The sequence below is a fragment of the Panonychus citri genome, unplaced genomic scaffold (assembly GCF_014898815.1).
Source record: "Panonychus citri isolate SS breed McGregor unplaced genomic scaffold, ASM1489881v1 Contig00134, whole genome shotgun sequence".
NCBI lineage: Eukaryota > Metazoa > Arthropoda > Arachnida > Trombidiformes > Tetranychidae > Panonychus > Panonychus citri.
In genome coordinates, this window is record NW_026515539.1 from 3,687,322 (window position 1) to 3,935,542 (window position 248,221).

A 248,221-nucleotide genomic window follows, 5' to 3' on the forward strand; every position below is an offset into this window, starting at 1 on the left:
GATAAAAAAAACGCCCTGTATATTAGATTGATCAACAAGATTGTTCAACTCAAGCAAAGTAAGTAAATTAACGTTAATTAAAGTCAAACAATTTAATGTGATACATTTAATCTGATTGTAAGTCAATAGTCAAAGAATCAGACAAGATGATTAAATGTTTAACCATTGATACCATTTCCATCTTAAGGTGATAATTGATTCATGATGATGATTTACTTTTGTGTATTCAACATATAAAATTAAATGAATCAAATCAAATGAATACAAGGAAATGATGATGATTATTTTTGTTGCAATTTCTTTTTTTCTGCTTGTTAATATCTGAGCAACACTTTTGTAATATAATATTTTTGATAATATAGTCTGAATGTCAACCCTGTTGATAACATTTCTTCAGGGAGAATTGATAAGTTTCTATCTCCATCAAGTCCTAACGATAATAATGATAGAATTCATAATCAGTTGTTATCATTTTTGCACGGAAAAACTAAAACAAAAAAGTTCATTTTCTAACAATAGCCTCGAGTAAAATGACGGGAAAATAATCGCAAAGACTTCAGGTCATAACTTTATCGATGTCCACACATGAGCCAATAAACTTTTTTCGGTTCATAAATCAGTTGAATTTTTGGAATTTTTTTCTAGAAAATCGAACTAATTAAACGATAATTAGATTAAAACGGTGAGAAAATTGTGTCATGATGATGAGATTTACTTGAAAAGGGAAATATCATCATTTAATTGTCTGAATTTTGATATTCCAAATGAATTAACGATAAAAAGAAAAGTTTCGAAAACTAATCTCTCAATAATCTAAATTGTCACTGAAATCTAATACATTACACAGGGAATTTGATATAATATCACACTGGCATTTGCTTCTTATCGTTATTATATCATGTTAATCAGAATTTGGATTCATATATGATGAAGATAATATTGAATTATCCTTTGTTAGACTTTGAAGCAAACAGATTAAAGCCAGAGAGAGAGAGAGAGAGAGAGAGAGAGAGAGAGAGAGAGAGAGAGAAAGAAAGTAGTTCAGTTCTAATCTTGACAGTTACCTCAAGTACCATGATATTAGTAGTTTTATTAATATATATTCTGAATAATTTATTGCTATATTATCAATCGCATGAATCGTGGTGCAACTTTAAAGAGGAATGTTAGAACTTCAACTGAATTGATAAGATGATATTATTGCAAGAAGTTTTTTTTTATATTCAGGGTAAATCTTGTTCCCTTTTTTTATTATATGATCTTGTTGTCATCGTCATCATCATTTTTCATCGTCATCATGATGATCATCATTTGCTCAATTCTATCAATGAATATGCAGAAAGTTATTTGCATTACAGATTACTTTTCATGATCCACTTCTGGTCTTTGATTAATCATGAAAAGTGATCAATGTTCATGATACTCTGTCTGAACATGAAGATGTTTAAATTTATACTCATTGAAATTATGATGACAACAATTGAATTTCAACTCAATTCAAATTATCATGAGTTCAATTTTTGAAACATGAAAACTTGTGATTATTCAATTTCATTCAAAATCTTCTGTCTGATCTACATTTCCATTTCTTTGGCCTTCTTTTTGATAACTGACCGCCAATGAATTGGACATTATTACAATTATATTCCCAGAATAATATTATCAAACTGTTTTCACTTGATTGAAGTTTTCTGGTAACGAGTTGCTATTGACTTTCAACCAAATCAAAGTCAATCAGTTCAAAATCAACTCAGCTGATTACATGAACGAAATGGTCAGATATTAAGCTCTGTATTCATCATGATAGGTTGACCATTACAATGAAAGTTTCTTGATGTATAAATTTGGTAAATATGAAAATCGCATGATACTATTGTATCTTGATGATAAATATTCTGATTTTGATAATAATAAAGATAATGAGATGATGCTATTCCTCCCACTAGTTTAACCATCAATTGGTAAATTACCTGGACTAATCTAAATTAGGTAAGTCCAATAGGATTGACCAAAGAGGGAGAAAATGAGATGAAATGAATGACCAGGGCTGAGATGATAACAACAACCATTATAATAATAAGTGACCATTATCAAAGTCCACTGTGTGTGTTTCCCTTTCTCTCTCATTCTCATAATAATACATATCTATTTACCTTCATGATAATATAATGATAACGTTATCGAGTTGATTGAAGTTATCGATGAGCCTTGACGATTACCTATGATTTGCAATGTCCAAAACAACAACGACGATCATCATTATTATAATTGTCATTACATTTATTTCACTCTTCATGTAACTCATTGAGAGTCAATAGTAAAAAGAGATATGATATCTTATGGTCAAGTCTTTTGACCAACACAATCACAATTCTTGGTGGCAGAGTGAAAGCTTTTCATACTCTAGTAAATGTTTAAAAGGGTTAGTTTTGTTCAGATTCATTCCCATGGAGGAAATTGTATCATGAGAATGGAAAAGAAATGGAGACAACAAATGACCTACTTTTTGAATTATTCTTTTCTTTTTTGTTGTTCTTTTTTCCTATCTCTGTCTCTCTCACTTTACCTCCTCCAAATCTCCAATGGAACTGATTTACTATTGATAGAAGATCGGAAATGGAATTGATAATCATAAACATAAACAGTAATGATAACGACGATGATAATAGTTGATATGATAATGTTTACTTTGAGCTTCCATCTTCATCGTGATAATAAAAACTTGGAATGCAAATTGTAAATATTATCACGAACTTTTGAAAAAGGAAACGGAAATGATGAACAGGTAATGAACTTATTGACCAAAGTAACGTTAAAAAAAGGTAAGTTTCATGTCTTGAGATAATTCATTAGATTATCTTGACATACAGAAAGACATTTCATTCATAACTAATCAATGTTACATTTATATTTAAATTGAAAAAAAAAGATGAAATTAACTCAATGATTTAGTGATTTAATATGCAATTAAAGGTAAGAAAACATGATAATATATAATCAGCAAGAACTTTTCTGAAAACTCTCAAACTAACATTGCAATCTTAAGATGATTTAAATGAATTAAATTTCTAAATATCAAATTATTATCCATTTCCAGTGACATCTAATCAGTTGATTAGAATAATTTAAATAAATTAACAATCTAATTAGAAAATGAAAAGAGTCAAAAATGAGCGGGAACATTTTTTTCTTCTTCTGTTATTTGAATTTATTCAGATGAGGAAGAAAAAAAGTTCAATCTAATGAGAATAACAAGAATCATGATAACAGGAAGAGAGAGAGAGAGAGAGAGGGAAGATCAGAATGATGAAGAAGATGATGATGTCTATGAATGAATAAAATGGCGGAATTTTGATGAGATGAGATATTATTATCTGATACGATATGATGCGATTCAGTTGATTTGAAATATTACAATAGAAATTATTGATAGTATTGGTAAAAAATGCTTAATGGTGTAAAATTTGCTTTAATACTTTAGTTAAACAACACCAAAACATTTTTTGAATAGCGTTTATTTCGATGCCACTGGCTTTAAACTCGGTGGAAAATTTTGAAAGTACTGAAAGCTGACCATCTGAGTCTCTTCAAAAAAATTGCTAATTGTTAATTGGGTTCGAAAATCAAGCACCAACAAAAAGATTTAACATTAATTTTCCATAGACAAAAACTTTTCAAGGATTTTAACATTTTTTTCTTTGAAAATAGAATTTTCAATGTTAAAAGCCCATAGGAAAATTTCAGTCTTTTTTTGTTTAATTGCTTGAATTTTCCGAACCCAATTAACAATTAGCATGATTTTTTTTGTGAAGAGACTCAGATGGTCAAGCTATCGATTGATGTACTTTTCAAAATTTTCCACCGAGTTTAAAGCCGAAATTATCGGCTTCGAAATCGGCGGCTGAAATTTCAAAAAATATTGTTTTGGGATAATTTTAATTAGTGTTTAACTAATTATGGTATTAAAATAAATTTTACACCATTAGAAAGCTTATTTTTTTCTCTACAAGATGGTACTATCAATTAATTTCTATTATAATTATTAATTTTTCAAAATCAATCTGAAAATGCGACAAAAAATCGTATCATTATTTACTTGGATACCTAATATTTGTGGTGAACCTAAAGATTAATGAGGAAATTGGTTTGAATTTAGTTTATCTAATGAGCCCAATGATTGTTACTCTTTCAAAGTTCCCAATGAGAATTAGCTATTAACAATGTCAAGACCATGGAGTTAAGATCATGATGGTCATCATAATCATTTCCATTGCTTGACCATTCATTCAACTCAACAATTGATCTTCTCTTTTAGTTTTTTTAGAGCTCATCATAATTAGCTGAGACTTTTTTTTTCTTCATTATTAACTGGTAGTCAATCCAATTCATTATATTATCATGTTTCATTAGGAAACTTTCATTTGGAACATTATTATCATCATGATTAAGTCTATTCAGAGAGGAAGTTATCATTATTTCAGTTTTCTCCCCTTTCGGAATCTGCTTCCTTAACTACAGTTAGCATAATGATGGTGAACTCTATATTGATTAACTGTATATAATTAATTGATTACAATGACCATTGAATAGCCAGTGGACAAAGTTAAAGAGTAAAAATCTAATATGATCAACTACTAATTAAGACTAATACCATGTACATATGTATCAAATTGAACAAGTTAATTGTTAACAATACAGTTAATCAGGTTATCATGGAATCAGAGTTTCTCTTGCCCATCCAAAAGGAATTGTAATTTTTTATCATTATTATTATTTTCTATTTGATTTACCAATACCAGTAAAAGGAATGGTCATCATCGTGATATTGGTCATCGGATATAACGATTGATTCACTTCACTGAAAGATTGTCGAGTCTCTTTGAAGATAATTAATTTTACTCAAAGCGAAAATCAGATTTTCTTTCTGGACACAATTTCAACTTGACTGGACAACAAGGGAAAAAGTTGTTGTCTTTTCCTTTGAAGGATCAGATTCTCTCATGTAATTTATCATCAACAAGCTTATTCTTGACCACTGGTCATCATCATATCTCTTAGATATATAATCTCACTCTCTCTGTTTTTATCAACTGATTTCCTCTTAGGAAACTTTACTCTAATTGATAATTCAAATCACATTGATGATAAGATTTTCTTTTCATGATAAAATCGTTAAGAGTTTTATATATTAATACATTATCAATATGATTGGTCATTCGCAAGTATTTCATCAGTCGAAATGATGAAATCTCTTAAACATGCGAAATGAGACTTGACCCAACAGTTTGACCTGGTCAAGAGGTTAACAAGTCTTTCCAAAAGTCGAGCCAATTTTATCCTCTTTCAAAGTTATCAGTTATTATTATTAATATTAATAACAACACAATGACCATCAACATGTCTATCATGTTTGACCATCAAACAAATCACATTCAATTGACATTGTAACACTATTTTGGATCAATGTTGACCAATCAGTTGGTTTTTTTTGCTTCTTCTTTGCTTGACCAATACTCTTACTGATCATATTTAGATCAATATAATTGTGATACACAATTTAGGTCTACAATTAAATTAGCTTCATTGTAATCATTCCCTCAGTGGTTAACATTGAACAAGAAGAAAAAAAAATTGCACTATTTTTTTATCTACTTTTTTTCTCTATTGCCTGTAACTGGTCATCACCATTATCATCACCAATGTTATGGTCAATTTGAGCAAATATAAAGCAAAAAGATAATCTAATTTCCAATAAATCAGGCAAGAAAAGAGAGAGAGAGAGAGAGAAATGATCCCAATTGAATTAACTCTAAATTGTTGTGAATCAAATAGAGAGAAATAATAATAAAAAAAAGTTTTCATCGTTTATCAGGTTAACCCAATGGGTTAACAATATGGAAACAATAATTGTGAATGATTTATTGGACCTACAGAACAATCAAATTAAATTCAAATGTAAAATGAAATCACCATTAATCAGACAATGAAAAAAGTAATGATTAATATGATGATCATTTATCATTCAACAACAACTATTCAGTTAACTTATCGATTGACAATATCAGCGGTTATTTAGGAATTGGCAGTTGAAATTGATTGGAAATCATCATCGTTATAATCAAAGGGAAGGCCTGAGAAACCAATAGCAATGTAATATTAGATTCTGTTGATTATTGCGAACTGGAAATCAGATGAAAATCAATGTTATGATTTGAACAATCAAGATAATAACAATTGACTGTTAACAGCTTCTCACTTGAGGTAAATTGTAACATTGGAATAAAAAAAAACAACCAAAACAAAGTTGCTTCGCAAATGGATTTGCTTTTGTTTTCTGTCCTCAAAATGCATTACATGTGATTATTTGTCAATATTATCATGTTTTTATTACTTTCATCATGATTATCATTATTATCGGACCATAAATACAAAAATAATACTCAAATATTACTTTGCTTCAATAATCAGTCAATCTCATCTTCGTGTATACATATTTACATTGAATGTTCATTCAAGTTCCGGTTATTATTATTATATTTTTTCTTCTCTCTCTCTCTCTCTTTCTTTCTTTCTTTCTTTCTTTCTCTCTCTGTTACCATTCAATCAGTTTTCCTATTCATCTTTCGGCATCGAAATTGTTCATGAAAATACTGAGAACAAAAAGATGATAGAATTTGAATTTTTCTTTTTTCTTTCCATGAAATTCTTATGAATACTGAGTGTTGATCCTCACGCGATCATTAAAATTACTTTCGAACTGAAAAGTTTTTATTCTAATTTTTTCTTCGTCTTTCCATCTAATCTGATCTGATCTTCTCTAACTTTACTATTGAAATTCACAAGATTGATATGAGTGATTATTCATTCATTTGGGTGGATTCATTGATTGTGAGAGAGAAAGAGTCAGTGAGAAAAGGATTAATCTTTATATAACCTCATTTGTTTCTGACCAATAACAAATTAGCTTATTCCAGCTTAGTAATTAATCAAGGGGAACCCTGACTGTGATCAAGTTTATCAATGAATTTAGGTGATGATAATGCTCAGCTTTTCCCCCGATGAGATTAACAAGGTGATTCTCATGCTGAAAGGATGAAAGTTCAGTGAAAGTTAAATGTTATAATATTTTTACTCTCTCTCTCTTCAACCTAATTCTGGTTAATATATATTTCCAAAGTTAACTCAGACCTAATTGTAATCTATTAAAAATACTAGTATTAGTAATACTTTACATGTAACTAACTGTTTTTTTTTTCATCTTCATCTTCATCCTCATCATCCTAATCTTTATCTTCATCTTTATCATCATTCAGCTTTTCTAATGATTGATCACCATGAAAGTGAGTCTCTAATACTCAGGGAAAATTGTTTAGGAGAGAAAACTAAGAAACCAAAAAGACCTTTGAATATATTCAACACTTTTACTTACTCACAAGTTTCTGAATATTTTCAGCATTCTGGTGATAATGATGGGGAGGAAACCGGAGGAAATTCATGATAAAGATTGAAGATAATGATTTACTCGCTGATGGATCATTAACTTTGTCTCATTCTGTTAACTCTGATCCTCTCTCTTAATTTTATAATAATATTTTCATGTTATTTTCATCTGAATTTGATTCATTAAAAATTCCAGAACGTGCTGAACATTTTATATAAGAATCAATTATCATGACATATGAAGGAGAGAGAAAAGAAAACCACTCCAACAATCAATGTGCTAAAAGAATATTATCTCAGTTCATCAGAATTTCGAAAACGATTTTCTTTTCTCTTTCGTCTTATTATTCTTTACCAATTTCCATGTAACAATATTTTCGTTTGTTTCTATTTTTTCACCTTCTTCCATGAAAAGAGAGAGGAAATTTCCGTGATCAGAATCGTCTTAAGATTCAATGAATACTCGAAGCAGGAAATGAGTAATATTTACGATTGTCGATTGTTCAGAAAGAAAAAAAGTTCCAACAACACTTGGAGTAATTATTACAACTCATAAGTTAATCCAAAGTTGATTAGAAAACTGTGAATATGAATTTTTCATACTAACATGATGAATGAACTTTCTCAATTCCCATTGAGACCTGAACAATTGTATATACAATTTATCAAAGTTTTATTGTAACAATTTCAATGGAATCATTTGAAATGTGAATCATTACCATGTAAAAGGAAATAACAATTTTAACTTTTCAATTCTATTTCCAGAATTGATGAGAATGGTTCATTGATAACTTCCGATTCCTATTTATTATATCTTCATGATAGGGAATTGATTTAATTTAAATTACACGATTACGAGTGAGAGATAAACAATCAAATGTTTCAAATTAAATTTAAATCTATTTTAAACTGAATATCGTTGATTATCAACACTCAAAAAGTCACAATTAAATTGGTAAATCTATTAACAGACTCTTTAGATTAAGTTGATTACATGGAGCAACTTGAAAGTTAATTAGAGTATTAATCTACAATTAAATCACTTGATGGTTATCCTCATCATCGAGTGTTAATCATTCATCTCATCATCATGACTTTAGGGTGTTGATGTATATCAGCAATCAGATTATTCATTCAAGTTTACCAATAAAATGTTCATTCAAATTAGAAAAGTGAATATGAAGATGAAGATGAAGAAAAAAAATATTATTAATATTTAAAAGTTTTTCCATGAAAACTATTCAATGTCATGTTAACAAGTCCAACAATGATGAAGGTTCATATCATATGAGATCATATCGTTGGTGAGATGATGATAACATGAGGAGTGGAAAATGAGAATGCTAAGAATCATCATTGAGAATAATAATGAGATGGAATCTTTTTTTATTCTTTTGCTACTTTTTCATCATCTCAGATTCATGAGAACACATGAGAGATGAGGATGGAACGGTAATAGAGGAAAAGGAAGAAAATATCAGAATTAAAAAGAAGATGAAGAAAGAAAAGAGAGAGAGAGATGAACGATAACAGTGATTTTATCTTCTTTTTATTCACATTCAGTTGATTTTCACTTGGATAGTATTTCACATAATATAATATCTTGAGAAGTTCAGAACTTTTCATTTCGATTCATTGATACATTAAGAATAAAAAGTGACATTAATGAAATAATATTTTCGTTTGGTGGTTTTGTCTTCATGTTTGTGAGATGTTAAAGGTGAGAGAGAGAGAGAGAGATGTTTGGGTTGTAGAATTGATGAAGATGCAGATGATGGACCATGATGATTGAGGAGAAAGCGAGAGGAAGTTAAGATGATGATGGAATTATATTTATATATTAATTTTGATGTAATTATTAGTAAAATTATTAACATCTTCTTCTTGATTATTGTTTCATTTTCATATTTATCGGTTGTTATCATAAAGGTGTATGTTTGGATAATAATAGATGTTCCTGTTGAGATGTAAATCTATCATCAATATTGGATGTTAATGGTTGTAATGAAGATGATTGTTGCTGATTGTGAGGAAGAAGAGGGGATGATGGTGATGAAGATGATGAATGATAATTGGCTGGAATTAGGTTCTCTTTAAGTGCCAATGTCTTCCTGGTCTCATCATTTGAACCTGAACGGTTTAGATTACAAGAGATTACGGTTCCCACTCCACCTCCACCACCAACCATTTGATTTGATTGAGACACTGGTTGGCAAGAGGTGAGTTGATTTGGTGATGAGGATGGGATAGGAAGTGGACTTGGTTGAAATGGTGAAGGTGATGAAGATGATGAATGATGATGGTTATGAGTATAATATTGATTCTGTTGAAATTGATGATGAACTTGATGATGGGGAAGATGGTGAAGATGATTATCTGATGAATTGTTGATTCCATATTGACTTTGATAGGCTCTTTCACGTAAACGAAAGTCCATTGTTGAACATTGTAGGCACAATAAGTAACGAAATGCTTTCCGAAAATCATGATGAAAGGTAACATAGATTATCGGATTAAGCATTGAATTGGTTAATCCAAGCCAATAACAAAGTGAACTAATCCAATGAGGGATTGCATTAACTGTCTCTGAAAAGGGACGAAGCAAGGCCAATATGAAAAAGGGTAACCAACAAGCGGTAAAAGCGGTCATTATGACCCCAAGGGTAATCGATGCTTTCCTTTCTTTAAGCATTGATGAGGTTCGCCTCTTATCGGTGCCCGAACTCAACGCTGCATGGAAGGACAAACGATCGCCCAACGATTTTCGTACACCACCAAAAGTTGAGCAAAAAGTATTTGAATTTGTTGTTGACATGCAACTAGAATTGTTACAATTAATTGGACTACCATGTGATTGAATTATACATGAATGATACTTATTCTGAGTTGGTGTCGGAGGTGATGAAGTGCTAAGTGTTGATCTATGGTGCGATTTAGTTGAGGATAACATTGACTCTTTTACCCGTTTATATGATGAAAGTAATGATGAATGAAAATTATTGTCAGAATTGGTTGAATTATTATTATTATTAACATTGAAACTATTGTTGTTATTATTATTGTTACTAATTGAATTATTATTATTATTATTATTATTATGATAAGAGCTTAATTTTGGTGCTGTATCACTTATGGTTGTTTCATTAATTGTTATTGTATCTTTACAATTAATTAAACCATTGCGAGGTGTTGGTAATGTTGTTGTTGGTGGTGGTGGCGGTGGTGGGGTTGTTGTTGTTGTTGCTACTGTTAATGTTGGTGATGATTTAGTTGTAATTGTTGATGATTTATCAATTTCATTGAAACACTCAGCACCAGAGTCTCTTGTTTGTTGTTGTTGATGATATATTAATGAATGATCAATCTTATTACCATGTTGACATTCACTATCACTCAATGTTGATTCAGATTGCTGATGAAAATCATAATTAACTGATGCACTTGATGGTTTATCATATTGTTGTTTATTGCAAGTTGTTATTGTTGATTTTAATAGTGGTTTAATTACAGGAAAATAACGTGAATGAGGTTGATGTTGTTGTTGTTGTTGCTGCTGTTGATGGTACATCATATTTGTGGAGTGGGAATGTGATGAGGTTGAATTGAGATTGATATTATTGTTGTTATTATTATTATTAACTAAGCGATCGGTGGTGTGACCTAATGAACGCAGTTCAGCATCGACGACTGATTTTGCTGCACCATAGATTTTATAGTAAAGTATTATCATAACTCCAAGGGGAATGTAAAAAGCTCCTAAGGTGGCATATAATTGGTAGACAATTTGTTGAGATACCTGACAGGTTGGCTTATCATCGGGTCCATGTTCATTACCTAGAACCAGAAGAGGAGGGACACTGATGAGGCACGAAGAGACCCAAACAATGGCAATGAAAGCGGTCATACGTTTGGTGGTTCGTTTAACACCATAGGTTAAAGGTTTGGTTATGGTTAAGTATCGGTCAACTGAAATCATACAAAGATTCAAGATTGAGGCGGTACAAGAGGTTACATCAAATGAGACCCACATGTCACATAAAGTTGGACCAAGATCCCAATAACCTTTTACCTCCAGGTTAAGTGCTAAAGGCATAACCAGTATGGCAACACAAAGGTCAGAGATGGCAAGGCTAACCAATAGGTAATTTGAAGGTGACCTTAGTTTACGGACTAGAACCACAGATAAACAGACAAGTATGTTACCAATTATTGTGACGATTATCATTAAACTAAGACAAAGGGTTATGGTTGTTTCGAGGCTTGAAAGCTTTGAGCTCATCTAGGTTTAAGATTATCCTTCTAATCACTTGAGAATTAATTTGATTATTAATAGTGATTATTATAATTAGAGTGATTTTGATAAATCTATTATCACGTTTAAAGTTGGTAATGTTTATTGGGTGGTAACGATAATTATCAAGAATCGTTGGGACGTTTACAGTTGATTGATTAGAAAGTAACGAAATCAATTGGTGATAATTATGATGTTGTTGTTGATGATGACGATGATGATGATGATGATGATGATGACTGTTGTTACGGTCAAAATGATGATGACTCTCAATACTGTTGAATCCCATGAACATATAAATCTGAATCAATTAATCAAAATGTGAAGAGAAAAAGTTAAACTCAATCAAAATGGACAATTAATTTTCTATCTACTTAATCATCTTGGATTGAAACTACTGCAACAATCAATTGAATTTATATTGTTTACATTGATTGTTTTCTTCATGATGATAATAATGTTTTCAGGTTTGATTATGATTGATGAGGGTTAACAATCAATGAACAATTTGAAATCATCATCATCATCATGTTGGGTTTTTTTTGTTGTTTGTTGTTCAAAAATCAATTGTGTCTTTTTTAAATTTGGTATCTTAATCAATTGTTACCAAACGTAATCAAACAATTAACAAGGTAAACAATTTAATTTTAGATAGTTAATTGTAATTGGTATTACACTATTTCAATGTAATTGGTAACTTACCTTATTGTAATTAGTATTTAATTGTTGTTGTTGTTGTTGTGTTGCCTTGATGTTAAGATGATGATGAAAGTTATATTGTATGATTTTCTTAATTGTAATTAACTAATATAACTTGTAAATTTGGTTAGTTAAATATCACAGTTGGTAAATTAACTTGATAATGTGATTTAAAATTGACTGGAAAAAAATATATTTAAATCAGGAGATAATTTTGTTTATATTCATTACTAAATTACAGGAGTAATTAAGGATAATCATGTAGTAATATTGTTGATTGTTGATTGTTAAATTGATCAAATTGTTTGTGATTAAGTTGATTTTCAATGTCCATGGAGCCAATAGTTACCTGTTTAAATGACAGAATATCAAATAGATCAATTAATACTTGAGGAAAAAAAATAGTTAACTTATTATTATTCAACAATTAAAGTTTAACAATTAACACAATTCAATTGATTAATTCACTGAGATGGTTATGAAATTAAAAACAGAATAAAAGTAAAAATTAAGTTTCTAACTTATTATTGTTGGTGAAATGAGCACAGAAATTTCAACATGCATGTAATTCATGATTGAAATTCATTCTTTAACCATAACATGATGATGATTACAAATGATGATCAGAATTATGATCATGATGAGATGATGAAGATGATGAAGATGATGCATGAACTTGATCATGCGTTGATATGGTTACTATTTAAATTAAAAGATAACATTGGTAATAATATTTACCAATCGTCCGATTTGTTGATAGAGTGGAAGAGAGAGAGAGAGAGAGAGAGAGATGGAGAAAAATGTCGAAAGTCATAAATAGACAGAGAAAAAGAAAGGGTGAGATGATAAGAATGGATGAAGATGATGACCTTTAGATGGATCATCTCAACTTCATCTTAAAGGATAATCTTATCTTCGTAGTGATTTACCGTTAATCCAATCATTTGTTTTTCCATCATTGTTTTCTTATTAGTGGAGGTTATCATTTCTGCTCTTTAATTGTGATTCTAATTGTTTTGATTATTTATCTTTTCTTATAATTTTTTTCCTCATTTTTCTGTGGTTTGAATTAATTGGTTGTGTTATTTTTTTGTTTCTGCTACATCATCACAATTAAGTTAATCAATTGATTGGAATGAAAACTTTTTTTTTTAAAAAAAATGTTGACTTGAAATAATAACAGAGAAACAATTGATTTCTTGATTATCAGTTGATTAATTGCTACGAATTGGCTGAATGTTAATTGTTCATTGTAATGGGTAATCATGAACATGAATATTATGGTTAATCATTGGGAACGAAAAAGTTTCATGACTAATTTGGTTCTAGTCTCAAATTTTGCAACAATTAGATTAAGAATTGTATCAATGAGGTTTCCATTGATTGTAAATAATCAATTATTTGTCATTACAAGTTAATCGTAACTGTTCAAGACAATAATTGATTCCTCTCATTGTAATAATCAATATCTAACCAACTACATCTTAATTCTGGATTAGTGATCATGTTACTTGATTTATTATCATCAACAATATAATTAGAAAGTAAAGTTTGATAGTCTGTTGGAAATCGTTTGCTAATTGTTCACATTATGCTGAACAATCAAGTTGATTGTTACGAAATCGTCGTTTTTTTATCTATCCTGATTTTCATCAGATTATTTCATGTTAATCCATTCACTATCTCTCTCTCTCTCCCATGTCTTTCTCACTCTGGTTAATCTTTACTTTCTTTCATCTTCATCATCAATCTTTTTATGTTTACCTATTAAAGGATGAGGATGATAAGGCAAACGTTTATTTTCATCAACAAACAAACTTGATTCTGGTTGAAATTCAAGCATCAGGATGAAAATGTCATGACGATGAGTGAATATGCTGATAATGTATTATTATCATCAATTTTTCTGCCAATTTCTCTCTCTCTCTCAATCATCATGTACGATAAAACCTCATTCATATAATAACAACTTGAAACTTTATTCAGCAAGTTTCATGATCCCATGAGAATCAATCAACAGGCTATTTGGCAAAGGTTAAATCAATTGTCATTGTCAAAGTGTAAGAAGATGAAGATGATAAGGAGAGAGAGAGAGGAAAAACTAAATATTCTATTCCAATGGAACTGAAAGATCACGAGGAGATGATGATCATCATAATGACGAGAAGTAAAAAACCTCATCAAACAGACAATAGCTCAGAATAGGAGATAACATAAATTTCATGACGATTCTGGTTGATTAGAAAACAAAAACACCGAGAGAGAGAAAGAGTAAAAAAATTGAACGAAAACATTGTCTTTACATTACCATTATTATTGTTTCATGCTATTTATATGATCTGTCAATTCAATGACAATAACATGAGATCTGAATCTGAATATTCATATGCATATAAGGATAACATGGTGAGGAAAATAAAGTGAAAGTGAGTGATCAGTAATTCCAAGTGACAATCAATTTTTTCTGCAATGATAAGCAAAAGTTATCATGGTGAGATAGAGATGAAAATTTGATGATTAAGACTCAAATGAAGATGAAAGTTCCAGATGAGATTCTAGATAAAGTTCAATATAACATGGTGAACATGATCAATTCATTGTTACCTCGTTATCATCATTCAACTATACAGGTAAAAATATTTGTTTTTCGTACTTTTTTCATCATCAAGATTGTTCATTTCATGGAAATGCATTTCTGATCAGTATGATCTTTACTCCCACCCCACCACCATTACCTCGCCCACTCTTATTTTTACCTCTCTCTCTCTCTCTTATTATTTTCCACCGCCATTGATTTTTGTTTTTCTAACCTCAATATCAACCAGAATTCATGTACACATATCGTTTCATGATCGATAAGCTTTGATCATCTCGATAGATTAATTAATCTGAAGGTAGTTCATTTGTTTATCGATCAGTTTATCTCAATAATCTGATGATTAATTTCATGTTAACCTTGATTACAATTCAATGAGAAAATCATTATAACGATAATAATAATAGTGTGATTATCGTTAATCTGTAAATTTCTCATTGTGATTTAATCACAATTTGATCATAATTAGAATGACAATTTATTAATACAATATACAATTTACTACATTAATGATTTTCCTTAACTCAATCATCCTAATCAATTAGTAATAGTAAAAAAAACGGATTAATTGAGACACTTTTGTTTTGCACTTAAATGATTTAATAAGATTGTTATTACTACATAAATAACGGATTAAGACTTGGGATTAACTGATTAGTTATGGAAACTTGAAGACAATTAATTCAATCAAGTGAATCAAGTTTTTCCAAGCTAATATAACCTTGATTAACTACATGATCTATGAGTGTGATTTACAGTTAATTTAATATAATAATTGGCTAGTTGTTAACATGATTAAAGATGAGATTTAGTATGAGAGTTAATCAAGTAATTCAACAATAAACTTTAATTGAATTCAATCAACCAATCAATTAGACAATTGTAATCAACTTGAAATTGATTGGGAAAGATAGGATTAATAATTAAGTCTAGAAAAACTTAATTGGTGATTTGATTAACCTAATTTTTTTTTATTTAATATCTTTAACTTTCTTTCAACTAATTAAACAAAAAGCAACAATTAACCATTAGAAATTGATTGTTACCATTAATAGTTATTACTTTTCTGTTATTTTATTGCTGAATTAATAAATCATTGAAGGTGACGATTAATTGTTATTGACATTTCCATTGATTAATTTATGGTTAATCAATCGATTGTGATTAACTTTTATTTCAAATTGCAATTGATTCTAATCATCTGAAAGGTTATCCTAACCATTTAATTCATAAATAATCCCAATGAAAAGGGCAATAGATTAAATCTGATGAAGATAATCAAGTCATCATCTTTAATATTATCATCACAATTAACTAACAGTAAATTAGATCGGAATACTTGATATAAATACAATTTTCCAAAGTTAATTGACTTTAATCAACAATAGAAAATATTAAGTATGATGATTAAGAAGAAGAAAAAAAAAGTTCCAAAAAAAGAAAATAAATTCATGATCATTTCGAATTAAATTGAATTTTTCTGTTAATCGAATTTTTTGCTTTTCTTCTTTTACATGAAAGAAATAACCAGAATATTAAATTCTTCCGGATCATCAACAATCATATCATCAGAAAATTAGCTAATCACCATCATCTAATTATCTATTCCAATCAATTAAACTTAATTTTCTTTCCATTGACCGAAAGACGAAATTTTCATTCATCGAATTGAGAGATTTTTTTGTTTTTCTTCCGGATGATAAGCGAAAGTCAATCGATTACATGGTAATCATGATGAATAATATTCAATGAATCAAGATTATTATCTGAATCGGTTCTCATTCTCTTTGGTGTTTCCATCTTATTCAGGGTAACATGATAATCTTCTTGATTGTAATATAATGATCAAGGTAGTTGATTCTATGAAAAGAATATGTTTGAAATATCTGAGAACAGGGTAAAAAACACTCCACTGATGAGGATGCAATTTCCATTATTATCATGGTTAATCCAGTGATCATCAGTTTCATCCTTTTCTTTTATCTCTCTTTGGTTTAAGCTTATGACAGAAATAGAGTGAAAACAATTGTTACCATGGGAATTTTCATCATACTCTTTTCTCATCATCAGACAGTTCATTGTTCACAAAACTGTTTCTCATTCCAGAAATTCAATCTAATATCATGGTTTCAAAGCCCACCGAGAACTGATCATCATCATCATAATCATCATCATGAGTGGTATTCAAACAAGATGAAATAATAAGTAGTCATAATAACGTATTTATATAATATAAAGATGAGATTATCTCAGCTACGATTTTGATAATAATAACATCACCATCAATATGTTCAACAAAAAAGTTCTGTACATTTACAGGAAGAGAAAGATGAGTTTTAATCCTTCCTTTTTTCAATTTACATGGTAAAAGATTCTGGTTACATGGTGATAATCATGGCGATGATGATGGAGATCATCATGTGATAAAACTTATCATTAAATTCATTGTTCGAGTTGATAGTAACCTGAGATATTAATCATTAGTCTCTCTCTCTCTCTCTTTACTTTCTTTCTTGTGTCAAATTGAATGAGATAATTGATGAATTTCGTTCATGATAAACTAAGAATAGAATAGCACAAAATCTAAAGAAAAGTTATCATATAGCCTGAGATTAAACCTCATGGCGACTTTGGAAATTCAATAAAGTTTTTTATTCTAATAACTTTCTAAGTATCTCAATGAATTTTTATCCATTTTGTGGATTTTATTATTGTTAATCTGAATTTCGAATCTTTTTTTTTAAAGTTATTCCATTTAATATTCTTCTTCTTTTAGTTGATAAATTTAATCATCATTCTCTCATGTTTTTCCATGAGATGAAACAACTCAAATCATGGAGGAAAATAATCTCAACTCATTTCGAAAGAAAATTTCTCATTTTCTTTTCTACCTCAATATGTTCTCACTTTGTTATATCTACAGATTTTCTCTTGTTATTTTCTCAATCTTTTCTCCTTTATTCCTTTGTTCACAACAGTTCAGAACTTCATCTACCCTGAAAATGGGTGGAAAATTTCATCAAATCAAAATTTTCGCCCCATAATGAAACTAGATAAAAAAGCGAACCACATAAAAAGACTTACTCATCTAATCTGAGACTCACAAGATAATAAAACTGATTCATAAAAATAAGAAAGTTCCATAAAGTTCAGCTCACAAAAATTTCATTCTCTCTTCCACCATGAACACCATGGTTAACTCTGATTCAAATTTTTCTACAAAAACTATCACATATTTACACACAGAATATGAAACCACCAGAACTTTCTATCCTGTTCGAAATCATGAATTCTAGTTTCAAAGTTAAGAATCGAAATATCCAAAAGAAAAGAGAACAACATTTTCTTGAAAAATATTCCTTCTCACGGTGGACAGAAAATTCGTGTTCATAAACATCATACTTTCTATTCTTGATGGGGACATTATTTTCTATCATGAAATGGATTCTATGAAGAACTTTATATTTCCAATTTATCGTCAGAATACAAGAACAACAATAAATCAAGTGAAATATAAACACAGAGAAACAGGGAAATGCTCATTTTCCAATATTCAATTGGGAAGGAACTTTCTTCTGATTCAGTCGCAATTTCCCATGTCTTTGGGTGTACAAGGGAAAAACATGGAAAAACAAAAATACAAAACTAATAACATGGAGCTTATGTAATAACAACTATTAATATGATCCCATGTTAAAGACAAATTATCATTACCTGAATGAAATGAAAACTATGAAAACAATGAAACTTTTGTTGAGCGTTATTATCTGTTGATCATCATTATCAGCATCATGTTGTTCAGTAATTTATTTGGGTGAAAATGCTTCAAGAATATAATTTTTGTACATGATAACATTGTTGATTATTGATTAAATTTCATTTCAATGTTACATTGTATTTGATAAGCTTCATCAGATCACAATCTATCACATTCTTATCATGATTACTATCATTTTCCAGAGGAATAGTTCTCTGTCAGAATTTTCAAAAGTTTTTCTTTTCTTCTGTTACATGATGAATGTTAAACGAATGGATTAAATTCTGAACTTTCTCTCTTTTTCTTTCCATGATATTTTTTTTATCTCACACTTATCATTGAATATTTTACCTTCGTCAGCGTTTTAGTAACGAGTTCATACTCATGTTTGCTCCCTGAGAATTTTTTGTATTAACTACAATCAACACATTGGAACGAAAGAAACTTGAAAAATCGCCATGATTGGAATAAAATATCGATTCCAAATTCAAATCACGTTCTAATGGAATTGATCAGTTGTGTTTGATTCTCTCTCCTATTTCGACAAATGGATTTTCAATCATCTCGAACTTTTGGTAATGAATAATTTCCATGAAAATCAAAGTTCAGTTTATTTTCTACAAGGGTTAACCTTTTTTTTTCTCCTGATTAACATGTAACAGATTCGAATAGAAATAAACAAAAAGTTCAGAAGATTATATTTATGAAACTATCGAAAAGTCAAAGAACTCATCTGTCGAAATTGTCTTTCTCTCTCCCTCTAAGTAATCTAAAAGTTCTGAACTCATGAAATGAGAGAGAGAGAGAGAAACTTGATGAAATTTTCTTTACAGTATTCTCAAATTATTCCATGATATCATCATCTCTCGACAAGTCTAAATAAGAATATTAAATTCAAAGATTAGTAATTTTAAAGTTTCATATCTCTAAAATATATTAGAACTTTTTTTCTTTTCTCCAACATCTCGAAACTGTTATATCCAATTCTAAGATTTCTTTTATATCGAAATGTTATTTTCTCCTCTCACTCACTCTCTCTCTCTCTCTTTTCAATAAACTTCGTTACGCTTCAATCGTATGCTGAGAATCGTTGAAACTTCCATCTTCTTGTTTCCATTATGATCGCACTTATAATTGTAGTTCACAAGTTACAATCGAATCGAAAGAATCTAGAATTTTATCGATTAGTTTACCATGATGATATTAAAGAGAGAGAGAGAGAGAAAGAGAACGAGAGAGAGAGAGAATGAATGATTGTTGTCGTTTTCTTTATTCAATGTTAACATGTTTCACTCAGAGAATCATCAAGAAACAGGGTTACCCTGAATCAGAATCATGATTATTATAAGAATTTAGTAATTCAGGCGACTCATTATATTGATCAATACGATATTCAGTTTTTAATCTTAAGGTTTAATTGACTTCTTATTGACAAACAATGAGATTGGAAACCATGAGAAGATATTATTATGAATGAGAAACCTTTTCAGTCGCAAACAATTAACTAATCAATAACTGGTTCTAACAAATAACCAAATGATCATTAAGTTATTGATTCGTATTTTTTTTTCTCGTTACAGAAAAAAAACATGATAATTATTAGAATCTTAATCAGCATGAGTTTATTGGGTCAATTACTTTTTCATTTGAATGGTCAGTTTGTCAAAGAGGAAATGATAAACTTTTGATAACCTTCAACAGAATTTACAACTTTTCCATTGAATCAATGAGATTTTCTCTTCCAACATAAACTTCCGATTCAATTTATCATTTGAGAGAGTAAAAGTCTCGACCAGAAAATCATCGTATCTCTTTCATGGTAAAAAAAAAGTCATCAACATGGAAGAAATAAAAAATCTTCTCAATGAATTTGGAACTTTTTTTTTTACCATCAACAAAATTACTATTATTCTTCTAGTTGATTGTTGATGAGATAATTGTAACTAAATGGGTAACAATTAAAAGGAATTCATGTTATTCATTTAATTGTGACTCAATTTAGATTAACAGATCAATGAAAACATTTCTAATCAACGAAAAAAACAAAATTTTAATTCAGTTACAACGGAAGGAAATTAACTTGGTAAATTGAAGGGATAATGTTGATAATGAAATTAACAATTAAATTAAAGTTTAACCTTTTCTAATATTGGATAATAATCATCAACGTTTTAATTGTAATCAGTTTGCAACAATTAACCAAAGATTATCAATCATTGTTAATCCCTTAATCATTATCAATATGTAATTAATTGGTACAATTAATATAAAATCAAGTCATCAACATATTCAAGTGTTTACTAATCAATTGATTATAATCAATAACAAACATTTTCAGTAAACTGTGAACAAAACTTATCTTGTAAAATTAATTATAAATCAATGTTAATCAAGATTCATCAATGACAATTAAAGTTACAATTAACTATGAAAAAAAAAGTCTTTGTCTTACCTTAAGTTTTGTCAAGTAGATGGAGACAATTAATTAATAAATTAAAAGATGATCAATAAAATTGTTGTTGATTAAGATGATTTATAATATTGAACGAAAATAAAACACTAATGATGAAAAAGATGCCGTTGTAATAATTAACACATCAATCAATCAATCAATCAAATAGACAATTATAATCACAGAGGGATCATAATTTAAGAGGAAAATTGTGATTGAAAAACAATTGATGATCAACAAGAGAGAGAGAGAGAGGAGGTGGAATAGGTAAGAGTTAGAACACAATTAACTAATGATTAACATGAAACGTTGGAGAAAAAACAAAATTAAATGAAAACCATTTCAACACAGTAATTTAAGTTAATCACAATTAGAAAACAGAAAGAAATTTAAATCCGATAAGTTGATTGTCGATGTAAATGTAAACTAACCGTAAGGTTAACATGAAACAAAAAAGAGTCACAATTAAACTCGAACAAGAAAAAAGGTAATAAGTTAATAACTCGATGGTTCAAGTTAACTCAATGAGACTCACATGGGAACTGAATCCAAATCTCACCCGATACTCATCATCCTCTCTCTCTCTCTTTCTCTCTATCTATTGCTCTCTCTCTCTCTCTTTCTCTCCCTCTCAGCTGATTCAAGGTAACCAAGGAACCATGTGATAGACTTGATCCTTGAAATAGAATCAATTTTCAATGTCAATCATCTTTGATATGGAAAAAACAAAACTGATAATATCTTTTGAATTACATGTTGATCATCATCTTGTTTTGTTGTCGGAATATTGATGATTAAATTAGAGGAGAAAGTGTTGGTTTCATCATCCAAATGATAATTATCTTTGGAAAGCAAAATCTATTTGATAACTAAAGATGATCATTGTTTAGATTTGATTCTTTGTTTACAGTTAATCAATAATCTTTAATTGTGATGCTTATTAATTTTGCTTTATTTTTTTTTCAATTGTTCACAATTTACCTGAGCAAAAACATGACCTGACATAATGATTACTGTTATTTTCATGTTAATTGTTTAGTTAATTTTTTATTTTACATTTCAATAGTTAGGCTTTTGATTGTTACCTGGATAGTGTCAAGTTTAACTAATGATTAACCTTGAATTTTAATTGTAACGGTAAAAAATTTTCTATGTACCTTTTTATTTATCATTATTAATAATTTATCATTTATCATTCATTGATTATTAACTTTGATAACTGTTTCATTTTCCCATCGTCTTTATATTTAAATTTACATTGATGATGAATTTAACTAATTGATTAACAATAATTAGCAATTTAATTAGTTACTATTTGAATATAACAGTTGACCAAACAATTGATTGTGATTGTGATTTTCAATTAACTTTTATCACCTTATTGTTGAGAGAGATGGTGAAACATTATTAACTGTCTTAAATGATGAAATAGGAATCAGAATAAGTTAATACCCTTGGGGCATTAAAGGTTAACAATAAAGGTTTTTGCCCAATCAATTGATTTAATCAAACATACTGATGATTATGATGATGAAGGTGATGAAGGTTAAGATTAAGACTAATATGATTAGGGAGATGAAAATTTGGGATTAAAATCAGAGAGATGAAGATGAGGAAATTAAATTTGATTAATCTGCGATTGATTCAATTGTAAACATCCAAACATCAGCAAGGAAATGATTTTGCAATTTATCAACAATTGATAATCAACATCATCAATTGATAATGGTAATGATGATGATGATGATGATGATGATAATTCAACAATCAATATAATAAAAAAAAGGGTGAGATTTAAATTGTTGTTTAAAAAGCAACAATTTCTTACAACATTATGATAAATTGATTTAACTTATTCACTTTCCCTTTATTTGTAATCCATTAAAAAATATTAGACATTAACGTTACCCTATTTGTGAAGCAATTTATTGATTGTTTGCTGATTTGATTGTTGTACTTTTTTGGTTAGATGATGAAAGTGAAAATTACAATGCAAAGTCAATCAACTTCCTGCAATTTACTTTCAACAGTGTTAGTTGGATGGTTACAAATGACTCTGATGATCATCATTTTCAGGCTCAAGAATCATTTTCAATACATGGATCAAGTTTTTCATTGACTATTCAGCCTCAGGAATTATTATCCTTAATCTTATATATTTTTTGTCCCTTCCCCATGTCAAAGTCTCCTCTTGTTCACCCTCCTCCTCCTCAGCATCATCATCACTCTCTCAGTATCCTCATCACTTATTATTGTTATAATAGAAATGGACTGTGAAAGTTATATACATCTCCAGATGACCTGAATAAAGTTGAATGTACTTTCAAATAGCATCATCATCATCTTCAGGATGCTTTTTATTGAATCCACTGAAAAAGGATCAGATTAAAGGATAACCCACAAAGAATTGGAACCAAGGTAAATAGAGTTTATTTACTTTTAAATCAACTGATCACCTTTTGTTAATCATTGAGCAAAAATCCATGAAAGTGAAACCTTAATCATTATAACAATCAATTCATCCTGATAAATTATATATCTAATAATCATTATTAGTAGAGAGCTTGACGACGCTCCGCCCCGTGGGCGACGTCGTCAAGCTTCCTGTTAATTAATTAAAATTGAGGCGTTAGTTTATATTAATTAGTATCAACAATTAATAAAAACAGAAGAGTTAATCGTCACAAATTAAACCAATTAAAATTGTAATTAAAAGCCTCAAGATTTTGATTAGCAATATAGCCAACGCGTAAATGAATAAAATTAACAACCCATAGTAGTCATTATGAAAAGAATTTAATTAAAACGGAAAATTAAGGTTACATAGGGTGGTTATATAGTTTAGAATATTAATTATAATCAGTGGTTACAGTACCAACGTTGTCTATTTGAATGATATTATCATACTGCAGAAAAGAAGGAGAGTAGCTGAAGTGAGAGCTGATTTGAATTGAATTCAACTCTCATCGTACCGTATTTGGGTGTGTTTATGTACCCGTATTTACCAGGAGCATTATCAGGAGAAAATCGAAAGCTATTAAGGGAAGTTATCTTTGTATGTATCAAAATCGTAATTAAAATTGTTTGAATCTCCGAGAACATCATGGACTCCTCTGAAAGCGGTCATGCAACAAAACGAGCTGAAGTCTGTCTCAATAGGTCTGCTAGGATATTGCTCACCATTTACAGAACAAGACATTTTATGAGGTTAAAATGCTTGAAGCGATAAGGGCTCGAAGATAAACTTCCTTCAAAACTGGTATTATCCATGAAAGCTGCAAAGCATCGTCTAGGTATTTGCCCTACTATAGCATTGTCGATGATACCACTCGGTGAAGTACTATGTATAGTGAAATACTTTACTCTTCTAGTAATCGGGTACTTTAAAGGACTTGATTTCAAGGCATTTTAAGAGCAGATTGCATAAGTGGTGTCATTTATATTTATGTACAGAAAGATAAGCATCCTTGAGAGCCAATTCAGGTTTGAATAAAGCCGAATCTTGTGTATAAAAATAAAATCAGACTTTTGTTGATAAAGTTTATACGGATTGAATTGATCCCGGTAGTGGTCTATACTGGGTTGCTAAATCGAAATCTAGAGCACCAATTATCTCCACTACCTGTCCTCTTCATCCCCTTTAGAGTTAGCTTCAGTAAAGATAGGTCTTATCGGTTCTGATCTAAATGTTGATACGTTATCAGTAATAGAAGCGGAGTTTTCAAACCAATACGCAGCTCTTCCTGATCCTAGTTTATCATAATAGCTTTTATTTAACAAAGTATGAAAAAACTGATATAGCTGAATGTTGAACATGATGTTGATACTTGTTTGTCTCCAATTGAGACTTCTACATCTCGGAAAATACCATTAAGAGCGTTTTGACAAAGCTCTAAGTTTTTCCATTGAGCTTCAGTAGGCTTTTCTTTTCCTACAGGTTTAAATTTAACGTTGAATTTTAGATATAAACGAGTTCTAGCTAACGAAATCAATTCGTCGTCGTTTCCTGTAATATAAAATTCTATCGGACTTTCAGCGTTAATAACTGCTAGAGGTCTAAAGAGATTTGGGATGATTTTCAATCTGATTTGTTATCGGAGGTAATTTGAATAAGTCCAACTCGGGAAGAAGAAACATTTCATGTAACTTAGTTGATGACATTGTCAATAAATTTAAAGTTGTTCTTTTCGATTTTTCACTTTTGGTCTAGAAAGTTTTGCTGATTTTTTTGTGGTAGTTTTTTTATTACTTTGTTGTTTACTAGTCCGTTGTTTCTTCTTGAATGTTCTTTTTTTAGTAGTAGGTTTATTAATAACCTTTTTATTAGTATAAGGAGAAACAGGTTGTGAAGGAGCTCTTTTCTTTCTAGACTTGATTATTTTAGATTGAATTTTTGCTGGTTTATCATCTTTCCTAGCGATTTGATTTTTATAGTACTCAAAAAGATTATCAATACGCATCATGTTGAAAATGAAGTGTAACGATTGTTGTTCCTGTTGTAAATGAAGCGTTTGCACGTGAATTATCCTTTATATTGATAGATACTGCCTCTAAATCTGTTATCTTTACGTTTCTAACCTGTTCTTTATCAAATTGTATAAAAAGATTTTCTCCAAATTTAGAGGAAATAGGGGCTGTCACGTAGTTCAAAATTTGTTTCTCTCCTCCACCAACACAAATAGGTTCTATTATGTTAGTTTCAACAGTTAAAACTTCATTCTGAAAGAAAGGTATAATTGGATGTTGGCTTACGATCGTATGTTGATTTACCATAAGAGGAGGTAAACCTAACACCTTGTTCGTTTCTTCGTCGAAAACTGGAAGTATTTTAACTTTGGTGCCATCTTGTAAAGGTATCAAGCCTGGTGATATAGCTATTGTTTTGCCATTTGGATTGAAATACATGTCTATTTGGGTTTCAAATATATCATCTTGGACAGCAGATATAAGATGCTTTATGAGGTCACTAGCGTTGTTTTCCAATCAAAACAGTTTCTAAGGGTGGTAATACACTATACGGTTTAAGAGTTGTAGAATCAACAAATCTAATCGTAATATTTCTTTTTGATATCCAAGTAATAGGGATAACTATTTGAGTTAGACTAACTTTCCAGGAGCCTGATAAATTCAGTCTTTTAGCTAATTGGTTTTTAAATCTCCCAGGAGAGTTATCAGGAAAGAGCTCTTTACAAGCATCACTTCTCAGGATAATATCAAAATTTTGCGGAATCATTTAGATAAATTAGAATCTGAACTTTTCTTGTTTAGAACAAAGGAGATGGTAAAATATATCCAAGACAACTGCTCATTAGCGATATCCAAAGTGATTCTCTTTCAATACCTAAACTCAAATTTATAATACCACGAGGATGACTATTACGATGATGACAATCTGCGCTATGAATAGAACATATTCAGGGTTTTTATTATAATTATAATCAGTATCATTTATAATTGTTAATTTCTGATTCGGAGATCCACTTGTTAAACCTTGAGGGGAGTCCAACCCATTTGACCTTATACCAGTAACATCCATTAGAGAATTTTTTCTTTAGAACAGAATCAACTTTGAACGTTTTATTAGCACTAAAGTTTACTTTTTGAATCTCCTCTTTATAATATCGTTGGAGGGTTTCGTCTCCTTGTTTATTTCTAAGCTTAAAAGTATCTTTTTTATCTCCTGATATATTTCCAGTAACGTTGAATGTTTCTTTAGACCAATTAGGTAAATATCTCTATTGAAAGCACCAAGATGTTTTCCAATTCGAACTGTGTCTCCAAATAAGATACTTTCATCATTATTCAGTCTTTTATTCATTATTTCTTGACCGTAAGACTTGTTAAACAATAAATCACTTTGAGACTAACGGCTTTTCTAGGAGTTGTTTTAATTGAACGATGAATGCTATCATTATAAGCTGTAACTATGTTAGGTAACTGGTTTACCCAACGTTTGGTATTATTACTAGTCATGAATCTGAATATTTTGTTTTTATGGTTCTATTAAAACGTTCAACTAAAGCACATTTTATTGTTTGATTTCTTGTGGTAAAGAAATCAACTTTCTTTAGCAAGAAAATCTTTAACAATACCATTTACAAACTCTTTACCTCGATCTGTTTGTAGATAGAGAGGTTTATGTTCACTGAAAACTTTTTTCAAAGATTTAACGATCTCGTTTGGTTTTTTAGATTTAATAGCTATACCCCAAGCGTATCTAGATAGTACATCTATAACTGTTAGAATATATTTATAACCGTAGTTACTTTTTTCTAATGATCTCATATCTGCTAGATCAGCCTGAAATTGAAACATTTGATGAGGAGCCCATGTTTTGTTTCTGATGAATTTTCGTTTTATTTGTTTGTGTAGAGTGTAGGCATCTTGTTTAGATAACCATTTTGTTACTTGTAATCGTGTTATACCATGTTTCGATACAGCCTTGAATAAAGGTTCAACCCCACCTAGACTACTTGGCTTAACAGGATCGTAGTAGTGAGAAGATAACAGAGTCTCTATATTACTCATTTTAAGGAATGAACCACTTGTTGGTTCTTGGTGAAATTCGTCTCGGTTGGGTATTTACTCTTTTTGTATACTTTCTCTTGGGTGTTTCATTCACAGACTGATCATCTAATTCTATTGTCTGGCTATCTGTGTCGTTTTCTAGTTCTTCTTGTTCAGGATTGAGATCAAAACTTGACTCGGACAATGCTTTATCTAAATAGTTCACCGTTGATGTTTGCATAGAATTAAGTATTAACTTGTTCGGTATATCATCGATATTAGCCTTAGAGAGAATAACAGGTAGATGTTCAAATCCTTGTATGTATTTTTCTTGTTTTATAACTTGGAGTAATATATCAACAATGTCGCTTCCTAACACTGGTTGATTATTTGTTGATAAAATCTCTATTTTCGTTATAGCACTTTTAAGTGCTAGTTGGAAAATAAATTTGCTAATGATTTAACCTCATCCAAAGTGAAGCAGCGTTTTGTGTCTTGAATCTTAACCGAATTTTTGTTTTCTTTTGCGAAGAGACTTCTTTATCGTATTCTTTATCGTATTCTGGGGTAACAACTGTTTTTCTAAACATGATTAAGATGAGAGAACTTTTTCTAATGAAGGTCCTAGGATCCGAAGATACTTTATATAATCATTTAAAAGTCGAGAATTTACTTTTTTTCTATTCTTACTCTTTTTAGACAGACCATAAATGAACCTTTTGAGAGGTTTAAGCTGCTTCTTTTGCTCGTCCGATAATGTTAAGTTTCCTAAGAGTAAGTTCATCGTAATTTCATGTAAAGCAGCATGTAGATATTGGTTACAATTAAGCAACTTTATTATTTTGAGTTTAGTACAGTTTGAAGTTGATATACTTGTTGTTTTAAATAAATCGAGACAGAATTCTAGATTCTTAGACATCTTCAGATTGTGTATACAGTTTGTTCGTCTTTTGTTGAAGGGATTATATTAGTTCTTAATCTCAATTCTTCTGGAGTTTGCTGAGTCGTATCTATTAAAAGATAACTATATGGTTGCTTTGTAGCGTCGGTATACACTGACATGAAGTTCTTCACTTTTGAAGGGAAAAGTTGTTGACCAAGTGCATTTATCTGTTTGAGATCTCTTCGGTTTTTCATTAAAACTATTATCTGGCTATTCAAACTTATATTTCTCATTTCTTTACCTTTAGCAAATATATTTTGAACTATTGAAATAATACTAAATCCTAGATGATGGCTCCCTCTTGTAAAAAAATTTGAAACTTCACTTGCATTTGCTGCCTCGCTCATCAAGTCGTCGAGTACAACAACATCAGGCAAAATTTCAATTATATCTTCTTCACTAGGAACTCCTTGATTATATGTTATGCTGCAATTGGGTACGGGAATATCATGAGTTTTTTGGTTTATACCATAACACCATAATACTTTGAGATTTTTCGTTTGATTGATAAATATAAGCTTTCTATGGTATTTCAAAAGATCTCTAACAAAATGAGTTTTACCAGAGCCCGTTGGACCTCCGATTAAAGCTGTAAAAGGATGTCTTAGCATTATTGCTCTGGATGATACCTTCATTTTAATACAGAGTATCGGTTAACGATCAACTATTATTCAACTAATATGTATAATGTTACTGAGTCAGAGTGAGATAATAATACGGAATCAGACGCCAAACGAGGACTTTATATAGCAGCGTTAGATCAATGAGAAAGTCTACATAAGAGTATAACCGAAAGGTAGCGTTGAATAATCTTGCTCAATTATACGTCTCTTATCGTAGACTAATCTATAAACTTTTTCATACTCATTAGATTGAACTTGATTCTCTTTATTTGTTTTGAAAACAAGTTGTTCAACATGTATTTTTTCTTCAGATTGATTTCTAATAGAGTTTTTAATAAGCTGCTCCATAGTATCAAAATTCAACTTTTCTCTCGCTTTATAGTTCATTGTAATTCCTTTTATTTTACAGCAATAATGTAAATTACTGCAACTAGGATCCTTAACTTCATAAGCATAGTTTTTAGGACCTCCTGATACAAATTTAGTTATATATGAACCTGTTCCATAATCTGAAAGTTCATCAGTCAACTCTCCTAAATAGTCTCCTAGCTTGGGTCTGAATTCGTCATTATCGGTCTCAACATAAATTACCGAATCAGTGTCAAAATACAATATTCGGTTTTCCAGTTTTTCTAATAAATCGTAGAGTTTAAGCCTTGCGTAAGTAGTAGTAAAGGCAGCAATCACGACATTTGAATGTTTAGAATCTTGGATAAACTCTTCATTATCCTCAAACTGAACCATCATTGTAGAATTATTGACTAAAAAAGCATCAGTCACAGTTTTAGAACTATCACTCAAAATTTTCAAAAAATCTGCAGGCTCATGCATGTAAACAGTTTGTGGTAAGTTTGTTCGCTGAGCAAACTTACCCCAAAAACTGTTAGCCATCAATTTTGCTTGTGTTCTCAGCGATGGATTCTTAACGATTTTATCTTTATCTAAAATGATACCTTCCTTTGATTTATAACTTTCAATGTAGCTATCTTTATCAGATTCAGTTTCAATATTCTCCGGATAACCACTTGATTCAACTTTCAATTTAAGCCATTTATCCATAAACGAGCTAAAAAACCCTCCTTCTTTATTGACGCTATCATACTTGATGAGTTCCCTGAAATTCCATACTTCATAGATTTTCAATATCTCATAACCTTTCTCTAAGGCTTTCTTGAGTTCAGGTGTTGTCCAAGTTCCTACAAATGCTCTTTCTTGATCAGAATGAAAGCAATCATCTTGATTTCTATCTTTAGCACACTTAACACAAAGAGGAAACATAAGTTTACCATCAACTCTCACAGGAAGAACCGGTAAATACAATTTCTTAGGAGCAGAAACTTGACAAAGAACGAAACCGTCATAATTATTTATATCTATACCTTCATAATCGAGATTGAATTTAATAACTTCAGGATGTCCTTTAGGAAAGGCGCAATACTTAACAACGTAGGGGTATAAGCTAGTAAAATCAAAGTATCTGATTTTTTCATTATTTTTAGTCTCATAAAAAAGTTTGATAGCATTGGTTCGACCTCCAAAAAAAGCATCACGAGGATTAAGAGGTGGTTTTCTGTTACGTTTATCCTGTAGATACTTTTCATACCGATCAATCATTTTTTTATCTTTCATTTCATTTTCATGAAATTGACACTCCCATATTATCTCGATGTCATAACCAAGAGTTTTTAAATCTTCCAACTTTTTCATTGTATTGAAATACAGCGTATCCATTGACTTATTAAGCCAAGTAGTACTAGCAATTTCTCTATCATTTGGATAACATCTTTTACATCCATGATAGAAGCAACCCAAGAATTCGTAAATCGTTTGTGATTCAAAATGGTAACCGTCAACAAAATATTTACCAATTTTTTTCTCTTTTATAATAATGATTGATTTTTTTTCTGATAACCAATCTAGCCAAAAGTCACCAATGACTGAGCTTTTTCGTCTTGGTTCATATCCTCTAGAAGGAATAATAGCAATAGATTTAGGGGGTAAGAAAAAACATTTATAAACCTCCATACAAGCTTGGGCTATAGTGATACATCTTGATATAGGATCAATTGATGTTTGTTCCCTGAAACTTTTTCTAAACTTCTGAAAAGATCTTTGTAGTATACTTACATCCAAAGCACAATATTTGATCAACTCATCCTTGAAATTGAAATTTTTATCCTTAACTTCACTATACCAATCCAATAAATCTGTCCTTTCTTTAGGAGAAAGATTATCAACGTCGTAAAACGATATGTCAGGATAGGGTCCAACGTAATTCCAATTTTTATTCAAATTGAATTTATGTGGAAACCATCCTTTTTGGGAGTTTAATCCAAAAGCTTTTGGAAGAGCTTTTAGAGGCATTGGAAGAAAAGAAACAGAATCTAAGAACTTAACGTTGGCAAAACTCATTGTGATTATTTTGGATCCGGATTTAATCACTTTAGGAGTACCAGCAATGTGGTTATCATTAAGATATTGTAGAACGAAGTGGAAATCATAAGCTTTACCATTATGAGCTATAACGAAAATCTTAGGGTTATTAGAATCAATTTGAATAACATTGTCATTTAATGTTTTACGTAAATCTTTGAAAATCCATTTACAAAACGTTTCAACACAATTAGGGCCTTCAAAAACTTGATCTTTTCTTTGACAGAGAATACATCCAGGATTATCATTATCTTCACAGTAACTACAACAATGCGATGAACATAATAAATTAGGAGTATGAATACCTTCAGATGAAGTGGTACTCTCAATATCGTAATAAACAATTGCTTTGTAAGACAAGTCCTCTTTTCTAATTTTATTAAGATTCGGCTGTACCATATAGCAAAAATGACGTTTAGATTCAACTAATTCTCTACATGTGTTGCAGTAAAATTTATAGCAAACATGTTGTCGCTTTGATTTAAATGTGCGATTACAATCCAAACACTTTCGCAAACTATTACAAATCTTATTTTTCACATGGTTTTCATAACAGTTTGTCTCACAAAACGAACGATTACAAGTATGACACTCAATCTCATCGATTCCAGTACATGCAGGAGTACCGAAACAAAACTTACAAGTACTTTCACATTTATGATTTGATCTTTCTCGGTAACCTTTCACGCATTTTTCGCAGAAATAATCAAAACCTAAAAAAGCTTTAAGCGATCTAGTAGGGTAATAATGATTATCACGATACAAAAGATAAATAGATTTATCAGAATCAGGTCCTTTGAATATAACTGTGGAGGTTTTAGCATCCACCACAACTATACGATAACCTTCTAGTATATTTTGGAATTTTTCTAGTTCTGCAACTCCACAATTAGAAAAGGCTATTATTTCAGCGGATGTACAAAGCTTCTTAGCTGCAACGAGCTGTATCTTTCCAGCATCATCTTTCAACCTTCTCCATTCTTTCCCATCTAGCTTATCAGCAATAGCTTTACCTACAACTAAAGACCTAGCACAGCAAAGGCCGTCTCTTTCGATCATAATAGCTTTTGTTGACCTTCTTTCGTAAGAATTTAAATCTGTATCTCCGTACTTTCGTTTACTTCCCCCACCACTAGGCATTTTTATGATAACTATATCCACTGTTAGAAGACCTTGGAACAGAAATTCGATATTAGATTGACAAACTTTGAATATAGCGTTAGTTATTACGTTTCTAGTCAACTGAGACCCTCTTTGAAAAGAGATCCATATATCTTTTACCAAAGTTTCGTTTCTTATCATTATCTTAATCATATCTGAATCATCGACTCTAAAGCCAATGTCAGCTATTGCTCGAAACAAAGTATTCTCAATATTTACGATGAGTGACATCAATGATTGTGTTTCTCTTTGTCCATCATATGTTATTTCTATCTGTCGTGAAATTTCTATGTAGTTCCATGATGGATTTGTTCTTTCACTGGTCGTGAGAACGCGATAATTAAACATTTTAAATTATATTTACAAATTTTATTAAGGATTATAATGAGTACAAGTTATTTTTTTCGTTTTACGTTTTGAATTTTTTTTTGTGTTTGTGAAATTTTGTATTTTTTTTGGGTTTTCAACTTTATGGCTATATGGTAAATTAATTATAATGATAAAGAAATAAAATCAAAGATCGAAAGAAAATAAAGAAAGTAAAGAAAAAAGAATAATGGAACTTAAAAGTAAAGATATTGAATATAGATATAAAGTGTATCGAAATTGGATAAATGTTGATTAAATGATAATAAGTTGATTTGCTATATAGATAGCATCATAATCGTCATGATGATGTTGTTTACGATCGTCGGCGTTTCTGTTGAAGAGAAGATGGTAAAAGGTTATCTTTAGTAAGATGGTCTTTATCAATACCATAGGCAAGCTCAAAGCAAGGTGATCTCTCGTTATGAAAAGCTGCTAGAACGCCATCTCTGAACAGTTTATTCGATTTCTGTTCATTGAAATGAACCTGAAGAAGTTTAACAGCTTCCTGCTCAGATTTCTCGAAAAAACTCATTATCTTGATGAAAAGCAATTGGATCTCTTTATCATGCTCTTTACTCATCATGAGATCTTCGAACCATTTCTCACAAATTAGCGAAGATGGAGTAACAGTAATGCAGTTATGATCAGCAGGCGAGAGAACTTCATATTCAACGTTATTTCCTCGTTGTTTACATCCAGGACACTTTGTTTTTATGTAATTAGCCGCAACCTTGAACAATACGAAGCTCATACAGTTGAAGAGAATATCGCTGGCAACTTCCTCAACCGAATCGAAATTTTCGACAAAGTAAGCCATGGGTGAATGATCCTGATTAACCTGGTAATTTCTTTTTTCTGGAGCATAATTCCGCTAACTTTGTCTTTCTCAAGTAAGACAGCGTATTTTTCTGTTGAAGATTCATCTTCATCCTCAATCAGGTAAACAGAGCGGCGATAATAAGCGTTGTTAGTAAAATGTTGAACTTCTTCCTCGCCTTCTTCCAATAGCTCTTGAAGTTTGAGCAGCTCTTTAACTTTGAGCCGTATACCTGTTGGAGTCCATAAACCTTCTTTCGTCCAAACTCTTAGATCGATACTGAGCCAAGTCTTACGCATATCAGTATCTTCATGAAGAGATTCCTGTTTAGCTCTGACGACACGAATGGATTTGGTTTTACCAGCTAAGAATCCACCGCAAGTGCTTATCAAAGAGAACATCAAGTTATCCCATTCCATCTTGGCTATATCGTACTATTTTTCAGATTCGGAAAACGATATTGATCTTTCTGTTAACTACTTGTTTTTCTGATACTGCAGGTTCGTACTAGATGACGCACAGGATTGTTAACTTCGTTTAATCAAGGCTGTTGCTCTAACAATGAAGGACTTATGAAAGCTTTTGAATAATACCAAAAGTCTGTAAAACAATTAAGAAATAAATTGAATATGAATCACTTGCTTTGATACTCTAATTCATAAATCAATAACGTCTAGACCCTCTTTAATATTAGTCACACTCAAAAGGTTCATGAAACGCGTACACGTAATACGTGAATCACGTACCCCTCTGTGTAACTAATATTAATTAGATATCAAGCTACTGATAAAAAAGGCTTCAGAGCCTCATCCTACTTCATTGCTATATCGACAATGACCAAGCTGCTGAGCTTATGGTTTTCAAATGTGGCTACCGAGAGCCATGACCAAGCCTTAGAGCTATGGGTTTTTTTCGCTGCTACCGAGAGCAATGACCAAGCTGATGAGCTATGGGTATTCTTCGTAGCTTCCGAGAGCTATGACCTAGCCATTTAGCCTGAGGATTTCTATGCGGCTTCCTAGAGCCATGACCTGGCTGTAAAGCCTACGGATTTCCATGCGGCGACCGAGCGCCCCGACCTTGCTGACGAGCATAAGGGTTATATTTGTGGCTTCCGAGGCCATGACCTAACTGACGAGCCAGGGTTTACTTAGCGGCTACCTAGAGCCATGACCTCGATGTTGAGCGAGGGTTTATACAGTAGCTACCTAGAGCTATGACCAAGCCTTAGAGCTTTGGGTTCTCTTCGTGGCTACCGAGAGCCATGACCTAGCTGTATAGCTGAGGTTTTCTTTCGTGGCATGAGGCCGTTACCTTGCTGTTGAGCGAGGGTTTGAGTCTTGCTGTTGAGCATAGACTGTAGCTTGATATCTACGAGTAGTCAAGTATATTAGAAGTTTTTAAACTAACCTGAGATTTCTGACTGATGAAAATACATTGAATTTTGTCGTCTTATATACTGTTTTTCCAGTGAGTAGAAAGCTACATTACTTCTCCTCTGTTCAAAAATTATAATTTCGATAAACCTCCAAAATAATTCTAATTAACGATATCGATTGAATATTATATTATATTCTATCTAGATAAAACAACGAAGGTTGTTTCAGGTAATTTAATAAGATTGAATTAAATCTTTCTGTTTAAATCTTTACTAAACTCATAAGATATTTTGAGTTTACATGATGTTCGTAGTCTTGATTAATCTAATACCGATAATCAATTCTATACGACCCATTACATTAAGAAACGATTAAGTTATAGCTATCAATTTATATTCGCTATATATAATTAGAGCATTCAAACATAATTCATTAAAGATCGTAAAAGATTCGACTGAATGTCCATGAAAAAGTATTATTTGAATCCATTTCAATGTTAAAATAAAATACAATCAGTGGTATATTGTAAGAAAGAATAAATTTAACATAAAGAATCAAATCATAAGACAATAAAGCATCTCACATTTTAATAATCACGTTTTAGCAATAAAATAAGAAAAGCGAGGTTTGATCAGAAACGAGTAATCTTTTGATTTGCTGCTACACTTTTTCTCATAGCCTAAAAGTCAATAAAACGTACATTTCTAGTGAATTTACCATTTAGGTTAATTATTACAAAAACGAAATTGTCACGTCTACTTATTTGGTAATGCTTGTAGTTAATTTGTGACAAAGTTTAAAAGGTTATCTCAATAACGTTCACAAAAAGAAAATAACAAGAAACGGATCATCTCAAACAACCTACAAGATTTTGATTATACTCTCAGAGAAATCATTTCTGTTCTTGTTGCTATACAGTTAATTTTATTTTGTTTTCTACGTGTAAAAACCATGAGTTCTCAAAGTCTCTGTAGTCTTAACCATGTGAATCAAGCTATGAAGAAAACAAATGATTCAAACTCTGCGTCAAAATCAGCTCAACATCGTCAACCTAGTAGAGGAAAAGATATAAACAACCTTCGCAAGACAATGAAAAAACATCGTGGTGGACTTTCTCATCGTGTTGATATGCACTTTGAAAGTCTACAAAACTGTATCAGAAAAAATTCTACTTTAATCGGAAATATCACTGATCAGTTGAACAAGTTGAAAACCGATATAACTTCTATTCAAAGCTGTGTTGACATCATCAAAAGTAAAATTGAAAAAAATAAATGTATTTATTCATCGTGTTCATCATCAGATATGGAAAGCGATACAGACAATGTTCAGAAAAACGATGTCGCAGGTAAGGAGATAGCAGTGATCTAATTCACTTCCAAGGCTTGGATCAATTCTGGTGAATATGTAGCATCATCTTTGCTTTTAGCTGCCGTTGAATCGCTCAAGCATAACAAATCTTGGTTTTTTGTCTCCTTACTAATCGACCTTATCTAATGAAATCACGAAAAAATTGTAATTCGGAGTTATCTTCAAGTTTTGGCTAAACTCACCGTTTTGTTTTCAACTTCTTGTGTAGATTGACCTTTATAGCAAACAAATTTTTTCAAGCAAATGTAGCTGCATATGATAATGAACACACAAACTATCAACGATAAAAAGCTCAGAAAAATCAACAAGCTATTAAGGTATTTATTTTCACCACCAATATTACTTGTAACCAACTTTTCTCTTCTGAATTAGGAACTTTTTATATTTCTTTTCACCATGATGAGTCTCGTTCTTTTCCGCTATATCATTTACTATATGGAGAACTGTTTTCGGTTTTTCCTTATCGCTCAAAGATTGACTCTCTATGAAACCTTTAAAATAAAAAGAAATGATATTTACAATAAAAGAAAATCTCGTATTTCCTATTCTCATATCTCACAGAGCTTGAATACTTACAGCAAATACCGCGATAAAGTATCATCACAAAGGTAGATAATATCGCAATCACTTTTCGGTAGAATTATCAATTCTTCACCAATAATTCTATATGGACAACCCATTGTGTTACCTTTACACCTTTTGAGCACAAGAATTTATTGATTACATCTTTGGTTAATGCTATGAAGAACCAAGAAAAAATCGATGATTAGAAACTGTAAATCTCTAAATGTTTAACTAACCTGTTTCTTTAGGAATCACCACTTTATAGCTTTCGTTTTCGAGGGCAAAAGATAAAAACGATAAAAACATTGATAACATCGCTAATTAATACTGAATATTTAGAATTATAAACAAACGAGATCATCAGATAATTCAACATAAGAACAAGGGTGTGTTCGTTTTGTTTTGTTTTCGTTGTTCGGGTAACCTGTTGCTATAACTACAACAACATAGATCTTAAAGAGCTAAAAGAAAATTTTGAAAACCAAACCGTTTGTTTAGAGAAGACTTTGTATCTTAATTAATCAGTCATAGCTTTAAATCTCAATTGATCAACCGATTTATTAAGCTATTATGTTTACCTTTACTCTTCAACTTCTTCTCTTTATAGCTTATCAAAGCCAATGTAGCTTTTTGTTCGCTACAAAAAATTCTACGTAAATTCATTTTGTGTTTCTTTTAGTTTTAACTTTTGTGTTGTTAGTTTTAGTTGTCTTAAAATGAATTCTCAAATTGTTTTCGAAAATAATGATTTAATCAACATCGGTGAATTTGAAATTTTACCTCATGGCCAGAGTTGATGAAGAAAATTGAATCATCATTTTAATTGCTGGTGCCTTTCTCGATAAAGATTTTCCAAAGGAAAATAGTCTACATGCCAAATGTAAAAAGCTAATATCGATGCTAATTTGTGGGCTCAATCAGCAACCTGTAAAAAGTATTACCCTCTTTTGAAGGTAAATTATTTCACCTTTTGATCCAGAAAATTCTACCTTCTTGGTCAATCAGGTAAGTTTCGGTGATCTTTTCTATGTTGTTGATTCATTTCAATATCGCTTTTTCTCTCTCTATCTAGAGTCCATTGGTGAATTGGTAGCCAAAGTCATCAACATTAACAAGAGGCAGTTGAAAATAACCAAAGTGATTATTGAAAAACTAGAGTTATTAACGCTATACAGCCTGATAGAGTTGGTGAGATGGTCCGATCAGCAAAAAATCAACACCAAAGAAACCTAAGATCACCGACTTCTTCAAGCCGATTCCATCACCATTCAAAACAAGTGTTCAACCAGGAAGTGGTGATGTAGCTGTTGCTTCAGCTATAAAGACTAGCAATGAACCATTACCTGGACCTTCAACTACTACTTGTGGTGAAATAAAATCATCTGTTGATCCTCCAATCAATGCAGCAAAGCTGATTATTTCTGGTGATTTGGATCTACAGTTTGATTCAAGTGTTGATTCCGATCTCGGCTCAGCAGCTACAGTCAATATAGCTCAAGTATCATCACCATTGAAAAAGCCGAGACATCAGAAGGATCTTCATCTAAATTTGGTGAAATGGCTTTTAATAATCTACAAAGATTCTCAAGACCTTCGTTTGATGATTCATTACCACCTGATGCTGGTTTCGTTTTGGTAATAGATACTTCATTGAAGGTATCATACCAGTAAACAATGTACGATATAGCCAAGCGGTTGAATCAATTGATAACCTCCAGTCTCAGCCTCAAGGATTGTTAGAAAATGCTGATTCCTGATTACCATATAGTCAACCAAACATTCAAAGGAAGAGGACATAATGGTGATCCTAGTGTTGCTGATGCTATATGTCAACGTTTGAAATGGTCAAAAGAATCAACCACTTTAGAGAAAATCAAACAAGCCATCATCAATGAAGATTTTCTTTGAACTAACCAAGTGAAATTTTACTAATCAAATTTTTCTATCTTTATAGTCCATTGTTTGGCTATGTGGTAAAGCGCTGCTGAAAAAGACGATTATTCAATGGCTTGTAATCTCATTTCTCAAAATTTTGCTGATCGGAAATGTAAGGCAGCCAAAAGGAAGCTTTGGTAAAACCAAAACTAAAAAGGATCAACAATCAACAATTCCGGTTCTTATTCTTACATAGCTTCTAAAATTCACAATATAGCTATTTTACTCTGTTGATGCCTTCAAATTTTATCATGTTAATCAATTTCAAATTTTATTCAAAATTGTATTTTATAATCAACAACTCTTTAGTTTGAGATGCTACAATATTTACTCAATTTTAGCTATAACCGATGTAGCTATTCAAATCTTAATTGTTTCTCTAATTAGCCGAAAGAATTAAAATTGACGACTGTCAGGCTATATATCTTTAATTAATTATAATTTGTGACTTAATTACTAATGATCATCAGGTTTGATCGGTGTTCAACTACAACATTTACTGACGTTCAGTGTCTATGAATTTTCCATGGGCTCTGACGACGCTCCGCCCCGGGGAGCGTCATATTCTATTATTAATGTAGAACTGTTCAAAGATTAGTCCAACATTGAAAAAAACTTTTCAACATTTTGTTTTCCTTTGATAATAATAACTTTTTGTTGAGAGTCTTCAAAACCTAATCAACTTAATGATGATGATGATGATTATTGTCAAAAACTTTTGCCACCCTTTACTATTTATATATTTACAGTAAATTGGTTAAAACAAACTCTAAACAATATTAATTGTTGAGCTACAATCAACCGAGTAATGAATAGATTAGCCATCAGATTGATGATTAATTTTAACCATGGTGAAAAGTTCAACTTGAATATATAACTTTACTTTTAACAAGAGATTAGGTTTAACTTTCTCTATTCAATTCTTCATGTTAATTACTTTTTTTCAGGTTGATTAGGTTGGAAAATGTTGAAAAATCATTCAACTATTCAATCATGTTGAATGTTAACCCTGATGTTGAAAGAATGAGAGATTGGAAACCAGGAGATTGACCAGAATTTGAATATCACCATCAACATTCAGGGGAAAAGGCTGAGTCTTGAGAAGGGAAAATGAAGTTCTTTCAGTAAACTTTTCCTTTTTTTTCGTATCAAGATTATTTTTTAATTGAAATAATTTACAATCAATTAACTAGACGAAGAAAAAAAGTTTATATTGTTGAAGATAATTAATCTTGTTGATTAGAGTCTGAGTTTCTCTAAGATAATTTATACACAAAGTTCTGGATTGAAAGTTCTGCTTTTGCTATTCAATGGATTATCATCAATTGTGAACATCATGTCAATAGTTTAATATAAATCGACATTGAGATTGATTCTTAATCTTTGTTTTTATTAATATTTATTTCAACAGGTTCCCATAAATTCTGGTGATATTTATCATGTTACATGGAATCAGTGGATAAATTGTGAGTAATATTTTCTACTTAAATGTTGTCAATTTTTTTTTCTACTCTTCTGTCATCATCATCTTCATCTTTACTTTTTTTTATCGAGAACAACTCACTGTCATGGTGATGATCATGTTAGAATAATATTTTCATTCTTACACTTGAAATTCAGGGATCGAAAATCAGAGAGAGATGAAAAAATTCTGATATACATTTATTTTCATGAGAAGATATTAAAATATCGTCAATGTGAAAGAAAAAGATTCAATATATTTCTCTTGGTTTTTTTATCTTTATTACTGAGATTTCCGATTTTTTTATGAAAACTTTTCATGGAAATTCATGAGAATTATGATTCAGTGCTGAGAAACAGGAACAATCTATCAGAAAAACCTTAAGGCGTAACTTTCTGTGAAAATCAGTCTCAAGATATTACTTGAGAATCCATTCTGATTGTATCTTGTTGATAATAATGAAAATTCAACTCAACTGAATATTCAATAAAATAATAATAATAATCATCATCATGATCATCTTGAAGATGATGATAACAGCAAATATCATGAAAAGAACAAGAAAAGAAGCTTAATACTTGAAGCTCAACTTTATTTTTATATTTCAATTGAGAATTATTATCTCTCAGCATGAGGAATATTCAATATATATCAATTCAATCTTACCCATGGTTTCATCTTCGAGACTTGAATCATTTTCATTTACAATTCAAGATTCAATCAACTTCCGATGATATAAAATGAATCAAAAACTCAGAGATGAATAAAAATAATCTCATGAATAAACCAAACAATCAATAAGACTCAGATTGGTTTAAATAATGACAACAATTCCACTTAATTAATATCACAATCAAGAAGGAATAAAATTATATAAATATTATGAGATAACAAATTTCCAAATAATTTACTAATGAAATTAATCAAGAATAACTTCCGATTCTCATTTGGATTCTCAAATATATAAGCTAATAATTTCTGTTCTGTGGATTCTCATGAAAAAAAACTCAATTCTATTCTTGGATTGACCTGAATTAACCTTGAAATGTCGTTGATTAAACAATGATGATTAAACTAATGAAAATTTGAAGCAAAAATAAACATCTCATCAAGGTTATCACGATGAAAGATATTATCATGAATTTCCTTCAATTGAATTTTATTCAAGTTTAATTGTATTGACAGTTTCCTGGTTAAGGTGTTTCCCAACCATCATCATCATCATCATCATCATGTATTGTCAATAGATTTAGTCAACAAACATGATCAACAATGATAATTTTACAATTGACATTTAAATGATCATTGATTTGAAAACACTGAAGATAAACTTTATTTGTTTAAATATGGAAACAATCAAATAAAAAATGAATGAAAATAACTGTTCATGTTTTCAAATCGATATTGTTGTTGATTTTTTTTTCCTCTCATATCAGATCATCTCATAGACATTGATTGATTATATTAAGTATAACACAGAGAGATAATCATGATGATGATAATGATGAAACTGTGAGTTTTTTGTTTGTTTGATTGAGATGAAATTAATTAGGTTACATGGGACAAGGAAAAAAAAAACAAACTTTCTAGTGAATTTCATCCTGAAATATTGAGCATCATGATACTCATTGAGATGATAATATTTATCTAATAACAAGATTAAGCTTAAGGATCATCATTTTTAGCTTTGTGTTTTTTATCATGATAATTTCATGAACTTTTTAACTCGTTTAAATGTTCAAATTTTACCCTGAAAAATTTTTCCCTAGACTTTGGTAAGACTTTTGCAAATCATCAACATGTAAACTCATGGTAAGAATTGACATGAGAACCGATTCATCAACTAAATGATAACTTGCAATGAAATTATCGTTACTATTTTTTTTTGTTTCTTCTCAACATCAAAAGTGATTTATTAATAATTTTCGTTCTCCTTGATGAATGAATCAGTTGATTGGTGAATAAATTAACGCAAGTCAATTGATTAATTTGATTATCTACTATCAATATACACTACACACATATACACAAGTTCACAATATATATGAATACTATTTTTAGCATTGGTGATTATTAGTTATCTCTGATTCAGTTTACTTACATTGAAGATATAATTAGATTGACTTGAAACTTTGAGTTAATTTTTAACACAGCTCATGTTTACATTGTTACCAGAGTTTATTTTAACAGATTATTATTATCATTGATATATATATTTATCTAGTTACTTGATTAGTATTGTTATAAACATTGAGGTGTACACAAGGTTGGTAAACTTTTCCCCTGGAAATTGATTCAGTTTCAGAGTCAGATTATCATGACAAAAGGTTCAACTAAGAAACCAGGTCATCTGGATAACATGGTGAATATGAATTCTGTAAATTTCCATTCACCTGATATTTGAAGCGGAAAAAAATGGTTAACCCAATATTTACAATTAATCAACTTGATTGTGATGAGTTTTTTTCTTCATCATCATCATTTCATTTAACTATTAAAACTTTCATCATGATAATAGTTGTTTTGTTTTGTCTTCATGATTAACTAATTGTTTGTTTGTTTTTTTTTTCTGTGAAACTTTTTCTCACTTTGTTTACTTTGTTATGTTTTTATATTTTCTATTTATTTCAAATGAATATTTTGCTTTTACTGTTACACATTTTCCTGGTGATCAATTGATTCAATTTGAAATTTCATTAAGATTCTGGGTAATGTAATTACTGTTTATCTCTGTAATTGCTAAGTAATTGTACTCGGAAGTATCAAATTTAACTTTCGAAAGTGGGTTAGAACAGTTCGAGTTCGAGAAGGTTTTCTCTTTTTTTCTCCTCCGAACTCAACTAATCGCATCTTTTTTTTCACTTGATTCTTAGAATAACAATCAACTTAAATCAACAGAAAATTATCTTAACCCTTTCATCAGAATCAATGAATTAGAGACACAAAATCGATACATGTTAGAGAAAGGGTTAGATCAATTGAAGATTATGCAAATATAATTGAATTTAAATTGTCAATTCTTAGAGAATTAAATTAATTCTATCAGTTTATTTACTAATGATACTAATTGTTCACTAACATTGAATAGGATTAACCACCGGGATTCAAACCTCTAATTTACATTTGACTCTTGATGTAATTACTCAGGTAACAACAATTAGTTAATCCAAAGGAAAAATCAAAACAATTGAATCTTAATCTAAATTACAATCAATTTCCAATGATGATTTATATTGATTAGTGAAACTTGAAACCAAATTGTGATAATTTAATTTCACCATTTTCTTCAATTAACTTTGATTTATTAATTTGCTAACTTAATTAACAAGATTACGAGTTAATTTAGTTTTCCTTGTTCATGTTAATCATAATTATCTGCTCTCAATAGTTTATCTAATGATTAATTGTTTTCACTTCCTTGATTCATATTGATCAGTTTTTTTTTCATCTTCTTCCAAATGATTAACTAATCAATTATAATTTATTATAATTGGGAAAAAAAACAGATTAGTATTAATCAGTTGTGATGATACAAAATTTACTGTTGATTAATTTTTACTATTATTAAATTGTTATTATTAGTTAATTGGGAATCTAACTATTTCTTTTCGTCTCAATGAATATTTTTGATTTATATTATCATTATTATCGTAGAAATTATTTCATCAACAATCAACTAACTAAAATTTATTACGATAATTAACTAAACCAGCACAATATTGATAAGTTAATTGTTGCTGATTAAATGTTTGTTATATTAACCGAAATTAAATATTTAATTTACTCTCTCATTCTGATTGTGTGTACATGTTGAGAAAATAATTGGTAACATCAATCAAATCACTCCAACAATTAACCTTGAAATTTAATCTACTTATTGACTGAGAAGAAAAAAGAAACTTTAATCAATCGAACATTGAAATTAACCAGAGAGAGAGAGAGAGAGAGAGAGAGAGAGTTCGAACTTAAAAAATTCCATGTTCATGACTGAGAATTGTAATTATAACGAGTTTGAGATTTGGAACTAGTTCGATGAATATTATGAATGAAAAGTTATCCAGAAAGGTGAAGAAAAAAGTTGCTAAAAGTTTTCGTAATTCACCAGTTTCAAGATTGATTCTCATGCGATTCAGGATAATGTTTCATGGAAATGATCAAGTTTTGTTTTTATGACGAAAATGATGATTATTATCATCATTTTAAAACAACAACAAACTATCAGATGACAATTCAACTGAGATAAGATCAATTCCCAACAGGGAGTTAAACAGAGTGTGTTAGACTTGTCGTGTTAAAATAATATCCATGATAGAAAATAATAAGAGAGTGAGAAAATTCATTGCAACTATTACATGTTCCCTCATTCTAGTCTTCATATTCATCTTGATTCTCACTCGAATGGTTCAATGATTTGACTTACGATACCCTCAAGAATCATCCCCATGTCTTGAATTTTAAAGGCTCTCTTGGTGCAGGCTAAGAATAGTAAACATCATTTTCAACATCATTCTGACAACAACAATCTCAGTCTTCATCTATTGACTCGCTAATATCATCATAATCATCATCATCTTAATCTCCATCAACTCTCATAGAAACTTTTTTTTCCCTCTTCATGGAGATTTTCATCTAATACTCTTTATCCACTTCTTTATCCATTTACTTGAAGATTATTAATGAAAATGAAACTTTTTCCATTCAATATCAACACGTTGACTGTTCCCATTTCCTCATGCATACTTTTTTTTTGTTATTGTTCAAATTACCAATTGACCAATTGATCGGCTTAGTAGAGATTAACTCTTGGAGAGATTAACTAACCTTTGTGATTAAACTTTAAATAATTTTCTGTTGATGCAAAAAAAAACTGACAATTGAAACTTGTCACTACTATTTTATCCATGGGAAAGTTGTCATAAAACAATTAGCTAAATTGTCTTTTATAATAATTAATCTCAACGATTTGTTTTCTCTCTCACTGATTATCATTTATTAGATAGATAGGGAAATAGTATCACCTTCAGTATATTAATGATGATCTTATCAGATAAATTGAGCACTGAGGGTAACCCTTCTCATTGCCCTTACTAACCGTTTGACTACTTGACAGAGACAAGTATCAATGCATTGATCCTGCATTGGGGAAGAGAGGCCTTTAGCATGGGAACAGGCCTCAACAAAACCCCTTCATCCCTACCCTGGGGCCCGTAAAATCTTTATACAGCCGATTGATTATGTCTGCTAAAATAGTTCGGGAGGTGGTATACGCGAAAGCGAAAAACTGCTGATTTTTCCTTAATGGGAATTCCCCAAAGGCTAGAATCTTCCAGCCCTCGAATAAATATCTCTCTCTCTCTTTCTCTCTTTCTTTCTTTTTCTTTTCTCTCTATTCTTTCCGATTATTCGTTGTCTCTCTCTAGCCTTTTTTTAAATTAACCGCTTTACTTACGCTCGCGTAATTTAATTGTTTCATTTCTTCAGAATGTCTCATGAACGGGTGCTCAGATTATGTTCGTACTATTTTGGTCGCTCTGTACGAATTCAGAGTGAATTTTATTGAATAGAATCCTCGTAGTTTGGGTTCGTTGTTGTTACAAAAATTTCGCTCAATGTAGATTATATTATACATGTATGACTGAAGAAAAAAAAATAAAGTGATGACTCCAAATCAATATAATGATAATTTTCACTTTTGGTCAATTGTTAATGGTCAATATAATGGGAATCAAGTTGACATTATCAAACCTGTCATAGGTGATGATAGATGATCGTTGTTAAGTGACAATAGCCTTGACTTGAAGATGATGATGATGATTAAAAGGAAATAGACAGAGAGAAAACTGAACAAGATTAAATGATAATGATGATAATGTAATTGATAGATAATAAAAAAAAGTTCCATTTGAAAGAGACTCTAATCCTAATCTCGATGATAATCATTCAACCTGAATGACCTCGACTGACCATATATGAGAGCTTGAGAGTTGATTTCTTCACCTTTTCATTGTGATAATTAGTAAATTGTTCAGTTTAAAAGGCTATTATTGTCACTGAGGTTTTACTTTAAATATGGTTTGAGTAAAAGTTGATGGGATTGATTGACAATCATTTGATTTTCACAATCTAATTTAGACTTAGATTGGTTGTTGTTAATTAGTTGTTACAATCAATTGATTGACTTGAGATTTTAAACTATTTGTAAACAAGGTTGAAATATGAAAGATTTGACACTTAATTATGATGATTAAGCTTCTAAATCAGTTTCCCATTCGTTACTTTATGAATTTGATTGAAAAATGACAAAGTTGATAATCTTAATTATCATGTTGATGATTATCAGTAAACTGAATTGCTTTGGATTCGTTGTAAGAATTTTTTCCTTTTCTTTGATTAAATTCAATTAGTATCATGAAAGTAACTTTAAAGATATTCTAATTAATAAAGAATGAGGAAGTTACAGTGACTCCGAACTTTTTGAAATGTACAGTTTGAGTAAAAAAAAGTTCGCGAACATAAAATTCATTAAATCCATGAAATTATTCATTTTTTGTCATCTTAATACTCTGGTTTCTGAGAAACTTTCAACAGACATTCAAGATGAGAAATATTGATCATCATGATTGATTATGATTTATTGATAACAATTTGAATATAATATTCAGATAATTTCAGCACCATGGTGAAGATGATACAGTAAAAAGTTCAACAGAAATCAATTGCAATTTAATGCCAACGATAATCTATCTTCAATCATGATTTTTTTCGTAACGAAAAATAAAACAAAATGAATGGAAATTTTTTCGTTACAATGAAAATCGTTAGTCGTCAGAAGGTTAATCATCATCACCGGTGATTCCAAATGATTAATCTGTGTATTTAATCAATTCCCTGTTGAGTATAATTTATATTCTTTGTGGTTATCATGATGAAAACTGTCAATGATGAGGTTTACATATATTTTTTCATTACTGAAAACAATTTTTCTTAATGCTAACAACACTTTTGACAAACAATTAAAGTGACAATTTAAATCTAAAGCGTATGTCAGTGTTATCATGACACTGATTGTAGTGATTTAATTAAGTCTTTCTTTTAGAAATTCAAAATCTGGGTTATCATAAATTACAAAGTTATCAATTCAATTGTTAATTTGATGGTAAAAGTTATTAACTGTGTCAACAAATTGCAAGATAAGATGATAATGATGATAACAAGCATATTCTGAATATTTCATTCATTTAGTTAATGTTAATTGTAATATTAGTATTATGATGATGATGATGATGTGAAAAAGGAGAGCAATTACTGTATACATATAATGATGAATGGGAGGAGACGGAAATGATGAGAATCTCAAGTTTACTCAGGAAAATAAAACAATGAAGAAGAAGAAGAAAAAAGTTGTTCGAAAGTTTGTTTTTTCTCTGTAATATTTTTTTTTCTTCTTCTCTTTGATGACAAGATGACAAGATGAATTCTAAAGATGCTGGTGAAGATAAAGATGAAAATAAAACGAAAAACATGATTAAGATTCGTTTCAATGATATTACTCGAATATGACACAAGAGAACATTCAATGAACATGGGATAACCCATATTAGAACCTAAACTTACAATTCGAGTTCAATTGTAACTTTGTTCATCTTTTTTAGAAAAAAAGAAAGAGAGAGAGAAAAGATGAAGTTACGATAGGAACCGATAATATGGTAAATAAAGATGAATAGAAATTGATGAAGAGAAAACAAAAATTGGTAACCAATCGTTTGTCGTAATCTTGCCAAGGAGAAACTTTTTTATCCTCATCATCTTTATCATTATTTTCTTCTTCATGTACTCATCTTATCCTCGATATCTGATCAACCTGATTCTGATTGGAGTTAATCCAAGGTTTTGTCTTTAGATTGTTCCAACTCTTCATCTTAATCTTCAATCCATTTTCAATCAACATTAGTCTTAGAGAGAGAGAGAGAGACTCAATCTCTAAATCAGCTTTTGGAATATAAAAAAAAGTTATCGTTTTCTTCAGCTTTTAGATTGAAAATTCTCTTTCTCGACTGGAGTTTTCTAATCAATTCTGTCTCTTTCTTATGTTTCGAGACTCAATTTAACAGAATTCATCTCAGCATAGTCCAAGGTAGATTACCTTTCAAGGTGATGATTATTATTTTTGGATAAAGATAATCAACTGAGCGGATGAAGTTCATTTCAACACTTTAGTCAAAGTGTTTATCTTGGCGAGTAAATTTTTCTCCTCTGTCTCTCCCATGTAAAGATCGAGCTTATAATTAACAATCTCAAGTTCATTTGATAACTTTGTTTCTCCTCTCTGATAATCTGGATTAGATTACACAACTTGAAGGTGATGATTATGAATGATAATAATGTCAAGTGGTGGATTAACAGCCTAATGATGAAATAAGAAAAAAAAAGTATTTATAGTAAACTAATTGTTATTTCAATCACTAAAGATGAGAAAATTAGACAAAAAGAAAACAATCAATGAGAGAAACAAAACTGATGAAGATAATATGGTTTTCTATGGTGACGATAATGGTGATGATGAAAAGAGATGATGATGAGATAAAGATGAAGAGGAAAGATCAATCATCTTAAGTGTGACAGTTTAGGAGAAAAATTCTTTTTATCAACATAATCATTTTTTCGTCGTGATCAGTATCAAGAGAGAGAGAGAGAGAGAGAGAGATAATCATCATCAAAGCGAAAACAATGTAAGGAGAAAATTTTTGAAAAAAATTCGAATTTATTTCATCAATTGTGCTAAAGAGATCATGACAATTTAAAGGGATAATCATGATCTGAGAATCTCATATTTCCAATGGAGAATTGAAAGTTCAATTTACCACCAATTCAGTTTCATGATGTAATCGATTTTCCAACTGTAACCAACTTAGAATATTACAAAATAACCAATGGTCATCATTAGATAACATTATTATTAGATGAGATTGAATAACAGGAAGAGAAAGAACAAAAAAATTTCGAGATTGATTCATGTTCATTCAGTGCTGATTGAGAGCATTTTTTTTATATCTCATGAAATGATATCATTACCATCAATTAACTCCCACTTTTCACTCCCAGATGCAAGATCTTTGTTTTTTTTTTGTTTTTTCCGTTTCCTGGATAATTGATTGTGGAAGAGGTTACATCCCATTCATTAACCAACAATCATTAATCTTAATTTGTGAGAATAATGAGTTAGCATGATAACATTTTCATTCTCAGTTGATGTTTCACCTCATTATCGTTTAAGATTGAAATCAATTTTTGATCAACTTTAAGGTTAAATTGTTTTCGCATTTGAGAAAATAACAAATTTATATCAATTATAATGCAATTGAATATAAGTTGATTGTTGATTCATTCAAATCAAAATGTGAACGTTTAAGAAAAAGAGAGAAAGAGAGAGATGAAGATAAGTGAGACAAAATGATGATAAGAATGACGATCATTATGATAATTGGTCAGTTGGGAGAGGGCAAAGGCCGAGGTTAAGGTGATTGGAGATGTAGCTTAAGAGGTGGAATTGTTATTCAATAAAATGGATAAGATGTTCAAGATTGAACAGGAAAAAAAGGTAAACATTGTTGTTCTGTGATGTTTTCAGGTTAAATTGCTCATGGAAAAATATTGAGATGAAGGTAAGTGGTCTTGATACTATTCTAAGGTTTTTCTCTTCGTTTTCATCTTCTTCCTCTGTAGATAAATATTATTTTTACCATATTTGGATAAATGGTCTAAATAAACATGACTCAGAATGTTTGAGAATTATCCTGGAATTGTTGGTGAATACAATGAACTTATTCACATCAAGGTAGAGAATCTTAAAAAGGAAAAGGTTGGAAAAGAAAAGAGATAGAGAGAGAGAGAAAAAATATCGATAGTTGCATATACATGTAGGGATAATCGAATGTAATTTGAGCAAGAAAAAGGAAAAGGAAACAGAACTGATAAGTTTCATGGGAGAGATGGAAAAACATTTCACTCTGAGATTCCAAGAGATGAATGAAATAATCAATGAACATGAATATTGATGCTCAGTTGAAGGTGTTGGTCAGTGTGTGTGTACTTTTGGTGTTGAAAAAAAAAGGTTAATCATATCATCAGATCTTTCATTGACTCCCCTGAGAAGATGAAGATAAAATGATGATAAGAGTGGAAATATATATTTAGAAAAGGATAAATTGAATAACAGGTAAAATCATCAAGCAGGAATTCAATTGTTAAGGAAAAAGGATGTTGGTTGTTGTTGCCAGTGGAAAAGGTTTACACCCAATCATGATAATCTTGCTAATATAATAATAACAATGGTTTCATGAGGTATTCAGAATGATAACAGTTGAGAGAGAGAGAGAGAGACAGTGGGTAATGGAAGGTAGGAAAAGCTTTTGTAACATTTTCTTATCAGAATGCTTGGATATTCAATCTGAAAGAAGGTGAAAAGAGAATGAAAATTTTCAGATAAACTATTATCATTTTGGTGATAAAATGAATCACAATCAGAAAAGTGATGATGAAATTTCCCTTTCCCCTGTAACAGTTGATGATAATTTCATTCATCACAATGAAATTATCATGATAATCATTCTCGATTCAAATATCAAGATATTAATATAATCAAAAATAATCATCTCAAGTTATTTAGTTTTTTTTGCCTTTTCTCACTTTAATAATGTTATCATTTATTATTCAGAATGAAAAGTTGATTCAAATAGAATCATGAATTGATCAGAGATCCCATGTTACTATGAATAGATAATAATAATTGAATAATTGAATATTATTATAATAGGAACAGCAATTAAACACCTCGAGCAATTTAAAAGTTATTAACAATGTGATTAAATTAAAGTATTAATATAATATAAACAAAAGGTTTAATCTATCAACCATTTGATGTATTGAAAACTTGGAAAGTTATTAATCAATGAGTAGATTCAATTTCAATTCAACTCACAATTTCAATCAAATTGAACTTGATCAACTTCAAGGTAATTGTTTTTTTTTATAATCATTTCATTTGATTGTTCATAGGAAATTGATTAGCAGATTGACATTTCTTTTATCAGAATTTGTGATTATCATGTTTCTCCTCGGAATAAAATCTTAAAAATGTTCAACAAGAATCTAATTTTTTCATCATGTCAAAACCTCAAAGGTAAATATGATAACATCCGAAAGGAGAACATTTTTTTTTTCATATTCTCTTGAATCTATGAGTAACACTCTCAGAACTTTATGACAATGATAATGATGACAGAGGTTCGCCTGAAGCTATCATGATGATGGATAAAAATGGATGATTATTTTCGAGAAAAAAAAGTGAGAGAAAAACGAAGAGAAATAAAATGATAGAAAAAAACTCCCAGCATCGAATTTTTTATCTCATGATCTTCATGAAAATTTCATGTTCTCATTGTGACTTATCATTCATTCCTCATGGGTCTTCATTCTGAGATCAGATTGTTACTAGAAATTCTGATATACTTTTTTTCCCTCAAAGAAACGAAAAAAAGAAGAAGAAAAAAATCTAACTCATGATTCTTCATTCAATGTTACAGAATTTCTTATGTTATATTTTTTTTCTTCTCTTTTGTTCAATCGGTTATTGTTTTTTTTTCTTCTCCATCATGTTAACACATTTTTTTCATATTCTCAATAGAATCCTGGTAATAATTCAGTTTTCGAAAAGTCGAACCTTCTAACATGATGATTCGATGTCATTTCGCTAACAATTCAGTGCCATTAACCGCCGGATCCAAGTTCGGACTGAGTAACGAGAATTTTGGACAAATTTCCAACGAAATTATTATTTTACATCAATGATGACACATCTCATTTGAAGATCGATAACTTATTTTGTCCTAATAATATTTTTCTTCGTAAATTGTGTTGACATTTTGGTTAATCTTAATGTTCACAAGCTTGAAATAAATTGTGATCCATAACTTTTTCTCAAAACTTTTTCAGTTCCGTTACTTTGACTCATCTAGTTTTCCATTAATCTTAATTATCCTCAACAAAGTTAACAATAAATTGACTTGAAAAGTTATTCAATTAAACTCAATTCTCTGCCACAATCAGTTAATTCATCAACAATTCCCATCGCCTCATTATTGGATTACCTTGATCTAGATTTTATCGATATTTACCTGATTCATTTCATCATCTTTACCAATTGATAAAGTTGATAAATCACAAAGTTTCTCATGTTGACTTGATTCAGTTGATTGTTTTCATTAGCAGATTGATTAACTTATCGATTTTCATCATTAAAATTGATTCTTATTGATCAGCTGACGATGATTGTTTCTTGATTACTTTGATTATGAGTGTTAACTGAAAGGAGAGACAATTAGATTATAATAATAATCACCATCAATTTGTTTCATTAGCATAAATTACTCAATAAATTAGATTATTATTATGATTTTATTTCTAATTAAAAGAGAACCTTTTCTCAATCAAAACAATGTGATTAACCTTAATTAGTGGATCAAATTGTTTATTAAATTTAGATTCTAATGTAAACATCAATGGATGAGAGATTAATACCCGATTCTGATGATGATGAGAAGTAGAAATAACAGAAAAAACATCATGATTACCATGGGAAAAGATGATTCATGATTCTGATTAGTTAATGAACGAAAATAAAGCAAAACAGAATCAAAGTTAATTGTGATTAACTCTCTTTGTACTCATTGGTTAACAACAACACAACAAAAACTGAGAATTTTCAATTGACTGAGTTAATTGTTATAACATTGATTGTCAATGACAAATAATTTCCATTTGTTAAATAATGTCAATCATAGTTAATCATCAGATTAACAGTTAATTTTTTTGCTGGAATAAGAAGAAAAAAATTAATTAATTACCTTAAATGCTGATGATGAGCATCTCATGGTTCTTGATAATTGTGGTTATTTATGAATAGTGAGTTGGAACACAATTATGAACAATTCAATTGTCTAGTTAGTTAATTGTTGTTTAGAGCCAAGAGAGAGACACACTACACAAAACACAATGATTAACACTTTGTGTAATTGATTAAGTTGTTAATGATTGAAAATTAGTCGATTTCACAATCACAATTAAAGGATAATAATATAAAGGTTTCCAAAAAATGATCAGTTGTTTATTTGTGATTTCTAAATAGGAAATCGTTCGGAAAGGAAGCAAATAAAAAGCAAAACTCTCTGTGAATTATTATTACTGTTGTTCCAGGGGGAAGTTGAAGATGATGAAGATGAAGAACGATGAGAAAGATGATGATGATGATGATGACGAGAGAATAAAAGGAGAAGAAGATGGGAAAATTAGAGAGGAAGATGTTGAATTTTGACTCAGAAGAACAATAATTTCTGATGTTTCTCAATGTGAATTTGGAAATGAACTGAAGAGATGAAGAGACAGAAGAAAAGCTAAGAGAGAGAGAGAGAGAGAGCAAAAGTGCGAAAGGGAGTGAGTGAGCAGGAGAATTATCTAAGGATGATAATGATGATGTAAAGAGAGAGAGAGATAAAAGATATGCGCAAATGGAGATAATATCAATATAATATTTTCTTTTCCTTCTTATTCATCATTCTAATATCATTTGATAGACATTTTATCCCAAATTTGACAACAAATTGATACCAGAAGATTATCATTCTCAATATTATCTCAATCACCCAATGAAACTGAACAAAAACAACAAGAAAACATAAACAATCATTTGAATAACAAGTCTCATGAAATTGTTCAACTTTTTCAATTATAAATTCATCAAAATCAGTTAGCGATTTAATCTCTTGGAAGAATTTACTTTTTTGCTTCTTTCTCTCTCTCTCTCTCTCTATTATTACAGGGAAAACAAAAGCACAAGGTAATTGCTATTCGCTAATTGTTATTCGACGATAATTAAGATAAATTTACCCTAATTAACTTAATTAGATTGAATAGTAAACGATAATAACAAAGTTGATGGACGTTGAAGACGATAAGAGTTACTTTAATTATCTTCGTCATGAAATGATGGGGCGAAAGTTTCAATTCGAAAACAAACTTGTCGTTCAATTTTTCTTTTCGAAAAAAGTTCTAATACTTTTTGTTTCGAAAATTTTTTTTATTCCTTTGATTATCTTTTTCTATCACTGGTTCTTGTTGCTAATTATAAAATTGATGCCTGTTGATTGGATATTTACCACCGGAAGTTCAGTTATCATATTCATTTCCGAAGGTTATGAGTTTTTATATATTCTAATTCTATCCTGACTGAATTTCAAAATTCTTCTTTTAATCGTCTCAATATGGTGAAAATAAACTATTAACTTCTTTCAAATTTCCTCAGGGCAATAAGTGTATTTGTGTGAATAAAATCTGCATCAGTTTAACGTTGAAGAGAAGGAAAAAAGTTCGAGACTTCATCAGTTGGAATTTTTTTTTCTTCGAACCTTCAATTGATATCATTGATTCTCATCTTCAAACTTTATCCTCAGGTAAAAAGCATCTCCATTCAAGCTGAATAAATAGAAAAGGTATTTTCAGAATTTTCTTTCTCTCTTAAGTTGAAAACATGATCATTTAGATTGGAAAATGTTCTCATGAATTGGAATATTTTTCCCTAGAATCGAGATAATCAATGGATTCTTCTAATCATTTGAAGAGAAAGACTTTAATTTTAACACTTTGTTTCTCGTTCTCAAAGGGTTTGAACATTTCGATTCTCTCGATTGACTTTTCAAGTTAATCTTTCCAACATGATAATAATTATATATCTTTGTTACCACAGAAATAATTGAATCGATAATAATTTAACTCAATAATCAGTAAATTAGCCAATAAGATGCTTAGCAATCCAAAGTAGTTGATTAAATTGTCAAATTGTTAACTGTTCACAACCAGCAATCTAATCAACTATACAATTAAGATGCCAACAAGTGACGAGGAAAAGTTTAACATTGAAAGGTGAAAAAGAGATCACCTTGATTGTGATAATATCTTAATTTCCAACAATTTATTGATTTCTTATCGAAAGTACATCATCAAAGTTGATTGTGATTAGCAAATTGTTCACCATAATTATTTAATCGTTTCGTTATTTATTGATAACATTTATTTTCTTTTTCTTTACAACAAATCAGTTTAATCTTTTTGTTAATTGTTACCGATTAAACTAATGATCAACAAACACGAGAAAATAATCTCTCTCTCTCTCTCTCTCTCTCTCTCTCTCTCTCTCTGATTGTAATTGTAACAATTAAAGTCACATTGAAGCAAATGCGAATCTCTGATGATTGAGATGAATTAACTTTTTTTGCTTCTATTGAGCGAGACCAAGAAAATCAATGAATACCAATTAACAATGGCAACAATTGAGGGGAATTGGGATTGAGATTAAGGTTTAATTATTCATTAATTAAGCAAAACTTAATTGATGATTAACAAAACAAAAGGATAATAAAGGATTAAATGAAAATGTAGCGAAACTCAATTGGATTGTGCATAAACATTATCACAACTTGTTGCTAATTGTTGTCATCCATTTGATTTATACATGTATTAGTCGTTTAATTGTTACAAAACAATTTAATAGTTTATCCAACAATTAAGCCTCATTTCAATATAATGAATTAATTGTTCATTCATATCAGAACTTTCAATAACTAACTAGACTAATTCTGGTTCTCATTTTCATCTAATATCATAATAATAAATGTTTACACAGTTAATTGTAGTAATTGTAACAGTTAACAATCAACTCGTAGGTAAAATATTGTATTATTTTTATCAATCACCTTGTTAAACAAATGGACAATTTAGATAAGCAACAATTAACTCTTGCGTTTTCAAGCTACCAAATCAAACAATCAACTAATTCAATTATGTTCATGTAATAATCATTTTGATCAATAATCACCATGGTGAAAATCAGTAGTTGTTTCAATCATTTGGCTTGAAATTCAAATTGTTATTTTCTGCTTCCATAATTGTAATTAGATTTAGATTCTTAAATCAACTCATTCAGCTGATCGTGGAAATTGATTGATGATATGATTAAATTATTTTCGCCAACAGTTGATTAAACTAATCACCGGAATAGGTTGTGAAAAAACCTTTTCTTGGCCAATCTTTATGCTGGTCATTTTTTCATGCTTATTGATTGACCATTGATTGTTGTTATTAAGTAACAATTTGAATTATAAATGGAAATGTTGATTGACGTCAAATTGTCATCAGAACACAAAAAATTACAATGTTCAGTTGATTGACAATCAGAATCCATAGTTTATTTTGATAACTTTTTTTTACTTCTCTGTTAATATCATGTTGAAAGTTGATTTCCATGATCTCATGTGAAACATTTAGACAGTTTTCAGTAATCATTTTGAGGATACATGATCGATTTAGATTATGCTAATCACTAAGATTAACGATCAATAATATTAATAGAGCATAGGTAAAGAGATTCGAGTGAAAGTTTCGACAACTTATTCGAAAAGTTCTTGATCTCGAATTAGAACATTTTTTCTCATCTTCTTCTTTGTACTCTCTCTCTCTCTCTCTCTCTCTCTCTCTATTTTATCTCTCATTATCTTCTTGATCATTTTCTTAATGATGATCCACATGATGCTGATCTAACCATCTATAAGTTTCATCATAATGTTCAAGTTGAGTCAACAATAATTTGGACCACAGTTCGAGCTTTTGTTTTTGGTTCAATTCGGTTGACATTGTCACTAAATTATAACATAATGATGAGATTTCATCTTATTTTATAGTTTTATCAGCAAAATGAATGAAAACAACAGGGAAGAGACTCAGGGTGGAGATGAGGTAAGTAAGAGAAACCATTTATTCATCATGATCATGGAAAAAAATGATGAAATGAGAAAATCTCATGAAGATAAATCTTAGGAAAAAGTAATAAGTTTACCAAAGGAATAACTCAATTGGTCCTAATAGAGTCTCTCTCATATGGTTTGGTGAATAAATTCATCGAGTATTTCTGAGTGACTTTATATTTTTCTCGATTCTTAAACATCATGATTACAATATGATTTCTAAATTGTGACTCGTTTCAATTGAACCATTTTCTTATTGAAGAGAAAAAAAAATTCAACCAAACCAATCAAATGAAAGTAAATTAATTGTCACAGTAATTTGGTAATACAAGTTGAAGTAGAAAATGATGATGATAATTGTCTAATAAATTGATGGAAAACAATTGTTCACAATCAAGCAAATTCGATAAAATTCTGGATTCATGAGAAAATCAATCTCATGTAATCGAAATGAATAAAAAGTTAATGTATCCAAAATGCTGAGAGATTATTTAATTATCATATGAAAATAGGAAAATTCCTGGAAAACGTTTGATGAAAATCAGAATTTTTTCCTCTCAATGATTAACTGATTATTACTGATCAATCAGAATTTATCTCCACAATTGATCATCGAAAAGTTTTCAAATTAAAATGTGAAATTCTGAGAATTCAATTATCTTAATTAAAAGGGTTTGGGTGTATCATATTGTATAGAAATGGAGCTTACAATGTAAACAGAATAATCTGATCTGTGGAACCTTGAAAAGTCAAGATAATATCATGATGGTTGAAGGAATGAATCAGAGAAATATTATCATGATAACAGAAGATAAAAGGAATTCTCAGTGATGAAAAAAAAATAGATGAATGAAAAAGAGAGAAAAGAGAGAAAAGTTTGAAAGATTATTCGTGCAAAGAGAAATATTCTTATCTGTAGATTATTAATACCGATTGATTGGTTCAGTATGTTCATGGAATCAGTTTCAATCAGAATCACTGGAATTATCGGCAACAGAAAATTCATCATTCTGTCCCGATATCTTGTTCCAATGGTCACGCTTATCCACTTACATTCATGAATCTAAGATGATGATGATACTCATCATGATCGTTAGACTATTGGATCAACTATTATCAATATCAATCAAAGTATTAATAATAATAATATGAATTCTGAAGACTCTGAAAATCAAAGTGAAACTGAAATGGTGAAAAAAATGAAAAGCATTGCTAAAGAATCACAGATCTTTCAATGGGTAACCTTACGTGGTTACGATGATGATGATGATGATGATTTTTTGTTTCTCCTTGACAATTTATCATCTTAACCTTATCTTTCATCATCTTTCATCATGATGTTCATATATATATCATGTTGAAATGGTTCATATGATTATGGGAATGTTAACATTTCTCTTTTTCTATTTTATCATAACCATGATTTAGATTTGGGGTGTGAACAAATTTCTTATATAAGAAATGCGAATCTCAATCACTTTTCAATCAGAATTGAATTGAATATCCATCAGTATATTGTTTGTAATTTGTTTTCTCAATATTTGCAGATAATATTTTCCCATCAACATGAAAAGAATATAATATTCAGTATGATTCACATGAATGAATTCTTGTGTCTATTCTGAATTTCAAATGATAATTACTGTCAAATAGGTAACCATCCAATCAATCAGATAGCCAATCAAATAGTATATATAAAAATCACCAGAATAACAAGATGAATGATTAAAGAATTGAATAGAAACAAAAAAGTTCATGAAATGAATCAGTAAATAGAATCATGAATAGAGAGAGAGAGAAAAAAAAATGAAAACGAAGATGATGATTATTAGATATTAACATCATTCAAGTGATCAGAATTAAATGATAGATTAACAAGGTGATACAAAGACATGATAAATCATGGAATTGAATAGGAAGGAGTGAGAAAAAAAAAGAAAAAAAAATATTATCATGAAAAGGAAAAAGTATAATGATTATAATAGGAATTGGAAGGAAAATGTTTCGTTGTATCATTTGGATGAACAATGATGAGGAATATGAGGTAGTAGATGATAAGAAGAAGAAGAAGAAGAAGATAAATAAATTCTGAGTAAATTCTCAGGGAAGGATAAGAATGAAATCTGAGTAAAGTTCCGGTCATTTTCATTATCGTTATGGTCATCAGATGCTCTGGGAAAGAGTTGGACTGAAAAGTGATTTGAAACAAAAGTTCATTATAAAAATAATTCACTTCTCCTGAGGCTTTAAGTTACTCAATTTTGTTTCATTTCTTCAAGTTTATCTTCATTTTTATCATGTAATTCTTGGAGTTATTTTCAGATAATCATCATCGTCACTTTAATGCTAAGGGGATGAGGTGATGATGATGTTTCGTGGTGGTTGATGATGCTGAAATCATTGGTTTCTTGCTAAATGTTATTTCAAATTTAAGATGATTACAAATGGTCAACTAAATGGTTTGGGTCAACATTGATTTCTAATCTAAGACAATTGAACATCGAATTGAAATAATATTAGAACTACTTTAGAATATTATTTTATATCGATTATTTTGTCTTTATTATTAGTCTTTTTCATCCTCATCTTTTTTTATCTCGAACTTTGTTTTTTTCAATTGTTGACAATTCACTGATTTTATTGTAACAATTTAATATCATTGGTCATGAACGATTAGCTGAACAGTTATACTCTAAAAACAAAGTAAATCTTAATTGTTATTTACCATTGAATTGGAAATTCTGATTGACGATTGATTTTTCTGATGAATTGATTGTAACAATTTGTGAGATTCTATTAAATTGTTATTGTTTAATTAGTCGATTGTCTTAATTTGAATACGATGGCGAGTTGAACTTGACTTCAAATTGGGTAAATAATTAATTGTAATCACCATTTTGACTTGTCTTTTTGTTAATCACAATTAATTGGTTATGTGTTTCATAATGTTATTAAATTGCAATCTCAGCAATTATCCTTAATTGTGATTGTTTTACTCTTGATTATTGTTGATATCAATTTAATAAATCATAGTGATGACCAAAGCTTAATCAAAATCTCTGTCAATATCAACTGATTGTTATATTATTAGTTAACTAAATTGATTGAATAAATAGCGACTTTTGATTTAATTAACTTTCCTCATTATTTAATCATTAACTTTGTTTATACAATTAATGATAAATCTAATTCAGTTGTCTTCAATCAGTTAAGATTATTATTATTATTGAAATTAATTAATCAATTATCTGATTATGATTGATACAACAAAAATGAATATTTATCTTAATTATACTTACAGAGTGATAAATTGTTTCAAATGAATAATCAAGTGTATCGGTTTGATCAAGACAATTAGTAAATCTAATTAATGGCAACAATTAACTTTTTTAAACCTATTTGATTTATTAGTTTGTAGTATATTTATGTTTATCTCATATCATAACAATTAATAGTAGCTTAATTGTGGTTGTAATTAACTAATTATTATCCATTGAAAATCATAGTCAACAATTTACCATCTAATTGATTGCTAATTGATTTCATTTTGTTTTTTCATTTCAATTAGAAACTTAATCAAAAACAATTGAAAGAGTTACCTAATTAATCAATTAACAATCATTTATTTGAACTAATTGATCTGTTTGACTGTTAATCAAAAACAGAAATTTTCTTTCAAATCAAATTGAAATGATTAACACAATCGATGAATATGATCAACAATTTAAGTTACAATTTTACGGAGGGCAAACAATTAACCATAGAAAAGTGATTACAATGACCAGTAATTCAGCTAATTTGACTCAAATTTTCTCGATTCTCTCGAAAAGGTCATTTGAAGGTCTCATGACCACAACAATTCCAGCTAACAATTAGCAATTAGTTTCATTTAGGACACTAATCAAACCTTTCAGGTAAAACTACGCGAATATTTTTCGAGAATTGATTTTATTCAAACACCTTCAAATGACCTTCAAACCCTTTATTCACCAGTGACCTTAATCTTTAATGTGATTAATGAGTATCGCTCATAGTTACCAAGAAAATTAAGCAAAAGTTAATTGTTCATTCAACCAGATTTATTTTTTTAAGCTTTAACAGCGACCTCAGGGGAGGCTTCGATGAATGAAAATTCATCGTTTCCGGCAAATACGACCGTACCAGGGAAAGGGAAATAAGAGACAAGGAAAGGAATAAGGGACGAAGAAAAGAAAAGAAAACAATAAATCAATAATAAATAATAAATTTTTTCTCCCCTGAGGTCGAAATTACATATGGAATATTAATTAATTCAAAAATTCTATTCGCCTAATCCCAATAAAGGGCTATTTTCCATAAAATTTTTCTCCTCAAAATAATTTCCATGGACCATAGTCCTTTGTCAAAATTAATTCCAAATTCTGGCGATTGTCCAAAGGTCCGAGTTGGTTGGCTCATTAGATATGACACAAAAAATTGAAAGAAAAGAAAATTAGAAATTCAAATTTTTTTTTTATAATAAATATTAGCAAAACTTACCAAGAAAACACATGGTTGTGATTTAATAACGGCTCCGTCTTAGGATTGTCTAAAACGATATAAGTGATAGTTGAACTATTATAATTTAGGTATCAATTTGATCCATGTGATTAGCCAAACAATAATGAACCAAAATCCATTTTTAAATTCACAGGTAAAGTTAATTAATTTAAAATTTATCAGGTCAGTTTCACAACGATCAATCCAGATTTAGAATTTAAATCAATAGGGTTACTAGCGCCATCTATGATCTTTCGGTGAAACTAAAGTTGAGTTGCTTTGTTGTTTTGTTTTTGTTTGGTTTTTAGTTTTGAATGAATCAAATTTTGATGCTGGTTAAAGATGATGATTTTGTTTAACTTTATTGTGATAATGATGTGATGGTTATCCCAAGCGGTTCAATTAACCAACAATTAATAACCAGTGATGATATTGTCATGTCTAACATTTGTTTATCTATCTACAATGAGATATTAGATGAGATTTTGTTGGGTGTTTGTTTTGAGATTCATAGAGCATCAAAATTAGGATTTTTATTCATTGACGAATCATCACCTCAAGAGTAAGTATTTTATTCATTTATTTTTCCATTTAAACAGCAATCAATTTGACACATTTTCTTACGTAATTTCTTTATATTCATGTATAGAATACGGTTTGATTGTATGTCAACTTGTTCTCCATCAATTGTATCAAAGAACAAAATTGTAATTCTTTTTTTTTGTCTCTCTCTCTTTTTCTCTTACAGGGATCAGAAATATGGTAAAGCTTTTTAATTTTCTTTCTTCTTCTATTCGAATGATTGTTTTAGCTTTTTTTTCTCTACACTTCTTGTGAAATTGAAATTGATTTCTCCTTGATATCAACTAGAATTCTGGTTTATTGAATTGGCAATTGTGTTGAGCAAAAATTGAGAAGAAAATCAAATTCTAATATCTCATTTGTCATTGTCATTCTTTTTTTTCTCTTTCCTTTTGGTTTAGTTATTATCGATGAAAGAGGATTGGACATTTTCGGCCAGGCTCATACCCAAATGAAGAAACAATTTGAATGTATTTGTCCTAATTGTCAACGAAGTTTAGCCGCATCAAGATTCGCTCCACATTTAGAGAAATGTATGGGAATGGGTCGTAACAGTTCACGAATTGCCAGTAAAAGAATAGCATCAACTGGTAAATCAAATGATTCGGATGGTGAAGAATGTGATAATAGTGGTGATACCGATTGGAATCTAGCACATGATACTAGAAAACCAAAGAAGCGAAAAAAATTGAGATGATAATGAGAAATTTATAAGAAAAATATATAAACAGAAACAAAAGGGAAAGAGAGAGAGACCAACATAAATTAATATATGTAAATTTGCGATTTGAGAGAAAAACAAAACAATTGTAATTGATTAAGATTTTTTTTCTTGTGTTTGAATTGTTTTACACACTAAAGCTGATACAAATTAAAATACAATTTATATTAGCATGAATATAGTATAGTTATATTATGTTCATCATCACCGTCATACTATATTATTATTGTTAATCCGTTTTACCAGATAGAAATTTTGACATGAAATCCCGAGGTTTGGGTTGAACATAATCTTCTTTAAAATATTTGTATATATGAAATCCTTGAGAAATACCATCAATTATTTCCTGAAGTTCAAGATGTCCTCTAATCAGTAGCATATCAATTACCCTTAAATCAGTGACATTTTTATTCTGACGAAATTTCTCCCTCAATTTATCGTGAATTTGTGGTACAGTTAATGGTAAATTCCAATCATGAATTAAATAAGGTGTTTGACGATACCATGCACGATACAAATTGATTGTCCTTCTTCTGGCATCCTCATGGTTCAGAGATAGAATCGGTTTCACTTGACCTTGTACTGACCTCAAAACCCTCTGAGTAGCAGACATACTATAGAATAGAATAGAATAACACAATCAAAAGATGAGAGACAAATTAACAAAACAAAGAAATAAAACAAGAGAGAAAGAGAAAAAATAATCCAATTAGTAACAATATATAAATAACAATTAAATTTAATTCACTTACTTGGTGATGAGAAAACAAAATTTTCAATGGAAAAACATTAAACCAAAATAGAGAAAAAAAATGAAAACAAATCGAATTCTAGTGTCTCCATCTGTCGGTCAGAAGAATAACTAAAAATAGAAAATGAGTTAATCGGCTCAACATGTTTTCCATTATGAGTAAACATTAAGCTGTTAACCAGAAAATGACATTCGGCTTAAAGCTGATGAGAGAGAGAATTTATCTTCTTCATCTTTCTTTTTATCATCATTCTCTCTCTCTCTCTCTCTCTCTTGCTTCGCTGTTTCTTCCCATTTTCTGGTTTCGTCTCCCTGTCTCTCCAACTCTCTCTTTGGATGTTATTATCTGTCTCTCTCTAAGGCTCTCCCATATTCTAACTGTTATCAGAATTTTTTTTTCTCTTTTTCTTTCTCTTTTAAATGTGAACCAAATTTGTCAATTTTGTGTAAATTAACTTTTTGATTAACCATAATCATGGTTAAATTAACTTCACCTCAGTTAATGAACGAGGGAAGCTCTAGTTTCCTAAGAGCAGCCCGAGCCGGTAATTTGGAGAAGGTTTTAGAATATCTAAATGGAAGCCTTGACATTAATACTAGTAACATGGTTTGTTTTTTTTCTATTCTCCTCCAATTCCAATAGATTTTATTATTTTTTTTCATCGCAATCTAACCTGTGATAATGATCTCCTCCTTTATTCTATTCTATTATCCCTCATCAGAATGGTATGAATGCTCTTCATTTAGCCTCAAAAGAAGGACATTCGGAAATGGTTAAAGAACTATTAAAACGAGGAGCCAATGTAAATGCTGGAACTAATGTAAGTTACATAATAGTCTATGAATTATCTTGAAACGAAAATTTTTCATCTCTTTTAACAAAAAGGAAGAAGGAAAAAGAGAGACAGTTAACCAAACCTTTGTTTAGATAAAGGAACAATTTATTTATTCTCATTAGATTTTCACATATTATTCTCTTTCCTTTTATGGCTTTTCTTCTTCATCTTCTTCTCCATCTTAATCTATTCTGTGATTCTCTTCTCATGTTTAAATACTTTATTCTAAAACAAAATTCTCTCTTCTTTTTTTTTCTTCCTCTATGTCTCTCTCTCTCTCTATCTTTTATTTTTTTTCCCTTCAATTGACAGAAAGGAAATACAGCTCTTCATATAGCCTCACTTGGTGGTAAATTAGAGGTTGTTGAGATTCTGGTTGAAAATGGAGCCAATGTTAATGCACAAAGTCTCAATGGTTTTACTCCCCTTTACATGGCAGCTCAAGAAAACCATGACACGGTGGTCAGATATCTCTTATCCCATGGAGCTAACCAAAGTTTAGCAACGGAAGATGGTTTTACACCCTTAGCCGTTGCCCTGCAACAGGGTCACGATAAAGTAGTTACCATTCTCTTGGAAAATGATACCAAAGGAAAAGTTCGACTTCCTGCTTTACATATTGCAGCTAAAAAAGATGATTGTAAAGCGGCAGCATTACTACTCCAAAGTGACCAAAAGCCCGATGTCACATCTAAAAGTGGATTTACCCCTCTTCATATAGCAGCACATTATGGCAATGAAAATATTGGTACACTCTTATTAGATAAAGGAGCCAACATTAATTTCACTGCAAAGGTGAATACAAGTGACATTATTTTTCCTCATCTTCATCAAATTCTTAATGTGATACAAATCCCCCTCCAATGGATAACAGTTTCTGTGTTTAACTAGATAATCAGTGAAAAATAATTTAAATGAAAGAGAGAAAAACAAAGATTCTCTTTCATAATCTACATCCATCTTTCTCTATCTCTATCTCTATCTCTCTCTCTCCCTCTCTCTCTCTTTATCTATTCTTACCTTTGGTGAAATGGGCTGGGCTCAGTTGACGCTCCATGTTAATGATAGAGATTCTGTTAATGAAAAGTGTGCCTTAGACTCTTAATGACTAACATAATTTGGTAACAAAATTATGTTATTATTAATCTAAAATTAATAGTCATTTTTATGTTTGTCAGTGTGTGAAAAACCATTGATTACATGTATTGGCCGCTCCTTGAATTTTGATTGTTATTTTTTTCTCTTTTTTTTTCTTACTCTGTTTCTTTGGTTACAGCACAAAATTACACCATTACATGTTGCAGCTAAATGGGGAAAGGCTCATATGGTTCAACTCCTATTGGACCGTGGAGCTCAAATTGATGCAGCTACAAGGGTAACATTTAATTGTATTTTTACCTGTTTTCTTGTTTAATTAATTGATTTCTTTTTCTTTTTCTTTTTCTTCTGGTTTTCTATTTAATTTACTCGAATCATGAATATACCAATAGGATGGACTTACTCCCTTACATTGTGCTGCTCGAAGTGGACATGAGCCGGTTGTTGATTTACTCTTAAAAAGAGGAGCACCTTATTCAGCCAAGACTAAGGTTAGACTAGAGGCCAACAATTAATCATTATACATAATCAATTATTTTACTAATCTTATTATTGATTTTATTTTTTATATCTATTTCTTGATTAATTGAATTTAATCAGAATGGATTAGCACCTCTTCACATGGCTTCTCAAGGTGATCATATAGACTCAGCTCGTACTCTTTTGGCTTATAAAGCACCTGTAGATGATGTTACAGTGGTAAGTTAATTGTTTCACTTTTAATTATTATGATTATCTACCTTTACGTTAAAAAGTAATCAAACAAATCATGATTAAGTTAACCTTAACTCTCCATCAATCAACAACTTAAATCTTCAATTAATCTCGGTAGTCTCTTTTATTTATTAATTTATAATACTTTTCATCGACTAAATTATAAACAATCAAACATGCTAATTAATTAATCAACTCTATCAGGTAACAATTTATCAATTGAATCGATTATTAATTCTTGTGATTATCTTAATTATTCAAAAGTATAATCAGTCTACATGATTGTTTATTTTTCCATCTTCTTCTATTCTTCTAATACTATCAATTTCTTTTTCTATTAGTTTACCTGTAAGAAAAAACTTTTAATTGTTTACAATTTAAAGTCAACACAACTTTTTTTTTCTTCTCATCCCTAATTTTCAAGCTGATCAATTGATTACTGACACACTAATTAATTGATTGTTTGGTTCAACATAAATGAAAGGACGTTGATCTGTTTTATATTTTAATAATAGCAAAGAATTGATTGTTTTGTAAAGTCTATTGAGATACTATTTTAATTATTGCTATTATTATATTGTGATAAATAACAATTTAATGATATATAATTTGAGTTGCATGATTTAGTTATTTCTTAATTTAATTTTAACCGTAGCTAACAATTAAATCATTGACACTTTAATTAATTTCTTCATGTGTTTCGTATTGTTGGCAATTTGTGCTTGAAACTTTCACTTTTTTTCATACACATCATGAACATTACAATTTACATGGAAAGCTAATGTTGCTTATTGTTTCATTGTGATGATGATAACAATCATCATCATCATCATCATCAGCATGTGAAACTAACTATGATCTTTGATGATTATCGTTTTTTTATCAACAAAAAAAGCGGAAGAGGAAACTAGGTCATGAAAAATCATCAAAATAACAACAAAAACCTTGTGTTTTTTTTTCTCATTCATATTAAATTGTTTTTGTTTTCAATTCTTTATAAGTGATAACTTGGCGGGTTTTAATTGTTTATCTTTCTATTTAATTATCTATTGTCTAATTGTGATAATTGGCCAACAAGATTAATTAACTTGAGGATGTTTCATCTTGATCCGAATCATGTTTTATTACAACTCAAATCAATTCCATGTCTTTTAGATTAACATTTTATCATTAATACATTTTTCTTAATTGACTCTTTTTTTTAATTGTTTGTTTATTATCATTTTCAAGTTTAGATTAAAACAAGAATCAGTAGATAAAGATAACTCCTTTTTGCTTTGAAACTCTTAATCCTTCACTTATAATAAGATCATCATGATGAATAAAACCAAAAGCAAAACCTTTTAACCTAAATTGCGAATTTATATTTTTTTCATTTTAATTGTTTATGTTGCTTGATCATGAAAAATTAACTCAAACATGATGATGATGATGATCCACCTACAACAATTTACTTGTTAATATATGAAAATATCATCATGATGGTTGTGTTTATAAGAAGCGTAACATTTAAAGTAAACAATGAATATAAATTGACAATGATTAGTTGACTTTTTTGTTGTTGTTATTGTTGTTGATTGTTGATTACCGGTTATTAGGCTTAAGATTATTAAGATAATGATAATCTTTTAATCATGTGCATCATTTCATTCAATCAGTTAACACCTTCAACTTGTTTATCTCTAATTTGTCATCCTTACCACACCCAACTAAATATACTTTCGTCTTCTACTGCTACTCATCATCATCATTATCATCACTGCGATTTTAGTTTTTATCCTTCTTTCTCTTTCAAATTGCTCACTGAAACGTTATTCTCTATCTTCCTCTTTCTCTTTCTCCCTCTCCATTTGCTCCTCTCTTTGTCTACTCAATACTCAAGTCTTTCTGTCTTCTTGAATCGTTATAACTCTGAGTATTTTCAAGGTCATTTTCATGGTTCTACTTGACTAAACTAAAAATGTTTCTTTTTTTGTCTCCAACAATCACATTTTAGTTATATTTATTGACTCACTCAGTCTAACCTGACTCCTTCTCTCTCACTCCAACTCCTCCACCCTCTCCCTCTATGTTTCCTTACACCGGGTTTACTTTCCTTTCCAAGGATAGGCCCTATTTCCCAAATGAATTTATATAAATCATTTACTTATTTACTCTCATTCACAATCTCATGTATTAGAATCTAATTTGATATTTCATTTTCTCTTTATGGATGATGATCATGATAATATCTTGTTGTCAGTTTTCTCATCATCATCCTCTTTCTTTATACATGTTAAACTATCATTATTACATAGTGAAGGATGTTGATTCTTATTCATACAATATAAAATACTAGTCTGGGTGTGTCTTCCTCTCTCCCTATCCCTATCCCTCTCTCTCTCTCTCTTTCTTTTTCGTTCTCCCTCGCCATCTCTACATGATAACCGTGATAAAAACATTCATTCTGATTCTGTTTTGATACCAAGTTTATCATGAATGTCAATTTCTTAATATTATCCATTTCTTTTGACCTTATTTTCATTTTCTTTAATAAATAATATCTCTAATCAGATAGTTTTCAAGTATTTAATACAAGAATTCGTGTTAACCTTTTTCAGCTTTTTCTGTCTAACTGAATTATCTTAATCCAATGATACAAATCTCCGATTTCCTATTGTTTTATATTTTTATATGATTCTTATTCTAATTGAAGATGAATAACTGACCATGGTCCAGATTAGTGATTCTTTCTGATCTTACAATCTCATTCATCTATCATCAATTAGTTAATGGATTATTAACCTTCACTAACAATCAATCCATTTTCAAATTGTTCAATTAAAATTAATTTATATTCATATTGAATAATAATCTCTTAGAGACTTTTGCCTTTAACAATTAACATTACAATTTAAATTGAACATTTCTAATTCAATAACAGTTACAGTTACATTTAATTGTCTATTTCCTACTAGACTATTATTCATTTACTGTTTATATTTTCGTGTTGATATTTTTTTATTAACTCTCTCAGGAACTATCATATATATACATTTACAAATCTCTCGATCAATTATATTAATACATTTCGAGATTGAAATTGAAATTAAAATTTCATAGATAATCTGATTGAGTTTGATTTCCTATTGATTTAATTTGATTTTGGCAAATGATTAAAAATTCAGCTAAATGTCACTTTAAATGAACGATATTACTATTATAAGGAAGTACGAGTTTAAGTTGAACATTTTACAAAGGGGAAAAAAGTTCATATTGGCTTAGAATCAGATTAATTATTATTCTTATTATTATTATTTACATGGTGAAATATCTGAACTGTTGATGTAAATAAACGTTAATGAACACTTTTTCTGGAACCTCGACAAAAATGATACATATAAGTTTTGCCAATTCAATGTTAAACACAATAGAACAGTTTTCGACTTTGAGTTCGTCAGTAAAGTATTTAAGACATATGATTAGCATCAGGCTCTTCCTATTGAGATTCTTGTGATAATATGTAAACACAAATATGTAGAACAAAAAATAACACAAAGAAAAGTTCATATTCCATGAGAATTTGAATCGGAATTTCTTAAATATCAGCTGAGACCTCAGGTGAGAATTTTTGTCCAACATCAGAATAAAATTATGACATTGACCAATTTGAATACTAATTAACTCATATAATTGAAAAAAAGAATCTTTTATATTTGAATCTCATTAAAGATCTTGAAGTAATTAAACTTGAATCTTATATCATTGTTAATTATCTTAGTCAACAGTTTTGGATTATCTTTTCTATCATGAAAGAGTCTCGACAACAATTTAGAATTTGTAAAACTGTTTATTTTAAGCATTCGGATTAACTTGTTGATACAATGGGATAACCATGAAGTTTAAGTTTCTCCTCGTGGATTTTCATGGTTAATTGTATTAATTGTTTAGAAAGCAAACAATTTACCTTTCAGATTTTTTCGAGGGACAAGTTAACCTCCGAAGTACCAACGGCCACCGTATCCCCAATGGTGTCCACCCCAATGGTAATAAGGTCGATACAAGTATGGGTATAGACTCGGTTTCATGTACAATTTAGTGTATAATTTAGTTGGATAAATTTCATGGTATCCAAAGTATTTTTGATATAACGGTAATTTCTTGATCAATTTAACCAATTTAGGTGTTCCCATAACTTGTCCAATTATAATCATGATGATGATTAACCAAGAAACGATTAACTTAATTTTCACAAGTAATGATAATCGTTAGTTGATTGAAAATTTGATTGAAATTTGACTTACCTTGAGTTTCATTTTTGAAATTTTATCTCGAATCATTTACCAATAATCAATTGTGTCGCTTAATCACACCAATAATTAGTTAATTACTGTTAATCAAATTTGAACACTTTGATATTTTATAAATATATGTTACAAACTGTGAAAACTTAAATGGTTGACATCTAATCTTTAACTGACCAGAACTTTTTTCATTCCAAGTTCCAACTAATCAATTTAAAGGCTAAATCATTTCGATAAATAATCCGATAATGTTCAACCTAATTGCTACTTTTAGCCCAATCTAAATTAGATTTACCCAATTAACTAATTCACTTAGTTAAACAATGACAAGTTAACATGTTAACTATTAATATTTCTGGTGTTCTTATAACTTTTTTTTTGATTTGTCATGAAAATTTTCAAACAATTAACTCTAATCCTAATACTAAATGCTCATAATTTGTATTGTAATTGTTTAATTGTTCCAGGTTATAAATGAATATTATTATTGATTTGATTACTTTTTCTCATTGATTAAAAATATCATCATACGCTCAAGTTAATTGTTCATTTAGTCCTTTAACTATCTCTGATTGTCGTATTCAACTAATGATAAACAATTAACAATTGTTAATAAACATTTGGTAATTTTCATCTAAGATGATCAGTTAATTGTACAGAGCTTGATTATCCTCTCACTGTGCAATTAACCTTCACTTTAATTGATGTTTGTTAATTTATAAATTGTTTATGCTTTTTTTTGTTTTAATCATTTTGTTTTCAAGTCTAATATTATTAATCCTCCCACACAATTATCCATAGGCAACATAATCCCCTCATCCTTTTGTATCCCTTGATTAAGTTAATTGTGTCTATTTATTTTTAAAGATCTGTTTATCATCAAACTAATAAGTTCTAGGTCAATTAGAATTCTGTTGTTTACATTTTAAACAATCGCAATTAACAGTTAATCTATTGATCAACAACAATTAACAATCAACTGATTACCAGAAATAGAGAGAGAGAGAGAGTTGTATTGATAATCTTTAATATGATGATTGTGTCGCGTGTTAATCCTAATCCATGAATGAGAATTAAATTTCACTTGAATTGCTATTTTCTGTAATTTAAATCATTCCAATAAAACAATCAACTAATTATCAAAGTGAATTAATTTCTTAATTGTATAAATTAACTTTCTAAATAAGATTTGTGATACTTTTACTATTTAATACTCACTTCCCATGATATCATCGATTCATTAATCGGTAATTGGTAATTACAGAAGCATTTTAATTGTAATGATGATGTTAATTGTAAATAATATGGCCAGTTAATCGTTTAATTAGTTTTTCTCACGTATTTTAATTATATATTAAAATTTTTTCAAATGTTTTGATTGAGGAAAAGATTGCTGATTAAATTATGGATCATTTTTCACCTCTCATGGTTCTGATTAATCATTGTAATTATATTACCTGAATGAATTGGTCATCATCATGTTATCAAGGATAGTAAAATGACCAATCCATGTAACTTTCATTGAGATATTATCATGAGAGCCCCACCCAGATTTGTACATTGTTTATATCTCAACAATTTGTCCTTGATTGAATATAAATAAATAACTAAACTCATTGAAAACATAACGATTATTATGAACAATGTAACCATGTTATTGTTATTAGTTTTTGATAATATTTCTCGTGATTAACTGATATATTATCGGTTGCATGTTGATATTATCATGATGATAATGATTATGAAATTAGTCCTTTTTTTCATATTTTTCATCATCTTTTTTTTGTTGACATTTCTGTTGATAAACTATAACGTAACCGGAACAAAATGCAATTAGATTATGTATTTAACTAATCATTGGATTAAAATGTTGTAATAATCATTCACCTTGATTACAATTATCAGATAATCAACTTCCCTCTAGTTCACTTAAGTGTCATGGACTTGATGACCTCTTTTGTTACCTGAAAATTTTACTACAATCAAGACACGAATTAACTAATCACAAATTTAAATTGAAATCGATAAATATTCAATTTCAGCAATTTGATCAACTCTCATTGATCTAGTTTTGTATTTTATTTTTTATCATTTTAATTGCACAAATCATTGAATCATAAATTATTATATTTGATGTCTTACCAGAATTATTATCAATACTATTGAATATTTTGTCTCACTTTTATGGTTTAATTATTATTTGTATTACGATATCATCTGATTGTATCAGATTTAAGGATGTTGTTAATTGTTACGTTAATTATTATCATGATGAGAATAATGTTCAGTTAGTTTATCATGTGTACACAATTTATCATTATTTTGCTGAATATTAGTGAGACAAAATGAAGTTGAGAAATGAACAAGGACTAATTCAGATTATTGGATTAACTTTGTAAGAACCAAAGTTTCAAATCAAATAGTTTCAGCTCGTAATTAAATCTAAATTAAACTAATTACAATTCGTTTGCCAATTTGGCAAGAAAATTAATTTTTCATTGCAATTATCAAGGTTTGATAATTGTTTTATTGCTTAACCGATTTATTTTCATTGGAAATGAACAAAATTAACATGTAAAACTTTCATCTAATGAGAAACTTTTGGGTTAACTTAATTATTAATTATCAATATTATTGATCTTTTTGATATATGTTTATATTACTTTTTGATTATTTGATTAACTAAATGTTGTTAATTTTTTGTTTGTTTCTATTGTTTTATTTAGGATTTCCTGACACCTTTACATGTCGCTGCTCATTGTGGACATGTTAAAGTGGCTAAACTATTACTTGACCACAAGGCTAATGTTAATGCGAGAGCTCTTAATGGATTTGTACCGTTACATATTGCATGTAAAAAGAATCGTATCAAGGTGGTTGAATTACTCCTTAAACATGGTGCATCTATTGAAGTTACCACGGAATCTGGATTAACTCCTTTGCATGTTGCATCTTTCATGGGATGTATCAATATTGTTATTTATCTCATCCAAAATGGAGCCGATGTTGATGGAGCCACCGTGAGAGGAGAAACACCCATTCATTTGGCTGCAAGAGCCTCACAATCGGAAATAATTAAAATATTATTGAGAAATGGAGCTCTTGTTGATAAAACTGCAAGAGTATGTCCTAATAGATTAGCTATTGATTCAAATGAACAATTACAATGTAAAGATGAACTATTCTAATTACTTTTACTTTCTCTTGTATCTTAGGAGGATCAAACTGCTCTTCATATTGCATCTCGATTGAATAACACGGAGATCGTTCAACTATTATTGACCAGAGGAGCTTCGGTTGATGTCGCAACCAGAGATCAATACACTGCTCTTCATATCGCTTCCAAGGAAGGTCATCGGGAAGTTGCTGCTTATCTTCTTGAACAAGGAGCATCTTTAACAGCGACAACTAAGGTTATTTAAAATAATCATCTTGTTATGATATTGTGATTAACAATTTCTTTAATTATCTTGACCATTACAGAAAGGCTTTACTCCATTACACTTGGCAGCTAAATACGGCAAGATCACCGTTGCTGGACTGTTGCTTGAGAAGGAAGCTCCTGTTGATGCTCAAGGAAAGGTAAATTATTGAGACTCGATGATGATTAGTAATTATAATTAGACAATCAATTTGCTCTAATATAAGCTTTTCTATTATCTAATTTATTGTTTTTATTGTTCAATCAGTCTTTTTGATCTGTTCAATGTGATAATCAAGAGGAAACAATTGATTGTAAAGTTAAATTTAAATTCAATTGAATTGGAAAATTTTAACAATCAATTACAATCAATTGAGACACACTCATTTATCAGAGCTAAAAAATAGGGTTACAGATACAATCAAGAACTATGATTGACACTTACAATTTATTACTAAATATTTTGTAGGATAATTGTTGATGAAAATTATTCATCACTTAATTATCACCATGATTGTCTTTCTTACGGTTCATTGTTTCAGTTGATCATCTTTCCTGTCATCTAAATTAGACTTACGATTAACCTTATTTTCTTATAATTTTATCCCGAATAACTTTCTCCATGAAATTTGATTGTTATTATATTTGGATAAGAAATCAATTGAATAATATTCTTGTTCCCCTTTCATTGGTCATTTGATTTTCACATAAACTGGACACTAATCATTTTACTCTTACAGAATGGAGTTACTCCTCTTCATGTGGCTGCTCATTATGATTTTGTTGATGTTGCAATACTATTACTCGTAAAAGGAGCATCGCCTCATGCAACAGCTAAAAATGGATACACACCTTTACATATTGCCGCTAAAAAGAAGCAAATTGAAATCGCCACAACACTATTGGAATATGGTGCTGACACTAACGCTGAATCTAAGGCTGGATTCACTCCGCTTCATTTAGCAGCCCAAGAGGGACACACTGACATGGGTGAATTGCTGATTAGCCACAAAGCAAATGTTAATGCTAAATCCAAGGTATTAATTACCTTTTATTTTACCATCTTTTATAATTGTCATTTGAATATCAATCATTCATGTTTCACTAATTCATTAATCAACCTGATACAATGTGTTTTTTTTCCAACTCAATTTATCGATATTTCCAATTAGCTGAAACATGAACTTTTCTGTTTTATTATCTTTATGTTTTCAAGCGATTTCATGTAAATATATTTACATTATCATCTAATACAATTTTCTATTCTATTTTTAGCTTGAATTGACACCTCTTCATCTTGCTGCTCAGGGTGATAGAGTCGCTGTTGCCCAAGTATTGCTTAAGAAACGAGCTGATGTTAATGTTCAAACGAAACAAGGATACACTCCACTCCATGTCGCTTGTCACAATGGTGCTGTTGGTATGATCAAACTGCTTCTGCAGGCGGGAGCAAATGTTGATATAACAACTCAGGTATATTTATATGTTTTAACTTGGCTTCATCTTTTTGGATTGATGATCAGAATGTAGATAAAGGAAATTGTTTTCTCAAGCTATTTTTAGATGAGATAACTGGAGCATTAGTTGGATATATTTTTACATGGAATAGTGTGAAAAGTTTTTGTGTAACTTGGAAGATAAACTCATTGATGTTTAAGTGACATTTTGTCAGAAACCTATTTTCTTAGTGGAAAAACATTATTGCTGTTCAGTTGAATTTCAACTATTCAACGAGAAGTTTAAATTGTTTGGATGTGTGTTTGGTTAATGATTGTGTTTAAGTTAACTTGGAACTAAGTGTTTTCTCATCTTAATTATTAGCATGGATATACTCCTCTCCATCAAGCTGCTCAACAAGGACATACATTGGTCATAAACTTGTTGCTTGACCACAAAGCATCACCAAACAAGACTACCAATCTTGGATACACTCCGTTGGCTATTGCCCAGAAATGCAATTATATCTCAGTCGTTGAAACTTTGAAAACCGTCACTGAAGTTACAACAACCAGTATTATAACAACTACTACCGGTGAAAAGTATAGTTACAATAATCCTGAAACTATGCAAGAAACATTCATGACTACAGATTCTGAAGATGAAGGTGGTGAAGGTGCCGATAATTGGGAGAAAGCTAATCTCAATTATGAGAAAGGTGATGGTGGTGAACACGATGAATCATTTGGATTTGATGTTACCCATGATGAATCAATTTCTCGTGCTGGTGATTTAACAGCTCACGCTCCTTTGATTGCTGATGAAACCATTTCACCAAGTCATATTATTATGCAAGAATCCATGATAAACAACTTTACCCCCGATAATATTGACATCTTCCGGCCACCAACGTCTGCGGGACGATTAAAATGGAAAACATTCCTTGTGAGTTTCATGGTTGATGCTCGTGGTGGTGCTATGAGAGGCTGTCGTCATTCTGGTGTGAGAGTTATTATTCCACCTCGAAAAGCTCCGATGCCCATGAGAATAACCTGTCGATACCTGAGAAGGGAAAAGCTTATCCACCCTCCACCCTTGATGGAAGGTGAAGCTTGTGCCTCAAGAATTTTGGAAATCGGTCCATCAGGAGCTAAATTTTTAGGGTAATTATCTCATGTTGATTAGAAATTGTGACATGAATAATTGTTAACATTTGTTATTTTCATCTTGATTCCATGATATAGTCCGGTGATAATTGAGGTTCCACACTTTGCTGCTATGAGAGGAAAAGAACGAGAAATTATCATCTTAAGAAGTGATGATGGAGAAAGCTGGAGAGAACACTCTGTAGAAGCATCGGAAGACACTATTCGAGAGATTCTCAATGATAGTCTACAAGGAGAATCAGGTAAATATTCACTACATGAAAATGATAAATGGTTTTCTCTCTCTCTCTCTCTTCCAATTACCATGTAAAAAAAGAATCGATATTAATGTTAATGATATTTTTTTCTCGACAGATTTGAATAACCTAGATTCTGAATTTGCATCCGATCGTATAACTCGTATTCTGACGACTGATTTTCCGCAATATTTTGCCATCATTACTCGGATTCGTCAAGAAGTTCATGCCATTGGACCGGAAGGAGGAATGGTCAACTCTACTGTTGTACCTCAAGTTCAGGCTATTTTCCCTGAAGGAGCCCTCACTAAGAAGATCAAAGTTGGACTCCAGGTAGGACGAAATAAGAAAAAACGGAATCGAAATGAAAATAAGAATGAGAATGAGACTGATGCTGATGATGAAAATGAAGATTCCTTTGAAACAAAGGGTAGAAAACGTAAGAGTAGATTGAGTTCATTTGGAGTTGGTTTGAGAAATCGATTAATTCGAGGTAATAAAAAGGCAAAACCATCAACATCAACACCAAGAGATGATTCAACTCCTTCCCATCCTCCTCCCTCTCCTCTTCCAACATCTCATCCTCCTAATTGTGAACCATCAAAGGAATCAACAAAAATGGATGTTAAAGAAGAGGATAAACAAATTGAAATGATATCAAAATCAGTGAAATCAACATCATTATCAGTTAATCACCTTCCATCGATTAATGATGATAATAATAATCCTACCTCGAAACCTTTAAGCGATATAAAGCATTCTGATAATGTTGATGCTTGTACCCTGAAAACCTCATTGGAACCTCAAAGTTCAACATCAACCTCAGCAAAATCGCACAGCTCGGGTAGTAAAAAATCTCGAAAAGTTAGAAATCGAGTTGAGCGAACTGAATTAACTCCGGTTAGCAGTTGTTTCGCAGAGTTCGTTCGAGTGACAATGCCTAATCTAGACCTTTTTGCACGAATGATTTAGTCGAGTAACTCGAATTGACCTGACACTTTCTCCGCCCAGACAAAGTTGACCCTCAGCGCTTGACAAAATTGTGATCGCAAATTCAAATAACCGAATTGAGTATTATTAGTTGTGAAAGTTTTCAATCTTTTTCGTTTAATTAGTTGATTAATTCAGTTGAATCAATTTAACAAATGCCTTAAATTATGAACAGAGTTAAGTGAATTAGTGTTAAGGACCAAGCTAAGCACAAATTTGATTACAAACTGATTCAATTGGAAACCTATTTGTTCAATAATATAATTAGTGAATAAGTTTATCTTTAATTTCGGTCAACAATTAATCAAAATATTAGTAATAATTATCCACCTAATCGCCTTGATCATTGATCACCTTTAAAGAGTAAATAATTTCCAGAACGATAATTATCATTGAGAAATGAACAAAATTATCCAATTAATTGATAACAATCAACATAATCAGCATAATAATTTTATCATTTGCACAAAGATAAAGTGATTTAATTTAAATTATCATACAATTAACACAGAAAATTAAATTGCTAACATTATTATTTTTGATTATTCAATTTCCATTGAAAATCAATAATTCACCAAGAATCAAACATATCAATACAATTCTAGTCTCTTATTATTGATAATCAACAATTTAATTATCTTCTTGTTATCAATACATATCGTAAATATATCGTAACAATTAAATCTCATTCAGTTTAGTTAATTAATCTAATTCTGATCTAAGTGATAATCTCTTAACATATCAAACAATTCTCACACAATTAAAACCCTTTACCATAAGTAAATCTCACAATTATAAATATCGTAACAATTAAGTTAATCATTGATTAACCAACAGCTCTCTTGATCTCATAAATTAACTTCATGGTTTAATTGATTATCAATTAACATGATGATTAAAAATCAGAATGAAACAATTTAAAGTTTCATAATAACGTTAATCATGTTTTGATTAATTAATTCTTAATCTAGTCTGGTCAATTTCTTAATTGTTTTACTAATAATAATAACCCAAATTAATCAGCTTAACAATTAGTCCTAATTTTCAACCTCCTTAGTAATTAACTAATAACAATTTGATCTCATTTAAATGTGTATCTATATAAAACCATTGTTGTTGTTTTGATTTTGATTCAAATTAATTTAATTAACTCATTTCAAATTATTGTGTATAATAAATGAACTTAATCATAATCAACTAACCCTTTCAACTAACCAATTAACTGATTAACAATTAAAAAAAACAACAATCTATCAACAATATATCAATGTCAATTACCTTAATTTGTCTTGATTATATTGATTTGTTCAAATTGTATCATTATTATTGTCACCACACCTTACTAATAAAAGTCACACTAATCAAATTAACCAAATTAACAATTAACACCATTGATTAACGTGATTAACATTTACTCCAACCAACCGATTACCAATAAATAATAATTTCTAATTGTGATGAGGAATTGGGTATTGCCTTTTGAAAACAGTTTGGATGATGAGGAAAATTGAGTAGAGAATGATAGTTAATTGTAATTTAGAAAATTAATAATTAATTCTCAATATTCGATTAATAATCTTAATCATGATTAACATTCTCTATCTACTCTCACCTTTTTCTACCCTTTTGCTTGATTATCAACATTGTTTATCTTTTACTATTATTTTCAATTCAATTTTTTATTATTTATTATTTTCTATCTCCCAAAGAAATGTTATTGATTCTAAAGGATAATCAATTAAATGATTAATTAATTATCTTTTCCTTAGTTGAATCAATTTCATAATTGTGATTATCCTCGTAAATCTTATCATGTGTATGCAAAATTTTCATATTTTCATCTTCCTCTCTCTCTTTATCTTCCTCCCTCCTCACTGTTTTCAGGCTCAACCGATATCCTCTGAACTGGTTGCTAAAATGTTAGGTAATCGTGTTGCCGTTAGTCCAATTGTTACGGTGGAACCACGTCGACGTAAATTTCATAAACCGATAACATTGACCATACCTGTACCTCAAGCAGCGACCAGAGGAATGATCAACAATTACACCGGAGATACACCAACATTAAGATTACTTTGCAGCATAACAGGTAGTACAAAGTCAGGTTTGTCTTCCCTTTGATCTATGCTCATATTCAATAATAAATCTAAGCCTTAATCACTAATCCAATTTATGTATATTAATCTGTGTCATCCTTTGATCATCACATTTCATCATGATAATCACCTCATCAATGACTAATTGATTATCCTAGTCCTCAACTCCAGTTAAATTGTATCCGATATGCTCTCCTCACAATGTACTATTCACTCTAATCTATGAATCTCATTCATAAATTTAATCCATTAAATCACTGTTCATCTCTTGTAATTTAATCATAAGTCCATTAATTAGATCATCTCCAATACCTCATCTAGAATTTCTCATCTCAATTCTCTCATCTTTTTCCTGATTTCTCTCATCCTAGAAACTCATTCAATTCTTTATTCATATCATTCCAATAGTTAAGATATTAGAGTCAGAGTGATCAATTCACATATGTAATCACCTCCTCCTTGTCTGAATGCTCCTTCCTCCAACTCACCTATTAGAAAGATGCTCTCCCTCTCTCAAATGTAACTTATCATCTTCTTCATTTTATCCTCACGATCCTTGATTAGTTATTTAAATTAATCTCCATCCTCATCTTCTGTCTCTCTCTCATCTAACTCATTCTCTGTATTCATTCATCCACTAGTGAGAGATTGAGAGATAATCCAAAGTTTTTGAGTAGAACAATTTTCCTAACATAGTTTAACTTTTACTCTAATTAATTTGTTAATTATAAGGAAAGAGTTGATTTTTTTAAAATATATTTTTAAGCTCTCATGGAAGATTATCCTTTTTCCTAAAGTAGCTCATGATCTGAAACGATAATCTGAATTCCAATTTACAAAGAACTTGATTGATTATTGTCAATCTGCTCTAATGGCTTGAATTGGTTGAAGAAAAAAAAACTCTTGCCAATTTGAATTGTTGCCTTAATTAATTATGCAAATGATGAAAGTTTTTCATTTAAATATTCAATAGATGCCAAGTAGCTCATGTACTCATTTCCTTGGTGATTTAAATTGTACTTTAATCATTATAACAATCAGTTTTGCTGCTTAATCACCATCATTTGTTACACCTTGTGAATTAACTGTTGCTTTGCAATTCATCATTGTGAACAATTAACTCAATCAAAAGGTTGGGTTTTTGTATTCACAATTTATGTTGATTACAATTAGTTATTTGATACATCAATTTTTACTCTAAATTATTAATATTAATTTTTCTCCACTACTTCAAACAATCAACTTGATTCTGTTCTTGACAATTGACAATCAACTGATTATTTGATTAGTCTCTTAATTGTAACAGTTAAATATAATATTTTCCTTTATTGTGTTGATAATATGAATCTAAACCCTGAAAATCCTTTACCATAATAGTAATTAACTTATTGTGCTACTTAATTTAATTATAATTATCCTTAACTCTCTCATCTGTCATCTTGGCATTAATCAATCACTAATCAACTGTTGTCATCTTGCCCCGAAATTATCAATGTTAATTGTAACAATTTACTAGTAAATTTTCTGCTTAATCATCAATTTCCCTTCATTTTTGTTTTTCGCTTTAATTAACCACAATTAACCTCAGATCCTTATTGTTTACTAATCACTTTTAATTATTTCATTTTAATTTTGTTTTCTATTATTATTCTTGAGCCTAGTTCACCAATGGGAAGACTTACCTGTAAACTGAATTGAAAAAAAAATTAGAGAAACAAAGTCAATTAATTAAAAACTATTGGAAAGGTGATTCGTTCAAGCCTGGAAAATAAAACAAACCAAATTAAATTAAATTCCTTATGGGCTAAGACAATTAAATTAGTTCGTTAATAGTTGATTGATTTTCATAAATGCCTATCGGTGATAATGAACAAATCTATTGTTTTTATTGTTAATTTTTGAACGAAAAATCTTCCAAACTCTAATTGATTATATAAATTGTTCCTTTTACAAATTACTAATCTTAATTATTTACTTTTTAATTGTGATTCTTTTTCAGGAGGAACCTCAAAAGCTCAATGGGAAGATGTCACTGGTTCAACTCCGCTTACTTTTGTTAATCAATGTGTTTCATTTACAACTACGGTCTCAGCAAGGTGAGTGATTTTAGATTGAGAATAATCATAATTTTGATCTAATTGTGATTTGATTTTTTTTTTGATTTTCTAATAGATTTTGGTTAATGGATTGTCGTCAGATCAATGAAGCGACCAAATTTGCTACTGACCTTTACCGTGAGGCGACTGCAGTTCCTTTCATGTCGAAATTTGTTGTTTTCTCAAAGCGTCATGATCCCTCTGAAGCTCAAATGAGAATATTCTGTATGACTGATGATAAGGAAGAGAAAACTCTTGAAAATCAAGAACAATTTACCGAAGTAGCCAAGAGTCGTGATGTCGAGGTATTAGAGGGTAAATGTCAATACCTCGAATTTGCTGGTAACCTGATACCTGTAACCAAATCGGGTGAACAATTAAATCTAACCTTCCAAGCTTTCCGAGAGAATAGACTTCCCTTTTTAATAAGAGTTCGAGATTCATCTCAAGAACCTTTCGGTAAAATTGCCTTCATGAAAGAACCACGAAAAACTCGAGGTGAAGCTCCACAAGTGCCAATATGCAATTTAAACATCAAATTACCTGAAATAATCTTGGAAGAGGAACCAATTGTTATTAATAATTATCAACAACAATTTACCGATGTCCATTATAATATTAAATCAGAAACCATCCAAAGATCAGCACTAGGTGATTAATGAAACTAATTATCAAAAAGTGTACCAACAATCAACCCACCAAAACCACACCACCTTCCAAGTACCGATAGCTCCGATTATCCATCCAAACACCCTAGAACCCATTATAATCAACACTAATTGGAAATTGTCGTTGATTAATATCAAAATATCACATCCGTTAATTAGTCAAATCTTAAAATATTTATATAAATGCAATTCATCAATTTCAATATTCAAGCATTATTTATATACACACAAACACTGAAACTATTTAATCTCCCTCTTTTTATTCATAATCCACTAATCTGAGATTATCTAATTATCCATGGGCAATGATTATCATTTAGATTCTAATTTTTTTTTCTAATTAATTTTTTTTTCTGTTTACATTTTTATCTATCAATGAGCTTGCAATAAAAAATCAGAGCTATCGATACAATTACCTTTTTTTTTCAACTTGTTTTCCATTTTATTTTAACTATTTGTTAATTGTCCTTGTTTTCAATTGATTGTCCATTGATTTCTGATTGTTTGTTTCTTTTTTTTTCATGTTTCTCTCTTTGTATTGACTATACAATATTTACCGTTAGATGATGACGATATTATCTTGAATGCTGATCCATCAATAATGCAAATGGGACAAGAATTGGGTAAAGATTGGATTAAAGTTGCCTCTCACCTTGATGTTGATCCAATTGATACGGAAAAGATTAAGAGACAATTTAATAATCTTGAAAGTGAACAAGCAACCGCTTTATTATATAATGTTGACCGTAAATCATCAATATGGAAAAACAAGCAACTATGTAAAGCCCTTTGGGACATTGGTAGGAAAGATCTGGTTACCAAATTTTACCCTGAACACAAGAATCATTTAGCTGAATTTGGAATTAAACTAAATGGTAAACAAAACGATGAACCAAATGAAACAATCGAAAGCTCAAAAAGTCTTCCAACTGAACGAGAAGTTACTCTTGACGATAAAGATATTATGAAGGTAAATTAAATAATCGAATTTTGTTTTCCTATCAAATCTTTTCTCTCACTAATTATTCTGTTAATTACTCTTCTAGGATGCTGAATCTATGGACGATAGTGAAGGTGAACCTGGAATCTTACTTGGTCAGTCCACAGTGACCGCTACAGCTAATAAAATACCTTCTCATGAAACCAAAGGTAAAAACGTAATTCTAGTTGATTGATTTCAATTATTATCTAATGAATTTGAAGATGTTGATTGTGTTTATCTTTGGTGTTGTTGATTGATTTCTCTCTCTCTCTCTCTCTTTTTCTAATCAAATGATACGATGATGTTTTTTTTTGTTTCTTAATTGTTGTGTTAATTTGCTTATAATTATGTTGATTGTAAAAAGGACGAGAAGATGAGGAAAGGGCTTCAGCGGTTCAACAATACCTGAAGTATTTGGAAGACGAGGATCGGGAAGATTCGGAAGAGAGAGCTGCTTTTAGAGGAGAAAAGACCAATTCTAATGAATTATACATAATTAAAGAAGAAATTCAAGTTCCAAGTGGTGATTCGAGTTCAATTAAATCAACTAATCAAATTTCCAGTAAGATTTTCCAATCTAATTACTTAGTTGATTACATACATTTAGATAAATGTAACTTGACAAGCAAGTTCACTTAGTCCAATCACTTTTCAATCCGATTGGTTAGATTACAATTAACGTTCATTTGCTCATTTGTAATTTACTTTATTTGTCTAATTGTGTGTGTCCACTCTGATTACCTTCATGTCCATTGTTTAAATTGGTTTACCTTTTCCATTTACCTTAACAATTAATTGATTTTGTTTTTCTTACCTGTTTGTTTTTTTCTCTCTCTCTCTCTACCTTTACCTGCCCATGTTTATTTTTGATCCTTTGTTTGCCATTTCTTTGTTGATGATGATGATGATTATTGTTATTGTTATTATTCCTGTTGATCAGTAACTTCCCCTGAATCCACCCATGAAACTGAATCTCACATTAAAACCGAGGAGAACATTGAATTCACTGATGAAGGTGGATTGACTCACTCTATTACTCAAGTCACGAAAACAACGATAATTCAAGGTAACATGATGGAGAAAAAAAAATGAATTTCGTTTTTTTTTTCATTCTCAACAAAAGAACTGATTTAATTTAACTAAATTATCGCAAATTAAATCACCCGATATAGTAAAATATAACATACAGAATGAGCAAGAAAACTTAATGATACATATTAGGAGTTAATTGTTTGGGGAAATCTTAATCATGTCAGCATGTTGTATGTTGATTTAATTGTCCATGTATTTAGATGTTGATATAACTTTTGTCTGTTTGTTTATTTGTTTCTCTATTGATTGTTATCTTAATCATTTTGATTGACCGAAAACTGAATCACAACTAATTACTGTCATTTTATTGATCTTTTTATCCTTACGATTGGTTAGATACTGATGAACCTATTCAAGTCCAGCAACGTCTTCAAAAGCAACAACAATCCCAACCTCAGGATGCTCAAGGTAAACAACAGGAATCAGGGTATTCAAATGAACCAGACACAATTAGCCAAGTATCAATTTCAAGTATTCCTGAGGACGATAAATCAGATCCCACCTCGGCAAATATATCGAGTGCAACCACCACCACCACCAATGCAAGTGATGTTAGGATGACCACCGAGGAACCAGGAACCAAAATAACCGTTGAACAAAATGGTAAGTGGTCATCTAATGATATCAATGATTGTCTTATATCTAAATTGTTAAAAGATTACTGGACAATTGAAAAGTATTCACCTTAATAGTTATATAAATATACTTAAATTGTTCCCATTTTGGTTGACAACAACAACGAAAATACCTAATTAGTTATTAGTTTGGAAAATTTTTAATTCTAATCATCTATTCATGTTTTGTTTTAATTGTCACTTGCTACTACAATTAGATTTTCTTAATTGCACCTAAATTGTTTCGCTCGTAGATTCATTTGCATACACACACTGATTAATTTTCCGCTTGATTATCTTGATTATTGTTAAATTCAATTGCATTTATATTATAATTTTTTTCTCGTTTTTAATTTTCATCATCATTAATCTTGTTGTTTTCAGAAAGTTTTGTTTCAACAATTAGTTTTAATTGTAATCGTTCATATGACAATCAATGTACTATGATGATGATACAAGTTGATTGTTAATCGTTTATTTAATTGTTAACTTTCTGGAAACACATATGATTAACTTTTAATTGGGATTATAATTTTGTATTAATCAGCATTTTGTTTATTATCAAATCTATTGATGATTTTATATAAATGATTGATTGTTAATATCAATTGTTAATCGTAAATCTTATCAACTAATCATCTCAATGGTAAACAAAGTTAATCAAATAATCAATTGGTAAGATGATTAATCTAATCAAAGTTAATCAATTCTATTGGAAAGTTAATTATCTAATCTAACCTGAGGTCGAATCTTAATTGTTCTCGTTGATTGAGTTAACGGTTTTTGATTATAAAAATTAACTTTGAACAAGATTTTGATTGTCCGTTAATCAGTTTTTCTTGCGCCAACGAATGATGACAATTAAATTTAATTGTTTGAGAAATTGTTCCATTTGAACCTTAAATTTTGTTAATCCACAAAACTGATTTCATATTTTATTTTCTTCTTTCTTTTTCCTTTCTTTTCTTTCTTTCTTTCTTGACAAACTGTCTTTCTTTTTGATGACAATTAACTAATCACTTGATTTGCCTATTTGATTATTAATTTTACAATTAACCAACTTGAAAGACTCTTGATCAGCAACAATCAACTCTCTTTACACACAATTAACATTAATCCAAAGTCTATTGAATTTACATTGATTATTAATTAGAATAGCAAATTATCAAACTTAATCAATCAAATTTAAGTTAATTAAAGATGAAACTTTCACAATTATCCAAGTTATCAGTTCAATTGTTATTAAATTACCTTTAAAAGTAAATGATTAGCTAATAGAAAACTTTTAATTAGTTAAAATCAATCGTGATTATTTATTATTTATTTCAATTGATTGAACAATTAGAATTAGATTTGAATACTTGATCAACAATTAATCAATTTTTCCTATTTATTTCTGTTTTTCCAATGTCAATGAGAATGTCTTAATTAACCACTAATCCATTAATTGTGCCAACAATTAACATATTAAATTACAACAACAAAAAACCATTTGAATGAGAATGAGAATCCGATTCCATGATTAGTTGTACTAATCAACTGTATCCAATCAATTGGCTTTCTAATTACAACTCTAATTATCTGTGTGTGTTTTATAACAATTTACCAGCGAATGCAATTAAATTTTAATTCCAATTGAATTGCAATTAACTATTTAATTACCAGAAAACAAAATCGAAACAAAATTGACTGAGAACAAAAAAAAAAAGATTCGAATTGAACAAAAACCAACAAACCTCAATATCTTTTTGTCTGAATATTCACTTTGCTATTTCTTCGGGGTTGTTCTGTATTCTTGACCCTTATCCTGATTTAGGAAATTCAGTTAATCATGAGGAATTCAATCTGATTGCGGAAACTATAATTCGTCAAGTGTACGATGAGGTTTTTGAACTAATTCGAACCAAGAAGATCACAATTGATGATAAAGGTAAGATTCCTCTCGTAGTGGGTAGATCAAAGTTTCCTCATGATTGAAAACTTAATTCGCTTCCAAAACTAGTTAATTAACCAAAATTAATTTACTTCTATTTTGTACAATTAATACAAATGATCGTTATTTTGATTATCCTCAATGTTGCCACAGTTTTAATCATTAATTAGAAGCCAATTAACATTAATTGCGCATTTGCTTTTGGTTTATTTTTCATCTCAAGGAATTATGATCAATCCTTTTATTTTTCTCGATTTGCTGATTGTCAACTAAATTGTTCATTCAAGTTTATTAATTCTTACCATTAGAATCATCTCTTTAACGAAACCTTTCGTTGCACTTTAATTTCTATTAATATCTGTTAATTTAGTTCGGAATTATATAAATAATTATCTCTCTCTCTCTTATTCTAAGTTGTTGTTTCTTTTTCCTCCTTCCCAGTCAATTGTTTCACTTTAATGGATTCATTGGGAATCCTTAGTAAATTTGATTATCGATTATCATTAATTTCGTATTTAGATTTATAAGTTTTGTTGATCATTTCTTTTTTCGACTTTTACCTTGATTCGATATTCATTGTCAACCAATTCTCTTTGGTGTCAGTTTTAGTTTAGCATTTGAAGTGAGATAAACTTGAGTTTTGTTCTTGAAACTTGGAATTTGAATCTTGTGGTCAGTTTTTGGATTAATTTTAGTGGTCGAATCTCACCTTTGATTATCCCTCTCTTTCTCTAAATGCCTCGGAATCTATTCTCTGAGGGGATGAGACGAAGAGGTATCAGGAGAGGGTCAACTGGAGGTTATAGAGGGGTCGAAGATGACCTGAGTAGTGCTTCGGAGTCTAGAAATGTTCTAAGTGTTCCTGTTGATGATTACGATAATTCAACTGATTGTGAAGAGATTTATGAAGATGATGATGGTGCAATTGGATTTAAAAGGAAACCCCGATTTTCATTTTCTGAAAGTGAAGATGAGAGAGATGGTGAATATTTGACCGATATTGAATATTCATCTGATGAGAATGATGATAATCTTAAAGAGAGTTCATCTTGCTCTCAGGCCAAAGTAACTCGACGAAGTGCTAAGGAATTATCATTGTACATTCAACGAGTTTTGGGTCGTCCATTACGAGCGGTCACTTGTTTCAAGGAGTGTGAACATGGTGGAACTGTTATTCAAACGGAACATCCTGATGAAGATGAAACATCGGAAGATGAAAGTTCATTGGCAAACGAGATGATTGATGGACAAGAAAATGAACAAGAATCATGTCCCGATTCTCAAGTCTCCGACATTGAAGCTTCTGATGGTGAAGATTATCATGGAATTGATCTTAACCATGATGGAAATCCAAACAATAATAATAATAATAATAACGGTGAAGATGACGGAAACGTTATCGACAGTTATCTCCAAGGTCATTTCGCTCGATTATCAACTACCGATAATGATGCTCGCGGTCGGAGTGATAGTGAAATCGACGAGTCTCACTTGCCTCCGGGTATTATTGTCTCGAATTGGGGTGGATCGTCCGTTGATAATTCGCACCCTGTAACTGAAGAAGAGATTCTATCTGAACGCGAAGTGACCTCTAAACCTTCAAATGTAATTCGAACCAAGCGAATGGGTCGAACTCGTGGACAGTTTAGCAAACAGAGTAATTACTTGACCGCAAGTTTGCCGACTTTGGGTCAGGGTGAAACTGATTCTGAATCGGAATCAGATGGGCGGCAGTTGATTCGTTCATCTTTCTATCAAACATCATCAGGTTCGAGTAATTTTCGTGACGATGATGACGAAAATTCCCCGGAAACCCATGGAATCCTCTCTAATCTTCCGTCAACTGACTCAGAATCGTTTGAATTTGAAGATGAAGATGATTCTGTCAACATAAACCCGAAATATTCACCAAGAAATTCATTAACCAATACAGCAAATGAATCTCAATCAGTGAAAATCGTCAGTCAACTTTCAATCAATGACAATATGATTAACTGATTAGCAGAAATTAAAAATGAGAAAAGAAAACACAAAAAAACAATCACCTAATTATCCTAATTCCTAAATTCTGATTGATGGTGTTAATCCATTTGAATTTTAAATGATCAAATTAAACTTAACTCCAATTAATTTAATATTATCCTTAAATCCTGTTGAATCAATTTCATGAAAGATTCAACAATCAATTTGTTTGTTGACAATACACTAATCAAGAAAACTGTATATGTGTAATATTTGTAGTATCCACCTTTTAATTGTGAAAATGATAAAACAATCAACTAAATTGATTTGAAAACTTTGTTCATTGGAAAGTGAGATGAATTAAAAAAAAGTATCGAAAACAATTAAAAGACTAATATAAATTACGTTTAGATTTATATAAGTTAACTAATTTGCTTCTGCTTATCAATCAGCTTTGCTTATAATTAATATTATCTTTAAGCTGTAATTGTAACTCGACTTAACCAATCAATTGGATTTCGACAATTAACTAATCATTTGGGTTTCTCTTTGTTTCTCTTTGTACATTTACAGAATGGTTTGAAACCGAAGCCTCTGGTGATGTTGTTCACATAATCGAGCAGAGTACAACCTGTGAACGAACCAACGATAAAAGTGATCTGATTGCTGACGAAAGTAAGTTAACTTAACCAGAGAGAGAAAGAGTAATTAAACCCGATGAACAAATCGTAACAATTAACTTTGATTACGCACCTTTAATCCCCTTCAATCCATCCGCACATATGATAACAATTTAAACGCCAAAACATATACAACAATTATCACCTTAATTATTTATGTTTTTTCCCCTTGAATCACAATTAAAACAAATGACGATCTGAAAAGCTGAATATTCAATCATGAACAAAACAAATATCCATAGTAAATAGACAATTAGTTAATTGTTATCTCTTGAGTTTTTTTAAATATAATTTCGTGCTCAATATATTGATTATTTATCGATTTTAGTCTAAATTATCACTAATCAACTAATCGTTAGGTAATTGAGCTTATTATTATTATTTTTTCGATCTCTTAATCTTCTACCTCTTGATAGATTTTCACTAATCCATTTCAGTGTTTTGTTTCCCCTAAACTAATCAACTAAATTGCTTCAATTTGGGCTAATTTAGTGAAGATGAATTTCGCCTTAATCTAATTGCAACCATCTAATGATTAATTGTGTTATTAATCAAATAAATTCTAACCTATTCTCTTAAAAATATCTAATCATCTCTTATTATTAATCGATGAAAACTATTAACTATTGATTATTAATATTATATTATGTCACTTTACTTGTTCCGTCTTGGCGATCGTCTTTTGTTGAACAATTTAAAATTATCAATTCGAAAAAAAACAAAATTCGAAAATAATATTAAAATTCTAATCCCCTTTTAATCCTCCTTAATCCTTAATCTGTTCCATGGAAACTATTGAAAAAGAAGTGCTTGATTCTGTAGGCAAGTTGAATGAGCGTACGATTTATGAACATTTACATTTCTCTGTCTATTTGTTTATCTGTTTTGTTTTACTTTCTTTTCTGTCGAAATTGTCACCATTTCCTTAATATCTTTAGTATCTACGAACTAAATATATTAATACCAACAAATGTCCAATCGAACCTCATTCCTTGCCGATCATAAAGAAAATTGGTATTCGTAATAAATAATAACAATAAAAACACTCGATTAGAACTTGATACTTAAATGAAACAAAACGATTAATCCAAATCTCTTTCATCATCTCGGGAATCAAATTATTCAATAACATCAGGATATTTATCAATAATATCGCGTTGATTTAGTCAATCAATTTAGATTAAAGTGATTAGTGATGTTGTTGCTGTTCGTCTTCAGTTTCCCATCTTAATCCTTATTGTTATTTTTTCTCTATCTATAATTAATCTTAATCATCTCTCTGATTAACTCATGTAATGAACGTGCCAAAGGGATTACGTTTCCTTAATTAAATCCTGGTGTCATTGTAATTGCTTGATAACTGTTTCCAATTAATCCTTTCAATCCTCTTGTTGTGGTGTGTTGTTTGTGCATGGTGACTCCTGAGATCTACCTGTTGATTGCAAACCTTGATTGCGCTTTAATTGTTGACACAATTTTATTTATTATTTGCATGATTGTCCCAATGGGTTTGCATCGATCGGCTTTTGCTTGCGTCCATTTTTTTTTGTTGTTTTTTGCTTTCATTTTGCTTTTTTTCCAGCATGAATTTTACATCATCATCATCACCACCACCACCACGATTCCAATGAAAACCAACCTTTGACCTGATTTCCAGTGCTCGGGATTAAGAAAACAATACCATTTATCCAAAACCACCAACGAAAACCAAATTCAAAACCTTAATCCAGTTTCTCCATCACTTTAAGATTGGATTTAAATCTTTATCTTTATCCCAGTGAACTTTTTTCTTCCTCCATGACTTTGGATTGATTTTCTAATTTTATTTTAATCCATTTTCTTATTAAATCCAATATTGTTTTTATTTTCTTTTTCTCTATCCTCCCAATCTCTTAATCCACCCATCAACTTAATCAATTATTTATCCTTTTGGTTGATATGAAATAAAAAAAATTAATTGCATTTCAATTTAATTTGAATTTTCACTTAATTGTTTTCATTTTTTTCGCATGATTTTGATCATTTCTGCTTATAATTATTTAAATTGATTGCGCTTGGATTGGGATAAGGTTCAAATCTCCAATTAACGATTAATCTGATATATGAAATAAAAAAGTTCCAATAAGATCAAAGATTAGATTTAAATTAATTTCCCTCGATTTTGTATCCATGAAATTATCAAGAAAACACAGGTAACGATAATCAGAACATTTCGATTATTTCATTTGACGTCGAATATCAAGTTTACTATCATCTTAGAACTTTTTTTCCGTCAGAACTTAGTAATTTTTTGGCACTTTTCTTTTTCGATCTTTTCCTTTTCTCCCGTTCGATCATAACTGTCACTCATGTTTCCGTTTCCTCAGATTGAGAGAGTTAGAAGATCAAGAATTTTAGCCTAAATCGTCAACAGAATTGACCCAATCTTGATAATTTTGATTCTCTGATTTGATCCACTGAACCGAATCATAATCTTACCTGATGATTATTATTTAATGGCTTCGATTGTAAATCTTTTATTTCCTTCCGTTTTTTTGTCCATTTCGCCTTTGGCACTCGCACGAATTATCATTTATCTTCCTTCTCTCTTCCTTTACTACTGTCGACGCGACCAACAAACATCAATTTCTCTCTTTTTTTCTTTCGTTCTTTTTTCTCTCTATCATTGTGGATTCGATGAAATTAGATGACCATGAAATGAGTTATTCGGAAAAGAAAGATTATTTTACCAAACTATCAAACGATTCTAAGGTAAAACCAGTTCCCCCTGCGTCGCATTACTGTCGCTCATCATCAATCGAAACCAGTGGAATGGGTAAAGATGATCGTCGACCATCAGAGGGAGAAATCGTTGAAACGGTTGGAGCTTTTAACGATCGTCGAGCTTATTTTGAAGCAACTGGAGGTCGTCGATCATATTCAATTGACATTGCCAATATGGACGAAGCTCGAACTGCTTATTCAACATCGTTAGTCCAAAGATCAACTGGAACAAAGGGAACATCACAATCGACTTTTACCGGATTGACAGAAAAGCTTGAGGAGGAAGAAGACGAGGAAAACAATTCCAAGGGTAACTTGTATTCTAATTCATTTAATAATCTTGTTAATCGTGAATCAATTGGCAAAAGTGGTTGCGAGGTTTCTGATGTTGATGTTATCGTTGATGAGTCAAGTGAAAGAAACCAAGAGTATCAGAACTTTTTATCGCGAGAGCAACTTTTTCAAGCCTTAAATGAGCTTGAAGCTGAAATTGAATTAGCTCAAAGTGATCTTGAGCTAACTGTTGATGACGATTTGAAACAATTGAACAAAATAATAACCACAGAATCAACAACAACCACAAAAGCATCTCAAGCTACTACAGCAACAACAACAACCCAAGAGCTTGCAAGTAGATACCTGAAGTTGAATATTAGCAAAACTGATAATGATGATAAAGAATCAAATTTAAATCAAGTTAATCATTATGATGATCAAATTTTCCGATCACCATCTCAAGGTAAAGGTACTTCATCGATGCGATTAATTGTTCGCAATCGAGATGAAGTTTCTGTGAAAGATTTTCCTACCAATGAGGTGAACGTGGAAACCGGTGAAATCGCTCGGCTTCTCGTTCGTCCCGCTCCACCTCGTGTACCTCAAGAAAACGTTGACAGGTCAACCAACGAATCGCCATCGGAAAGTTTAGTTGTTTACAAAGTGTGGAAAGGTCCTGATCCAATTGAAAGATGTCCAAGTCCACTTAGGCAGCAATTTAGTCGATCACTTCGAGATGATGTTGTTGGCCTTTCGTCGTCTTCTGTCAATAATGATAATCAGAATGAGAATGATAATTGTTATAATATCGATGAACTTGTTGGTAAGTTAAGTGAAGATCAATCAATTGCCACCACACTCAATCAACAAATATCTTCACCATTGACAACAATCAACCAACAGCAAAAGTATCTTATCAATTGGAGATCAATGAAAAACATATTAACCCCTGAAGGTTTTGATTTGATTGGTCAAGCAATTGAAATCGCTTTAATTAAGATACCAAATGAAAAGGGTTACCCAAAGTATTATTATATCGGTAGAGAGTTAATTAGATCACTTATCGAATCGAGTCTCGAACGTGTACTTTTCTATTCCATTGAGATGGTTCGAGTTGATTGCGTTGAATCAGGTTTAATTAATTTAGATTCTCCTTCCATTCCTGGTTTATCCTCTGTTCCAATTCCTTACTGGCTTCCATTCACTTCCAATAAGTTATCATCTTCATCTTCTCCCTCATTCCTTAATCCTTCAAATATTCTCACCAAAGATACATGGTTTCGATTAGTTGATGTTCGAAGTGTTTCAACTCAGACAACCTTCCAATTTGGTCTAATAAGTCGATCTATTCAGACCAATGTTTCATTTCTCAATCCCTCTTGGAATGATAATGAACCTTTCCATAGATACGATTCACCTGAAATCGATAGTGTTCAAAGTAGTTCGATCATTGAATGGGTCAGTAAGACTGGTGGACATCGTCGACGTCCATCAGTTTCAACTTTCCGTGATTCAATTGACGATGATTCTTATCTAATGTCAGCTGATTGTCGGTTAACTAATGCAAGTTGGGCCGCTGATAGAGCGACTCAAACAACAACTTCAGAGGGAGAATTGTTTTCCGAAGAGTATTTTGATATTGATGATTTAGATGATGATAGTTTGAAATCTGAGTTTGAATCTGTTGGTGAAGATGTTGATTCAGATTCTGATGAAATGTCATCAAGTGAACTGCAAAGGTATCAAGATTTAATCGCTGCAAATGAAGCCATTGAAACAGGTCTAATGGCTTTGGTAGCCGGAGAATTGGCTCTTCTAACAACTGAATTGGCTTGTGAGGAGGGAAATGAAAAATCAGAAGAATCAAGCTCAGCTCCTCCCTGTATATTATATAAAGGGAATGATATTCCTTGGCTTGATGATGATGGCTGGAATAGTGATGAACAAAGATATACATGTAACGGTAAACCTAATAGCCTATCAGTTCACCGAGGTAGTCACTCTCACTCATCTGATACTTCAAATGATTGTAAGGATAACAGATTATCTGATGATGAAGGTGAAATTGCAGATAAATCTGATAATCTCAGAGTGATCCAAGATCGACTTGCTAATCGTACCTCAAGATCACATTCAAAGCATTCATCATCTAGTGAAGGTTCAGTTGTATCAACAGGCTCACAAACCGATGAACTTGAACTCAGTTCCATGCCAAAATATCTTGAAACTGATCTTGATGCCGTTGAAATTATCGATGGCAAACTGAGTTTTCCAAAGGTAAAGGTTAAAAAAGTCAAGAAGGTAATTTGCCCTGAGGAGAAAAAAGTTGACAAAGTGATGGATCAACATGATGAACGTTCAATCATGTCAACTCAAGAATCACTTGAATTTGATTATCAAGATGATGAGGCTGAGATGGTTGAGGAAATCAGAGCGATTCTAAATTCTCAGGTTGAACCTGGACTTTTAACTCGATCGAAAGAAAGATCAACCCCGAACAAAAGATCTTCGAGTGAACTACAGTTCGCTTTTGACGATAGATTTGAACAAACAGAAGCATTCGAGACTTCAGAACTCAGAACTAGAGATTTAGGGGAATGTTTGAGCGAAAGTGATAAAATTATCTCGTCAGAATTTGAATATTCTAATTGTCTCGTTGAAACATTGAACAATTCAGAATCTAAGGTTCCTGAGGAAGTCGATAAGCGTGCAAATAATGAAGAGATTGAATCTCAGTCTGAATACGAATCTTTATCTGATTATTTTGATGATTCAGTTGAATTAGTTGATGAATATGAAGAAACAGTTGATAAAGTGATTAAACCTAAATTCAGTGAGATTATGAATTATCCATCATACATAATACCTGAACCTCCAATTGTTTATATTCCTGATGAAAGTCATGAAGATTCAGTGGATAATGAGCAAGATTATTGTTGGATACTGAGTCAATATGGCTCACCGAAAGTTAAACAAGCCCTCTTTCAAAAAATCAAATCAATTGAATCAAATTCTGGTGAACATCAAGAAAGTTCATCGAATGAAATAATCGAATCAACTTCGGCTCTACACCCAGAAAATCAGTTCGTTTCAACTGTCGATAAAAGTTCAGTTCCATCAACAAGCTTCGAGCCATCAGAAAATCTATTTGTAGATAATTATTTTCCTGAAGAAATGAGGATAGAAAATTCTGAAATTACTGAACAAGAACCGAAAATCAGTGAGACTAAACTATTTTCAGAACAATTTGATGAAAATAATAATTTGATCTCATCTAATATTGACGATGAAAAAGACGCTTCCATGGTGATAGAACCCATGAAACAATGTTTCGACTCGATTTCAATCAGAAGGCAAATGGATGAACTTTTAGATGACAATGATGATGATCAGCTTAACTTTGATGAGCTAAATGCTGAGATAAATGAAATGGTTTCTTCATATGATCCTGAGATTGATCAAGATCAATATGAAGATAATCCTGATTGGTACTATGGATTTGAGAGTCAACAATATGATGAAACAATCGAGCCTGATCTTGAGGTTCCTTGTGGGGTTTCAGTACAGAATCAGGGTAGAAAATCATTGAGGAAACAATCATCTGAAAGTATCGAACCAGATTATGAAGATTACAGGGAAGAGATCGAAATGAAAAATGAAACTTCAACATATGCTAGTCAAGTATTAGGAGCGATCAAGGATAAAATTGCTTCGTTCCTGAATCGACCAAGTGTTTTGTCCGATGAAGCGATTGATGAACTTTCCGAAGATACAACAAATCAGTATGACGAGAACAACAATCTAATTGAACCAAATGAAATGTTGAACAAGTTACCAACCCAATTAGAATCATTATCGACATTGGAAAGTAAAGATATTGTCTCGTTGAAGAAAAGCTTGGACATTGGATGCGAGTTCAGTTATCCCCAAACGATTGAATGTCTCATGATGAATCCTGAGGGTGTTCAAAGTACTTCGAGTAAAACTGAGCCTGAATCTGAATTAGTTACGATCAGAATTGAAGATGAACCAGAAATCAGAGATGAAGTTAAACATGGAAAAGAAATCGATGATATTCCAATAGAAAATGTTGATATCGATGATTTTAATGTACCGGCAAAATCAATTGTACTTTCTACTGAAAGTTCAGATGAAATTGCTCAAGCTACTGAGCCAAAGTCGAGTATCGGTCTTGATCGTGGGCAGAATAACTTTGATGGCTCTTTGATGACTTCGTCCCTCAAGTTTGACTCAATTACAATAGATTCTGAGGTTGTCTTTACACCAGGAAATGTTTCCACTGAAATAACAAGTTCTGATTATTCGATCCAGATCAAGTTAACTTACCTGAAAGTTTGATAGAAAATGAAATAATCTCTTCTGTCGATGGAGAACTAGACTCGATTGGAATCGAAAGAAACGAGAAATCTGTCCATAGGCGCTCATTAGAGTTCGATATTGATGAAGATGAGTTATCTCGAGCAATTAGTGATGATACAAATTCTGAAAGGAAAAGTTCATCTGACGGAGGTGAAGTTTCGAGTAAATTTGGTCCATCAGGTTCCGAATACGATACAGCAGTTACCGACCAGTCGAGTTCTAGTTATAAAACAGCGATTCCATTTTCATCTGATGATAATTCATTTGCTACATTACAATCATCTTCTTCCCTTGAATCAATCAATTCAATCGAATCAGATAAATCAGTAATTTATACAGAGCTCGAGCCATCGTTGATTGAAATGAGAGTTTCAAAAGAAACTAACGATTATCGAAACGACCATGATAACTTAATGGACGAACAATTGACCCAAGAGCCTATCGTTGATGGAGGATCAGATCACTTGGTGGATGAAACTGAACCCTTACAGAATTTGAGCCAAGTTGGAAGATCGAATCAAATTCAATCACAATTCGATGATTTGAGAGAAATGATGATGAGAAGAACTGAATCATTAGATTCAGACGAATATGATGAATTAACATTTATTGCTGACGATTTGCATCAAGATCCAATTGAATCGTTCGATATATCGACCGAGGCCAATAAATTGAAAGCTCGACTTCTCGATATTCTTAATAGACCAACTGCTTTAACCGAAGTGAAAACTTTGGAAGATGATGAAGTAGCTGAATCATCTTCTTTGAATACTAGTGGTTCGAATGAGGAAGATGAACCGGAAGAAGATAATGAAGATGAGACATTAGATCAACTAATTGATGAAGATATGGATGATGATGTTTTCGATGATGAGAAAACTATTGATGAAATTGACGCAAACGAAAACGGTGAATGTACATTCGATGAGATCACTGAGCTTGACACAATCACCCAAAGTTTTGAAGACCAATTGATTGACCAATGTGAATATATGGAAAGTTTTGTTGAAGATTTTAAATCACACGGAGATGCGTTAATTGTTGACACAATTGAGGAATCAAATGAGTCACAAAATGTTATTACTAGAGAATCACCATTGAAAGCAAATATTGGCGAAACAATTAGCGAAGCACAATCAGTCGCTCAATCAAATACAATAGACATTCAGTTCGAGCCTGAAAATGTTGATGAATTGAAAATCCATGATGAACAAATTGAGCAAGATGCTATTTCCAATTTATCGGATGATGTTAAATCAGTGGACTCGATGATCCATGAGGCTAAATCAAATCCTCTGGGCATTCAAATTGTTCATAGTTTTGATGATGAGGAACCGGAGCTTGTTGATAATATGACAGAAATTACTGATGAACTTAAATCAGATGCTGTTCTTTCAGAATCACATTTGATATCGAATTCTGGAGAAACGCTGAGCGATGTCCAATCAAATTCAGGCGACACTCAAACTGAATTTCATGTTAACGATTATGAGTCCGAAGCTGTTGATAGTATGAGAGAGAAAAGTTCAGTTGAGACACAAGTTAATAAGGAATATGAACTCAATTCAGAGCCGTTTGATTTAATTCCACCAATGGGTGAACTGAAAATTTTAGAAACTGTTGTTAACCAAGTTGTTGCTGATTCGTTAGTAATTAATCAATCGACTACTGAAATAATTGAATCAAGTGCTGAGCTTGAAACTGATCAACTGAAAACAATTATGTTAGAACCTAATATGAGTGTTTCAGTCGATCAACATGGTGCTGGAGATGAAATCCTTTCTCCGAAATTTGAAATCGTTGATGAAATTGAAACTTTTGTCGTTGAGCATTTAGAGCCCTCATTGTCTTTATCTCTTGAATTTCAATCACCTAAGGCTGAAACTGTTTCAGAATCTCAAGGAACTTCTATTGACAAACATGAGATTGATGATGTGAAACTGACAAGAAAATCTGATACAATTGAAACTTTAGATGATGAAAAGCATATCGATGATCAATCTTTGAATGAACAAAAGTCAGATGAGAAAATGATAGATTCTGAACCGACTGAAAATCTATCTCTTATTAATAACGAGACTAATGTTGAATCTGCTGTTAAAAGTTCTCAGATGCTTTTGAAACAATTACTATTGATAATTCTGTAGTCAAATCGGCTGAAGAAACGGAGACTCAATTCACTCATGAGTTGAAATCAGAATTTCTTGAGTCTAAAAATGAGCTCGAAGAAAATATCAATGAACCTGATTCAGATTCCAAACCTATTGATGTTACCATTACAAGCAATGCCTGTGATAAAGTGAAGGGTGATATGGGTGAAGATAAACCAATCGATTCATCGGAAGCCGTTATTTTACCAGTGAATGAATCTGAACATTGTCTCAGAGATCTTGAAGAAACTGGTCAAGATGAAATCTCGTATGCAACGGATGATATTAAATCAGTTAACTCAATGATTAGCGAAGCTCAATCAAATCTTGTAGACGCTCAAATCGATCCAAATGTTGATAATGAGAGATCAAAAGTCGTTAATAACTTGAAAGATAAAAGCCTAATGAAAACAGAAACTACTGAGAATCGTGAGCTCAAATCAGAACCAGTTACGTTTAATTTATCTGTAGATGATGAAATCAATGAGCTTGACACAATCACCCAAAGTTTTGAAGACCAATTGGCTGACCAATGTGAATATACGGAAAGTTTTGTTGAAGATTTTAAATCACTCGGAGATGAATCAACTGTTGATACAATTATATCAATTGAGGAATCAAATGAGTTAACAAATATCGTTCTTACCGAATCAAATTTGATGTCAAATATTGAAGAAATGCTTGTTGATGCCCAATCAAGTTCAATCGACGCTCGAATCGAGTCGAATAACAATGTTGATGAATTCGAAGCCAATGATAATATGAGAGAGAAAAGTTCAGTTAAGACACAAGTTACTGAGGAATATGAACTCCAATCAGATCCTATTTCGTTTAATTTACTTACATCGGCAGATGAACCAATAATCTTAGGAACTATAGTCGATCAGAAAGCTACTGATTCTTTGACAATCAATCAACCAACTACTGAGATAATTGAGTCGGTTGCTGAAATCGCAACAGATCAACTGAATACAATTATATTAGAATCTGACATGAGTGTTTCAAATGATCAATGCAAAGAAGTTGTGGTTAAGGATCAAGTCCTTACTGAGAAATCTGAATTTGTCGATGAAATAGAAACTCTCGTTGTTGAGCATTTGGAACCCTCATTAACTTCATCTCTTGAATTTGAATCGCCCAAAACTGAAACGTCTTTAGAGTTAGAGAGTTCTGTTAATTATGCTGTTAATGGTTCGATAACAACCAAGCAATTATCTACTGAGATTGTTGAGTCGAGTGATGAAGGTGAAAGTATCGATATCTGGGAATCTATTGATCAATCGGAAGAATCAGAGGTCTCTGGTAGAACTGACGAATTCAAAGATGTGCTTGAGTATTTTGAAGAAAATGGATTTGACCTGGATGATTTAGATTCTGACGTTCAAGATGAAGATAAGTTTGCAACAGTTAGAAGGAGAAAATCAACTGATCCACAGTCAGGCCATTTGTGTGAATCTATTGATGCAACTGATACTGAAATCGAAGCTGAAAAAGCTCTTGCAAACTCTGAAGTGAATTTGCAATCAAAAATGAAACTAGAAAATGAAGTCAAAGAGCTTCATGAAACTGACAGAAAATCGTCAGAAGATAGAGCTGAACCTTCATACGATGAGCGAGGGTCGGTCGAAACAAGAGAAGGCTCCGTTACTCCGACAAATATTGATACGAAAGAAACAGATACAGTGTTTGCTTCCAAATTGGAATCTGAATCAGTAATTACAGTTGTAAATGTGAATGATGCTCTAGCTGGAGAAAATCAACAAAAAACAACAGACAGTAAAGAATTCATTTCGAAAGATCAACAAACAGTCGATAAATCACCTGAGATTTTGAGTAATTCACCAAATCCACTTGCTTCAAGTGAAGATGATTTAAGTTTCCTTGAAGAAGAAGCTAGCAAGGCTTCAAAGATCCTCGAATCAGTTGGTCAGCCTAAACAATCAACATCGATTTTAGATCAACAGGAAATTGTTTCACAAATTGAGAAGGATGAAAGAGAACAAGTTCTAGTCAACAATGTTGTGGAAGAATCGAAACTTATCCAGAAATCAGATAGTGTTGGAATAGTTTCAACGGACATAATGTACGCTGATTCTGAAAAATTAGAAATTCGAGTTGAAACCGATCACATTGAGAAAGAAACTGCAAGAATCAGTGAAAATTCTAGTGCCCGAGACGATCTAAAGGATACTATGAAAGACCATGAAAAAGTTTTCTCAACATATGCAGAATCCGAGCCATTAGTTACCACGAAAATTATTGACCCAGAACTTGACGAATATCAAAATGAAAGAATCGATAAACTAAGTGATGAGAAATCATATCAATGTGAAGAAAATTCAATCGATTCAGTTGATGACCTAAACAAAGAAACATCTGACCACAAAGAACTCAATGAGACAATCAATGAATCTCAGATTAGCGAAAGCTCATCGACTACCCAACCCAATAAAAGTTCATCTAACATCATGAAACACCAAGAAAAAATAGAATCAAATGTTCATACAGAATTGGTTGAGATCGATAATCAAGTTAAGAGTGAATTCAGTATATCAGATTATATTAATAATGAAAAATCAACCATCTCCAATGAAGAAAAGTCTGCTGGAAAGATTGAATTGCAGAAAACAACAGAATTGTATCAACCCAGTGAACCAATTATTTTCGAAGTTAAAAGTGAGCCGAAAAAATCGATAGATCGAGAGACTGAAACGATAGAAATGATTGAGGAAAAGTCTAAAGACCCTGAAGCCCTGGAAGAAAATGAAACAGTTCAATCAGTCATCGAATTAGTTAGTGATGAACCTCAAAGATCTGCGAGATCAAAGAAAACAATTAAACCAAAAGTCGATGTAAGTCAAGCTAAATCGCCGGAGGAACTATTAAGCCCGATTTTAGATGCTGACCATGAAGCCGAGATAATTGCTAAGAAATTTGAAGAACAAGCTAAAGCTGAGCTGAACGAAGATGAGAGTATAATTGAGAAAGAAAAAGCAATCAAGGAAAAGGATGAAATGATTAAACCAAAAGAGAATCAATCACAATTAAGCCTTGGTGATAGTGAATCAATCGACTCTCATATGCATGAGAAAATCGTTCAAAAGTCAAAAGAAATTTCGAAAACTAATGATAAACTTGAAGCAAAAATAAGGAGAAACAATTAGAGGAGAAACGAAATTCGATTAAAATTAATAACGAATTAAATGTTGACTCAGACGAACTTGAGTTCGAAACAGTTCACCAGAATGAACCATTCGAAAGCTCTTACGATTCTAAAGTAATTACTGATATGAAGAGAAGTGAAAATCTTCTTCATCGATCCTCTGAGATCAGCATTCGTTTAGTTGAATCTCATGTTGATGATGAATTACTTGAAAAAGAAACTGAATCAGCTGAAATTTCACCAAAAGATGATGTAGATTGTATTCATCTAGATTCGATAGGAATCGAACTTGATAATTTACTTGAGATAACTAGTTTCGAACCGACGGTTCTCTTGAATGTTGATCAATTGATTACACCAGAAGAATCTGAAGTTCTATCAGATTCAAACCAAACAGAATCGAAAGTTCAACTTGAACCAACTCAGCTGATTGAAGATAAATCAATTGTCAATGAAATTAAAATTGAAGCAACTGATGATAAGTTAGAGGAGAAGGTTAAAAGTTCTGATAAAAATATCGGAGAAAAAGTTGAAAGACAGAATATTGAAGCTATCGAACAAATAATCTTGCCCGAAGTTCAGATTGATGAGACTAAAGAAACACAACAAGATGGAGATAAAAGAAATGATGAGAAATGCTCATCAAAATTCAGTGGCAATGAAAAATTAGCTGAAGAAAAGAAGGTTAGACAAAACGATTCTCAAGAACTTAATGATAATAAGGTTATCGAAAAAGCCGAAAGTTTAGTTTCAGAAAAATCAAAAGAAAAAAGCAAAGCCAAAACCGATAAATCTACAATCGAACCCACTAAAAAGACAAAGATTTCAACCGATGAAATTGATAAGAACGACAAAAACCAACTGAAAATGAAGTCATTCCAAAGAAATCAGCAGAAAACATGGTAACTGAATCGAGTATTATCCATGAAGATAAACCGTTAGATCATAACAGTGAATATCAAAACGTTAAAGATGAAGAACCAGAATCAAAATCACGATTAGAAAAAGGTGAAGTACAAATGAAAGAGGAAAAATCGATCAATCTACCAAACAGGTCTCTCCAAAACGCGATGATATTAAATCTGTAGATGAGAAAGTCGAAACTAAAAGAAAGGTTGAGTCTAAGGATAGAAAACTCGATGATATCAAGTCGATTTTGGAAAAAGATACAAACAAAGCTGAGAAAGATCAAATCATTGTTACTGAGCTAAATTCAGAAAAATCAGAATCAGTTGACGCGAAGAAAATTGTATCAAAAGTTGCTGAATTGTCGATTGATCAGAACAATGAAAAGATTGAAATTGATTCTGATTCCACGAAAACTGAGACCCAATCGAAAGTAATTGAAAACTTACCTACAAAATCAGAGGAAAATTTGAAATCATCAGTTGCCAGTTCTAAAGTAATTAAACCTGTCGATTCATCAATGATTAACAAAACCGAATCTGAAACAATTAGAGATCAAGTTTCTATTAAGAAAGAGTCTGAAAATTCAGCTCATGAGTCAAATCTAAAGATAGATCCTGTTCTCAAGGTTCATGACGATTCCAAAGTGAGAGATGAACCTCATCCTGAGGAAAACACCCAAAAATCAGATCAGAAATCAAGAGATACCCAAAAGACTAGTATCGCTGAAGATAAGACAACAAAGAAGATAAATAAATCTCCCCAAAGGGACAATCTCAGTGAGATGAGTGATGTAACCAAGGAAGACAAGGAAGATAAGAAGATTATGATTAAGGAAGCTCAAAGTGATGACCAGAAATCCTCAGACGGAAATAGAAAATCAATATCAGCGAAAAGCAGTTTATCTAATGATTCGTATGATAAAGTTGATGAGGGATCGAAAATAACTAATCAAGTGAAAGAAACGATGATAAATGAAGAAACATTGAAATGTGAGCCAATTGAAGAGAAATCAATCAAAGATAATATGGATAATCTCGAAAAGATAAAAGATAAATCAGTCGAATCTAATCCAGAAGAGAAACCAAGTAAACCTAAAGTTGAAAAGGTTAAGAAAGGGATTAGAAAATCATCAATCAAACCGAAAGAATCAACTACTGTTAAATCACCAGAGAAACAATCAGATTCAACTGAATCGATTCCAATTCAAGATGAAGATAATTCTGTAAGAATTTCAGAAAAAAGTGATAATCTTGTAAAGAGTAAAAAGTTAATTACTGATGATGAGAAGCGAAAATCAATAGAATCGAATCAGATAATCAAATTAGAATACCATTTATTGGTGGAGCTTTAACTTGGAAAATGCCGATTTCGAGTCCATTAGAGTTGAGAAAAGAATCGATCAAGAGAAATGACGAATCTGATGAAGAATCGGTGATAATTAGGAGAAAGTCATCAACTAATAACGATGTGAATACGAAAATTAATGTTAAGAGATCGTCAAAGACATTAAGCAAAAAAGATACTGAAGCTTTTGCATCAGCAACAATCAAGAAAGAGCCTCAATCCAGAGGCGATTTAACTTGTGACACTCAACAATTAGATGATTCTTATCAACTGCAATCAGAGCCTATTGATAAGACAACAATTAACAAGCAATTTGACAGCGAAGAAGTGATCAGAAAAAAGAAAGAGCCAAGTAAAAGTCCAACTAAGAAAATGATCAAGTCACAATTAACAGAGAAAGAGTCGGTTCGTAAAACTGAAATGTCGAAAACTGAACAAGAGGGTCGATCACTTGAGACACTTTCGAGTGGACTAACTTCAAGTAAGAGAGAGCCGATTGAAAGTCGAGTTAGAAATGACTTGACTCGATCACAATTAACTGACTCTAAGGTAGAAATTGTTAATTATGACTCGGATTCTGGTACTAAAGGTCAATCTCGACGTGATTTAATACCTCCAATGAGTCCAAGCCGTCGACCTCCAAGTTTACCTCGAACAACGAATCGACATCGATCCTTATCAAGATCAAGAGATGTTAAAATTACCATTCCAAGAAATGATTACAATTACAATCAACAGCAATCAAGACCTTTGAGATACAATTAATTCATCTGATTATTACAATCATTCAAAGTCAAACGATCAATCGTTGAAACTGTTTACATCATCTCGATTGATTGATGAACAATCAAATCGATTGAGTCGATTTGATTGTTACAATCAAAATTTAACCAATTCTCGTTTCGTCAAGTCTTTCCGTCGTTCATATGAATCGTTGAACGATATTTATAATCAAACAATCAATTCAACTAAATTAAGTCAACCCTTAAATCGTTGGAAAGAAAATGATTATAAATCCAACTATGGTTCTCTAATTGAATCAAGAAAATTTGATTTCAAATCAAGTTCATTATCGATTGATAGAAACAGAATGATTCGTTCACTTGATTACAGTTCACATCGTTACATGAAAAGACCACAATCAGTTAATTGTGATTATGGGAGGAAAAATATTCATTCTAATTATCACTCTTCAAATGATTATTCGGCTCTTTTTAATTCAATTCGCGATCGAATCAATCAATTTAAATCTGATTGTCGAAAACGTTGGAAAGAAATTGAATGTGATTATATTTACCATAGTTGCCCCGATATTTCATTATTACAATCAACTTCTCGAACAATTAACAGGCCAAATCGAAAGCGAACTCAAGTTCTATCAGAGATGAGTATGACATCGAGACCTTCGAGAAATGTTCAACGAAGATCTCGACAATCAGCTGATTATTATGAATCAACATCGATTCGTAAGAGCACAAGTTCATTTAACATCAATTGTGATCTTAATTGTGATGAGAGAAAACAACGAACTCGAACAATTAACTCTAACCATGGCATCGAATCATTTAGATCACGTCCAGCGAATTCGTATAAATCAACTTCATACTATTCGTCAGTCCAAGATCTAAATCGTTTCGAGAAAACAACAATTAACCTTAATCATAATCGAAACAATTAACCCAAGACAATACAAGTAATGCTTATCTACGAACCTTAGGTCCAATTATAAATTCTAATCCTATTAACCAGTTTAATTATCGTCCTGCGAGATTTAATTCAACTAAATTAGTTAATTACGGAGCTCGACGTCGAGAATCATCTTCCCCTCCATCGATTGGATTTAATTGTTCATCGGTTAATTGTGATTCCGATTATCATTCAACTTGGAATTTAACTTATGGTTCTGAGAATATCTCACCAATAAGATCGGTTAATCAATCACAATTAAGATCAAATTTATCATCAACCAGAGACTATTACATATCCAGTGAGAAATTAGCTAATTATGATTACGATCGATTAACAATTAGTCGATCTTATATTAATTTAACTGATTCAAAATCGTATCTAAATGATTTAGAATGGAAAATAGTTCGAGCTCGATCTAATTGGTCTCGAACTGAATCAACAATTAAAGTTTCCAATCATGATAAACCCTTAATTGCAAGTGGACAATCAAGAAAAAGGTTCATCACCTCGAGGTGATCACAATTAGATTCTTAATTGTTGAAGGTTGTAAGAGTTTGAAACGATCGACAAAACCTTAATTAACAACAACAAATCATTATCTTAATTTAGTTACTTAACCATTTAATTTAACAATTAACCAACTAATTATATTAATAGTATTCAAATGTTGGTTAGTTAATCTCAACGGAAACTGTGAATAGTTTTAATCATAACAATTAAAAATTTTAATTCCACCGGAAATTGTTATTCAAGGATAATGTAATTAAATTAAGTTAACAATCAGTTAAACAATTAACAATCAAAGTTTCACTTTAAATAAGTTACAATTAACTCTGTAAACTGTAATTGCTTCAATGTAACAGTTAATTGTGACAATTTAGTCCAATTAATTAAGTATTATAATCATTTCAATTGGTATCTGGTTAAAGTTTTTTTTTTCAATTGTTGATTTAATCAACACAATTTGTTTAGATTTGTCATTAATCAAATTAAGTAATTACGATAATTAAGAATGAAGAAAAAACAATTTATATATGAATATAAATATATTTAATTACCTACTTAATTGTTTCAATTAGTTAATCATGTTAATTATTAATTATCGTTAAAAAAACTTTTTTTTTTCCTTTTTCTTTGTTAATTGTTACTTAATTGCTAGAATCAAATGATTATCATTATAATAGTATTAAGATTATAAAATTTATCATTGTAATTAATTAACTATATTCCATAAAAAAGTAATCAATTAATTGTTCATCGATTATTGTTAAATTAATTGTGAAAAGAATCAAATTAATTCATAATTTTTATCGTTCATTTTGTTTTCATTTAATTATTTATCTAATTAATTATTTGTTGATTAAGTTGTGGTGATAAATTTTGAGAGAAACAATTAATCTAATTGTTGATGATCAATTTAAATCATCAATAATTAAGATTACCGAGAGTAAAACAAATGTGCAAGTTAATTGTAACTGTTAATTTCTTATCACAGGTTAATTGTTGTTTAATTAATTTTTCTAATCAATTGATTCACGTTTTGATTTTAAAGACTAAACAAAAAAAAAGTTGCATGTTAATTGTTACAATTAAATCACAATCAATGAGAAAAACATTAACTAACCTCATAACCTTTAATCACAATTTGCCAACAATTAACGAGCTAATTTCTTTATTATATTTACTTGATAAATTTACTAATTGATTAGATGAAAAATACTAACAAATTGTTTTCTAATTGTTTGTTAACCAAATTAACAATTAACAGACGCACGTCAAGTGAATCAAATTTGCACGTCCCAATTAACCACCACCACCACCACTACAACAATCAGTGAATCATTGATGGATAATAATGTTGACTTCAAATCCACTGAGAATAGATTATCTTCCTTAATTAAGCCTGAGGCGGGTGACAATTTAAACGGAAGTTTATCTCCTCGTGAACCAGATTTAACTGTTGATTATGACCAAGAAAATGTTTCCAAATTAGTTGAACCCTTTTCACCGGAAATTGTTGATAAAACATCAATGGAACAGATTATATCACCGAATGGTGATTTTCCTGATTATTTAACAACGGAAGTTAAGGTTAAGGTTGGTCCTTCTCCACCGACGGAAGTTAACTCAAAGCCAATCGAAAATGATAATAGAAATGATATTGACTCGACTGATATGATAATGAAAAGAAAAGGTGATAAATTAGAAAGTGAATCAGTTGATTATACTGATGAAGTGATAATCGAAACTGGTCAATCAATGATGGCTTTTGATAATAGTGCCTTCGAGGGTGCGGATACGATTGATTCTCGAGAAGAGCTTGATGATGGTGCTGTTAGTCCGTTTGAGATAGTTCGAGATGAGACCAATGATATACCTTCAACTCGACCTTCGCTTGGTAGTCCGATAACCGATTCGGAGGCTTTGGACGATGAAATAATGAGACAGTTAGAAAGTGAACGGGTCGAATATTCTGATTCTCCAGGTCAAGGTCAAAATGGTTCCTTGGATGATTTTAATAGTAAACAATTAGTAAAAAGTAAACAAGATTTGATAGATAATCAAAATGATGATGATGTTGATACTGTTTTCATTACTTCAACTGATTTATTACAAAATGAGAATAAATTGTCAGCTGATTGTGATGATAAATCGTCAACAATTGTCCACCATGGTTCGTCTCAGCTTCATTCTGCAAGTGAGATAGAGGAAAATGTTGTCGTTTGGGAGACAACGATTCACCAGCATTCAATTGAGATCCAAGATGAGGTCAGTGAGATGACCTCTAACGGGATGAAGGTTCGATTGGAGGAAAAAATTAACGAAGAAATTGATAAAAGTGAATCAACCGATTCTACTTCCTTAAAGAAAGAAGCACGAGAATTAGCGAACCAAATTGTAGGCCAAGTTAAAGAGAAAATTGAATCACAAGCGCCACTGAAAATCATTGAATCAGTTGAAATATCGGATGAAGATTTAGTTGAATTATCTGATGAACTATCAACAGCAACGGAAGAAACAGATAAACAACAATTGAAAGAAAATGATGATGGAAAATCAGGTGAAAAGTCAACTAATCAACCGGAAGAATTTCAGCTAATCCAAGATTCTGAAAGTTCAGAAAAGTTTCGAATTGAGAAACATGAAACTTCAGAGATAATTGTTGATGCCGATGGTCAAGAATATCTGATAACTGAGACTAGAACAACAGAGGAGAGAATTAAATCTGAGACGACAATTAAACAAGATGAAATTTCGAGTGACGGTGAACCGATTGTTAAAATGAGAGTTAAAACTAATAGAAATCAGAGTGATGGTGATTTTGGAAGCTCAGGATCAGGGAAAGATCAAAGATTCTCCACGGACTCGGATAGATTGGCGAGTTTAAGTGCTACTGGTGCAAGTTTATCTTCAACTCCGACATCAAGTGACAGAAAATTTGTCTCTTGTTTATCTCAATCACCCGGAAGTTCAAGACCAACATCATCAGAATTTGATCATCTGGTTCCAGGTTTCGGCCATGGTCATGGAGGTTCATGGACAGGCCCATCAGGGTCAGAGTATGAGACTGCTGCCACATCACAGGAAAGCTCAAGTTACATTAGTGCCAATCAAGCGGCCACTTCAGGGAATCAACCTCATATGTAACAGCCAAATCTTCACGAGAATCAACAATCTCAGTCGATTCAGATCATTCCTTTAATTATACCGATTCTGAGACAAGTGAAACTTTAATGATGGGAAACTTTGCCCATGATGGTCAAACTCCCGTTCCTCAGGCTGAAAATAATGCCAATCATTCAATTGGTGTTGGAAAATCAGCCAAAGATAATGATGAAGATGAGGAAGATGAAGATGAAGATGGATCATTAACTCCAGTTATCAACGATTTAAACTCTTCACTGGTTAAAGAGTCTTATGAATCAATTATACCGGAAGATGTTACTAGAAGTGAAATCGAGGCTCCGTTAATGAGTGGAAGTTGTAATTGGGAGTTGATTGAGAAACCTGAGAATCAATCAAATCCATCAAGTCCATTTGAAATAGTTCCCATTTCTAGTGAACAGATTACTGAATTAATGGAGGAAACACCCGAGAAAATGTTAGGTGAAAAAGTTTCAGCAGTTCCTGGTTTACCGACAGAATCAACGGAAACGTCAACATCAGCGACAATCTCAACAGTCTCAACGACAACCACAATCACGACAACAATTAAATCAGGAACATCTCAGGGAAGTGGTTTTGATGATAATGATCAACCCTCTATTTCAGATGGCTCGGCAACATGGTTATCCTCATCCCTTGGTACCATTGTCGGAATGGGTAACAGTTCATTGGAAAGTTCAACGGGAGGTCAACTTTCCGATCGGTTTGGAGGTAATGGTGGCAGTGGTCAAGTTTCCGGTTTAACTGATTCAATCAATAGTTTTGATCTGATTGGACAGTCAAGTGATAATAATCTTGGTACTGGTGATGCGTTGTCATCGCTGGAAAGTCAAGGTCACAGTTTGACGACAAATTTAACCAGCAATCAAATTGTCACTTCGATAACAACAATTACAACAATGACCACAACAACGATAGTAACATCATCTTCACCGGAAATGCTAGCTCTTGTTTCCGGATCAGATGCCGTTGAAATTTCAGACTTTGAACGTTACGATGTTGATCGTTCATCTTTAGATGATTTTTCACCAGGTTTACGATTACCTGAACATGGAAATGATAATTTAGGTGGTTCATTATCATCGGTCAACGATATAAACGAGATCCCATCGGAAGCGGCTGCAAATGATACACCGTTAATCTCACAATCTTCAGTTGCATCGTCAATTTTATCGGAGCAAACTCGACACCAATTATCTTACGATTTAAGTCCAGAAATACCATGCCAAGGATCGGGAGGTGAAACCCTCACTCAGAGAAGTGATGACACTCAACTTTTCTCTGATGGTGACGGAACTCGACCTCAATCACCGATTCCACCGGCTGATTTTGGTTCCAATGTTGTCGTTGGAACATCAATGGGAATGTACGACACATGGGAAGAGAAATCGCCCTGTTCAGATGATACCGATATGTGCATGGTCATGACTCCTTCTGTGAGCGATGTTAATATGCCTCCACCACTGACCCCTTTTCTCCCACCCTTAACAGGTCACTCATCGGGAAATGGACTAACAGGTAATCCAATTGAAGGATTGATTGAATTAGGAAGAATTGAAGAAGAGGAAGATGAATTTGGTTTGATTACTGGTTCATCGAAAAATGTTTCCAATGTTAATAATAATACAACTTCTAGTGATGATTATCGACCGATGACCTTAGGTTTTGATCGGTCAAAACCTATTCCAGTTTCATCGATAATAACTGGACATATTACTACGGTTGCTGAAGGTTCACATGAAGGTTCATCGACGGGATCATCTTTACAAGAATTTGAGAAATTAGAAGCTGAAGTTACTTCTTCTAAGGTAGCTCATGGTGTCCGACCTTCTCACCATGGGTCATCTGATTCAATTGGTTCTTTCGGTTCGATTGGAGGTAAACCTTTACATGGTAAGGGAAGTCAAGGTGACGATAGTTTATCGGTCAATTCATTGATGGAATTTGAAAAATTGGAATCAGAATGTCGAGATGCTGAGGTAATCGAATCGGCTGCTCGTGATGAAGCTGCTCGTCTATCTGAAATTGAAGAAGGTCATGAATCTCAAGCATCCGATTCTCAAGAAACATTATCAGATCAAGGAAATTCTGATGAAGAAAATGCTGATATTGAGAAGAGAATTAAAGAATTAGATGAAATGATCGAAGTGACCAAACCAATCAATCCAAATGAAACGAAAAAAAATCCATAAGACTGACCATCTCTTGACCATTCACACAAAAACAAAAGAAAGAAAGAAAAGAAAGAGTAATCACCTTGACCATCACTCGAAATAAATTACAATTAAACTCCATCCATCTTCATCAATTGGAAACCATTGATTAGCTTCGTTAATTAAATCTCCTAATATTCCCCCATTTAATTATTGCAATGATACTAAATAAAGGTTAACAAATTGACAAAAAGACTAAATTAATTGTCCGAAGAAATTAACTTTCAATTAGATTAACATTGACATTTGTCACGTAAATCGGCTTCTAATCCGATTAGATTAGATGGATTTCCCAAAGAAACGAAAAACTTTTTCCTCGATTAGTTTATCGTTCGTATTGTTTCAAAGTTAACATGAAATTCAATGGCCTTAGAGATAATTAACAATGATCATGATCGTGTTGTTATATATATGAATTACAGATCAGCTGATTATCGGGGAAAAAGGTAAACGGTGATTAAGTGAAGCTAATAGCTTATTGTGTGATTAATTAAAATCATTACAATGAAAGAAAGGAAATGATTAACAGCCACTGAGTAATTTCACCGAGTTACTGAATATACGACTCACTTTAATTCTCGGTTGGTTAAGTTCCGGTTAAGTTGAGTAAATTTCACTGTTTTACCCACGAAGTTAAGAAGGAAAATGAAAGAACTGAATAAACGATAAGTCGAGTGACATGACAAGAAATTTATGAGTAACCAGAATAAAGAAAGAGAAAAAGAAAGGGAAAATTAATGGAGGCCATTTAATCGCGAGAAAATAAATAGAATTGTACTTACCTGTAAGGTAATTGTTGGGATTTATCCAGTTGACAATCTAATATCTTATAGATTATTAAGATTCCAATGGATAGTGAAAGAAAGAAACACCAAGAGAGAGAGAGAGAGAGAGAGAGAGAGAGGGTGTTGAATTTGAGTATTGGAAAATGGGCTATCCCAAAAAGTAAGTAAATCGTTTCGGTCTTTCTTTTCTCTTTCTTTCTTTCTTTCTCTCTTACCTTCTTCATCATCTCCATCATCATCATCAGTATTGTTTACTATTGTGGGGGATATGGTCTGTTGACGAAGTCAAGGTTGAGAATATGAGATAGAACAACAAACGAAAGTAAAAGTTACGAAGAAAATGTTCCCTGAAGAAAAAGTGTTTTTTTTTATATTGAGATAAATTCGTATTGAGATAAGGTCTTGCACCGGAAACTACATTTACCTAATATATAAAGAGACTCGATCGTTGGGTGTTGGACATTTCAATCGTGATCCTCGAAAAGTTCACTTCAATTTTACTTTTACTTTCTCTTTTTTTTGCAACCAACTTGAAGTTCAGTGTCTTTTTTAAAGTTTCTTTGGATTTAAAGTGTTGTATCAAATTCAACGGATTAAAAAAAAGTTTTTATTTGTTTTCTTTTTCTTTTCGATAATTTAATAATCATGATCAAGTTACGATCAAAGTTTATCTTTACTACGTTTTCACTATTAATTTGTTGTGCTCATTGTCAAAATAACGGTGCTAATGGTGGTGGTGATCCAGGTCTAGGTAATAATGGAGGAAACTCTGGGAATACCAATGGACAGGGTGGTTCCAATGGACCTCAAAATTATCAATTTAATCAAGGAATCAGACCTTATTCATATGGATACAATACTGGAATTCAACCTTATAGTTACACCTACAATTATCCTAATGGAGATCCCAATTCAGGGCAATCAGGGGGAAATTCTGGTGGATTCCAGGTAAGTGATTATCATCTTATCGCTCAACTTTGATAGTTAATTGTGATCTGTTATATATCTGATATATATAAAAGTTCGTGTTTGTCTAATTGGTTCAAATTCTAGATTTAAATCATTCAGTTAATCAGTTGATCTTTAGACGATTTTGTCAACTGATAAATTTGATTATCTTTTAATTGTCCTCATTTGAATTACTGTGTTTGGATAACAATCATTTTAATCAACTAATCACTACAATTGGATTAATAACAATTCAAAGGTTGAATGATTAACATTAATCGCGAAAACTTTGACCAATAATTAATAATAATTTTCCCCACTTGAATTAGGCCTAACCTTTCATTTTAATTAATTGCCGTTTCCGCAATCAGTTTAACAATTAAATTTCAAGGTTGCTGATTATTTAATTTACCTTTTCATAGTGTAGCTTTTTAATTGTTTAATAATCTTAATCTTAATCAATTATATCACAACCTTGTCATTTTTCCGGTTAAACTAAATTAATCAAGCAACAAATTGTCAGATTACAATTTACATGTTTAACCTGATTTGATCAACCAACAAGATTAACAATGAACAAAATATCTGATCAAACAATTAGAATTATTAATTTATGTTGATAATATTTATTTCTGTAACAATTAACGTACGAGTAACCTTATTGTTATAATTAGTAAATTGTTTTAGATAATGATGGTGATGATTTTCAGTCGTAAAAGTTAATTAGTTTAATTACTTAGATTTATAATTATCTTAACCAATATTTGTTTCTTGAAAAATTGTCTCCTCCAAATATTAATATATATAATTTTACGTTAAATTGTTCAATCAAAACGGATCATGATTAGTTAATTGTTGTCACTATCTGTTAATCGTTTTAAAACAGTAACAATTAATAATCAGTTATCATGATGATTTATATTAAGAATCATCAATAGAAAACTTTTATTAGCAAATGATATAATTATCACGTTTAGTTAACTAACAATTAGAGAGAAACAATCAACCTTAACAATCAACAAAATGATAATTTTGTTTCAACAATTAACTCAATCAGCAGTTTGTAAATTTAATAATTAGAATCAATTTCATGACAATCAAATTCAATTCAATCAAATTAAAACTTTTCGCAAACATTGAAATGTTTTAATATTGAAAGCGAAACAATCAAATCAAAACAAAAAAGTTTCAATCCTCAAGAAAAACAATTAACTCAGAATAACAATTTAAATTGTCCAATAATTAAATTGCTGACAATCTCAATATCTAAATATCAATAACCAATAATCAATCGTTGATCGTTGTAACAATTTAAAGTTATCAAGAAATAATCTCATATCAATTGTATGAATTGAATTTGATTTTTGGTTTTTTTCAAGAAGCAAATTAAGTTATCATATTATCACAATCAATTAAATCATGTTTACATTTCGTCATGATGATAACCAAATCACAAATGACACGGAAATAAACAACTCTATCATAATCATCTCATCATGAAAATCATTATCATCTATCAATAACATGAATAAGTATCATATACTATTCAAATTGCGTTAATCATAAAAGTTTTCACCTAAATTGTTGGGGAGCAAAATAGGTGAAAGGTAACATTTAACTGATTCACTGATAATGATGATGATGATGATGATGATGATGATGATAGATTAGGATGAGTATATGATGATACCAACGATGATGATCCCTATGTCGTCCTGGTTAAATCATTGAGACGAAACAATTTTCCTGTTTACTGATTTTTCTTATAACGAAAATTGCTTATTATCAATAGTAATTTAAATACAATATTCATCAAGCTCTAAATCAGGTCTCATCTTTTTTTCACCTTCATCAACAACCACCAATACCTCCTCCAAATACTCATCATCATCATCATCCTAACCCCCACCCTCCACCTTCATCTTCATATATTACCTTTCGCTCATCTTCATAACTGTTAACTTTACCCAGAGGGGGCTAATTGTAAACAATTAAATTGATCATATTTTGACTTTTCTTTAACATTAAGTATCGGTAGCAATTTCTCACCACATCACCTCACCTTTAGTTGATTAATTCACTTATCCCAATTGGATTAACTCAAATTCTTAAATCTTTGTCTTACTTTACTTATGTTAACTGTAATAAACATGAAATTAAGCTAATCCAAAATCTTGGGAGTAAATTGTTACAATTAAGTTTTTTGTTTTTACTTTGATTCTTTTGTTTTATTTTGTTTTGTTTTTCCTCGTCGATTCCATTGGATTAACTTTTCTATCATCTATTGTTACTTATTTACCTTTTGATTGTTTCTTAATTGTGTTCTCAAGTTAATTTAAGTTAATCTTGTGTTAATCTTGGAGATTTCAAAATGGATTGCAAACAATTTAAACAGTTAATCCATTGTTTAGCTATTATCGTGATTATTTTATCAAAGGTAAGCATTGGAACTAAACTTTTCATTTTCGTGGGTTAATTTTAGATTATGGTGAAGGGTTAGCAATTAGAAGATGATTAGTGATCAACAGTTGATTAACGGATTAGCATATGATTATTTCAATAGAATGGTGAATGTAAAGAGATTGACAGTAAAACTGATCTACAGGAAGAGGAAGCCACTGATCCAGAGACTCGTTCACCGGCTTATCTGCCTAAATCCAAATCCTCATCTAATCCATCATATTATGGAAAAGGTGAATCATATGATGATGAGAATAGTAAACAAAATGGTGACAATCATTTATCAACTGATGTTGGATCAAATTCTCATTCACGTTCCAATGAACCTTCGTTACCTTTGGAACGACCTGAAGTGCCATTGATCAAAGGTATTCATGTTCGTTGTGAGAAAAGTTCAATGTCGGTTAAGATTGATTTTGATCGACCCTTTTATGGAGTAATCTTTTCAAAAGGACACTACAGTGATCCTAAATGTGTCCATGCTCCACCAGCGACTGGACAATCGGAGATTAGTTTTGACCTTAGGCTTGATGCTTGTGGAATGGTTGGTTCAGATGAAGCTCATGGAGCTCGAGGTTCGTCTAAACCTTGGCTTTTCACTGAATCAACGATCATCATTCAACACGATCCACAAGTCCAAGAGGTTTGGGATCAAGCTCGTCGATTACGTTGCACTTGGTACGATTATTATGAGAAAACGGTCTCATTTAAATCTCTTGGAGTTGAAATGATGGACGCAGTGACCACCAATTTCCTTGGTGATAATATTCAATGTTGGATGCAAATTCAAGCGGGAAAAGGTCCTTTCAATAATGAGGCAACGGGTTTGGTTAAAATTGGTCAAACAATGACAATGGTTTTAGCAATTAAAGATGATGATGGTAAATTTGACATGTTGGTCCGTAATTGTGTCGCTCATGATGGTAACCATAGACCCATTCAACTTGTCGATGAATATGGTTGCATAAGTCGACCTCGAATCATGTCCAAATTTCGTAAACTTAAAAACTTTGGTTACTCAGCATCGGTTGCAACTTATGCTTATTTCAGAGCATTCAAGTTCCCCGACTCAGTTAACGTTCACTTTCAATGTGTCATCCAAGTTTGTCGAGAAGCTTGTCCAGTTCCAAGTTGCACTGACACCGGATCAGAGCCCACTTTCCATCCCGAAGAAGGTGGAGAAGAGAGTAAACAATCACCGACAGCGGTTGATATTAACGGTAATCGACCTGCGACATTTAATGTTAACAGTGTTTCTAGTTCTCAATCAACACTAATCAATGCCAAACAATATCCTGGAGCAGCGATGATCAATTCCGGTGTTGCACCAAGAGTAATGGTTGCAAGTCAACTTCCATCGTCCCGCTTAGATGACCTTAACCGAACTTGGCCTCTTCCAGCGGCAACATTTATCCACCCGAAAACATTATCATCTCATCCTTTATATCAAAGACCACGAACCAAGAGAGCGATTAACAATACAACCGCTGTTAGTACTCAGAAAACAATTCGAGTTGTTGCCCCAGGGGATATTTCATTTGATTTCACTTCGACAACCGATGAAACTGAAACTCTCGACATCTTTGGACCAGAATCATCCTCATCCTCATCTTCATCTTCATCATCATTATTATCCTTTGACTCGGCAAATCGTTACTGTATCTCTGGTATTGTCCTTACATTAACCGTCGTAATCGTTGGATTAATGTTAATTGTTTCCTCGTTAATTGCTGTCTTCCTTTACCTTCGTGTTAATCTAATGAATCGTTCATGTTCAGTTTCACTTAAAGATTCAATTAGTTACCAGAATTTAGATCCATCCAAATTAGCATCACTCAGAAGTTTACAAGTTAAAACTCCCGGAGAAGCTTCTTGTTGAAAATTAGATGTTAATTATAACAATTAACCATCACAATCATTTTTTTTTCTCATCATCATTTGTTCAATTCAATTAATCCTTCCAATACCCTAACCCATACGCTATTGATTATCATCTGATCAATTAAACAAAAAATACTATTTATTTTATTATACATTAACAATCAATATCTAATATTAATTAGATTGATCTAACAATCAATCAATTGTTAAATAATTTTGTTTTGTTTTTCCAACAGAAAACTGTTCATCTAATAATGATAATAATGACACTAACCCAGTTAAATTGTCATCTTTCCGGAAACTGATTAGTTAATCAGTTACGTTAAGAGGAGGCAGAAAATTGTTAATAATTAGTGATTAACGATTTACAAAAATAACGGTATCATCATCAGATGATAATGATGATAAATTTGCATGAAAGATTCAATGTTAATCATTTTTGCTATTATATTGATTGGGTTGATTGATTAGTGGGTGATAACAACTAAATTAAATGATCCATGAAATGGATTTGACATTTTTAATTGTTACACTTACTTAAAGCTCCTTTGGTGATAAACTTTTAACACGTAATTGTAACTTGAATCAAACTTGAACCTTAATTGTTGATCACAATTAACCATTTTTACGTGATTCATGTTTACACAATGATAATAATAATAATCTTATTTGATGATCCATTTAATATATTAAAAATATTCAGATAGACAATCACAATTAATTATTTGAGTTTACGAAATCAGTGAATGAGTTAATTGTTTTTCTGTAATATTGAACAATATTAACTTTTGCTTCTCGATATCAATGATTAACAATTAAAGGGTCAACCTGGTTCAGCTTATCCTGGAGGGAATAATCAAAACTTTGGTCCACCCCAAGGTGGTTTCAATGGTGGTGCTGCTCCTCCACCACCTCCACCACCACCGATACCATTTGATTTCAACAATGATTTACCGGGATTAAATGGCGGTGGTAATAATAATGGCGGAGGTTTCCCTGGTCTCGGTGGTGGATCAAATAATAACAATGGTTTCCCAGGTATTCCCAATATCGGCGGCGGAGGTGGTGGTGGTTCATCAGCTGGTTTCCCTGGTATTCCCGCTTTAGGTGGAAACAATAATGGAGGTAACAATGGTTTCAATCCAAGTGAATATGGTTTACCCACTGCAGGCGGTAATGGTGGTGGTGATGGATTAAGTGAATTAGCCAATCTCGGCGGTGGTAATGATGGTGGTTCCAATGGTGGATCGGGTCTTCCTATCCCAATATTTGGTGGAAACGGTGGAAACAACAACTCACCTTTCCCTGGTTTACCTGGTTCAGGTAATTCTGGTAACAATGATTTCGGCTTTGGCGGTGGTAATTCAGGGGATGGTGGTGACTTCGGTTTCGGAGGTAAGTCAACAGTTAATTAAATAACCGGTTAAAAGTCTAAACAAATTAATTAACTTTTCAAACTATTCGAAAACTTTTTTTTTCCTTCCCTCCGATTGTAGCAAATTAATTCAGTTTAAAAGTTTGAGGTTCGTTAATATTAACTAAATCAAATGAGAAACTCTGTTAATACAGAGACTACGAAGATGATCAAGAAAACTAATTGTTCCCTCTGCTTTTAATTGTTTTCCTTTAGGTGGTAATAATAATGACGATTTTGGATTCGCAAGTAGTAATAATAATAACGGAAACAATGAGTTTGATTTTGGACCCGGAAGTGGATCAGAAAACTTTGACATTAACTTACCCTCGCCAACGATTTCAAATTCAATGTTTACTTCACCATCATCAAAGATATCAACATCTACACCACCCACACCCACAACAACAACAACAACAACACCAAAAACACCAACAACAACAATTAAATCAACTGCGAAAATAGTTAAACGATCAACTCGATCAATATTGAAAAAAGATGAGGATAAAAAAGTGACCGGCGATCTTGACAAGGCCGCTGATGAGACGAGCTACGATTTTGACCCAAACTCTTCATACGGAATGCTCAATTTAGACCCTCGATACCAGAATCCTAATCAAGGAGTTTACACTAATTACGCTGATTACAGGGTCCACTGATTTGTTAATTGTTGTTGGGGAAAAACGTTCGGTAAAAATGAGAAAAAAAAGGAAAACGAAAAAAACTTTAAAAACTAAACAACCGAGAGACAATTGAGAAAAAAAAAGTTAACCAAATTAACAATTTAGTCGCTAAAGGAAACGATCCATTGCTGAAAAAGTGATTAAAAGCCCTTGAGAATGATATTATTGCCATGATTAACTTGATTGTCGTTGTGCTTGCAATGACAATTAAGCCAATAGATCACAGAACAGGAATTATGTTTGAAAGATTGTTAATTGTTCTTGACCTTATAAATATAATCTTATATTGAATTAATTTCTTTCAATTATTTAACCAACCCAATCTTCATCTTTCACTTTAATTATTGTCAATTTCTTGATCACAACAACAACAATTAACTTTACCTTTCTAAGTTTCTCCCGGCATTTTGCTCCCTTAATTGTTAATTGTGTTTCTTCAACTCAATCATTTATCACCATTACTTGTTTATGTGCCTAATTGACAACTAGAAAACAAACTAAATCAAACTTTTAGCTAATAATTTATCAAAACAATTAACTCTCACTCTCTTACCTGGTTAGAATTAATTGTTCACTTTTCTTTCACCATGAAACATTCACAATTTCATAGTTAATCATTTGAAACTCTGAATTCAGTGCTCTCACCTTTTCTTACTTACTACCAAAAAAATTTGATTCAATTATTTATCACTAATTAAGAAATAATTAAAAAAAAATCATTAAAATACTTTGAAATGTTCACAATGGATTCTGTTTATTTATATGATTAGGAGAAATCCAATTACTGATTATTGGAAGGACAAACAATTAATGTACTAATCAAGGATTCATCAGAAGTGACAACAATTGAAATAAACACAATCTTAATTGTTGTAATTTAACTTTTTCTGCATCAATGATTAAGGAAAAATTAGGAAAAAAGTGGCTCCATCTATCGGTTATTTTCTCATCATTTACCTGGTAAACTAAATGAAAGTTGATTGATTTAATCACTTTCCCCGAGAGTAATTAAATTACCCAATTAAAAGATGATTTTGTTAACAATTAAAATGGGAAAAGAAATGATTAGTGATAATTATAATTTCCAATGGAATTCAGGTAAAGGTGTATAAGAGAAAAGGTGAATTTACCTGAGTTACGAAACTTTGACTGGACGAAAAGTTAAGTTTCTAAATTGCAAGAAAATTAGTTGATTGTTGGTAATTTAGTTTTAGATGATCAATTTAACGATGGGATTTTTATCGATCGATGTGTTCCCGCAGAATCAAGATAATCCCTTTTCCTTGAATCATATGGTTCGATTTTCTCGATTAGAATCTGAATCCTTTCAATCTTACCAATAAGTGTTCATCTCGAATTGAGTTAATTGTGAGTTAACCAATTTTCACATTAATTGATTGCTAATTCAAAATGGACAATTGGTTGTTTCATTTAGCTAATTGTTTCCTAGCATTTGGTTATATTGATATTCCTCTTGAAAATGGGCTACTGATCTCACGATGTTCATCAACTATTGGATTAATTATATTATGTGATTGGTCAGTTAAGGTCATTTGTTCACCTTTGGTATTCACTTGGAGTGTTGTTATGTTGATAGTTAATATCGGACATACGATTCACCTTTTTTATACCTTCAGGCAAGTTAATTTTTCATCTAAATCATTGGAACGTGTTTACAATCGCATGTTTGCTCCCATGGGAGTAAACAAATTAACCTTTCAACGACTTTCGTGCCCCGACAATGCGACAATCCATAGACTCGAAGCTGGTGAAGCTTATTCAATACAGAATTTGACCAAAAATGACCGATTAAGTTTACTAATTTCTGGAAGGTGAGATTTTTGTTTCTCTTTCAACATCCAAACGTTAATCAAATTCATTTATATTAATTACAGAGCGAATGTGATTTGTAATGGAAATTATTTACATCCAATTGAACCGTTAGAGTTCATGGATTCTCCTGAATTTGAATCAAATTGTCACAATTCCAATGAGGATAAAATGAATGTTTCCATAATTGCTGCTGTTCCATGTCGATATATTTCATGGGAAAGATCAAACCTCGAATATCATTTGATAAAGGAAACTGCTTTTTCTTATGCATTAAGTTATCTTATAGCTCGAGATATTACCGAGAAATTGTTCACAATGAACAAAAAGGTTCGATCAACACATTAAACCAATGGTAAAGTTAGTTAATGATTAACTAATTTTGGTTTTTCTTTCTGTCAATATTTTACTTCTTACAGATTGTTACTTCAAAGGGAATTCATCTGGATATTAGGCTGCTTCTTGGAAGGAACAGAAGTCTCCCAATGATTATAAAAGAAGGAGATTACATGGATTTAAAGATATGATTTGGGGGAGAGAGAGAGATGATTAATTGGATATAAAAGGATTATTCATGATAATGGTTGGATTAAAGGGGAATAATCAATTGCCCAGATGATTGACGGATCATTGGTGACCAAGAACATTCACAATTAGAGAGGAGAGAGAATTTTGGAAACAGAAAAGAAAATTATTTAAGTGTAGAAATGCTTTTTAGAAGTGTTTGAGAGGAGGACGATGACGATGACGATGACGATGAAGATGATGATGACGATGGTGATGATGATACCAATTCTAAAATGCATAACTTTTGACAATTGTTTACTTCTCTTTTTTTCTGTCATGATATCGATAAAATTAAAAGTAATGACGAGATTGATCATGAAAAAGAAGAAGATATTTTCATTGATGCTACACAACATCACTTTCATTTTGTTTAGAAAAGAGTTTACTTTCTCTCTTTTGGTGTATGCATGATATAAAGATTGTGTGTGGTTACTGTTTTCTCATGGAGACGAAGAAGAAGAAAAAAAATTGGATATGGCTGCGAAAAGTTTTATGAAGTAATTGAAATGTTTATAACCAAATAAAGGTCAGTGAATGTGATCGGTAATGGATAAGGGATGAAGTGAGGGTATCGCGGCCAGAACAGTTAATCCTGTGAAAAGTGGGAATATTTCAGCTGATCTTAAGGAGCGATGAGGTGTAAATGGAGAGAAGATTGAACATGAAATTAAGCCTTAGAAAAGTTAATCCACAATGAGGGTGTTTTAAGCGCATTTGTGAATTTTGTTTTTAGATGTTAAACAGAAAGCGGAATGTGGATTACGCTTTGGCCTTTTTACGCATGAAGCCTTTAGCTTCACGTTTTAATTCTTCAAGGTCATCATCTTCTTCGAAATCGCTTTCTGATTCACTTTTTGCTCGACGAGCTGCTCCTCTTTTCTTGGCTTTGGGCATTACTTCTTCCTCTGAGAAATCTTCATCGATATCGTCGCTGTCGTAGGTTTTTTTACCTATTTATTTGAGAGAGAAAAAAAAAGAAAGTTAAATGAGTTTTTCTTTTAACTTTACGCCACAGATTTTGTGGTGAATGGAAATATGAACTTACTTTTTTTAGTAGCTTCTCTTTTAGGCCTGCCAGCGGGCCCTTTAGCGGCTGGTCTACCTCGTTTAGATGGTGGGCTTGGCTTTTTCCTTTCTGGTTCTTCATCTTCCTCGTCATCGTCGTCTTCTTCATCTTCATCATCAACTTCAACTTTCTTGGGTTTTTTGGGTTGAGATTTAGGTTGAGGTTTATCTTGTTTTTGAGATTTTTCTACTTTTTCATCTCTTGAATCATCGTCATCTGATCCAAAATCATCATCTCCAGGGTGAGAAAACTCTTTGAGATGAGATGGATTCCTGCGACCACAGCCTTTTCCTTGTTTACATGGTGATCTTTTATCTTTGTCAACCTCCTCATCATCAAAATTGTCATCTTCCTCCTCTTCCTCTTCGGAATCTTCGTCACGAGCTCTTCTACCCCTTTTAGTTGGCTTTACCCTGTTTGATCGACGAGTTGGTTTTGCGGAATGTTTAGCCGGAGTCTGTTGATTAAAATCAGAGCAAAAAATTAATTTAATTAAAAGAATCATTTGTCAGCAAAAAAAAGAAGAAATAAATAGATAAATATCACTTACCCTTCTTTTTCTTTTAACATCAAAACGTTTCTCATTTTCCCAATCACTACCGGACTCACTTTCAGAGTCATATCTACGCTTTGAACCTCGACCACCACCTCCACCCCCACTGCCACCTTTATGCTCTATTTCCCAATCACTTCCAGAATCATCACTCTTTCTCTTGCCTCTCTTTTTAGGTTTAGCTTCTTCTTCACTACCATCATCCATGAAATCGTCATCACTGACAATGTAATCGTCAAGTGATACAGTTTTAGATGATTTTTGAGCCTGGGCAGCTTTTCTGGGAGGCCTTCCTTTAGGAGCAGCACCTCTACCTCGACCTCTTTTTGTTTCTCTCTCGCTTTCTTCGTCCTCTTCGTCTTCCTCTTCTTCATCTTCCTCGTCTCCCTCATCCTCTGATTTGGACTCTTCACTGTCATCTTTGGCTTTTTTCTTTGCAACTAAAAGTGAACATGAGAGAGAGAGTAAAAAAATTATGAAAAATAAACTTCATGATAATCGGTTAACCAAAACATACCTTTAGTGTCTTTTGCTTTAGTATCCTTCTCTTTCTTAGCCGGCTTGCTTGTCTTCTTCTCTTTAGGTTCTTCCTCTATGTCATCGTCTTCTTCATCATCCTCTTTATCATTTTCATCTTCTTCCTCGCTGTCATTATCAACTTTTGGACGACCACCTAAAAATGAAGATGATAAGTGGAAAACATTAATCACCGTTGCTTAAAGACTAACAATAATAATAACAAACAAATACCTTTTGGCTTATCACCAGTAACTTTTTCATCAGATTTTTTAATATCTGTATCTTTAGTATCCTCATCGTCAACTTTGACCTCGGAAGTGTCGACATCATTGTTTGCTGTTTTTGGATCTGCACTTTTAACACTGTCACCATTACAAGATTCCGACTCTTTATCATTTTTGTGATCATTATTTTTAGGTTGTGCATCGGAACTTTCAGAGTCACCAAGTTCTACTTGAAATTTATAGCCATTAGGGAGAAGGCTAAATGTATCACCGTTGGACAATTTTTGTGTCTTGTTTTGTTTTAAAACTTTCGATTGCCCATCAGATTCAGTAGTGAAGTAGCAAGGATTAACATGAGTCTGTATAAAAAGATTTGAAAGACAAAAACATATTTAAAACAAGAAATATTACTTTCAATGATACGATTAGCTTCTAATCAAAGGTTAACCAAATTGATGACATCATTAATTTAAAAAGATGTTAACAGGTAAAGTTTAAAGTGCCAAGTGACATATACGCATATACATACAACTTGTAGCGATCGAATTTTTCTTTGCTCCCCTTAAAGAAGATATTTAAATGCTTTCTGTTTATTGTCATCATACTTACAGAGGTTAATAGTAGTTCTCCCGATTCTTTGAATTCCAAAATAGCATGATTTCGTGACACTTTCTTGTCAGCACACTAAAAAGTTAAACCATGAGAAGAAGAGAAAATTGGTAAAGAAAAAAAAAGAAAGAAAATAAGATATATTTATATACATATAATATATTAGGCCAAAAGAGAAAATAAGGAAAAAGAGAAAGCGCAGTATAAAGAGAAGGAGGGAGGAAAGAGAGAGAGAAAGAGAAAAAAAGAAAGAGGATAAGATGGAAAACCAAAAAGTCCAAAGAAAATTGAACCAAAGAAAACCGGCAATTGGCCGGGATGACAATCTTCAATTTAAATAGCTATAGAACAATCAGATAATTAAGACCAATACTAGAGAAATTAGAGATTGTCATACAAGTTAATCAACAGTTTATAGTCACATGAGAAAGGTTATCAAGTGGAGAAGAAGAAGAATAAGAGAAGAGAGAAAAAAAAATGGAATAGAAAAAAAATAAAGTTGATACAATACATTTAGCAAAGGTCCTCTACCAAGGGTTGTCTTTCCTTTAGGTATCTCAACCGATTTGGAGGCATCATCTAAGGGTTTTAACATGAGCTTCACCATGATTACAACTGAATAACAGGTGAAATTGAAAGAATAAAGAATTTGATGTAAAAACCAATCAATAATATCAATTATAATTACAAAAAAGAAAATCAAAATAAAAATTAACTATTAACACAAGAAAAAAACTCTAATGATGAGGAGAAAAAGTAATGAGAATAAAAGCAAAGTGAAAGCCGAAGGAAAAGCCAGTCGGTATTGGAGAATCAAATTCTAAGCTGGAATTAGACAATTTTCTTTTCCAAACAACAGGAGAATAGAAGAAATCACAATTCAAAGTAGAATTTTAAAGTAATACATAGTTAAGATCTTCTCATTGTAACAATTAAAATCACTTCAGTTTAATTGTTTCTTTTTCTCAAACAGTTAATTATTCGCAATTAACAAGCTAACATGTTCTTCCAACTGATCGGCGCTTCATTCGGTTACCATGGTGACCATTTAAAATTTCATATTCTACGATAAGTGACATCTATTGAGAGTAAAAGTAAACTTGTTGACCGGTTTTCTGAATAACCGAAATAACCGAAATCGTGTAAACAAGGAAATTTTTTTTTCTCAATTAATGTGATTGTTGTTTTCATTTTTTTTGGTTAATTGTTTAGAATTTATTTTGTATTTTCTTTTTCTTATTGGTTAACAATTTTGTTCTGTTGAACATGTTGCCTCTTTCTATTGTGCAAACTCGTGGTATTTCTTCAAGTTGTGTTCTTTTTCGATATGCAACTGTTACTAAGGATGGAACGAGAAATAAAGATAAAGAATCTTCAGAGAAAAAGTTTCCCTGGGCTAAAGTTACAAAGGCAGGAATTGAAAAAACATTAATTCGACGGCGAAATTTTATTAAAAACGAAGAATATGGTAGCTGCCCTGAGAAAGCTCAAGGTAGATCATTGGAGCTCTTCGATCGTATAGCTCAATCATTGAAGACTAGAGGGTAAGTTTGAATCAATTTTCTGTAGAAATTTTCTTGATCTATTAATTTTTTTCTCTTTTTCTCAGATATTCAAGAGAAATTCGTGCCTATCAACCAAGGGAAGATGTTGTCGAATTCATCAAAACCATTTACTCTTCTCATTTCACTTGTGAACCAGGAAAAGAAGATGAATGGTTAAATCAACCTCTTGACGATTTATTCTTAAAATTTAAGGTTTGTCATGATAATCTCATCGATAAATTTGATTGTTCCATTAAAAGAGAATTTCAAATTTCCCTTCTCTTCAACAGTTTATAAATGATTGTGACAAACAGCTTGACCATGAAGTTCCTAGTCCCGATTTACATCTAATGAAAACCGTAGGAGATGTAGTTGAATTTTACAAAACACCAATCAGAGGATTAACAACATACGATGATCTCTCTAGACGTCAAAATGAATTACCAGCTAATTTACATATTATCAACCAATATATTCGATTTGATCCTGAAAACGACACTTTCTTCAAAGGTAAAGATGCTTTTCCAAAACATCCAATGGTAGTTGAAGGTATTCGAGGCAGAGAAAAATATCAGGATATCAAAATACCTTTTGAATGGCCCGATGTCTAAAACAATCAAGAAAACAATTTACCAAACACCAGCATCTATCAGTAGTACATATTTGTATCTTTATCAAGTTGATTAGTTTGAGCTCTTAATTGGCTCAGTCTAATCAATAAACTATTGAAATGTAACTAGTTTTACTTGGAAATTGATTCTAAATCAAATTTGATGATTGGAAAACAATTTACTCTAAAGATGGCAGCATTTCTTTGGCACACTTTAAATGGATTGTTGTTCATTTTGTTGATAGTTTGTTTTTATTGTGAAAACAATTTAACTCTTAATTTACTAGATTAACGTTTGATCTTTAACCATTTCAATTAACCTTCTCAAATGGCTAAAGTTTCTCGTGATATAATCAAAGTGTCTCTCTCACCCTCATGGAAAATAACACATGGATCATTGGAAAATTGTATCATCTTATTGGATAACAAGAGTGACAATGATGAACAATCAGAATTAAACATTCAAGATGCAATCGGCTCCGAGAATTGTATTCTAATTGAACCAGTTGATGGTAAATTATTAAATTGTGATTCAACAATTGAACCCTGTCAGTTAACAATCTCACTGATTGATGGTGAACAAGATAATTGGAGGTTTAAATATTTCTCTCTACTTTCATCAGCTAAATTTGTTGAAGTTCATGGTAAATCAACCCGAGAATATATAACTTGTTTAAAAGGAGATTTAATTGAGAATCTTGATGATATGATTATGCTTCAATATGAGCATAAACTTTATCCTAGGCCAGAGTGTTTCCATTTAACTTTAATTCCTAGAAGACAAAAGGATCAATCAATTTGGCTTTATGGAGTCGAGGTTAAAGTTGACAAGTACATTGGACCTGCACCTTCACAAGATAAACCGGGTTCATCTAAATCGGATAATTCTGATGATTATTTCATCAAAATGATGTGTCAAATGATGACTTCCAAGATGAACATTAAACGAAGATGAACATTTGACAAATTGTCTCCAATCGCCATCGAGAAAAATAGAAACACGTTCATAAGATTTGGACGATGTTTCCAATTTTCTCAATAATTTTTTGTTTATTTTCAATTCATTGAACTAAATTTTTAGAAAATATTTTTTAAATACATAACCTAATTGGGAGGAAAGAAACTAAATTACTTAATTATTGTGCACCTTCGGCCGCTTGTTTGGCCGCTGTTTGCTCCTGAAGAGTATAATCGGCCACCTTTTTACCGATCTTACTGTGAACATCTACAAATTTAGCGACACATCGATCTAAACAAACAGATTCTCCTTTGGTTAATTCGGCATCTCGATACTTTGGTGAGATACATTTCTTCATACAAGATGAATTCATCCGTTGGAACATGTCGGTAATAATATCGATCTCCATACCTTCGGCAAACTGAGCCAATGAAGGGTCGAGATGAGCCAAGGCAGGATTGACCTGTTGTCCAACATTTGCGGCCATTTTAACTTTCCTTTGTATCTATCTAATCGAGAGAGAAATAAAGTAAACAATAGTTTAAAAGTCTAAAAGACAATTTGCCAAGAAAAACAATTCGATCAACTAAAATGACCTAATCAACGGTGACCCAAATTCTGTTGACAGAATGAACATTATTCAATCACTGAGAACAAGAATATAATACAAATAAAAGATTCTCACCTTAGAGTCTGAGCAAAAAGTAAAGCTCTAAATCATCAATTATCAGGTTTATCAATTTGATCTATTCGAATGGAGATCGGAGTTCGATTGTGGGTCTTCCTGGACTCGAAAGCGCGATTACGAATTACAAAATAGGAAATAGATCCTGAGATTACACAGAAAACCCTGAATGAGGAAAAAGAAAAACAAAAAACAATCGTCACAGTAAAAGAGCATCAGATTAACAAACAATTAGATTTCAATACGAAATTGATACTCACCAAGCTATGGAAACTTTTTTAATTATCGTCGATGACATTAACTTAATTTAATTGAAATTAGTGTTTTGATTGTGATTAAAGAAATTGAGACCAAATTGTAAACATAAGAAAACGTGCTTATGAAAATTGAACCGAAGAAGTAAAAAAAAAATCGATTCATCGATAATCGAGTTTAAATGTGAATCTATTAATCATTTGATGATTTCTGTTAATTTGATATGAATTTTGATGAGTAATTAAGAGATAATTTAAACATTTCATGATGACAAATGAAATTTAATCAAAATATAAGAGTTTCTATCAGTTATGTCAACGAAAACAGTTGAATTTATGACATCGAGTGTTTCTCAAAATATGATCGCCATTAAGGTGATTAGTTTCTTTTAGAGATTTAATTTAGATGTTGATGTTGATGTTGATTAGATTACGGAATGAGAGAAAGAGAAAGAGAAAGAGATTAATTGATCTTATGTCTTATGTCTTAAGTCGAGCTAATTGAGCTTCGAGTTCTTCATCCGTCATTTGTTTATCTTTGGCCTTCGATGAACCCGCTCCAATGGCTCCTCTAGCAACCGGAGCTTCGGCAAGCTACAGAGAAAAGAGAAACAATCAATTAGTTGATTACAATTTAGTAATAATTAGATGAACGATGGAGCTAAACAATACCTTTCCGGTGATTTCGATACCAATCTCATCGAGAACTTGACTGATAACTGCATCTTCTTCAGCTTCATCGCCAGAATTGTCTAGGATCGCATTCAAAGTTTCATCGACTGTAGCAAAGGAAAATCAAGAAAATTAGATTAAATCATCACAACAATTATCGATAATTAACTTACTCAATTCCTCTTTCATTTCCATTTTTGTATTTTCTCTCTCAAAATCTTGCATAGTCTTAATGATCTGTCCAGTATTGGTTTGAGCGTTTACATTAGCAAGAGTCTAGAATAATAATAAGTGAGAGACGAGAAACAATTGATTAGATTTTTGATAATCTAAATTGACCCTCAAAGTTGACATTCTAACCTTGGCCGAAGTGGCCATTGCCCCGGCGAGCTTTGTATTGGCCTGCATCACTTTGCTCTGATTACTTATCGCTCCGATCTGGGAATTAGCGACTAAACATCTACTTTTCTGTTTCCTTAATTGTACTAATTGTTTAGCCAAAATGTTACACGCTTGTTTATTTCCTTCTTTAGCTGCTTTTTTAATATCGATTTCCAATTGTTTCTCTTGTCTTTCCATTTCTCTTTTGCTTCGATCAACATCTCGAGCCGCTTTCCTAAGGTCCTTTTGTTGGGCTTTCATTTGCTCTGCAAACAATCAATCAACCCAACAGCGAGAAGAAATTAAGACAAGAAAACAAAAGGGAACCATTAATAATAAATCATCAACAAAGAATCTTTAAATTATAGCAAATGTTGAGAGTAAAAAAAATTCTGACAATCAGCTGATCAATTGAATGTAAACAAGAAAAGTGAATGAAAAACTTACCTTGAGGACTGGGTTTTCTAAAGAAATTCATCTCTACGTTGGTTAATTAATCAGCTAACCAATCAACTAATTAATCAATTAAAGGCACAGGGTAACAATTAGAATATAAAATTAAGACGATTAATAATATTCTCAAATTAATGAGAACAACAGTCTTTCCAATGTTATTGTCTTTTCGATATCGATAATAGTATTTTTTTATCGATATTTCTATCGATATATTGTAGTTAATTCAGAACGAAATTAATTTTGATTGTAACAGCAACAAATTAGTTCAATGGATGGCTAATTTATTTTCGAAATTATCAGAACCAAAACTAATTGCAATTAGTAAAAAGTGACATTATCTTAATTTTATTTTCCATCTAAAAATCATCAATGATTATGGACAAGATTTAAGACCTCAACGATTGATCAAGATGGACACAGAATTGATTGTCATTGAAACGGAGAGTTAATTGTTAGCCAATTGTGATGAGGGTCTCAATCAGGATCACTTGGGATTAAATAAATGGTTGATTGGTGGGATGAAGATCACGATGAAATTAAAGATAATTTTAAATTGTAATCATCATTTATGGATTATTTTCTCAATAACCTTACATATGATAATCGACTCACAGAGATACAAATGTAATTGTTAATCTTTTAATCGTCAGAATTAAAGTTTTAATTGAAAACTTATGCACTGGACCAAAGATTTTGTTTACCATGATAACGAACCAGAAATCTAAAACAAGAAGTTCAACCAGAAAATAATTAATTAGCAAGCTATGGATTGAATGTCTTCATTAATTAAACGCAAACAATAAACAATAAATCAAAAACATAGACAATTAATTAAACGATTAATTCAACAATCGTTGCAACATTTTGAGAGAAAGCGGTAAATCTGAAAATTTGAATTCCAATTCAATGTTAATCTCCCAGGAGTTTAAAATAACAACAAAACAAGCCAATTATTATCAAGGGAGAAAAAGAAATTAATTATTGCAAAATAAAGTATTTCCGTTTCCTGACAATCATGATAAATACTTTATCATGAGACACAATCAATACTGTTAACGATATCACCAGTGGACTCTTATTAGCTGAAGGGTTTATCACTCAATTCTGATCAAATAAAAGGTGACAATTAGTGTATCTTATTAGAGATTAGATGAAAATTAAGAGTGAAAACTTGATTGATTGTTGATAAGATTAGGATTAGTTGATAAAATTGTCATGATTGTCTAAGGAATTACATCTTAACTTTAATTTGGTTTACTAACCAACGTGTTAACTACACTACGAGTTTTATATTATTTGTGATGAATTACCGATTAATTGTTATTTCTGTGAATAAGTGAACAGTTGAACAATTGAGAATATCTGATTCTGTAAAGTTCTCGTCGATTCTTTTACAATTCTGAGTTCGAAAGGTACAAAAGTTGATGAGAAAAAATATTCTAATAAAACGAAGTAGTTATCTTATCCGATACTCGATGGCAGCTTCTTACTCTTTCATCTTAATCATTTTACTCACTCGATTCATGATGAAACTTTCATTCATCTCACCATTTATTCAGTGATTTGTATCACATTTGAGATTCAATTGAGTTTCTCATCTTGTCATAGGTTTTTTTACACATTAAGGTAACTAAATATAAATTGTTTAAACTGTTGATTGTTAAGAAAAACAAAAGTGAATCGGAAAGAGACACAATCAACAATTTAGCAATAATTTTTGTGATGTTTCCCTCATCAATTGCATCCTCATCATCATCAACTCTAACAGCAAACACAACAACAACAACAACAACAATTTCATCACTTTACTCATCATTAAATGACAATGTTACCCAATCAATTGACGGACCTTTAGCCAAGGCTCTAGAAAAGTGTCAACAAGAGGTTCTTTCAGCTCCACCAATTGACCCAAGTAAGTTGACAAAAAAAAACCTTCAAGATCAACGGCTTAGTGAAAACACCAAAGTGTCAACATTGAAAATCAACTGAGAGAGATTGAAAATTATCTCTTAATTGTGATTAAATCATCTCATCTGTCAACATGTTATCATATCTTTTATTTTTCAGCACTCAAATACTGTCCAAGGGCATGGGATGGTTGGGGCTGTTGGAACGACACTCCGCCAGGTCAAACGGCTTACATACCATGTCCAATAGCCGTTGTTGGATTTAGATCTGATCGTAAGTATCAATCGTTAATTGTTATCCAAAGTTAAACTTGAAGAAACAAAAAATAGACTAACAATTAAGAGAAACAGTTTGAAACTTGAACATGATGTTGTTATTATTATTACTTGTTAATCATGTCAATTATAATTTACTAATCATACTGATTATCACAAGGAAATTAATTTCTCTTCAAGTATTTATCACAATGAAAACAATATCATATTAATTTAATAAGTAAACAAGAAATATTAATAAATAGTTACAACGATTGAAATAATTTCATTGACAATTAACAATTTCCAATTGATTATCAATCACAAGTGTATTATTACCAATGTTTCAGATGAAAATGATTGATTATCAATAACTTTTTACTCTTAATCATCACTTGAGAAATCATCTTAAACAATTAACTTAATCCAATAATGAAGCTACAAAATATTAATAATAATACACAAAAGCAAATTTAGTATTCAAATGTGACCATCCAAATGAATATTAATCTTAATTGTCCACAATTGTTGATAAATAACAATGATAAATTAATTACTACTGGTCAACCAAATTGTCTTTGAGTCTTTTCATCATCATCATCCTAATCAATATTAACAGGCAATAATAACAATCAAGATAATAATAATTTATGATGAAAGTAAAATATTGCCATAGGTAATAAACCAATTTTATTACCAACAATTAATTGTGCCTTGAGTTATGATTGAAAATAATTTGATAAATATCATGACTATCATGAGATTATACTGAGAAATGATTGTATTTCAATATGAATGAACCAAAAAATTGATTCCAATTGATGTTGATTAAATCAATTGGTTGAAATTGCAAGTGAACAAATTGTTTGTTAATTACAATTATGATAAATTGTAGTTAATTTAAATATCGAGTTGGAAACAAAGTTTCAAAGCCAAAAAGTTTCAACAAAGTTACGAACTCATAATATTAATGATACTTTTTAATTGTTGAATTCGTTTTTTTTTTCTTCTCTACAATTAATTAACTGTTAACATTTAATTTTTTTTCTTCCTCCATGTTATTAATTAGATTTACAAGAGATTTTGTTGATTAGGATTAACAGTTTGATCCAGTTAATTAAAGTTGATGATCGTTACGAGTATAACATTTAAGGTTATGTTGAATGTAATTTAATGTCAATCATGATTAACCTTTAACTAATAATAACAATATTAAATTGTAACTTTTTTTTGTTGAACAGTTAACGGTTAATTTGCAATCAGTTAATTCAGTCAATTTAAATTGTCTCTTTCTCTCCTTTGCCTCTGTGTGTGTATTTAAGTTATGCTAATTGATATTGTTGCTAAATTGAATTGCTACACTTTATGAAGATGAATTTTTCCAGGAAATTAAGGTAAATTGTTCAACGAATCGTAACTAAATTATATCGACATTATCATTTAGTTGGAAAGAAAGTTAAAACTTGTTAACTTTGTTGATTCATTGCTCGTTTACTCCCACTTGTTATTCAGTAGTAACTTGAATTCGTTATCATTATTATCATTAATATCGATGTAATAATTTTAAAATGAGAGAAACTGTTGACTTGAATCTTGTTAGAATCATCAGTGAAAGTGAATGATAGAGATAATTCAAGTTGATGTACAGATGAAGATTGAGATGAAAGAGAGAGAGGATGACGAAAGTGATGAGGATGAGGATGGAGATGATGATGATGACGAGTTCGCGACTACTACTTATGTTAAAGTGGCAAAAGTTGCCAAAATTATTGACTTTTTTTGATGAATTTTCCTGTGGTTTATCTCAAAGTTCTGGATCAATTCCAGAATTCTGAGTACTTTTGAATTACTCTCATGAATATGGACTTTCTTTTTTCTTATATTTGAGTAACTTTTTTTCTTCTAAATTTTTTTTTCTCTCCTTTTTTTCTCAACTAATTTTATCAACCAATTGTCGGGCTTTTTTTCAACATAAATTCAAACTCTTCTCTAAGTGTCACTCATAATTACATCAATATTCATGTAAGAAAAAAAGTTGTCGCTCCTTTTGCCAGAATCTGTTGATTTTCTTGACCATGATTGTCAAAATAATCATTATGATTTGATGTGATCTCAAGGCTCTCCCAATCTCTAACTTGAATCTCTCCTGATGTTCAATTCAATCTATTTTCAATGAGCTTTTTTATTGCAATTTTTTTTCTTCCAAACTATTTTACTACATCATCATCATCAGCATCATCATAATCTTTCAATCTTAAACACTTCAGACATTTTCTCATCTCTTCCTCCCTGACATCATCCTGTTCATCATCATCATCATCACCATTTTCTTCATTTTCTCTCCTTTAAGATTACTAAAAACTGACCCATTCCCATTTTCTTTGATTCTCTGGTCATCAATACTTTTTTTTCACTTCTCATTCTGTTACATATTATATCTAAACGATAATATACTCAACTTGATTTCATGTTTTTCTGTTACCATGACAGAACTAAATCTTTTCATGATAACTTTTCCCAACATGAGTTTCTTCCCATTTTTACAGTTAACACAAATACAAAGAAAAATATAAAGTGAGAGAAATGAAACTTGCGAAAAGTTGATCAGATAAAACGAGCGAAATCATCGATTCTTACCCAAGCTCATCACTGAGTTTCTAATCGTTTTCATGTTTCTCTCTCTCTCTCTCTCTCTCTCTCTCTCTCTCAATTGTCTGTCAATGATTTCGAATCCATAAAAAAATCAACTCAATGAGAACAAAATGAAACCTTATGAAAAGTTTTACGATGAGAGAGAAAAAAAACTCGAAACTCAAAAACTGTAAGAAACTCGAAATTCAGAGAAAAGGATGAACAGTAAAAAAGTAATAAGATGAATCAGTTAGTTAATAATATAACAATAGAAATGGTCAGTTGAGGCATAAAAATGATTTCCAACTAAATTGATTTCTTTTTACGACAAAAATGATTCTCTTTTCTTTGCTGTTTCCCTTATTATAAGAGCTTATCATTAATGTACTGAGCAACAATTTTCCCCTTCCAAATGATAAACTTCTTAATTCCTATTCACCAACAATCAAGAAAATCATGGTTAAGAATAAAATCTTTCAATAGTCTTTACATCAAAATCGCATAAAGATTGACTATTTTCAAGGCTCAGAGTTTATCATTGAAAGTATATATTGTTTCTTGAAGCAATTCAATTGTCAAGTCCATTCAGAGACCTTGATATGTGTTACCTGTGTGTTATCATGAAAATAATAATTCTGAAGAGAGAGAGAGAGAGAGAGAGAAAGAGAGAAAGAGAGAGAGAGAGAGAGAGAGAGAGAGAGAGAGAGAGATACTGATAGAGATAAAATTTGATTCCGTATCATTAGCTTATAACTATTATCATTTGTATTTGTTTATTTCATCAAATTATAAGAATACGAATGTCAGAATGTTAAATGATAGGCAATAATATTATTGACAGAATCATAGTAATAATATTATCATCATTAGAATTTGGGTTCAAACTTATTATATACACTAAATGGCTTTGTCAACAATTTTCATCTCCATCCTCATCTTCATCATCAACCTAATCTTCATCTCTCATCCTCTGTTCATAGATTGATTCTTTAATAATAATGAAATGATAAACAATTTGCCAATTATCATGTTCATCATGATTACAATTATCTTTTCCTCCTTCTTTTTCAATTCAGATGAGAGATATTCTTATGAAAACTTTTCTTTTCCCATGGTTAACAATAAGAATACACCAAAAATTCAGTCTTTTGATTATTAAACCTGAGAAAAAGGAAAACTTGACAATCAGTTACATGACAATTATGATTGTTACTTTAATTTTCTTAAACTATTGTTATCATGTCATCATCATCTTTTACATTGTTAACATTAACTAATTAAGATGACGAGATAATAATTAGGTTACAATTGTTGATTAAAGAAAACATATCAAAGTGAACATTTAAAATTCACTTGGAAATCTCAAGCTAATTGAAGATTATTCATTTAAACTGAATTAATCTCAATCTGGAATCATCATTAACAACGATAATAATATTTTTCGATGATCCAATTGAAATTGTGTTTATTAAATCAATTAGTTAGAGTTACTTTTACAACTATTAGTTTACCTCAATTAGATTAATGTAATAATATATACATTCACTATTATCGTAATCAGTTAATTGTCCCAATAAAATGATCAATGAATGAATATATTTACTTATCCAATTTGATTCACAATTTTTGCTTCTTCATTTCTTACCATCATGAGAATAGTTATCATGGAGATTGAATTTTCTTCAGCCCCTCAATTCCAACTGAAGATAATAATCATTTACACCTTAATCAACATTTCGACTGAGATAAACTGGTTTTTTTATCTTTCATCTAGTTTATTATTTTTTCCCTTGATTGTGTTTAGAAATTGATTGGAAATTGTTTATAATAAATCAAGTTTCAATTCGATAGAGAGAGAGAGAAAAAAAGAAAATGGTTCATCTGTTTCGAAGCCCAGGCAAATATACCCTGAGGGTTTATCGTTATTTAATTGCAAACACTTGAGACTTTATTATAAGCTTTTCAGGTTCACCATGAAATTTTCTTGTTCCAGGGGAAATTTTCATATAGTATATTACATACAACTGAACTTTGGGTGAAAGTTTTTGTTACATTGAGCTAATCAATCAATCAACTATGGTCAATATATTAGTCGAAACTAATCTGATGATGATTACTATTATCATCTCTTGATTTATTATTAATACTTTACAATGTATTAGTTTGATTAACTTGATGAGTTCAATTGACAAAATGTAATCAAAAAACTTTCAACTAATAATAATTAGCTAACATTAACTGGATTTTCATAAATTAACATGAATCCATTAATTAATTAGAGATGTGATTTATCAACCAAAGGATTTTACATGCTAATCACTAATCTGTTGAATTATTAATTGAGAACTGATTTTATAGATAATAATATAAATCACAGAATAATAATGTTATCGAAATAGTAACTTGTCAATGTTTTTTTCTTTGCTTCTTTTTTTTCACTTCCATGTCACAAAGAATTGGCATTCAAATTATGTCTCGAAGATGGGAATTGGTTTCGACATCCGGATACGAATAAAACTTGGAGTAACTATACAACGTGTGTAGACAAAGATGATCTCAAGGTAAGAATTGTGAAGAAAATGATAATAATAATAATGTACCAAAGGTGAAAAAAATAGGAATCAGAATCGAGTGAAAAACATTGAATATGGAATGAGTTTCGTTGGAGAAAAAAAAAGTTCAGTTGATTTTGATGGAGCAAAAAAAAATAAAGAGTTGAGATAAAAACAAATACAAGAGTTTCGAACTGACAATATGATAAAATATCATCTGTCAGAATCTCGATTCAATGCTCATGGTGATATGTGTTCACACTCGATATTTTCAACAGAATTTAAAATAATACAAACCATGAGAAGATGTTTATCTGATAGAGGAAGAGATTAAGAGAAATAGATAGAGAGAGAAGGAGAGAAAAAAGTTCCAGATTGAAAATAGCTTAAAATTCAGAATAACATATCATGTTACAGACTTTTTAGAATTTCAATTTTCTATTATTATTGTAAAGAAAATTTTCCAAATAGGATTATAAACATGAAAGAAAATAAGATCAATTATCATAATTTAAATTTCCACCATTGTTCTTGGTGTAAAAATAATTGCATCGGAAATCTGAGTAACATGAATAATTGAGTTTAAATAAAGTAAATTGTGATTCTATTAATAAGATCAGGTAATTTGATTAGATCATTATCGTTGGATCATCATCATCATCATCATCAATCGATTCAATGAAAAGAGAGAACAGAAAATGTGATGATGATTTTTTTTTCTCCAACGAACTTGAATTCATTCAGTCTATTCAGAATATCTCTCAATTATCACCAAGATGTTTGATTCCTTTTCATCATGGGTAAGCCATGAACGAAACATTCATATATACATTGATTCATGTACATTGATATTCATGGATAATAATATGAGTAAATGATAAGCTATCAATTGAAATATCAACAATAAACATATTATTATCGTTTTGTTTTTCCATCCTGATTACAGTTTCGCCAAGCAGTGAACAACCTGTACATTATTGGCTACTCAGTTTCAGTTCTAGCACTTATCATATCCTTAATCATATTCCTATCTTTCAAGTAAGTATATTTATACATTATTACATATACACAGACACCAATTATCATGATGATGATGATGATGATGATGTTACAGATAAACAACAAGTAAAGATTGATGATAGAATTGAATTGATAATGATGATAATTATTTACGTCAAAGATATAAAATAGATTGATTAGTTGATTAAGATGATAGGATGGATTTGAGATTCTTTTCCATCATTTGTTTGGATTTAATCAGAAAGAAATCAGGTAACATGAAATCTGACAGAATGGACAATGAATCGTTAATTCAGTTTCATGCGATTAGCAACATCAATCCAATTGATTTCTTATTCTTATTTTTTTTTCTTCTTTTTTTTCTTCTTCTTATTCTGTTGATTAGTTGTGATGTTTGACCAGAGAAACAACCATGTACTTGTTGGCTACTGACTCTCTTTGAAGAAAAAGATTTTCATCCTTATTATCTGAATAAGAATAGAAAACGTCCAATTAATAGGAATGTTTAGAAATAAGAATCTCAAGAATCATCAGAATCACCACTGAATCCAAGTATTAACAGGGTATTCATTTTCCTCTTTTTCTCTCTCTCCCCCATTGGCTTATTATATCTTCACATGATTGAATCTAAATAATAATATTGATTATCTTTGAGATTCTCATACATGGTCCATGAGATATTTATAATGATGAAAGATTTCATATCATCATCAATTATTATCAAAGATAAATGAATTTCTAATGTCAAAAAGGTAAAATTAATCTCGATCAAGTTAAAGAGAAAAGTTGGAAAAAAATTAAATTATCGAGATCAATACATGATCGATATGAGTTTTAAAACATAATTAAACTTAATTGTTCAATTTGTAAGTACAAATTGTTCAATGTTCAAGTTGTTTCGATCTCCATGTTCATGATGTTTCCAATACATGAATACAAATGATCAGTTGTAATTCCTATCCAACTATTAGGTTTATCTTGTTTACTCTGAATTCTGATTCAGTATTTTTCTTGTTTATTGAACTTTTTTTTTTCATCTACATTGTACTTTTACAGGGTACATGGTACATTAGATATTATTTACATGTCTATAAGTATAACAAGAGAATGAGAGAGAGAGAGAGAGAGATTTTCCCGAATGTCTTTTGAGAATTTCGAAAATGATTTTTAATATTTATCTTAGTTACCATGGTAATACATGTATGAATTCATCTTTTTAAGAATATGAATTGAGAGAGAAAAAAAAAGATATTTCCTTTGACATTAGATTGACCTCGACAGAACTAGATAACGATAGAGCTGACAGAAATTCATGATAAATCAGAGTTTTGGAATAGAATTGAGATTTATTTTTATAAATATGAAAAAAACTCTGATGGTATAAATCAGGAAAAAGATTCACCAGAGTTGATTATGTAAATTATTAGTTGATTCTGAAAAATAATTGAAACATTGTTGGTAAATTAAATATGAGAAGAAGGAGAAAATAAAATATTATTCTGACCAGATTATCATTATTATTATTAATATTCTATGTGAACATAATCATCGTCATCATCACTAAGGGTCATTTACAGAATTCGTTTACAAATTTTCCATTATTATTAAGAATTTTCTTATTTCTTCCTCTCTCTCTCTTCATGATATTCATGTTATATTTTCCTGAAATCATTTGGGAGGTTTTTTTTTCTTCCTGGGGAAAAACATAACAGTAATAATGGTAAGATTTAATGGAGATAATTCTGAGATAGTCTGGTCATTCCAGAGATAATGTTACATATTTATATGATTATTGTTATTATCTAGCAATTGTGCGTCATATTTAAATGCTAATATCATGTGAAAATCCAGCTCACCCAACAATTTGTTTAGTTAAGATTGTTGATATTGATACTTTTCAGATGAATATGATTACGATTCTAAATGAGATTAACTTTTCCATTGCAATAATCTTAAATGATCACAATTACATGTTGATCCATTTCTCATTCATCTCATATACGAACAGTTTATTCATTGATGATGAGGATTATCATCAATTATCTTAGCCCATGTTTCCTAATGAGAAACATATTGTAACTTTTGACCTCATAATGGGTCTTTTTGTATATTCCTATCATTGATTCATTAGTATTCATTAGCATTTAGAAATGTATGTGTATCAATTAATAGAAAAGGATGAATACCCTTTCCCTTTAGAAAGAGACAAAAAAAGTAAAAAGGTTATTCTTTGATTACTCTTGATTACGATCAGTGAATTCTGAGCTTATTCTGATTACTTATCAAGGATATTATCTTGTCTTCTTAATCCTAACTATGAATAATGTACCAAGATGATGATATTATCTCATGACAGAACTGAAGACAAATGTTCATTTAGAGTTATTATCAATAATTAATATGTTTCATTTAGTTAATCATGATAAATTTGACTGTGGAAATGAAGATTCCAATTTTAAGAAATTTTCAATAGTCATAATCATTGGAGATTCCGATGTGATGAAAAATTATCGCAGGAAACTTCAATCCTTGAATGGTTATCATGCTGATGATGATTAGAAAACTGTTGAAACAATTTATCAAAAAGTTCTGACTCAGAATAAGCTGAATTTTTAAAGAAAATTATGATAATTAACTAACTATTAATAGCGATAAAATTGAAACTTGATGATAAAAAGAGGATGAAGATGAAGATAAAAGAAGATGAAAACATCATTTTCTTTTTATTCAAAATTTATCCATCATGGTATTAGTTGAATTTTGCATTTTCGATCATGAATTGAAATGATTTGTTTAAATAATTATCACAATTCCATCATTATTCAAACAGTTCATTCTCAACAATTCATTGGAAAAACTCAGTGAAAGAAACGAGGAAAAATGATAATATAAATTATCATCTATTCTGTAACTTTATCTTTAAGTGTTCAGTTGATCTGTCTTCCGATTTCTGTTACCCTAGACCATGAATACATTGTATTCATCATTCAGAGGGGAGAAAAGTTCATCTCTCAATTCAGAACAAAGTTGAAACTGTAAATATCCATATAGATTTTTTTTATATTTCTATTTCCTGTTACTTTCCATGTGAAAACATTGAGCAATTTACTTGTTCCCTTATTCTTGGTTGTCAGAATTTTTTTTTTATTCCTATGGTTTCACATGTTATTATCGTTTTATCTTCAATCCTGCATCCATGATTCCGGAACAATGAATAAAATGTGAATATGCACTAATGATAATCACATCAACATGCATGCTCACCAGAATATTGAGATTCTTGAAATTATCATAAGAAAAGGTTCTCTTTTTTTCCCTCTATGAATCATAAAAAAAAAGTTCAGAACAAAGAGATTGAAGGAAGAGAACGAGAAGAAAAAAAAAGTTCTGAAAAGCCTGAATAAAGACACTGAATAAGTTTTCCTGAATATCATGATGTTTTTTTTTCTTCCACAACACTTTATGATTGAGGTAGATAACATTATATCTTCACCATGAATTATATCATCATGAAGAGGTTTAACTGAAAAGAGATGAGATTCATTGAACAATTAGTAAATCATTTGTCCAAATCATTGTGTTAACTCATTTGTCTCTCAATTGTTTTAATCAAATGATAATAGAGATGATGGGAAAACTTAACTGGTACAGATAATTGAAAATTCTGGTGACATTTTTATTAATATGATATGAAATTCATGATTATTATACTGATTTATTTTCTGTTCCTTGTTCATTATATTCATTGGAATTATTTTCTCAGTTTCTCCCATTTAATATCATGAAAACGGTTCAACTTTACAATTAACCTTTGGTAGACTATGAATACTGATATTGATAGTTGAGAATAATAATAATCTTTGCTGAATGTTGATCTTGGTGGTGATAGAAATGATAATGGCGATGATTATCATCTGAATGCTTCTCTAGGTTAATTGTTTATTTTCTCCCTCATCATGTACGTGACATGATTCATGGATTACATTCCAATCTGTTTTTCCATCATCAGAATCTCCATCACCCTGAAAATCATCTAATCTATTATTTCCTCATCTAGTTGTTCTAACAAATTAACCTATTCTCTTAATTTCTCCAAGACTTACAAATGGAAAATTCTCTGAATAGCTTTTAGAATCAGATTATTTATATGATTCTCTATTCGGCAAGAGTTCAGGGTGACACATCTAGAACTTATTTAGAACTTTAAAACAACTCTTCAAGCTCTTGTTCGATTGAAAACTAACACAATGTTAGACATTTTCTTTGTTCTATACAAATAGAATAGAGATTTTTTTTGTTCTATTCTCTTTTCGTTCTTCTAAATCATCTCTCTCTCTCTCTCTCTCTCTCTCTCTCTCTCTCTCTCTCTCGCCATGGTAATTTGCATTTATAACTGAAATTAATGCATTTTCTTCAATCGAGTAATTATCATCAAGAATGATGTAGAAGAAAGTTCTGAATAAAATCTGAGAAAGAAAATATATTTCATGAGGTTGACATGAAATGAAAAAAAATATTCCATTTCAATTCTGTTAATTATAATCGTGATTATCTTTTCTCAAATTGAATCGTTTATTGTAGTTCAATAATTTTTGGAAAATTTTGAAAAGAAAATTGATATTTTCCTTTTCCATCATTCATCGAGTAGAACTTTTTTTCCCCTGATATAATAATATATTTTTTTTTCAATTGAATTAGTTTCAGATGATTATCTTTGCACCTCACCAAACTCAGGTAACATTAGATTATCAGTTTCCTTTTGATATAAGGGTTAAGTTTCATGGGGAAAATTGAAGAGGAAAAAAAATTCTCATTGTTTTCTTCAATTTGTTCAACTTTCTATTCCTCAATGTCTCAATTCAGTTTCAATAATATTAATAAGATTCATTGAAATGTTGATTTAGGAAATCAAATTACCAATAATTGGCAGTTTCAATGTTTCACCAAAACAACAACAACACCACCAAGAACAACAATCTAATGATTATCATTTCATTTGTCATTCAATTTAAAATCAGTAGAAATTGAATCTTCATCACTCATCTCATGAACAACAACAAAAAAAGAAAATTTTATCTCCTTGTTGATTGAACTTAAATGAAAAAAAAACTTTAAGATAACTTTTTTTACCTTCGTTTTTGTTAATATTTTATCATCTATTCATTTAAACAGATCACTGAAATGTACAAGAATAACAATTCATAAAAATTTATTCATTTCTTTCATAATAAATAATCTTATGTGGATCCTGTGGTATACACTGGTTGTATCTGATGTTGAGGTTGTTCAGGCAAACAGGGTAAGTATTATGAATTTCATGATAAGCATAATCATCATCATCATCCTTGAAATGACTTAACTCCCCCTCTCTCTGTCTTCCAGTCTCTCTCGAATAAAATTTAAATCATAATCTTGTCTCTCTCTCTCTCTCTCTCTTTCTCTCTCTCTGAGCATTTAAAGTGAGTGGAAAATGTCATCAACTTATTTTAATACATTCTCAATGAGAAGATAAAAAAAATTTGTCATTTTCAATGTGTAACAAGTTGATAATCGAGTGAAAGATTATTATTATCACTTGGTTACGAAATTGTTGAAAGAGTGAGAGAGTAAGAGAGTGAGTGAGATGACCAAAGTGATAAACATGTTACAATTATATTATATGAATGGAAGAAGGAAAAAAAATTATAACTTGAATCAAGTTGATAATCAATCAAATAATAACATCTAATGTAATGATGTTTACTGTGTCTTGTCACATAATCAATCATTTACTTTCTTATCATATGGTCTGAGGAATAAGAGGTGTTTAAGATCTTGATGGGTTAGAGTATCATGAGAGAAAGTATGAGAAAATGTTTGAAATTGAGGCTAAAAGAGAGAGTGAGAGAGAGAGAGAGACAGGGAGAGTATTATGAAAGTGATGAGGATAAATATTAGGATGAAGATCTGGTTGAGGTTTACAACTCATGATATTAAGAATTTCCATCGAAAACTTTTCATGATAATCTTTTCATCAGAATCTACAGGTGATTTGAACTTTATCCTCTTTTCTCATACATCTTATAATGGGTCACAGGAAATTCTTGTAATTCATGATATGAATCATAAGATGTGTAGATGAATATGAATTATATCATAGTCATCATCTTTTTTTTTCTTCTATCAATTTAATCTTTATCCGAAAACTTCTTGACCATCAATAGTTTTATTACCGTTGTTATTTGACTTGAGAAGGGAAAAAAATTGATCAAGTCAAAGGATTAACACTCATTAAGGATTTACTCTGAATTCTTGGTGACTATCAACTTTGAATGAAAATTTCGCAAGCAAAAAAAAGATGAACAATAGACGGTTCTCATCATCACCATCATCTTGATGATGATGATGCTGGTAAATGATGCGGAAGGAAAAATAGATGATGAGAAAATTGAGATTAAAATATGTGTAAACCTGAATGAAGAAAAACAATCAAATTATGATTAAAGTCAATGGATGATGGAAATGATGATGTATCATCATTATCACCATGTGATTATATTTACAGATAAATCGCAAAGTATTTCATTGGACCGATTAATCCTCAGAATCCATGGTTAAGCTTTTCAAACGGTAATTGAAATATTGATCAACTCGAAAATAATTTACCTTTGATTAGATTGTTTGTCTTTTTGTTCAATTGTAATAATTAGTTGACAAATTATCATATTATTTTTAGAATACATTATAATCATAATCGTTTTGATTCATATCAGAACTTTTTTTTTTCTTCATGTATTCTTGGAGTTGTAATAATAATCAAAAGGGATGGAGGAAAACTGATAAAAGCAACAGGATAGGAAACGGAAATTGGTTTCTGGGAACAAAAATACTCTCATATTACTTTTTACAGGGGAAAAAGATGTAATCACTTTTTGTCTCTGTGTAACTATTATAAGGATACTTACATTTACCATGAAATTCATCATGTTGACGATAATTTTCATGACAAACCGATAGAAATTCATCCATTTTCCCTTTACCTTGATTATTGAACATTGGGATTATTATTTTTCTTTTAAGACACAAACAACTTCCGACTTTCTGTAATCATCTTTATCATGACCCTCATGAGGTATTCTCATTTTCTCATGATTAACCATGAAAGAGAATAGAAGAAAAAAGTTCTCATATTTCCAATGAGATTTTGTCTATCGAGAAAAAGTGTATCAATATCGAAATAGATTCTTTTTGTATTCTATTAATACAAAAGTACAATCGAGTCAAATTCTAATCTCAGAATATTTCATTTCTACTCCATAAATTCAGGAGTGAACTTTTTTTCTCCAACAAAACTGACCAGCCGATTAAATTGTTCTAGCAAAAAGTGTAACCATTACCATAGAAATATTCAACTTCCTGTCACAATAGAATTGAGAATTTCATCTTCTATCACTTTAAAACTTGAATACTATTCATTTACTATTGTTTTCTAACATGATGATGATAATATTTCTCTCTCAATCTCTTATCTTGAAAGTTAGAAAAGTTCAAGTTTATATTCAATATCGACAGAGACATTATTATACTTGGCACTTAGCCTAATATAAACTTCTTGTTATAATCATCATTATATTTAAATAGCTCATCTTATTATTTTATCAGCAGTTTTCATCTTTTCCTCCCACTCCTCCTCCTCATCATCACCATGAACATCATCATGTATTAATAATAATAATAATATCATTTGAACTTATTTCAATTTTTTTCTTTCCACAATAACCTCAACGAGAATATAAAAAAATGATAATAATCTGATAAACCATTTTAAGCTTTGGTTGGCAGAAAAAAAAATTCGTAAAACTTTAATTCGATGCCAAAGTTTAATAGTCTGATTCAAGTTATTAGAACTTGAAAAACTAATATCAAATGAAACAATAGCTTTTTAATCAGTTTGCATTTAATATTTTCTATCGGGAAAATTTTGGCGATAATTCATATTTCTCCCAAAGACATTAACATTTAATATAATGTTATAAGTTCTGATGAAAGTTCTGAACACTTCCTGATTCATTTGCCTGATTGATTAACAAGCCAAAAAGATTAACCGATAAACTGAGCTTATAATTTATTAATTCACTTTCTAAATTCAATCAAAGTTAACCTTGCAACCTTTTAAAAAATTATCATTAAAATGATATTACCGTTAATTGATTGGCTAAATCACTCGCTTATTATTATTAGCAATTTAATTAATGATCAGTAATCACCTACCAGATGATTAAAATGATATTAATAATTAGCAGCCTGTTAATATGAGTTTTTTAATTTCTCGTTCAGTTGATTAACTTAACGGTTAAATTGATTGTAAACCATAATTAACCTTTACATAATAGATTAAACAACTTTGATTATGGTTATTAAAAAATGTTACAATTTAATGATATCGTGATTAGATTATTGATCCAAATGATTTGTTTCATTGATCAATTTTGTATTGTTATCTTTTTACAGTTATAATCAATTGATTCTATCAGAGTAACAAATCAATTTAATCCTTAGTGGGGTTTACACTTAACCGGATTAGTTTGTTAATTAATATCATCAGTTTTCATGATAATCAAGATAATTGATTGATTCATGATAATAATAATAGTTTGATGCTGATTATTGCAACTTTTTTTTTATTACTACAAAAGGTTTTTCCGATTGATTTATTTGCTATTTGATATCAAACTGGATACAATCATTTGTAATCTCATTGATTGAATCATTTTAATCATCATTTGACATCAATAATAATCATGATTCTGAATGTAATACTAAATTAAGTTGATAGAAAACTGGAATAAATTATTGTTCCTCTCATCATTTAATTATTTATAAAGTGGATTCCATGATAAATGATTCATTAGCATGAACATTAATCACTTTGAATCATTTCCATCTCTCAATTTCTATCTCAATGTTCAAATACACAACAAGAAATTAGAATGAATTTATTTTAACATCCAGAGTAATTTATTTTTATTACGTTTCTGTATTTGACCATTTAACTAATATATCATGAAATGTCATGAATCTCTTACATGATAACCTAATCAGATAAAGTAACTTTGGTTCATTCACTAATCTACAGTTCAATATTAGACCATAAACTTTTCAAAATCGAGTAAATTTTCAAAACAATCTAATAGTAAGTATTACATATTATCATTTAATTGTCAAAATCATTGACATTAACCTAATTTTTTTTTGTTTCATCCAATTTTTCATTTCAAATATTAAACAAAATCAATCATCTGATTTGTTGGTTATATAAGCTTAATTCGCGCTTATTTAAGCTTAATTATTAACAATTTAATCGTTTATTATATTAATTTAAACGTTTTTAACTTTTCGATTTTCTCCCATTTACTTAACATGGGAACTCATTAGTTTGTCGCCATTTTTTCGCGCCCATTAGTTTTTCACTGATTATAATGATATCATCTTGTAGAGCTCATTAATTGTGATCGATTCATATATAAAGATAATTGATTGATCATTTGGTTCTCGAGCAATTAACCAAAAACATCTAATTTTCACTAATGATTTAGCTCCAAGTAAACTTTTCGCACACATGATAATTTTGATGAAATCATTACAATTAAGATTCGAATAGGGTATCATTAGAAAGCTCATTAAACATTGAATCGACCAATATACTAATCATTAATCTAAGTTGATTAGTCTCTGAGATATGAGCCTTAACATTTGGTCGATTCCCAACAATTAAGTTAATCATTTTTTCTTAATTACTTTCATCTCTTTCTTTCTATGCTAACCATTACTTTATATTATTATTATTATCATTATTATCAATAATTATTGAGATGATGGATCAACTAATGACCATCCCTGTCCATTAGTTGACCGACAAAGGGTAAACCAAGTTTTACCATTTCCTTTACTCTTTTCTTTTGTGCCCCAAACTGTCACTCACGTTACTCTCTCTCATCTTATCTTCTCTCTCTTCATCTCCTCTCATCTCTCTCACGTACACACACACAAACAACACTTTCAACCGCCAAAAATAACCAAACCCAAATATTGACCAATTGGGTCATTTGATTCAAATCTTTGTAACGACCAATCCACAGTATTTAAACCGAACCCAAACTAATAAACCTTGTCTTTAGTTGATGACAATTGAAGAGATAACATCTCTTAGAGTATTTCATTTTCTTTCTTTTAAAATCTAAGTGTTTCCTTCTTAATACAAGAAGAAGAGTTAATTTGATTAACAGTTTTAATTAGATTTAATTGTGTTTTTCCAACTAAAACCAACAGGTTATGGGCTCAGTCACCTTCCTGTTTCTCTCTTAATATTTGAAACAACAAATTTGATTTGACTGAATTTTCTGTGTGTCTCTTTTTCTCTCTTTCTCTCAAATAAAAGTTACCAACAATTTGTTGTGTTTGTGTTGATTGTTTTTCTTTGTGTTTGTGGTGATTTTTTGTGTCTCTTTCAATCAACCAACAACTGAATCAATAATTTTTTATATTATTAATAATAAAATTTTCACTTTTCCTCGATCAACAAGTTGCAACGATTAAAAATCAACAACAATCAATATGATTGATTCTTCTGAGTTACTCTCAATTAAACTTTCTCATGATAATTACCTTCACTGGAAGGCATATATTCAAGCTGTTCTTCAGGCTAAAAATGTTTGGAACATCGTTTCTGGTGCTGATGTTCGTCCAGTTGCTTTCACCGCCGAAGAAGCTTCAACTGAAAGAGCAACTGAAGTCGCTAAAAGAAACAAGGCAATAGCTGATTGGAATACAAGTGATGCTTTAGCGAGAAAGCTAATCATCAACTCGATGCGAATCTCATCATTAATTGTGCCTCATCTTCTGAGATGTATAATAACATCGTCAATCGTCATGAACAACGGACAACAACAAATAAATAAAGGTAAGACGTAAGTTGACCGATCTCAGATTTACTTAGGCACATTCAGTTAGTAGTTACTTTGCTGAACTCGAATCAACAGTTAAACAGATGAAAGATTTAGGAATTAATGTTGATGACTCGCTCATAGTTAAAGTTTTAGATGATCTTCCCAATTGTTTCCAATCATTCAGACAAGCTATTGAAATAGCGATTACTGCAGGTCAAAAAATTACCTTAGCTAATTTGAAAACTCAATTAATGATCAATGAGAAAAGAAATCAAAATGGCAATGAACCAAAACATGGCGAAGCTCTTGTGAGTAAAAATATGAATCGAAAGCTTCATGGTAAGAGATGTTACATTTGTGGCGGTAAAAATCATCTAGCCAATAGATGTTGACGAAATAGAAACAGAAATAATTTCAACCAGAATAATAATACCAATGATAATAACAACAACAGTAATGCCAACGGTAACACCAACATGAACAATAATTCAGTTAATAATAATCAGAAACAAAATAACCACAAGAAACATTTCAACAAGTTCAATAACAACAATTACAATAACAATCAGAGTAATAATAATAACCAAGGCAAACCAACCAGATCATATTATGCTAATAATGTAAATGAAAAAGTTGATGAAGATTCAAATGAAAAGAGTGATAATTTCTCTTTGACAATTAGGAAGAAAAAGTTGATTGTGATCAATGGCTTCTTAATACCGGGTCTTCTTATCACCTTACCGGTAATATTAATTGTTTAACTAATTTTAGTTATTTAGATGAACCAATTCAATTGACAATTGGAGATGGTAAACAAATTGAGGCCTTAGCGAAAGGTGATGTGTTAGTTGATTGTTACAATGGAGTACAATGGATTCCATGTAAATTGGAAAACGTTTTGTTTGTTCCTAAACTTGGGAACTTCAATTTGTTTTCATGGGGACAAACTGTAACTAAAGGTTTCGGTTTGAAATCCACCCCAAAATCAACAGTAATTTTTGATATTAAAACTGATAAGATCGTAATTGTTGCTCAGAAATTTGGTAATACTTTTAAATTGATGATTAAATTAAGAGAAATTGATGAAAATGTTGTTAATGTTGCCAAAGTTGATACTTTGAGTTCTTGGCATAAGAAGTTAGCTCATGTTAATGTTTATAAGATAATCCAAATGTCGAGAGATGGAATCTTACCGAAGATTAAGTTGGATTATGAGCCAAGTGAGTTTACCTGTGAAGGTTGTATTAAGGGTAAGATGATTAAGAAATCATTTAAATCGGTAACACCGAGAGAAGTTGACGTTGGTCAAGCTTTACATTGTGATTTACAGGGACCAATGAGTGAACCATCACTGAATGGAAGTAAATTAGCATTAGTTATTAAAGATGAACGAAGTTCATTTAGAGGTGTTTATTTTCAACGATTTAAATCTGATTCATTTGAAAACTTAGATAATTTTATTAAGTTTGCACAGAAAATGACTGGAAACAAGGTGAAGATTATCAGAACTGATAATGGTAAAGAGTTTATCGATTCTAGAGTAAAAACTTTATTTAATAATAATAATATTACACATGAGCTGAGTGCACCTTATACACCAGAACAAAATGGTCGTATTGAGAGAGAGAATCGAACTATCACCGAATTAGCTAGATCGATGTTATTAGCTAATAACTTACCTAAATTCCTATGGGCAGAAGCAATGGCTACTGCTGTATATGTGCTGAATATGATTCCGAGTAAAGGTCAACACGAATTGACTCCCCTTGAAATGTTCACAAAAGGAAAAGCAAAATTTACTCACCTTCGACCCTTTGGTAGTATCTGTTGGATCAAAATTCCCGATGGTTTCCGGAAGAAGTGGGATCCGAAAGCCAAAAAGTGCATCTTTGTTGGTTACACTAAAACGAGTAACAATTTCCGTGTCTATGACCCTGTAACAAACAAAGTTAATGTTACAGCTAATATTAAATTCATAGATGATGATTATGATGCTGAGAAAATGATAGATGAAATTGTTGATGATGAACCAATTGATCTGGAAGAAAAATGTTCAATTGATGAAAATGAAAAAGAAATTGATTTTGATGATAATTGTAGTGAGACAACAGAAATTTATGAACATCCACCTGATGATGTTGACTTGAATGATTGGATGAAAAATGTTGTATTTCAATCAATAGTTACTAATTGTGAACCTGTTAATTATGAAGAAGCAATTAACTCACCTGATAATGTTGATTGGATGAATGCGATGAAAGATGAAATGTCTTCAATTAAAAGTAACGATACTTATGAGTTAATGGATTTACCTGAAGGAAAAAGATCAATATCATGTCGTTGGGTTTATCGTATTAAAAGAAATTTGGACGGTACAGTTGACCGTTACAAGGCTCGACTTGTAGCCAAAGGTTTTTCGCAAAAGGCGGGAATCGATTACTTCGAAACTTTTAGTCCCGTTGCTCGTTATGATACTATTCGAGCTATTCTTTCAATTGCTACTGCTTATAAAATGGACTTAATGCAGTTCGATATCAAAACGGCTTTTCTTTATGGTGAATTAAATGAAGAAATTTACATGGCTCAACCACCAGGATTCGAAGATGGAACCAATCGAGTTTTAAAATTGAAAAAAGGTCTTTATGGCTTAAAACAAGCACCTCGTCAATGGAACGAGAAGGTTAACAATTTCTTTAGAACCTTGAATTTTCACCATTGTGGTGCTGATAAATGTTGCTTCGTTAATTTTGATAATGGAATAACAACCAACTCCAACAATTAACCAAAAACCTTAAATTTTCATTAATAATTTAGCTCCAAGTAAACTTTTCGCACACACGATAATTTTGATGAAATCATTACAATTAAGACATGAATAGGATATCGTTAGAAAGATAATTAAACACAGAATCGACCAATATACTAACCATTAATTCAAGTTGATTAGTCTCTGAGATATGACCCTTAACATTTGGTCGATTCCCAACAATTAAGTTAATCATTTTTTCTTAATTACTTTCATCTCTTTCTTTCTAACCTAACCATTATTTTATATTATTATTATTACCATTATTATCCATAATTATTGAGATGATCAACTAACTAATGACCATCCCTGTCCATTAGTTGACCGACAAAGGGTAAACCAAGTTTTACCATTTTCCTTTCTTTTCTTTTGTGCCCCAAACTGTCACCACGTTACTCTCTCATCTTATCTTCTCTCTTCATCTCCTCATCTCTCTCACGTACACACACAAACAACACTTTCAACCGCCAAAAATAACCAAACCCAAATATTGACCAATTGGGTCATTTGATTCAAATCTTTGTAACGACCAATCCACAGTATTTAAACCGAACCCAAACTAATAAACCTTGTCTTTAGTTGATGACAATTGAAGAGATAACATCTCTTAGAGTATTTCATTTTCTTTCTTTTAAAATCTAAGTGTTTCCTTCTTAATACAAGAAGAAGAGTTAATTTGATTAACAGTTTTAATTAGATTTAATTGTGTTTTTCCAACTAAAACCAACAGGTTATGGGCTCAGTCACCTTCCTGTTTCTTTCTTAATATTTGAAACAACAAATTTGATTTGACTGAATTTTCTGTGTGTCTCTTTTTCTCTCTTTCTCTCAAATAAAAGTTACCAACAATTTGTTGTGTTTGTGGTGATTTTTTGTGTCTCTTTCAATCAACCAACAACTGAATCAATAATTTTTTATATTATTAATAATAAAATTTTCACTTTTCCTCGATCAACAAGTTGCAACGATTAAAAATCAACAACAATCAATATGATTGATTCTTCTGAGTTACTCTCAATTAAACTTTCTCATGATAATTACCTTCACTGGAAGGCATATATTCAAGCTGTTCTTCAGGCTAAAAATGTTTGGAACATCGTTTCTGGTGCTGATGTTCGTCCAGTTTCCTTCACCGCCGAAGAAGCTTCAACTGAAAGAGCAACTGAAGTCGCTAAAAGAAACAAGGCAATAGCTGATTGGAATACGAGTGATGCTTTAGCGAGAATGCTCATCATCAACTCGATTGATAAAGAACATGTGAATCTCATCATTAATTGTGCCTCATCTTCTGAGATGTATAATAACATCGTCAATCATCGTGAACAACGGACAACAACAAATGAATGGAGGATAAGACGTAAGTTGACCGATCTCAGATTTACTTCGGCACATTCAGTTAGTAGTTATTTTGCTGAACTCGAATCAACAGTTAAACAGATGAAAGATTTAGGAATTAATGTTGATGATAACTCGCTCATGGTTAAAGTTTTAGATGATCTTCCCAATTGTTTCCAATCATTCAGACAAGCTATTGAAATAGCGATTACCGCAGGTCAAAAAATTACTTTAGCCAATTTGAAAACTCAGTTAATGATCAATGAGAAAAGAAATCAAAATGAAAATGAACCTAAACATGGTGAAGCTCTTGTGAGTAAAAATATGAATCGAAAGTTTCATGGTAAGAGATGTTACATTTGTGGTGGTAAAAATCATCTAGCTAATAGATGCCGACGAAATAAAAATAGAAACAATTTCCACCAGAATAATAATAATAACGATAATAGTAACAACAGTAACAACAGTAACAACAACATGAACAACAATTCAGTTAATAATAATCAGAAACAAAATAACCACAAGAAACATTTCAACAAGTTCAATAACAACAATTACAATAACAATCAGAGTAATAATAATAATCAAGGTAAACCAACCAGATCTTATTATGCTAATAATGTAAATGAAAAAGTTGATGAAGATTCAAATGAAAAGAGTGATAATTTCTCTTTGACAATTAAGGAAGAAAAGGTTAATTGTGATCAGTGGCTTCTTGATACCGGGTCTTCTTATCACCTTACCGGTAATATTAATTGTTTAACTAATTTTAGTTATTTGGATGAACCAATTCAATTGACAATTGGAGATGGTAAACAAATTGAGGCCTTAGCGAAAGGTGATGTGTTAGTTGATTGTTACAATGGAGTACAATGGATTCCATGTAAATTGGAAAACGTTTTGTTTGTTCCTAAACTTGGGAACTTCAATTTGTTTTCATGGGGACAAACTGTAACTAAAGGTTTCGGTTTGAAATCCACCCCAAAATCAACAGTAATTTTTGATATTAAAACTGATAAGATCGTAATTGTTGCTCAGAAATTTGGTAATACTTTTAAATTGATGATTAAATTAAGAGAAATTGATGAAAATGTTGTTAATGTTGCCAAAGTTGATACTTTGAGTTCTTGGCATAAGAAGTTAGCTCATGTTAATGTTTATAAGATAATCCAAATGTCGAGAGATGGAATCTTACCGAAGATTAAGTTGGATTATGAGCCAAGTGAGTTTACCTGTGAAGGTTGTATTAAGGGTAAGATGATTAAGAAATCATTTAAATCGGTAACACCGAGAGAAGTTGACGTTGGTCAAGCTTTACATTGTGATTTACAGGGACCAATGAGTGAACCATCACTGAATGGAAGTAAATTAGCATTAGTTATTAAAGATGAACGAAGTTCATTTAGAGGTGTTTATTTTCAACGATTTAAATCTGATTCATTTGAAAACTTAGATAATTTTATTAAGTTTGCACAGAAAATGACTGGAAACAAGGTGAAGATTATCAGAACTGATAATGGTAAAGAGTTTATCGATTCTAGAGTAAAAACTTTATTTAATAATAATAATATTACACATGAGCTGAGTGCACCTTATACACCAGAACAAAATGGTCGTATTGAGAGAGAGAATCGAACTATCACCGAATTAGCTAGATCGATGTTATTAGCTAATAACTTACCTAAATTCCTATGGGCAGAAGCAATGGCTACTGCTGTATATGTGCTGAATATGATTCCGAGTAAAGGTCAACACGAATTGACTCCCCTTGAAATGTTCACAAAAGAAAAAGCAAAATTTACTCACCTTCGACCCTTTGGTAGTATCTGTTGGATCAAAATTCCCGATGGTTTCCGGAAGAAGTGGGATCCGAAAGCCAAAAAGTGCATCTTTGTTGGTTACACTAAAACGAGTAACAATTTCCGTGTCTATGACCCTGTAACAAACAAAGTTAATGTTACAGCTAATATTAAATTCATAGATGATGATTATGATGCTGAGAAAATGATAGATGAAATTGTTGATGATGAACCAATTGATCTGGAAGAAAAATGTTCAATTGATGAAAATGAAAAAGAAATTGATTTTGATGATAATTGTAGTGAGACAACAGAAATTTATGAACATCCACCTGATGATGTTGACTTGAATGATTGGATGAAAAATGTTGTATTTCAATCAATAGTTACTAATTGTGAACCTGTTAATTATGAAGAAGCAATTAACTCACCTGATAATGTTGATTGGATGAATGCGATGAAAGATGAAATGTCTTCAATTAAAAGTAACGATACTTATGAGTTAATGGATTTACCTGAAGGAAAAAGATCAATATCATGTCGTTGGGTTTATCGTATTAAAAGAAATTTGGACGGTACAGTTGACCGTTACAAGGCTCGACTTGTAGCCAAAGGTTTTTCGCAAAAGGCGGGAATCGATTACTTCGAAACTTTTAGTCCCGTTGCTCGTTATGATACTATTCGAGCTATTCTTTCAATTGCTACTGCTTATAAAATGGACTTAATGCAGTTCGATATCAAAACGGCTTTTCTTTATGGTGAATTAAATGAAGAAATTTACATGGCTCAACCACCAGGATTCGAAGATGGAACCAATCGAGTTTTAAAATTGAAAAAAGGTCTTTATGGCTTAAAACAAGCACCTCGTCAATGGAACGAGAAGGTTAACAATTTCTTTAGAACCTTGAATTTTCACCATTGTGGTGCTGATAAATGTTGCTTCGTTAATTTTGATAATGGAATAACAATCTGTGTTATTTATGTTGACGATGGTTTGATTGCGAGTAATAATCAACAACAATTAACAAAGTTAATTAATAAATTAAAAGAAACTTTTGAAGTTAAAGTTCATCCCCCTAAAGTTTTCGTTGGGATGGAAATACATCAGAGTGATGATAAATCAACAATTAAGATTAAACAATCAAGTTACATTAATGAACTTTTAAAAAGATTCAAAATGGATCAGTGTAAACCGTTATCAACACCAGGTGATACTAATCATAAACTATCATCATCAAATCAACCACCTGATACTAATTTCCCATATCAAGAAGCTGTTGGTGCTCTCTTGTACTTGTCGATCATCAGTCGACCAGACATTACATTCATGGTAAATAAATCGAGCCAATTTAATTGCTGTTATGACGAAAGTCATTGGAAAGCAATTAAACGAATTTTTCGTTATTTAAAAGGAACAATTGATTGTGGGATAACCTATTCAGCCACGACTTCAAATTTACAGTTAATCGGCTACTGTGATGCTGATTATGCCGCCGATATTGATACCAGGAAGTCGACCTCTGGTTTTTGTGTTACTCTTGGCAACTCACCAATTTCATGGGCTTCGAGGTTACAACGAAGTGTCGCTCAGTCGACAACTGAAGCTGAATATGTTGCTATCGCTGATTGCCTAAAAGACGTTATTTGGTATCGTCAATTAATGAAAGAGTTAAAAGTTCCAATTGATTCTCCAGTAAAAATAATGAGTGACAACCAAGGAGCAATCAAATTAACAAAAAATTCAGTTTTTCATAAGAGGACCAAACACATCGATGTCCGTTACCACTTCATCAGAGATCATCAGGAAAGAGGAGAGATAAAAGTTCAGTTCATCCCCACTGATAAACAACCCGCTGATATGCTAACGAAGTGTTTGTGTTCACCTTCATTAAGAAAGTGTTGTGACTTTTTAAATATTAATTGAGTTACGTTTGGTGCAAGGGGAAGTGTTGGTTATATAAGCTTAATTCGCGCTTATTTAAGCTTAATTATTAACAATTTAATCGTTTATTATATTAATTTAAACGTTTTTAACTTTTCGATTTTCTCCCATTTACTTAACATGGGAACTCATTAGTTTGTCGCCATTTTTTCGCGCCCATTAGCTTTTCACTTGTTGTAATGATATTATCTTGTAGAGCTCATTAATTGCAATCGATTCATATATAAAGATAATTGATTGATCATTTGGTTCTCCAACAATTAACCAAAAACCTTAAATTTTCATTAATAATTTAGCTCCAAGTAAACTTTTCGCACACACGATAATTTTGATGAAATCATTACAATTAAGACATGAATAGGATATCGTTAGAAAGATAATTAAACACAGAATCGACCAATATACTAACCATTAATTCAAGTTGATTAGTCTCTGAGATATGACCCTTAACATTTGGTCGATTCCCAACAATTAAGTTAATCATTTTTTCTTAATTACTTTCATCTCTTTCTTTCTAACCTAACCATTATTTTATATTATTATTATTACCATTATTATCCATAATTATTGAGATGATCAACTAACTAATGACCATCCCTGTCCATTAGTTGACCGACAAAGGGTAAACCAAGTTTTACCATTTTCCTTTACTCTTTTCTTTTGTGCCCCAAACTGTCACTCACGTTACTCTCTCTCATCTTATCTTCTCTCTCTTCATCTCCTCTCATCTCTCTCACGTACACACACACAAACAACTCTTTCAACCGCCAAAAATAACCAAACCCAAATATTGACCAATTGGGTCATTTGATTCAAATCTTTGTAACGACCAATCCACAGTATTTAAACCGAACCCAAACTAATAAACCTTGTCTTTAGTTGATGACAATTGAAGAGATAACATCTCTTAGAGTATTTCATTTTCTTTCTTTTAAAATCTAAGTGTTTCCTTCTTAATACAAGAAGAAGAGTTAATTTGATTAACAGTTTTAATTAGATTTAATTGTGTTTTTCCAACTAAAACCAACATGATTGACCGACAAAGAAAATCAAAAATCATTCTCATGGTTTTCATTCCCAATATTTACCAAGAGATAAACATTGATAATTCATTGATATAAAGTATTATTACTAACATGGTTAATAGTAAATTAATGTTGACGATCAGCTGATCGGGTTAAATATTGATTACTTGAAGTTGAGAGTTTGGGATTGAGTCTGAGACATATGAGAATCATTATAATATATTGGATTTTCTGATCGGTGATATAAATCATATGAACTGAACTTTTGGTGAAACTTTTAACCTTCTCGTCGATAGACTAACATATAACTTATACAATATATAATATATACTCACATGGAATCATCTTTAATGTCATAAAAGTTTTTCATGTGAAAATCGGATAACCTTAATACTATTTGAAATGAAACCACAAACTCTACTATAAGTATTATATATATTAAAGTTATTACTTCAATCTGAATGAATTCATGACTCAAGTTTCCAATATCATGTACTTGATAATTGTGAAACTTGAAACAATGTTGTAATAATAATTTTTTTTTCTCTTATACCAATTGTTATGATTAATGAAATTGATAAAATGTTTAACCATAAAGTACATTAGGTGATTATTTACTAATATCATATTAACAGTTAGTCTGATTAAGTAAAATCTATCATGTAAATAATGAAACTTGAATATGAAAGATTTATGAACATAAAAGCAAGAAATAAGTTTCATTTACTCATGATGATTATGATCATCAAGATGAAATAAAAGTAGTAATAACTTTGACTATGGGAAAGTATGAGAGTTAATACTATCATGGGTATGAGATATTCATTATTATGGATTCTCAAGTGAAGCTAAATTAGAGAGAGAGAAAAAGAGAGAGAGAGCGAAATTACCAGGGAACGACATGAGAATTGAATGAAATACTAGAAGGGAATTAGCAAGTCAAGACATTTAGGATGATAGAACGATGAGAATGCAGATGAAAGAATCAAGTGTTGATGGTTGGGATAACATGGAGAGAATTGTGTTCATGATACTGAATAACATCAATGATAGGGAGATAAATGTGTATATGTGAAGTAACAGAAATTGAAAGTTCTAAGAACCAGAATACCAATTGTAATGAGTAACAAAACGATTGGTATTTTGTTTTGATATTCATTTCTATCTCCATGCTGATTCAACATTCAACTAGAATTCTTGTGATTATATTCATAGAATTGGTGAATAATTTTTCATGATAATGAACATTTTCACTTCTATTATCGGCAAGAGCAAGAATCAATCTATAATTAACTTTATTTATCGCTATTAACAAGCTTTGGGAAGTCTTATTAGCTGCTGATAATTCAGTTTGGGTGCAAATGATTACGATAAACTTATTCTGTTCAATTATGAATTATATTTTTTCCCTCTCCCTCTCTCTCTCTCTCTCTTTCATCATGGTTATTTCATTTTCTCTACTATGTTATTTCATTGTTATTCTCATTGTTACTTTTATTGTTATCATCATTATTGTTACTAACATGGTGATTCCAAAGGTAATAATGATTCAGTAAATCACCAGAATCATTTGCAAATCATTCAATTTCCAGTATACTTCCTGCAGTTAATGAAAATTAGGACGATCTGTTGATCTGTTAATTATCAATTATCAATCTTAATTTACTTGATTACTTTGATTTTATTAGAAAATTCTGATAATATGATGATAACCAATAATGATCCTGAACCGATTTCGATATCAGTGCAACAATAATATGAAAATAATCAGCTAACTAATAAAAAGATATAAACAATTAGAGGAGAGAGAGAGACTAACATTTGATTACTTTCCAAGAATAGAAACAATTTGTTCAATGTTTTATCATGAGAGATGATTAACTTAATCAAGAGAGAAATCGGGATAACAAGAAGAGAGAGAGAGAAAGAGAGAGATTAATAGTTAACAATATGGAAAATGATTGAATTGATTGTTATCATGTATTAATCCATGTTTACATTATCTTCCAGTGGTATTGTCAACTACTCCATGTTCTGGTTCACTATTTTTTACTTGCCAATTATTCATGGACATTCTGTGAGGGTTTATACCTTCATACCCTCCTGGTTGTGGCCTTTGTGGCTGAAGAAAAGATCATGAAATGGTTTTATGTGATCGGCTGGGGAGTACCTTTAATATTTATCGGTTTTTATGCTGGATTTCGTGGCTTATCTTACAATGGAGAAACAAATTAGTGAGTAAACTCAATGAAAATCACGATAATCGTTATCACTCACACAGAATCTAATCAATTGAACTACCCCATATATTATACATACATTTTACACCATCGATAGTTTATCAATAATAATGGGAAGAAAAGTTGTCAGGGTTAAGCTATTTTTACTCTGTGACCTAAATGTCCAATGTGATAATCCAATGCTCTATTGGAATCAGTTGAAATACCTGTTAATCCATGTGACAGAACAAAAAATGATTTCAATCATGCTGTGAGTTAATGGGTTGGTCTTTGCATTTGATTAGGAAATGATGAGAAGTTCAGAGAGAAAAATGAATATTAATGAGCTTTCATTGGGTTGGAATTTTTTTTCCTTCTTCTCATTCACATTCTGATTAATGTTTCCTTTGGCATTTTTTTTCCTCTTCTCCTCCTTTGGCTCAACGATTATCACCACCATGAAAATCATTCTCTCTCGTCCTCAATTCCATTGTTAACTCCCATTTAAATAGCTGTTGGATTGATGAAAGTAAATATTCTTGGTGGTATACTGGTCCAGTTCTTGTATCATTTGTGGTAAGTATTTGAATAAACAATTTGCCGCTTATTCCCACTTATTCATCTTAACTCTAATAGCATAATATTATTTGGTATTTACCATGAAAAGAATCAAAGTTCACATTCATCTCAATCAATTTATCATTTCCTTGAAAACTTTTTATATGATTTGTAATGTGACCTTTTCATCTTATTATTATATTTCATTGGGAATGAAAAGTTCATGCCTTGTTTTCAGAATATGTTTCAAATGAAAACAAAGAAAAAAGGTCTTGAGAGTTTTCATAATAATAATATTTCTCCCAAGGGTCAGTCGAAAAGTCCAAGATAATTTAGTAGTTTATTCAATCTTCTAATGATAATTGATGATATTCACATTTTCTCCATCCTTTTCTTATTATTATACTCTTTCCATCATATTATCCCAATTGTTTCCAGTCACTACCTTGAGTCATTTTATTCATCTCTCTCTCTCTATCGTCTTTTTCAGCTCAATTTATTTTTCCTTGTAAACATTGTTCGAGTGCTGGTAACCAAGATGAGAGCAGTTAACTCTCCTGATGCCCATCAGACACGGAAGGCAGTTAAAGCAACGCTCATCTTACTTCCCTTGTTAGGGTTACACTTTTTGGTTACTCCATTCCGACCTCCTGAAGGGACTCATGCTGAGGAGGTTTATGAGATTGTAGCTGCTTTGGTTGCCTCACTTCAGGGTCTTTGTGTTGCTATTCTGTTCTGTTTCTGTAATGGTGAAGTCATTTCTCAGTTTAAAAAACGATGGACTCAAATCGCGTTGACACATGGAGACAATCGTCGAATGTCTTATGCAGCAACAAGTGTCTCGGTAAGTGTTTCGAATAACTTTTTCGCTCCTCTTCCAACCAGAAACAATCAAACAAAAAAGAGAAAAGTTTTGTCCAAAAGTCCATCCAAAAGTCTTGATAGTCTTGAGTTTACAAAAAGAAAAATTGTCAAAGTTTATCAATAGAAACAAAATAAATTCTCAAGTTCGTGCATAAAAGTTCATCACGTGCAGAACAAAATCAGAAATAACATTCAGAACAATCTGATTTCCAGGTCATTAAATAGTTTTGGTTTCTGTTTTATGACATCAGTTAAGTTCGTTCTTATGTAATATTATATGAAAATCGAAAAGTGAAAAAACGATTGAATTTTTCACTTGAATTCTATTTATTCTGTTTATCGATTCAAATTTCAATTCTGATTTTCGTTAAGCTACTCAAAGATCAACATCTCTCTTCTAAAATAATGAGAACAGCTTATCAGGTTATATATAAAATATAAGTTTCGATAACAAAATGGACAATATCGTAGAGATGATAAGATAAGCTCATTTTTCACCAAATTTGATCCAATTTGAGTCTCTTCTTATTTACCTTGAGTTTACCTGAATTTCATTCTTGTCTCAATCTCGAATCAATGTTACAGATAAGCTTAATATAAGATAAAAATCTCTCTCTCTCTTCTCTCTCTCATCAATCTATTTTTTTCTTCTTCATCTTCTTCTCTTCATCTCTCTTCATCTCTCTTTCTCCATCCTTTCACCTTAATCAACTCAACTACAATCAAATATTTACCTGACATTTTATTTTCACCAAACTTTCCTGTTTCCTGTTAATCTTATCAACCTTTTCACCAAATAATAATAATAATAATAATGATCATGATGATGATGATGATAATAATAAACAAAACAATATTGTCACTTTTGGGGTTTGAATATACACTTACTTAAACTCCAGAGTGTTGCCCTTTAGTTAACTCATGTAATACTATCATGAATTCAGGAATAAGAATGAAAAATGATGAAAAGAAAAGGAGGATTTATTATTATATCTTCTTCTTCTCAGATCAACAATCAATTACCAATTGAATCTATTAATCCATTTCTATTGAATCATATCATCTATTTGCACCCTCATCTCTTTTCTCAACTTATCTTCAGGGAGACCTGAAACCACACCTATTATGTTATTTGAATTTTTCTTTTCGTTAGAACTTTTTTCTCTCTTATTTTCTCATTTTTTTCCAATTTCCAAAGTTAAACTCCATCAAAATGATCACATTATAATCACTCATCCTTATCCCAATTCCTCCCATTTTTTTCTCACCAAACGTCTCGTATTAATATATCATCGTAATCATATTATAAATACTCAGTTTCTAAGATGATTTTATCAAAATTTCGAGAGTTTTAATACTCATAAATGTATATATATAAGAAGAAGGAAAATTTATTTCCAATTTCGACCTGGAAAAAAAAAGTTCTAATCTGTTATTATTATGGATTGAAGGGTAAGAGCATTTCGACTTCTCGTAAATCCCAAGATTCTCCTAAATTAATAAATGCAACTGATCTAAAAATTATCCATAGTCGAATGTGTCTCCAGTTAATATATATGTATGTTCAAAATCGTAAATATTTCACATAACAAAAACTCTTGATCCTCTTCAGGATAACTCAAGATGTAACTTTTAATACTTTAGTGGTAATTCAGATTCATCTGATGAAAATCAATAATGATGCAAATGTTGATAAAATTTTCATTTATGTCAAACTAATAATTTCAACTACTCAGAGAGAGTTACATCAAAGATAGAAAGAAGAGAGAGAGACAAATCAACTTGAACTTTGAAATATTCTCACGACAGATTCAGTTTTCACCCAATTCAATGTGATAGATAACAATGAGTTTTTTTCCAATAAGTGTCACAGTATAAGTGACACAATAAACTCAATGGGTTGTCATTTATGTTCAAGAACAACAGTGAACTTTATATATATACTTATATAAGAAGATTAATCTTCATCGATATCAAGGTAATTGAGAAATGCCAATAAGTTATCATCCATTACAAGAATACCCAGAATTTCATACCCTGAAATATATTATACGCATATTGTTCAGAAGATTATCAAATTTCAAATAGGAAACTGGATTTAAATTGTTAATTGAAATATTTGAAATCTAATCAGTATCTCTTGTCTATCATTAATCTTTACAACAATTAGATAATCTTTTGAGTCAATTCATTGATTTGAGTTAATATGGATAACTGAATAAGCGTCAATATTGAATTCTTATCATCATTATCATCATCATCATTAATGATTGAATATATATCTCAGTGAATTAGGTTTGCGTGTTAAAAGCTTATTGATAACATATTAAGAAAGTAAAAACGAGAGACTAATTTTAACATTGACCTTTGATAATGATTCCAATTCCCTATTATTATCCCAAATCCTGATCACTCACTGAACATGAACCTCAATCTTTTTCCACCCAATTCCAAAGAGAATCATGATAATTTCCAATTTTCGAAGGCATAAAACTTTGTTTCAATTCGCACATAATTGAGTATCATCATGTAATCAGCATCCGACGAACAAAGATTCAAATGATTAAAACGAATCACCTTTTTATTTTCATATTCTTTCATTTAGTTTCCTTAAAGAGCAAAAAAGTTTTTCTTTTACATGTTAATCCCCAATGAATTTTCACTCAGCACGATAACTTGTTGAAACTTTTTATTTTATTTTCTTTTTTGTTTCCACCAAAAAATCAATCATTATATACATGAGAAAATCTCAATGCACATTATGTATGTTAACCTTTTCTCTCTCTTTCTTTCTCTTGTTCTCCATCTCCTAAACTTTATCCTTTCCGTTTCCTGGTTTCACTTTCTCTTTTATTCCCTTTTTCTTTTCTCCTATTTATTATTATTATTATTGGATCATTATCGTTTCCAATAGTATATTCAACGTAACTCGGACGCACACGCAACTAAACCTTTGAAAGAAAATGGATTTGCTGTATGATTAAATCTTATTTACTTTGTAGTATATATTGATCATTATTATCATTATCATCTTCATGATTGTTATCATGATCATCACCATTATCGATATCATGAAACCACTGAGGAAAACCTAAAAGCTCATTTCCTTTTACAGGGAAAAGTTGTCAATTGGCATCACATCATCACCAAATGTTAACCCTCATCACCACTACAATTACTCAACAACAACAACAACAAATGGATCATCTTTATCTTTTATCATCATCTCATATTGAATGGAAATGAAATGAAAATCTATCAACAAGAAGCAAGAAAAAGGAGAAAAACAAAAATTTGTCAAAAATAAATCTCTTTTTTATTTACTTTTCAATTCTGTAATTTATAACAAATATCATATTCACCCTGATTATATATACATAATTATCTGTGATCAACAACAAAATTTGCTTCCATGTTGGAAAAAAATGTCAACAAACCAAATGGTCATCTTCACTTGGAGTTCACCCCTTTTGGTTTTTTTTGTAATCATACTGTCCAGTTTTCTCATCACTCTTCATTATCATCTTCTCCATCTCATCATCATCATTATCTTCATCTTGCTTGCATCTAAAATCAACTTGACACCGAAAACAAGAAAAGTAAACATGATATTATTTTTTTTCTTCTTCTCTTTTACCGAGAAACTGATTATCATTGGAAAGTGTAAATGCTAAAAGGATGTTAATATATTTACAATGAAGATTGAGTCAAATGTAAACAATCATAATTAATCGATACAATCAACTACAATTAATCAGGTAAATTGATTCTAATTGAATCTCAATTTGCCTCCAGAAAAAAAAATTGTCCACCAGTGTTGATAAAATCATGATAATGATAATAACCAAATGCTAATGATTATTAATAATAAGTAATAATATTCATCCAAATCTGATAATCATGGATGGGATGAACAAAATTGTAAAATCAAGTTAATTGTTGCTGTTTCCTTTTCTATGTAATTTAATTGTATCATTAAATTTGATCACTTCTGTTAATCACTATTACCATGTTATCGCTGACAAATTATTATCATTATTATTTGTAAATTGATATTATTTTATCAATTTTTACTTCGCAAGCAAAAATTCAAAATCTAATATTTATTAACAGGGTCGTCTTTGCATAATTTATAATTAATCTGTGATGTTAAGTGTTTACAATTAACGATAAAATTTAACCAATAAACCAAATATTAATAATTAGTTTTCGATTTGTCATTTTTCACTATTCCATTTAAACTGTCCGATCACCGATAACAAAATCTCCGACTAAATAAAACTGTCTCTGTCTAAGGAGTCTGGATCCCTAATATTTTATTAATTAAGAGCTGCGACTTTAAAGGTTTGTAGGGATCATCGTGGCTTATAGTTTAAACTGATGTTTAGATCGATCTGATCAGTACTTTCCCAGACAATCGAGGCCAAATATCAAACTTTGAGGGCTTTTCTCTTAGAGTGTGCCAGATGGTTTTGTCCTATTTGGTCAATCCTTTAGCAGCGTAGAGCGAGTAGTAATCGGTTCAATTCATCACGTGAAGATTTAATTGATTTAGAGAAAACCAATACCAACAATCAAGGCAAATCATTATTATTCTCAAGGAGAACCTTTATTGAGATTCACCAATATTATGGTTTACAATTTAGAAGATATTGCCAGTCAATCAAAGAGAAATTAATCAATGAATCAGAACAATTTAATAGTAACAAGATGACACCAAGATGTGAGGTGGATCTCCGTTCAAAGGAACACTAAAAAAAACTCTATTCAATGGGTTTCCAGTCATCAATTGCAATCGATTCATATGTTAGAATAATTGATTGGTCATTTGATACTCGAAACCAAAAACCTTAAATTTTCACTAATAATTTAGCTCCAAGTGAACTTTTCGCACACACGATAATTTTGATGAAACCATTATAATTAAGACATGAATAGGGTATCGATAGAAAGACAAATAAACGTAAAATCGACCAATATACTAATCATTAATTTAAGATGATTAGTCTTTGAGATATGAACCTTAACATTTAGTCAATTCCCAACAATCAAGTTAAACATTTTTGTCTTAATTACCTTCATCTCTTAATAAATTTTTAAATGTTCCACTATTGTTTTTAATATAATTGTTTACCATTAACTTAGCTTACCCTCGAACTTCATCAACGTTAAGTGTTAATATCAAATTAATCCAAATCTAATCTATTATTATAATTTTATATTCATTAACCCTTTCTGTCTTCTTCTTATAGGTATTTCCAAAAAAGTAATTTGCTGTTTTCCGATAAATCTGTCACTGTAATTGATCCAAGTTTCAAAAACAACTTTATCAACGGTAAGTGTAACCATTATCAAATTAAAAAAAATATATCTATTATTTAAATTTTATATTTATTGACATTTCTTGTCTTCTTCCCTTAGGCAATATTGCTAGATTTTTTCACTCACAGTATTAATAAAAGTGGAAATATTAATTGTACGGAGGAACCATGCAAAATTTATAGAGAAAATTAGTTTAAAATCATCGCAATTTTCTGAGGATATAACGGATCCGACCGGGAGAGAAGGGTAAATAGCTTCGCTGGACCTTCCACCCAACGTTTCACCCAGAACAGGACCATAAAGCCAGGCTTTGTTGGCAGCGGTCGTTTATTAATCACCTAACTTGTTGATTACGATGCCCAAAAAAATTTCTCACCCCAAAGGGTCACAATAGGGAGTGAGAGCAAATTCAATGTTTCAATTTTTAATTTCAATGGCTTTCGGTTGGGAGTTGTTAATTCCTACCGAGAGCCAAATTTTAATCTAAGTTGTTGAGGGTCAATCATTTTTGTCGGGTTGGACCTCCTCACTCATGGGGACAAATGGATATGGGATTTGAATTCTCAACGAGTTGAACCTGTTGATGGCTCGATTCTAGGTGGAGATTTCAATATCGAAAATGTCTTTGTTGGGTGGGAGCAAGCGCTCAAAGAACGAAAAGATCGGCTGGATTAATTTATATTTTCGAAAAATTCAATTTAATTCCAGTTAGTGATGAGCAACTTGACAGCATAGCTCAATTGATTATATTTGCTATTCTAACTTGCAACTTGGGAAACCATCTATCAACTTGGACAATTTAAAAAACAATGCAAATCACAAATAGTGTATTGTACTTGCGAGATCGAGAATCCAAGCTCAAAACAACTTCGCGAAATTGTCCGATGTAAGCCTCTCGGCAAATGTGAAAAACCACTGACTAATACTATACAATTTACCTGTGTGAACTTTTTGATACAGGATATGCTTCTGTGGATATAGAATCAATGAAGTTGGTAAGGCTAGTGAAAAGGTATCTTCCAATAATACACAAACTTTAATCTTTTTACCTCAAGTTTCAAAGAGTTAATGATTTTATTTCTAATACAATGTATTACATTAATACAACGAGTGACCATGTGATAATGATCAGAAGATCATGATCTTCTAGAACATTCGAATAATTAATAAATAATAATTCAATCAATATTAAAGGAGGTTAAATGAAAGCTTGCGTGTCATCACGAGATATGATAATAATGGAAAATATCAGACTGCGACCGATCAATAATGACCTTGGTCGCGGTTTAATTGACATTTTTGTTACACTAGCAATGCCTGTGCAGATTTGTTTGTTTTCGGTGATTCACAGGTAGTCTTTAACTCTTTTGGGTATAGAAGAGTATGACTGTTATGATCACTAAAACACATCCGCGTGCTGATAGATGGCTCAAATGGATTGTTGAGTAATAGAATATTGAAATAACCAATCAGTCCGGTTTAGACCCAATACATTTTACGGAGATCGGCTTTCGTAAAGTCTCCGTTATTGGCCTCGAGGTCCTTAAGATAGATCAGGTTTACCTTCTCCAAGTTTGTTATTTGTTTTCATTATGAATCGATGGGATGACTCGATGAAGTCCAGCAACCAGTTATAGGGAGGTTGAAAATAGTTTTTCTAGCATTCTTTTGTCGAGTGTCATATTTACCATTTTTGGGTTTACCGGTGATTCGTAAACTATTAGCTTTGAATTTTGGTAGAGGTTCCGAGTAGTCGAGATTTTGTTCAATATGGGTAATCTTTTGATAACCGAGTGTAAAATTAAACAAAATGAAAGAAAGATAAAGTTTGGGGTTTTCTTGGTGCACTTCTTATGTTCTTCTTTATTGATAAGGCTTTAAACGCTATCGATGGGAAACTAATCAAGTCTGCCTTCCCGTTACAATCTTATCTCTATTTATACTAGAGGTTAGTGGGAGTGTTTTGAGTGTTTTTTTCTTCCTCGAGTTCAAAGTGTAAATGTAAAATGATAATAAGTGTAAATAAGTTTACAAAGTACGGATAAATAATTGAAAAGGGATCTAAGATTAATTGGAAACAAACATCTGGAAGTCATTAAATAGATGTATGGATAATTAATGGTTAATTTCTAGATTAGGCTACTCGTATAAATATTTGTATTAGTAGTAGCAATTGTGGGAAAGGGGGTAATAGTCCAATGTTCGCACTTTTGTTGGGAAAAGGGAAGTCGGTTGTCCTCAGTAATAATCAAGATAGTAAACAATAAGTCTAAATAGTACTTGTCTTAATAGCCCTTACACTAACTGCTTTTTATCAGACGACTAACCCTAGTTGTTATTGATCACGTAGTCACTGGGTATAAAACGAAATTGGCCCAAATCAAAATTATCATTCTCTCTTTTTCTTTCGTTGATTCTCTTCCTATTTTCACCATTTTCCCTAATTCTCTTTCTTACAATTCACCTTACAAATCTTCTTAATATTACTAACAATGGTTTCTCCAACTCGTAAGTATTTACTCGGTCGTCTTTATGGGGAGTAATCCACGAACTTCTGATTTAATCAATGACTTTTTTCTTTTCTCCATAAGTCCAGCTTGTGATTCAGACTCGGATTATGATTGTCCTACTGGTTAGTATTTTAAATGTTTTCTTTATTTCTTTTTAGTGGACGTCTCGATAAAAATAAATTGCATTGTCAACGTTGGTAAGGCCAACATCTATAACGATGTCATTGAGCTCTCTTCAAGTTCATTCGAGTCCGATGATCCGGCCGATCCTGATTATGGACTTAGAGGTCCTAATGTCTATGCTGCGGGTAGAGGACGTCCTCAGAGACAAATGGTTCGAGAATACCCGGTTGTTAGGGTAAACTAACCAGATGAACCTGATAAACCAGTCGTCCCTGGTGAACCTGTCGCTCTTGTTATTGAAAGCGATGACGATGATATCACAACCCAGATAAACAGAAGGAAAATCAAACGCAACTACAACCGTCCTGCTTCAGTTAATATCAATGTAAATTAATATCAATTTAAAAATTGTGATGCTTTTTCACGTCAGCGAAAAACTTACAAATATAATTCGACTGGGTCTGAATTTAAATTCAATGACATTCCCAGCATCGGTCCTCAAGTTCAGCTGCTTTCCAAACTTTGATTCTCTTGAACTTTGATCTCTTTGATTCAACGCTCTTGAATTCTGAAATATGAATAATACAAATGATAATTAGTTACAGTTACTAGTTACGCTTACGAACTAAAATTTACCGTTTCCATTGTTCATCTAGTTCAATTTCCAATGAACCAGTTTGCTTGTTATAAGATTCTTCTTGGCGAGTCACATGTAGAAATGTCCAGCCTAGTCCATAACAATATCCACGATTAATATAATTTTTACAGAAAATTACGGTAGCGAAATAAAAATAAGAAAAAAGTTGTTATGTTACTGGTCAGAAGCCCAAAAATAGGAAAAATATACCCCTCACCCTTGAATGCACTCGTAAGTTGGCATGATGATGATGCAAAATGAGATGATGGTGATACAAATAGTAAATTTATAAAAAAAAATGACAAAAACGCCGAAAATCAGCAAAAATATTGAACAAGAACAATGAAGAAATGAGTCAAAATAGAAAAAAATGAAAACAAACACCCACCGGGGGACAGTTTATTAATTTACACGAGCGAATTTTGGCTTTAATTTGAGTTTTGATTTTTTTAATTTGAAGCCAAAATCAAAGAATCGAGAATCAACTAATCGAGCTTGGTGAAACAACTTTTGAGTCTAAACTTGGAATCGGTCTGATCTCAGGATTAGTTGATTAATGCTTTTAATTACGTTAGTGAATACGGGCCTAAATTTAAAAAGATTTTGAAGATTTCTCTCTCAAATTTAACTCAAATGATTGTTGCTTCATTGTCCTTTGCTGAGTTCATCAGGACTCGGTTGGTCTTCGCCTAAATGATTCGGGCCCTTCTATTGTGATCGGACAAAGGTACTGCTATCTGAAAGTAGTGACGAGAAATTTTCAATCAATAGTCTTTTAGTAATACTATAACATTGATCAAGAACTTTTTCGTTCGACCAACAGTTTTTTTCGTAAAATTGCGATGAAATATCCCGTCAATCTAATCTTTAACTCTTTCATCTCCTGACCTCCTGAACAGGACTTATATCAAGGTAGAAAAAAGCAATCGACTTGGATACAGATCTTCCAAGGTCTATGATAATATTCCAGTCATGAAAATTTTCCAGACTCAAGATTGAAGGTTAATAGAGTTTGATTACTAATCCTTTCAATCATCTAACAGACATTGGTCTTAAACAATTGTATGCCTTACTGAATCTAAATGAATTTCTCTATCAGTTATGCTACAATTTTGTCAATATTTGAACTTTCAAATACTAATCAGATAGTATTATTCATCAATTAAATCAATGTTATTTGGATGAATAAAAATTATCTGATTCATGCTCATGATATTTACAGAAGATGAAGTTGAGTTAGTGGTTTGAACATTTTTTCTCACTTGAATTACTTGAATGATTGACAAAACGCTGAAATGGCTTCAATAGCTTATTCTTGGTGTATATGAATACAGTTAATCTCAACTGATTGTTGGTTCTTAAAACCGGATACACGGTAGTGAAACAAGACCGTTTCCGGTTGGTCAAATGAAAATGTTTTCACTTTTAAGGTAAAAAAAGGGAAATGGAAAAGTATTTGCACTGAAAATAACTGTAAATTTATTTTTCGATACTTTTACCTCGAAACCTTTTATTTTTTTTCCTTACTTTTCACTCATTTGCTCAGATTGTATCGAAACTCAATTGAGATAACATGAAACTCAGATTAACTCTAATCTGATTATCTGTATCATAAATGGATTAAATATATTATAAGATTGTTAAAAGTTCTTCAAATTGTTATCCATCCTCATCTTCATCATTTTCATCGTTTTATCCAGCAACTTATGCATTGAGTGAATTTAACGCTTAATAATACAACATGGACTTACAATTAGTTAATTCACCTAATTATTTAGGTAAAAAATCAATCTGTTCAAGTTTATTGACTTTTCTCGTGATTGCTAATCTATTGTTATTTTCTGGAAATAAGTGCCAACAACAACAATTTGGTAATGGACAATTTATCGATAATCGATTGTAAGTATCATATTGTTGATGACCATTTATGGACAGTTTAATTTTCACCTCACGAAAATGTAATAACAAAAAAAGAGAGAAAATTGTTGAAAATTGTTTATATCGATCTCAGTTAAAACTTGATAATAAACGAAATTCTGACGATTCTAAGTTAATTGTTTGGTAATTGTCTTAACTAATTAGACGAGGTTTCAATTCAATTTGGAGTCCAGCTGAAATTTTACCCAATGTTTACAACAATCAACAAGCACCGATAGTAAATGGAACTCCGATTCGAGTGGAAATTGATCTTCATGTCCAATCGATTCGCCCAACAAATGATCAATCGGTAAGCGAAGTTTTTTTTCCAATAAAGACAATAAATTGTCTCTTTTAAAGGATTCGAAATGTTTTTTCTAATACTTCTGTTCAATGAAAGATCCATATTGTTATTAGTACAATTAACTTAATTATTTTAACGGAAAACGATTTCTAATTATTAACTTAATAGTGAGAAAAATAAAACCGCGAATCAAATATGATCACCAAAGCGTTGATTTCAAGGTAATCAAGTTAATTGTTGGTCGTTTCTTGTAACAGTTAGTAAAATGAATGAGTTACATTAGTTAAACTCGTTAAGATTTTTACCTGTTAGTTCATTGATTACAAATTACCCTTGACAATTAAAATCTAAACAATTTAATCAACACCTAGCTGAACATTTAGTGACAATTTATTGAGTTTTCTATGACAAAAATCATCAGAATGATGATCAATTGAATCGTCTAATTAATGAGATAATAGTCTTGATTTTAACCTTGATTCGAGTTGAAATCCTTTCCCAATTGTCTCAAAGTTTTTTTTCATGTTCTCGGTTTGATTGACAATTAATTTGACATTGATTATCGAGATAGATTGATTAATCACGCTTCCAATTACAGTTATTATTATTTTCTAACCAACTATAATTAACTAACTAACTTTTTATTATATATCATGAAACAGCAAAAGCTTAATTGCTCATGATTAGATGAACAGGCCTGAGAGTAATTAATTGTACTCACTATGGTGTTACCAATATTTTTCCATCTTCTTTTATATTATTATTATTATATTTTAATCTGTTGATTATCAAGTTAATTGTTGAACCTTAAAAAAGATCCTAATGATACAAAGGTAACTTAATTGAACTAAATTGTAAATAAGATTAATGGAAACGTTTGGAGTTTTCATCATTAATCTTTTCCGTTTTCAGAGAAACAGAGAGGAAAAAAAATGATGCAAACTTTTTAATTCCATGGTAAAAGTGACATATGAGAATAAGAAAAGTTTTCTTTGCTAATTGATCGTAATTTTAATCTAGTTCATCTTAATTTGATCTAATTATCGTCTAACAACAGGTTCAACGAATCAATATTCTGCTTACTGAAAGTTGGGATGATGTTCGTCTTCAAATGCCTCGAGGGGTCGGTTCAAATCGTCGTATTTCCCTCGATCGACGTTGGAAAGATATTCTTTGGATTCCCAATCTGTATTTTACCAATTCGATTGCAGGTTCAATTATCTCCGGTGTTGATAGTTCCGTTTACATGATACTTTCCAATCGAACTCGTGTTGAACTTTTCGCCTCGATGAGCCTTAACATCCTCTGTTCAAGTGACTTTTCCCGTTATCCCTTTGACGAACAAGATTGTAGCCTTGAAATTTTACCTCGTAAGTATTTCCCTGATCATAATCAATCCAGTTCACTAATCAGTTAATCACTCAATCAATAGTTGATCGTTATTTTCACTTTTCTTATCAGAATTTTTTTCTTCTTCATTTTTATCCTAATCCATGGTTAGTTTTTACATCAGGAAGGTTTATCTTAATTGTTGTGATCAATGACACAATATCTAAATCAACGATCGCTTCTGATGATGATTAATTGGCTGATTAACCTTGAATTAATTCATCTGTTTAATTGCAACAATAGAGAAAGATAAACTTTGTCACCATGAAGATAAAAATCTCAATTGTTTATCCGGAAACATAAGATTAGTCGATTCTGTTTCCTGTTTCAGAATAAAACTGTAAAATTTTTCCATTCCTAATCAATTAGAAACTCATCAATTTTCATTATCCATGATCAGTTGAATCAGAATTGATTGAGTTCGTCATCAATTCAGTAAACACAATTTTTTTTTCTCTGTTTTCATTCCCAATCAGTTATCACATTTAGAGAGTACAAATGAACTTCCTAATTTAGCTTATTTGTTTGTTTACTTTTCTCCTCGAATTAACTTCCTTTTTAAGTTCGTAAACGTTTGGACATTAATAATAATCTTTATGTCGGCATTTTGATTAAGAAAAAGTTATGATAAATTAAATGATTAATTCGTCTAGTTGGATAAATGCCAACGTGTCCTACCTTTGGACCTTTAATGTCATCTTAACGTGACTTCGAGAAAGTAAAGAGAAGAAAAAAAAATTCGTAAACTTTTGGCCTCTTTATGGTTATTTTTAAACGATTATGGATTAATGGATCTCTATGTTAGTTTAGATTAGGTTAATCTTCATTCAGGGTGAATCTTCATCATGATCTTTTGAGGTTTTTTCAGGAAGAGAAAGAGAGTGAAAGTGAAAGTTAGAGTGACAATATTGATTAGACTTACGATAAGTTACTTTGTTTTTTTTTCTTCTTCTGAACTTTTCGATTGAGATTCAATGAAAAGAGAGAGAGAGAGAAAGAAAGAGAAACAGTTTATTGTGACAGAAATTGAAATTCAGACTGGAAACATGATCGTCAAACATGATGATCATCATGATGATGATGATTAAAAAAACAAGGTCAATGTTGCATATAATTCACTGAAATCATCTCATGATAATCACACCCATCATGAATGACTCTTAACATGAATGTATCTTAAATAAAACATGAACCTCCCAAGGGAACTATCCAATTATTAGTATAACGGAAACTTGATAATTGAATCAAATGCTCAGCATGTTAACCTAAAACTTTGATTGTGGTTAAGTTTTTTTCTTTCAACTCTCTCCATTATTATTATATTTATTTACTCATTTTCATTAACTAACATTTAAGAATCAAAACAACAGTTAACAAACATTATAATCTATTAATATACTGATCGTGACGAAGATCAAGTGAAAACTTTGATTCATTGACGATTTTTTTTACTCTGATCATTGTCATTGAACTTTCTTGCTATCAAAATGTTTCCCAATATAAAAAAATACACCTTTTCATGCTCATCTAATCAATCATGATGGATATTAATCTTGTTAATCATTAAATAACCTTTGGAAAAAAAACTCAACTTAATTGTCATCATCATGACATTAAGTTATTAACTTGTCAACAATTAAATTAATTCACTAGACATTCACTGCCATCTAGTGAGTAACTTTCTCGACTTTGATTGGAACCAAAGTTGAGAGGGAAAATCAAATAACCAAATAACAAAAAACTTTCAATTCTATTCATTAATGTTTATCGATTAGACTGAAAAGTAAATTGTAATTTCATTGTAATTAATTTGATTGTTTTGTCTTTCTAGTTTCAGAAACATCGGATTCTGTGGTTCTAAGATGGAACTCAATGACTATGAACCCTTCAAGTCAAGAGTCTAATCTTTATTACATCAATTTTTGGACTGAAAATCGATGCCGACCAAATCCAATTAAAGGTAAAATTGTACAATTCATATTGTATATTAGCATCAATGGTCATTTATTAATCTTTTTTGGTCATTATCTGTTTGTCCCTTGTCATCAATTAGGAAGCTCATGTATCAAAGGTAATCTAAAGCTGGTTCGTCGTATTGGAAGCCATTTGATTTCTCATTTATTACCAACGATATTAATGGTTAACCTTTCATTTGGTGGCTTTTGGATACCATTAACTGCATATTCAGCACGAATTATAATAATTGTTTCTTCATTCTTAATCTTAATCATCCATCAAATGATAACCTCGGTTAATTCACCAACAACTGGTGGCCTTTGGGCAACTAATATCTGGTATACTTTATGTTCATTGACAATATTTGGCTGTCTCATTGAATACTTGTTAGCATTGAATGAATCTCTAATTGACTCTAAACCAGGGGATTCAGGAGATTCATCTACATCTTCATCATGGTTTAATTCAAAATTTTTCCAATCTCAACCCAAGATAATGAAAGAATTGCTCAAACCAAATGATTCCAATAACTTTGCTGATATGATCTCAAGAATCGCATTTCCATCAGTATTTTTAATAATTACCTTTGTATATATCCTTTTCTATGCTATCTAATTAATATTTAATATTAATCAAGTTAATTAGAGACTCATTAACTCTTGATTGTTGTTGGAACAAAAAATTGATCATCTCAATAGATTGAAAGTTTTATTATTAAAAAGTGATAATAATAACATATAACATGAAGTTGATTAATCTGTTGAATTATTGATTATTGGAAAGATACAATTTTCTTATTAATATTATTGCTTTAATCACTTGAACATGAGCTTAATTACCTATTATATTACAGTGAACAATTAATATTTAACAGTCTATTTAACTAACGGTAAACTTTTCCCATTGTTAACTGATTGTTGTATGAAAGTTTCAATAGTTTAAATTGAAATGATTATTGAAAAAGAAAACATTTTTTAATAGTAAATTGTATTGAGAAGGGATAATAATAATTATGATTATCAATTGAATCAATAAAGTGCAAAGGATATTATTGATGAAATTAAAGCAAAGGTGAATTGTTGATGGTAATTGCGGTTGATAATTGAATTGCTTGATGAGGTTCGACCTTGTCTTGGTAGCGAATAGCTAATTGTGCTTGTTGATCCTTGTTCAATCTCGAGATTTTTTTCCGATTTTGAATCATCACTATTAAGAGATTCATATTTTGGTTCGATTGTCCGTTCAGTGGTCATCGGTGCCGGTGTTGGACATGGTATTCCAGGACTATGAGAGAGAGAGAGAGAGAGAGAGAGAAGAGCAAAAAGGATAAGATAGAATTCAAATTGTATTAGGGATAATCAATCAATTTTTTCATCGAATTATATAACTTTGATTAGAGTGAAATGATTCTCAAATTGGTGATTATTGTTGTTAGATTTTTGTTTTCCTCGATTCAGATTTATATCATTTTCTAATAATGATAATAATGGGAATAGATATTATCGACTTAAGAATTACCTGAAAGTATACTTTTGGGAACATCGAGTTATTAAGAATCCCATTGAATGGTCCATAAGATTTCTGGCCCTTGGTCCACATTCACGAATCAACGGATCAGATACACATTCCTTGAAATGTCCATACGAACTGATGAAGATTGGACATTGGTTTCAATCGTAATTATTATCATGGATATAAGAGGGAAAATGTACATTTAGAAAGTGAAGTGTTTTTTTTGGATTGTGTTGGTTTCTTGCTGAAATTAACTTGGAAACTTAATCATTGGATTGATACTCACCAACAAATATGATCATCATGAGACCTCTGATTTGAGACAAAGTCGATTAATTGTCGATAAGATGAGCCACAGTTTTCAACTGAAACTCTTTTAAAACATTGAGCATGAGAAAGATACTCTGAAAGAAAAATTATGAAAAAAAGAGTCAAGTTTATTTTCGTATTTATCATGTTATTGATTGTGGTGGTTCTTTCAGAACTCTCACCTCTCTGAACAGTTTCTGAACTGCAAATTGCGTGAACAGTGTCAACAGAATTTTCCACAGCACTGTTGAATTTCATTCTTCTCTCTTCGGTGAAACATATTGTCACATATCTACGAACGCAGTCAACAAATGAGCTCCACATTCTGTTTAGATGAGTGAGAGAGAGAATTATTTTATCATGTTTTATATGAAAGATGGAATAATTTTTTCTTCTCAAGTTTTATCGGTGAAAAGCTAATGAGTTTTATTCATGATTCAAGTTCATCAAACCTTAAAGCTTGAAATTGATCTGGTTACACGGAAAAGGAACCAAATCTAATTGTTGTTACATTGAATGAAAAGAAGTCTTTAGATAAATGGTTGTCAACTTCCGTTTAACGAGTTTTCCTGTTTCCGGTCTTGTCAACATGATATTTTCAAGTTTTCTTTTTGATCTTTTTATCTCTATGTCTTTGGATAACATGAAAATTACAATGAAATTTTTAAGAATAAAGGAATTTTGATTAGAGAAAGAGAGAGAGAGAGAGATACAAAAAAGTTCTGAACAAAGTTTTCCATTCACAATCAGTTAACTATTGGAAATTTCAACCAACAAGAGTTTATTATTTTCTTAAATATGAATAATTGTCACTGAGAAATAATGAACTTACGATTGTTATGACAAACAAAATATACTGAAAACAAGTTCCTAATTAGTAAACATCTGAATGGAAACATTGAGAAATAATTGTTACTCAATTAGAATCAATTAAAATTGGAATGTAGAATTTTTTTTCCTTTTCTAATTTATCATGAATGAAATGAGAGAAGAAAAAAAAACAGAATTGAATTTACAGTTATCACGATGAAAGAAAACTCTAGTTAATATGAGAAGAAAGAAAAATGTTGAGAAGAAGAAAAAGAAAATCGAAATGAACATTAATCGTTCTTAAACAATGAACTACATGATAATGATGATTAAGATGAAGATATACAAGTGAATGATGAAGATAATGATGAAAGAAAGTTATTATTTCTCATGGAAATTAACTCAACTCATAATATCGAGACTTATTCATCATTGTCACCCAACTGAAACTCTTGGAAACTGTGGAAAAGTGAAAAAAAACTTTTCATCGATAATTCAAATTCTGATTCAATGTTCAGTGTCTGAATTTCAATATGATACATGAACAATATGAAAATTCATGATGAAAATGAGGCTGATTGGGATGATGAAAAGGCGCTTTGAATGATGGCGATGATATTGATTGAGGTTTTAATGGATAAAAGAGGATTATCATTTTCCAACATCTATTGTTTGATTATTATCATGATAATCCGGTCGATTAATTGATTCAATGAAAAATCTGATTCCTCTTCCTTTCTGATTCTGAATTAAAGGACATTTTCACAGTTCGTTGGATCCATTGAAAAAAAATGTATATAAACTTTCATGTAACTAAGTGAATGCTGAAGGTTATTCTGAATCAAAGTGTTTCCATCATGCAACTGGATGATATCATGAAATAACAATAGTTTTTGATATTATTTTTGGCAATCAAACAATGATAATAATCATGTTTCATCATGTTCATCATCATCATCATAATCATTATCTTGTTATCCAATTTGGTGATACAAATATTATCAACATTATGATTATAATCCTGACGATTATCACTGAATCAAATTGTGTAGTTATTATTATTAAATGATATTATTACTAAATAAATAAAACTCATTTATCTTTGTCAATTTGTATCAAATCAACTCAATCAAATCCTTAATCCTAATCAAATTTAATCGTATCGTTCAGTTTATCTCAATCTTTCTCTACTCGAATAATTATTCAGTCGAACAGAATCTTTCGAATTGTAACCGAAACAAAAGTTCCAAGTTCTAGCTCTCTCTCTCTCTCTCTCTCTCTCTCTCGACGATTATCTTTATACTTGATTGAATGTTAATTTGTAACTTGTTCGAGAGTTTCAACTGATTAACTGATTGATTAAGTTAACTTTTTTTCTTCCTTCTCTAGTAACAACTATGTTAGTAATTTAGTGATTTCGACCTTCATTTGATTCAGTTAATTATGAAGGTTCATTTAAATTCAAGAGTAATCATCACTATCATGATTTACCCTTTTCCATCATCATGAATTCAAAATTCTGTGAGATGAACTGATTAACTTTAATTGTTTATCATTGAAAGAAAACAAAAAAAAATAACAAAGAAAATGCTAAAATTGTTATGCTAATCATCCTGTTTCCGTTAATTATTATCATGCTAATTAAGGATTCCATTCAATTGATTGTTATCCAAACTACTTTTTCCATCTCTCCTTAACAAGATTAACTAACCATATAAATCTGCAATTCTATTAAATTCTAATTCAACCTTGGCAACAATTAACTAATTACAATTAGATTAATCTCTCTGTACAAATACTTTTAAAAAGTTGAATGAGAAAATGTGAAAAATGTGAACAACAATTAAAATGGAAAAACTTTCCAATATTTTCTGATTGTTGATTCAATTGTATTCCAATATTAATGTCAAGTAACTTGATGATTATCTGATAATAAGATTATCAATCCAATGGTGATGAAGATTATAAATTTATTTATGATTATTGGAAATGAAAATAAACTTTTATCATCTGATTATCGTTGTTATTTTATATTAATCACCTCTGGGCTTACTGATCATCTCTTACCTGATAACCAGAGATAACCTGAGAATAAGCTTTGAATCTAATCGATTAGAACTGTTCAAGAAAACGAGATGAACACAAAAACTAATGATAATAATTCGAGTCCATTACAATATTTGTTATTATATTCCAAGTGACTGAATAACTTGACCGTTGTTTTTTTTTCCTACTGACCATCATCATCCAATATCTACATCAATGAATATGTCCAGTATTTTACTTGGTCAATTGTTCACCGACTAGTTTATCATATGAGAAATTGTCATGATTGGTAAAAATCAGAATTTCACCGAAAAAATCAGCTGAATGAAAAACAAATCGCTCTGGTTTTCAAATTGATAATCAAAAAGTGATCATTTGAAATTGATGTTACAATATTATCATTTGAATGCAATGATCGAACCCCAAATTGCAATATAATATAAATTCAATGGGATGATAAAGATGAGGATGGAATATATGAGAAAAGAAGAGGATAAAAGAAAGAGAAATGATGAAGATGCTCCTATTGTTTCCTCTTTCATGGTTTGTCATCTTAATCATGTTTATCATCATGTCCTCTTCAATTTTAGTTAACTTGAAGTTGAAGAATCAAAGATGATGATGATGATGATCTCTTACTCTCTCTCTCTCTCCCTTTTCCTTTCAGAACTTATTGTCTTCGGAATCATCATCTCTACGAACTTTTTTTTATACTAAACCAGATAAATTATGTTTCTTTTGTTTCTTTTGTATCATCATGACAAAACATGGTAACATCAATCTGAGTAAAGTGAAAAAAAATATCACCAAGAAGTTATGAAGAAACAAAAAATCAAAAGAATAGAAGGAAAAAAAAGAGACTAACTTTGATTCTGAATAATATGAATTCTGAGCATTGAAACTCATAAATCATAGGTAATTTTTTTCTCTCTCTCCATTTCATTGTCTTCGTCAGGTTGTTGTCACAATTGATTCTAAGAGTGTCTATTATCATGATTCTGAGGAGAAACAAATGAACAAGGACAACTTTTCATTCAGATGATATTTCCTGTTTCTATTAATCAGTTATGTGAATAATTATCACCATGATAACCTTGATTATCTTTTTGTTTTAATCCAGTTCGTAGGTATTCAGACAATAGCAAAGGTACTAATAGAAAAACAAAAGTTCTGATTAACTGTCACAACTTTTTTTTGGAAAATTTTTTTTTTCAATTCTGTGAACACAAGAAAAGTTCAAATTCAGTTTCATACCCTGAAGATATTCACCTTGTATATATATTGTTGTACTTTATATCAGTTAAATATTAACACTCTAATTTGATTATCGGGTTAACTTTATCATCTGATCAATATTATCACTTACACCAATTCTGTGTTATTATTACAAAATTATTTGGAAAAGTTTGATTGGGAAGAGAAAGTGAAACTTATATATTGTATTTGGATGTGAGAAAATTGTAATTGAGTAACAAATTAATTTCAATTGTGTTGATTCAGCGGAAAAAAGTGTAAATTAATTGGTTAATTTAAGATGAAAATCCTAATGTGTTAAGTAGTAACAATTGATTAACCAGAATTTGATCAAGAAACTACATTGACTTTGAGTTAATCAGTTAGATGAGCCTAATTGTGATACTCTACAGGAAGAGGAATGGAAATGAAATAACTTTCATGAGGAATAAGAATTGAAATCGTAAAGGTGATACAAGGTAAGAAAAAGGAAACTGAAAATTAGTGAAAACAGAATTGAAACAAATCAATTCTACTGATGAAAGTTCTGGTAATATGAAAATACTCAGAGTTCTGATTCCTTGAGTTTTACAGGAACAGCGAGAAAAATAAAACAATGATGAACATTTGAAAAATTGGCTCAATAGAAATCACCTATTCAACTATCTAGAATTAGATTTGATTCAGTTAATTATCAGTATTTTACTTACTTGCACATCTCATCAACATCCTTAATTGTTGTTGGAAACATATATTTAAGATCATGGAGATACGGCTTGACCATAGTTGTACAATTGTCCAGTTTACTTTGACAATCAAGTGGACCACCTCTACCATCAACAGAAACAGGTAAATCTAACAATAGGTAAGATAAAATGACCAATGGTCACCAAAGGTTATGGTACAAGAAATAATAGTTATTATCATGACATAAGTCAACTATCAACAATTAACTTTCATCTCTCTTTCTCAGTTTGATTAATATTCTGACCAAAAATCTAATTGATATTCTAGATTTTCAATAAGAAACTATAATCATCAAAGTCTCTCCATCTTCTCAACAATAACTTGATTTGGTAACAATTAAGAGGTGTAAAAATACTTACAATTAAGTACAATCAATGATGATAAAATGAATTTCCATAATATTGACGAATTGAATGATTTCCAGTTCATGGTGATCAGAATTTTCTTTTGTGATTCCAATTTCATCTTCAATAGAAATGAAAATGAGTTGAGATTATGAATGAAAGATCTGAACAAACAGAGACAATAACAAAGTTAAACTAATAACTATTCCTACAATTGGAAGCACAATTAAGAAAGCATATTAAATTAACTGTTAACAACCGTAATTACAACTACACAGTACGAGAAAAAAAAGTGATTTAGTAACAATTAAGATTAAACTGTTGTTCAAATCATTGGATTGAAACGTGAGATGATGAGGAAGGAGTTGTTGTCATGATCTCTTTTGTATCTTATATATACTTGGATTCACTTGGACTGAAATCGAAAGTAAAACTTTTCTCAACAATTTTCGACAATTAATCATTAAGCATGAACATTGAACGAAATTTTCCAATTCGAAAATGAGTTAATTTTTTATGTGTATTTAACTTTTAAATGTTGTTCAATTGTTAATCGAAAGTGACAATTAAACCGAAACAAAATTGACCTCAAATGTGAATGGGTTACGAATCATTGTAATTCAATTGAGAGCCTTGAATGTTAATTCAATTGACTCTAAATTAAATATAATATTAACTGTAAACTTTTGTTATATAATGAATTAGATTTATAATTAAGATTAACCAACAATCAATACGAGATTAATGTTTACATGATATATTATGTATCGTTTTGTTGTTATTAGTATAATAAGTATCAGGCTAGAATTGGAAACATTTTGATTAATTTGAGGCTCGATGACCATGGTGATTGGATTAACAATTTAGTAAGAAATAAGTTAATGTTAAGTAAATCAAGGTGAGTGATCAATTCACAATCTTAATCTATCAACTAATTGTGATTAAAAACTTTGGGATTGGCAGGTAGACTAAATTGAAGGAACGTCTTGATTTTTGTTTGTTGTCAATCATTTGTGATTAATTAATTTTGATTAATCTTCACACTGATCAACAGAGATGTAATATATTCCTTCAGGGGTCTAACTGTGACCACTGATTGTTAATTGTTTACAATTAAATACAAGTTTCTAAACTCTGTTGATAAATACAAACCAAAAACAACAATTTCGAGGTCAGAAAGTTTATTTTTATTCCCATTAACTTTACATGGGAATCATTGAGATGATTAAATAAATGATTTAATTGTATTCCAATTTAATTTGATAAATTGAACTGAATTACAATTAGTTGTTCACTAATTAACGATTTCCAATTGAGTTTATCAAAAACTTTTTCTTCCAATCCAAAGTTTAACTGTTCAGGTAAAGATTCAATAACTTTTTCACAATTTAATATAATTAACATGATTAATAAATGAAGAAACTATTGTAATCCAAATTACAGATCAATTGATCATTAAATCTAATCAACTGAAATCTAATTGATTCACTTTGGTTAATAGTCCAAAATAAACTTACCCTGAGAAACTTTCACCAAGTTAATTTCATTTTAAGCTGAAAATTGTCAATCAAATTGTTGATTTGTCAAAATCCTTTGGTGATTAAAATTCAACAACAAATCTTAGAACCAATTTACAAATTGAATCACCGTTGCAATTAATGTTCACCAGTTTAAATTGTTGATCAGTTTCACTTTTTGTAACAATCAAAGTGAGACACAAGTTTTATATTGATGGACACGCTTATGAAACACTCAGCTGATTGAATGAGCTCAATATTTTGAGAATTCGAACAAAAAAAAAGTACAATTATCTTTTCTCTCTCTCTCTCTCTCTTTATTAGTCTCTGAGCCGATGATGATGAGCAAAGAAAAGTTTTCAACGAGTTGTGGGTTGTTGATGATGATGAACAATGAACATTCCTACTGAACTATCACCATGCGCATTTCTCATGAAGCTAAATAACAATGATTCCGATTCTCAATTCCCTTTTATTTTCACCACAACAATCAGTGGGTTATTCCAGGGTATCAGATGAGAGGGGGAAAGGGGATAAGTCCAGAGCGTTTTCTGTTCAATCCTAATCGTGATCACGTTGATTTGACTTATTATTATCATTGTTTATTCACCATCATCATGTAGTTTTAATGTTTCTGTCAGGTGAACTCGTTTAGCTTTTTTTTTGTTTATTAAATTCTGAGGGTGTTGTCACCATACAATCATCATCATAAAGGCGAGGCTCCAATTGTGACCTTTTACTTGATAACAGGAAGGAGATCGCTATTATTATTATCATTATTATCATCTCATGTCCATCCTGTTGGTGTGTATTGGTCACGCTTTAAAATTTAGGTGGATTCATTGATAAAGAGAGAAACTTTTATCTTTCTTTTAATTAGTTTGTTAATTAGACAGTTAAAATATTGAATTTCGTTACATTCAAGGTGGAAAAATTTCCGCAACAGTTTGGTTTCTTATTTTCACACCACCAATCGAAAATTCAATGAACGAAATGATTATTGGTCCATTTTTAGTTCGATAATTTAAATTTCGCGCTTCAAATTTTTCTCTTCAAAAAGGTAACCTTAGATGGCGACACCTATCGTATTCCTTTTGAATAACAAGTGGCTATCAGCTGATTGTTGCGATTCTTTAAAATCCTTTCATCTCTTTTGACTTAATTGTTTAATTGTTTAATTTTAGTAATTTGGATATTTAATTGTTTCTATTTTTTTTCAGCTTTGTATTTAGAAATGATTGAAGAAGATATTCCCAAGCAAAGGAAATCATGGGAACTTGAGGACCATTGGAAATTAAGGAAAGCTTTTCTTGAAGCTTATTGTGATTCCTTTGATGATGATAAGCTTCTTTGTTTAGCTCAAACATTTGTCAACATTGAAACTCTTGGTGTCCAATATAATTCAGAGACTATGGGTCAAATTAGCCGATTAAACGAGAATATACCCTATCTAAGTGAATATCGAACCATGAAGGAGAATCGAGATAAAGAAAGTGCTTTAAGGAGAAAGAATCGAAAAAAGGGAAAAAAATTTGGTTGATTGTCCATCTCAATACCATTTACCTTGTGTTTTCTTCATCATCTCATCTTCTCATCTTCTTGATCACCTCAATTCTATTTCATTTCTAATTCTTATTTTCCGTTCTGTGTACTATTATCTGTGTCAAAAGCTTTATTCTTTTGATAAAATGGACAAAACTAGGAAAATAGTTTTATTATCATGATTATGTAAGAGTAACAGTGTCAATCTTTTTTTTTACCATTGAGTTGAAAAGAGAATCCAATCTTTTAGTTGAACAATTTCCATGAAAAGATTCCAGAAATAAAAGCCTTAGGCCCGAATCCCTTTTGTGATGGAGAGACTAAAATTTCGGACTCCATGTTATTATCATCTTCTTGTTAACAAGTGTGAATAGCTAAGAAGGAGATGATCAAGGGAGAGAGAGAGTAATGTCCAGTTGAGTGGGAGGAAGGTGAGAATATGTATAAAGAGAATGAGAGAAACGATTCAAGTATATTATCAAAGGAAATTGTTGATATTAGATTGGTGAGTTTACTTTTTTTCAGATGAAAAAATCAAAATGTCACGTGACCAGTTGAATAAAAGGAACCATAAGATTATTTTGAATGGAAAAAAAGATTTACTTTTTTTTTCCTTCATCTTCTTTTGTTTGTTTGTTTGCTCCTTTAATCTGGTTCATCTTTTCCTTTTCCTGTTTTCTTTTTTTTACATTGATACATTTCTTTCACTTGTTTCTATCATCAACTTTTCTCTGTCTCTCTCTGTCTTTTATTGAACAATCAATGGAGGCGATGAGATGAGATGAGGATAAGAATGAATCAATTGAACAATAGGATGCGAGAGAGAGAGAGAGAGAGAGAGAGAAAAGGTGAACAAAGATGGATGCGAATTCGATAAGAAAAAGATGGAGAATCAATTGAATATTAACTGAATTCTGGTGAATTAACGTGAATAAGGAAGTTAACAATAACAATTCTGGACAATTGATAGTAAATTAATTCAACTGATTGTGTTTCATTTCATCTCAAATATTTGTCATTCTCTTTCATGTTCACTTGTCCAAGTAAATCCACCAAATCACAAATTGAATCAACTAATCAATTCAATCTGATTATCCCATTCAACTATCAGCCAACATAGTAAAGGTTATAATAAGAATATCAATTGAATATTAATCATTTAAATCTCATAGACAATCAACCTGATCAATTGAATGAAAATAAATAACAGAATCGCCCAAATAATAACAAACAAACAAACAAATATAAGATGACTGAATAAACTAAGGTCACTTTGTCTTAATGATAATCAGTTCCAATAGACAAATAATATTAGCATATTTGGTGAAAATTGAGTTCAACTTTTTTTGGAACCATTTTTTTCCCTGTATAATAATAATTCACACCTAAAGTGATGAAATGATGTTAAATATGAAGTAAAAAAAAAGAGATGATAAGGTGATCACAGGATGAACATTTCTGCGTATCTCCGTGGTAAACACGGAAGACCGCGTACCGAGAAAGTGGCACTGTGGGTGTTGATGATTAAAACGTTGATTGAACATTTGATTGGCACCTTTTTCTTGTTATAAATCCGTAGAGATGCTTAAAAAACATCATTAAAGATCAGGTATGTGTGTGTTTATATTAAGGTGCATAGAGAACCCAAAGTTATTACCAATGAAAAGAAATGACCATCAACTTAGGAGAGAGCGAGAGAAAATCGGAGACCACCCCGTATTCTCACCTTGTATTCACCTCAAGTATAATAATAAACTCTCTCTGTATGAATAATAATCGAAATGTTGAAGAAGAAAAAGTAAAATATGATTACTTTTAACACCCATTCAATCAACGGTTTAATTGTTTGGAATTGACCTTAGGTCACCACGATGATGATCATCGCTCTCTCTCTCTCTCTCTCATCTTTTACTCACAAATAGGTAACTTTGTTTCCGCATTTTTGTCTTTCTATTTTTGTGCGTTTCGTTTGCCTCAGTTTTACCTTTGGCCTCACCCCGAACACCCCCCACAGGTCGACAACTATTAATATTGGATAATAATCAAATCAACTGATTGGACTCTATGATCAATGATCAATGTGATGTTATATTACATTGATTATCATCATTTTTGGTTAGTTAACAAATTCAATTGATTTTAAATTATGTTGAGTTTTCAATTGGTTCAAATGTTTGAAGGTAAACAACTTTTCCCACTGTGAACTTATGTTATCCCAATTGATCAACAATTGTAATCAACTGATCACTTGATTGAGTGTTTACGGTTAATAGTTAATAACATTATTGATTGAGAACTGGAGGGAACAATAAGTTGTACTAATATTTTTGTTCTGTTCGAAGTTAGAACTTTATAAAACTTTTTAAAACTTTTTTGTTCTTCGAAACTTCATCAAAATCATTAGAATTGAATTGGAATTTTTTTTTTCGTCTTTTTCTTTGACTTAAAATCATTTACATCTCAATGAGAATCAAGAATCAAGTTTAATTATAATTGGTAATTTTGAGAATTGAATAATTATCCATACCTTTGATAATTGAACTTTAATTAACTAAAGTTTAGTTTATTTCTCGATAATTTGAATAATTTTAATTATAATTAATCAAAAAGTTTGCTATCAGAATCTTCTTGTTGTGACACTTTTCATGTTTCTATTGACATGATAAATTGTTTCCAATTTTGTTGTTTTATTTTAAATTGTTGCTCTCTCTCTCTCTCACTCACTCACTCACTATCTCAGTGATTAGTAAATTAAATGAACCAGAGTAAAGATGAGATAAACCAGCATGGATTAACAATTTAAGTTAGTGACTCAGATGAAATGTTAATCTCTATGTACATGTGATTCAATTGAATCTGGATTAACATGACATTAGTTAAATGATAATAAGGTTGAGATTATTATTATTCTGTTTTGATTATAATGATGATGGAAAGACAATCATCATTATTTCAAGTGAAAAGGTATTAGTGTCAAGACGATAAAGATGAAAATAAGATGAGCATGAGGATAAACATGTGATGAAATGAGTTACAAAATTGTTATTTATCATCATCATCATCATAAGAAGATATGAAAACACAGAGAGAGAGAGAGAGAGAGAGAGAGGAAAAGGTTGATCAACTGCTGATGATTTTCTGATAATCGTTTATGTAATAAGTTGATAATTATTGATTGGGAAGGAAAAATAAAGTTGCAAATGACAATTAAATCTCTTGCCTGGCAAAGATTAAGATATTTATCGGTAATGGAGCTTAATCATTCCTCTTGGTGGATTAACGGACATTCAGTTAATCAACTGACCAGCATCATTAAAATAGCGACAAAAACTTATTTTTGAAACACAAAAAAAAAAGATTCAAAATGATTAAGGTTAATCATAATTGTCAATTAGTAAGTAAAAGTTAACATCTTTTTAATGTTTCGTTGATTGTTGATTATAAACCAGAAAATTTGGCAAAACTTTAACTGTATAATTGTTGACGGTGGTGGTGGTAGTGTTTATGTTAACAGAGTTAACTATTAATTGTTGTATATAAACAATTTAAAAATGGTTTCGATTACATTGTAATCTGTGTGTGTTCCCATTCGTTATGTTATATTTGGTGTTTATCTTTTAAATTAACACACTAGAAGATATTACCTCGATTATTTTGATATCATTTTCGAGGTTTTCACTTTCACCATCACTTGTTTCCTCTTCCGTTTATTTTCACATCCTCATCCTCATCTTAATCCACCACCACCACTACCACAATCACTTCCACCTCCTCATCTTAATCTCTTGTAAATGTGAGATTTTTTTTTCTCATCAAAATGCTTTCATTTATTATCAATAAACATAATCTTCTGTAGATAATCACTATAACTGTAAATGTACATTGATAATACGATTCGATAAGGTTAAGAAAAATAATAATGACGCTTCACACATTGTTATTAAGTTAATTACGACTAATTGTGATTAGATTTGGAAATTAGATCAGAGAGAAAGAGAGAGAAAAAATTTCAATGTCATTCAAAATGGTAGTCGATTTAAATTCTTAAGATTAGTTATCATAACAATTAAGATAACTTTCTTCTAAACAACATGATAATCTGATCAATCTTATCATCGTAAAGTTTTTTGTTACGGAAGTGAAATGATTATTCCAAATGTTATGAAGTCGACGATTAATGTTTCATTCTGATGGTACACTGAGCATCGCGGAAAAATGACCTTCATCAAATGCTTTGAAACAATATTCTATTCAGTTAATATCAATAACAATTAAATTCGAGGTTGTGAAAGAGAGGGAGAGATACAGAATTGAAGATCAATTCGATCACACCTCTGATAGTTGGAATGATATTTTGATTGGAAAATAATGAAAAATAACCTTCCCTTCATCTCTAACCTAATAAAATAATTCATCAAGCCTTCTAGCTCAATTCCCGGGAGGTGTAATTGGTCATCTTTCAATATTGAAGCTCTTCTTATATTTGTCTCACTTTTATTTCTCCTTCTCTTCCTCCTCTTCCATCATCATTATCATCATCATCAACTCAGCTCTACAATTGTTAATACCTAGAACATTGGTCATAATGATTGAGATTTTGCTTCCCATTTATTTCATATTTCATCATTTCTCCTCTTTAACTACCTTGACCATTCATCTTGATCAACATTAGATTAGCTTAATCACACAATGACCAGATGAGAACCGCAAGCCGTTTTCATCTAATCGAGTAAATCACAAAATATATAATAAAAGTAATAATAATAAACAGAATCGAAAACCATATCTGCAAATGACCAATATTCATTTTCCTTTAAATTATTGAATGAATATTAGAACCAAATTTAAATTCGACTAATCTTTTTTTCTTCTGGTCTAATACTATGAGAATAAGAAAAAAATAATTCGAAAAGTTTTCCACTAATTTGATGCAAATTTAAATCCATTAAAAGAAAACGATGAATACTTTTTAGTACAGAATTTCAATTGCGTCCATCAGCTGTGGTCACTTTGAGAGTAAATTTTACAAATTTAGTAACTCGAATGGCCATTTAATGCACGTGACAGTGAAAACTACTTGTCCAAAATTTTGGAGAAAGTATAAAGTTACAGGTCATTTCATATTGAGAATTGAGGTTCGTAATTCAATCTCAGGTACTTTCGGATGAATATATTGAGTCACGCGTGGCAGATTCATAACATCACCAAGAAAATCAGACAATAATGATGATGATGATGTTCACTCATGATGGTTATTCATTTACATGAGAAGAAAAAAATGAATTTGTTCAATTCCATCTCTTCCCTCTGTTGAATAATAATCTTTCACCTTGTTATCCTGGTGCGAGAAGCAAAAACTTTCTGATTATCTCTCCCTCAGAACTTTTCTGTTTACCTTTTCTCAGAGTAAATATACTAGTAGTGTGGATATTATAAAGATAATCATCATGAACATAATCATGAATAAGACACTGAATCTGAATCAAGTAGCAGCAGAAAAAAGCAAAGAGAGAGAGAGATATTAAGTAGGTTAAGAAAATTCAATGGCCACTCAGGTCCAAGTATTATTATCCAGCTTAATAATAGAGACACGGTGAGTATATGTTTGTATTAATAAGTATTTACCATTCCTCATCTTAGACGATTCTCATTCTACTATTTACTTATTAATGATAATATTCTTGTAGCATTTATATACTTTCAGAATACATTTGCAATAAACTAAATTGAGTTAAAACCCATGTTATCGTTAATTTGTGAGCATTATCTGTTTTTTTTTCTTCATCTTCATCAACAAACCAAACAAGATATTTAATCTTCATCTTTTTTTCAAAGATTATCTTCTTCATCTTATTCAATTAGCCTTCATCATTATTATCATTTACTTTTCAATTGTTATCTCTTTGGGTCTCTCTCTCTCTACTTCAAACTGATCCTTATAACAATCTAAATGTTACAATGGTTTTGACCATTAAATGGTTCCTTTAATAATGATAATAATATCATACTTTATGCAATATTAATATCAACAGAATTATATTATTATTATTATTAAATTAAAATCTATCTATTGATATAAGTGTTATAAGTAATTGATATATGTAAGTACAGATAGTTAGTATTATAAGTGAATGTTATTCAACTTTGATCGAGAAAGATTTTTACAAATAAGCTCAGATTGTAAATTCTTTTGTCATGAATTTTCACCAAGAATAATATGAATATTCGGTAAAGAATAATGTGTATTTTTCTGTCACTTATCGTGATTCCATGAATTCATCATGTAAAATTTTATTTTTCTTTTAGATGAAGAAAAAAAAAGGAATCACCATAAAGTTTTGATATTCTAATTGAGAAATCTGATATTTTTCTTTCTCACAGAAAATCAGAATTAAGTAAATATTCAAAATGAATAGAGAAAAATAATAAGAGAGAGAGAAAGTTATCGAAAGATAAACGTGATGATCGTTTACTTTATGATTCGAAACAATTTCATAAACTTTTTCGTGAAAAAAAACTGCAACGAAAACTTTTCCCCTGTAATCTCATTATTCACTTTTCCATGTAACAAAGTAAAGGAAAACAATATCCTCTAAGTATATGAGAATTAATAACTTAATTATCTTCCAAGATAATATCACATCCGTAATGATGATGATCACAGTGGCAAAGACAATGATACATCATTTAATATCTTAATCATTAAATTATCATCATTTCCGAAGTATCTTTTACATTCCTACTACAGAGACTACAGAGTCTCTTGTGTATATATAAATACAATGTGTGTTTCTCAGGCATATCTTTGCATGAGCTTCCTGAATGTTTATCATTATTATGCTCTATGAATATGATGAAATGGATGAAAAATGCAAATGAATTTATAAAATGATGAAAAACAAAGCAAAAAAACAAAACCAACACGAAGATGAAGTTAAAAAATTGCTTCCATTTTCTGTTATTTTTAGAACTGTTTTCATATTCAGATGTAATCTCAGTCACCATGAAGCTCACAATATATTATCGTTATTATATTCACTCTACTTGCTTTGGCTTCTGTCATTTCTTTTCATAATCATAATTGAAACCATTCTCTCTCTCTCTCTCTCTCTCTTTCTCTCACACTCGAAAGTTCTTGATAATCTAATACTAACTCACTGATTTTCTGTTCAATATTATCATGAGTGTTACAATTCAATTTGTAAACAAATGATGAAACAGATGAATAACTAATCATTAACTGATTGTTGAATCATTTTACTTAATTGTTGTCACATTGAATTTTCTTAATATCTGTTCATTTATTATTATTATTTTTGATTATTATTTTTTTTTCCTTCATCTTATTTGATTTGATTTGATTTCTGGTTACATGGTGATGATTATTTGGTGTATTGATTAGAGAAAGGAAAATGTTATATTGATTATCAATCAGAGTCACATGAAAAATTATCGATTTGAAATGTGGTGAAATGTATTTAACGATTTAATGAGAAGATGATGATTTCTATTGATAGAAAAAAAAGAGAAAAGGAAAAAGATAAAGATGAAGATGAAGATGAAGATGAAGATAATTGTGAAGATGAGGATGCTGAAGATGCTTTTCTGAATACAAGTGAAGGTTGGAAAATGAATGTTAATTTTAGAAACAATTTTACGGATAAAATGGAAATGCAAACGAAAGATGAAAGGAGAGAGAGAGGGAGTCAGAATGAGAGAGAAAATCTTATATTACTTTTACTTTCATCTTAATCTCCATCCTAATCCTCATCATCCGCTTCTCTCTCCTTCAACTCACAATTCTCGAGTGTGAGTGTGTGCCTGCATTTGTCTATTGAGTAACATTGTAGAAAAGATTTTGAAACTTGTTAAGAAAAGAAAAGATGAAAATTAAGATTATGGTGATAATTAGAGTAGAAGATTATTTTTAAATTTACCGCCGAATGATTTTTTCTTTTCTCTTCCGACATCATCATCATTATCCACTGAAACCTAATCGTATGAACAGAAATGATGGCAAAGAAAAACATTGCGAAAACTATTAGTTTAATAAAAAAAACGAGCTTTCGAAATCAAATGTGATAATATAATGATAAACATTGGAAAAGCTTTTTGATTGATAAAAAACACTAAATGTAAACGTTTTCAAATCTTGTGTCAATTTGAAGCTCATTCAATTTGCTTTTCTCATGTCTGATTACCAGTGATGCCAAATTGTAACATGATGCACGTTTCCTAATTACAATCAATCCCATGTTATCCTCATTGACACTTCCGCTTTCGGCTATCAATTACTCAACCTTCATCTTCATCCTCATCTTTAATCAATATCTTAAATGTTTTAAATGTTGAGAATTGACAATTGATGTTGGCAAATCATCATCATGTTATATTCATCATGTAAGTGAGTAGCCAATTCTTGACAAAGGGTCAAATTAGCACGTTCTTAGCATCGAAAGGTTTACCTTAATTGTTGTAACTGAGAACCGAACAATTAATCAACAAACATCATGTAAACTGCACCCATTTTGAGAGTATTATCATTTCTCAATTGGCATGATGATCAATTCAAAAGAGATGAATTGACTGAGATGAAGAAAAAAAAGAAAATGAGAAAAATGAAAATTCTAAGGTGAAAAAAAAACGTTCCAATGTTGTAAAGTTCCAGTGTCTGAACTTTTTTTTTCTTTCTTTTTTTCCAATTTAGAATCGGATTAATATCTGCACTCTGTTCATTGGTTCTTATCATCATTATCATCATGCTGATCATCAATTCTGTTCACATGGAAGATAAAATTATCTCTTAATAAAAAGCTAATCATCACAATGATTACTGACCCTTGGATTCTCAAATGGTTCAGATGATTATTCACTCAACTCTTGTTTCTCAAATCTTTTATTTTTATTGTTGCGTGTTTATTATATTAGGATGATTATCATATAAATCTTTGAAATTCATTGTAATTGAATTAATTGTTACAATAATAATCATGAGAAATAATAATAATAATAAGAAAAGTTGAAAATGTAATCACATTGGACTAACCCAAAAATTAACCTGTTAGAAAAGGTAGAAAACAAGAAAAGATGATCAAGATGAAGATGAAGATGAAGGAGATGATGATGATGATTAACAAGTGATTAGTTTAATTGAACGAGTGAGTAGTTCAATTGATGGAAATCATTCTGATCACCTTCCCTTTTCTGCTCATCACTTCCCACGGTATTTAACTTGATACACCTAAAGTTTTACACCAAAGGTGCTGTTCTAATAGGCGGAAAATCAGCTCGTTCCAAGTGACCATTTAGTGGAAATGAGTCCAAACATCTTTGGGTAAGTTTGACCCTCGAAAGGTTCACCAATAAGGTTAAGAGTTTTGTTTTTTTTTCTTCCTCGAAAATGAATCAAATTCAAATTCAATTTTCTCTTCTATTTTTTTCTTATTAGTTCAACAATTAATGGAACCATTAATTGATCCATGTAACAATAATAATATAATCATTATGCTCACAAATTAACAGTTGAATTGTTTCCCAAGATGATTATCCATGTAATCCTCTTATTTATTGATCCATTGACTTTCAAAGGTAAATCCATAGTGACAATCAATTGATTCGGTGATAAATTTATCACTTGAATATATTTAATTCATGTTTATTTTTGATTTAACCCGAAATCCATTGAAATTGTTCAGAGATTAACAGATAGACATCATGAATCGTCATCATGTACATAAGATTAATTGTTAATTTCAACTGATGAACCTTCAAGTTCCCACCCAACTTTTTTTCCTATCTGTTTGTATATCTCCACTTTTTGTTCATTATCTTCAGCTACTGTTCATTATTAATCAGTCAGAATATATAACCTTGTATATTATTAACGATTATCCTTGAATTTTCTGGTTACTCGGTGAAAGAAAAAAAAAGTTAGTAGATAACTAAATTAATCATAGTGAAAATAGTCAACTCAAGTAATAACATTGAAGAGGAAAATTTATCATCCTAATTGGTAAATATTAAGAAATGATAATTACCATGAAAAAAAGACATGATAAAGTTGACAAAACTTTTCTTTTCTCACCTAATATAATAAAGATAATGGAATTGATAAACTTTCCCTCATCCTCATCTCTTTATTTTTCATTTTCACCATCAATAGGAACGCGAAAACTGTGTAATAGTTATGTAATTATCTTCAGGACAATCAATCGGCTAATCAGTAATTAATCAACTCAACTTTCGGGTGTATTAACACATAATATGATTAATTACCTGGTGAAGGTTAAGGGGAAACTTTTAATTTTACCTTTCTGATTTTCTAATGTAAAAATTACCTCCAATCAATTTCATCAGATTGAAGATTTTAATTGTGACACAACAACAAACGAAATCGTATCAGGTAATTATCATGATCAATTCAATTCTCTTTGGGATCTCAATTGTTAGGAATCAATTTTCGAGGAGGAAAAAAAAACAAAAAATATTATCACCGTAATTCTGAATCAAATGAACTTACCTCATCTTCACGATTAAAGATCAACTATTTTCGTCAAGTTGTCATTCTAATCGTTACAGAGAAAGAGAAACGTCATTAAGATTAATTGTGAAAGAAAATTGTCAATCTAGTTGATTAATTTAAAGCTTTTAGTTAATTTAAACACTTTTTTACTTGATAACTGATCCATTTTAAGTTGTGGTACCTTTCATGGTTACAGGATAATGAACACAAAGTAAAAAAAAAGGAGACAAGTTAAAAGTAACATTGAAATGATTTAGTGACATTTGTAAATCTATTTTTCTTGGCATCATGATTATCATCAGAGTTGCCGATTGGAAAAAGCCAAAATTAACTGATGATGATGATGATTAAGACAGTTACTGTATTTATCTTAAGTGATATTTGGTTGGGTGGATCAATTAACTTTAGTTAATCACTGACATTGGGGGAACATTGTGATCAACGGCAATTAATAAGTGAAAAGAATTGTCAAATACAAGGTTCGTTTAATGTTTACAAGTCTATTTTTATAGAAAATCGAAAATATTTACATAAGATGATGTGTGTTGTTCGTGAGTGTTTCTTGTTACTCTCTCGGTGTTTTCGAGATTTTTTTATGTGTATTGTTAGCGTTTTATGGTTATTATTATGATGAGAGAGAGAGAGAGAGAGAAAGTGACTTGAAGAGAAAGAGAAATAGATAAATGGAAGAGAGAAAGAAAGAGAGATGATGATGATGAAAGATGAAGATGAAGATGATTTGATGAGGATGAGAAAAGAATGGGAATGAATTAACTACAATGTAACATTTTAAGACTCGAAAGAAACTCGATTCGATGGAAAGAATTTTTTTTTATTATTCTTTTCCTCAGAATCAACATAAGCCTGATTAGAAAACGAGGATATTTTGAGTGGGCTCAGATTCTCAGAATTTATTTTTTTAACATGGAAAAGGCGGGAAGGTGACTTGTTATCATCATGTTATTTAACAAACATTCAATCAGTTAATCAGCTGAGTTGAAACAGATATTAATCGTGAGTAATATTTATACACATATTAACTAATTAAGCAAAGAGAGAGACAGAGAGTTGTGTTGAATAACATTTCATGATATTCAGAGTTTTGTTTGATTGTTTCTAATAGCAATTCTAAATAGCAATTTAATAATAATAATAATATGATAATAATAGTTATTGTTATTCTGAGAGTGATAACTTTGTGTTTGTGTGCCTGTTTGTGTATTGATAATGCTAATAAAAACATGATGATAATTTAATGATTTCAATGTTTCTCCTTGTTTTCTATGTGAGAAATAAAGATTAATGAATGAAATTTAATGAGAATACGATGAAATTGGAAATCGATCTGATGAGTTTTACAAGAGGAAGAACAAAAAAAAGGAAAAAGTTTGTTGCGATTTCTCAATGAAAAGTTTCAATGAATGAAAATTGAATATCGGAAGATAGAGTGAGAGAGTGAGAGAGAGAGACAAACATACCACAGGTAATCACTTTGTTTTTCTATTATAATTTTTATAATATAATTATGATGACAAATTAATGATATTAATTAAAAAAAAGAGATTTAAAATAACAACAGCTGATCAAAGAGATGAAACAAGAAAAAAAAGGATTGAGGAAACATGAAGATTGAATTGTGATTGTGATTCTTGTTGAATATTTTTTTTTCCTTGTTCTAATAATATATATTATATATTACGAATTGTATATTTATATATATATAAATTAACGTGTTTGACAAGGTGACATCTCCTCTCCTGAAGATGCTTTCGGTGATGTTTCCATGGCATTTGAATAATCATCTTCTGTAATATCATCATCAGCATCCTCATCACCTGAGCTAATATCCGGGAAACCAGGTTGAATAAAGCCTGATGGAGATCGAGATGAACCAGAAGGAAATGCTCCACTATTGCCTCCACTATACCTTGATGATAATTAATGTAATTATTGCCAATTAATTATATTCATGAGATAATAATAATGATAATAGTTTGATTGTGTGTTCCATGAAATTCAATCAGGTAAAAATCAAGAGAAACAAAAATTGATGCAAATTGATGATGAAGAGATAATGATGAGACGGAAAAAAAGAAATTGAATTTAGATTATATTCAAAGACAAAGTAACTTAATTAATTGTGTTAATTGTTAATGAGAAAAACAAATCATTATATTATTCTTATCATTATCGACAGAAAAGTCAATTAAACATGTTCTCAAAATCGAATTCATCTTTTTTCTCTCTCTCTCTTTCTCTCTTTCTTTCATTCACTAAGATGTTTTTTTTTGTTTCGATGAGAAAATGGAACTTTTTTCAGGAGAATAACTTTTTTTTCCTCAATGATTGATGATTATCATCATCAGAATAAAGATGAAGAGAAAAGTTTGGACAACATGGAATGTTAATGGTTTATCATGATCTCAGTTCTCTTCATGATGAAATGCAATTGATGGAAGATAAAAGGAAGATGAGAATCACTCCCAGTCTACAGGTTATCATCTTTTCTTTTCATTTGTCACAATTCACTGGACATTATTTCTCTTTTTCTCTTCACTTTTTTTTCTCTTTACTTTTTCCATGTCACTTATTCTTTACTTCTTCTTCTACTTTTTTTTTATACTTTTCTCCATCTTTTTTTCTTCTTCTTCCTCATCATCTTCCATGGAAACAAATCTTCATCTGATCTCTGTAAGTGATCGGTAATGGATTCAATGGTATCGAAAGCTAATGTAGTATAAAAGTATAAAGGTTCCAAATCAGAAGTTCCTATAAGAATATTATTCAATCAGAATTTTCTCTCTCTCTCTCTCTGTTCAATATACACTTTACTTTTCTTTTTCTGTGTGCTGTATATACATTTGATTGTCGAAATTAATTGTAAACTTACCATAAATTTCGCATTTCTTCCCGTTTTTGCCTCATTAGTTGTTTATATTCACTGATCTTCAATTTCTTACCATCGACTATACAGGTTCGTTTAGGTCGAGGTCTATATCGGTAATCTGGATACTTTTCCATGTGCTGTTTACTCAATCGAGACTGTTCCTCGTAATAACGTTGCTTTTCAGCGTTTGGCATTGCTTTCCATCGAGCACCTTGAAAGGATAGATCACAAAATCCAAATTAGTCAGAGAGAAAAATATTATCATCAAATATTATTATTATTATTATTATTCAAACGTAATCGTTAACTTGCTTACCCAGAATTTTAGATATATTGGAATTGTGCATATCCGGACAAGCTTTGAGAATTTTTCTTCTTTCGTCCTTCGCCCAAACCATGAATGCGTTCATTGGCCTTTTAATATGAGGTTTACCTTCAGATTCTTTTTTGGTTTGTCGAATTATCTTGGCACCTATTGGTTCATCAGTTAATCAATTCGAATCGATGAAATCAACCAAAGAGAAAATAAAAATATTCCATTAGTTTTATGATAGAAAATAATAAGAGAGAGAGAGAGAGACGAAGATTCAACGTTAAGGTTCAAATCATGACAGAAAATTTGGAATATGTATAAATGATTCATTTCTAATTCTCAATGAACATAACTGACAGGAAGATAATGATTAGAGAGATAAAGAGAATATGAATAATTTCAATTAGAAAAGTTTGACAAAAGTGACAAGAGTGACACAAGAGAATTTTGAATTTTTTTTTTCTGTCAAGATTTGTCGCATCTTCTTATTGTTGATTCTTATATAATAATCGCCGATCCATTACCCTGTTGCCCTGTTGATCCGCCTCCATTTCCTCCACCTTCTCCTCCCGTGTTACCATTGTTTCCATTATTAGAACCACTATTAGCGTTACAATTATTTCCATTATTTGTACCGCTATTAACATTACAATTACCATTACCACTTGGTCCTGGTGACCTAGTTGACGCTGCGGCAGCGGCTGCCGCTGCAACTGCCGCTGCAGCCGCTGTAGCATGATCAAGTCCACTTGGGAACATACCAAATGGAAATGGTTTGTCACAGGTAGACATGGGAGAATGATCTTGTGAATTAACACCAATATTTTGCCCAGAATTTGATCCATTACCATTGTTACCAATGATTGATGAACCATTATTTCCGGTTACCGTTGAACCATTTCCATGAGCCGATGATGATGATCCAGATGATCCATGACTGCGATACGGATTAAATGGAATAGATCCGTAAAGACCAAAATTGGACATTAAAGGTCCAACTGACCAAGGGTTTAAGCCATTCGGTAATCCAGCTAACGGTGATTTACCTGATAACAGTGAACTTGGCACCGATAAAGATTTTGGCATTGAACCACCACCGTTACCACCCTGTTCCTGAGTAGTAAGAGTGTGATTAAAATTATGTACATTAGATGAAGAGGTGCTTATGGCTGCGACAGTTGATGCGAAGGGTGGACTTGATGCAGCTCCTAATGATGAATGTGAAGCATTTGGAGGTGAACGTGAACCTGATCCAAGGTAAGATTTTCTGAGAAAAAAATAAATCATATCAATAATATTATCGATAAGTAATTAATCCAATTGATTGATTGATTGACCTCATCGAAACTGGACAATTGATCAATAAATTCATACCTAAAACTTGGTTTATCATCAGATTTTGGTTTACTCAGATTCAAAGGTCCATCGTCATCGTCATCACTATTGCTAAAACTATTGCTAATTTCATCTAATTTAGGTGATGAAAAACGTTGATCACAATTAACTGTTAAACTCTGTGAACAAAAATAAAATGAAAAGAGATAATTAATTATCAAGTTAATCGAGTTAAATTTAATTAGATTCAAAACAGACAAACAAAATTAAGGTGAGGTGATGATGATGAAAGATTAACAATAAAAGTGGATAATCATGTTAATCGTGAATGAGAAACAAACAAACAAACAAAAAGGAAACAAGTTAATTTGATCTCAATTAAATCTAAATTGTGGTTAAACTTTAAGCAATTTAGAGGACAATTTGTGGCTTAACAGTTAATAGTTTTGACTTGATTGTTAATTAATTGTTATATGCAGAGTAAATTGTTATCATTAAGATTGTCTTTTCTTTCATGATTAACCATTTCAATGAGTGACAAAAGTTTCGTATCAACAACAATTTAAGAGGAGCAACAAAGTTAATTGTTGTTGGTTAAAGTTAAACAACAGCAGCAATGATAACCACAATACTATTACTTGAGTGGTTAATTGTGTTTATATTACAATTAGATTAACTTGAAGATGGAGAGAGAGAGAGAGAGAGAGAGAGAGAGAGAGAGATAATCAAATGGGAATTAAATTGTTAATCAAGAGAAAGATTTTTGTGTCACCTTTAATTAGCGTCAACGTGAATAATTGATTGTAATGATAATAGTAAGTGAAATATAATGTTAATCAAATCAAATTAAGGCTTCAACTATTAATGAATAATGAGAGAGTGAGAGAGAGAGACCAAGAGATATAATAATAAAGTTAATTCAGTTGATTATCATCATGATCTGAAGCTATTTGAGTAAACAAAAGGTAAATGATGATAATAAACAACAAGGTGAGTTTGTTGTGATTAAAGTTAAATGTTGATCATTTTGTTTTGTTTTATCAAATCAAATGAAAAAAGTTAATGTAATTTAACATGCACGCAATGGTCAACAAGCAATAATAATAATCATCATCATTATCATCATCATCATAATGATAACAAAGCAATCAAAACTTTTGTCAGAATCTTTTTTTTTTGTTGATTGCGTGCATTTAATGAGCCCATGAATTCACATGATTGCTTTTACCCGGTTTACTTGTTGATGTGATTGTTTTTATTTTACATTGTAATTGAAAGCAATTATTAAACATTTACTTAATGACTTTGCTGTAATTTAATTATCATCTCATGAGGTAAAACAATTCAACAAATTAATTTCAAATCAACTATTCAAATTGAGATTCATTATTATCACCATTTGATTATCATATTAAGACAATCATGTAAATGTTTTCTCGTTGAGTTTTCATAACTTTCTTACTTCTGTCTCTCTCTCACTCTCCTACAACTACTACTATTATTTTTCGAGCTCCATTCATATCATTTCAATTGTTTCATCGTACTCGAGACTCCACCTTGTTCAGAACCTATAAGAATGATAACAAATGATAATAATAATGAAAACCTCCTCTTCCTCTTCTTCCTCCTCCTCCGCCTCCTTCTCATTTTTCTTCCACCTCTACTATTAGTTTAATCTCTTTCTTTTCTCTTTTGTTGAGCATTTTTTTTTTCTTCTTCTTTTCCTGATCATCTGAACAGAAGAAAAGTAGTAACCACGCCTGTTCCATGATGATGATAATAATCTCTCTCTCTCTTTCTCTCTTTCTCTCATGATTTCTCATTCTCTCTCTTTTTAACTCTGCGCAAGAACAAGAACTTTTATATCTTCCTCCTCTTCCTCTCTCGCTTATTCTTTCACCAAAAACACAAATCTATTGTCTCAAGAGAAGAAGAAGAGAAAAAGATGATCCAAGTAAACCACGCCTTCGATATACAGGTAACTATTTTCATCGTCAAAGTTATCAAAGGATCTTAATGAATTATAGATAAACTCATGGAAATAATAAGAAAAAAATCCATAGTAACCATAGAGAGAGAGAGAGAGAGAGAGAGAGAGAGAGAGAGAGAGAGAGACTCTTGAGATGATCATCATCATCATCATCATCATCAAGTATCATCAACGTCATCTCAAAGGTGAAGATGAAGATGATAATAAGGATGAGAAAGGTGAGAAAATCAGATTATTTGAAACAATCAATTTGCTTTTTTTTTACCAATTTGTTAAATGAAGCAGAAAACAAAGATTTCAAGTGATTATCAATCAAAATTACGATCAACAATCAGTTAAATTGTGATAGATTATCAAAAATATTTGTCAATTACGTTTATCCCAAGTAATTAATTGTTAATCTTTCTCAAGAGAACAGCAAAAAAAATAGCAAAATGACCATTAGTTGACCTTTAACGTTATCATCATCTTGATAATAGTAATAAACAAATTATATAGAGAGAAGAAAGAAAAATTCTTTGTGTGTGGTTACCTCACACAGGTAAAGATGAAATGATAACATGTGATAATAAGTCGAGTTCAAGGGCCACAGGTAAGAAAGAGATTAACAAATTGATCTGTTTTGTTAATCCAATCAAAATACTAATCATTTCTTTTCATTGTTATTATCCCGGTGAGTTGTTATTGTAAATTGAATAAAGGCAAACTAAACTAAATCAATTTAAGAAAATTTAACAACAGGTAAACATAAAGGTGACTACTTTTCATTCATCATGTCAATCATTTCCCAATCTTTTATCACATTACCTTTTTAATAGAAAAATAATTCACGATAAATAATCAATAATTATGAATAAACATCATTTAGAAATTGATTGTAAACATGATTAATAACAATTAACAGATAATTTGATTAACTTTTTCTTTTTCCTTCTTCTTCTTTCCTTTTAAGAATGAAAATCGTTGGAATTTTTTTTCTTCCCGTTCAATTATTGTTCATTCAAGAATAATGTGACAAAGTTAACACACAGAGAAAACACCATCATGATAATTTTTCAAGTGATTTTCAGGATAATTGTCAAATAGTAAGAAAAAGTCACCTTGGGATAGAAAAACTGATAATTTAAAATGTCTTCTTTTCTTTTCTTTTCTCTCTCTTTACTCTCTCTTATAAAAGAGCGAAAAAAACAAAATATCGCCCCAGGTATTATCATATATGTTCTAGGCCCCAAACAAAAACAAATGAAGATGAAGATGAAGATGATGAGATTATCCATGAAAGTCAATTACGAGAGAGAGAGAGAGAGAGAGAGAGAGAGAGAGAGAGACAAGTTGAATAATTTTTGCTCTTCATCTTCTTGTGGTTTCAAGTCAATATTTTAAGTCATTTTTTTGAGAAAAATGTCTTTTTTTCCTATTCCTTTTACAAGAATATATCTCTCCCTTGCTCTCTCGCTCATCTTTCAAAGCAAAATTATCTAAAGATGCGTAAGAGATGCTGATGATAATGATGAAGATGAAGAAAATACTAAGTAATAAAAAAAAAGAAGAAAAAAAGTCTAGATTAACGATCTAAATTTATTTATTTCTTATTTTCTGTTCATCTTTATATTGAAATGCTAACACAAAACTAGAATGTGTCTCATCGAGTGATTCATGTTCATGGATCCATTTTTAATCCCTGATACTTTATCGATGTCAGCATTGTCTGAAGATTCTCAGTGTCTCTCCATTAGCATTTCTCCATCATCTTTATCATATAAATATAATAATTCATTTCTAAATCAGTAACAATCATTGTAAATTAGTTTTCTCTTCCAGTCACAAAGCAAAGAGGATCATAAATAATATTCAAATCCTAATTATGATTACAAATCTTTTCATCTTAATCTTCATCTTTTTTTCTTCTTCATCTTCACCATCACCATCACCATCATCTTCCAACGTATATATAGTGAAAACAACAACAACAACAACAACTTTCACTTTTGCAATTAGAATAATTTTCCTTGCAAATCTAAACCGAAACCTCTTAATAGATTAATTCTTATTACTATTAATAACCTGAAAAGCTCAGCTGATTTTCAGGATAACTCATTTCTCTCTTCTAATTTCAATTATCATTTTCATCAATCCATCAGCATGGATAACGATTCAAACTAAAAGATATTCCCTTATGTTATTATCATCATCATCAAACAGTTAACATGATCGCTGCTCAATCAATCATAACAATTAACAACAATTTAACGAAACAAACAAAAAACCAACCAAGTAAATTATTCTTTATTCTAACTGTTAATATCAATTCGTAATCAACAATCAACGCAAATTCAATCAACTATTCACTGAAACGTACATATGACTTAGAGAGAAAACTTTTTTTTTTATTTGATAATGTTGTCAAGTTAATTATTATTGCGAGAAAAAGTTAATCGTAATTACAATTAATCAATATCCAGATTGAAAATTTTCTCTCTCAAATCATAATTAAGTTATTGCAATTTAGAAACATGTAAAAGTTTCAATATGTATTAATAATAATGGAGACAATTTTTCAACTGTTGATCTTATGAAAAGTTTGAAAAACTCATTTTCCAATTATTATCAATCATAATACATAATATCATTTATATAATTATTTCTTAATTGTTACAATTAACGTTACAACGTTAGCCAGTTAACAATAATCAAGTAATCAGGTCGCTTCAAGGCAAACAATTGATTAGTTGCCCACAAACGAATCACAATTATGATTGTTGATAGCGAAAGGAAAGTAACAAGTACTAAATGACGAAAATGCGAACTAAGGAAAAGTAATAAATAGCGAAAATCGTTTAGCTTTCAGCTTATCGACTTTTTTTATCAACGATTAATTTTCAAGCGCAACTAACCATTCAGGTCGATAAGATAATCAAACTAATTCATCCTGGAAGAGAGCTAGAGAGAGTGAGAGAGTGAGAGCTCATCAATATATATTGCAATCAGCATGAGTAGAGTTGATTGTTGATCATGATAAGTTTTCACTGTTAAACTTTTTCCATATCATGAGAAGCACTGAAATAATAATAACGATAATAATAGAGATTGACATTTGACCTTAACCAGAGACTAGAAATAACTTGTTGTCAATGAATAATAATAATAATAATAATAATATCCATTCAAATGTTTACCTGTCTCAATGTAACTTTCAACTGTACATTTGAAATTTAAAATTCATGAGAAAGCCTCAAGGTAAATGTCAACAATATTATGAAACAATTCAGTCAACAAAAAAATCTCAAAATTTCAAGAATCAAATTAACACATATAATATAATATTATATACACATACATACATACATACATATATAATATTAGCATCTTGAGTTAATATCTTTTACCTATCATAATAATAATCAACCTGTACCCATGCAAATCAAATTCAATTGAACCTGAAGCCTTTTTTTTCTGGTTACTTGTCAATAATATTGAATCAATGAAAATGATGACATGTATTATTATATTAGAAACAATTGTAACCTCACATATCTGGTTTCACTGTTTTGTTATTGATATAATATTGTTTATATTGTTGATGGAGAAGATGATGATGATGATGATGATGAGAATGATGAGAATGATGATATTAACAGTCAGTAGCAATTTGTAGTAAAGGGAAAGGGCGAATTGCGTGTTCTTTGTCGATCCTTGATAAACAATTAAGATTGACACTGGTTCCTCCTTTTCCAACACAAACAGATTCACTGCAATTACTACTAATAATAATCATCAACATAATAATCATAATCATAATGATGATGATGATAATAAAAAAATGATAATTCTAATAATAATGTGAAACAACACAAACAATCAACATAACAACCAAACTTGCAACCGTAATTATGGTTGCATATTTTTCAATCGTCTCTCTCTCTCTCTCTCTCTCTCTCTCTACCTGTTGAGCCGCACCCTGAATATGAACACAACAATTTGCTGATTTTCTGTTTGTCCTAATACTAAATGAAGTAACGAAACATTGCCTCTAGCTTCCTCTTTCTCTCTCTCTCTCTCTCTCTCTCTCTCTCTCTCTCTCTCTCTCTCTCTCTTTCTCTCTTTGTCATCATCATAATCATCTCCTAATAGATGAAGATGAAAATTGATGCTGATGAAGAGAGAGAGAGACCCTATTATTTTACGATCGACTGTAGCCCCAAGGACACTTTGCTTTTCTATTGTAACTTTTTGTTGTTCTTTTCTCTTACATATCCCACCCTAAATTCTTTCGATATCATAATAGGAAATCATCATCAAGATGATGATTTATCCTCAGGGAATGAAAGTCATAGTAAGAAAGGAACAACAACAAGACCATCATCTTAGCTTTTCATCTTCATCGTCTTCTTCATCTTCATTATCATTATCACTAAAAATATAATAGACCTTTAATTGTCTTCTTCTTCTTAATTTCATCTTCATCATTATCAAATTGTTGACTCTTAATCTTTTGATTATTATTATTATCTTCAATATCGATTACGTTGAAAAAGGAGGAATCTTATAATAATAGCGATAAATGTTGTTGTTACAACATGATTATAATGATGATGATAATCATCATCATCATCTTTTGTTTCAAACTGTAAACCAATCATCTGATTACATCATTTTCATTATTCTCATGCTTGTTTACTAAAATTAATTGTTCCAATATCATTATTGATAATCTAAGGTGTATATATGAGAAGGAGAGGACAATTAAAGGTCTATTATTTTGATTATCATTCGATGTTAATCTTGTTTATTCATCTTTTCTACTTTTGTCTAAGACTTTTATTCCCTGAGGATAAATTATCTTGATCAACATCATCATTTCCTATCATGATACCGAAAGAATTAATTGTAATAATGGTTGAAAAACGATAAAGATGATAAGAGAGAGAGAAGGAGGTTGAAGATAAAGATGAAGATGAAGATGATCAGGTTATATTCTGATCCATTTTATCTTCTCTTTTTCTCATATCAAGTTGGTCTCTTTTTCACTCATTTGTTTTTCTTTTTGTTTTCACTTTAAAGATGATTGAGAGAGAGAGAAAGAGAGAGGGAGAGACAGATAGAGATAAGGGGAGCGAAAATAAGCCCTGAGGCTAAAATGATGTGTAATTACAATTTTTTACCCATTAATTTCCTAATGAATGCTATAAGTCTTCAACTCTATTCAGAGTCCAAGAGATGATAACAGCAAGAGACTGAGAGTGAGATAAGAGACAGGTAAGAAAAGAGAGAGAGAGAGAGAAGAGAGAGAGAGAGAGAGAGAGAGTAACTAAGATACACTGGAATGATCGCTAGTTGATGATAAGGAAGATAAAAAGATTCGTCATAATAATAATTGAAGTTCTAACGAGTAACTAGTTCAACCACAAAACGAGAGATTTAGGTGTGTCTATGATGCGTAAAACCAGAAGCAAACAAGTGACAAAAGATTTTCACTCATTCTTTTCATTGATTGTTCATTATTACAACACTGAAACCTTTTTATTTGTACAATCATGATAATTATCAATGAAGAAGCGGTAACATCACCATTATCATCATAATCATCATCATCATCATACTAATTACTAACCATCATTAACCATAATATAAGCTTTGTTTCACCTTTGTTCAAATTTCTGATACAAAATATATGATTAACAAAATTGAGATTATTAATATAAGGTAATAATCAGTTTTTGTTTAATGATAATGTTGATTGTATAATTTAATTTCATCATTAATGTAATAATTTGCTAATGTATTCGCCTTTTTTTAATGATAAATTTAACAATAATCACTAATGATGAGGAGGTTCAATGTTGATTGTCATTAGAACAAATAATTTATAGTTTCTTCATCTTCTTTATATATTCAAATTCAAAAAAAAAGATAATTAATAATCATCATTGATGTTAAGGGTTCTCTCTCTCTCTCTGTTCATTGACATTTCACTTGGAGTGATAATCTTGAAATGATGAGGTGAGGATTAGGTGAGAGTGATGGTGATGATGATTACGAATCAATGATAATTTATGAATTGCGATTAACTTAGACTTACATTTGGTCGACTATTATCTGAATTAGATGATCTTTTCATATTTAAAGGTCCATTGGTACCATTGAGTATACTTCCGGTGGATGAGGAAGATGAAGATGAGGAAGAGGAAGAAGAGGAAGATGATAAAGATGATCCAGTCAAACCGATGTTGTTGACATTGTGTAAAGTTATATTAATACCAGAAATACTACCAACACCATTGGTCAAACTGTTAATCACATTGTTATTAACACTTTCATTTGCACCAGAAGAGTTTGATTCATTTTTTGTTATTATTTTGTTCATTGGACTTGATCTTGAATGATTATTATTATTATTATTGTGATTATTTGTTGGGCTTGTTGATGTTAATATGGTCAAACCATTGGCCGTTAAAGGTAAGGTGGATCGGCTATTGGGGTGGGAGTTTGGACTTGAAGAGGAATCAATTGAATGAGTTGGATGGGATTGAAGATGATGATGATGATGATGATGATTTGTGCTATTTGATGAGGCTGATGAAGATAATGAGGAAAGTATTGATGTCACTGGTGATGGAGATGAAGGTGATGAAGATGAAGGTGATAAAGATGTTAATATTGTTCCGGTAATCGCTGTTGTTGTTGTTGTTGTTGTTGTTGCTGAAGGTGATGAAGATGAACCAAGAGATGTTGGTGTGATTAGAGTTGTTGAGGTTGTTGTTGTTGTTGTTGTTGGTGTTGTTGTGGTTGTTGATGATGGTGATGGTGATGATGATGATGATGTGGCTGTGGTTGATTTTGAATGATGATGATGAGAGTTATGATTGTGATGACCATGAAATGATGATGGTGATAAACCACTTTGTTGGTTGTTCTGAGAATCACCAATCATTGTTGTTGGTGTTATTGTTGTGGTGGTTGAAAGAGGTGAAGGTGAGGGTGATGAATTTACCAGGCCAGAGGTCGATGTGGTTCCTGGGAATCCTTGGTAACCTCGCCCATCGAAATAGGGGAAAAACACTAAGGGTTGAGTCGCTGATGATCGTTCCTTGAGCACTTCCATACTTGACTAGATATCGAAGGAGAAACAATAACAAGCAAACAAAAGAAAATCAAATCAACAGAATTAAACACAATCAATTTAAGTTGATTAACAAGAGAATCAAATGATTTAATTGTTATTAAAACCTCGAGACTCAAAAGATAAACAAAGAGAAACAACCAAACGATTTTATTTCGAAACTTTCTCTTTTCTTTTGTCCATAGAAAAAACCGTTATTTCCATAGATCGTTTGGTGTCGCTTTTAATTTCTATTCTTTTGTTTCAATTACACTAATGAATCTTTTTGTTTACATTTTGTAAATTGGAAGAGAAAAAAAAAGAGAAACTAATTAATATCATTACCTCATCATGGAATTTGTTATGTAATTATAATCACGTTTGATTATCTTTTCGTTTCGTTAGCTGATTGCAAAATTTATCGTTGCAACGAAATTAAAATCAATGAATAACCATTATCGAAATTGCGTTTCAACAGTAAATTACTTTTTTTTTTTTTCTTAATTGTTTCCCAATTGGAGAACAATTTATTAATAAAACAAAAAAGCATCTCTCTTTAGGCAAATGATGTATGATTATTGTTGATGTATTCTAATTGGAAAAGAGAAACAAAGTTTTCCTCTGATAGATGTAACTTTAATTTGTAATTGCTTTTTTTTTGTTCTTTCTTTCAGTTAATATTTATCTTCATCATTAACCTTAAACTTGATCATCTATCAGAAATTCACATTAACATTTAAAATTGATTAATAACAATCAAAACAATAGTAATTTTAACAGCAGGAATCAATAGGAAACGAGAGCAATTTATTAGTACTTTTTATTATCATTTCGTTTGCTATACTAACTCTCTTGCTCTCTGATGGTTTTTTGCCTCTTAAAATACATAAAAAGAAAATGATGATGATGGTGATGATGATTATCGTCCTGATCATCATTCTCATCTTAAATTGTGAATACAGATAAATGTAAACATCTTTGGCTTTGCAACGATTTACGGCTCTTCATCTTTACTTCCTTGATACTTAAAAAGAATATGAGAAAAAGTGATAAAAAGGCTGAACCGATTTTAACATTTTCGTTCATTTTTGCACATTCATTATTCGCTGTCTGGTATCTCCCATTTTCTATCATCCATCTCATCTTCATCTTCATCTTCATCTTTCTTTCTCTTTCTCTTTCTCTTTCTTTTATCCTTCTCTCATCTTCTTAATTTAGGAAATGCTCTCTTGTAATATAAACAATTCTCAAACAGAAACTGAGACAAGGGTAGACAAAGGGCTAATCAGAGTATCTCCTTGTCAGAATAAGTAATATATGGTTTCCCATTGTAACTTTGTTTCTAAACAGTGTAAATGTTATAATGGATGAGGATGAGAATGAATGAAGATTAAGATGATGCAGATGAGAGAAATAGAGAGATTGATAAAAAAAACATTGAAAATGTCTGAGAAGAGTCAAAGATGAGCCACTCCCAATAATCTCAATAATTAGCTTCTGTTTTAACAGATAAAATGTTGGGAGAGATTTTTTTTTATTGGCATCATTAACACTCCAATTTACTCCTTATTTCTGTGTTCATCCTCATCCTCATCACCATCAATACGAATCAAGATGATTAAGCTATTGATCATTCATTGATTTCATCTCTCATTCAATCTCTGTCTATGTCCTCATCTCACTCACTCACTCACTCACTTACTCACGCCTTTGCAACATTGAAACTCACTCGAATCCACACCTACATTAGTAACTATCAAGACGAAATCACAAGAAATGGATTAAGACTCTCAAAATTATCCAATTCAAATCTCTCTCTCTCTCTCTCTCTCTCTCTCTCTCTCTCTCTCTCTCTCTCTCTCTCTCTCTCTCTCTCTCTCTCTCTCTCTCTCTCTCTCACTCTGTCTCTCTCCCTATTCTTGGAACCAATTAACTCAATTGTTAAACTACAATGATTAGTGATCAAAATCTATTGTGATAATTATAACCATGATGAAAATGAGGATCAGGAAGATGATGATGATGATGATGGTGATGCTTAGAGGAGTCAAAAGAAAAACAAATTAAAGTAACACCAAAGTAAAAGCAATAATAAAGTAATTGGTTATTCTGTTAACCCAATAGCTGAAATAATTAAAAAAAAGTAACCCGAAAATATAGTTAGTTAATTAATGGGCATCTCTCACAATCAAGTTAATCATTTTTGCTTAACTTTGGGTTAACGCTTAATTGGTTGGCAATGGATTTGTATTTAGTATCTTTAGCTACCTGTATTTGTTATAATAAACGCTCCCTTGTTGTAATACAGTAGCTGGAAATAAGTGGATGAGGAGGATGATGAAGATGATGAAGGCAAAAGTTTTGAACTTTGAAGTTTGATGGTAATGATGAGGATGATGGAGATGGAGATGAAGATGAAAGCGAATAAAAGAAATAAAATAAAAGAGAAGAGAAGAGAAGAAAAGTTGATCAGGTCAAGCTAACTAACTATTTAAATCTAACCTCATTCTTTCTGATTTTCGAAGTAATTAATGGAATCTTGTTTAGAATTAATTGTAATCAATTTAAGTCATTAGAGAAGAAGAAAATAAGATGATGATGAAAGGAGAAGAAATGAAGAGTTGGCTCGAGAAAAGAGTACAGAAAGTTGATTGATTTAAGAAAAGAAATAAAAAGAGAGAGATGAGAATGAAGATGAAGATAAAAATGATGAGGATGAAGATGAAGATGAAGATGAAGATGAAGATGGAGATGGAGATGGAGATGGAGATGATGTTAGATTTTGACTACAGAAAATCAAGTTAATGTTAACCTGGGATTGAGATGATGGGCTAAATTGCTCCCGGGCTTCACTCTCCTTTGAATGACAATTTGTATCAAAGAAATGGAGAGAGAGAGAGAGAGAGAGAGAGATGACGAAGATGATGAATATCATTCAATTACACCTTGATAACAACCTTCTTTTTCGCATCTTCATCATCTTCTCTCTTTCATTCTGTCTGTCGTCCTCTTCCTCTTTGTCCTGGAAAAGTTTATCATCTCTATATTCAGGTTATTATCAAAATGTTGATACATTTTCATTGCTCATTTCTGTTCAAATTTTGTTCATCATCTTTTTTTTTATCGGAAAATAATCAAAATTTATCACATTCAAGATCATCATGATTAGTGTTCAAGGTTATCTCTCAATTAAATCAACGAGGTTAATTGATGTTACTTTTTGTTTTCTTCTTAATTTAATAATCTTTACTGTGACTATTACTTTATTAGTGATTCTAATTGTTGGTTGACAAATTCATTACATTGTGATAGTGTGTTAATCTATAATAATATCATAGTTAATAATCAAAGTTAATTGTATGATTGTAATTAATGATTAGAGACAAGGATAAAACGATTAACTGAATTAATAAAATAATACAAACGAAAAACAAATAAAGTGAAGATATTAAAAAGATATTGATGATAATTAGCATTAAATTTAATGAGATTTGCTCAATTTCCTGGTGAGAGTTTGAGTCATCATGAACAGAAACATTGTCATCATATTATCACAATTAGTTAATTGCGATTTATAGAAATCATATTATTTTAATCTCTACAATTTATTCATTTGTTGGATACTCAATTTTTTTTCCGCCTTCGACTAATATCAAGGTAATTTTTTCTTCTTTTTCTTATATTAGTTGTGTTTATTACCATTCTCTTCATGATGATGATACTCAATTCATGATGTTGACGATTCAATCACTTACCGTTCTGCTAATTATCAACTAATCAAGTGCAAGAAGAAAAAAAAACAAAATGAGAAAAGCAAATGAAGGGAAATGATGAACATTGCAAATGAATTATTGCAATGATTTTTTTAAGAGAAAAAATTAGAAAAAAAAATATTCTCTTTTGCAATTAACCCAGAAAACAACAACATCTTCCAGCCAGTTCTGCAATTAGCTAACCAAGGTTGAAGCATTTCAATTATTCAAAGTAAAATGAACAAAAAAATGACCACTTTTTTTTGCAGGCGAAAAAAAAACTCAGCTGATTGATGAAGATTGGAAAAAAAGATGATCATCATCATCATTATCATTCTTGCAACGATGAAGATCAGGTAATAACATAACAAAAAGATTCATTAATAAGGTTAACCCTGAAAAAGAAACAAAATTTATGTATACAAACTTACCTCGAGATCATGAAGTTGTTGCCGTTTCTCAGTTACAAGTTGCTCTAGTTGTCTAATATCATCATCCTTTAGATAAAAAGAGAAGAAGAAGAAAAATAATATAAGAAAATGATGAGATGATGAATGGATTAAGTAGTAAATGAGAGAGAGAGAGAGAGAAGTTGATAGAAAACAAGACAGGAGATTAACAATAATTGATCTTATTTAGTATCGTTTCATTTAGGAGTCTTCATGTTATCGCATTGAAATCAATACCTTCATTACCTTTGTTTTCATCATTCTATCGCTCTCATGAAACCTGTCTGATTCAGACCACCCTGAATCTATTGTGTATCTTTTTGTTTATCGTTTTCAGAATACTATTTAATTCAGTTTGAGATGTTTCATTAAAGAGTGTAAATTAGATTGAGAGAGAGACTTTTGCATTATTCATTGAGAATGGAATAACTTCTAATTAGTTGAATGATTCAAATTCATCAGAAGTGATTAATTGATTGTTGAAGTGAGGGAAGAAATTAACAATCAAAGAGGGTTAATTAAAAATTCACCGAAAAAAAAATCAAGTAGCTTGCAATTTAATCTTGCAGTGTTTTAATTGTTTAATATGATCAATCAATTTAATCAAAAGCGATAACAAAGAAATCAAGTTAATCTTTGTAAAGGAAAAAAAGTTAAGTTAATCCACTTAAATTGTGATTAGATTTAACTTTGCAAGAAAGAGCAACAATTAGATTGCAATGAGTTTAACTAATCATGAAAAGACCCAGAAATTAATGATAATAGATGACAATCAAGTTGCAATCAACAGAATCAATGGAAATTTGCAATTAAAATATTTCCAATGAAAAAAGTTTCGATGACAAAATTGATCGAACACTAAATGAATCTTTAACATTAGGAAAGAAAAGAAATCAATCGAAAAAGAAAATTGGACAAATTGAGATTTGGAAGAAAAATTTAACAAAACGAATTAAGAATTGATAATCTTTCGCTTTATGAGAACCTTGAATTTCCTTCTTCTCGATAACAATTCAATTCTCAATGATAACCTTCAATTCGATGATGATCACAACTAAATCGCTTGAGGGCAAACGATTTGTAAATCAAAACACATTAGACTTTTTCCACTGTTATCACTACGTCATGTTAATTTGATTGTTTATTATCATAATTAGAATGATTTTAATTATTATTCTCGACAATCATAAAAAGAAAACGGTCTTCATCAAGGTTATCTTCTTATTCTGTTGTTTTCTGTCTCTCTCTCTCTCTCTCTCACTTGTTTAAACGATAACAATTATCATCACTGAACATGGAACATGTTTCAATAGAATCAACTATTAATTTAATTTCTCTTCTTCTTTGATTGAATTATAACAAGTAATCAGTTTTTATAGAAACGTTGAAACGTCAACAATTTAAGAGAAAATTAATTATCACCATTAAATATATTTCTATTTTATTCTGTCTTCTTAAATAATCAGATAAAAGAACTTTTTTTTCTTAATTTTCTTCTTCTCGGTGATCATCATCATGATAAACGACACAGGTAAATGATGATGATGAAGTAAATTGATTATTATCAATATTGTTTCTCTTTCTCTCTCTCTCTCTCTCTCTCTCTCTGACAATTAACATTGAAAGATAGAATCAAGAAAGAGAGAGAGAGACAATCATTCCAACAATTAAATTTAATTAGTTATAATTGACTAAAATTTTTCGTTATCATTAATTAATCAAAGTTTATTAGTGATAATAAAATTATTTTATCTTCACTCTGATTATTGAATAACTTTACCTATAAAATATTTATACGAATCATTATTAATAATGGAAAACATGAAACATGATAATGATGAAAAGGGATTAACGTAAATATAATTTGTGAGACTTTATAATCTCATTTTAGTTTTTTTTTCTTCTACTTATGGAGAGAGAGTGAGAGAGAGAAAGAAGATGAAGATGCTAAAAAACTATTCTCTTCATCATTCAATTATCATCATTCTTTTTTTCTTACTTTACTCATCTTCTAAGCTCATGATAACCTAAAATTAAATCTTCGAATTTGAACAAACTTGTAACTGATCAGGTTAATTATCATCAAATTAAATTTGTATCAATTCAAGTCACGTGAGAGAGAGAGAGAGAAATGGAGAGGAGAGAGAGAGAGGAAAGACAATAAATGATAACATTAGTACAAAGATACAAATGAGAGAGATTATCATCAGCATCGTTTTCATCATGAAGATAATCAACTTAATCATCTGTTGTTTTTTTCTACTATTTATCGATTACTATTGATGATTATTAATTGAAGACAAAAAGGGAGACCTGGTGTATGTTTAAGGTCTCAAAGCATTTTATTAGATTGACCTAGAACGATCAGTCAACTGTTAGAGTTGCGATAATGATGATGATAAAGATGAAGATGAAAGAGAGAGAAAGAGAGACAAAAAAAAGTGATATTAGCTCAATGAAATTAGGTCAATGAGGTAAAACAAGAATGAGAAATAATAATAATAATAATGAAGATTCTGAGTTCTGATGAAGATGAAGACAGACTTGATAATACAACAGAAAATTTTCTTGATACTGGTTACCTGTTTGTACAATTTTCAGTTGATTTATATAAATTAACTAAATAATATCAACAATAAACGCCTTAAGGTTAACAGGTAAAATAATAATACTAATCAAAAATGATCAGAAACAATTCATTAAGGAAAATCATATCATTTTTTGCCTTGATTGTTAATAATAATTATCATCATAATCATAATAATAATAAGGTTATCAAAACAAAAGCAACAAGTTTAGAGAGAGAGAGAGAGGAAGAAATTCAATTTTCCATTATTATTATTCAAAATATTGATTAACTAATCACATGACAATTAATTTTAAATTATCATCATCAACATTAAACGTTTTTACCAGAATCAAGTAATAGTAAAAGTTAATTGTCATGATAATTATCGCGATCACTTTGATAACAATCAGAAAGTTATTTTCATAAATGGTCAAATTCAAATGCTCACAACTCCTTTTGTCTTAAACACTAATTATATTATAAAATAATGATGATAATTAAATATCAATAATATAACTAATTATGAGAACAGTTAATTTTATATATATATTAATTGATAATTATTTTCGGTTAATAGTTAATTGTTTGATTGGAAAAACAGTATAAGAAAAATAATTATTATTATCTCATCATTAAGATCTGGACTTTTTGTTTGTTGCGATTTAATTTCCAGTTTAATTATCATTTGTTTAATTTGCTTCATTTCTATATAATACTAAATTGTTTACTGTTTTAGTTGTTGATTCGGATTGCATGAGTTAACAATCATCATCATCATCATCATCATCATCATCATCATGTCTACCTGTTGATAGGTGGTGGTTACAGGTAATTAAATGAGCTCTTACAAAGTAAACTTTTTTTTCTTTCTTTTTCTCTTTCTTTATTCTAACAAATTTGTAGCCTAATTGTGCGTAAATTGAGCCTCACCTTACCGTATATTAAATTATATTAAACAAAACAAAAATACTACAATTAACAAGCCCAGGATTTATTATTTGATAATAACTTGATAATAGTTGTATAATTATCATGATATTAAATGTTAATCATAAATGTGGTGAAAGAAACATGATATTAATATAATGTTTTGTTTCTGCTCATTCTCATTAATAATGATAAAGTTAATTGTTATAAGTTGATTTTTTAATTGAGCAAAAATGATAAGGTTAAATGTTAATCTAATTTAAAGTTAATTATTTTGATTGTTTTTATATTAATTATATTTAAGAAACTTTTTCTAAGACAAAATTAATTATAACAATAATTTGGGTGATAAAGATTCAAGGTGAGACTGAGATTACGGATTAAGATGGTGAAAAGGTATCATGAAGGATGATGAAGATGATGGAGATGATGATGATGAAAGAAGCTGACCAATTGAAGATCCATTATTATGAATAATTTAAATGTTTCTTTTTGTTATAAATTCAATTGATTCAATGATTGGGTCATTCAATGTTCATGGTTATCAGTGAACTTTGATTGAACAACTTTAAGGTAGAAGAGAAAAAAAAATTGAAAAATTTTTTTCTTTATCTTTATCATCATGAAATTCAATGTATATCATGATGATGATTGACGGTTAAATCTTATTACAGAAAAGATGATGATTATGATGATGGAGATAACCTTATGTTTCATTGGTAAAGAGAATTGGTGAAACTTCATATTACACAAATACTCACAGGAATTGATGGAGAGAAAGAAAGAGAGAGAGAGAGAGAGAGAGAGAGAAGGAGGAAGAAGAAGATGAGAGAGAAGAGGTTATCATCATGTGAAGAAAATGATGGAGAAAAAGGAAGTGGTAGAGAAAGCAAAGTCTCCCTTGAGATGATGAATTGGAAGCTAAATTGACATTTTTCAAGTAAAGATCTAGTATCTTTTTCCTCCTCCTCATCCTCTCAATATTCACAGTGTCATCTTGGTTACAATAAAAAGCATCGCTCATTTTTATCTTCATCTCTCTCTCTCTCTTTCTCTCTCTTCCTCATCTTCTTACAATCATCTTCCTCTTCTTACTGATCCATTGACCAAATACCATTATGCATACATAATACAAGATTGACCCAAATGAAAAATAATTGACCGATAACATATCATAACTGTAAAGGTTATTAAATCACCTTCCATCCACTCCAAGTACTTAACTTATATATTACCTACTTACTTTTTTATAATAATATTTTTTTTATCATTACTCTCAGAATTCACTTGCTATAACTTTCATAGATATGTTTCCACCACGGATTCTTGGATATTGATATCATTTATTTAGATACAATTCACTTTCTCGAGAGATTTTCAATTCATTGTATTATTTTTGCCTCTCTCTCTCTATCATGTAATTAGATTCAAGGATAAGAATGATTATTTTATCTCTCTCATCTTCACCCATGATGATAATAAAAAAACTGTTTATTATGTTCATCCAATAATAAGACTTACTGACTGATTATTTATAATTCTGATTAGGGAATTGGATTGTTAATTAAAAAATAAGGTAAACTGTATATATAGAAGAGAGAGAGAGAGAAACAAATAATTCTGTTGGATTTTCACCCTGATATTCAATCATATCATGAATCAGAGGATTTCAAATTAGTTATTCATTAATTTTTGAATAACTTTTATCATCTTCTTGCATCTTTAGCTTTCTTGTAATGAGATGATGAATAATCACATTAACTAGAGGGAGAGAGACATGATCTCTTTTTTCATCATCATCACTATCATCATCTACTCATCAGATTGAGTTAATTTCTGAACATAAGTTCTGAATGTTTGTTTTATAAGGAAGACGAAAGCAATGAGAAAAACAATAACAGAGTTTAACCCGAAAATGATGACAAAGTGAAGGATGAAAAGGATACTCTTGTAATATAAAGAGATGGTGATGAGGATGCAGATGATAATCATTATGATGATGAAGATGGAGATTGTAAATGAGAGTGAAAAGAAAGAAGAGAGAGAGAGAAGAAAAGAAAAGAAAAAGACAAGGAAAAGTCATCAAGGCCAGAAGATAAATGATCATTCAACTCAAATTCATATTTTCTTTGCTTAAGTCACAATCTTTATCATCTTCATCCCTCATCATCATCATCGCCATCAAAACCTCAACATAAACCTCATCCTTTTTCACCAAATAGATGAATCCATTTGGTGAGTGATGAAAGATGAGAAAGCAAAAACTGCAAAATCGCATCGGCAGAATGAGTTTCATCTAAACAAGAAGATACAACATGTAGGATATTAATTATCATGCAAAGAGAATGAGAGAGATGATGATGATGATGATAAAAAAAGTGTAGGAGTGTAAGAAGTTTGCAAATTAAGAGAAAAGCAAAAAATAGAAAATGATTAACATGAAATCATTTTGTAAACTATTTCTCTAAGCAACATGTTAATTTAACCTTTTTTTTTTGTTTACTGTCAAAGTGATTAAGTTAACCTACAGCTGATGTTGACTCTTCAATTCAAAGAATCAAGTAGAACTTTTCAATCAAAAAGAATAAAAAAATGTCATGAAAAAAAGGAAACATTAATATCCAAAAGGAACCAACGAAAAACACAAAAATATGGAACCAACAGTTTGCTCACTAAATTGCTCTCCAATCTCTTCGTCATCATTTCAACTCACTCACTCACTCTCTCTCTCTCTCACTCAATCTCCTTCATCTTGATGATATTTAATATTGTCAACAAGGATGATTATATATATCACTTTGGTTACGGTGGAAACAATTTTTTTCTTGTTCTTTTCCTGTATCGAGTTAATGGTTTCAATAATCCAACAGCAAAAAAGTCACATTGACTTTTACGGTGAGAGAGAAAGAGAGAGGAAGAGAAAGAGTGAGGAAGATGAGGAAATGCCCTCCCAAGGTGGAGAGTTAATGTTAGATAAGGTGTTCATGGGGAGGTGAGAGGGTGTAAGGGTGGGTGGCAAGGGAGACATTTTCTCTCTTCTTTTCTTAATCATCCTCTCACTCGGAATCAATGAAGCAGCTTAACAAGAAACAGCTTAACACTTATATCAACGCCATTTACACCATAATCATCACTACCACCGCCACCACCATCATCATCATCATCATCACCATAATCATAGTTTTTATCATCATAATCATCATCCATGAAACTCATAAGCTAAGGTTTTCCTTTTTTTCATCTCAACTGTTTTTATCCTCCTTTATTTTGATTGATTGGCTAGCAACTTATTCTTGTTTTTATCATTATTTTCATAGAACTTTTTTTTCACAAATTGTTCAGATTATGGTGAAAATCTTTGATTCTAACAACACTTCAAGTGATTATATAACTTTATCTCTCTCTTTCTCTCTCTATCCTTCTCTGTCAATTGTTACAATGTTTTCTGCTTACTCTTGAAGAAACATTTCAATAGAAAAACTTATGAGAAAAAAAAACGAAATTCATTTGTACAAAGTGAACATTTTGTGAGCTCGAAAAAGTTTCAAAGTTTTTTTCTTTCTTCTCTTTTTTATAATCTCACAAGTTAATCCTTTCTTATAAGCGGAACTTTCATTCATTCAGCAAAAAATTCATCATCAATTTCCATGTAAACACATAAATGTTCAGTATTGTCACTCGAAATTATTAGAATAGAAAGCAAAAGAATCAAAAATATTTGTTCGTTAATAGCAAATAATCACAATTGATTGATTTCTCTCAATGGAAAGGTAAAGAATTTGTGTAAAAAAAAAGGTCACCTTGAAAATGAATCTGATTTTTTGATGAGCATTTGAAATTCCTCCATGTTGAACTTCCATGAAATCCGATGAGCTTTTTGATATTTTGGTTGGTAAGCTTTTACGCTTGGCCGACATATCCGATAAAAAGTGATGCAAATTGAAAAAATAAAATCACAATTAAAACTTTTAAAGTGTTGAAACAATTAAGATGATTGTTGATATTTGCTATTGTTGTTGTTGTTGTTGTTTCTCTTGCTGTTATTATGTTGTTTGTGATGATAATGATTCTAGTGTTGATGTTATTGTTGTTGTTGTTGTTGTTGCTGTTGATTGTGGTGGTGGTACTAAGGTGATGATAGGGTGATGAGGATGATGAGGGTGATGATGATGATGAGAACAATGAGTAAGATGATTATCTTCACAAATAGAACTTTTCACAATATTCGTCAAATTTTGGAAAAACAAAAAAAAGTAGAACAACAAGTACGAATTCATATTTCAAAGAGATAAACATGTTATAGCAGATTTGATGCTTTTCCATCAAAGGAGCAAATTCTCACTCAGCTCCCTATTTGGGCGTCGCTTACGCTCCTCGAGTTGCTCAAACTTACCTGACAAAAAGGCAGCAAGATGAACTTACATAATGTGAGCATGTGAGAAACGCACTCAAGGTTTGATTGGTTCAAAGTTTTCAACCTACACCATGAAGAGAGAGAGAGAGAGAAAAATAATAATAAAAGAGAAAACATTTTGTTTGCAAGTGATGATGATGATAATAATAACCGGAAACGGAAAAGATACACAACAATTTCATCTTCATCTTTTTTTCTTCATCTTCTTCTTCTTTTCAAACAAGATAATAACATTGTCAACACAATCAATTGTTTCATAATTGACAGTGAACATATGATGCGAGATTAATTGATTATCATTATTAATGTCGGATTGGATCAAGACAATCGTTGACATTGTTCAACTTACTGGTTAACTTTTTTTTTCTTGTATAAGGTTTTAGATTGTTTCTCAACTATAAATAATAATTTAAGATTTGCGATTAAGATTAACAGATAATATTGATGACATTGATGTTTATTATCTGATTTTTTTGCTGGTTTTTTTTTGTTTCTCTATCATTTTGTTAACAGAATAGATTTCAATTAAAGTAATAATTTAATCTGATTAAAGATGAAGATGAAAAAGTTTTGCTTATTGATAATGATAATTGGTGATGGAAGATGAAAGTGATTATGAGTTATGATACAATTGATTCAACTAAGGCAAATATCTTATCAACGATTTCATTGAAAATTTATCATCACAATTATGATGATGATGAGGATGAAGATGATAATATCTTTTACTTGTGGTTGTGAGAGGAAAAAGAAAAGGAGATTGATGAAATATGAGATTCGTTGATAAAATGAAAGGAAAACAACAACAGAATCTCAGATAAGGTTATCAAGAGAGAGAGAGAGAGAGAGAGAGATAGTTAATTAGGTAGATTAATCTAAAAATAATATTTATCAACTCTTTTAATCAGGTTGAATTACAATAAGAAGATGGGTTAATAGATGTTGATTAACTGTCAAATTAGCGAGTAATCAGAAATGTCTATCATCATATTTTTGTCCTTTTTGGCAAAGGTGAAGATGATTTTCTCCCTCATCGTCATCATCATCATCATCATCTTCCTTGTTATGGTTAATATTTAGAATGATGGAAGAGGGAAACTTTTTGTTTTCTCCATCTTTTCTTTCAGCTCACTAATCCAAATTACAATGATGACAATGAAGGATAATCAGATAATCCCTCGTAGCTAATTACTGGTTATTTTTGCATAACCATTTTCATTAGATTATGACACTGATTAAACTGATAAGAGTCAATTTGTTGATTTATTGTTTATCACACTTTTTATCATTGTCTTTTTCAATTTTTGTTTTGGTAAATGTAACAAATTGTGATGATTATTAACGGTAAATTAATACATTTTATTATTAACTGTGATTTAGGTTTAAAAGTAACATAATTTTGACAAATTTTCGGTTATCCCATTTCAATTTTTATCGATGATAAACTGATATTTTCCATTTAACTGTAAAAAAGAATGTCAAATGCTCATTATAACCATCAAAATGTTACTTTCGAAGCTCAATCTTTCTCTCTCTTTTCCACTATTTCAGTTTTCACGCTTCTCTCACAGTATCTCACCCTTCACCTTATTATCTCTCTCCCTCTTTCTCATCATCATCATCATCTTCATCCTCTCTCTCTCTCTCTCATCATCCTGAAAAATTCCCTTTCTTTCCTCAATTATGCCTCATGAAAATGTCTTACTTTTTTTCTTCTGCTTTCACTCAAAAAATACTTAACATTTTTCTTATTCACCTCAAACTTTTCAGCTAAATATTCATACTCAGTGAGACTCAATGATATCATCACTTTGAGAAAAGGGAGCAAATGAGAGAGAGACAGAGAGAAAGAGAGATGATGATGATGATTTCTTCAAGTTTTTTCTTCGTTTGACACTTTTGACACACTCAATCTATCAGTCTAATTAATCGAATTGTACAACATCAACATTAACGAAGAAAAGTTTACATTGGTAACCATGGCAACGTTCTGGCGAAATAATTTATTCTACCTTGTCAGTTTTTTCTTCTTCTTTAGATCTCCAAAAATACATGTGTGCTGAGTCTCTTTTCATGATAATATTCTGAGAATCATCTCTCTCTCTCTCTCTCTCTCTCTCTCTCTCTCTCTCTCTCTCTCTCTCTCTCTATTCCTCCACCACATACACGATTCTCTCCCTTTAAAGATAGAAGAAAATGAAGAAGATGATGATGATGGAGACAAGAAGGATAAGTAAAGTGAATTGAGAGAAAAAAGAATGATAAAAGACAGAAAAAGAAAAGAGAAGAACAAAAAACTCATGTAAGAGATAAAAGCTCTTGCGCAAACAAAAGGAGAAGAAGAAGAAAAAGAAAAAAAGTTCAGAGGAATATCTCCCTCCCTGTATGTTACTTTATCGTCATATAGGTTCAATATCTTCTTTTCTTCTCTTTTCTTATCATCTTCATCATCTTCTATTTTTTTCTCTTTCTTCTCCATTCATCCTTTGTTAACCTCTTCATTTATCCTTCACCATCTCTATTCTAATCTATAAAAGACTTTGTTTACACTTTCGATCAAAGTTTTATATTCCATCAACATCATCATCATCATCTCTCTCTCTCTCTCTCTCTCTTCCTCCTTCTATCCTCTTTCCACCAACATCTCCATCCTCATCCACACCATTTCTATAAAAGATTCTGTTGTTTTATCGAGTTACCTTTGACATACACACTATGTTATCTCAATCACAATGTTTGTCATTTTTTTTTCTTTCATATCATTTTGATGATGATGATTTTCACCAATCAAATCCCTCAATTGATATCAATCTATTTATTTATTTGTTTGATTTATCCTGCAAACAGAGATGCCGACTAATTGTAAGCAAGATAATAATATAATGATAACAACAATTGTGATTGTTTTCACATTAGTATCATCAATCTGATTATTCAACCAATTCCAATTTCATCATCACACTTTTTATCTTCATTTTATTTCAAATTCACTATCACTATCAACATCATAATCTTTTTACTCCCAAGATATTGGGTGTATTTAGTTGCTTTACTCTCTCTCTCATCATCCTCATCCTCATCTTCATCTCTCTTCCTCATCTCATTTTCCATCTCTCACTCATTCTCTCTCTCTCTCTCTCTCTCTCTTAATACCGCTATCAGCATAAACCATCAAACATTTGATATCTATTGCTTATTGTGTATCCCTATTTAGTATTATCATTTGATTATCGGTTGCATTTTCCTTAGTCCCTCTAATTTTTAGCTCTCAATACAACAGATCATAATCTTACGGTCTGCACTTCACTTAATCGACAATTGTTACAAAAATGCAAACTGGAATATATAATATATCTCTCACTCTGCAAATGAACGACCTTATTACCTGACCTTTTACTGCCCGTATTAGTGACCTTACATAGAGATTAGTAGATGAAACAAGTTGTACTGTCGCTAAACTTTTTCTTTCCTCTTGCCTTTTACACTTAATGATAACCAAAGTGAAGAAGAAGCAAAAAAAAAAGTAATATATATAACCTTTAATGAGTCTATTCTGCTAATGGAAAAAACAAAAATAGATTAAAATTATAAGGCAAATACACACATACGATTTACTGAAATGCATCATAATGATAATCATCATTATCATCATGATAATATTATGTATTAATAATGCAACTATTTGCAATTAACATTGAATAACAAGTTGTATTGTATATATTCAACAATTGGTGACCAATTCTCGTTTTAAATTTGTTTCCCCTGACAAAGATCATGAATATCTCTCATTCTAATTAATCTGGATAATATAATAAACACCATTATCACTCTTATTATTATCATTATATGCTCATCATCAGATCTATCATTGTGTCATTTACTAAATAACAACAACAAAGGTAAAGGTAACAAATGAAAAGCTTCCTCATTCTTTTACTAAACTTGATATTACCTTTTCTTTTTATCCTGGATGGTTGATATTAGTTGATAAACTAAATCAAGATAAACTTTTTTTGTCTTCAAATCACGTAAATAATGTAGATGCATTTAAGATAATTTTATGCTTTATTTTTATACCTTGAGGGCGAAGATGTCAGTGATATCAATAATACTAATCAATCGTAAAAAAAAGCGAAGATTCTTAGTTAAAAGTCACTTTTTATCTTTTGCAGTTAGATTTTTTTTTCTTCTCTCTCTCTCTCTCTCTCTGTCTCTGTCTCTGTCTTAAAGCTTCTGTTCAATGTCAATTGTTCAATCGACTTTCACACGGAACATTGCGTGACCTTAGATGAGAAGATGATGAAGAAGAGAGGAGAGAGAGAGAGAGAGAGAAGAAAAGAGTTTCCCTGGGAGAGATGATAATGTATTAAGAGAGAGAAAGATAAAAGATATTGATGCTCTTGCTAATGATGATGATGAAAAACTCGCTTTTGTTTATCAATTGGACCTCACATTTAATGAGAAAAATAAAGAAGACAAACAAAAGTAACATGAAAGTGATTCCAACGATGCGATTGCGTTTTTTTTTCTTCTAATATTTAGTTGCTTTTATATACTTTTATCATCTTCCGTTGTTATACTCTCTCTCTCTCTCTCTCGCTCTGGACTTTCCAGACCATTGAGAAACAATGAATGAACAAATGGGTGGTCAGTGGTAGCGAATACATTAAAAGTTCTAGAACAATGTGTTATTTTCTCTATTTTTTGGTAAAATTCAATTGAATAAATAATTTTCAACACTCTTCTCATTGATGAGCGACCATTGACTTAAGAAAAGCACAATGAAGATCAATTTGGTGTTTAGGACAAAGAGATATCGCTAATTACATGGATATCTCTTTCTCGAACTAGTTTTCTTTCTGCTTATTCAACCAAACGACAGATATAACAAGATGAATAATGAGAGGAAATACTGAGAGAGAGAGACAGACTGAGAATTGGTAGCAAAAAAGACAAAAATAATAAGTATTAAAAGGGAAAAGAAAACAAAGAAGAGAAAAGTAAGAGACCGAACTTGATAATGTATAAGAAGAGAAAAGTTGAAACCTGAGGACTTTGTATATTCGTGGCTTATTGTGTGTTTGTCGAACTGAAAACAATTAGCAAAAGAGAAGAAGAAGAAGAAGAAAATAACGGACTTTTTAACGGGTCAGTTTGATCTATGGAAATTCTCATCTCAGTGCGTCGATTTGTTGTTGTTCATCTCGAACAAAACCTTTGGTGCAAAAAGAAAACAACAAGAAAAGAGTTTCTTTGTACAAAGAGGTTTAAATATCTTCGTTGTAATAATAAGAAAAAGAGAAGAGAATATTTTTTGGCAAAGTTAACAACCGTTTCAACGTTATCACCGTTACCTAATTAACAGATTACTCGTTAAACCGTATAAATGTTCACCTTAAATGATGCAAAAAGTAAGAATATAATTAAACGTGATTTACAATTGCAATTGATTGCGAGAGGAAAAAAAATGTACTAAGGAAAAGTAATTATTATCTCTTTCACTTTAATTGTTTGGGTTTACCTTTGAAACAATTTTCAGGTAAAACTCTTCATACATAATTGTCTTAACCTTGCAAACTTTGTTCATGCACTGAGTTTATGTTGAAATTTACACAATTAACTTTGAAGGAATTGGATGAAGACACAATAGAACCTCGTTCATGGACAGTTGAGGCCTTGCTCTAGGATCTCTAATAACAATTGAGATAATTGCTGCTTCTTAATCATCGTAATTGCTAATTTTTTTCACTGAAAATTCATTTGATAACAAGAGAGATATTATAACGGACGATCTCTCTCTCTCTCTCTCTCTCTCTCTCTCTCTCTCTCTCTCTCTTATTTAGTTGAGATACCAAGAAGCGAGAGGTTTATTGAGGAAAATAATGAGACCTCTAATTGATGCTCGTGGTTATGAGGTCATGAGAGAGAGAGAGATGGAGAAAGCTATCAATTATTCATAATAATAATTAGAAAATGAATGAATTACATGAAATGATAATAAAAGGGACTCAGAATGAGCGCCCTCTTTGATTGTTATGGAAAAAAAAATTCGATTCATAATCATGAATAAGTTGATCTGTTTGGCACGTTCTGTGAGGCATATCAAGTGGCGAAACAAGGAATCAGAGTGAAAATATTTATCACGATTCTTGATTATCATCATCAAAACTCAAAAGATATTAAATGATAATTTGCTTTAGGGTTTAAATTTATCATAGAAACTGTTTCTCTAGCTTCTGATTAGTAGAATGTTAGTTTTTTTTCTTCTTATATTTTCACAACGTTTACTATTTCAATCAATTATCGTGAGATTACAATTGATTAGGAAAATGAGTAAAAGATTATCATCATGATAATAATGATGATGATGATGATAATCAAGTGAATGAATTCTTAATGATATAATAGAAGAGTAACTTTTCATGTTAATTTGTTTAGATGAATGAGTTTCAATTTTTCGATGACAATTGATTGAGTTAAATGTCAAGAATTTATAGTTGATTGTTTTCATGGAATAATGAATATTTAAGTTACCACAGTAAAAACAGATAATGAACAGGATCATGTTGGTTATCATCATGATAATCAACACGAATAATTGAGTAGCTAAAAGGATGATAATCATCATGATGACAAGCCACGTATTTGATAAGCTAAATTGTATCGCTCTCTCATTCCTAATTTAACCTTTTACCTTATCAATCAACCAATTTCATTCCGCATCCTCAGAGAGAGAGAGAGAGAGAGAGAGAGAGAGAGAGAGAGAGAGATTAGTTTATCCTCTAATTCATTGTGTTAATCATTCTAAGGATAATTTGTCAATTAAATTCAAATTCTAAAGCAATTATATTATCCCTTGTGCTCATTTCCTCTTCCTGTTCAAAGAGATTTTTTACCCTTTTTTCTGGAGAACTTTGATTTCTAATACAGATCAATAAGAAGAAGAAAAAAAAGAGAGATGAATCTTGATTATTTTCTTCGGAAAATTCACCAAAATTAAAATAAATTCAATCTAATCTCTTGTTTCAGTGTCCTGAAGATATTTCAATTCTGATCTTATTTTTTTTTCTTCTTCTTCTCCTTCAAAGTTAATCTTACTCACGCTGAGTGACAAAACACTTTTCAATGTGTTTTTTACTTCAATTGGTATTAACATTATTTGAAGAGCAGAGGGCAAACCAATTAACCTTCACTTGATTAGTTTGTTACAACAAAAACGCACAGAATTCACCTTAACCACCAACTTTCTTCATCTTCATCTGAGTAAATCAGCGGGAGGGATATTGAACAGAGAGCGAGAGAGAGAGAGAGAGACAACTGATGCATATGAAAACAAGTAGAATCACACCAAGAATAAGAAAAAAGGACAAAATGGAAAATAAAAAATACAAAAAGGATTCAGATTTTTGTTCATCATCATCATGGTAAACAAGAGAGATGAGGATAAATTATGGAGAGAAAAGTGATTCAGTTTTAATTAACCTTGAGCTTAGAAGAAAAAAAAACTTATCTTGATTTTCTTGGTAATAATAATATAACTCAGAATGCAAGAGAGAGAGAGAGAGAGAGAGATAAAAACAAGAAGAAGATGAAGATTTATCAAGAATGGAGACACTCATAAGGATCACTTGATGAGATTAACGAGAGACGATTGATTGTAATAGGTTGAGGGTAACCTGATGGATGATGAGGATAAAAGATGAGGATGATCAGAAGAATAGACAGAAAAAGGGACAGAAAAGAAAGAAGAAGATTAGAAGACAAATTGGAAGATGAGGAGAAAAAAAAAACGAGAAACAAGTTCAATAAAAAGATTTAAAAGGTAGACTAAATTATTTGAGATTCTTTTTTTCTTCTTCATCTTCTCTACCTGTTTTATTTATCTAATTTAAAGACCTGAGAGAGATAAACAAGTGAAGCTAAAAGTAGATGAAGAAAAAAAAACATTGAGATGATGCTGTTGATGATAATGGTAATGATGAAGGGGAGTAAATGAGAAATGATCCAAAGTGAAGGGTGAGGAGAAGTGAGTAGCTACTGAGTTACGCATGAAAATCTTCCCCACTGGTTATCTTCCTCTTCTTCTTCTTCTTCTTCTTCTTCTTCTTCTCTTACTGTATTTTCGTTATCATCATCATCATCTTCATCTTTCTCTTCACCTTCTCTTATCATTCTAATGACCATAACTCTCTCTCTCTCTCTTCCAAGTCACGATTTGATTCTCCTTATCATCATCTCGTTCTTACCTTATGTCCATCTTAATCTTATCTTATATTTTGTTCATCAAGTAATAAATAGATTCCTTGATCTCAGTGTATCTTTAAAGTACTCACTTTATCATCATAATGATCATGATTATCTTCATCATCATCTTCATCATTATCCTAATCGGTATCAATATCATTGAGCAATTTGATGCTTTGTTATTATCATTGTCAGATTTAATCAGGTTAATATTAAACCAGGGAACAAAGTTAAAGGTGGATAAATATAATAGTTAAAAGATGATAATTTATTTATTATTATTGAATAAAGAAAATAAAAATCAACTTTGTTTAATCAATCAAAATGAAATCAGGTAAATGATCAGAGAGAAAGATTTAAATCATTTGACTACCGTAATTATATCATGGATTAAATAATCTAGATTAATTTACCTGATAAATTGTAAGACAATATTCAATGTAAATGGTTATTGATTCACATTAATTGATTGTATTTAAAAGGCAACAATGATAAGCAATCAGAATAAAATTTCATTTAATCTCAGGTTAACTTATCCTAATTCACTTATGTATATATATACACACACACAGATTTAGATACAGTATGTAAAGTTCAGGATACTTCAGGTAATATTAGATAATAATATTAATATACTTATTATATATATAAGATTAAGATTGAGTTTTTCCAACCCAAAAAATAAATGCTTCAAAATAAGATGAAACAAAAATGGAGTTGAATTTGGGAAAAATGATCAATCTTATCACAGCCCACCTCTCATAGAGATTTGCTAATAATTAGATGATTGTTAATGATGATTAACTTTTCTAACTCCCTTTTTACCCGATTAATTTTCATTAAAGGTAAAGAAAACAATTGAATCAGTTTAAATGGTTTCAGGCTATTTATCATTAGCAATCCAATGGGCTGGGTCATTAACTATTATATTAAAATTTGATCAATCATAGAGACTTTTAAATGGCCATTATCATTAATTTAATAATTACAGAGGCCAAGAAAGTATCACCATCATCATCTTCATCATCATGTTTATCTTCATCTTCATCTTCATCCTCTCTCTCATTTTTGCATATAACAGTTTAGGATTACAATTTATTTTTCATCTTCAGGCTCTATTTCCGTTCATTGCTTCATCATTGATGATTATTATTAACATGAAAATGATTAGGAAGATGAAGATAATTATCATCATGATCATCATATAAGAATAGTAAACATGGATCATCCCAATAATCATCTTAATCGCGATTATCTCTCTCTCTCTCTCTCTCTCTAATTTGGCCTCTTCTTTTATACCGAATACTCGGATTAATATAATCCCGATTTTCGATTGTTATTATCTTATCCATCTAATTGTATTCTAATTGTTACTACTACTATGTTCCCTTTAATTGATCAGGATAATTGTAAATTAATTAGACAATCAAATGTAAAAGAAAATGAAACTTTAATTAACTTTGATTCACAATTTGTAAGACTCGAAACTTTTTGAGTTACGAAAAGTTTGAAAACTTTGTTTGTTTTGTTTTTTGCTTCCTGATAATCATTTATCATTAGACTCGATTATTATTATTATCAAATTGATTATCAACTCTTACAACTTTAATCATTGTTATTATTCAATTCTAATCGTTAATTGTGATTTATACGGTGTTAATCTGTACTCCGTTAATTAACCATTTACATTGAATTGCATCTCATTGAACTACCAAAAAGTTAATAATTGATGTTGATTACATTTAGTTAACTTTTTTTTTTTACTTCTTCTCTCCAATCAAATGATAATTATAACGATCATGGTGATGATAATCTTAATAAATTAGTTAATATGTTTCAAGAATAAAATGTTTAAAAGAATTAAATAATTATTTTCTCCACCATTTAAACTAATCATTTGTGTATTTGTTGCACAAAAATTAAATTAATTTTTCTCGCTGTTAAATGTTTTCCACTTGATTGGTAAATCAAATGGTCAATCAAAGTGTGATTTGATTCTGATTCTGTTCTGGAAAAAAAGTTCTGAACCAAAGTAATTCAAGAAGAAGAAGAAGAAGAAAAAAAAAGGTTGACAACTCATCTGTCTTCAACTGTTTCTTTTCTGTTGAAGAGAAAAAAGAAAATTAATCATTGATTGATTGTTGATTAACGTAAGAAATTAACTATTGCAATTTAATGATTACCATTGATGCCTCAAGTAAAATAACAACTTTTTTACTTGATTTTCCAACACACACACAAATGATTATCACAATAACGATAGTAAAAGATTGTGAATGTAAATCGTTGTTAAAATTGAGCAGAAAAAAAAATGCAAAACTAAATTGTTTTTATAATTAGAGATGAGAATAGAAAATGATAATATTATATTCTAATCAACAGCATTTAGTTAATTATTTAGCGAGAAAAAATTGATCACAATTAACATATTCATGGAGAGAGAGAGAGAGAGAAATATAATGTTTTTTTCAATAGTGAAATTGATTGAATTTGGTGATAGAAAAAAAGTAAATAGTGATAATAATGATGTTGATTAGTTTGCAACAATTAAGGAAAAACTTTGTTGTTTGGTTTACTTTTGCATCCGGTTGATTGTTGCATGTTTAAGAGAGTAAATGACAAGCTTATGAGAGAGAGAGGGAGAGATCATCTCACTCTCTTTCTCTTTCTCTCTCATGTTCAACAATTATAATCATCAATTGATAATCGATTAGTTTTCTTCACCATATAATTATAATCAGATAACTTTTTGATCAACTCCCAATGAGAAAAAAGCAATACCCAACCTTGATTCCGTTTCCACCCTCGTGAAGATAATTTTAAAACTTTTTTTTTTCATCTTGCAAAAATTATTATTATTATTATGATATTGTTTTTATCGGTGATCTGAGATACTTTTAACGTCATCAGCATCTTCATCTTCATCATCATTATCATCATCATCATGGTCTGCCCTTGGCAATCACATTATCAGAAATATACACTAATCAGTTATACACATTAATTTGAATATCTGTTGAATTAGTTTAATAATAATTATAATAATAGTTATCGCTAATGATGATTGTGATTATCATGATGATGATAATGAGATGAGCAATTGAAAAGGTAACAATTAATATGATGATGAAAGAAAACAGGTAAATAACAATTCATAATAATAATTGATAATTTTTCAACTTTTTAATTTCGTGACTTTGGTTTTGTTTTTATTATTATTAATACATTGAAAGAATTGAATTATTTCATTAATATTGATGATGATGATTATTATTTCATCTTGTTATTGTTTGATTGAGTAAATTAGTTAGCAAATTGTTGATTCACTTGATTCTCATCTCTGATTTAGTTTACCAAAGTTCATTGGTTTTCAGGGTTACCCTTTAACTATTACATTATCTCCCATACATTAATTATGATCATCCTCATCAATTACAATCTATCAATCATTAATTTCAGGAATAACTATCAATTGGATAACAATAATTGATTGTTTTCAGAAACAATGTGATAAATTTTCCCTTCATTCATTGAAGATTCAAGATGATGCTGATGATGATCACAAGTAAATAGAAAATAAAATTAATGAGTAATTGTATTTCCATTTTGCGATTAATCGTCATCAGTTCCGTTTCCTTTTCTCTTTTTTTACTTTTGCTCTCTCTCAATGGAAAAGATGAAGACCAATAAGTTGGCAGAACGAAATGAAAACATAGCTAAGAAAAGATGTCACTTCCTCTTTGTTTCTCATCTCTTTTTTAACCTTCGCTCAATTTTCACTTAATAAGCAGCGAATGCTGATGACAAGTCATTCGCCTCATTATCTCTCAGATATCAGGGTCATCAAGAATCTTGGAAACTCTCACTCGACATTTTCTTTTCTTTTTTTCCACTAAAAAAATACACACACACACACATTGAAAATTCAAACAGGATATACGACATAAAGATGCTTCTTCTCATTCATTGATGTACTTCGGTTAATGAGAAAACTGTATCATCTGTAATTTTGACAATCGTTTTACAACTGATATTAAACACTGACAAAACTTTTCGACAATTATAACAATAGGAAACCTAATGGATTTCAAAGTAAACACGATTGCATATCCTTCCTGTAGTTCCTCAAGTCTTTCGTAGTTGAGGAAACTTTGGAAACAAAAGAAACCGCCAAATGATTGATTCATCAGACAGAATTTTCAATCTCCATGAATCTCTCAGAATAGGCTGAAGAAATTTCGTCAATTCAATGTTGATGATTCAGTTTTTTTCTTTCTTTCTCTATCAACTTTAACTTTCTCTCTCTCTCTCTCTCTCTCTCCTCCCTTCTTGTTATCATCATGATGACAGTAAGTTGATGATGAAGTTTATGCTTCTGTTGCTACTTATAATTTCATTGATGATGATGATGATGATGAGGGAATCTCTCAAATTATAACTATATGATTATTCATATTTCTATTGGAACAAGATAATTCTGATATAAAATATAATCTTTTGAGTAAAAATGAAGAAGAAAAAAAATCTCAACAAAGATGAAGCAAAATAAACAGCAAATTTTGGGCAATATGCAAAATTTTCAGATGAATTTGCTGAATCCCATGACGATGATGAACATGATAATTAAGATGATGATCATAATGATACTAATGTGAGTAAAGATTAAATGAGACCTGAAATTTCAGCATTTTAATAAATATTAATTTCATTTTTTTTCTTCTTATTCTCATTTCCATGGTAAATATGAAAAGTTTCAAATATCCTTAACTCAGCAGAGATAGCAAATGATAATCTACTTTTCCTTATCAACTGAAAATGTATAATCTTGAGATGAATCGAGAGCAATATTATCATTACAATGATATTAATATCATTTCATATCCATTTCCATGTTATTAGTAAGTTAAATTCACGTGTTGACTTGTAGATGATTAATCATCTTAAGCTGTTGTTGGTTATCTTGTTAATTGTTTAATCTAAATGTGAATCGGATTGATTAGGAATGGTTTCAACAATAATCACGATAATAGATTAAATAACATCATTTCTTTTGTTATTCTTTTTATCATCTTCTCATTTTCTATCATCATCATTATCATTCCCTCATCATTTTCCTCTCTCTCTCTCTCTCTCTTGTTAACAGGATCCATTGTGACATCGCCAATGATTTATAAATCTAATCAGTGGTTCGATAATTAATTGGTTCTTTTTGTGTACTTTTTGCACAATTGAATACGTAATTAAGTCTCTCACTATTTCATCCAATGGTACATGAAATTACAATAACAATATTCAATTGACTGAATCGAGAAAATCAAATCACTAAATCGAAGGCAATTTGAGTAACTTTTTTTTTCGAAACTTGGAAAAGTTTTAAACAATCGTTTTACATATAAGTTTAACTGCGAAATTGTTTCTCTTTCAATCTAATTGTTGAAGGTCCATGGTAATTAAAACTAATCATTAACAATTCAATTCAATTAAACTGTTCTTCTAATAATTAAAAGTATTAATAGTAACACTGATAGAGAAAAACATTAATTGAAACAAAAGTGAAAGTTTTTGTTTCTGCTTTTATCTTTTAATCAATTAGATGAGATTGTAATTAAACTTTCGTATATTTAATTAACACAAATAAAACTTTTCTAAACTAAAACAGAGATGAAAATATAATAAATACCATGGAACTTATCTCTCTCTCTCTCTCTCTCTCTCTCTCTCTCTCTCTCTCTCTCTCTCTCTCTCTCTCTACAATAATGATGATAAAAAAATGAGAGAAAAACTTAAGAATAAACAAAGAAAAGGAAACTGTGGAAATTAGTTCTCAGAATTTTGAATACGAGGAAGATGAAGATGTAAATGGATAGATAGATAAAAAAAAGTTCATTCTTTTAACAATTTATTGCATCACTTAATCAACTATGTTCCCGAATCTGCATCATCCTCATCATCATCTTTCTCATCATCATGTTCATCACTTTTCCTCTTGAAGATGATGATATAACAACAACAACAAGAGAGAAAAGCAAATGCGATGAGAGGTTGATTATGAAGTGGCTCAAGTTGGATGCGGTCGACGGAGGCCACAACAAACGACTTTATTATTATGCCCAAGAGGAAATAAAAAGGGAACTTGTCTTCATCATCATCTATGTATAAACACAATATATAATGGATGATGAAGATGAGAAGAAAGAGAAAGAGAGAGACCGAGATGAAAGACTAAACCTTACTCACTCCCATTCTAATGGCTTTTAGAAGAAGAAGAGAAAGAATAGAAAATCGGAAGTTTCTTTTCTTCACACCATTACATCTTCTTCATCTTCATCTTCATCTCTTTCTATTTTTTATTATATATTCACTCTACAGCCCATCCTCATTTCTTTACTTTACTAATGTTTTTTTCTCTCACCCTCTATCTCTCTCTCATTCTCTCCCCTTTTCTTTGCTTTAAATGGATTGTGCTAGAGAGAGAGAGAGAGAGAGAGAAGTAGAAACCATCATCTAATCATCATCATTATCATCAACATCAATATCATCTTCATCTTCATCATTATCTATTGACGAAGATAAAAGAATGATACAAATACTGAAGATGAAGATGAAGCTTTTGCATCTTTGATGAATAGTAATGATGATAACATTTCTTGGAGCTCGTTTTCAGAATCATCTTATTCAATGATTATTGTATTAAGATGACAAGAAGAAGAAAAAAACTTCTCCTTAGAATAGTTTTCCTTTTTTTAATACATATAAATGTAATCAACTTCCGTTTCCATGAGCTCTTTTATTTAGAGCTTTTTTCCACCATCATATTGTTTTCCGACATTTTAATTGTCAAATGTAATGTCAACTCTCTTGGTTTATTATTATCTCTTTTATATTTATTATTGTAAACTACAAAATCCTTAATATGATTACATGTTTGTGTAAATTTTGATAACCTCTGTGATTGAACCTCTTGTGATGTAAGTGATTTAGAGATGATGAGGATGATAATTGTCGCAGTTAACAATCACTTCACTGGATACATTGAATACTGAATGAGTGATTTAAATGTAGCTTCTAATGGGCTTAGAATATGACAAAGGACAAAACATTACAAACCCTTTTCTCAATCTCCAGGATCCATTTGGATAACCGTTAGTTGATATTCTCATAAATGACCTACAACAATAATCACGAACCTTTTTTTTTATCGATACATTATCAATAAAATGACAATGATAAATATCAATTTTAACAAAATGATGTTTATTCAGATAATCAAAAACTAATCTCTAAAACTTTTCAACCTTTAACACTTTGCAATCAAAACAATTACAAATAAAAAGCTGATTAGCAAAAAAAAATAATCCTACCAATTAACAGATGATCAATATTTAGGTGAGATATTAAATATTAATTATTATCTCTGTCATAATAATAACCAAAAAGGGAAAAGGATAATAAAACTTTTGATTAGAATTCCAAGTTCTAACAAACTCGAAGGGATAGTGGAAGATAATTCTCTCTCTCTCTCTCTCTCTCTTTTTCTTTCTCTATTTTAATCCTTTTCCCTCTTGTTATTCATGTTCATCATTAGTTAATAGAATATGTAATCAAAAGATTATCAATGTTGTTGATGTATTATTGTGTTGGTGACAATGTTAATTGAAATGAAATGACGGAAACAAATAAACAAAATGGGAAGATGATTATTATCACAAACCAAACAATAATAATCCAGCAAACAAGCAAAACCCACTAACCACGCCTTACATTTAGTAACAATGATAGTAATCATCCCATTCACTCATTCATTCATCCATCCACTCAACCCCTTTGCCTTTAACACTCAAATAGAGAGAGAGAGAGACAATAACATACAGAGGCTTTTCAATGGATTTTCAAGTAATATTATGAAAACATGGTAATGAAAAAAAAAGAATTATTAATGTTTGTACAATTGCGAAAATTTTATATTATTTATTATATAACTTATTCGCTCCTACTGTAACCCTTTTCGCCTCCTCCCACCTCATTTTCTTGAAAAGGGAAGAGAAAATAACGATTTTCTCTTCTCTTTTATACCGAAATTTGTCACAATAATGAAACAGAATCACAAATCATTGATTCATCAAAATTCTTACTCTCTCATTCTCTCATAGTAATAACTTTTACAATCATTATCATCCTACTTCTCTCAATAAACCCACATACCCTCATCTCTCTCTCTCTCTCTCTCTCTCTCTCTCTCTCTCTCTCTCTCTCTCTCATTCTAATGTTCTTTATCACCAACTTGATCCTCATCATCATCTATCTTGTTTACAATCTCTTCTTTTCAATGTTTTCCTTTTTTTTCTTGTATAATATCATTTTTTTGTCAATGTTATATATTGAAACTTATATTAATAATATGATGGATATAATTTTGTTTCCCTTAACCAAAACGTTAACAAAAGCAACAAATTAATAAAAATCCTAAATAACAAGTAGTTCATTGATGACAAAGAATCACAACTCTCTGTGTGTGTATATAAAATACACCAACATATTCAATCTTGCAGTTATTATCATTAAATAATAATAATACACTTGATCCACACTGTCCATGGATCTTGATTCTTAATTTGATTATTTGTAACTTCCTCTTATTGACTCTTGATACTCCTCCATTGATTAGCTGCTTATTATTATTATCTTTAACTTTCTTCACAATCAATGATTAATACTTTAATTAATCCATTGTAAATATAAGTTACTCAGATCAGAGTAACTTCAACCTTCATTTTCAGGTTCATCTTCATCTTGATGATCGGTTGATTTGTTGAATTAACTTGAAAAAGATGTTGATAAATTGAATTATATTCAACACTAGACTTATATACATGTTTAACTCGATACCTTTAGAACTTATCAATGATCCAATAATGAGACCTTCGAGTGTTGCTTAAGGCGATCTAACTGTTTGTTGGTTACATGATGAAGAGGAGGAAAAAAATGAGCGAAAAACTTTTACCACAATTATAATCATTCTCATCATGTTTTCCCTATTAATATGATGAGTATCGAGTAAATAATCTTGTTACCAGTTAACAGTAACAATGAATTCTGTCAATGTAACTCACAGCAGGAGCAACAGTTACAAGTTTAGCCAGTGGCTATCATTTAACTGGTCAGACAAAAAGTGACCAGAAAAAAAAGTGTCACTCAAATGGTCATTTTGAGTATTTATAAGAAAAGAAAAAGTTTTCGGTGTCTTTTTTTTTCATCAATTCAATTCAATATATATTTCTCTGATTCTATGTGTATGTGTATGTTGTTGATTATCAATGATTGATGATTGATGATGATGCAAAAATGAAAGAAACTGATTATCTTGACAATGATTATGATGATGATGATGATGATAATGATGATGTTTATTTGTTAATTTCTTTAAGGAGGAGGGCAGGGTTAAGGGGATGATGTTTGCTACTTCAATCATGATGATAATTTGGATTATTATTATGTGACTTGGATCATTGTTAATTGAAGATGAACAGTTTCCAAATCTACTGCTACTGAAAATTCTGGTTTATTCTGATCGTTGAAATTTAAAGCTCTCTCAAGATATCATCTAAATGCATGAGAAGAGCAATTGATTCCTTGATTAAATGACGTTTGATCGATGTGGAATGTATTATATTCTTGTTGTTGACTATTCCCGGGTAAAGTAAATGGCAGAGTGAGATTGAGAGAGAGAGAGAGAGAGGCTCCGAGATGATAATGATGATCAAGAAGATGATACCTAAGATAATAATGATACAGATGATGTTTGATATACAAAAAAGTAAAAATTTCAAGTTTCAAAAAAAAAAGATGAAAAAGTTTTATCATTAGTTTGAGGATAACTTTTTGCATAATTATTAGCATCATCATCTTTAAGATGCCAGTGGATCAGCTGATTTCATCTTGAGTTTCATGTGTGTGTTATGTGATAAAAATCTATGGTGAGCTCATTGAATTTCAGGGAATAGAAATGAAAGAGGGAAAAGTTTTCGAAACATAAGAAAAAACAATTTCTCCAGAAACGATTGTGTCTCTCTTGTTGGGAATTCATTTGATTAGGAAGAGGAAAAGAAGTGAAAAGTTTTAATCTGTTGAGTGTTTAAAATGCATCGATAATTTATGAGTAGAACTTTGATTCTACAGAAAAAGGAGGACCTAACACGTTATCACCTTTAATTGAGGGCGTGGTATTGAGCGTGATGCGTAAACAGAACAATTAAATATAGTAAACATGATTATCACGATCTCTTGCCACCTTCAACTTGATAGTTTCATGGATTGACTGACGATAAGAGAGAGAGAGAGAGAGAGAGAGAGAGAGAGAGAGAGAAACTTTTCTTCTTCAAGAGAATCAAATAAAAAAGTGAATATTTATCATTTGCTTACAGGAGAAAAGAAGATAAAAAAATAATCATTATCATAATTGTAATGGAATAACATCATTTATCTCTGTTGATTATCACTAATGAATGTTACCAGTCAGTTTTTACTCATTACGGCTCATTTCTGCTAATTAATCGTCATCATCATGGTTAATATTAGAAGATTATCTCTTTAACCTTAATCAGGACGATAACACTAAATGATACGCATCTTTTATTAAATTTTTATTCTTCCCAATCTACTAATCATCATCATGGAATCATTTTTTTTTACTTTATCTCTATTCAATTGAATCACTGAGATTAAATGAAAATAAAGATGATTTTCTCTCTCTCTCTCTCTCTCTCTCTCTCATATGAATGATGTGTTCTCTCATCCATTTGGACATAATACTCTTCCTAATGAATATTGACCTTGATATCAAAATGACTCTCTCTCTCTCTCTCTCTCTCTCTCTCTCTCTCTCTCTCTCTCTCTATCATCTTTCATTTATGTTTTCTATTCATTCTGGTATCGATTTTTCATTTGAAAAGCTCATCATCATTTCTCTTGCCTCATGATTCTTGAAACTTCTTATCATTTATTAGTTACTCTTCCCATTTGTTTCTCTCATTATTATTTTCTTATCTTTTTCAATTATCAATTTTAATCTCTCTCTCTCTCTCTCTCTCTCAACTAGAATCTTGTTCCAGTCCATGAGTTACTCATGAGAAGGGTGAAAAACTCAGTCTTTGCGGTTGACAATCACTTTATCAATTTCCCTGGTTTTTTCTGCATTATTATTACATGAAAATTGCATGGACATAATTCAATGCTCATTCACCATCATGCAGAACAATCAAAACCTTTGCAAAAATACAACAAAAGCAACAAAAAAAACGCTGATTACTTGAAATACAAAACTGTCAATCTTTTCATTATCACCTTTTGCAATTATCTCACAATCGTCTGTAGTTAATTGTGTAATTACAACTTAATTGTAGTCAAGTATCAGATATCACAATAGAAATGAAAGAAACAATGAAAATGTTAATTTCTCCACCATTATTTACTAAATAGAGATGAGAATCTGATTAATAATGGAAATAGAAAATAAGTATTTAATTAGATTAGAAAATTTTGTTATTACCTCTTATCATTATGGTTCTTATATATTTGATTCATTGGAATAAGAATAACAATTTTTCAGAATAAAATTCGAGAACAATGAACAGAACCAATTGGCATGAAATTCACAATTTGCTTTTGATTAAATGATTATTAATAATTACAATTGTATTCATCATGTCAGAACGATATTATTATTGATTGAACTTTGAATGAATATTGAAACAAAATTTTCCCTCTTGTAACAATAATGTTACTATTTTACAGCCATGGTTATTATTGTTATCGTTTATAATACAATAATAATAACAGTTACCAGGTAATTACCTTAACATTATAATGTTAATTGTTGCAAACCAGCTCACAGTTATCATTATTATCTTCAAGGGAAATTGATAATGATAATAATGGAGACCAATTTGCATACGATAATATGAAATGAATGGAAAATTAGTTGCAAGAGAGAGAGAGAGAGAGAGAGAGAAAAGTAAACGAAGTAAACAGAAAAGAAATCAAAGTAATCAATATAATTTAGTTTTCTACTTAAAAACTAACATGCAAAATTAGAGCGAAAAAAAAGTTTCATTTGCGAAGTTCATTTTTCTCTAAGCCATGAAATCGTTTCATCTTCTAGTTTCTTGCTGCTTACACTTTTGGTGTAATAATTTTCATAATTCATCAAAAGAACTTTTTTTTTCTTCACAAAAAAAAGTTCATATCAGTTGAAATAAGAATAAAAAAGCAAAACAATAATCAAGAACATCATAACCTTGGAGTAATTACATCAACATGTAAGACCATTTACCTCCGTGAGTGAAGTATCTTGAATAATAATGAAGAGAGAGAGAGAGAGAGAGAGAGAGAGAGAAATGATGAGGATCAGGTAGAAAAACAAAAAAAAAGAGAAGAGAAAAAATAAATTCATTTTTTTTTCTTACTAAAACATAGAGAAAAAAACATAAATAAAACTACATGAAGTCAATGGAATCAATGAGATGTAATATCAAGAGTTTCTCATAGCGACATGCGGAAGAAAAGGTAACAAGGATTGTCTTAAGTTGATCATTATGAAGATGAAGATGATGGCGAGGTAGGTAAAATAATGAGCAGACAAGCCCATTGGTAAAAAGGTATTAGAAATGTCCAAAGGCAGTGAGTTTCTATTGAGAGAATCAGGTAGAGAAAAGAAAAACTTTCTCTCTCTCTCTCTACCTAAGTCGACAAGAAGATAAATTAGCAGAAAAACCATTGCGATAACCTAACGAGAAATAATGCTCAGCTTTATTCTTATGCAAGATAAAATTAGAAGAGAGAGATAGAGAGAGACAACCATTTCTCTTATTATCATTATCATCCTCATCATCTTTGACTCTCTCTCTCTCTCTCTCTGCAATAGATAGTGAATTAATTTTTTCCTCACTGATACTAGGTTACCTTCTAGGTGTTGTTGAACTTGCGTGCTTGTTTGATGCACAGAAAAAGCATCTTCATCTCCCTTCATCTTTTTTTTCTGTTTTTTTCAAGGACTAGGTTGAGGTTGAGGTTGATATGTGTGGTGAGATTAATTTGGTTTAGGATATCCTGCTGAGATCTGACTTTTAAAGTGACTTTTAATTCTTTCTCTTTTTCTCTTTCTTTCCTCTCTTTCTCCATCTCATGTCCCATAAGCTTTGATCATCATCATCATGATTAACTTGATTCAGATCTTCTTGTGATGTTACTTGATTATGATGATGATGATACTTACATGGAATCAGGTACAAAGTAGAAAAAAAGAAACAAGAATCAAAGTCTTGTTTTCATCTTTTTCTTCTTTTTATTATTATATGTATCTGATTATGATCGCCATCTTCATCATTATTTTTCTTTTCGCCTTCTCTCTTGTTATGGAGAATCAGATTTATCTTTTACTCTTCAAATGCTTATGAACATTTGGAATTAAGCTCAGGGATGGACAAGTTTAGATAATCTTGGTGTCCAATGGATATTTTTTTCTTCATCATAATCAATAATTGCTCAATATTAAGCTGCTCACAGAACGGAACTAGATTATATTCACTTCCGTCTTGCTATTTTGCTTATTCCATATTCCATCTTGATTTTATCTCTCTCTCTCTCTCTCTCTCTCTCTCTCTCTCTCTCTCTTCTTATCTATTATGTCCATCTTTATGGTCACTCTGATTCTAGTTTCTTCTTTTTCTTCTGTCCATTTCCATTGATAATCTTTGTTTTCTCTTATCCAACTAATTCATCTAGATAATTGTCTCTTAGTCTCTCTCATCAATGATTATCATCTTAGCATCTTAAAGATGGAAAGAATTAACTATCTCAATTGCTTATTTTAAAAGGGCAAAACTAATCAATCAGATAAATTTTTATCGATTCAAAGGTAAGATAATTGTCTCCAATCAAATTGTTAATCAAACTGATTGAAATTAATAGCAAACGATACCAAAAATCAACTATTTCTAAATAGTGATAATTAATTAGATTGTTGTTTATAAAAGTATCTTGACAAAAGTTGATTATCAGCATTTGATAAATGGCGAAGAAGAAAAAAACTAATAACATTACTCAGTTGATTCTGATAAATGAAATAAATGTTTTCCTTTCATCTTGTTGACAATAGAAATTAATTAATTTCATTATTATCATCATGTTCATCTGATTCTCTCAGTTAAGATTCAGCAAACAGAATATAAAAAACAAAGTTGACAAAGTTTCATCTCTCTCTCTCTCTCTCTCTCTCTCTCTCTCTCTCTCTCTCTCTCTCTCTCTTTGTGTTATTATCATCATTGAATTACTGATGAAAACCACATACTGAGTTTACATGTAATATTAACAAAGACTCAACTTTGTTGTAAATACCTTTTGAATCAATGTTAGTCAATGTTGATGAGATGAATGGTTTACATTATTATCATCATTTGTTGATATTGTTTGATATTTGAAAAAGATGAAGAAACAGATGATGAAGATGATAAAAGAGAGAAAAATCTCTGTAACATAAAAATGATGTAATAATAATAATAATAATAATCAGTGGTCTCTCAAATGATGATCCAGTTTCCAGATTGACCAGAGCTTGTTTATCATCATCTCCATCACTTTTATGTATACACATACAAAATATACATATAAAACTTTCACTGGATATTATTAGGTGTTAAAAAGTTTTTTCCATCTCATTGGGACAATTAAGATTAAGACCAATCTTGATTAGATTCAGTTAATTAGTGAAAAATTTACTATTCTTTGCGATTCAATTATCATTGTGAATACACAAAAAGGACATAAACTTTTGTATTTACATTACATAACCAACCATGTTGATACTTTATGTTACAAAGTTAATAGTTGTCAATGAATGAATTATGCAGTCTGCAATTTTTAAATATCGCTAATTAATCACTGCAATTAGTAGTTTAAATATGATTTTCTTTATTATCTCCTTTTCACTGATTCTCATCATGATGAATAAAAAGATGCTTTTATGAGAGAGAGAGAGAGAGAGAGAGAGAGAACCGTTTAAACCATGCAACCAATTTCACCGAAACTGGTGCAAAGTAATAAAGGAAAAGCTTTTAACACCTCAAAGTTTTCATATTCAAAGACAAAGATCAGAATCTGAACTCTGGAAACACTGTAATCATATATGCAGAAAGTTATTCAATGTTTTTTATGCCAAAACAAAATTATTGCCAAAAAAAACCTCTAAAAATTGTGCATCCATAAAATAATAACTTGCCAATTACTTGGAGGAATACATTTCATCTTTATCATCAACATCATCTCCATCCTCATCTTCATTTTCATCTCTATCATTTTTTGTCAGAACTTAGCTACTTCCATGTAACGAAAAGTTTTCTGTTAATCTTCCCAATCCACTATTCGTAACCATGGAAACATTGGCAAAATTAATTGTCATCATCGTTAATATATTGATACAAATTCTGTTGATGGT

At 30.6% G+C, this 248,221-nt stretch overlaps 15 protein-coding genes across 23 annotated transcripts; 9 read left to right on the forward strand and 6 right to left on the reverse strand.

The window, feature by feature from the left end:
• Positions 1 to 8,960: 8,960 nt before the first annotated feature.
• On the reverse strand, positions 8,961 to 54,206 carry LOC128391053 (octopamine receptor-like). 5 transcript variants are annotated; one of them, XM_053350888.1, is made up of 3 exons: positions 53,702 to 54,206; positions 12,434 to 12,779; positions 8,961 to 12,032 (listed from the first exon to the last, which is right to left on the reverse strand). In XM_053350888.1, exon 3 carries the CDS (start codon positions 11,717 to 11,719, stop codon positions 9,362 to 9,364), a length of 2,358 nt encoding a protein of 785 aa, XP_053206863.1. In that variant the 5' UTR covers positions 11,720 to 12,032; positions 12,434 to 12,779; positions 53,702 to 54,206; the 3' UTR covers positions 8,961 to 9,361. The 5 variants fall into 5 exon arrangements, with proteins under 5 accessions (XP_053206863.1, XP_053206859.1, XP_053206861.1 ...); XM_053350884.1 differs by lacking the exon at positions 53,702 to 54,206 and adding an exon at positions 21,236 to 21,812; XM_053350886.1 differs by lacking the exon at positions 53,702 to 54,206 and adding an exon at positions 12,952 to 13,108.
• Positions 54,207 to 62,454: 8,248 nt separating this feature from the next.
• LOC128391374 (ataxin-7-like protein 3) lies at positions 62,455 to 63,494 on the forward strand. Its single transcript, XM_053351245.1, has 3 exons — positions 62,455 to 62,729; positions 62,916 to 62,929; positions 63,151 to 63,494. The coding sequence occupies exons 1-3, from the start codon at positions 62,548 to 62,550 to the stop codon at positions 63,444 to 63,446; spliced, it is 492 nt and encodes a 163-aa protein (XP_053207220.1). The 5' UTR covers positions 62,455 to 62,547; the 3' UTR covers positions 63,447 to 63,494.
• Positions 63,495 to 63,699: 205 nt separating this feature from the next.
• LOC128391396 (NADH dehydrogenase [ubiquinone] 1 alpha subcomplex subunit 6-like) lies at positions 63,700 to 64,083 on the reverse strand. The gene has a single exon (XM_053351282.1). The coding sequence runs from the start codon at positions 64,081 to 64,083 to the stop codon at positions 63,700 to 63,702; it is 384 nt and encodes a 127-aa protein (XP_053207257.1).
• Positions 64,084 to 64,486: 403 nt separating this feature from the next.
• On the forward strand, positions 64,487 to 108,509 carry LOC128391397 (uncharacterized). The gene is given in 32 exon segments (XM_053351283.1): positions 64,487 to 64,828; positions 64,944 to 65,042; positions 65,370 to 65,852; positions 66,334 to 66,432; positions 66,548 to 66,646; positions 66,756 to 66,854; positions 73,879 to 74,274; positions 74,368 to 74,565; positions 74,636 to 74,734; positions 75,314 to 75,610; positions 75,849 to 76,046; positions 76,395 to 77,173; positions 77,255 to 77,418; positions 77,531 to 77,745; positions 80,287 to 80,491; positions 82,498 to 82,594; positions 82,671 to 83,245; positions 83,826 to 84,232; positions 84,309 to 84,411; positions 84,609 to 84,806; positions 85,185 to 85,310; positions 85,673 to 85,939; positions 87,767 to 87,880; positions 90,419 to 90,520; positions 93,212 to 97,887; positions 97,890 to 99,878; positions 100,049 to 103,256; positions 103,310 to 104,159; positions 104,272 to 105,487; positions 105,490 to 106,262; positions 106,264 to 107,188; positions 107,191 to 108,509. Coding segments are annotated over 32 exon segments (19,713 nt in total). The 5' UTR covers positions 64,487 to 64,696; the 3' UTR covers positions 107,716 to 108,509.
• Positions 108,510 to 110,936: 2,427 nt separating this feature from the next.
• On the forward strand, positions 110,937 to 113,057 carry LOC128391398 (uncharacterized). The gene has a single exon (XM_053351284.1). The coding sequence runs from the start codon at positions 110,937 to 110,939 to the stop codon at positions 113,055 to 113,057; it is 2,121 nt and encodes a 706-aa protein (XP_053207259.1).
• A 1,182-nt stretch (positions 113,058 to 114,239) lies between these two features.
• On the forward strand, positions 114,240 to 121,984 carry LOC128391461 (uncharacterized). The gene is made up of 3 exons (XM_053351355.1): positions 114,240 to 114,811; positions 119,974 to 120,547; positions 120,783 to 121,984. The coding sequence occupies exons 1-3, from the start codon at positions 114,509 to 114,511 to the stop codon at positions 121,223 to 121,225; spliced, it is 1,320 nt and encodes a 439-aa protein (XP_053207330.1). The 5' UTR covers positions 114,240 to 114,508; the 3' UTR covers positions 121,226 to 121,984.
• LOC128391458 (cuticlin-4-like) lies at positions 116,038 to 119,347 on the forward strand. Its single transcript, XM_053351349.1, has 2 exons — positions 116,038 to 117,248; positions 117,375 to 119,347. Exons 1-2 carry the CDS (start codon positions 117,183 to 117,185, stop codon positions 119,148 to 119,150), a joined length of 1,842 nt encoding a protein of 613 aa, XP_053207324.1. The 5' UTR covers positions 116,038 to 117,182; the 3' UTR covers positions 119,151 to 119,347.
• Positions 121,985 to 122,659: 675 nt separating the features above from the next.
• Positions 122,660 to 123,427, forward strand: LOC128391399 (blood vessel epicardial substance-like). The gene is made up of 2 exons (XM_053351285.1): positions 122,660 to 123,081; positions 123,145 to 123,427. Exons 1-2 carry the CDS (start codon positions 122,660 to 122,662, stop codon positions 123,425 to 123,427), a joined length of 705 nt encoding a protein of 234 aa, XP_053207260.1.
• A 13-nt stretch (positions 123,428 to 123,440) lies between these two features.
• LOC128391459 (ABC transporter F family member 4-like) lies at positions 123,441 to 127,590 on the reverse strand. The gene is made up of 7 exons (XM_053351350.1): positions 127,129 to 127,590; positions 126,618 to 126,692; positions 126,016 to 126,367; positions 125,783 to 125,938; positions 125,263 to 125,705; positions 124,692 to 125,169; positions 123,441 to 124,596 (listed from the first exon to the last, which is right to left on the reverse strand). The coding sequence occupies exons 1-7, from the start codon at positions 127,222 to 127,224 to the stop codon at positions 124,406 to 124,408; spliced, it is 1,791 nt and encodes a 596-aa protein (XP_053207325.1). The 5' UTR covers positions 127,225 to 127,590; the 3' UTR covers positions 123,441 to 124,405.
• Positions 127,591 to 127,751: 161 nt separating this feature from the next.
• On the forward strand, positions 127,752 to 128,897 carry LOC128391462 (uncharacterized). The gene is made up of 3 exons (XM_053351356.1): positions 127,752 to 128,161; positions 128,227 to 128,374; positions 128,452 to 128,897. The coding sequence occupies exons 1-3, from the start codon at positions 127,884 to 127,886 to the stop codon at positions 128,770 to 128,772; spliced, it is 747 nt and encodes a 248-aa protein (XP_053207331.1). The 5' UTR covers positions 127,752 to 127,883; the 3' UTR covers positions 128,773 to 128,897.
• Positions 128,898 to 130,929: 2,032 nt separating this feature from the next.
• On the reverse strand, positions 130,930 to 132,347 carry LOC128391463 (charged multivesicular body protein 2b-like). The gene is made up of 5 exons (XM_053351357.1): positions 132,169 to 132,347; positions 131,701 to 131,987; positions 131,514 to 131,616; positions 131,341 to 131,447; positions 130,930 to 131,262 (listed from the first exon to the last, which is right to left on the reverse strand). The coding sequence occupies exons 1-5, from the start codon at positions 132,197 to 132,199 to the stop codon at positions 131,149 to 131,151; spliced, it is 642 nt and encodes a 213-aa protein (XP_053207332.1). The 5' UTR covers positions 132,200 to 132,347; the 3' UTR covers positions 130,930 to 131,148.
• A 1,071-nt stretch (positions 132,348 to 133,418) lies between these two features.
• Positions 133,419 to 168,220, forward strand: LOC128391460 (calcitonin gene-related peptide type 1 receptor-like). Of its 3 annotated transcripts, XM_053351352.1 has the most exons (10): positions 133,419 to 134,089; positions 134,245 to 134,358; positions 139,425 to 139,531; positions 140,469 to 140,560; positions 145,715 to 145,841; positions 162,385 to 162,608; positions 163,106 to 163,169; positions 163,642 to 163,995; positions 166,930 to 166,989; positions 167,131 to 168,220. In XM_053351352.1, the coding sequence occupies exons 1-10, from the start codon at positions 133,900 to 133,902 to the stop codon at positions 167,170 to 167,172; spliced, it is 1,374 nt and encodes a 457-aa protein (XP_053207327.1). In that variant the 5' UTR covers positions 133,419 to 133,899; the 3' UTR covers positions 167,173 to 168,220. The 3 variants fall into 3 exon arrangements, with proteins under 3 accessions (XP_053207327.1, XP_053207328.1, XP_053207329.1); XM_053351353.1 differs by lacking the exon at positions 166,930 to 166,989; XM_053351354.1 differs by lacking the exons at positions 166,930 to 166,989; positions 167,131 to 168,220 and adding an exon at positions 164,915 to 166,887.
• Positions 168,221 to 173,012: 4,792 nt separating this feature from the next.
• On the forward strand, positions 173,013 to 178,908 carry LOC128391204 (glycine receptor subunit alpha-2-like). The gene is made up of 5 exons (XM_053351051.1): positions 173,013 to 174,506; positions 174,690 to 174,834; positions 175,886 to 176,198; positions 178,049 to 178,177; positions 178,271 to 178,908. The coding sequence occupies exons 1-5, from the start codon at positions 174,349 to 174,351 to the stop codon at positions 178,786 to 178,788; spliced, it is 1,263 nt and encodes a 420-aa protein (XP_053207026.1). The 5' UTR covers positions 173,013 to 174,348; the 3' UTR covers positions 178,789 to 178,908.
• Positions 178,909 to 178,950: 42 nt separating this feature from the next.
• On the reverse strand, positions 178,951 to 187,115 carry LOC128391205 (uncharacterized). 2 transcript variants are annotated; one of them, XM_053351053.1, is made up of 7 exons: positions 186,692 to 187,115; positions 185,190 to 185,338; positions 184,794 to 184,938; positions 180,177 to 180,319; positions 179,972 to 180,089; positions 179,692 to 179,820; positions 178,951 to 179,457 (listed from the first exon to the last, which is right to left on the reverse strand). In XM_053351053.1, exons 2-7 carry the CDS (start codon positions 185,293 to 185,295, stop codon positions 179,202 to 179,204), a joined length of 897 nt encoding a protein of 298 aa, XP_053207028.1. In that variant the 5' UTR covers positions 185,296 to 185,338; positions 186,692 to 187,115; the 3' UTR covers positions 178,951 to 179,201. The 2 variants fall into 2 exon arrangements, with proteins under 2 accessions (XP_053207028.1, XP_053207027.1); XM_053351052.1 differs by having other exon boundaries at positions 185,190 to 185,295; positions 186,692 to 187,114.
• A 12,105-nt stretch (positions 187,116 to 199,220) lies between these two features.
• On the reverse strand, positions 199,221 to 224,600 carry LOC128391073 (myosin-G heavy chain-like). Of its 2 annotated transcripts, none has more exons than XM_053350917.1 (8): positions 223,877 to 224,600; positions 216,563 to 216,628; positions 211,360 to 212,388; positions 203,330 to 203,469; positions 202,480 to 203,222; positions 201,959 to 202,114; positions 201,646 to 201,853; positions 199,221 to 200,676 (listed from the first exon to the last, which is right to left on the reverse strand). In XM_053350917.1, exons 1-8 carry the CDS (start codon positions 223,991 to 223,993, stop codon positions 200,481 to 200,483), a joined length of 2,655 nt encoding a protein of 884 aa, XP_053206892.1. In that variant the 5' UTR covers positions 223,994 to 224,600; the 3' UTR covers positions 199,221 to 200,480. The 2 variants fall into 2 exon arrangements, with proteins under 2 accessions (XP_053206892.1, XP_053206891.1); XM_053350916.1 differs by having other exon boundaries at positions 199,221 to 200,682; positions 223,877 to 224,588.
• Positions 224,601 to 248,221: the final 23,621 nt, after the last annotated feature.

Bases quoted from the DNA above. Each gene is read 5' to 3' on its own strand.
- LOC128391053 (XM_053350888.1), bottom strand. From the start codon at position 11,719: ATGAGCTCAAAGCTTTCAAGCCTCGAAACAACCATAACCCTTTGTCTT.
- LOC128391374 (XM_053351245.1), top strand. From the start codon at position 62,548: ATGGTTATCCCAAGCGGTTCAATTAACCAACAATTAATAACCAGTGAT.
- LOC128391396 (XM_053351282.1), bottom strand. From the start codon at position 64,083: ATGTCTGCTACTCAGAGGGTTTTGAGGTCAGTACAAGGTCAAGTGAAA.
- LOC128391398 (XM_053351284.1), top strand. From the start codon at position 110,937: ATGGGAAACTTTGCCCATGATGGTCAAACTCCCGTTCCTCAGGCTGAA.
- LOC128391461 (XM_053351355.1), top strand. From the start codon at position 114,509: ATGATCAAGTTACGATCAAAGTTTATCTTTACTACGTTTTCACTATTA. The intron at 114,812-119,973 runs GTAAGTGATTAT...TAACAATTAAAG, and splicing joins GAAATTCTGGTGGATTCCAG to GGTCAACCTGGTTCAGCTTA. The intron at 120,548-120,782 runs GTAAGTCAACAG...GTTTTCCTTTAG, and splicing joins TGGTGACTTCGGTTTCGGAG to GTGGTAATAATAATGACGAT.
- LOC128391458 (XM_053351349.1), top strand. From the start codon at position 117,183: ATGGATTGCAAACAATTTAAACAGTTAATCCATTGTTTAGCTATTATC. The intron at 117,249-117,374 runs GTAAGCATTGGA...TTATTTCAATAG, and splicing joins TCGTGATTATTTTATCAAAG to AATGGTGAATGTAAAGAGAT.
- LOC128391399 (XM_053351285.1), top strand. From the start codon at position 122,660: ATGGACAATTGGTTGTTTCATTTAGCTAATTGTTTCCTAGCATTTGGT. The intron at 123,082-123,144 runs GTGAGATTTTTG...TATTAATTACAG, and splicing joins AGTTTACTAATTTCTGGAAG to AGCGAATGTGATTTGTAATG.
- LOC128391459 (XM_053351350.1), bottom strand. From the start codon at position 127,224: ATGGTGAAGCTCATGTTAAAACCCTTAGATGATGCCTCCAAATCGGTT. The intron at 126,693-127,128 runs GTATTGTATCAA...TTAACTTTTTAG, and splicing joins GTAGAGGACCTTTGCTAAAT to TGTGCTGACAAGAAAGTGTC. The intron at 126,368-126,617 runs GTAAGTATGATG...CTTTTTATACAG, and splicing joins GAGAACTACTATTAACCTCT to ACTCATGTTAATCCTTGCTA.
- LOC128391462 (XM_053351356.1), top strand. From the start codon at position 127,884: ATGTTGCCTCTTTCTATTGTGCAAACTCGTGGTATTTCTTCAAGTTGT. The intron at 128,162-128,226 runs GTAAGTTTGAAT...TCTTTTTCTCAG, and splicing joins CAATCATTGAAGACTAGAGG to ATATTCAAGAGAAATTCGTG. The intron at 128,375-128,451 runs GTTTGTCATGAT...TCTCTTCAACAG, and splicing joins ATTTATTCTTAAAATTTAAG to TTTATAAATGATTGTGACAA.
- LOC128391463 (XM_053351357.1), bottom strand. From the start codon at position 132,199: ATGAATTTCTTTAGAAAACCCAGTCCTCAAG. The intron at 131,448-131,513 runs GTAAGTTAATTA...CCTTTGCTACAG, and splicing joins GGAAATGAAAGAGGAATTGA to TCGATGAAACTTTGAATGCG. The intron at 131,263-131,340 runs GTATTGTTTAGC...TTTTCTCTGTAG, and splicing joins GTATCGAAATCACCGGAAAG to CTTGCCGAAGCTCCGGTTGC.
- LOC128391460 (XM_053351352.1), top strand. From the start codon at position 133,900: ATGTTTCCCTCATCAATTGCATCCTCATCATCATCAACTCTAACAGCA. The intron at 134,359-139,424 runs GTAAGTATCAAT...CATGTCACAAAG, and splicing joins TGTTGGATTTAGATCTGATC to AATTGGCATTCAAATTATGT. The intron at 163,996-166,929 runs GTAAGTGTTTCG...CGTTTCCAATAG, and splicing joins ATGCAGCAACAAGTGTCTCG to TATATTCAACGTAACTCGGA.
- LOC128391204 (XM_053351051.1), top strand. From the start codon at position 174,349: ATGGACTTACAATTAGTTAATTCACCTAATTATTTAGGTAAAAAATCA. The intron at 174,507-174,689 runs GTAAGTATCATA...TTAACTAATTAG, and splicing joins CAATTTATCGATAATCGATT to ACGAGGTTTCAATTCAATTT. The intron at 174,835-175,885 runs GTAAGCGAAGTT...GTCTAACAACAG, and splicing joins GCCCAACAAATGATCAATCG to GTTCAACGAATCAATATTCT.
- LOC128391205 (XM_053351053.1), bottom strand. From the start codon at position 185,295: ATGAAATTGGAATCACAAAAGAAAATTCTGATCACCATGAACTGGAAA. The intron at 184,939-185,189 runs GTAAGTATTTTT...ACCTATTGTTAG, and splicing joins ATCATTGATTGTACTTAATT to ATTTACCTGTTTCTGTTGAT. The intron at 180,320-184,793 runs GTAAGTAAAATA...TCATCTAAACAG, and splicing joins GATGTTGATGAGATGTGCAA to AATGTGGAGCTCATTTGTTG.
- LOC128391073 (XM_053350916.1), bottom strand. From the start codon at position 223,993: ATGTCGGCCAAGCGTAAAAGCTTACCAACCAAAATATCAAAAAGCTCA. The intron at 203,223-203,329 runs GTATGAATTTAT...TTTTTTTCTCAG, and splicing joins GATGATAAACCAAGTTTTAG to AAAATCTTACCTTGGATCAG. The intron at 201,854-201,958 runs GTAAGCAAGTTA...TATCCTTTCAAG, and splicing joins CAATATATCTAAAATTCTGG to GTGCTCGATGGAAAGCAATG.